Source organism: Lissotriton vulgaris, chromosome 2_2, assembly GCF_964263255.1.
Source record: "Lissotriton vulgaris chromosome 2_2, aLisVul1.2, whole genome shotgun sequence".
Lineage (NCBI taxonomy): Eukaryota > Metazoa > Chordata > Amphibia > Caudata > Salamandridae > Lissotriton > Lissotriton vulgaris.
This window is the reverse complement of record NC_141688.1, coordinates 335,239,173-335,527,530: the sequence shown is the minus strand read 5'-3', so window position 1 is coordinate 335,527,530 and position 288,358 is coordinate 335,239,173. Positions and strand designations below refer to the sequence as shown.

The 288,358-nt window shown below is 48.1% G+C and overlaps 1 long non-coding RNA gene and 1 other non-coding gene across 2 annotated transcripts; one reads left to right on the top strand and one right to left on the bottom strand.

The window, feature by feature from the left end:
• Window positions 1-69,469: 69,469 nt before the first annotated feature.
• Window positions 69,470-278,698, bottom strand: LOC147729430 (uncharacterized). The gene is made up of 4 exons (XR_015309219.1): window positions 278,571-278,698; window positions 192,088-192,119; window positions 109,479-109,547; window positions 69,470-69,488 (listed from the first exon to the last, which is right to left on the bottom strand). It is a non-coding gene; the product is annotated as an uncharacterized LOC147729430 (long non-coding RNA).
• On the top strand, window positions 179,641-179,747 carry LOC147729431 (U6 spliceosomal RNA). The gene has a single exon (XR_015309250.1). It is a non-coding gene; the product is annotated as a U6 spliceosomal RNA (small nuclear RNA).
• Window positions 278,699-288,358: the final 9,660 nt, after the last annotated feature.

Sequence of the window (288,358 nt, the reverse complement as noted above, 5' to 3'; positions counted from 1 at the left end):
GGCCCGAGCACCTCCACCACCTCCAAGCGGTGCTACAGGCCCTCCAGCGGGCTGGCCTCACGATTAAGGCCAGTAAATGCCAAATTGGTCAGGGGTCCGTAACCTACCTCGGACACCAGGTGGGAAGCGGTCTGGTGGCCCCTCTGCAGCTCAAGATTGCCGCCATCCAGTCCTGGCAGCCCCCCACCACCCAGACCGAGGTACGCGCCTTCCTGGGCCTCACGGGCTATTACCGAAGGTTCGTGAAAGACTATGGTACCATAGTGGGGCCCCTCACAGAACTCACGTCCAAAAATCAACCCAAGAAAGTCAACTGGACCCCGGATTGTCAAACAGCCTTCGAACAATTGAAGGCCACCATGTGCTCCGCCCCTGTGCCCCGATCGACCTCAACCCTGGGCCTAGCCAGGCCTCAGACATCCCGGCACCACCATCCACCCAGGAGGTGAGCGGGCTACTTGGCAAGTCAATGGGAGAAAGAGGCGTCGATGGCTCTCCCCCGCCAGGTGCCGCTCGCCCATCGCCTCCCCGGGCGCTGGCTCCACCCCCCTGCTGGGTGTCTGGACTCCCTCATCCCGGACCTCCCGACCTCCAAGTGCGAGGGTCCGGACATCAAAGGGCACCAGCCCTATAACTGGGGCAGCTCCAGAGCAGGAAGGCAGTTGTATCCTGGAGTCGAGAGACGCAGAGAAGAACTCATCCTTGACGGACTACTGGCGCTGCCGTAGCTCTGCCTTGCGCATCATCGTCCTGCCTGCTGGCGCTGCCGCAACCTTCGTAACCTTCGTAAACCTTCATCGTCGTCGGGACCTGCTGGCGTGGCCGCGGACCGTTCATAACTACCATCTTCATCGGGACCTGCTGGCTCCGCCGCGGACCGTCGCTTCCTTCGTCCATCTCGGGACCTGCCTGGCTCCGCCGCGGCCCGATCATCTAGAACGCCGAGCTCGAGGATTGAGAGCTATTCCCATCTTTTGGTAACAAGACTGTCCCGCTACCCTTTTCCCAAACCAGAGACCAGAACCGAGGGGACCCCTGAGTCCAGACCTCCTTGTACCATTCATCGTTCATAAAGAATTGCGTATAAAGTATCGTTGAACTTTACCCTTGTGTGGTGTCCGTCTGTGGGGGGGAAGTTACTTGTCTGTACGATCGTCGGAGACGGCTCTCCCCGGAGACCTCTCCCCTTATCCTCGGCCGACCCTCCCGGTCCGTCTAACAGGAATATAGGAACACTTTCTCCCTTTTAGCCGATTCCACAAATATCTGTCACTTGGATTTATATATGAGCCATTTGTTTAGGAAAGGACCTGTATTTGTGACTGCTTCCTGACAATCCCCTCCTACCTTCTCTTAATATTGAAAAATAGATGTTTTATTTGTGGAAGAGTCTCTCAATGATATCAAGCTTTTGAATGTTTTTGTTTTTTGTCTTGTAAATGCTGAGTTGTGTTTGATTTGAGTCATAGCCTTGTCCTAAAAATCACATATTAGTTGATCGTGAAATCATCCATTCGGTGAAAAACCTTTGGCATTCATACTCGATGGACCTTTGATTGCATACACTTTCTTTGCAGATGGCATATTTATTTTATTATCATTGATGTCTTATTTCTCAATGTTTTATTACCAGGTTAATCGTGATTGTAAAGTCTGATTGTCAAGTTAGAGAGTTGTATAGTCAAACTTACCACTCCACCAGCTCCACCGGCTCCAGCTGCTCCACCTGCTGCACCCTAGGGAGCAAGGAGAAAACAGAGTTAGGTAAAAGCCAGAGAACATGGTAGAAAAGTAGAATTTACACATGTATTTAGGATTTTATATCACAGGATAAACTGTAACAGTGACAGAAACCCTCACATGAAGTAATGGTTACAGATTACAATTTGAAACAAAAACCAATGCAGTACAAAAACAGCTGATGGAATAAAGGCATGTCAACGGCCCTTCAGGATTAGGGCAGTTGAATGTCACGAAGAAAAAGTCACCAAAGGGCTTTGGGCAGCAACAAGTGTTTCTCTCTATGCCTGTGACCTCGCCTTCCCAGAGCAGACATCACAGGAATCCATCTGAGTGGCACGTTATAAGATTGCATTCTTATGGTGGTGGCAAGTCATGTTAAACTGTGAAGTAAGTCCTTGGGGGTCAGACTGAGGTAGCAGTTGGAAAGTGGTATGCTGATGGTGAATTTGTGCCATCCTAAGCAGTGTCTTCCATGCTGACCAGGAACACTGTGAGTAAGCTGGAACAGGGCAATACTCGACCCTCAGTAGCTTACCATGGGAATCTGTGGACCTTTGAAAGAGGCTGAAGCACCTGTGAAGAGGAAAGATACCACAGCTAAGGTACAAGAGTACAGACAGCAACAGAGAGGCTATCCAGGACCTCTTACAAAAATATGCCAGCATGGAACAAGCCATCAATCTCTACAGAGAAAAGTGCTCTGGCTGGAAGAAAATGCAAAGAACTCAAAAATAGGATCCAGCTGGAAAACTTTCAGAAATGGAACATCAATGGATAAAGAAATAACAATGGTTTGGAAGGCTTACTAAAGGCCGTCTCATGATTGTTAAGAGAACAAAGACATTTCCAGCATTAGGGAAAAAAGACTCTTGTGCTAAAAGATTAATCACATCTCACCTCCGCCAGAAGACATCAGATGAAACTAATCATGGATCACCCTGACCAGTGAGAAGATCAACCACAGATGGACAATTCCAGCTGCACTGGCATTTGGAATAGGAGATGAACTCACAGAAATGAGATTGGTTGAGGAATGCAGGTGACTCCAGAAGCTGAATCCTCTTGACAACAGGTGAACTAGCCACCAAGAAACCAGTGGAGGCACAACAACATTAGATGTATGTATGTATGTAAGTATAGTATTTATAAAGCGCCGGAATCACCCCCGGAGGGGTATCTCCGTGCTATCTTTGCAGGAAAGTCAGACGACCATGTGCGGATTTAAATTACACCCTGAATAGTACCGTTTTCAGGAGTTTCCTAAAGTGTACAAGATTGGAGCATTTACGCAGGTCCACAGGTAAAGTGTTCCAAAATTTCAAGGCCAGATGGACAACAGTTTTGCTGCTATTCCTAAGCTTCTTGAACCGGGGAACCACTAACAGCCTTTTACCTTCTGACCTACGATGACGATTGGGACAATAGACTTTGAATTTATCCACCAGATAGCTGGGGCTTGTGCCATACAGAGCTTTATGGGCGAGGCAACCATGCTTATAATTAATTCTTTAGCGGATAGGGAGCCAGTGAAGCTCTTGTAATAAAGGGCCTGCCAAGGTAGGAGGAGGCTTTTTTAGAGCCAGGCGCGCGGCCACATTTTGAACAATCTACAGTCTGCAGAGAAGGGACTCATTAGCAGATGCCAGTGGAGCATTGCAGTAGTCCAGGAGGCCAATAATCATTGCCTGAATCAAGGTTCTTTGCACCGCGAGCGGCAACCAGCGAAACGCTGTTTGCAGGAGGCTTAAGTGGTCATACCTGGGTCCTTCATAGATAACAGAACATCTATGCGAACCCTAAGATTTTTGCCACTGAGGTTGGAGCGGGGGCTGGACCTAATGTAGGAAGCCACCACCTATGGGACCAAATGGCCTGAGCTGTACCATACAGTAGGATTTCCATCTTAGACACATTAAACTTGACAATGGTCCGTCATCCATTCTGATACAGCTAGCATACCCTTAGCAAAACGCTGCTCAATATCCTCAGAGTCCTTATCAAAGGTCAGAAGCAGCTGGGTATCGTCAGCCTAAGAAAAAGGGGTAAAACCGAGCCTCCTGATAACCTTGGCTAGGGGGCTACTTAGACATTAAATAAAGTCGGGCTAAGACAGGAGCCCTGGGGCACCCCCTTTGTAAGTTTTATTGTTTGGGAACAGAAAGGGCCCAAGTTCATGGACTGAGTGCGCTGGTCGAGGAAACTGGTGAGCCAGTTGAGTGCCTGTCCCTGCAGCCCGGCCTCTCTCAGTTTAAAAATCACATTTCTGATGAGAGACCATGTCGAAGGCTGCTGTCAGATCCAATAAGACCAGTATCACTGCTTTATTACCCTCCAAAGCCATTTTGATATGATCCGTGACCCCAATAAGGGTTGTCTCTGTAGAATGGCACAGTATAAACCCAGATTGTGAGGGACCCAAAATAGTATGGTTATCAAGGTAGTCCATAAGCTAAGTGTTGACATAGCTCGCCACCATTTCATTCATCAACGGAAGGAGCGAGATGGGACAATAATTTGAGAGCTTGTCATCAGAAAGCTGCTCTTTTTTCAATGGGAATCACTTGAGCGGATTTCCAGTCCAATGGTAAAATACCTTCATGTAAGGAGGTATTCAAGATCTCTGTAAAACAGGGTATATTTGTATGCTGGCATAACATCTAGGGCGGGAGCCCGATTTCGCTGTGCTTAGCATGGCTTCCACCTGAGAGATCTGGATAACGTTGAAACTATCCAGGCCCACTTTTAAATCCTCAGCTACTTTAGAACCCAGGTCAGTGGACACAGCATAATCGGATTTTTGCCGAAATTCACTATAAATCCGATTGATTTTCTCATCAAGGAGCACAGCTATGCTGTCACAAAGAGAGGGAGTGATCTGTTGGGTGCAAGCTGTGGGCTTCGTGAAAAAGTTAAGGACTTTATATAATTCCTTTGCAGAATTTCCTGCCTGGTTCAATTTTAAAATAACATGATTTTTCTGTGCACTTATTAAGGTCTTGTGGTAAGCAGCAAGGCCCAGTTTAAAACTAAGTTTATCATTTACATGCTGAAATTTCCGCCATCTTTTTCCCAGCACCTTAAAACTGGATTTTTCCCTGTGTAACTCTACAGTGTACCAGTCATCATTGTTTTTCATAGATTTGTTCTTGCAGTGTTTCAGCGCAGCCAACGTATAAATGATTGTGCTAACATTGTCATTAAAGACCCTCAGCTTCATAGTACTGTCCATGTGTTCCGTGAATGTCATGGGCGTATATAATTTGCTAAAAGAGTCATGCGTAACTCTTTGCCATCGTCTTTGAGGGACAGACTGAGCGCCTCCAGCCAGTTTCTGTCTAATGCCGCTAGTGATCCGAAAAGAGATCATGGAATGATCCGACCATGTAAGTGGGCAGGGGGGGATCAGCATTCATAAGGGGGGAATTAGTGAAAATATTATCCAGAGAGGGACCAGCATTACTCTTTCTCAGTCCCAGGATGGCCATGTCCGGTAAAAAAACTAGCAGCCTCCTTGTTATCTTTATCCTCCCTGTGGATATTGAAATCCCCTAGCAGTAAAAAATGATTAGAGGTAACAATGTGAGTGGCAATTTTCTAAATTAATTTTAAATTAAAATCTTTAAGTGGGCCCGGAGGGCGATAAATAAGTACGCCTTTTAGGATTTCCTGTGCAGATAGCTCAATTTTAAAAATACACATTTCCATCAGGCTATCCGAGATGGGGTCAACCACTGTAGTTTTCAGGTCTTTTTTAAAGATAAAGGCCACTACACCACACACTGTCCCTACTCTATCAAGTCTCAGAATACGGTAGTTCTCAGGGAGCGCAAGCAAGATATCAGGCGTGGATCTCAGTTTCAGCCAGGTCTCTGTTAAAAAGCCAAGATCAGGAGATTCTGAACTAAACAAGTCCCGGAGTTCATTGGCATGATTCGGTAAAGAGCGTACGTTAGCTACCAGCCCCTTCCAGGTACACAACTGATTCATAGTGTTAAATCCAGTTGAACTAAGAATCTCATCCGTTACCCCAGTCACACTCTTCTGGTGAGAGCTACAGTCATAGTGGCAGTCCAAACAGGCAAACGGCCTTAGAGATAGTTAAGCATACCAGATGCATCAGAGAAGCAGGCGAGAGCATCAAATATGCAAACATCAAAAGAAGTGCTAAACAGCCAGTATGAAGGGAACGGGAGATGCTTCTCGTTGGGTCTGCGGTGCTTCTTTGAGTGGAGGAGTCCAGGGAGGAGTCCAGAACTGCAGCACTAAAAGTGCAGAGGAGGGGCTGTAATATAATAATTCTGCGCTCAATCGGGAAGAATAAAATATCCGAGGCTTCTTGAAATAAGGAGAGTGTGACACCTTAAGAAGAGAGACCTTCGACTTACATGCACACATGACCTACACACACACTCTTCTTCTGACTGATGACATTTGTGCTATTTGTGGAGAAGTGTGGCTCACTGGTTAGAGGAGGCAGACCCTGATGCAGAGGTCAGACCCGGGACCAGGGTTCAATTCCCGACGCGGCAGGGTCTTGAGCTCAAAAATGTCCTCGGACCTGATAATTCTCACCTCGGTGCCTACTCGAATCATGGGTTCACACTCTGCAACTCTGGGCAATAGCTTGCTTAATCTCCACTACGGCCCCACCACGATGGGATGCCTGGTCTTCACCTTGGGGGTGCCCAGTAGGGGTTATCTCGCAGGGAAAGCCAGAACGGGTTCCCACAGCAAGCGCTAAGAGACCTGTCGGTGATTTGGCGCTATATAAATCGAAATTAACATAACATAACATAGTGTACTTGCAGGCAGGCAGGTCACTCCCCACGCTGCTGCACGGCTCTGCCTGCATTGTTTTTGCCTAAATCTTGTATTTTTCCCCTGTGCCTAACTTGCTTTCTTGCCCAGACTTGTTTTTATTCCCCTGTGCCTGTACTTGCTTTCTTGCCCGGACTTGTTTTTATTCCCCTGTGCCTGTACTTACTTTCTTGCCCAGACTTGTTTTTATTCCTCTGTGCCTGTACTTGTTTTCTTGCCCAGACTTGTTTTTATTCCCCTGTGCCTGTACTTACTTTCTTGCCCAGACTTGTTTTTATTCCTCTGTGCCTCTACTTGTTTTCTTGCCCAGACTTGTTTTTATTCCTCTGTGCCTCTACTTGTTTTCTTGCCCAGACTTGTTTTTATTCCTCTGTGCCTGTACTTGTTTTCTTGCCCAGACTTGTTTTTATTCCTCTGTGCCTCTACTTGTTTTCTTGCCCAGACTTGTTTTTATTCCTCTGTGCCTGTACTTGTTTTCTAGTCTAAACTTGTTTTTCCTTCCTGTGCCCAGTTCTCCTGCGGCCCCCGCCCATTTTTCCTGCTGCTGTGTCCCTGTGGCCCCAACCCCCTGCAATCCCATTCGCCGCCCGCTCCCGCCTCCCAGCTGCTCCTCCCTCCCGCATCCCCTCATATGGAGGCTGCGCAGCGGCCACGCCTAAGGCAAGCCCGTCTGCGCCGTCCGCCCAACGCCAGGACCCCTGGACCCGGTGAACGCCACAACACCCGACACCGCCACAATGCCAGAACCATCCACACACTCAACACCGAACGTTCACACACCTGCTTCCTGGTTGCCCCGAAGCTCACCCACGGAGCTTTCACCTGCTGGATTTGCAGCTTCACAAGCATCCGCCCCACCATGCAGCCAACCAGGAAAGAACCCAACCACCTCAAATGCATCCTTCTCAACACCCCCACCGCCCACAAACATGCCGTTGAACTCTGGGACCTACTCGACTCAACCTCCCCAGATGTCGCTTTCCTGATGGAGACCTGGCTGAACCCCGCCTCAGCACCCAACTTAGCCATAGCCGTCCCGGAAGGCTACAAGATCACCCGCAGGGACCGCACCAATGGAGCAGGAGGAAGGATTGCCATTGTCCACAGGAACACTCTCAGAGTCTCGACCAACAGCGATTACACTCTCAGCAACACCGAACACCTGCACTTCCACATCCATACCGACCCCAACACCACCCTCACAGGAACCCTCATCTACAGACCCCCTGGACCCCGACCACAGTTCAGCGACTCCATCGCCGACTTCATCAGCACACACGCCTTCGCCTCCACGGACTACATCCTCCTCAGGGACCTGAACTTCCACCTCGAGAACAACAACAACACCAACTCCACCACTCTGATCGACAACCTAGCCAACCTCAGACTAGACAACTCGTCACAACACCCACCCACTCCGCCAGTCACACGCTTGACCCCATCTTCTCCGCAAGACCCCACAGCTTATTCAACCACACCACCGAACTCCACTGGAGCGACAATCGCTGCATCCACTTCACCTCCAAGAAACCCACCACGCACCACCGCACCCAACAGATGCCTCGCCGCTGCTAGAGCAAAGTCACCGAAGACCTGCTAACCACCACCCTCGCCCAGAGCTCACCTGCCTACCCCACCGACCCCAACACCACCACCTGCAACCTCAGACAGTGGATCAACGACTGCACCAACACCCTCGCCCGAGCTAGAAACCCCCCAACATTCACCCCAACAAGAAAGCCAGCTGGTTCACTGAAGATCTCTGGGCCTCCAAGCAAACCTGCCGATAGCTGGAGAAGATCTGGCTCCGTGAACGAACACCGGACAGCAACGCAGCCCACAAGAACGCCACCCGCAGACACCATCACCTCTTCAGATCCGCCAAAAGGGCCTCCTTCAAATACCGCCTAGACAACAACGCGCACTACAGCAAAGAGCTCTTCAACATCATGAAGGAACTCTCCAACCCCAGCTCCAACACCAACGACGTCCCACCCTCGCAAGACCTGTGCAACTCGCTGGCCACCTTCTTCCACCGCAAGATCGCAGACATCCACAACAGCTTCAATGCCATGACCGCCCGACAACAACTGAGACCTCCGCCCCCACGACCACCATCCACACCAACCGCCTGCTCTCCTGGACCAACATCAACGACGACGACACCATCAAGATCATGAACACCATGCACTCCGGATCTCCGTCAGACCCATGCCCACACCACATCTCCAACAAAGCCAGCACAGCCATCGCACCCCATCTCCAGAAAGTCATCAACACCTCCTTCGAGACAGCAACCTTCCCGGAGAGCTGAAAGCACGCCAAGATCAACGCTTTACTCAAGAAACCCAAGGCAGACCCCAAGGACCTCAAGAACTTCCGGCCCATCTCCCTGCTCCCGTTCCTGGCAAAGGTCATCGAGAAGACCGTCAACAAACAACTGACCCACTACCTCGAGGAGAACAACATCCTGGACCCTTACCAGTCCGGGTTCCACAGCAACCACAGCACAGAGACTGCCGTCATTGCGGCCACCGATGACATCAAGTCCCTGCTGGACAATAGAGAAACAGCGGCCCTCATCCTCCTGGACCTGTCAGCTGCCTTCGACATGGTCTGCCACCACACACTATGAACATGCCTCCACAATGCCGGGATCCAAGAGAAGGCCCTGGACTGGACCACCTCCTTTTTCTCTGGCAGAACACAGAGTGTCCGCCCCCCCCCTTCCGGTCCAAAGCCACAGAGTTCATCTGCGGCGTACCCCAGGGGTCATCCCTCAGCCCAACTCTGTTTAACATCTACATGGCACCGCTCGCCCACGTCGCACATCGGCACAACCTCAACATCATCTTCTACGCCGATGACACCCAGCTGATCCTCTCACTCACAAAGGACTCTCACACTGCCAAAGCCAACCTTCACGAAGGAATGAAGGCCGTTGCTGAATGGATGAGGAACCGCCGACTGTAGCTGAACTCGGACAAGATGGAGGTCATCAGGTCATCATCCTCGGATCCACTCCTTCGGCCTGGGACGACTCCTGGTGGCCGATCGCACTGGGAACCGCCCCAACACCCACCGACCACGCACGCAACCTAGGGGTCATCCTCGACTCCACCCTCTCCATGACTAAACAGGTCAACGCTGTCGCCTCCTCCTGCTTAAACACCCTCCGCATGCTCCGCAGGATTTACAAGTGGATCCCCACTAAAACGAGAAGAACGGTTGCCCAGGCCCTCGTTAGCAGCAGGTTGGACTACGGAAACGCCCTCTGTGCAGGAGCCTCGTCCAAACTCCTGAAACGACTTCAACGCATACAGAATGCCTCTGCACGCCTGATTCTCGACATCCCTATCCGCAGCCACATCACACCCCATCTGAGAGACCTGCGCTGGCTCCTGGTCAACAAGAGGATAATCTTCAAGCTCCTCACCCACACACACAAGGCACTCCACACCAGCTTCTACACCCCCACCCGCCAGCTCCACTCTGGCGACCTCACCCTCGCCACAGTCCCCGGCTTACGAAGAGCTACCTCCAGTGGCAGATCGTTCTCCCACCTCGCCGCCAAGACCTGGAACACCCTCCCCATCCACCTACGGCAGACCCAAGACCTCCTGAACTTCAGAAAACTCCTCAAGACATGGCTTTTCGAGCAGTAGCAGCAATCTCCACCCCACCGCCTTGAGACCCTCACAACTAAGTAGTGCGCTTTACAAATGCTATGATTGATTGACTGAGTGTATATCAGAGATTGGCAGCATACTGGTTTACAACTATACCCGTCTGCTGCTAATATATAGCTGAAGGTTAAAAAGCGCTATACTGAGAAAGAGGAGGTTGTGCTTTATTGATGGCATATGGAAGGACCTTTATAACCTTAAAGTTGATGCTTTACAATATGAAGCAGGATAAATCACAGGTTCATAAAGAGTTCTAACTACAAGACAAGAACACCAGGGGGTAGATTTACTAAGAATGTATGCAATGTAGTGCGGCACAGCCCAGCGTTGCATTGTGTGAATGAGAGAAAGTTGAAGAGCGCAATATTTACAAATCTCTGGCACCAATGCAGGCATTCTGGCACCACGTTGCAAGGGCGCCTGCATTATCGTCAGGATTGGTTTTGTACAGGCAGGGATACCTCTTTCTATGTGTGATGCAGAAAGCATTATTCATAGAAAGAGGAAGTAATGAGGCGAAATAAACATATTTCTCCTCATTACGCTAAGTAGGCATACTCCTTTCACATAATTCCAGCGTTGCAAGCTTAGTAAGTCTGAAATTGTATGAAATCCATGGGTGGAGGCAGGGAAACGGCCATGCTCCGCCCATGGAACGCCCACGCTCCGCCCATGAAACGCCCATGCTCCGCCCAAGGAATGCCCATGGAACACCCATGCTCCGCCCAAGGAACACCCATGGAACGCCCATGGAACACCCATGCTCCGCCCAAGGAAAGCCCATGGAACACCCATGGAACGCCCATGGAACGCCCACGCTCCGCCCATGAAACGCCCACGCTCCGCCCAAGGAAAGCCCATGGAACACCTACCACTAAGAAATGCAAGGGACACGCAAAGGCTTAGTAAGAGTGGGACTGAAGATCTCCAGGTCGAGAGGACCCTGATTGCAGCTAAAGCACTTCTAATAGTATGACAAACAGGGCAGAATATACTCTAATAAGGAAAAACAACTATCCTTTGAGGAAAGCTATAAATATGCAAATTACTAGCGGTGGAACTTAGGCTCAAAAGAGTAAAGTCATATATGGTATAACTAGAAAGACGGGAAGCTGGTGCTGTGTGCAGGACTTGGTAGAGCTACTGATACAGAAGAGACATTTTAAATGGTGTGTCTGGGAAGAACCCAACTATAAAAACCCCACCACAGCAAAGGGAAAGTCTGGAAATACCCTTAAAAATAGGAAAAATCTCTAGGGTGATCAGAACATTAAAACAAATGAAGCTCTAGGGCGAGATAGCCTTACTAGGAATATCTATAAAAATATGGGGAGAACCCAGGATTCATTATAACTTGGTAAATAACAACTAATAGAGACAAGGGGCTGTACTTACCAGAAGGCCTCCCTACCAGAGGAGCAAAAGAGGAGAAGAAGAGAAACATTAACAACAACACAATAACACAGTACACAAATCATTACAGCACAGTCCTGGAAGTAAATGTGTCCCTTAATCGACAATGGTTGGAAATCAATCAAAAATGTTTGTAGCTACAGGAATTACTACATCAACAGGAATATGCCATGGTACAACCAAGCAGCACAATATGATCCCCACTCCTAACGTTACATATACGTAGCATATCAATCTATTAAAATAACTCATATGAAACTAAACAAATAAAAAAATAACACAAAATGTTGAATTCTATACATTCTCTTGACTCACCTACGTAAATACTTATCTATAGAAACCTAGATTTATCATCAATGAGTCCAAGACTAGGGGCCCTTCTAAGTGCTGGGGATGTTGTTACCTCCCTGCATGGGCGGACCATAGTTTAACGACGGCGTAGAGACTACTCTGTCTTTGACGTGGTCTTCTGTTAATGGCCCGACGTAGTAAGGGTCATTGAAGGTTTTGCTGTATGTCTGTCTACCTAATTTAGATGGGCGAACATAAAGTAATTTTTTTAATGTCTGTCACAGGAAAAACAATGCATTGTGCGGCCCTGGAAAATGCTCAGTGCTTCTCTCGCCATGGGAAGAATATCCCAGGACGAGGGGGGCATTGGTTATTTTTGATTTTAAAGAAGAAAATCTTGCTTTGGGATTTTCTTTTTAAAATTTAAATAAATTGTTCCTATGCCGTACAGCTCCATCATGTTTGATGGAGCCTTCGGGCAAAGTTATTATACAATGGCACGAACCGCCTTGACAACAGTTCCTGTCAATGCTTTAAATATCCGCCATCCCAACCCACATTTCGAAATTTGGCGGGTGGCCTTCCATCAAGATTGAAATTGTGCTGTAAATATTCACATCAGTTTGTTACCCAAACTCTATGGCGTGCTGGTGTCATTAATCTTATGTTACATTTCACGAAACAACTACTAACCTTAAGAACATGATGTAACTTCTGATTGGGTAAACAACCATTACAACAAATCTTTTAACCCGCATACCATTACCCCACATTCAATGACAGCGAAACTGCCAATACTCCGCAATGCCATTACAACGCATGGCATTACATTTTATATGCTTTTACCACGCATGCTTCTACAACGAAATATGTTGTAAATGCCTATATGGTAAAAGCATATCTTTTTTATATGTAAGTATAAAGTAAGTGTAGGGTTTTGGGTTTGGGGTGTATAGATATATGTTTTAGGGGTTCCGGGGTAATTTTAGGGTAAAGTGTATGTTTTTAGGGCTCAGGGTGGGTTAGGGTTTTGGGGGTTTTCTCTGAATGCATTAGTCACATTATTATGTTGATGCCTCCTTGTTTATTATAAATTGACCATTATAGGTTTATATTCTTCAAAGTTCACTCATATTTCATTGAAACTATTTCATTTCAATGTCATCATTCAATCCATATAGATATAGAGTGTTGAGTCTTTTGATCCAAAATGATCCCTTCTGAGACGTTGTTTTATCACCCCCCAATAGAGTCAAAAGCCCAGATGGAGATGAGGGAACGGCTGCCGTAGGAAGCGGAACAAAGAGGCGCAGGGTCGAGGCAGCTCGCAGAGTTTTGGTGCAATAGGGATGATGTCGGAGGTTTTCAGCAACCACACATGGATGTGAACTATGCCGCCCATCTCACGTGATATGAGTTCCCCTTGGCCCAAGAGCTCCTCATACTCAACTGTGGCAATCTATAGCCAGTGACATCATGGGACCAGTAGGGCAATTACAAGACTGTGTCAAACCGATCGGGGATCTTTTCTCAAGGTGGTTGGTTGTCAAAGTGGTGCTGAAAGCTGACACCAATGCCAGTTTGCTGTTTTTGGACCATGTGTTTAGTTTGGATGGGATTCCTGCCACCATTTGAGTGACAATGGTGCGCAGTTTCAGTCTAGTGCATTTAAGTAATTTTGCAACAGGATTGGAGCTAAACTATTGCTGCAAGTGAGTCTGAAATCCGGGGGAATGTGGTCGAAGGTTTAGAGGGCCCCCAAAGGGAGGTGCCAGGTGACCCCGGGAGTGTCTGGACTGATGCATCCTGTGGTCTCTCCTCTAGTGATGGTATTTCATTCTTTAGCTGCTGAAACCATGGATGTTCTGTAAAGTGAGTCAGGCAATGCACTGGATAACAGGGAATGTCATCCCAATGTTAAAAAGAGTAGAGCAGAAAAAAGGGTTAGGACACCCCCTCAATGGTTGAAGGACTTTACAGTAGACGGGTGTAAGTAAGAATGTTTTTTTGTCATAAATTAAGGGGGGGTGTTATGTAATGTTTATTTATGTTTAAGGGAGAAGGGTTTGAGGGCTTGTGTATGTTTCACCATGAGCTTGTGCATCGGTCTTGTGTTAAGCTATTGCTTGTATGGGGTTTTATATTCTTGGAATGTTGGGGTGATTCTTGCCAGGGCAGTTTATGGCTGGCATCGTACGGGAGGATCATTGTTATCCTGGACGTGCACTTTAGTTAACAAAGAGCCTTGGAAGAAATACAGTGTATAACCATTACTACAATCCCGCTATTTAGGGGGTTTGTGTTTTTCCCTTTCTTCTGATCTCTATTAATATCCACATGGATTCAATCATTTTTTCTATCCCCCGGTTTCTTATTGACTTGTTTCCTTAAGACTTTGTGTGATTTTATGCCAATTAAATGTATCCCTGGTGCATATTTACATTCAATATCACGTATCGGGGGTTTCTATGATCCTTCTTATAATCACTTAATGTCGATGGGGTTTCATCTTGATTTACTATCTTCACTCTCCCTTTTCCATTCGTTATACTACCGCCAGACTCCTTTTTCCTGCCTCTATGTTGACACTCATTTGGGATTTCATACCACAATTCACCATTACTGGATTCCCTTGCTTCTTCTTCATATCTGCATTCGTTGTCCTACCTTCTCTCATTTTTTGCCATTATCTTTCCCATATCTACTACCAGTAGCACAGCTGCCTTCATTATATGGAAAGAAGGCTGGGTGAGTCTAGTTATTATTTGTAAAAGAGCTCTGAATGAGCTGAACTTTGAGTGACTCAAGTTCCGGGTAAGCTTCATGTTAGCATGTGTATCATTAGGAGAAGAGCTTCAAGGGAGTCTGCAATAACGATAGCAGAGCTTTGAGTCAGTAATCAGCATTAGCAGGAGCAAAGTTCTGAGTCAGTAATAAGCATGAGCAGGAACAGAGCTCTCAGTCAGTAATCAGGAAGAGCAGGAGCAGAGCTCTCAGTCAGTAATCAGCATGAGCAGGAACAGAGCTCTGAGTCAGTAATCAGCATTAGCAGGATCAGAGCTCTGAGCAGTAATCAGCATTAGCAGGAGCAGAGCTCTGAGTCAGTAGTCAGCATGAGCAGGAGCAGAGATCTGAGTCAGTAGTCAGCATGAGCAGGAGCCCAGCTCTGAGTCAGTAATCAGCATTAGCAGGAGCAGAGCTCTGAGTCAGTAGTCAGCATGAGCAGGAGCAGAGCTCTGAGTCAGTAATCAGCATTAGCAGGAGCAGAGCTCTGAGTCAGTAAAGAGCATGAGCAGGAGCAGAGCTCTGAGTCAGTAATCAGCATTAGCAGGAGCAGAGCTCTGAGTCAGTAATCAGCATGAGCAGGAGCAGAGCTCTGAGTCAGTAATCAGCATTAGCAGGATCAGAGCTCTGAGCAGTAATCAGCATTAGCAGGAGCAGAGCTCTGAGTCAGTAATCAGCATTAGCAGGAGCAGAGCTCTGAGTCAGTAGTCAGCATGAGCAGGAGCAGAGATCTGAGTCAGTAGTCAGCATGAGCAGGAGCCCAGCTCTGAGTCAGTAATCAGCATTAGCAGGAGCAGAGCTCTGAGTCAGTAGTCAGCATGAGCAGGAGCCCAGCTCTGAGTCAGTAATCAGCATTAGCAGGAGCAGAGCTCTGAGTCAGTAGTCAGCATGAGCAGGAGCAGAGCTCTGAGTCAGTAATCAGCATTAGCAGGAGCAGAGCTCTGAGTCAGTAGTCAGCATGAGCAGGAGCAGAGCTCTGAGTCAGTAGTCAGCATGAGCAGGAGCAGAGCTCTGAGTCAGTAATCAGCATTAGCAGGAGCAGAGCTCTGAGTCAGTAGTCAGCATGAGCAGGAGCCCAGCTCTGCGTCAGTAATCAGCATTAGCAGGAGCAGAGCTCTGAGTCAGTAATCAGCATTAGCAGGAGCAGGAGCAGAGCTCTGAGTCAGTAGTCAGCATGAGCAGGAGCCCAGCTCTGCGTCAGTAATCAGCATTAGCAGGAGCAGAGCTCTGAGTCAGTAATCAGCATTAGCAGGAGCAGAGGGAGCACTCTGGGCCCTGACGTTCAGAGGCTTGTGAACCTCTCACTAACATCTGGAGTAGTCCCACAATGTTGGAAAAAAGCTCTTGTCAGACCTATCAGGAAGAATTCTTCAATTCCTTGGACCAATTTGTCAAACCTTAGACCTATTTCCCTTTTACCATTCTTAGGGAAAATCATCGAAAAGCATTGTAATAAACATCTATCCACCTATCTGGAACTATCCGGCAGCCTTGATCCATCACAGTCAGGCTTTAGGCCAAAATACAGTACTGAAACGGCCTTGCTGTCGATAACAGACGATCTTCGGCTGTACCAGGACAAAGGTTACTCTGTGGTCCTGGTACTGCTAGATTTATCGGCAGCGTTCGATACTATTTCTCATAACATCCTTATTGAACGCCTGTCTGAGAGTGGAATCGGCGGTACTGCACTGGAATGGATCAGAAGCTTTCTCTCCAACCGCACCCAATCTGTCACCATGGGTGAGTTTAGGTCGGATGAGGTTAACATCACCAAGGGGGTCCCGCAGGGCTCATGTCTGAGCCCGACCTTGTTTAACACCTATGTGGCCCCCTTGGCAGATGTAACCAGAGCTTTTGGATTCCACCCAGTGTCATATGCTGACGATACGCAGCTGCTCTTCCCTTTTAAACATCTTACACCGGAGATAATACAATCTTTCTCCGATGGGATGAAGGCAGTTGCTAGGTGGATGTCCTCCAATTTCCTTCAATGCAACGTTGGAAAAACGGAGGTGATGCTTTTCGGTGATGTAAAGGTCCAATGGTCTCCTGATTGGTGGCCTCTTGATTTGGGCCCAGTTCCTGAGCCCAAAACTATAATCAAGAATTTGGGAGTCAGATTGGAACCGGAGTTGACCATGAAACATCATGTCACCATTACTGTAGGAACATGCTTCCACGTAATAGGTCTCCTCCGTAGGATCTTTCCTTTCCTCCCTGACTCTTATAGGAAAACCTTAGTTCAGGCTCTGGTTATCAGCCGTCTTGATTATTGTAATGGTCTCCTGGCAGGAGCTAATGAAGAGGTTCTTAACCGCCTACAGGTGGTACAAAATACAGCAGCGAGGTTGGTGCTTAATGCACCTCCTAGGTCCCCCTCTAGACCTTTACTGCACAAACTACACTGGTTGCCTATACGGCAACGAGTAAAGTTTAAGACCTGCTGTATTATTCATAAAGGCCTTAATGAATTGGGACCAGAGTATTTGGCTACTAAATTTGTTCTATATGCCCCTACCCGTACCCTTAGATCTGGCGAGCAGCTCCTGCTAAACATTCCTAAAATAACTAAATCTAGGCAAGGAGGCAGGGCTTTGTCTGTGGTAGGTCCCAGTTTCTGGAACTCTCTTCCGCTCTCTTTAAAACAATGTAGGAATCACCTTAAATTCAGAAAATGTCTGAAAACTTTCTTGTTTAGCTTATCTTAATATCTTTCCGTTGGCTCATATTAGTCCTCCTGATATAAATCATGTTCCCTGTGGCTTTCTCTAAAGTTTTATTCCAGGTGCCATAAGCGCGGAGATACTCCTTCGGGAATCTATTCATAGCGCTATATAAGCACGCAAATAAATAAATAAAAAAAATAGAGCTCTGAGTCAGTAGTCAGCATGAGCAGGAGCCCAGCTCTGCGTCAGTAATCAGCATTAGCAGGAGCAGAGCTCTGAGTCAGTAATCAGCATGAGCAGGAGCGGAGCTCTGAGTCAGTAATCAGCATTAGCAGGAGCAGAGCTCTGAGTCAGTAATCAGCATTAGCAGGATCAGAGCTCTGAGTCAGTAGTCAGCATTAGCAGGATCAGAGCTCTGAGTCAGTAGTCAGCATTAGCAGGATCAGAGCTCTGAGTCAGTAGTCAGCATGAGCAGGAGCCCAGCTCTGAGTCAGTAATCAGCATGAACATGAGCAGAGCTCTGTATCAGTATTCAGCATGAACATGAGCAGAAATTTTTTAAGTGGAACAGAGATCCTAGTTAGAATTATGTCAGTCTGGCTACCATCAATATCCATGAAGCAGCTTTTTTATTTCAATATTATTCACTTGTCAACTTCCCTCAAAGCTTGATTTCCAGCGCTGCACTAAGTGTTAACTCAGAGAATTGTAAAGTCATACTCACAGCATCGCTGGCTCCGCCCTAACAGGACAAAAAGGAAACAGTGTTAGGTAAAGGCCTCAACATTGAATGATGGAACAAAAGAAACACAGGCCTCAGCTCAGAGCCAACAGAAGAAGACTATTTTGGAGAAGGGTTCAAACCATCCTCCGTTGATGGAACCAACTGGGACCTTTGTGTCCGAAGGCAAGCATCGCCTGAAAAGCACAGCAGAAAATCTTAGAGATATATTTAATTAAGGGAGGCTGTGCCAATAGACTTAATATGCATTCTGGCCTCAAATGGGGTATATGCTTCTTTGAATATCTTTAATAAAAACATTACATAACAAATATCTCTCTAACATGTCATCAACTTAGGGGACACGTTGATAGAAGAGGATGGTTTTCTGGCCCTCTGCAAATACAAAGGGAACATGAGGTGGGGAGGAAACTACGAAACCTATGCGTGCAGTGCTAATTTAAGACATTAAGAAAGAAAGAACAAGCATTGCCAAAATCAAAAGGTCTGGACCTGGCAGGCTGGTGCTATGGTTATTTTTTAAAATATTTTTATCGAAAAGCAAATGTCACAAAATGTAATAGAAAACATGATGTTGTGAACAAGACATGGCCACAATATGAATAAGACATGGACACAATGTGTTTGCAACAAAAATTAAGACTAGAAAATAATCACTAATGTAACTATGTTACTAGTGATGCTGTTTAAATTCCAAGCCTTTTAGTGTTGCCTTGAAATTGAATCTTATTATTGTTCTTGGTGAGAGAAGCAATATTAAATCTCCACCTAAACACTCACTCAAATCGCACAAGCAACAACCTTAAAATGTACCTAAAATACCTGATAACAGATAAAAGACACAAAAAACAAATCGACATCAAACTGGACCCCCAAAGTGTAGCCAAAAGACATAGCTGGCATTTAAAAGTAAATACAAATAAATAAATACATAAATAAAATAAAGCACCGCTTGAGGCAGGTTTGTCACTGGAGAAAGGACTACAAGGGACAGGGAAGGGGGTTGAAGGACTCCAAGTGCTGAAACACAGTACATTTAATTTGTTTATTTTAAAAAATCCCCCTATCTGGGTACCTCAAAAATACAAAATGATAACTTCACTTGTTTAAATTACAAAGAGTCATTTTTGTCCCCTAGTTCTGCCAGCATGTTTGCCAATATGGAACGCAGGGAGTATTTATCTATACACTATCATTATTATTAAACGGAGAGCGCTCTATTCTTTACCTCACAGTTCTTTATACACATTTGCCAAGAGTGAGAGCAAGGCAGTGTCCCGGTCCCCCTGGCTGTGTCCTTCTTTCATGAATGCATATCTATAGGAAGATAATCACGCCCTCGCCAGCGACACCGCTGATCATGGTTTATTCAGTGTCACACAGGGTGAACTGGAAAATTGGCAAAGTTAGTTTTATCATGCATTTAGTTTTACTTTGTTTCCCTCACAGTTCTAAGCCTTAAGACCGTACCTGTAAACTGTGTTCTGTCTAGAGCAGTGTCCTCACCGACAAAGACGGGCGAGTGCTTCCTCTCACTAATAACATACTCTCCGGGAAGCCCTGAAGTATAAGGCCTCCATATATATTACTCCATATATATTTCTTTGTTCCTGGCGAAGGCCATTGACCCATAGGGGCTGTTCCAGGCCGAAACATGTCAACCCAACCACTAGTGTCGTGGACCAGTGACTCATTGACTAAACACCGTTTTGTTTTTAGACGTATCCCTATCCTACTCTTTTCCCCCAATAAAGACTCACCTATAGGATAGGAGATAATTGTATTCCACTCCCCACTGTCAACATCCAGACAGTCGCCCTCCTGATGGAGGTTTTGCTGTCACTTGTAGAACGGGAGACTCAAGTGACAAGACCCGATGATGACGCTATCCACCAAACCACACTAAGCGGAGATTACATACACGGCAGTCTGTGAACCTGTGGTTGACCGTCTCCAAGACAAAGATTCTGAGACTCTGTTATTGAGACTTATGTAGTTCAATCCCCCCTTTCTGATAGATACTCAAAAAAGAATTCACCATCTAACTGGACACCCTGAGTGTAGGAAAAATAAGTATCTGACACTGACAATTCCGATATGAGGCAGCCCTACCTGAGCCTCACTTTCTGTACATGTGACAGCCCTACCTGAGCCTTACTATCCACACATGAGACAGCCCCCTACCCGACCCTGACTATCTGGGCATGAGACAGCCCTACCTGACCCTTTCTATCCAGACATCAGGCAGCCGTACCTGACCTGGACTATCCAGACATGTATTGCATCGAAAATATGGAGGACCAAAATATCGAGGAGGTAAGTGCAATGAGGTAAGTTTAGAATTACTATTCCTAGCTCCACATCTACGTACCTTGAAGATATATATATAGCCAAGGTACATATTCCAAATACACGGATAAAGTTTGCTTACCTTCATAATATTTTTGTCCTTGATATTCTTGACACAATATTTTGTCCACACAATACGTTTTCTCTGATATTTTGTGCAAACCCCGTCCGGACACGTGGCAGGCCTATCTGACCCTGACTATTATGATGAGGGACAGCCCGCCTACACACATGAGCTCCTTCATGGCACCTTAGCAGGCGGTTAGACAAACAACATGCTTAGGATGAGGGGCAGCCGCCTACACACATGAACTCCTTCATGGCACCTTAGCAGGAGGTTAGACAAACAACATGCTTAGGATGAGGGGCAGCCCACCTACACACATGAGCTCCTTCATGGCTCCTTAGCAGGAGGTTAGACAAACCACATGCTTAGGATGAGGGGCAGTCCGTCTACACACATGAGCTCCTTCATGGCTCTTTAGCAGGAGGTTAGACAAACAACATGCTTAGGATGAGGGGCAGCCCGCCTACACACATGAGCTCCTTCATGGCTCCTTAGCAGGAGGGTAGACAAACAACATGCTTAGGATGAGGGGCAGTCCGTCTACACACATGAGCTCCTTCATGGCTCCTTAGCAGGAGGTTAGACAAACAACATGCTTAGGATGAGGGGCAGTCCGCCTACACGCATGAGCTCCTTCATGGCACCTTAGCAGGAGGTTAGACAAACAACATGCTTAGGATGAGGGGCAGCCCGCCTACACACATGAGCTCCTTCATGGCTCCTTAGCAGGAGGGTAGACAAACAACATGCTTAGGATGAGGGGCAGTCCGTCTACACACATGAGCTCCTTCATGGCTCCTTAGCAGGAGGTTAGACAAACAACATGCTTAGGATGAGGGGCAGCCCGCCTACACACATGAGCTCCTTCATGGCACCTTAGCAGGCGGTTAGACAAACAACATGCTTAGGATGAGGGGCAGCCCGCCTACACACATGAGCTCCTTCATGGCTCCTTAGCAGGCGGTTAGACAAACAACATGCTTAGGATGAGGGGCAGCCGCCGGCACACATGAGCTCCTTCATGGCTCCTTAGCAGGAGGTTAGACAAACAACATGCTTAGGATGAGGGGCAGCCCGCCTACACACATGAGCTCCTTCATGGCTCCTTAGCAGGAGGTTAGACAAACCACATGCTTAGGATGAGGGGCAGCCGCCTACACACATGAGCTCCTTCATGGCACCTTAGCAGGAGGTTAGACAAACAACATGCTTAGGATGAGGGGCAGCCCGCCTACACACATGAGCTCCTTCATGGCTCCTTAGCAGGCGGTTAGACAAACAACATGCTTAGGATGAGGGGCAGCCGCCGGCACACATGAGCTCCTTCATGGCTCCTTAGCAGGAGGTTAGACAAACAACATGCTTAGGATGAGGGGCAGCCCGCCTACACACATGAGCTCCTTCATGGCTCCTTAGCAGGAGGTTAGACAAACAACATGCTTAGGATGAGGGGCAGTCCGCCTACACGCATGAGCTCCTTCATGGCACCTTAGCAGGAGGTTAGACAAACAACATGCTTAGGATGAGGGGCAGCCCGCCTACACACATGAGCTCCTTCATGGCTCCTTAGCAGGAGGGTAGACAAACAACATGCTTAGGATGAGGGGCAGTCCGTCTACACACATGAGCTCCTTCATGGCTCCTTAGCAGGAGGTTAGACAAACAACATGCTTAGGATGAGGGGCAGCCCGCCTACACACATGAGCTCCTTCATGGCACCTTAGCAGGCGGTTAGACAAACAACATGCTTAGGATGAGGGGCAGCCCGCCTACACACATGAGCTCCTTCATGGCTCCTTAGCAGGCGGTTAGACAAACAACATGCTTAGGATGAGGGGCAGCCGCCGGCACACATGAGCTCCTTCATGGCTCCTTAGCAGGAGGTTAGACAAACAACATGCTTAGGATGAGGGGCAGCCCGCCTACACACATGAGCTCCTTCATGGCTCCTTAGCAGGAGGTTAGACAAACCACATGCTTAGGATGAGGGGCAGCCGCCTACACACATGAGCTCCTTCATGGCTCCTTAGCAGGAGGTTAGACAAACAACATGCTTAGGATGAGGGGCAGCCCGCCTACACACATGAGCTCCTTCATGGCTCCTTAGCAGGCGGTTAGACAAACAACATGCTTAGGATGAGGGGCAGCCGCCGGCACACATGAGCTCCTTCATGGCTCCTTAGCAGGAGGTTAGACAAACAACATGCTTAGGATGAGGGGCAGCCCGCCTACACACATGAGCTCCTTCATGGCTCTTTAGCAGGAGGTTAGACAAACCACATGCTTAGGATGAGGGGCAGCCGCCTACACACATGAGCTCCTTCATGGCACCTTAGCAGGAGGTTAGACAAACAACATGCTTAGGATGAGGGGCAGCCCGCCTACACACATGAGCTCCTTCATGGCTCCTTAGCAGGCGGTTAGACAAACAACATGCTTAGGATGAGGGGCAGCCGCCGGCACACATGAGCTCCTTCATGGCTCCTTAGCAGGAGGTTAGACAAACAACATGCTTAGGATGAGGGGCAGTCCGCCTACACACATGAGCTCCTTCATGGCTCCTTAGCAGGAGGTTAGACAAACAACATGCTTAGGATTGAGGCGCATCATTAAAATACTTTGTAAACCACAACTGAAAGGTACGTACCAGAAGACCACCCTGGATTCGGAGAGGAAAAGGAGACGATAGAAAGATTAGAAAAAGAGTTCTGCAAATAACACACTTAAATCACGCTAATATTTTATTATATTGTTACTTTCTAAAAGTTTCTTTTTTTTATACCTCAATTAATCTAAATTAACTAAAAAAGCCAAGAAAAGTACACACGAGGGGTCTGATTTAAACCTTAGCAGACGAGTTACCCGGACACCACGGTGACAGACTTCTCATCCGCCGAATCATAAATCCCATGATATCCGGGTGGATTTACATTTCAGCGGACGGGATCTGTCACAGATGTAACGGAATAAACCCTACGCCAAGGCTTAAATTAGGACCTGAGTCAAAGTCTTGAAAGGCCATGTTCCTGGCACTTGTGGGGTTCCGGACAATCTCCGAGTAATGAGCAGATTACTGGAGAAATAGAAATACCAGCAAAGCGCAGAGCTACCTCTGGGGACGTGTCCAGGCGCTGGGCTGTGCCCAGGGTCACACGGTGCTGGGTTATCCTGCCGCCAGCGATCGAACCGTGAACCCGTTGTCCAGAGTCCGGCACCCCGGCCGCTGCGCCACACCTCTTCCACTGTAGGTACTCACCTCAGGTTTAGGCTGACAAACTCAGCAAGTATTCGAAAGTGTCACTCACCTCCTACAGAAACCACCCAAAAGAAGGACATGAAAGTTTATCAAAGCTCCTCACGGGGGTGTTTCCTTGGATGCACTACACAATGACAAGCACTTAAGAGCCGCCCCCTCCCCGTACTGACAGCTCTCAACAGCACCGTGTCCCAGTCCTTACAAAAGAAGGTGTGCACCACCCCCTACAGCCACCATGTGACTTACAAAGAAAGTGTAACATGTCAAAGCCGCCATACAGAATCCATTAGATCTGCCCCTTAATGGACTCACACCGGATGCTTCCTTCCCTCACACAGTCTTTTCAATGTCTGGCCTAAACACAGCTTTAGTTGACAGTCCCACGGTCTCCCAAAAATATAAATCAAAAATATGTACCTACAGAGCCTTTCAGTCAACACTCGTCGGCCATTTATTTATTCTAGTATCACTCGAGTAATACTCCCTCCCCTTCCAGAACGAAATATAGGTCATTGGATTAGCCCACCTCTGACACTGCTACTGTTCAAAGTGCCAGGTCTTGAGGAGTCTCCTGGTGTTCCAGGTCTTGGGGGCGAGGTGGGAGAATGATCTGCCGCCGGCGGTCACTCTTTGGATGTGGGGGACGGTGGTGAGGGCGTGGTCGGTTGAGCGGAGCGGGCGAGTGAGGGTGTAGAAGCTGAGTCAGCTATTGAGGTACGCTGGTCCGGTGTTGTGGAGAGCTTTGTGTGAGTGGATGAGAAGCTTGAAGGTTATCCTCTTGTTGATGGGGAGCCAGTGCAGGTCTCTCAGATGGGGTGTGATGTGGCTGCGGCAAGGGATGTCGAGGATCAAGTGAGCGTAGGCGTTCTGGATGCATTGGAGCCATTTCAGGAGTTTGTCCGGGGCTCCTGAGTAGAGTGCGTTGTCACAGTCCAGTCTACTGCTGACAAGGGCCTGGGTGACCGTCCTTCTAATTTCAGTGGGGATCCACTTGAAGATCCTGCGAAGCATGCGGAGGGTGTTGAAGCAGGAGGAGGAGACGGCGTTGACTAGCTTCGTCATGGAGAGGGTGGAGTCGAGGATGACCCCAAGGTTGCGTGCGTGGTCGGTGGGTGTGGGAGGTGCTCCTACTACAGTCGGCCACCAGGAGTCGTCCCAGGCCGAGAGGGTTGATCCCAGGATAAGGACCTCTGTCTTGTCCGAGTTCAACTTCAGTCGGCTTTTTCTAATCTAGTCGGCAATGGCCTTCATTCCCTCGTGGAGGTTGGTTTTGGCGGTGTGGGGGTCTTTGGTGAGGGAGAGGATCAGCTAGGTGTCGTCGGCGTAGGAGATGATGTTGAGGTCGTGCCTTTGTGCGACGTGAGCGAGCGGTGCCATGTAAATGTTGAATAACTATGGGCTGAGGGATGAGCCTTGGGGTACGCCGCAGATGATTGCGGTGGCTTTGGAGCGGAAGGGGGGAGGCGGACGTTCTGAGTTCTGCCGGAGAGGAAGGAGGTGGTCCAGGCCAGGGTCTTCTCTTCGATTCTGGCGTCATGGAGGCGCATTCGTAGTGTGCAGTGGCAGACCGCGTCGAAGGCGACTGACAGGTCCAGGAGAGTGAGGGCTGCGGTTTCTCCATTGTCGAGCAGGGTCCTGATGTTGTCAGTGGCGGTGATGAGGGCAGTTTTGTTGCTGTGGTTACTGTGGAACCCGGACTGGGACGGGTCAAGGATGCTGTTTTCCTCAAGGAAGCTGGTCAGTTGTTTGTTGACGGCTTTTTCGATGACCTTCACTAGGAACGGGAGCAGGGAGATGAATCGGAAGTTCTTGAGGTCCTTGGGGTCCGCCTTGGGTTTCTTGAGTAAGGTGTTGATTTCCGCGTGCTTCCAGCTCTCTGGGAAGGTCGCTGTCTCAAAGGAGATGTTGATCGTTTTCCGGAGATGGGGTGTGATGGTGCTGCTGGCTTTGTTGAAGATGTGGTGTGGGCAGGGGTCTTCCAGGGATCCGGAGTGGACGGTGTCCATGATCTTGATGGGGTCGTTGTCGTTGATGTTGGTCCAGGCGAGCAGGTGGTTGGTGCGGGTGGTGGTCGTGGGAGCGGGGGTCTCCGTGGTTGCTGGGGTGGTGATGACGTTGAAGCTGTTGTGGATGTCAGTGATCTTGCAATGGAAGAAGGTGGCCAGTGAGTCGCACATGTCTTGTAACGGTGGGATGTCGTTGTTTTTGGAGATGGGGTTGGAGAGTTCCTTCACAATGCTGAAGAGCTCTTTGAATTTGTGTGCGTTGTTGTCTAGGCGGTCTTTGAAGGAGGTCCTTTTGGCAGATCTGATGAGGTGGTGGTGCCTGCGGGTGGTGTTCTTGTGGGATGTGTAGCTTTCAAGTGTTCATTCGCGGATCCAGTATTTTTTGAGTTTTCAGCAGGTTCGCTTGAAGGCATGAAGATCTTCAGTGAACCAGCTGACTATCTTGCTGGAGTGGGTGTTTGGGGCTTCTTGAGTGGGGCGAGGGTGTTGGCGCAGTCGTCGATCCATTGTCTGAGGCTGCGGGCTGCGGTGTCGGGGTCGGTTGGGTCTGCGGGTGGGCTCTGGGTGAGGGCGGTGGTTAGCTGGTCCTCGGTGACCTTGCTCCAGTGGCGGCAAGGCATCTGCTGGGTGCTGTGGGGTGTGGTGGTGTGAGAATTAAGCCTGGCATATGATGTCACTAGTTCTAGTGGCACCTTTCACCAGCCTAATCGACCCTTATTGATGGTAGTTGTAAAGTCAACCTTATAGACAAGCTATCCAAGTGGTAGCATGGACCAGCAGTCTTAGGCTAAAACTTCAGGGAGCATGTAAAGCCAGTTGTTTTACCAATGATAATCCTTTGAGTACCAAATGAAAGGACACCACATAAGGTATATATCAAAGATATATGTATTTATTTCTAACACAACCCCTCTGAACTCTGTATGAGGTCAGAGATCGAAATACATCACAAGTTACTCATTAAGCATACTATAAGTTGCACAAATACAGTTCTGCCCTAAGGGCCTCACAAACCATATACTAAGTAAGTGGTATAAGGACCACTTCAAGGATAGTGAATAGGCCTAGAGCCTAGGGAATCACTGGGGCTACACTGAACAACCAAAGGTTAGAAAGTAGGAGACCCAAGGGCGACGCTTGCAGTGTCTAAACACAGTCGCGAGTTACCATTGACTTATACTGGAGAACGTAGAAGTTACAAAGTTACTGAAAAAGGAGACTTCCAATGGACTACAGTAAAACCCCTTTAAGCTAGGACACTTCGAGAGTCAAGACCCACAGGAGCACCGGAGTACTCGAGTTACCTCACCCAGGGAAGCCGGTGCATAGGTGTCTTTTCGTGACGGGTTTCGTCGAGGTTTTCAATGGAGATATGCAAAGAAGTGCTGCAGACGACCAGAGAAAAAGTGTCTGGGTGGATCCAAGGGTGGATCAGAGACGAGAAGAACCTGAAAGCAGAGGGGACAGAGTCTGTGTCACTAGCCAGTGACCAGGAAGGAACCAGGCGATGACGAGTGGATTCAGATTGTCTCTGCAGCCACGAGGACCAGGAGGCGGCGACGATGACCAGGAGCTGGATTCGAGCTGTCCCACAAAGGATCTAGGTGACTACGGTGCCGGACTGGACACAACAAGCCTTGGTAACCGCAACCCATGCAGGAAGTGAAGATTGGCTTCGAGTCAGACCAGCAAGGTCTGGGGAGGTTCTCCTTTGGAGGGAAGCTGGAGAAAGCCTCGAGCAACCAGGCCAGCACTGGAAATTCAAAGGATTGTCTTCAGAGGGCTCACTAGCCAACGGGCTAGCAACTGGGAAGAGGCGTCGAGCTGAAATGCAGGAGCAGGCCCCACACGGCACTCGTGGAGTGTGGAGGGCTGAGCTTTGGTGCAAATGGCGCTCGGTCTGGGGCTTCTGAAACCCCAATGCACAACTGCGAGGGTGCCTCGGTAGTTGCACTGTTAGCAAAATGTAGGATGTTCAGGGTGTCCGGTCCCACGTCTCTCGTGTCCGCCACGGGTCTCAGCTTTGCTGTGGATGTGGATCGGAGTCGGAGAAGTCTGGAAGTCCAGTTCCTGAGTAGTTGAGTCTTCGGGTTCCGGCGGGAGCGTCAACAAAGCAAACCGGCAAGTTACTGGTGGTGCCTGTTTGCACAGGGTGGTCACTCCTTGACCACAAGGGAGATGTCTTCAGTCTTCTAGTCGATATAGAACGTCGAAGGTCCAAGAGTTCATATCAAAGTTTCTTCCAGGATTAATCTAAAGTCTCTAGACTCAGCTCCAATCTTTATACTGATTTTAGGGGCTGGATTACCTGCTAGGTCCCTCCTATGGGTGGACCCTGAGAAGGGGGTGGTTACACCCCTTTCCCTTTGTCCAGTTTCGCGCCAGAGCAGGGATGGAGTGCCCCAGCAACTGGTTTGAACCGGGCTATGCATGGAGCACCTTGTGTGCCCTAGGCAGTGTCTGGAAAAGCATCTTTCCATTCAACTAACCCAGCCCCAATACACTACAGGCTGTCTGGGGAGGTGCTAGCACCTCCCTCGACAGGAAACTTATTGTCCAAGCCTCCCTTGCTGGAGTCTCCCCCAGCTGCAAGAGAGCAGAATTGTGTCTGTGGCAGCAGCATCCATTTTGTGATGCTGAGGCTCTGTTTAACTTTAACCGGGTAAAGCAGTAACTACATGTCTTCTCCCTCTAGAAGGGTGGAATGCTACCCCCGCCCCCAGGACTGGCAGAGTTTGACACCTTACACGATATGTTTTGATAAAGCCAAACCAAAGTTAACATTAACCGCGAGGATTATAATGCACTTAAGAGTATATGGTACGGCTATACAGAACAGCTATAAGGAGATGGTTCTGAAAGCTGCAGAAGGGCTCAGCTCATGCTAGAGCACCCTCTCACATAAAACCAAGCACTCTGCCTTCAGGATTGTTAAGGCCTGCCATAGGAGTGACTTATAGGTATATATGGGTCTATATATAAGGGTAGATATAGGTATACTATATCTAAGTAAGAGGTGATTACACCACCTTACCCAAGCTGAGTGATAAGCCTATGGTGTCGGTTTGGATAGCCAGCCAAGGGGTCACATAACAGATGCTGCAGCCCCTGGTAGGCCTTGGATGCACCTATGCCCTGGGTACCTATGGTGCACTATACAGGGGCTCACAGAGATGACCCAATTCCCAATTAGGTATGTACCTAAAGTACATGAAATCACTTTAGAGAGAGAACAGCTGGGCTGTGGGTCTGATTAGCAGACCCACAGCCAAACTAAAGTCTAAAAAAACAGAGAATCACAGCAAAAAGTGGTGGTGACCATAGGAAGCAGACCCTACTCTCCTACACCCCACCCCCACCCCCCCAACGCAGGGACATTAAACTAATCTTGACCAGTTGAGTCTTCATGTTCTAAGAGGAAATATCTGGAGAGTCCATCTGCATTACCATGGTCAGTTCCAGGTCTATGTTCCACTGTAAAGTCCATCCCCTTTTGGGAAATGGACCACCTGAGCAGTTTGGGATTTTCACCCTTCATCTGATTTAGCCACAAGAGGGGCTTATGGTCTGTATGAATCTTGAAGTGAGTACCAAACAAGTATGGTCTCAGCTTCTTCTGGCCCCAAACCACAGCAAAGGCCTCCCTCTCAATAGCTGACCAACATTTCTCTCTAGGGGTCAGCCTTCTGCTAATAAAAGCTATTGGCTGGTCTTGACAATCTTTATTCAATTGTGAAAGAACAGCTCCCACACCCAACTCAGAAGCATCTGTTTGAACAATGAATTATTTGGAGTAATCTGGACTTTTCAGAATAGTGCAGAGCACATGGCCTGCTTCAGGTCATCAAATGCCTTTTGTCAGCTTACTGTCCACTGAACTTTCTTTGGCATTTTCTTTGAGGTTAAGTCATTAAGTGGTGTCACAATAGACCCACAGTTCTTAACAAACTTCCTGTAGTACCCAGTCAGGCCCAAGAAAGCTCTGACCTGTGTCTGGGTGGTGGGAGGAGTCCAGTCCTTTATGGTCTGGATCTTGCTCTCCAATGGTTGAACCTGACCTCCACCTACAATGTGGCCCAGGTACAAAACCTTACTCTGTCCTAGCTGACACTTAGTAGCCTTGATAGTTAGGCCTGCCTTTTGCAGGGCCTCCAAAACAATCTTTAGGTGGATCAGGCGATCTTCCCAAGTGGAGCTAAAGACAGCAATTTCATCAAGATAAGCTGCACAGTAGTCATCCAGACCTGTGAGGACTTGGTTCACCAACCTTTGGAATGTGGCAGGTGCATTCTTCAAGCCAAAGGGCATCACCACACATTGATAATAACCTCCAGGGGTTGAGAATGCTGTTTTGGCTTTTGCTTCCTCAGCTAGTCTGATCTGCCAGTAGCCAGCTGTTAGATCAAATGTACTCAAAAACTTGACAGAAGCCAATCTGTCAATGAGTACATCAACTCTAGGTATTGGGTGGGCATCTGTCCTAGTGACAGCATTGAGGCCTCTGTAATCCACGCAAAACCTCATCTCTCTCTTACCATCTTGGGTGTGAGGTTTAGGCACTAGGACTACAGGACTGGCCCCAGGGCTCACTGAGGGCTCAATGACTCCCAACTGCAACATCTTTTGGACCTCTGTCCTGATATAGTCCCTGACATGATCAGGTTGCCTGTAGATTTTACTCTTCACAGGCAGACTGTCACTAGTGTCCACCTCATGGGTGCACCAGTTTGTCTGACTTAGAGTCACTGAAAACATATGTCTGTAGGACTGTAGAACTTTTCTGCAGTCCTGTTGCTGTTGGTCAGTGAGGCTGCCTGCCAAGGCTACGCCATCAACTGAACCATCATCAGGGTTCTGAGAAAGCAGGTCTGGGAGAGGGTCACTCTCCTCCTCCTGTCCCTCATCTGTAGCCATGAGCAAGCCCATGTCTGCTCTGTCAACATATGGTTTCAATCTGTTGACATGAAGCACCCTGTGGGGCTCCTGGGAGTTCCAAGGTCAACCAGATAGGTTACATCTCCCTTCTGTTCAACAACAGTGTGGGGCCCAGACCATTTGTCTTGGAGAGCTGCTGGGGCCACTGGCTCCAACACCCACACTTTCTGCCCTGGCTGGTAAACAGTTAGCACAGCCTTTTGGTACTGCCAGGCTTTTTGGAGTTTCTGGCTAGCCTCAAGGTTTTGGATGCCTTTTTCATATACTCAGCCATCCTGGAGCGGAGACCAAGTACATAATCCACTATGTCTGTTTTGGAGCTTTGAGAAGGTAACTCCCATCCCTCCTTAACCAGACAAAGGGGTCTTCTTACAGGGTGCCCAAATTCTAAGTTCAAAAGGGCTGTAGCCAACCCCCTTCTGTGGGACCTCTCTGTAAGCAAACAAAAGGCAGGGCAGAAGGATGTCCCAAAACCTTGCCTAAGCTTTTCAGGTAAACCCTTGATCATGCCCTTTAAGGTCTTGTTAAATCTTTCAACCAGACCATTGCACTGTGGATGGTAGGGCGTGATGAACTTGTAGTTCACTCCACACTCTTTCCACATAGCAGTCAAGTACCCAGACATGAAGTTTGCACCTCTGTCTGAGACAACCTCCTTCGGAAAACCCACTCTTGAGAAAACTCCCAGGAGGGCTCTTGCCACAACAGGTGCTGTTGTGGTCCTTAGGGGAATAGCTTCTGGGTATCTGGGTATCTGGTGGAATGATCCACTACCACCAGAATAAACCTGTGCCCAGATGTTGTTTGGGGATCCATTGGTCCAACAATGTCTATCCCAACTCTCTCAAAGGGAACCCCCACCACAGGAAATGGTATTAGGGGGGCCTTTGTGGTGCCACCTGATTTGCCACTGGCTTGGCAGGTGACACAGGAGCGACAAAACTCCTTGGTATCTTCTGACATGTGGGGCCAGTGAAAGTGAGGGCCACGCCTGTCCCAAGTCTTGTTCTGGCCATGATGTCCTGCTAGGGGATTATCATGGGCTAAGGTGAGAAGGAAGCTGAATGCCAAAGGTATGACCAACCTCCTGGAAGCACCATGCTTTGGGTCTCTAGCCTCTGAATACAGGAGCCATTCATACCAATACACTCTATGGGTACCTGTAGCATTCCCAGCAGCCTCAGCAGCAGCTTGCTGTCTGAGGGGTTCAAGAGAGGGGCAGTCCAACTGCGCCTACCTCAGATCTGCCCTTGAAGGTCCCCCTGTCCCAAGAAACTCAACCTGATCAGGATCAAGCTCTTCTAGGACAGTTCTTCTTGGGTCTCACAGTCAGCTTCCTTCGAAGGCTGATCCTCACTCTGAGGCAAGGGGGAAGGCACTGCCTTAACCCTACTGCTCTTTCTCTTTTTTTTTATTGAGAATTTAATACTGGTAAAAAATAACCATAATCATAATTTCATACATTAATCCAACTGACAGGGTAGAAAAGGAAATACAATAAATACGATAAATAGACATATATACATTTACAAAGACTTTGATATTTACAGGAGAATGATAGCCCCCCCATACATAAAAATAGAATAAGTTATGCAGATATATATAAACTAGCCTATATTTGCAGTCGTGAATCCCTCCAGGCTTTCAGGCGCGCCGAGATATTTAGCTCAAACTCCCGTGTTTTCCTGCCCTTATGCGCATAGAGTGTGGACTCGATGTTATGGATACCAAGGAGCCTGGTCAGCCACATCTGAAATGATGAAACAGTAGCATCCTTCCAAGCTGCTGATATAAGGATACGCATTACTGCCACTGATACAAAAATAAATGCTTCGGTCTCCCTATTTACACCCAGCTTACTTTCACTTCCCAAGATCATTAAGGTCGGGGATAATTTGATCTTTAAGCCTAGCAGCCCCTCCCAGCATGTCTCGATCTCCCCTTTAACAATACTTAGTTTCTCACAGTGGTGGAACATGTGCAACAGGTCCGCCGGCCCTTTCAAACCTATGGGGCAGCTATTATCTTCTCTTTTACCCCAATCAAATAATTTAGAGGGATTAAAATAGAGATTAAATAGTGTTTTAAAATGTTGTGCTTTTAAATTAGACTAACGTAAAATCTCTTTATCTAGGTGTAGCGCTTCATCCAGAAGCTATGGCCCAGGCAGCTTCATTTTTCTCAAGATCATCTTGGATCCCAGCTATTAGGACCCTATAGATAGTTTTAATTCTGCTTCCCCCTTTTAACAAATACTCAAGTATACTGCACCGGTTGCCAGGGGAGATGCGAGGTCTTATAGCTCTGAATATTTGCAAGACCTGAGCATATTTGAAGCCTTGGCTACTAGATATCCCATATTTCTTCTGGATGGCAGCGAAACTCATAACACTATCTCCTTTCATTATGTCCCCTAGTGTCCGGATACCCTGTGTGTTCCCAACATTTCCATGCACCACCCACACTTAAGTTTGGGAAGAACCCTGACTTCCAGAGTGGCGTATGAGCATTGATCTTTGGGATTATTAATACCTTCTGGAGTTTTTTCCACAGCTCCCAAGCACTCACCAGTATCTTATAGTGGGTTTTCTTGAAATACCTACGGTCCGTTTTCCTTAACAGGACCCCCACCCATTAATAGCTCATACATAGAAGGGACATTTTGATTACTATGTGACGGGTCTTGGGTATATGATTTACTTGAAGACGGCTCAAATAGGATTGACATTTGGGTTAGCAAACATGCCCAATGATAGTACCTTACATTCGGGATTCCTATACTGCCCAGTTCCTGTGGGAGAGACATATATTTTAATGAGCGCCTAATCTTCGCATATTGCCATAAAAAGTTCATAAAAATGGCCTCAATTGATTTTATCACCCCCTCGTCTATTAGTTTACATATCTTCTGTCTGATTTAGCAATATTTTTAGTGCAAATTACCTGGGTTTTCCCTTCATTCAAACGATATCCCGAATGTTGCCCAAATTCCTTGGTGATTTATACCAATGCCCGCATGGCCAAAGCGGGTTCCAGAGAGGTTACTGCCAAGTCATCCGCATAAGCTAACATTTTAGTCTCAAATCCATTAATTATAACTGGCTTTATCTCATCATTACGCAGAATCTGCCTAATTAGTGGGTCAATGTACAGTGCGAACAGGATGGGTGAGCAGGGACACCCCTGACGGGTTCCCCTTGTTATATTAACTTTCGCCGAGGTTTCACCCATCAACTGCACCTTGGCCACTGGATTGGAATACATGGCTTTGATGGCAGTCAGGATTCGTGGGCAGAACCCACTTCCTACCAGTACCCCCATAGATAATCCCACTTAACGCGTTCAAAGGCTTTTTCAGCGTCGAGGAGGATCATGGCCATCCCCTTCCCCTGACAGCATATGCCTCAAACAAAGATATTGCTCTTCTTATTTGAACGGTTGTCCCTCGACCCGGAATGAAGCCATGCTGCCAGGAGGAAACCAGACCACCAATGACCCTCCCCAAACGCTTTGTCAAGATTTTAGCATAGATTTTATTGTCCGCATTTATAAGGAAAATCGGCCTATAGGACCCAGGGTTTTCTTTTGGTTTCCCTTTCTTGTGGAATACCACTATATTTGTGTCCTTCCATGTCTCCGGTATTTTAACAGTGCCCATTATACCGTTAAATAAATCTAATAACATTGGTGCCACCTTCCTGGATATACATTTATAAACCTCCAATGGAATGCTGTCCAGCTCCACTGCCTTGCCAGCTGCTAGATCTTGTAATGCCTCGAGCACTTCATTGGTCATCACATCGCTCTCCAATCCTTCCCTCTCTGACTCACCCAGTTTGGGACCTTCATCCGGATAGCCTCCCTGTTGCTTCTCCCCCTCCATCTCTTCCTTGTATAATGTTTGGTAGAATTTTTTAAATACCTCGAGGATCTCCTGTGGTTCTACAAACTCTCGACCGTTCTCCTGGATGCTAGTTATTGTGTTTTTTTTTGTTGCCCTGTCTGATCCTGAGTGCCAGCGCCTTACCCGCCTGCCCCCCTGTTTCGTACATTTTACCTTTATATGCTCGATATTCTGATGCAGCTTTTTCGGGCATCTGGTTGTGTATCTCTGCTTTAATAGAACTGATTTTCGACTGGCTTTCTTTACCTTCTTTCCCTTGTATAATACCTTGGCTATGTTGCTCTTCCGCCTTTATCAATTCAGCTAAAAAGTCTATCCTTCTCTGCCAGCAGTTTTTTCCTAATCCGGGCAGCATAGCTAATTGTTTCCCCCCTTAATTCTGCTTTGAACGTATCCCAGACATTATTTCTAGCTGCGCTATAGCGATCGGCATCAAAGAATTCCCAGGCCCATTTCTTCAAATGATCAACATATAGACTATCTGCCAACAATTTCCTATCGAATGTCCAGGTCCTTTGCTTCCTTGCTGATCTTAGGCAATCATAGCTCAGATACAGTGGGCTATGGTCCGATAGGACCTTAGGTAGCTTCCTGATACTGACTTTGCTCATTTCTGTGGATGAAATTAAAAAATAATCCAATTTAGTATACTTTTGGTATGGACATGAGAATTAGGGGAACCCGGGATTAGCGGGCTCCTTAATTCCCCATACATCTGATAGACCATGGGAGTGTATCATAGAGCACAAAGCCCGGAATACCCTTGCCTTCCGGCCTAGATACGGGTTTTTATTAACCAAGTCGGCTGATATATTTAAATCTCCACATACCAAAATAGGGGTGGGCCAGTTCGACAATTCTTTCTCCAATACTTCAAAAACTTCAGGGTCATCTTGGTTAGAGCCATATATCCCACAAATTGTTACCCCACGACACATTTTGGCCAATGCCCATCTCCCTAATGCGTCAGCCTTGGAGCGGTTAGCCCCCCAAGCCCAGTTTTCCCTAAAATAACTACCCCTCTTACTGTTGAAGTCTATGATGAGCATGACAGAATATCGAAGCCTCCCAACTTGAGCAGCTGTTTTTTTGCCCAGGGTAGGTGCGTTTCTTGTAAACATAAAATATCTACGGGTTCTGATTTGACAAACTTGGCCAATCTACACCTTTTTCTCCAGTCATTAAGCCCTCCTATATGAATCGCGCATATACTAAGGTTCACCATTATTGCATTTGAACATTTCCTTCACTTTCAGTACCAACAGCTAAATAAAAGTAACACACATTCTCAAGAAACCATACCCCACTCCCAAAAGTGGGAAAACATTTGCACCATAAATTCTCTTTTTTTGTTTTTCTCCCCGTTTTCTAACGCCCCAGATACCACCCCGCAGCTCCCCATGACCCACCCCCACTACCCCCTCCCTACCCTTCCCTCCACCTCACTCCCTTGTGAAGCGCTCCGACCTTGGTCTGTGCTTGTGATGCTTGCAGTAGTAGCGGTTTGGGCACTTCCACCAGTTACGATACAGCACTTAGTGCCCTTTTACTTCCCCCGGCAAATATGAAAAAAAGATTTAATAAAAAGAAGATTATAGCCACATATGATAATACAAAGTCCGAACGGAGAAATAGATCAAATTATACCGCCACATCCCCCCTGCCCAAAAGCAGAAAGTGTCGTCATCTCTCCGCTAGCTTTCTTTGCTACCAAGGGAGTCCAGATACTCTTGTGCTTTCACTTTTGATGCAAAGTACTGAGTCCGACCTTCATTTGTTTTTTGAGCTGCGCTGGATTGATGAGGTATACTTGAATATGCTTATCCTGAAAAGGTTTAATCAATTGTCTCAGCCTCCAACGCCTCTCCACTGTTACGTGGCAGTAATCTGGCCTTACAAAAAAAGTGACTCCCTCACTAGACCTTCTTGTCTCCGGTCTGGCCTTTTCAGCTATGGCCTGCGAAGAATGAAATTGCCCATAAAAATTAGAATTGCCCTTGGTTTATCACCTCTCCCTGCACCAGATCGAATTTTAAACGGGGTGCGGTGCGCCCTCTGAATTTCCACCGACCAGTTCCACTCAGAGAGCTCTGGAAAAGCCAATTTAAATAGATTTGTCATGTAATCTGACCCCTCCACCCCTTCTGGTATCCCAAGCACCCGTAGAATATTCCGTCTAAGCCTATTTTCCATGTCCTCCAGTTTCCACTGGATATTGATGACCTGGGTGCTTTGAGACTCTACTTTATTGGTGGCTGCGGCGGCCTCCGATTCTGTTGGGACGATCCTTTTTTCTAGGTTTGACACCCTATCTCCTACGTTGGCATATGCCTTGGACAACTTTCTGACCACGCCTTGCATCTTCCTCATTGCTGCTTGCGATTTACGACAGTCCTGGCATGCTTCCTCTTGATGGGTAAGAATTGTCTGATAGATAACATCTAGAAGTGGAGGATGGGTTACCGGGATTTCTACATTCGGGCTCCCCTGGAGTGGCATGGCTGATGAGTGATCCCAAATAAAATCGTGCACAGGCTGCTCCTGGACGTTTGGTTGGGCGTTTTAGCTGTACTAGGGAGGTCCTGTTCAAGATCGCTTTCAGACTCAAAGTTACTCTCCCCCTGAGATGAGCTCCGGCCATCTTTTGACCACTCCGCCTCTTCTGAGACAGAGTAGAAGCATTCGCTGCTTTCCTTCTCTTTACCATCAATTAGGGCCATGGAAGAGCACAGCCCTCCAGCCCCTTCTTCCCCCAAAGTACCACCATCGCCTGCTTGCCCCGGCATCGGCGCTGCCCATCCGCCCTGCGCCACATTCTCTCTCTGTAGAATACAAGCGTCATTGCCCAGGGACAGCCCCTCAGCCACTGTTGCTTTGGTACTGCTAGGTGCTCTGTCCCACATACGAAGGTGATCAGTGCTAGTGTCCCCCTTTTACCATCAATAGACACCTCCTCTACCTCTGTTGTCGGATTTTTGCCCTGACAGTTATTTTAATTGACAGTATCCTTTGGCTTAGGGGTACACGCCGAATCCATACATGACACTTGTGCTCCTGCTACCTCGATCTCCAGTGGGCCAGGTGCAGAGGCAGCTGCCTCCTCCATGCTACCATCCTTAGGGATCTGCCCCTTGCCACTTCAGGAAAACATCTCTGCAATTGATGCTGACGTCTGCCGCGTTTCCGCCACGGTGTGCTTCCCTTTCCTTGGTGGTTTCACTGGGGGGTGTAGGCAACTTGCATGGTGTCTCATCCCTTCCTGGTTCCTGCCCAGGTTGCTCCGCTATCTGAGCTTTCCTTCTAGCATCTGCGCTGCTGATTTCGCCGACGCTCCAGCCACTGCCTTGGGAGCCATTCCGTCCGTGTTCTGCTCTCTCCGATCACTCCACTTGCTCCGCTCACTCCGCTCACTTCGCCTGCCTGCTCTGCCACGCCCACAATGCTGATGCCGGATCCACAGAAACAGGACACCGCTCAACACACGCAGCAGCCCGAGCCCGGACCCCGCCGAACGTGCTGTTTTCGCAATTACTGTCCCGCTTGCCCAGTGAGTGATAAACAGCATTAGGCTTTCTTCTTTCTTTGCTCACTACCGCTCATAGCAAGCTGACGCTAGTGCTGGGGCTCAAACAAACCATGCCCATTCCGCTGATACTGCTGAGCGACCACTACGCGCCCGCCATCTTGCTTCCTGCTCTACGGCTCTTTCTCTTGGTAGGCAACTGGTCCATAGTTTCAGGATCCAGGGCCTGTTCAGTTTTGCACTTTTTGGCCTGTGACCTGGTCACAGCAAGGACATGTGCTGATATGCCTAACATTTCTGCATGGGTCCTATACTCCACTTCAGCCCAAGCTGAAGTCTCCAGGTCATTGCCAAGCAGACATTCTACAGGGAGGTCTGAACTAACAACAACTCTTTTGAGGCGAGCTACCCCTCCCCAGGAGAAATTAGCAATTGCCATAGTATGGGTGGTAGTGACATTGCTTGCATTGGTCACTAGGTAATTGTCACCTAGTAATATCTGTCCAGGGTTCACAAAGTTAGGCGTCACCATGGTGAAAATGGCACATGTGTCCCGGTAGACCTGAGCCACTTTATTATTCATCAAAGGAGTCTGTCTGTACTTGCCCAGCTTACTGGGGCTCACAGTAGAGGAAATAGCCATGTCCACATCACAGACAAGAACAGCTTGAGTTGGTATCATGACTAGGCCAGAATCCCCTTCAGTTCCTAGGGTCAACCCTACTACACCCTTCTGTTGAGAACCACCACCGCTGTACTAGGGGGAACAGTTGCCTTAGGGGCAATGGTGGCTGGAGCTGCCTCTTTCTTGGTGCAATCACTGGTCCAGTGAGTATTACGTTTACAAAAATGACACCAGGGTTTCTTTGGACCTTCTTTCTTTTTGGATTTCTTGGAACCCCGCGCATTAGAAGCTTTTTGGGCAAAGACTTCTGCTCTTTTACTTTCTCCCCACCCTTTTGGTCTTGCTTCTTCTGATCACCACCTTGGTTCTGTACCTTCTGCTTCACCCTGGTTCTGACCCATTTGTCTGCCTTCTTTCCCAATTCTTGAGGGGAGGTCAGATCAGAGTCAATCAGGTGTTGATGCAATAACTGGTTCTGACAATTACTAAGAATTTGTTCTCTCACAATCAAATTATACAATCCTGTATAGTCTTTGACCTTACTGCCCAGTAACCAGCTTTAAAGAGCCTTAGTGGCAAAATCTACAAAGTCAGTCCAGTCCTGAGTCTGTGTCTTCTGGGTGTCTCTGAAAGCAACCTATACTGCTCAGTGGTTAAGCCAAACCCATCTATCAGAGCACTCTTCAGGACAGTGTAGTTGTTAGCATCCTCATCACTAACTGTGAGGAGCTTGTCTCTACCTTTATCTGTAAAGGAGAGCCATACGATTGCTGCCCACTGACTTTGGGGTACCTGCTATACTTTGCAGGCCCTCTCCAGTGCAGTTATCCATTTGTGGATGTCATCCTCACTTTTGTAGGGAGGGACTATCTTATTTAGGTTTTTATGGTCATAAGACCTCTCCCTATCTCTAGGGATGTTGCTGCCACCAGTGGGTTCTAACCCACTCAACTTTTGCTCTCTTGGCAAGGGCAATTTCTTGTCTCTTGATCCTAAGATTTACTTCCTTCATCCTAGCTTTATGCTCTCTTCTCTGAGGGGAAGTCATTCTCCTTAGAGCTGAGGCATTGGACCCCATTGAGTCACCAGAGTGGTTGGACTCACTGGATAGTGATCTTCCTCTCCTATGCTCAGGGTTAGGCCTACTTGGGGGTCTGGATTGGTTCCTACCTTTTCCAGTCCCATGTAGACCTAAGTTGGCCAAATTCAGTTCCTTGACTTGCACCTGGTCCTCATCCACATCATAATCAGTGTCCCCCTGTTTTTTAAGTTTTACTGTGGGGGCGACCAGCATGTGCAGATGAGCCGAACGGAGGTTAAGCACCGGACGGTGCTGCGTAATCAATGTTTTAAGGAAATCAGGACTAGTACACTGGAGAGCCTTAAAAGTCAGGCAGCCGATCTTGAAGGCCGCCCTTTGCTCAACTGGCAACCAGTGTAGTTTGTGCAATAGTGGTTTCGCTGATTCCCACTTTGGGGTTTTATGGATAAGTCTGGCAGCCTGGTTTTGTACAATTTGGAGACGGCGGAGCAATGACAGAGGGAGTCCATAATATAGGGAGTTCGAGAAGTCAAGGCGGGATAGTACCAAGGACGTCACAACCTGAACCATCTATGTGAGTTACAGTGTCTAGTGCGTGGGAATTTGGTGAGAGGGGCGAACTGGTCACTGGCCGCCTTTGGCCAGTTGCAGATGTCCCCTTCCATAACCTCGACATTGGCATCGATGTCGTTGGTAGGTCGAGTCTTGGCCAAGGCAGCGAGAAAGCCTTGGGAGTCATAGGAACTCCATTTGCGTGATGACCCGCCTGCTAAAATTGGGGCCTTGACCCTGCCACTGACAGTAATGGTAGTATCGATTAGATGGTGATCTGACCCGATGCAGGGGGGGATAACTGGGCAGGATAATACTAACTCATGAGTCCAGATATGATCAAGGGTGTGACCCTTAATATGAGTAGGCACGGAGATTTGTTGGGCAAGATCGAGGCTAGTTAAAGCTTCAAATAATTCCATGGCATGAGAGCCAGCTTTCTCATCATTGTACCAGTAATTGAACTCGCCAAAAAGAGCAATTCTGGCGTGATGTGTCATTAAATTCTGTAGATGAGGGTGCCTCTGAGTCTGGTGTTGGGGTCGGTGTGGATCTGGAAGTGCAGGTATTCAGTGATGTTGAGGGTGTCATTGGTGTCTGTCGAGATTTTGAGAGTGTTTCTGTGGATGATGGCAATTCCTCCTCCTACTCTGTTGGTGCAGTCCTTGCAGGTGATCTTGTAGCCTTCTGGGATGGCTATGGTGATATCGGGAGCCGAGGCAGGGTTCAGCCAGGTGTCGAGTAGGTCCCAGAGTTTGACGGCGTGTTTGCGGGCGGAGGGGGTGTTGAGCAGGATGCATCTGAGGAAGTTGGGTTCTTCGGTAGGTGGGTTAGCAGTCCAGATGCTGGTGAAGCTGCAGTTCCAGCAGGTGAAGCGTCCTTCGGTGCGCTTAGGAGCCGCCAGGCAGCAGATGCGTGATCGTCCCTCGTTGAGTGCATGGAGGGTGCTGGAGTCATAGCAGTCCTCGGAAGCTTGTTTCCGGTCCAGGGAAGACATGGCTTGGCAGTTCGGGCTGGACTGTTCCCATGAGAAACAGGGTCAGACTGATTTGCATATAGCCATGTCTGAACTGGGGTGTCAGAGTGGGCTAAAGAACGGTGATGGATTAAACCCATATCTTTTGACTGGGTGTGAGTGTTTGATTGACTCAGATGCTCCGTCCATCACCACCCCCTTTTGTACCGCTTTGGGCCGCCATAGGTGTGGCAGGGTATGCTCAGACGTGAGTCCCTTGCTCACTTTGCCACTGGATTCAAGCAAGCCGGGCTGAAGACGGCTGGAATGCCAGAAACCGGTCCTCAGAAGCTTGTTTCCGGTCCAGGGAAGTACCTGACGCAAGGTATGGGGCTTTTTTCGAAATAATGTGATACACATTTTTTCCGGTGAGGTTTATATGACAATACTAGCCTCTGCTTTCATCTAACAGGACTTAAAGATACTCAACCTCGACCTCCACCCTCTAGGAGGCGCCGGACGGTGCACATAGAGGTAGGCTTTCACTCATAATATGCCTCCCCATTCTTTTGAAAAAACGAGAATGTATTTTTTGAAACTCTTAAAACAACACTTGCTTTATCCATTTTAGAATCAAACCTTTGAGGTGCCGCCCCCTGTCCGCCGATCAGTTCTTAGGAGCCTGATATTCACAGGTACCCCCCCTTTTTCACAACCTCATGAATTATACTTATTCATGTGAGTCTTGGCTTTCAATATTGTTCCATTCTTTTTCTTACACAGACAACTCACAAAGCCCTGATGAGGGTTCGAACACGTTTGATTCGAACCTGAAACGCGTCGGCACTCTGCAAGAGCGCATCAAAACATTAAGTGTGCCTATGCTAATGAATGAACGTTGTATAAGCTCTTGCTTTTTCACTTCGCTTTGGTTGTCTCAAAACAGGAATTTATTTGTAACCATATATTACCAAATGTGTGAATATTTTTGTCCTGTGTATTTACGTATTTCATGAATTGTTGTCTTCCATAATTGTTTACATTTGTATAATTATTGTGTTGATTGTATTGGTATATCTTTTTCTTGTTCTTAAAAATTTTCAAAGACATAAAATATTATGAGTAGTGGGTATAAATAAAAGTACCTATACATGTGTCATTGAGTTACACTTGTACCCTCTTTTTTAATTAATTCTATTCTATGAGGTGTGGGCAGTCTCCATTGTTCTGCATTCTTTCTATAAGTAGCATTTTCATAACTGTCACTTAAAATCTGACTTTACGATTAAAGAGGGTTTTAAATTGCAATTCTTTAGACACCAAATGTGATATTCCCATCTGCTCCCAAATGAAAGGTATAATATATTAAATATAATAAGGTAACCCATTGTTATCCTATAGGAGAGGCAGGCCTTGTAGTATTGGAAAACACATTTAAGAGTTGTTCACTACCAGGACGTGTAAAACTTAAAAGTACATGTCCTACTTTTTAACTTCACTACACCCTGCCCTCTGGTCTATTTAGGGCCCACACAAAAGTGTCTTATATGTATTAAATATGAAAGGTTGTCTGGCAAAAAGGTTTACTATGCCAGGTTGAAATGCCAGTTAACAATTGCACCTACAGGCTGCAATGGCAGGCCTGTGACAGGGTTTAAAGGTCTACTTAAGTGGGTAGCACAATGAGTGCTGCAGCTCCACTAGTAGTATTTAACGGCCCTGGGTACTTGCATTACCCCTTTACTAGGGACCGATATGTAAATTAAATATGCCAACTGGGTGTAAACCAATATTAGTGATGCAGCAAGGTATCATAAAAGAGACTTGCTCGGATGCAATCCTCTCAAATAACGTGTAATACTATAATCAACATGTTCATAAATACTAATAATTACATTACACATTTTTATACTGAATCTAGGGGAAGCTTGCCTATGTGTTTAACTAATAAGTAACCAGAGTGACTTAAAATGGCTGCCAACACCACGGGAACATTCTGTGCATGTGTCTACTGCATCTACGTAGTATGACTTCCTTTGCTTTGGTGGGAAAACTTTGCAGCTGCGCAGTAGCTATTAAGATGGCCGCTTGAAACTCATGTTAATGCACTTTCTATGCTTAAACTAAATCTTGCAGATTTTATTAAACTGCTAATGCAAAAGTTAAATAAATTAAAGGGATTAGAGTAGGAAAAAGTGGTATACAGAGCATTAATTTATTTTCATATTCTAACGTCTTTCTCTAACTTTATTGTTAGTTCATATTTGGGCCTGGAGGGTGACTGAAATCCCTAACCAACCTGACTTGTGCGCAAGCGCACCCAAACCCGTCCAGATCCATCATGTGTCATTTGAAACTCAGCCAAGGTCGCTCTAACAAAGAAGCGCTTGGGAACCTCACCTCTCGACCCGAAGAAGGGAAGGAGAAGAAGTCAAAATTTGTATACATTGTATTTGTTCCTAATGTGAAATGCGGGTGGGAATAAAGCTTACGAAAGTAAAATTAAGGGGCAGGAATATTGAACAATGAACTAAAGAAAAAGCATTACATTAGTATGGTGTGATGATCTCTCCCCATCTCCTTGTCCAATTGTCGTAATTTGACAAAGACTGGGTTAGCGCTTAGCTTTGCTACACGTTATTTCCCTTATCTTGGCCTTACTTGAAAACGCCATTTTGAATGGTACGGCGGCCATTTTAGAGAATGAGCTGCCTCGTGGTCAGCATGCCCTTTAGTCCTTTGTCCGTGCCACTGACCACTTGAGTTTGCCCAGCAACAGGTTATTTTTAGTAACGGTCAAGCCCGCACATGCGCAGTTCCGACTGACCAGTCACCCCTTAGGAATGTTTCGCCAAACTGACCAGTGGTGTTGTAACTCCTCCCATGAGTTGGCTGTGTTCCAAAAATGACCATATATGTACCGAAAACTCTGTAACCATGTACCGCCTACCTTTCTTATGTTTGAAAACTGTATAAAAGAAGGACTCGCACCGATGTTCGGTGTGATACTTCTTGCATTACCGAAGGGTGCTGTAGGAATGTACCACCACCCCATGGGGTCTTAATAAACTTGTCTTTTACATTTTCTAGTTTCCGTGCCAACAGTTCTTACAGTGTAGTGGGTATTCTGCGGAGTATGTAGTCCTGGAGAACCCAATACCACAAATTGGCGACCACGAAGGGACTCATCGGTGACTCGGATGCCCGAAGGAGAGGTCGTGACGAAGGATTGGAAACTCGCCATGGACGCGTACGCTGCCACTGAGTGACCCGAGTCTTGGCACCCACGGTGTTTTCTTCCCTTCCTTCTGATCTGACCTTCCAGGTGGCGCCGGTCTCCGACTGAGATCCTGCTCGTCTGCGTTGCTGTACAGTGCCAGTTTGGCTGATTCGATCAAAGACCTTGGCAGTTGGAACCTGGATATTTGAGATTTGGGTAAGAATTGGGATCGGTAAGGTAGTCTGCGGACGCTTACTGAAGTTCTATGAATGTGACTATGATTTGAGTTAGCTAACATTTGAGTTTGTGAAATTGAACACATATGTGTAGTGCACTTCACATAGACAGACATGTAGAGATGTTTCTCTAACTTTGTTTTGTACTCTGAGCGGCACATTTGTGTGAGTATCGTAAGTGCCATTTTACGGTATCACGTTTTCGTGGTACTTTTTGAACATGCCTGTTTTAAGCACACTCCGAGGGATGTGCTGTCTTGGAAATGGTACCACCTATAGGTTAAATGAATCTCAGCTGGCTCCCCCAGAGGGGACCCCTAATCGTGAAATGTATGTGAAATTTGGCCTTCCCCCTATACTGTACAGTAAATTATGGAAGAAATATACCAAATCTGATCCCGAGTTGCAATGGCCACTACATGGGTCGTTTGATTTACGGAAGGTTCAGTTTGTGGAGCAATGTTTGTTTCAGCGCAGGTCTAGACAGTACATGTTTGATTGTGTGCGAATGTGGGAGAAAGCAGTGTGTGAACGAATGAAGCGTGAGATTGCCTTGGCGGAAAAAGAGCAGGGCAAGGCTGCTCGAGATAAAGCTTAACAGCTGGAGGAGAAGGAGTCGCAGGAGAAGAAAGAGAGGGAGGCACGGGGAACGTAATTTACAAACGACTGGTCAATTTCCTATTTGACGTCCGCTTTATCCTGTCCTTAATAATGAAGTTGATGATTTTTGATTATTAGATCGGTCTCCGCCTCCGTATGTTCAGCCTACGGCCCCGTCCGAGGATTCCGGTGATGACAGTCAGGATAAGACGAGTACGAGGTTAACTGCTGAGAGAGCTTCGAAATTACGAGGGTTTGCTAGAAAATTGAATTTGAATAGAATTACTATGTCAGAACTTAATGCTGAAAGGAATAAGTGGTCGGAACGAGAACAGATGTGTTTTTTAGGTACTTTTGCGGATGAAGTTATTGAGCGGTTTCGTAAGAATTCAGAGGACTTAGAACCTAAGGATGAATCAATCTATCATGAGCAAATGCGTAAAGGTTTATTTGCTATTTCAGATGCGGATACCTTTTTCCTACGATTGGTCCAACTACGGGATGAGGCGTCCAGATAGCGGGAAGCACAAAAAGCCGCGGAGAAGTCCTTGCCAGGGTCGACGGAGAAATCCAAAGAGTGTGCTATCTTTGGAGCAGATAAGAGTTCTAAAGTGCATGTTATGCCTATGCATGAAGCTGCACCTTTGTATGTTACCCCTAAAGGGCAAGGTACCGGTGACGATAAAACGTCAGTAGATGCAAAAGGGTATTTTATATATAATTGGGTGTATACGCCTTGGAATAGAGCGGATGTTATGGCGTTGAAAAATGCCTTGCCTGATCCCCGTAAAAATCCGGCAGCTTTCTATGAAGGAGAAGAGGGGGCTATTTCTTCTTGTGTTATGACGCTTGTTGATATAGATCTATTCTTTGGATTAATTCTCCCCCCTGATATGTGGAGAGCGATTCGTAAGTTCGATGATCAAGCAATGTTTGGGGCAACTTGGAAAGATATAAGCCAGGCTGATCTAGACAGGGAGCCTGCATGCAAACCATGTCAGCTAATTTTAGACCTTCCAACAGCTATTTTGAATAAATTAAAAACGCTTGTTCCCCCTAAAAAGATTGATTGGACCATGTTAGCATCGTGCAAACAGAAAATAGATGAATCGGTTTCTGACTTTTTTACACGTTTCGAAGAAGCGTTTCATGATTACAGCGGGCAATCATTAACAGATGATACAGGTAGGCATCTGTTTGTAGATAAGTATGTGGCTAATCTCCTACCGGAGATTGCAAAACGTTTGAAAATGAGTGAAAGTTCTTGGACCACGGCGACCCCTGCGTCTTTGTTAACTATGGCACAGTATTATGAGCGGCAGGAATTAGAGGCTAAGGAAAGTGTAGATAAGAAGGCGAAGGAATTGAAGACCAAGGTGATGTTGGCACAGGTTCGTGGTGCGCAATCTAGAGGGAATGACAGAGGTAGACGAGGAGGGGGTACTACGTCATATGGCCGTACCGATATTGCTGAGGATCAATGCGCATATTGTAAAGAGTTTGGGCATTGGGCTGAAGATTGTCCGGTGCTTCGGGAGCAACGTAGTCAGCGTGGTCGAGGAAGTGGAAGGTCGCGGAATAGTTATTCGGGAGCGAGAGGTGGCGGAGGTGATCGCGGTAGGTTTGAAGCGAGTGGTCGGGGTCAGGATGTACGGAACACCTTCGATCTGCGAAATCAGTATCAGATATCGGAGGATGAGAATGTGGAGAGTCAGGATTATGTGCATGCATAGGATTGCGTAGGATGGGGTGTGGAATCGGTTGAAGTGCCAGTAGATCAAAGAGGTCCATATTTATCAGCGGGCATTTTGGGTTCTACTGATCAGTTTTTAGTTGACACAGGAGCTACTCGTAGTGCTTTGTCTAAAAACTTGGTTCCAAGGGCTCCCCTGTCTGGCGAAATGATTACATGTATAGGGTTTGATGGCACACCCTCTCCAAGCCCATTATCTCGACCTCTTGCATTTTGTATTGATACATTTTTTGGTTTTTGTCCATTTTTGTTGTCACCCCATACTCCGGACAACATTATGGGCATTGATTTGCTCAAATATTTTCGAGCAACGATACGCTGCGCTCCGGAAGGAGTGCAGGTTATTTTGAATGACAATTACCCAGATTCAGGTAGACTCTGTACCATGCAGGATATTGAAGCATTAGCCTCTCTCTCACACACGTTATGGGCGACGTCAGATACGGATGTGGGACAGATGCTCATCCCGCCTATTCGAATTACTGTTAAGGAGGGAGTTTCTTTGCCACGTGTACCACAGTACAAGATATCTAGGGAAGGTGAAATTGCCCTGACGCACATCGTTCAGGATTTGATTATTGCAGGAGTAGTGGAGGAAGTTCCTTACAATGTTTGTAACAGCCCTATTCTTCCGATCCTTAAGAAAGACACTGACGACAAAGTCTATCGATTTATTATTGATTTGAGAGAGATTAACAAAATTGTCATTCCCCAGTACCCGGTGGTGTCTGATATCACTACATTGCTCACTTTGGTCCCCCCACTGCAACGACCTTTACTGTTATCGACCTTAAAAATGCGTTCTTTTCCATTCCCATCCATCCTGACAGCAGATACCTATTTGGCTTCACGTTAAATAATAAATCGTATAGATTTTGACGTGTTCCTCAAGGTTACACAGAGAGTCCTAGCATTTATAGCCAGGCTTTAAAAAGACAGCTCGATTCCTTTGAATTGCAATCTGGAGTAGCCCTTATACAATATGTTGATGATCTCGGGTTGGCTGCAGACACCTATGCACAATGTGAGGAAACTACACTTGCCTTGCTCTCCTTTTTGGCTCAGAATAATCATAAAGTCTCTAAGAAAAAGCTACAATACTGTAGACCAAAGGTGACCTACCTCGGTCATCTTTTGTCTAAGGAGGGGCGTGCATTAACATCTGATCGAATTCAAGCGATTTTAGATACACCAGTCCCCCGCACTCAGAGAGATGTACGCGCCTTCATAGGACTAACGTCCTTTTGTAGACCCTGGATCATGGGGTTTTCGCACATTATCAAACCTTTGATAGCGTTATTGTCCAAAACTACACCAATGCCCCTTGAATGGACAGATGAATGTCAGACTGCTTTTGATCAATTGAGACAGGCTCTTTGCTCTGCACCCGTGTTAGGTACACCAGATTACACAAAGATTTTCACGTTGTACGTGCACGAGAAAGATGGGTGCGCGTTATCAGTGTTAGTGCAGACACACGGGGATAAGCAGAGGCCATGTGCATATTTCTCAGCCATTCTTGATCCTGTAGCGCGAGGGCTACCTGGGTGTTTCCGAGCAGTTGCAGCAACAGCAGTAGCTATACGGCAGAGTGAGGGAATAGTTTTGTCGCACAAACTGTTGGTGCTAGTTCCCCATGCAGTAGATGCCCTGTTAAATCAAACGAAAACACAGTATCTTACGAGCGCACGTTTAACAGGATATGAGCTCACACTTCTGGCGCCACATATCACACTGAAAAGATGCGCTACCCTGAACCCTGCCACTTTATTGCCATATCCGGTTGCTGAGGGCCAGGAGGAAGAACACCATGATTGTGTTTTCCTGACCGAAGAACAAACAAAGGGTCGTGTCGACTTACAGGATATGCCACTTCGAGATGTGGATGGGGAACTGTGGTTTGATGGATCGTGTTTGAGGCTGCCAGATGGCACAACTTCTGCAGCATATGCGATCACGACGCTTAAGACGGTGGTAGAAACAGCACGAATACCACAGAAATCGGCCCAAGCAGCGGAGCTGATAGCTTTGACAAGAGCCTGCGAATTGAGTGCTGGCTTATGTGTGAATATCTACACAGACAGCTGGTACGCCTTCGGAGTAGCGCATGATTTTGGCCTACTCTGGAGAGAACGTGGGTTTTTGACTTCGCATGGAGTACACATTATGCACGGAGAACTAGTGCGTGATCTCCTAAGCGCGTTACTTTGTCCAAAGAAAGTAGCGATAATCAAATGCAGTGCACACAAGAAGGTCACTGACAAAGTGGGACAAGGTAATGCCTTTGCAGACAGTACAGCAAGACAAACAGCTATGTCACGAAATGACTCCCCTATGTATGTAGTGAAGTCGCAGGCCGAGCGATGGCATGATGCTAGAGCGGAGATATTAGACATCCAGAAATCAGCGACTGAAGCAGAACTTGTAACATGGGCAGCAGAGGGGGTGCTGGATGATGAGGGTTGTTGGAGGAGCAAGGACATGGAACGATGGAAATTGCCTGCAGCTTACTTGCAAGCGATGGTCCAGATGACACATGGGTTGGCACATGTTGGAGCTCTTGCAATTACTCGATTGTTAACACAAGTTTGGGAGCATCCTGAGATTGCCAACACGGCCAAGAGAGTAGTGCAGACCTGTTTGATATGTTTACAGCACAATCCTGCAAAAGGGACGCATACTCCGAAAGGACGGTTGGTTCCACCTTCTGCACCATTCGAGGTATTACAAATGGATTACATCCAGCTTGAGCGTTGCAACAACCTTAAGTATGTCTTAGTGGTGGGGTGTGCCTTTAGCAAATAGGTTGAGGCCTTCCCCACGAAGGATAATACAGCTTTGACAACAGCTAAGGTTTTGCTCAAAGAGTACTTCCCTCGATATGGCGTTTGTAAATTTTTGTGGAGCGATAATGGTCCTCATTTTGTTGGGAAAATTGTGGAATATGTGCTGATGGGATTGGGGATTCAGCAAAAGTTTCATGCTGTGTTCCATCCTCAGTCAGCAGGTCTTGTCGAACGGTACAATGCCACTTTGAAACTAAAGTTGGCCAAGATTGTGGCATCCACGTCTTTGAAGTGGCCGGATGCTTTGCCGTTAGCGTTACTCTCTATTAGATCAGTGCCCCACTCTCGAACTGGCCTCACACCTTATGAAGTGGTGTTTGGAAGACCGATGAATATATGGGGAGTTCCTAAGCCTCGATTGTTACAAGATGTGCCTTGTATAATGATGAACGATTATTTGGCACGATTAACAAATGATTTACTCTCTATTCACCAACAGGTTCGAGAAGCGCTCCCTGACAACTCTATTGGAGAGGCTCACAATCTTCGTCCTGGGGATTTCGTGATGGTTAAATCCTTCGAGAGAACAAACAGCTTTGAACCGAGGTGGCGTGGCCCCGAGCAAGTCCTGCTTGCAACTCGAACGGCTGTAAGAGTGACCAACAGGAAGCGGTGGGTGCATTCGACTCACTGCCGCCGTGTTTCTCCAGACCTGGTGAATCCTACTGTGCTATCTGACTACAGAGATATCTTGGACGAGGAAAAGAGCCCAGCTGTGACGTCGGCCGAATCGGAGGGAGCCTTCCCGGACCACACTGTTTCTGGACGACAACGATACAATCTGCGACCACGATAAGAGGAAGATTTTTTTTTGGGTACGAGACTGGTTGAGTTACCGCTCCAGGTTTGTGAAACGGAAGCCGGGAATCTCAAGGGGGGGGGGATCAGTTCTGCCAAGAGTAGCGACACCCATCTTGACCCCGGAGAAGAAAACAACGGCTACCTCGGAGCTCAGCACTCACATTTTTAAAAAGAATTATTGGTGCTATATTGTTTGTATTGACAATTGTGGTGATAGCTGTGATAGCCTGGGTAGTAGAACTTGTGGTACCAGTACGAGAACATTTGCTGCGGACTGCCGACTACCCCGGCTCCATCTGAACATTTTCATTTCACCTTACCCTATCATGAAGAACGGCATCGACAGACTTACTTGAACAATAGCTTCATTCAAATCTTGCATCATACTCACAATATGACACTTCTAACTGTTGGGTATGCGGGATGTTGCCTGGACATCAGAAGAAAGGAGGCACACCGCTTATCCCGCTTCCTTTTTCCCACAATGGTTCTTGCAATGCCTGGTACACTCTTCTGTTCACTTTGCGCTGGCCAACAAAGGGGGGGTTGCTTTTCCGTTTAAATAAGATATGTTACCATGATCGGGATGGCTATCCACAAGCTGAGGGTACTCGGTTCGAATGGGAGGAGTACCGCCCTGATAACGTATCTGCCCCCCGAATTTACAGTAACAAACGGAACATTAACATGTCCAACTCTCATGTTATTAATGTCATAGATACTAAGGCTGATCTCTATATATGTAATAAAGGTACGATCCCGGTTGGCAGAAGTGAATGTAACACCACACTTACCTTTGACTGTCCGAATGGCATCTCATTTGTAGTCTCCCGAAATACATACTTCATATATGGCAATAAAGGTTATCATCGTCTCCCGTTAGGATGGTTAGGCACATGTTACATCTCTTTTGTATTGTCCCCTGTATTCATTGCCCCACCAATGTATCATAATGATTATGTTTTATACCACGATTTTGTGCTAAACAGAGTTAAAAGAGCTGTAGTCCTTGAAGATATTGACCAAACCGATACTGCACTGCAACAATATGTAGATTTTAATTTGGGTTTGTTTTCATTTGTGGGAGCTGCTTTAAACAGTTGAAAGATACGACGATTAACCCGTGTTGTTGAAGCTGTTGCTAATGATACTGCTTTTGCATTGGGAAATATAACTGAAGAACTTCAAATATCTAGAATTGTAACGCTTCAGGACCGGATGGTTCTAGATGTAGTTCTAGCTGATCGAGGGGGGGCATGCCGAATTATCGGAAGTAGTTGCTGTGTTTACGTTCCAGACAATTCACCATCTGTATATGATGCCATATCCAAATTGCATAAAATTGCTGCTGAGATACATCCGGACAATGGTACATGGACCTTCTCGGGGTGGTTCTGGTCAATGCTTAGTACATGGGGCTGGAAGTTACTGACAATCTTATGTATCATAGTTGGGATATTATTCTTCTTATGCTTATGTATACAATGTGGCCCTGCATTATGTTCTATGTGTTTATCAGCTTGTATTCCATCCAGGCGAGCTCTTGCCCGAAATGAATTAATGCTTCATAAAGAAGTGGCACAGATTATGTCCATCGATATAGAAGATGAGTATCCTGACTATGTCCATTATGAGGTAGCTTCAGCTAAACGCTAAAAGGGTCGTCTGTCGTAATTTGACAAAGACTGGGTTAGCGCTTAGCTTTGCTACACGTTATTTCCCTTATCTTGGCCTTACTTGAAAACGCCATTTTGAATGTTACGGCGGCCATTTTAGAGAATGAGCTGCCTCGTGGTCAGCATGCCCTTTAGTCCTTTGTCCGTGCCACTGACCACTTGAGTTTGCCCAGCAACAGGTTATTTTTAGTAACGGTCAAGCCCGCACATGCGCAGTTCCGACTTACCAGTCACCCCTTAGGAATGTTTCGCCAAACTGACCAGTGGTGTTGTAACTCCTCCCATGAGTTGGCTGTGTTCCAAAAATGACCATATATGTACCGAAAACTCTGTAACCATGTACCGCCTATCTTTCTTATGTTTGAAAACTGTATAAAAGATGGACTCGCACCGATGTTCGGTGTGATACTTCTTGCATTACCGAAGGGTGCTGTAGGAATGTACCACCACCCCATGGGGTCTTAATAAACTTGTCTTTTACATTTTCTAGTTTCCGTGCCAACAGTTCTTAGAGTGTAGTGGGTATTCTGCGGAGTATGTAGGCCTGGAGAACCCAATACCACACAATCAGATGTAGGGGTTTTCACGAATATTTAAACATTGGGGGGTGGTACATACAGATAGAATAGTATAACTAAGGTAGGTAGATAGTGCATAGATCGAACTTTTTTAAAAATTGTATTTTACTTTGCCTAACCCCCTTTAATTGTGCAGGTACATCGCGGATGAGCTTTGACTCACCCGTTCATCTTCTGTAAGCCTCTCCTGGCCCCTTCTTCACCGTAGCTGCTATCTCGATTGTGGCGAGGGTGGGGCGGCCATCTTGAGGGTAGTCCTTCTCCCCAGCAGAACTGGTGGCAGCGTTCTAGCTGGTGGAGAGAGGACGCGCCATAAATTCAGCTGAGGGCAACAGTCTTTGCGGTGTGTTTAAGGGTGGTGGCAGCTCCCTGCTACTCCCGCTTTGTTTGTGGCCATATTTCGAACAGCGGTGATTTTTACTGTGTGTTCAGTATTTTATAGTGCATAGATCGAACTTTTTTAAAAATTGTATTTTACTTTGCCTAACCCCCTTTAATTGTGCAGGTACATCGCGGATGAGCTTTGACTCACCCGTTCATCTTCTGTAAGCCTCTCCTGGCCCCTTCTTCACCGTAGCTGCTATCTCGATTGTGGCGAGGGTGGGGCGGCCATCTTGAGGGTAGTCCTTCTCCCCAGCAGAACTGGTGGCAGCGTTCTAGCTGGTGGAGAGAGGACGCGCCATAAAATTAGCATGCCTGCTTCAGCGCGCAGCGGTCGCGCATGGCGGGCGCGCCTTAGGCGCGCCGAAGGTAAGCCAAAGGTCAGCCCGTCTGCGCCCGTCCGCGTCTCGGACGTGGCGGACGCAGGACGGGCTGCCGGACTATCATCGCTCCTGCCCAGCCCTAGCATCTTATATACTCGTGCGTCTCTGATGGCGCTTCGCCCCTCCTTAGACAAAAGAGCTAACTGTACTATACTCGACCCTGTTAATCTTTACCCATGCACTACCTGTGGTTATACCTGCTGCATACATGATACTGCCAGTCCCGAACCCGCCTCTGAGCTGGGTTCTATCTCGGCAGCTTTAATAAATGCCCGCTCTATGAGCAAACATGCTCTTGACATTTACGCTCTACTAGAAGAAGGTACTTTAGACCTGTTGTTTATTACAGAAACGTGGCTGAATGAGTCTTGTGCTCCTGATATTGAATTGGCCATCCCTAGAGGGTTCAAAATCCAACGGAAAGACAGGAAGGATGGCAGGGGTGGGGGGCTAGCAATTATTTTTAGAGAATGCTGGGTTCTTAAGGTGGAAGACTCAGATATTTTAGCTGAAGGTGAGCTTTTAAATTTTGCCTTAGGTCTATCCCCTCATTTCACACTGGGCGGTTCCCTTATTTACAGGCCTCCAGGTCCTTCTGGCCCCTTTCTTAAAGCTCTCTCTGAGACTCTTGTTGCCCGTGCATTAAGGTTCTCTCGCTTTTTAATGCTGGGCGATTTTAATATCCACGTTGATGTCCAGGACTGCCGAGAAAGAAAGCTGCTATATGACTACTTTGATTTGGCCTCCCTTACCCAATGGGTTTCTTCCCCTACCCACTCTGGTGGTCATATCTTAGACATTGTATGCACTAACTTCCCACTGATGGTCGAGGCCCCACAAGCAGTTACTTGGTCCGACCATCAGTTGATTAGATTCTCTTGGTCCGCCTTGAGAGATCCTCCTAAGTCTGCTAAAACAATGGGCCCCCCAAAAATCAACGTGGGTAATTTGATGACCTACCTTGATTTGAACAGACCCATCTTAGGGGCAGATATGGATTCTGCGCTACAGGTCTACGACAGATGGTTGAATGCAGCGGTGACTTCTTCTTCGAAGAAGGCTGATCCAGGCAGAAATAGGATGACTCCTTCTCAACCTTGGTATTCGCCCCACCTCCGTACTCTGAAACTTGCTTGCAAGAAACTGGAGCGAGCATGGAGATTAGCTTACTGTCCACAGGCTAAAACAGTGTTTCGCGCAGCCCAGCGAGATTACTATACTAGCATTAAACATGCAAAAACGGAGTTTTTTTCTAAAAGAATTGAGAGAGCTAGTAACAACAGTCGGGAAATTTTCTCGATAGTGAAGAGCTTTCTCTCTCCCTGTGCTGAGCAGGTATCTATGAGTCCTTCTACCGAATGGTGTGAAAAGCTCTCCTCCTTCTTCCTAACGAAAATTGCTAATATTCAACACAGTTTGAGAACAGTTGGAGGAGGCTATGAGATGATAGATAACAACGAAACTAAGGTTCCTCCCACCATCGTCATGGAGAGACTTATCCCTCCTTCGGTCGAGGATACCCTGGCAGCAATTAAATCATTAAAATCTGGTGCTCCCGGGGATGTCTGTCCGGCCCGGGTGCTGGCCGAAGCAGCCGAAGTAGTGGCTTCTGAAGTCTCCCAAATAATAGGACTATCATTTTCTACTGCAACTGTCCCGAAAATATGGAAACAGGCTAAGCTTTTGCCATTGCTAAAGAAAACAGGCGCGGATCCAGCTGTGCCGAACAACTATAGACCTATTTCTCTTCTACCAGCTATGGCTAAAATTGGTGAGAAGCTTGCATTTTCCCAGCTTAATGCCTTTGTGGAAACTTCAGGGGCGTTACATCCTGCCCAATCTGGCTTTCGTGCAGCCTACAGCTCAGAGACAGCGCTGGTGGAGGTTACAGAGGCGATTAGAGGGTGCTTGGACAGTGGCGGCAGAGCGGTCCTTATTTTATTGGACCTCTCTGCTGCGTTCGACACTGTTCCACACACACTTCTCTTGGCACGACTGGCCGATATCGGCATAGTGAGTTCCGCTCTGGAATGGGTGAAATCCTTTCTTACAGAAAGATCTCAGCAGGTCTGGATTCCTCCTTACTCATCCTCGACTAAATCCCTTACTACAGGAGTACCCCAGGGCTCTACTTTGAGCCCCCTCCTTTTTAATGTATATCTCACTCCTCTTATTTTTTTAGCTGAACAAATGGGAGCAAAAATAATAGCATATGCGGATGACACGCAGCTCCTGTTTACGTGGCCAGATGCGAACACTGACACTGAGGTAGTGCGTTCATGCCTCTCCGCTGTGTTCAACTGGTTAGCAGCAGCACAGCTGAAGTGCAATGAAGATAAAACAGAAATCTTGCTATATGGCCAGTTTCCGCCCAATTTCAGAGAAACTCTGTGGCCTTCTGATTTTCCCCAGCCAGGCTCCGTCAATATCCCTGCTAAAAACTTGGGAGTCTGGTTTGGGGAGGATTTGCGATTCGAGGCACACATAAAAAAACTCACTGGGGTGTGCTTCGGGTCCCTAAAAGCCATGAGGAAGATTTTTCCTTATCTGCCTTCTTCAGCAAGAGAGTCGGTCGCAAGAGCCCTTATTTTATCACGACTCGATTATGCCAACTCTCTGCTGTGTGGTTCTCCGGCTTTTTTGGTCTCAAAGCTCCAGATCATCCAAAATGCGACTGTTCGCCTACTGTGCAATGTGCCATATAGAGAAAGTACTCGGACTCACATGAAGGAACTACATTGGCTGCCAGTAGCGCAGAGGATAACCTTTAAAATTCTTACTATAGCCTTTAAAGCAGTTCATGACCTTGGCCCCTCTTATTTGAGGGACAGATTTTCCCGCTATGTCCCTACTCGGGCTCTGCGTTCAGCAGATTGCAATTTTTTAAGAGTACCCCGATTTCAGCGAGTTCGCTTGGGAGGCCAATCACTTGCTGTCACCGCGGCCAGGACTTGGAATACCCTCCCCCTTTCCCTGAGATTAACTGAAAATTTTGTGACATTTAAGAAGGCACTTAAAACTTATCTTTTCAGAATGGCTTATTAATTTTCTCATAGTAAAAGAAAATTTCTGATCTCTTCTTTCCCTCCGGCCACATACTTGTTTCTTTTTACGCGCCAGGACACTCTTGTAGTATATGAGCGCGATATAAAACAGCTAAATAAATTTGTCAGTTAGATGTCACAGATCCGTCACAGCTCTGACGCAGACTGTCAGACCCATCACCGACGCAGATGATGATGGAGGCCACTGAGGTCAGAGACCCTGTTCGGGGACTCTGATAGAAGATCCAAGAGAGAGAAGAGATGGAGAGAGAAGAGATGGAGATAATGCTCAAGAAGAATCCGATCATCCAGAGGGGGAACGCGGAAGAAATCCAGAAGAAGGGGAAGATTCGAAGAGAGTAGTGCCAGAGAGGGGTGCGATGCTGGCCTTGCATCTAGAAGAGGTCATCTATCTAGTCCTGAACCTATCCTAAACTGTTGGCTCCTGACTACTTGGAAGTGCCCTTTCCAGCACCTTGGCCAGGGGTTGGTCCACACACCATTCTAGGTATATATAATTCTGTGTAGTATGTCCTTGTACTGCTCTCTGTTTCCACCCTTTCCTCAACAAGATCACACAGTGCTAGAGAACATATGTCTGCTCCTCAACAAGATCACAAAGTGCTAGAGAACATATGTCTGCTCCTCAGCAAGATCACACAGTGCTATAGAACATATGTCTGCTCCTCAACAAGATCACAAAGTGCTAGAGAACATATGTCTGCTCCTCAGCAAGATCACACAGTGCTATAGAACATATGTCTGCTCCTCAACAAGATCACACAGTGCTATAGAACATATGTCTGCTCCTCAACAAGATCACACAGTGATAGAGAACATATGTCTGCTCCTCAACAAGATCACACAGTGCTGGAGAACATATGCCTGCTCCTCAACAAGATCACACAGTGATAGAGAACATATGTCTTCTCCTCAACAAGATCACAGAGTGCTAGAGAACATATGTCTGCTCCTCAACAAGATCACACAGTGATAGATAACATATGTCTGCTGCTCAGCAAGATCACACAGTGATAGAGAACATATGTCTGCTCCTCAGCAAGATCACACAGTGCTAGAGAATATATGTCTGCTCCTCAACAATATCACACAGTGCTAGAGAACATATGTCTGCTCCTCACCATGATCACACAGTGCTAGAGAACATATATCTGCTCCTCAACAAGATCACACGGTGCTGGAGAACATATGTCTGCTCCTCAACAAGATCACACTGTGCTAGAGAATATATGTCTGCTCCTCAACAAGATTACACAGTGCTAGAGAACGTATGTCTGCTCCTCAACAAGATCACAAAGTGATAGAGAATCTATTTCTGCTCCTCAACAAGATCACACACTGCTGGAGAACATATGTCTGCTCCTCAACAAGATCACACAGTGATAGAGAACATACGTCTGCTCCTCAACAAGATCACACAGTGATAGAGCACATATGTCTGCTCCTCAACAAGATCACACAATGCTAGAGAACATATGTCTGCTCCTCAACAAGATCATACAGTGATAGAGAACACATGACTGCTCCTCAACAAGATCACATAGTGCTAGAGAACATATGTCTGCTCCTCAACAAGTTCACACAGTGTTAGAGAACATATGTCTGCTCCTCAACAAGATCACACAGTGCTAGAGAACACATTTCTGCTCCTCAACAAGATCACACAGTGCTAGAGAACACATTTCTGCTCCTCAACAAGATCACACAGTGCTAGAGAACATATGTCTGCTCCTCAACAAGATCACACAGTGTTAGATAACATATGTCTGCTCCTCAACAAGATCACACAGTGCTAGAGAACACATTTCTGCTCCTGAACAAGATCACACAGTGCTAGAGAACACATTTCTGCTCCTCAACAAGATCACACAGTGCTAGAGAACATATGTCTGCTCCTCAACAAGTTCACACAGTGTTAGAGAACATATGTCTGCTCCTCAACAAGATCACACAGAGCTATAGAACATATGTCTGCTCCTCAACAAGATCACACAGTGCTAGAGAACATATGTCTGCTCCTCAACAAGATCACACAGTGATAGAGAACATATGTCTGCTCCTCAACAAGTTCACACAGTGTTAGAGAACACATGTCTGCTCCTCAACAAGATCACACAGTGCTAGAGAACATATGTCTGCTCCTCAACATGATCACACAGTGCTATAGAACAAATGTCTGCTCCTCAACAAGATCACACAGTGGTAGAGAACATATGTCTGCTCCTCAACAAGATCACACAGTGCTAGAGAACATATGTCTGCTCCTCAACAAGATCACACAGAGCTATAGAACATATGTCTGCTCCTCAACAAGATCACACAGTGCTAGAGAACATATGTCTGCTCCTCAACAAGATCACACAGAGCTATAGAACATATGTCTGCTCCTCAACAAGATCACACAGTGCTAGAGAACATATGTCTTCCCCTCAACAAGATCACACAGAGCTATAGAACATATGTCTGCTCCTCAACAAGATCACACAGTGGTAGAGAACATATGTCTGCTCCTCAACAAGATCACACAGTGCTAGAGAACATATGTCTGCTCCTCAACAAGATCACACAGTGCTAGAGAACATATGTCTTCCCCTCAACAAGATCACATAGTGCTAGAGAACATATGTCTGCCCCTCAACAAGATCACACAGAGCTATAGAACATATGTCTGCTCCTCAACAAGATCCCACAGTGCTAGATAACACATTTCTGCTCCTGAGCAAGATCACACAGTGTTAGATAACATATGTCTGCTCCTCAACAACATCACACAGTGCTAGAGAACACATTTCTGCTCCTGAACAAGATCACACAGTGCTAGAGAACACATTTCTGCTCCTCAACAAGATCACACTGTGCTAGAGAACATATGTCTGCTCCTCAACAAGATCACACGGTGCTAGAGAACACATTTCTGCTCCTCATCAAGATCACACAGTGCTAGAGAACATATGTCTGCTCCTCAACAAGTTCACACAGTGTTAGAGAACATATGTCTGCTCCTCAACAAGATCACACAGAGCTATAGAACATATGTCTGCTCCTCAACAAGATCACACAGTGCTAGAGAACATATGTCTGCTCCTCAACAAGATCACACAGTGCTAGAGAACATATGTCTGCTCCTCAACAAGTTCACACAGTGTTAGAGAACATATGTCTGCTCCTCAACAAGATCACACAGTGCTAGAGAACATATGTCTGCTCCTCAACAAGATCACACAGTGCTATAGAACATATGTCTGCTCCTCAACAAGATCACACAGAGCTATAGAACATATGTCTGCTCCTCAACAAGATCACACAGTGCTAGAGAACATATGTCTGCTCCTCAACAAGATCACACAGTGCTAGAGAACATATGTCTGCTCCTCAACAAGATCACACAGAGCTATAGAACATATGTCTGCTCCTCAACAAGATCACACAGTGCTAGAGAACATATGTCTTCCCCTCAACAAGATCACACAGTGCTGGAGAACATATGTCTGCTCCTCAAACTCTAGGTTGAACCCTTCACTTTAAAAATAAAACATTTACAATCATGAAAGGATAATACCAATAAGTGTTATGGTATGTTATGTTATGTTATGTTATGTTATTTTGATTTTTATATAGCGCACGGCTACTCCATGGAGTGTCCCGGCGCTTTTATTAACGAACCAGTAACAAAAGAAAAACACAACACAGTAAAAACAGACCAGGCAGAAAGAGGAAAAAGCGACTTAACGGGCAAAAAGCCAAGTTTTAAGGCCCTTCCTGAAATTCAACAGATTGGAGGTGCTATGTAATGCTAGGGGCAGAGTATTCCAAAGCTGTGGAGCCAACAGCTTGAAGGAGCGGCCTCCAATCCGGGCCCTTTTTACTCGTGGGACCACGGCAAGGAACAATGCTTCAGACATCAAAGATCTGGCCGGATGGTAAAAGGCAAGCCTCTTCTGGAGATATTTAGCTCCCGAGGCATAAAGTGCCTTATGGGCCAGGGTCAAAGCCTTGAAGGCTATCCGCTTATGGATAGGCAGCCAATGCAACGACCGCAGAAGACCAGAAGCTTTGGCTCACCTGTGCAGACCAAAAATGGCCCTTGCGGCCGAGTTCTGGACCACCTGCAGCCGCTGCAAGAGATATTCCGGCAGGCCAAGATACAGGACATTAGAATAATCCAGTCTTGAGCCTATTAAGGCCTGCACCGTCATCTTCCTGTGCTCCTCAGAGAGCAGCGGAAGGAACTTACGGAGCATCCTGAGGAGGCCAAAACATGTTCCTGTAAGACCAAGGATCTGTGATCTTAACGCCAGACCATTGTCCATCTTGACCCTTAGGTTCTTTGCCAGCTGGGACGAGCCCGCTGGAGGGAACATGTTGACCGGCCACCATTCCTGCCAATCTGGATCAGATGAACAGCCGAAGAAGAGTACCTCAGATTTATCTGAGTTGCACTAGAGGCAGTTGAGCTGGAACCATTCAAAAACAGCCCCAAGGCACTCACGGATACTCTCTCCATCAAAATCTTCTCCTTTGCTGCAAGTGAAGAGGAGCTGGGTATCGTCGGCGTAAGAAACGATCTGGGCCCCGAAAGACTCAGCCAAAGGGGTCATAAAGATGTTAAAAAGAGTCGGGCTCAACACAGAGCCCTGCGGAACTCCGACTCCCAAAGGCGGCATTATGGCAGAGCTAGGTGGGACCCAGACCGTTTGTCGGCGGTCAGCCAAAAAAGATTTAAACCAGCTGAACACCGTCCCCCTCAGACCGATCTCATAAAGTCTGGCGAGGAGACCCTCATGGGGGACGGTGTCAAACGCCGCCGACAGGTCTAGCATTACAAGCATAGCCTTGCCTCCCGAGTCCAGTGCCTCTTTAATGGCTTCAGACACCTCCAGATGGTTCCGTCAAGAGCATGGAAGAGGTTAAACTAATATAAAATAGTGAAAGGGAACAACTGTTTTTACAATTCAGATAGGTTTGTAACACTGTGAGGAATTGGTGGTTGGTTCTAATTGAGGGGGTGTGAGCCACAATGCTTGCCAGGATGAACCACACAAGTCATTACATTGGCCTATGCTTACCCATTGGTAACTTGGCCCAATGCATTCGGGCTTAACTTAGAAGCAATGTATATAGGGGTATACGTATGAAAAGGTAAAGCAGCGCTGCAAGGTTGCTGCGCCGTGTTCCAGGAAAAGGTCAGGAATGTGCCATATTTAACACAATTCAGAGCTTTCCTGCTTTTTCCCCAGAGCTGGTGCACAAACGGCTGCCTAGCGCCAACGCAGGCGCCCTCGCACCATGGTTAAATGGTACCTGCGTTGCATGCAGTGCTGTTTTTCTGCAGGAATGGACACCTTCCTGCACAAAAACAATCTGCTCAGGCATATTCCTCTTTCATATGCGCTGCAGGAAGTAACAAGCAGAAATAAAGATATTTCTCCTCGTTATGTATCCCCTGGGAAGGAGCAGCATGTTGGCGCACTCCCAGGTCTACCCGGAATGCATCAAAATCCAACGCCCATGCAACGCCCATGGAACGCCCATGCAACACCCATGGAACGCCCATGGAACGCCCATGGAACGCCTATGGAACGCCCATGGAACGCCTATGGAACGCTCATGCAACGCCCATGGAACGTCCATGCAACGCCCATGGAACGCCCATGGAACGCCCATGCAACGCCCATGGAACGTCCATGCAACGCCCATGGAACGCCTATGGAACGCCCATGGAACGCCTATGGAACGCTCATGCAACGCCCATGGAACGTCCATGCAACGCCCATGGAACGCCCATGGAACGCCCATGCAACGCCCATGGAACGTCCATGCAACGCCCATGGAACGCCCATGGAACGCCCATGCTACGCCCATGCAACGCCCATGGAACACCCATGGAACGCCTCTCTGGGGCACAGTAGTGTAATGCAGCACTTTGCGCTGCTTTACATTACTCCTAATTTCTCAAGCCACTCAGGGCCCCGCAAAGTGGCCTCGCTTGGCTTGAGTAACTTCATTTTAGGGTTTGTGTCGCCGTGCACAACATTGCATGGTCAAAGGGTGATGCAAACCCTTGATAAATACGCCCCAATGTATTTATACAGACCTCGAACCGTACCAAAGTGAATACACAGCACAAGAACACTCTCCCACCAATTTAATTTTTTTTATTCAAAAAAATAAAATTACAAAAAAAAAAAAATCCAATCAGTAGAACAGGAGTTGTGAATTGTTAAAGTTTAAAGTAAAAATAGCACCAAACAGATCAAAGCGCCAACATTAGGGAAATGCCAACTTTCTAAAAATGTTCAGAATTCTGACTTAATGTCAAATTTCACCATTAAAGAGGAATGTAATTTCAAATTCCTTAGAGAGCAAACAGGAAATTTCTACCTACTCCCAAGCAAAATGTATTGCTTATTAAATGCAGTGAGGAAACCTAATGCTATCACATGAGAGAGCAGGCCTGCCAGTTGTGAAAAATGAATGTAAAACTTCATATCCAACGTTTTATATACACTGCACCCGGTCTCAAGGGCTTTATAAGGCCAATCTTAGGGGTACCTTATATGTAGTAAAAATGAAGGTTTAGACCTGGTAACGGGGTTATCTTGCGAAGTCGAACTGGCATTTTTTAACTGCACACAGGCCTCAGTGGCAGGCCTGAGACCGGATTTACAGGGCTCCTTAAGTGTGTGTCACAATAGGCGCTGCAGGCACAATTGTAGCATTTAATTTAGAGGCCTTAGGTGAATGTAGTACCACTATACCAGGGAATTATGAGTAAATTCAAAGTGCCAATTGGATATAAGCCAATTTTAGTCAGTTTAGGGGAGTGAGCAGCGGTAAAGTGCACAGAGTCCAGAGGGCAACAAAAATGAACTCCAGCAGAATAGAGCAGTGAAGGCGAGCGGCTTGGGGGCAGACCACCCCAAGGCTGACAGGACTAACAGAACCTGAGTGTTAGCCCCGCATTAAGAGGTATTGAGGGAATATTATTGATTATACCTTGACTTAGATAATAGCTTATACTCACCAGAAGACCACCCTGGAGGGGAAACAGAGGATATGCAGGATACAGAGATGAGGAACAAGAGAGGATCAGAAGAAGAGCAGAAGAAGAGCAGAGGAAGAGCAGAAGAAGAGCAGAAGAAGAGCAGAAGAGGGCAGAAGAAGAGCAGAAGAGCAGAAGAAGAGCATGAGAAGAGCAGCAGAAGAGCAGCAGAAGAGCAGCAGAAGAGCAGAAGAAGAGCAGCAGAAGAGCAGCAGAAGAGCAGCAGAAGAGCAGCAGAAGAGCAGAAGAAGAGCAGAAGAAGTGCAGGAGAAGAGCAGAAGAAGAGCAGCAGAAGAGCAGCAGAAGAGCAGCAGAAGAGCAGAAGAAGAGCAGCAGAAGAGCAGCAGAAGAGCAGCAGAAGAGCAGCAGAAGAGCAGCAGAAGAGCAGAAGAAGAGCAGCAGAAGAGCAGCAGAAGAGCAGCAGAAGAGCAGCAGAAGAGCAGCAGAAGAGCAGAAGAAGAGCAGAAGAAGTGCAGGAGAAGAGCAGAAGAAGAGCAGCAGAAGAGCAGAAGAAGAGCAGCAGAAGAGCAGAAGAAGAGCAACAGAAGAGCAGGAGAAGAGCAGAAGAAGAGAAGGAAATAAAAGAGCAGTAGAAGAGCAGAAGAAGAGCAGGAAAGAGCAGAAGAAGAGCAACAGAAGAGCAGAAGAAGAGCAGAAGAAGAGCAGGGGAAGAGCAGAAGAAGAGCAGCAGAAGAGCAGCAGAAGAGCAGGAGAAGAGCAGCAGAAGAGCAGAAGAAGAGCAGCAGAAGAGCAGCAGAAGAGCAGAAGAAGAGCAGGAGAAGAGCAGAAGAAGAGCAGCAGAAGAGCAGTAGAAGAGCAGAAGAAGAGCAGAGGAAGAGCAACAGAAGAGCAGAAGAAGAGCAGAAGATGAGCAGAAAAGAGCAGCAGAAGAGCAGAAGAAGAGCAGAAGAAGAGCAGAAGTGGAGAGAAGCAGTCAGAGAAGAAATATGAGCAGAGAAGATGCAGAAGAGGAGCAGTGCTAGTAATAATCATTTCTAATGCAGGAAAACAGAATTTAAGTTATACGTTCGTTTCCAGCGAATAAAGCCCAGTGACTATATAATACGATCCAATCATCGACTGCAATATAAAATAACAGTTTCTGAAAAAAGATGCAAATGACACTCAGAACAACAAGCACAAGTTATTCCAGTAATACAATGCGCCTGAGTTTATACTGTGGCGGGAGGTCGTCCGCTAGGGCTGTAACGGTAACTCCCTTTGCCAAACCTCAAATATCTGCATTTAAGAAAAGATGGTAACTTTAAAACGTGAGCATGGACAATGGTGGTGTACCAACTCCGGCCTAATGTGACCACAAGATAAAATAAGAGGGCTCGAGGGTTCACTCACCACAGCTGGAACTCCGCCCTAGGAGGAGAAAGAAGAGGAGAGACTTTAGGAAAGACCATCAGACCACACAGAGCACAGCATCTGCCCGGGAGGACGCTGACCCCTTACAGGGGGGCAAACTCAGGACCAGGTCAGCCCCATTATGGCTAACCATAGACAGCCTTACCCCACCCACTCCCTTCTCTTCTGCCTCCTGATGCCTCCATGGAGGTCTGGCGTCCCACCTCTACTTGCCTTTTCTCAGTTTCAGCCTCTGAGGGGGCAGTGATAGGTATTAACAGCCCTGGGAGGGCTCAGCAGTGCCTGCCATCTTGACTTGAAGACAGGCAGTGCAGGCTGAGAAATCGAATCTATGAATGTCCCCATGGACAGCACATTAACAGGAGTGCAGGGGTCCGTGAGGTGGGGCGTTTCTTTTTCCCGGAGTTTGATATAGCGCAAACTTGACCCGAAGGTATCGGGGCTCAGACGCTTCGTCTTTCATTCCTCAGGCCCCCACTAGCTTCGGACTTGGTTTGTCGCTTTGTGCCATGCCACCCTCACAGATCAACTAATGCAAATCTACTAAACCCCCAGCCTTCAGATGTGCCTCAAAAGGGGCAAAATCTGTTGCACTGATTGGGTCCAAGGCCTGGAACCAACCCCCCAACAACCTTCGCTTCATCCAATCAGAAACTGTTTTCAGGAAGGCCCTGAAAACCCTGGATTTTTACAGCCCCTGATGCACTACGCAGAGCACTCGTCTAAGCCATCTCTCCAGCCGCAGTCACCCTGTTTCTGTCAGTGACCCGCTCAGCGCCACGATGCTCCGCGGAGGGACAGCTGCGCTCTACAAATACCCTTTAACATAACATAACATGAGCACCAGTCGCAGCACATAAGGACACGTTCATTTGTATTAGACGCGGGGAGATTATGGATTTGCCCAGAATCACAGGATGTAAAGCGTCATAGCCGAGACTCGAACATGGTTTCCCAGCTTCGAGGCCGAACGCATTTGGGACGGTCATGTGTCCCTGTGGTTTCTGCCTTGATCCAGTGTCTGGAAGTTTGCAATAGTGTCTGTTAGGAGTTTTGGGATACAAGGGTACACGGGCTCGGCCTCGTGTGATGGAACAAGGGAAGGAATGTCCCTGCTTTGTTTAAAGAACATTTTATTGTTTCTACATAGTTGAGTGGTGTTGTGTCATGTCACGTCATGTCCTATTATGCTATGCCATGTCATTTTATCTCATGTTGTACTGTGTTACACCATGTCATGTCATACTATGTTATGCTATGCCATGCCATGCCATCCTATGCTATGTCATGTCAAGTCAAATCATGGTATGTTATGGTATGTTATGCCACGTCATGATATGCAATGCTATGTTATTCAATCTCATGTTATGTGGCTTCGTATCACCTGGGCCTCTGGAGACTTAAACTCTACAACTTGTACAGCATGACTTCCAGGTCTTTCCTTTGTCCCCAGGTCATCTTGAGGGTTACATTCAACAAATGATATGGTGTGATTTCAAGGGTTTTCCATTGTCACCTGGGCCTCTAAAGAGTTAAACCCCTCAAGTGACGTGGCATGGTTTCCTGGTGTTTTATTGTCACCCTGGAGTCCAGCGGGTCAAACCCCTCAAGTGACGTGGCATGGCTTCCTGGTGTTTTATTGTCACCCTGGAGTCCAGCGGGTCAAACCCCTCAAGTGACGTGGCATGGCTTCCTGGTGTTTTATTGTCACCCTGGAGTCCAGCGGGTTAAACCCCTCAAGTGACGTGGCATGGTTTCCTGGTGTTTTATTGTCACCCTGGAGTCCAGCGGGTCAAACCCCTCAAGTGACGTGGCATGGTTTCCTGGTGTTTTATTGTCACCCTGGAGTCCAGCGGGTTAAACCCCTCAAGTGACGTGGCATGGTTTCCTAGTGTTTTATTGTCACCCTGGAGTCCAGCGGGTCAAACCCCTCAAGTGACGTGGCATGGCTTCCTGGTGTTTTATTGTCACCCTGGAGTCCAGCGGGTTAAACCTCTCAAGTGACGTGGCATGGCTTCCTGGTGTTTTATTGTCACCCTGGAGTCCAGCGGGTTAAACCCCTCAAGTGACGTGGCATGGTTTCCTGGTGTTTTATTGTCACCCTGGAGTCTAGCGGGTCAAACCCCTCAAGTGACGTGGCATGGTTTCCTGGTGTTTTATTGTCACCCTGGAGTCCAGCGGGTCAAACCCCTCAAGTGACGTGGCATGGCTCCCTGGAGATTCCATGGTCACCCTGGAGTCCAGCGGGTCAAACCCCTCAAGTGACGTGGCATGGCTTCCTGGTGTTTTATTGTCACCCTGGAGTCCAGCGGGTTAAACCCCTCAAGTGATGTGGCATGGCTCCCTGGAGCTTCCATGGTCACCCTGGAGTCCAGCGGGTCAAACCCCTCAAGTGATATGGCATGGTTTCCTGGTGTTTTATTGTCACCCTGGAGTCCAGCGGGTTAAACCCCTCAAGTGACGTGGCATGGTTTCCTGGAGCTTCCATGGTCACCCTGGAGTCCAGCGGGTCAAACCCCTCAAGTGACGTGGCATGGCTTCCTGGAGCTTCCATGGTCACCCTGGAGTCCAGCGGGTCAAACCCCTCAAGTGACGTGGCATGGCTTCCTGGAGCTTCCATGGTCACCCTAAAGTCCAGCGGGTCAAACCCCTCAAGTGACGTGGCATGGCTTCCTGGAGCTTCCATGGTCACCCTGGAGTCCAGCGGGTCAAACCCCTCAAGTGACGTGGCATGGCTTCCTGTAGCTTCCATGGTCACCTCAGCCTCAAGAGAGTTGCCTTTGTGCTTGTCTTTGATCAGGCACAGGTTTTCCATTGTCACCTGGGCCTCTAAAGAGTTAAACCCCTCAAGTGACGTGGCATGGTTTCCTGGTGTTTTATTGTCACCCTGGAGTCCAGCGGGTCAAACCCCTCAAGTGACGTGGCATGGCTTCCTGGTGTTTTATTGTCACCCTGGAGTCCAGCGGGTCAAACCCCTCAAGTGACGTGGCATGGCTTCCTGGTGTTTTATTGTCACCCTGGAGTCCAGCGGGTTAAACCCCTCAAGTGACGTGGCATGGTTTCCTGGTGTTTTATTGTCACCCTGGAGTCCAGCGGGTCAAACCCCTCAAGTGACGTGGCATGGCTTCCTGGTGTTTTATTGTCACCCTGGAGTCCAGCGGGTTAAACCTCTCAAGTGACGTGGCATGGCTTCCTGGTGTTTTATTGTCACCCTGGAGTCCAGCGGGTTAAACCCCTCAAGTGACGTGGCATGGTTTCCTGGTGTTTTATTGTCACCCTGGAGTCTAGCGGGTCAAACCCCTCAAGTGACGTGGCATGGTTTCCTGGTGTTTTATTGTCACCCTGGAGTCCAGCGGGTCAAACCCCTCAAGTGACGTGGCATGGCTCCCTGGAGATTCCATGGTCACCCTGGAGTCCAGCGGGTCAAACCCCTCAAGTGACGTGGCATGGCTTCCTGGTGTTTTATTGTCACCCTGGAGTCCAGCGGGTTAAACCCCTCAAGTGATGTGGCATGGCTCCCTGGAGCTTCCATGGTCACCCTGGAGTCCAGCGGGTCAAACCCCTCAAGTGATATGGCATGGTTTCCTGGTGTTTTATTGTCACCCTGGAGTCCAGCGGGTTAAACCCCTCAAGTGACGTGGCATGGTTTCCTGGAGCTTCCATGGTCACCCTGGAGTCCAGCGGGTCAAACCCCTCAAGTGACGTGGCATGGCTTCCTGGAGCTTCCATGGTCACCCTGGAGTCCAGCGGGTCAAACCCCTCAAGTGACGTGGCATGGCTTCCTGGAGCTTCCATGGTCACCCTAAAGTCCAGCGGGTCAAACCCCTCAAGTGACGTGGCATGGCTTCCTGGAGCTTCCATGGTCACCCTGGAGTCCAGCGGGTCAAACCCCTCAAGTGACGTGGCATGGCTTCCTGTAGCTTCCATGGTCACCTCAGCCTCAAGAGAGTTGCCTTTGTGCTTGTCTTTGATCAGGCACAGGCCTCCACCGGCTTTGGCCGGGTTCTACATCCATCCATATCTACATGCTGTATTCTAATGATTCTACTTTCATGTTCACTGCAGGGGGCATTTTTATTTACTTAACGTCCTCCAAACCTTATTTATTAGAGCTGTAGAGATTGTAAAGTAGGAGAGTAGTAAAGTCTGGCTTACCACACTACTGGCTCCACCCTGCGAGGACAAAAAGAGAACAGTGTTAGCTAAAGGCTTAAACATGGGAAGACAACACAATATGAACACAAAAAGCTGTGGAGAAGCAACAGAAGCCAAAACATTGTGCTCAAACAAGACATGGTCCGAAAGGAGCCCTGTGACTGCTGCTTGACCAGGTGCATGAAGCCGCCCAACAACTTACGTTTAGATTCCAGACTGATACATATATGTGAAGCAGCCACAACCAAGACAGTTACACAAAACGGAAACTCCCCAATCACATTGCATTTACTTGCGGGTTTAATAAACCTTATCATGACACACCATGGTCTGGACATTTCTCCATGCCAGCATTTCCATTGCATGAGACCGGAGCCCTCGATTGCTCGCCGTGCACTGCTGATTACCCCACATATTACATCACTCATGACATCATTGATAATATCACTACAACATTTGCAGTGGAATTATTAACGGGAAAGCGGTGCATTGTGGGGGCACGAGTTACCTTGGGGCATGAGTTATAGTTTCTTGAGATAAGTAGTACTATACCTGCTGAATTTCTAGGTTAAAATATTAGGTTTATGATTTCCTGTTTTCAGTTTCTATTTTTTGTAAATTCAGGGGTTTTTCTGTGTTTTCAAGTGATTTCAATACCTTAAAAAACAGTTGTTATCAGTGGTTTTTCATTTTCAGGCCGCTTAAAACAAGAGAAAAGGTGTTTTTCCGGTGTTTATTGTACGTTCTGCTTTTATTATTGCCTGCTTTCTGCACTGATAGTCAATGTTATATAGTCAGTGTACGTACAATGTATTTGAGGTCGAAATAGATTTTTGCAAATGAAACTTATTGTAATACACCATACAATACTTCTTCAGTGACTCTTTGGTCATGTGTGCCTTCTCTTTCCTTCCCATGTAAACTTCTGTGAAAAGGCCCTCTCAACATTGGCACTTGTGTAACGCCAAAACAGCCAGTACACAATTTGTTAACTCTAGCCAGTGACATAGCTTTCCATGGCAATACTGGTTCACTTGAAGATTGCCATCCTCAGGGCAGGTTCTGCAGCATTTGCTCTGATCTGGGCGCTTATGCCCTTAGAGTTATTGAAGCGGTCAAAAATGAAGCAGCACTTTTGAAACTATGAGGAAATTCCCCTTAACGGAAGGGATCTAGAACAGAGTACCACCGTGAGGTTTCATTGACCTCAAATGCCATTGGTGGTGAAAGGACATTTCTATGCATCATTGCAAACCATTTCTCATACATTGTAAAATAAAAGTTCCTGAATTGCTCTTCAACATTGCTTTGCTTACCAAGTGGCAAGCACTCTAACACCAAACTTGTTGCAGTGCCAAAGTCACTAAAGTTGTCGCCCAGCCGACTCTCAAGGAGATGTTTCACATCTCCACCAATTATGCTGAACACTTGGCAGACAGGGGTGTTTTCAGACTCTATTTTAATATTATGTCCACTACAGCAGTCATGTTTTTCTGTAAAAATCTAAGAATGCAGTAGAGTGCACTTATTTCACATCAATATCAATATGCGACCGAAGATCCTGACATTTCTTACCTTTGGCATCATCACTAAGCACAAATTCTGTAAACGGTGCCACATGGATAATATACCATGCATAGCCCTTGGACTGAGAACCACCGGCTAAGGGGAACCGTTGGGATGACTCTTTCTTCGATGCCACACAAAGCACAAAATGAGAAATATGTGTGTTTTAGTTCCCGCTCATAACAAAACATTGCACCAGAAAGGACTAAAAAGTCCATTGCATTCCTCATTAACTCTGAAGATTGTAAAGATGCTTTCAGAAGACCATCTAACAAGTGGCAAGGATCTCTTACAGGGAAGCACTTCAGCTCAGTATTGATAGGTCATAAAACAACGTTTTCATATACATAGCTGAATGACTGCAAATACAGACAAAATCACTCCAATCTTTGTTGAACTTGGAAAGAACCTTATAGCCGAAGCATTCCAAGTGACACGGCGTTCCATGTTTCCCAAAAGTCTGGTGTCATGTTTTCACCACTATCCCAGGGTCACTTTGGGTCACTTTGCCGTCCTTCACGTGAGCCAGGGTTACTCTATAGGGGCCCCGTGTATGAAGCATCAGGCAGTTTCCAACCACAAAAATGCTTCTACATGTGTACAAAACACATAGGGCCAGATGTACGACCCATTTTTGCATGCGCAAACAGGTTTGCGACCCGTTTGCGCATGCAAAGACCTCATGGGCCATGTACAAAGCCTATTTAGCGAGTCGCAATTTATTTGCGACTCACTAAATAGGTTTTGTGACTTGGGTATTGGGAAGGGGCGGTCCCTTACTAATACTGACTGCCAATCTATGTACCAATTGATGTCGCAAAAGACTCACAAATTATCCCCCTGTTCAAGAGGGTGATAATGATGACACAAATGGGATGGGGTCCCCAAGAGACCCCTCCCCCTTTGTGACAGGCTCTGAAAATATGTTTTAAGGGCAGGCAGTGGTCTCAAGGACCACTGCCTGCCCTTAAAAAATGTAACAGAAATATTAACTTTTTTTTTAACCCCTTGGGCGCGGCCGCGATTCTGCACCTGTGCGGCGCTTTTAATAAGTGGGTGGGTTCCTGACGGCCCCCAGCCATCATCAGCACATGCCCACCGCAGTGCATGACGGACGGGGCCATCATCAGCATAGAAGGGGTTAAATGCATCCCGTTTTCCTTTAAGGAAATCGGGCTGCATTAAAAAAACTGCTTGATTTAAAAGCATTCCTAGACTTGGTGGTCTGAGGCCACCATACCTGGGAGGGCCTTCCATTTCCAATAGGGTCTCAAATTGCGAGTGGTTCATTAATATTCATGAGCCTCGCAATTTGCAAACCCATTGGGAATTTCAAAAAGTGTCTCTGGCACTGTTCTACATCCCATTTTGTGATTTGAAAATTGCAAGTCACTATTGGTACGCAATTTGCGAGTCGCAAAATTGTTGGTCGTACATCTGGCCCGTAATGTGATTCAGTAGCACGTTACTGAATCCCAATTTGTGCCCGCAATTCGGTATTTGGAAGGGGCATGTTTAGGGCGTCCCTCCCTTATAAAGAATCGAAATGGTATGCATGTACGTTTTGCGACCGGCATGGAGCCACAAAACAGTTGCACTTTACCACCAACTCAAAGTTAGTTGTGACCCATTCGCAATGAGAAGGCTTCGGGACCCCTTCTCCTTTGAGAATGGTTGAAATTTTTTTTTTTGAATAACAGGCAATAGTTCCACGAACCACTGTTTACTTTTAGCAGCAGACTGGCAAGAGTGCAAATGTTCAGCCCCGATTAATCTTCAAGCGGCCCGGAACCTAATGCCCCGGGGGTCGGGGGGGGGGGGGGTGAGAGCTCCTGCTACCAGGGAAGCTGATGCCATCACAACCTGATGCCCCCAGTCAGGAAGAGCTCAAGTCACCAGAATCTGATGTGCCCACGGGGAAAGGAGCTCATGCCACCAGAGCCTGGTGCCCCACTGGGGGAGGAGCTTGTGGCACCAAAACCTGATGCCCCCAGAGGAGGGGAAGGGATTGTGATAAAGTTCTACTCTCAGTCTTGTTCTCCACAGGCTTTAGCTCCTTTGAATGATCATTGGAACATTAACCAAGAACACTGCGGGCTCTCTTGGAAGAGTGGGAGGAGGGAGAGCCAGGGGAGAAGGCTTCACTGGTTGACCGTCTCCTGTCATTGCAACAAAAAGAACAAAAGGGTAGAAAAGCAGCTCAGAATTGCTTGGCAACGCCCAAGAGACAAGACTTAGAAACATGGTCCACGGTGTGTTCTATTCATGAGACCAGGCCCTGGTGCTGCAACCCACACCTTAAAAGAGGAGGGTTCACCAATAGGGGGACCTTACTGGGTCCTTGAACCCGGAGGGCAGGTCTCCTATAGACCAGGTCAGCCTGAGAAGAGAAACTCTACTCAACTATACCATCTTCATAAGTTAAACAATTGGAAGGAACCTGTGGAGGGAAAAGTACGATGTACAGGAGAATTAAAAGGACTGGATTCTTTTATAAATGTTTTCTGTTCGAGCAACAGATGTCTTGTAAAATGCAGTGGAAGAAGCGCCTATTTCGACTCAGCGGGAACAAGATCTATTCTCCCTTTTGACACCTCCTCAGGGTGGGTTCATCTGCCAGGATATAGTACTTTGGTGGAACTGAGGATGGACACCACTGAGAAGCTCTTTATTCAGCTGCATCCATACCGAATTCCAGAGGCGCAAAAAGTAGTCCTGCAAATAGAAGTTGAAACCATGGTGCGATAGAGCATCAGTGAGAGTCCTCAAAGTGAATGGTTATGTCCTATTGTAATATTACTGAAGTCAGATGCAACCATGCGATTTTATACAGAATTCCGATAAGTAAACTGCATTACCACCTGGGAAGCATATGAAATGCCGATAGTGGGTGAACTTTTAGCACAACTGGGAAACGCGCGGGAGGCCATTAACAAAGGACTTCAGTATCCGGCAGCCCAGGGCCCCAGGAGGTGGTCTCTGGTGCGAATATGTGATGTTACAATGGGTGGTGTTACCACGCGGTAGGTAACAACGCAGTCATTACATCGTCCTCGTTGTTACCACGCATGGCATTTCATCGCAAGTCGGTTCAAAGACTTGCGCTAGATGGCGCGCCTGATTTAGGAATAGTATAAATTACTATTCCTACTCCAGTTAGCGCAACAGCAGGGGTAGGTGTTGGATTTAAAATCCAACTCATTCCCTGGTGTTGCACGGCACCTAGCTCAAGTCGTTGAAACGACTTGCGATGTAATGCCATGCGTGGTAACAACGCGGATGATGTAACGTATGCGTTGTTATCACCCCGCGTGGTATTACCAGTGTTCTAAACGCTGTCTCCCCTCTGGTGCTCTTCACACCTGTGGGTCATTCAGCGCTATAAAGCGATTCCTGCCATCCGGCGTGAGGACCGCGAATGGGCAAAGCAGGGGCCAAGGGCAGGCCCGCCCGGAGGAGCCCGGAGGAGGCTGGGCTGGGCCACCCCCTGATATTTTGGATCATCGGGGGTGACCCACTTGTGGGACACCCCCGCGCCGCACGGCCACCAGCTGCTGCGTGTGCTCCAGTGCCTGCCTCTGCCTCAGCGCCGGCCTCGCTGCCGCCTGATCGCTCCCCTTGGTTTTGACCTACATTTGTGCTTGTTTCTCTGTGTGCCGTATGAGCGTTTGTTATTCTGTTTTTCCTCCGTTTTTGTCCTGCATTTGTGCCTGTTTCTTTTCGCCGTTTTTCTTCGTGTTTTGCCCTCCATCGCTACATTTGTGCTTGTCTCCTTCCTGTTTGCCCGCCTACCTCGCCGCCCCCCGCTCTCCCTCCCCGCTCCCGCTTCCCGCCACCGCCATTAGCCCCGCCCCTTTCTCTTCTGTTCCCTCCCCGCTCCCGCCTCCCAGCTGCTCCGCCCACCCGCGCACTTGGCCTTAAATGGCGACCGTGCGAACACGCAGCGGTCACGCGCAGCGGGCGCGCCGATTGTGTGCCGAAGGCGCGCCAAAGGTAAGCCCGTCTGCGCCCGTCCGCGACCGGATCGCGACCAGCGCCAGGACCCCTGGCCCCCGAAGACCCCGACCGACCCGCCTGACGTACTCCGCCGCCTCCCTCATCGCACTCAACACCGGCCGACTCCCAGAATGCCATCAAGCCACTCCACGACGTACCCACGGACCTTTCAGCTGCCACGCCTGCAAATTCACCTGCATCCGGACCTGCCTCGCACCAGCACCCGCCAAGTCGAACACCAGCAGCACCCACCTCAAGTGCATACTGCTCAACACCCGCTCCGTCCACAGACACGCCATCGAACTCTGGAACCTTCTAGACGCCACAGCCCCTGACGTTGCCTTCCTCACGGAGACTTGGATGAACGCCTCTTCAGCTCCCGACATCGCCATCGCTATCCCAGAGGGCTACAAGATCGTCCGGAGGGACCGCAACGCCAACCAGATGGGAGGAGGCATCGCCATCATCCACAGGAACACCATCCGTCTAACGACCAGCACCGACAACGCCCTGACCACCGCCGAACACCTGCATTTCCAGATCCACACCAACCCGAACACCACCCTCAGAGGCACCCTGATCTACCGACCCCCTGGACCACGCACACAATTCAGCGAGGACATCGCCGACTTCGTCAGCCCGCTTGCCCTCCCCTCCTCTGACTACATCCTCCTGGGGGACCTCAACTTCCACCTGGAGAACAACAACGACCGCAACACCAGCACCCTGCTCGACAACCTCACCAACCTTGGACTCAAGCAGCTGGTGAGCACCCCCACCCACCTCGCCGGACACACACTCGACGCAGTCTTCTCTTCCAGCACAGACATCGACGTCAGCCACGCCACAGAGCTTCAATGGACGGACCACAGCTGCGTCCACTTCACCTTCAAGAGAACGACGACCCACCACCACCAGCAACAGACCGCCCGCAGAAGCTGGAACAAGGTCACAGCAGACCAGCTCGCCACCTCCCTGAGCCAGCACCCTCCTGCCAGCTCAGAGGACCCCAGCCAGGCCGCCGACAACCTCACGAAGTGGATCAGCAGCTGCGCGGATGAGCTCGCCCCGCTGAGGACCCCGCCCAGCAGACCCGGCAGCAAGAAAGCCCCATGGTTCACCGACGAACTCAAGAGCTCCAAGAAGAACTGCCGAGCCCTCGAGAAAGTCTGAAGAAGGGAACCTACACCGGACAACAGGACCTCCTTCAAGCTTGCCACCCGGAAGCACCACCAGCTGATCCGCGCCGCCAAGAAAACAGCATTCAAGGAACGGCTGGACAACAACGCACACAACTGCAAGGAACTCTTCAACATCGTGAAAGAGCTTTCCAACCCCAGCGCAGGAAACAACGACATCACCCCATCGCAAGACCTCTGCAACTCACTCGCTTCATACTTCCACAACAAGATTGCGGACATACACAACAGCTTCAACAACCAACCAACGCACACCATGACCGAACAATCACCCCCCACCACCACCCTCCACGCCTGGACCCCGATCAGCACCGAAGACACCATCCGCACGATGAACTCCATCCACTCCGGATCACCGACCGACCCCTGCCCTCACCACGTCTTCAACAAGGCCGACGCTGTCATCGCTCCCCACCTGCGAGACATCATCAACACATCCTTCGACACCGCCACCTTCCCTGAGAGCTGGAAACACGCCGAACTCAGCGCTCTACTCAAGAAACCAATAGCGGACCCCACCGAACTCAAGAACTACCGCCCCATCTCGCTCCTCCCGTTTCCAGCCAAAGTCATCGAGAAGACCGTCAACAAGCAGATGGCCGCCTTCCTCGAGACGAACGGATCCCTCGACCCCTCACAGTCCGGCTTCCGAGCCAATCACAGCACCGAGACCGCCCTCATCGCCGCCACCGATGACATCCGAGCCCTGATGGACAATGGAGAAACAGCGGCCCTCATCCTCCTAGACCTCTCCGCGGCATTCGACACGGTCTGCCACCGCACCCTAGTACAGCGCCTCAGCAACATCGGAATCCAGGACAAGGCGCTGGAATGGATCACCTCCTTTCTCGACGGAAGAACACAGAGAGTCCGCCTACCACCGTACAAGTCAGAGGCCTCCGAAGTCATCTGCGGCGTCCCTCAAGGATCATCTCTGAGCCCCACCCTCTTCAACGTCTACATGAGCCCCCTCGCGGCCATCGTACGCAAACACAACCTCAGCATAATCTCCTACGCCGACGACACCCAGCTGATCCTCTCCCTGACCAACGACCCCGCCTCCGCCAGAGCCAACCTGCACGAAGGGATGAAAGAGGTAGCCGAGTGGATGACGACCAGCCGCCTGAAACTGAACTCAGACAAGACGGAGGTCCTCATCCTGGGCTCTTCCCCCTCCGCCTGGGACGACTCCTGGTGGCCTCCCGCCCTGGGCACCGCACCCAAACCGACAGACCATGCACGCAACCTGGGCTTCATCCTGGACTCCTCCCTCTCCATGACCAGGCAGGTCAACAACGTCTCCTCGGCGTGCTTCAACATCCTACGCATGCTACGGAAGATCTTCCGGTGGATCCCCATCGAGACCAGGAAGACCGTCACCCAGGCCCTCGTCACCAGCCGACTGGACTACGGCAACGCCCTCTACGCCGGTACCACCGCCAAGCTCCAGAAGAGACTCCAGCGGATCCAGAATGCCTCAGCCAGACTCATCCTCGACATCCCACGAACCAGCCACATCACCCGACATCTGAGAGACCTTCACTGGCTCCCCGTCAACAAAAGAATCACCTTCCGCCTCCTCACCCACGCACACAAAGCCCTACACGACCAAGGCCCGCGCTACCTCAACAGCCGGATCAACTTCTACGCTCCCAAACGCCACCTCCGATCAGCCAACCACGCCCTCGCCGCCGTCCCCCGCATCCGAAGAGCGACTACAGGGGAAAAGGTCCTTCTCCCACCTGGCCGCCAAGACCTGGAACTCCCTCCCGACCGACCTGCGCCTGACCCAAGACCACCTCTCCTTCAGGAAGAAGCTGAAGACCTGGCTGTTCGAGCAGTAGCGGCACCCCCCCCCCTCCCCCCCCCCCAGCGCCTTGAGACCCTACGGGTATGTAGCACGCTCTATAAATGTCATTGATTGATTGATTGATTTGGTTGTTCAGTGAAGAGGCCCTGTGGATGATGTAAGTGGCTGTGGAATATTATTGTGCTCTGATTGAAACGCTGTTTAAGAACACTTGTTAGATTGTATTGATCACCCACATGAGACGAGGAGCGCCTGGTTGCGCCAGAAGTGGGCAAACAAAAGGCGTCTGATTTACCAAAGGCTAATGCTAAAAAAACACGAAACCTACCAAGGAAGCTACATCACCGAGAATCCATGCAGGAGAGAATGGCACCCTGGGTGATATCGAGCATTTAATTAAAGAGGTTGAGCTAATGTTGAACACTGAAACAGCTGGGGGCGCTGAGCCAGCAGTCAAAGTACCATCCATGTTTAAGAAAAGAACAAGAAGTACTATAGCAGGAGACCTCAGGGCAGCGTACCCCCAAATCAAGATTGACCCTGATTCCATGAATCTCACTGCGTTCATAACACCTTTTGAGACATATAAATTTAGCAGGAGAGTACGAAAGCATGGAAAATCTGATGGATTCTCTTAAAACTGCCCCTCTGCCTTTAACTGAACCTCCATTATCTCCCAACATAATCAATCTTCGACTGTCCCTTGTTCAAATGGTGCTAACAAATGAAACTATTCTAAATAAGCCAATAAATTTGGTTACAATTGAGTGCCAAGGGTCAACTACACCTTGGGATAACATTACTACTCCTACAATCCTTGCAGGAGCGGCCCGTGCAGGTAAGCGTGGTGGGGCGATTTGACAAACAACGATGAGGAGAGAAAACGACATAATGAATTAATTTTCTCTTGTCGTCGTCTGTCAAATCATCCCTCCCACCCAGCCCCACCACACTTACCTGCATTGGCCGCTCCTGGGTCCGGGTTGGCAATGTGGACAGTATTCATTTCAAAACAATGGGTGCGATAAGCCTCCTAGGGCTGCGATACGCCTCCTAGGGCTGCGATGCGCCTCCTAGAGCTGCGATGAGCCTCCTGGGACTGCGATGAGCCTCCTCGGGCTGAGATGAGCCTCCTAGGGCTGCGATGAGCCTCCTCGGGCTGCGATGAGCCTCCTAGGGCTGCGAAGAGCCTCCTAGGGCTGCTATGAGCCTCCTTGGGCTGCGATGAGCCTCCGAGGGCTGCGATGAGCCTCCTAGGGCTGCGATGAGCCTCCTAGGGCTGCGATGAGCCTTCTAGGGCTGCGATGAGCCTCCTAGGGCTGCGAGGAGACTCCTAGGGCTGCGATGAGCCTCCTCGGGTTGTGATGATCCTACTCAGGCTGCGATGAGCCTCCTCGGGCTGCGATGAACCTTCTCGTGATGCGATGAGCCTCCTAGGGCTGCGATGAGCCTCCTCGGCTGCGATGAGCCTCCCCGGGCTGCGATGAGCCTCCTAGGGCTGCGATGAGCCTCCTCGGGCTGTGATGAGCCTCCTGGGGCTGCGAAGAGCCTCCTAGGGCTGCGATGAGCCTCCTCGGGCTGCGATGAGCCTCCTCGGGCTGCGATGAGCCTCCTAGGGCTGCGATGAGCCTCCTAGGGCTGCGATGAGCCTCCTCGGGCTGCGATGAGCCTCCTAGGGCTGCGATGAGCCTCCTAGGGCTGCGATGAGCCTCCTTGGGCTGCGATGAGCCTCCTAGGGCTGCGATGAGCCTCCTCGGGCTGCTATGAGCCTCCTAGGGCTGCGATGAGCCTCCTCGGGCTGCGATGAGCCTCCTAGGGCTGCGATGAGCCTCCTCGGGCTGCGATGAGCCTCCTCGGGCTGCGATGAGCCTCCTAGGGCTGCGATGAGCCTCCTAGGGCTGTGATGAGCCTCCTCGGGCTGCGATTAGCCTCCTGGGGCTGTGATGAGCCTCCTCGGGCTGCGATGAACCTCCTGGGGCTGCGATGAGCCTCCTTGGGTTGCGATGAGCCTCCCAGGGCTGCGATGAGCCTCCTCGGGCTGCAATGAGCCTCCTAGGGCTGCGATGAGCCTCCTCGGGCTGCGATGAGCCTCCTAGGGCTGCGATGAGCCTCCTCGGGCTGCGATGAGCCTCCTCGGGCTGCGATGAGCCTCCTCGGACTGCGATGAGCCTCCTCGGGCTGCGATGAGCCTCCTAGGGCTGCGATGAGCCTCCTAGGGCTGCGATGAGCCTCCTAGGGCTCCCTCGCAGGGTTGACGACTGAAAGGTACTAATAAAAGACTAGATCCCTCCTTCTAAAAGAGAATAACGCCACTGGTATAAGCTGCTTCAAATGTCACAGTTTATAAAACCACATTTTCACTTCCTGTACCGCAGCGAACTTTCCTTGTGTCACAGTTTTATATTTAAATGTAGGGGGAGGGTTTCCGCTGCAGGCGCTCCGAGCATGTTTGCACATTTTGGTTGGGGCTAGACCAGCGAGTTTATGTACATGAACTACACATGCGGTTGAGCTGCTGCTTAAAAGACTACAGGGTTGTCGATTCGCAGAGGGTTTCATAAACATGCCTTTATATGTCTTTGATATGTTACAGTGCAATGGGTGTTTTTTAATTAAAAGCTGAGTCAGCATGTTTGAACCGCCGGCTCATGACTCAGACTCTTACACAGCTTTTGTCGTACCCTCTTCCATGTAGTTGCATGGCCTATTAAGTGCATGTGCACCCTTTTTGTTAAAACCTCATTTTTGATCGGACCGTCGTCTGTGTGTTTGTGCCTAATATGTAATCCTCGCTGACTATGAGGCTCAGGTGGTGTGATGTCGTGACTAGGCCCCACACAGACATAGAAGGAGACCACACATGTGCTATAGTAGTGGTCAGTCAAGTGCCTGCCACGCCCAGGGTCCTGGGCCTTTTATTAACTTTACAACGTGCTCTCCGTCCCCACGTCGGGCGGAGCCATTTAACACACGCTTAAGGGGGGGGAAGGTGACATGCACTGTAACGCCGTTCGTGGGCCAGGGTGGTTGCGCCCACTTACACAACACTACATTCCTCCTTTACCCTAAGGAAAGAAACAAACAAAACAATATGGCTTCAGGTATAAACTTCTGTGTACAGTCTCTGAGGTCTTCAAAATGCAAAAGGAACAGTCTTCCTTCTCAGGTGGTTGCGGTGTAGCTCGAGACCTCTCAGCGTCTGCAACAGGCCACGAAGTCCTGGTACTTCTGGGATAGCTTCGGGCAGGGGCGCAGATTGTACCTGCTCTGGCTGCGCTCGCCCAACTGGATGGGGGTCAGTTCTTCAGAGTCTTTGGCTTCTCTAGTTTCCGGGTGGTTTTGGGCCACCTGCGGTTCACGTTCACTCCTGATTGGCATAGTTGGGTCTGCTTGCGGAGTCTCTTCTTCGCTGGGAGCATCCTCTCCTTCGGTTTCTCGTGGGCTTTGGGTCAGCCTTGGGTGGTGCTCGGCTGAGTCTGGAAGTTCGTCGTCCTCCTGGTGCAAGAGTCTTTTGAAAAATGATACGTTCCTGGTGTCTGTCTCTCTCCCTTTTACTGCAGTGATCATGGTGCCATTTACGCCAGGGACTGTCCAGGGGTGTAACACAAATGGGAGGTGGAACTTCCCTCCCGGGTGGCGATCTTTCACCAGTACCCGGTTGCCAACCTGGATGGGGCTGTCCGCAGCTCTTCTTCGTCTTGACGCTTCTTTGTTAGACTTGGATCGCTGTTCCATGGACCGGTTGTTCGGAGCCGGAGTTGAGGCCCACACAGGATGGTGAGGGAGAGTGTCCACCACTGCTCTGTTGAAACACAGGCGGCTTGAAGGGACTCCGGTGGTGCAGTGGGTGATCAGCCTGTACTCTCGCAAGAACTGGAAGAGGGCTAATTCCAGGTTTTGGCCATCCGCCATAGCAATTTGGATAGTCTTATTCAGAGTTCTCATCAGGCTCTCAACTTCGCCGTTGGCTTGCGGCCACCTTGGGGTTATCTTCCTGTGTTTGATGCGGTGTGATTGTAGATATTCTGCCAGTTCACCGCCATTGAAAGGAGGTCCGTTGTCAGTGCGTAGTTCCCCAATGAGGCCATGGATCGCCAGGATTTTCTCTAGCTTTGGGATCACTTCAGAGGCTGCGGTGGAGGGCAATATTTCAATTTCGGGGTACCTTGAGTAGTGGTCTACCACAACAAACATATACTTCCCGCCTGGGAGGTTCCCGAAGTCTGTGCTGGCTCGGGTCCACGGGGCGGTCGGTCCTTCCCCCGTAATTACCGGTGCTGGGGGATTGGGCAGGCTGGTTGCTATGCACACTGGGCACCGTTGGATGACATCTTCGACTTTTTTGTCGAGTCCTGGGAACCAGAGTTTGGTCCTGATGCGATTTTTCAATTTCACAATGCCCTGGTGAGCGCCATGGGCTAGGAGGACTGTTTTCTGGGTGAGACTGTCGGGCAGAACAAGGCGGGGGCCTCTCAGGAGGCATCCTTCTGGCGAGATGGACAGCTCGCTCTGGACTTGGTAGAGCGCTTTGAGTGTGGCCTGGGCTTCTGGAGTGCGAAACGACACCGGGCTCTGTAGTGGTTTCCAGTTCCCTGATTGGAGGGCCTGGATGGCGATTTGCAAACAGTCATCGTCTTTGGTGGCTCGTGTCACGTCTTCCAGGGAGATGGGCAGTGGCCTTGAACGCTCTACAATCATCCTCACATACTCTTCAGTGGCGTCGGCCTCCGCGGCCTCTGTCTCCGTGGCCAGGCGGGCATGCCGTGACAGATAGTCGGCGGGGTTTCTGGAGCCTGGTCGATACTCCACTGTGAACTGGTATTCTTGGAGCTGGAGTACTCATTTCTCGATGCGTGGAGGAGGACGTGAGGAGGACCCTTGGAACAGCGGGAGAAGTGGTTTGTGGTCTGTGACCACCACAAATGGGTGTCCGTACAAGTAGATGTGGAAGTGACGGCACCCCCATAGAATAGCGATGGCCTCTCTTTCGATTTGTGAATATCTTTGTTCTGTTGCAGTGAGAGTTCTGCTTGCGTACGCGACAGGTGCCCACTCTCCGCATGGTTGCTGTTGGGCTAAGACTGCGCCAAGGCCGGTCGGACTGGCATCCACCACAAGTTGGGATTCATACCGAGGGTCGAAGTAGGCCAGGGTTGTGTTTGCTGAGAGTGCTGCTTTGGTCTTTTGGAAGGCTTCTTGTTGTTCTCTTCCCCACTCCCAGGTGGCTGTGGACTTTGTGAGGTCACGAAGAGGGCCGGTGAGATCAGACAGGTCTTTAATGAAGCGTCCGCAGTACGTTACCATCCCAAGAAAGCTGCGGACGGCCGTTACTGATGTAGGGGCGGGGGCTTCATGGATGTCTTTTACTTTGTCCGAGTCCGGCCCAACGCCCTGGTCGGAGAATTTGTACCTGAAAAAGCTGATGTCCTTCCGGAGGAACTCACACTTCTCCCTGTGAAGGGTTAGACCCCTCTCTTGCAGCCTGGTGAAGACAGCCTGGAGGCGTCGGATGTGTTCATCTAGTGTCGCTGCGTGGACTAAGATGTCATCGCTCACGTTCAGTACGCCACCTAGGCCCTGTAGGACGTTTTGAATGATGTTTTGAAAGACTTCGGCAGCACTGGATATCCCGAAGTTGAGTCTGGTGTATCTCCACAGGCCTGTGTGGGTAGCGAAGGTCGTTATCGGGCGGGAGTCCGGGTGCAGAGGGATCTGGTGGTATCCGGACCTCAAGTCCATCTTCGAAAACCACTTCGAACCTGATAGCTCACTGATGATGTCGTCAATGGTTGGTGTCAGGTGGCGTTCTCTCTTGATCGCGAGGTTCGGAATGCGCATGTCCACGCAGATCCGCACGGCATCTGGTTGTTTCGGTTTCTTGGTCACTACAATGGGTGACACCCACGGAGTGGGCCCGCTGACTCTTTCTATGATCCCGGCTCTCTCGAGCACCCGTAGCTCTGCTTCTACTATGCGCCGGTGTCTGAGGGCTACTGGAGCGACTGAGCGATCTATGTGAAGACAGACTGCGGGTCCTCTCAAACAGCCGATCCCGTCGAACAGTGAGGTATGTTGTAACACCAGGTGGTCGAGGCTGTGGGCTTGGACCGTCAGGGCGTAGTGGATCAGCCTTAGGTCTTGGGCGGTCCGGCAGCCGAGCAGGAACCCGGACCCTTCTTGTGATACATAGATCTTGGTGTGTACATGGTGGGAGTCGTGTGATACTGTTGTCCGGAACACTCCGCAGAGGCGGAGGGGTCGACTGGTGCCGTAGGCGTATACCTGTACTCTCGTGGGATGGAGTTCCGGTGGTTCGCTTAATGTCCGGTATACACTGGCCGCCATTAGGTTGATCGTTGCCCCGGTGTCGATCAGTGCTGCGAGTGCTTAGTCTTGTACATTTACTGTGCACATAGGTTCTGCGGATGGGGTGGCGGCTAGCGTGTTGAGCATTCGCACCACGTGGACAGACACTGCGTCCGCCTCGTCTTCGTCCATGTCACTGTTGGTGGCAGTATCCGGCAACGGTTCTATTTGTCGTACTCTTCGGGATGGGCCGTTGGGCTTCTTCCTCTGTGAGGATAGACACACACTCGCGAAGTGGTTGGCCTTTCCACAGGCGCTGCAGATTTTCCCATGTGCTGGGCATGTTCCGCTGTGGGGGGTTGCTCCTCCGCACCACATGCAGGGGCAGTCGTGAGATGACTGAGCGGGGCTTGGCCGAGGTCTTCGGGGTGGTTTCGTGCGCGTGTCCGTGCTATTCATCTTGATGGCGCACACGGGTTCAACTTTGACTGCGACCGTTGGTTTTGGCTCCATATGTGCTGCTCGAGCTTTAGATAAGTCTTTAGACCGTCCAAGCGCCAGTATGTCGCGCATGGGCATGTTGTCTGTCTCTAGGACTCTTTCCCGCAGTTTTGAGGAGGGGCAGCCTTGTATAAATTGAGCGCGGATTTCGTCGTCCACATCTGGGAGGGTGCATGTGCTGGCCAGCTTCTTGAGTCTCGCATAGAAGACATCGACGGACTCTTCTGGGAGTTGGGGGACCTGGCGGAGTAAGAATCGTTCGTAATCCGCGCTGGCAAAAGGTTCAAAGTACTCGGTTATAGCGTCGTGTAGCGTAGTGTAGTTCCGGGGCGGGCCACCCTTTACCACGTCCTTCGAGATGTCGTGAATAGCTTCTCCTCCTAGGTGCAGAAGCATTGCACGCCTCCACTCAACTGCGACATCAGCTGCCACAAAGTAGTTTTCAAGGCGTTCCACCCACTTTTTCGACCGGGCAGCTTGGGAGGGAGGCGTACCCGTGATCGTGAAAGGCTCCAGTGGAGGCACGGTGGCCATCGCCATCGGGGAAAGCGGGAGGGGCCAACAGATAGGAGAGGCCCGAGCACCAGAGGGCTAGGAGTCCAGTTACACGCTGGTGGCAACTGTGGGATGTTCCAGGCAGCAGTAGCAAGGCACGGCAGCGTTGCACGCAAAATGCGTGTGAAATAGCAGGCAGTCCTCACGCGAGATGCGAGGGATACAGCAGGCGGGCCGCAGCGGTGCACGCGGGAAGCGTGAGGGACAGCGCGGGAGGCGCGCATCATGCCCGGCATGCAGGCGTGACGTCAGGCTGGAGGCAGGCGAGTTCCGGATCGCGGCAGAGCGAGGCTCGTACCTGAGGCTGCGAGGCAGGTCCACCATGGGGCGCACAGGCAGGGAGCACGCACCTGAGGCCTAAGGCCGGTTGAGTCGGGTGACCGCTGGCTGGCAGGAAGACTGCAGCGCCGCACTCCGGATACAGCTGCGAGGTAGGCGGCGGGCGGCAGGGCGCCGGATTGTCGCAGCTGGGCCTCCGCACAGCAGGGCATGGAGTTGGGTGTAGGCGGGCCGGGAGGGCCTAGCAGGAGGGCCGCTTCAGGAATTGTAGGGCGGGTTGCACCGCAGGGGCTACACAGCAAGGTCTGCAGAGAGTGTAGAAGGGCAGTGCATGGCACGCGGTGGGGTGGCGAGACCACCTCGTCGCCAATGTGGTGTTGTGACTAGGCCCCACACAGACATAGAAGGAGACCACACATGTGCTATAGTAGTGGTCAGTCAAGTGCCTGCCACGCCCAGGGTCTTGGGCCTTTTATTAACTTTACAACGTGCTCTCCGTCCCCACGTCGGGTGGAGCCATTTAACACACGCTTAAGGGGGGGAAGGTGACATGCACTGTAACGCCGTTCGTGGGCCAGGGTGGTTGCGCCCACTCACACAACACTACAGGTGGCGCTCACGTTTCACAGATCCATGAAATAGTGGTTCATCCAGACCAGATTTCTATATTGCACTCTGTTTATCCCATTTGAACGCTCATTCAGCGGACCTTGCTTGCTTGTTTTCTTTCAATCCATGGCGGCGCCACGTTTGAAATTACTTAAAGAAGAGTTTTATCACAAAGGGCCGACAGGAAACAACTGCTGTTGACTCAAGTTGTGTAATTTGATCACTGACTTGAAGTGAAAATGTTACTTTTTCTACCTGAAAAACACAACAGTACCGCTGTGATGAGTTCAGCGAAAAGACAGGTGCTTGCAGTGCCTGTTGTATTATTTGATTGATTTGCATTCCTTTTCCTTACTTTTAGTAAAAGGCTGATCACAAGGGGTGGCCAGAGTGGATATAAGGCCCCAAGCCCTGTGCTTTTCAGGGTCGGCCTTAGTTCAACACCATCTTTTAACACCCAGGTCAAACAGGATTACTTTAGAAGCCATCCAAGAGTCATCGGATGATCATTCAATTACTCCAGAAGTCATTTTCACGTCATCAGACGTCATCAAGCTCTTAAAGTCATCAGCAGAGTTTAGAATAGTGGCCAGAAGATTTGAAGACGACTTGAAAATGATTCACTGATGACTTCACAAGGTGTGACTGTTCCTGATGATTTGAGGATCAATCAATCAATCAGGGGTTTATAAAGCGCTCTACTCAGGCTCTCAAGGCACTGGGGGGTCTGGGGGGTGCAGCTCTGAATCAGTCGCAGAGCCAGGTCTTGAGGCTCTTCCTGAAGGTGTGCAGCTTAGGGGAGTGTCTGATGTTGACTGGGAGCTCATTCCAGGTCTTTGCTGCGACGTAGGAGAAGGCTCTTCCGCCTGCTCTGGTTCTGCGGATGCGTGGGGTCTCTGCCAGGGTGGGGTCGGCTGAGCGGAGGTCCCTTTTGGGTACGTGGAACATGGGAGAGCTGCCCAGCAACTCAGATCCCTGCCTGGAAATATCAAGAGAAGAAGGCCTGCCCTGCTAAACCCCTGGTCAGCATCAACAGAGGACTGCACTCTGCTGCACACTCTGGGCTTCACAAAAGAGGGCTTTGCCCTGCTTCAAAGGATTAAGGAGTGCACTCCCTGAATCCGACAGGTAGAAAAGAGCTGCATGAAGTCACCTGCAACAACTCCACCAAGATAAGCCCACCTGACCAGTTTCACCTGGACTTTGAAGGATCTGACCAGATGCATTGTGGGAATCGTAGGCCCAAAACTCTAAGAAGAAACTCAGAGCATCTGGCCTCTTGGCTGGCATTGTGGACCCTCAAAGCCCCAAAGGAGACCTGCTGGACGAAGACACAGAAGTTTCGAAATATTTTGGAGATCCGGTGACGTTAAACCGCGACTCGGCCTGAAATTCACGTTTGCCCTCCTTAAAGCTCTGGTGCTCTTTGCCATCGACAACGAAGACAAAGACTTCCAGGAATCATAGAGCCATTGTGCAGAGGCAGGCTGCCGTCATGGAACTCCCACCAGGCTTGCCAAGTAGGATCGCTCAACATCAAGGGGAAAAGAACTAAAAAAGTGGCCAAGTCATCGTATCTGACCCATTATCCATCATGGTTGGCCTGAAACTTTGACTTTGTCCCAGTCAAGCGTGACCAGATAAGAGCAGTTGGCTCTTTTTACTTTTTTGGAGCTAGAATGCACATTTTTACATTCGAACTTGAAAAAACATGGTAGAGATAAGATGGCCCCTGTCTGACGGCCGCGCTGGTCACTACTTGTTGCCTGAGATCTTCCTAGGGACAGAAGTATGACAGTACAGACCCCCTCCATGACTCAGCAGTCGGAGGTGGATCACTCTGATGCCCATTGAGAATTTGAAACGCTCCTAACGCTGATGCTGGGGGCTATCCGAGAGGTGCAGAGAGTGCTTAGATGGATAGCTGCAGAGAGCTGGCTGAGTGGCGGGCTGGAGAGCCAGGAGCACCGGCAAGGGCTTAGTGGCTTGCGGGTCGAAGGAGCACCAACAGAGCGGAGGAAGCGAGGATGCCTTACAAACCCAGCTGGGTGACACGTGTGAAGGCACCCGAAGCACAGACGAGTGCAGAGCGAAACATTAGCATGATGTCAGGTCGTGGAAAGGCGGCGAAACCGGTAGGCTCCGCGAATACTGAAGCTAACAGGATCTCAACAAAGGGAAAACAGATCCAGGATGGACAAAAAAAGGTGAGAGCCAGGAGACTTTAAAACAATCAAATGACATTAATTTGGGGGTTAAGGGAAAGAAAATGTATCCAAATGATCCCGTAGTACTGCCAAGTCAAGCGCACACAACTAATATATTGATTTGAGTGATCAAGGTAAAGTGTTTCAAGGATAAGATCACACACGGATGTTCTTTCTATTTCTTTTAATTGTTATGTGATTGGTTCTCCTATTCAAGGGGATCCATAAAGAAAGAAACCAGCCGACACGTGTTTCGTCAGTAAGGGCGTTGACCCAATGACTCTTCAGGGCTGCAAAATAATGGGATATCGTGGTATCGGGGGACCGGTGATAATTCCAACCCGGTCCAAATCTGATTTTAGAGCCTCAATGTGCAAGGGTTCGCACACGATATTCAATAGTTATCGGAACAGTAAAACGTAAATGGACGTAGGCGGGTAATGCCTAATGTCAAAGCAACGACGGCGTGGTGCCGTATGGTAACGAGGAGGGTATTGCCGGATACGGGAAAACCCTCCTCGTTACCATACGGCACCACGCCATCGTTGCTTTGACATTAGGCATTACCCGCCTACGTCCATTTATGTTTTACTGTTCCGATAACTATTGAATATCGTGTGCGAACCCTTGCACATTGAGGCTCTAAAACCCGATTTGGACCGGGTTGGAATTATCACTGGTCCCCCGATACCACGATATCCCATTATTTTGCAGCCCTGAAGAGTCATTGGGTTAACGCCCTTACTGACGAAACACGTGTCGGCTGGTTTCTTTCTTTATGGATACCCTTGAATAGGAGAACCAATCACATAACAATTAAAAGAAATAGAAAGAACTTCCGTGTGTGATCTTATCCTTGAAACACTTTACCTTGATCACTCAAATCAATATATTAGTTGTGTGATCTTGACTTGGCAGTTCATTTAACATAAGGGTTAGCCTTCTCACCCTTTGGTTTCAGAGTTCTCAGGTTTTTCTCTGAACAAGCAGCACCAAACAGGAGTACATTTTTGTTACTACTCAACCAGGACATGTTGTGCGCCATTTATTTCTGAACTCTAATAACCCTTCGCTGGACAGTGATCCCGTGGTACAGCACACCATCACAGAATGTTTCACCACAACCCCCCAAACGGATGACAATGATATATTACCCGTGTTATCCAATGGCGGGGAAAAAATGAATAAACAGGGGGATGCAGGAAATCCTAGGGAGCAGCTGGACTCTCCATATATGGGGGATGCCTCCTGTAGCAAACATACAATTGGTAATGAGTCAATCCAAGTGGATGAACTCCACGACGAGACTGCTATCACAACGGAAAGACCTGAGGATGCAGAAGGCATCCATTCCTCCCTGGCACAGGAAAGGCCAGTGGGCACCGCAGACCAACTAGACACTAGTATGCTAGTCGAGGAGGCAACAGGCTGTAAGGGGCTAGAGGACACCCTGGATCTGGGGGATAAATTTTACTCGGTTACTGATGGTTCCGAAGTTAGCTCCTCTGAGGCTGAATGTAGCAGTAGAGCACGGCTCTACAGCTCTAGTCTTAGTACCTTACAGAAAAACTTGGTTGTTAGGAAAAAGAGGTTTTTGAAGAAACAAAGAGAATCTCATACACTGGAAAGAGGCATTGAAGATAACACGAGATCCAATGCAGACCCTAGCCTGAAATGGGACTACTCGGCTACCAGGAGTGTTTATACAGAACTCTCAAGGCAGGAGGAAGATGCTACACCTTCTTTGAAAATTTATGAATCCTTAAAGCAACTGCAGGAAGTGAACCGAATGGATGGAAACAAAAATAGACTGGCAACAAAGAAGCACCAGGGGGTGGTGAGGAAAATGGCTAAAACTTCTACCAAAATGAATTCAAGATTAACGCATGTTGAAGAGCGCACAAGCATGCTAGAAGATGGACTGGCCAGAACACAGACACAGGTGGAAACGTACGCAACACAGATCACGGATTTTCAATAGAAAATGGAAGATTTTGAAGACAGGCATAGGCATAACACCCTCCGGATACTTGGTATTGAAGAGGTAATAGAAGGGGATAGCACATGCCACACAAGGGACAAGGATGCGAGGGGTAGCACTTTTGGCACAGAAGATTGTGTTTAAATCTTGCTTAACTGATGGGTATGGGATATGGGCAATCATTGAATTTCAACAACAGGGGTTTCATTTTACGCTCTGCTCAATCTATGGGTCAAGGAGAACTTCCTGAAATATTCCATTTTTTAAACTTAGAATTGGCTTGGTGGCCCTTACGGATTATTGTATGTGGTGATCTAAATATAAATTGAATAGAAGGACTGTGGAAGGGGGTTCCAAGGAAATATAAAGGCCGATAAAGAAAAGTCTATAGGGCCCTAATCCTGATGATGAAGGATAATGGGCTTATAGATGCTTGGGCACAACTGAAACACAGGATGCGGGTAGCACATATTAGTCTGCACCGCATAGAGCTGTAGCACGGCTAGATTATTTCTTGGTGTCATACTCTTTTCTCTCTGTTTGTCTTATCAAGAAATTCCAGCAAGTGATTTCTGACCACAACCCCCTAGGTCCTAGAAATTCAAAGTGGTGTTAGGGAGGAGTTGGAACGCGGCTGGACCTTTGAATGCTCCTTGTTGCAGGACTCAAATTATATTCACCATATGAACAAATGGCTCAAGGAATTTCTGAAGATCAATAGGGGAAGAACCGGATGTGAGGTAGAATGGAATGCTCTCAAGGCTGGTATCATGGAGGAAACCTTGAGTTACTCCGTGAACCAGAATAAAAAAGCAAAGCAAGAGATTAGGACGATCCATAGAGCAATCGTGGAGATAGAAGAAGAACTTGTCAGGGCTATTGTCACTGGTGTAAATACAGATGAGAGCCATCAGAAATTAGTGCTAGGTAAGGCTGCAGCAGGGGAGATCATGACAGCAAGAGCAGCAGGGAAATATTTGACTTAGAGACAATCTTGCTATGAATTTAGTGAACAAGTCAGGCGCATGTTAGCTGTAAGGACTAGACAGAAAGTCAGGGAGTAGATATTTTAGGGGTCATAAATGCAGAAGGGGATATAGGCACAACACCTAGGGAAATATGCATGGTTTTTCATAAGTATTATGGAAATGTATACAGGGAAAAACACTCAGTTAACCCTAAAATATAAAAGAATATTTAGCTTTGCTCACTGCAGAAACATTTTCACCAGGAGACTCAAGGGCTCTGGAGGAAATCCAGAGAGCTGTAAAGGGACTGCCTTCAGGCAAGGCTATAGGCCCTGACCAAATACCACGGAAATTTGATATGTTTTTTTTTCTCCAATTTTGGGAGAAGACTAAAGTTATGTAATGCGTCAGGCGCAGAGGGGGGAAACAATTCCAAGATCATGGGCAGAAGTGAGCATGGTAATTTAACAAAAAAAAAGGAAAGCTCCCTGCTGAACCTGGCTCTTATAGACCAATGAGCCTAATGAATAGTGACACAAAAATGTATTAGAAAATCCTCACAAATCGCTTTAGTACCATGATTGGGAAGGTCACTTCGCCCCGCCAGCATGGGTTTATCCCTGGTAGAGGTACGGCCTAACACATCCGCAGAGTCTGCACTCTGTTTGACGGTACCTCTATCACGCAAGATCCTATGGCAGACAAAGCTTCCGATAGGGTCTCGGGGGCTATCTTTGGGCGTTCTTGAGAACTCAGTAGTAGGAAGGGGGTGCACCAAAGCCATTCAAACATTATACAAGAATCCTAAGATCCGACTCCGAATAATGGGGCAGCAAAGCGACTCAATTAATATCACACGGGGACGAGGCAGGGGACCCCTGCTCACGGGGACGAGGCATGGGACCACTGCTCTCCCCTCCTGTTCACTTTGTATATTGACCCTTCGATTAGGAGAATTGAGGCAAACAAAGGTATCCTTCCTATTCGATTAAATGGATTTAAAACAAAGATTTGGGGATATGCTGATGACCTGGCAATAACTACTGCAAATCCATCCATGGCTTTAACAGAAATAGAGCATGAAGCAGAATGCTTTGGGGCAGTTTCTGCTTATCAACTTAATTGTGGACAGACCCGAATTCTAGCCAATGGCAGGATTTCTATGGTGGACCCAAGAGTGACTGAGTCCGCTACCTATCTTGGGGTCACCATAACATCAGAATTAGGTAAGATTGTTCAGAAGAACCTTGTCCATGTGATTCAAAAATTTAAGAGAGACTTTGACAGGCTGAATAATTTACATCTCTCGATTGTGGGATGTTGTAATATCATTAAAAGTATATTTCTGACGCAAATTCTATATCTATTCAGGATGATACCCTTGAAATTTGAAAATCATTGGTTTAAGGATATGGAGAGAATGATTAATCGATTAATCTGTGCTCAAGGGAAGACAAGATGAGCACTTAGATATATGTCTCTATCTACGGAGAGAGGGGGCTGGGCGCTACCTGAGTTAAAAATGTATTATTGGGCCACAGTGATTCAATATATTTGCAGGTTATTGTATATGAACTACTCCTAGAAAAAGAAGCCCCTAACTGGCTCTTAGGTTCAGTGAAGCCAGTTACTATAAAAAAGTAAAATCTAAGACTCTTGGACCAGCAATAGAGGTTTGGACCGTTGTCAGTAAAAGGCTGGGGCGAGAAAGAATTAATTATTATACCACTTTATTCAGGAATCTGTCACTACCTGATATTTTTCATGATGAAATTATGCGGCGGTGGGATGCTCTAGGGCTGAAAACAATCGAGACTTCTTTGATTCAGATGTTATAATGTCATTTGATAAAGTCCAAAATCTTTATAAAATTGATCGCAGGGAGTCTTTTTTAATTCCTCCACATTTGGTCCTTTATAGCAAGGAAAAAGGAGAGAACGAGAGCTTTTACCAGAGATTTAGTTATGGAAGGGGTCAGAAACCTTGACAGGTGGACTATCACTCAGATCTATGGAGAGCTGAGCGAACTAAAGAGTGATGATTTAGAAAAATACTCTGAGAAATGGCAGCAGGAGCTGCATATTGAAGGGGACGAGTTCAGGGGATCACTTAACTTGGGGTACACAGTTTTAAGAGTAGCGAGCCTCCAAGCACAACATTTCAAAACTGTTTATTCACTTTATTATACCCAGGCTAAAATAGCCCAATGGGGCGGGACTGAGGGTATTCTATGTCCCCGCTGCCAAAGCGGTGATGCAGCCATAGTCCACATATTTTCTCCTGTCCTGCTCTGGAACCTCTTAAAAGAGTAATAGAGGAATTTATGGGGCAAACTCTGAGGATTCAAATAAAACTATCTGCTGAATAGAAAGTTTTAGCTTTGGCTAAAAATGGAACATTTTGATAACCCACAGGGAATTTCTGTTTCTAGCCATGGCTGTGGTAAGAATCTGTGTGTCATCTGCATGGGTGGACCCCAACCCCCCAGCCCCCCACCCCCACATTCCAACAATGGTTATCACGCCTCTTAGCTATGTACAATCTGGAAAAGAGCCTGTATGAAAAGAAAGGATGGAAAGCTAGAAAACCAGGGAAACATATTTGGGCCCCAGTAATAGATTGAAAAACTAGAATGGACTGATTCTAGGTATAAGTCTAAGACATTGGAGCTTTGTTTATGTTCTGATTTTCCCTTTTTGTCCTCCATTTTATCTTTTTTTTTTTCTTTGGCTGTATCGGTATGCGCTTTAATTCATATACAATGGTATTGTAAAACACATTTTCAGTTACCGGTAGGATTTATTCTTTTAAATGCTTTATTGTTCTTTATTTCTTCCTTTTCTATATGTAAAAATGTTTGATTACTCATGGATTGCCTTATAATGATGTACCAAAGTTGATGGTGGAATAATAAAAAAATAAAAAAATGTAATCTTAAAAACATATCTCTGATTTCCTACATTGTATTTTTGTTGTCATTTTATAGACAAAAATATTCTCTATTTTTATAAATTGTGGTTGGATTTTTATTGTGTTTTATGTGTGACTTATTTACTGTTTTGGTGATATTAAATGCTTTACACACCTGTCTCCTAAGTTAAGCCTACTTGATAGTGAGCCAAGCTACCAAGGGTTGAACAAGGATTAATTTATTGAGACAAGACTGAAACTTATTTGTGATTGTTGTGTTATTAATAGCTGTAGGTTTCTACCGTACTTACTAACCACCTTCCAATACGTTGCCTTTTTGAAAAAAGACATCAGGAGGCAGAGTGAACCTACCATGCGCCCATGCCCATGCCCATGTGGTTGTGAATCAAAGGAACCACCCCAGAAATAAAATATTTTTTTAAAAGGATAATGTTACTTACCCAGTAAGCATCTGTTCTTGGCATGTGGAGCTGTAGATTCACATGCTTTGCATACTCTTGCCATCTAGTGTTGGGTCCGGATATTTGCAAGTTGATTTTCTTCGATGAAGTCTTTCCAGTCACGAGGTAAGGTGACTCCTCCTTTCGGTGATAGTGAGCCTGGGCATCGACTCCATTGTTAGATTGTTTTTCCGCAGAGCGTGAGAATGGAGTAAGTAATTGTAGAATAGAGATGTCCATGAGTATGACTCTAAATTAAGAACTACACCAACTACAGGTGCCTGGGGAGGCGGGTGGGTGCATGTGAATCCACAGCTCTACATGCCAAGATCAGATGCTTACTGGGTAAGTAACATTATCCGTTTGAGGCATGTGAGCTGTAGATCACAAGCTTTGCGTAGATTATACAGCAGTAAACTCCCAAAGCAGTGGCTACCCTGTAGTGGTTGTAGTTGTGTGAAACAATGTTTTTAGTACTGCTTGGCTTACATTTGCTTGTTGCCTCGTTAACACATCTACACAATAGTGTTTGGTGAATGTGTGAGGTATAGACCATGTTGCTGCCTTACAGTTGTCGGCTAGGGGAATATTACTAGGAAGTCCATAGTAGCTCCTATTTTGCAAGTGGAATGCATTCTAGGGGGTATTTTTAAAGTTCTTTTTACGCTGGCATGACAAGTTTGATACATTTTACAATCCATCTTGCAAAACCTGATGGATATAGTGTGGTAGAGAAAGAGCAACACAGAGCAGTTTTCAGCCGCTAAAGCGGCGATAATTTTATCGCCTGTCTTGATAATATGCCCCTCCGTCACGTTGATGTAAAAGGGGAAGTATCTGTTCAGGAGTCACCATGTGAATGTGCTCTGACAGTATGTATTTATTTAACTCTCTGAGATCTAGAATAGGTCTCACGAGTCATCCTTTTTGGGAATCAGAAAGTAAAGGGAACAAACCCCTGACCCTTGGTACTGAAGTGGGACTGGTTCTAAAGCCTCTTTGAGTAATAGAGAGTGCACTTCTTGTTGGAGCAAGTGCTGTTCATCTGGTGACTCTTTGTGATATTGAGGTGGAATGTTTGGAGGATTGTTGGTAAGCTACAGGCAATAACCATGTTGGATAATTCCAATCACACATTTGTCGGTTGTTATTGATTCCCAAATGGGGAGAAAGTGTTGACGTCTTCCTCCGACAGGTGTGGAATAGTCGGCGGGAAGTGTGGGGAAGTCACTGTTTATTTGGGGAAGGAGAATCTTTGGATGTGGAATTTTTACATCTGCCCCTGGGACTATTTCTCCTATAAGCTCCTCTGAAAAATCACTTTGCAAAAGATGATTGGGAATTCCCAATATAGGAGGAAGTGTTTTGGTCAGTACCTGTGGACTTGGACACTCGCCTGTAAAAGGAGCACCAAAAGGAACCTCTACTTGAGGGAAATTGAAGCGCCCCCATGGATTTTGTTACATCGGTGTCTTTTTAAATTTTTACGAGCGCTTGATCAACCTCCAGAGCCAACAAGATGTTTGTTGTCAAAAGGTGTATTGAGGATGGATTGCTGGACTTCAGGTTTGAACCTTGAAATACGCAACCAGGAACGTCTACGGAGTAGGATGCTAGTATTTATCCTTCTAGCTCCAGTGTTAACTGCATCTAGAGCAGATCTAATACAAGTGTTGGGAATTAGTTTACCTCTTGAACTAAATATTGAGCTTTGGCAGCATGCCCATCTGGGAGAAACTGTAGTAATTGCTCTATTTCGTCCAGTTGGGCCCTATCATATCTTGCTAGGAGACCGTGGGTGTTACCAATACGCCAATGATTAGCTGCTTGTGCAGCTACACATTTGCCAGATGCATCAATTAGTTCCGACTCCTTATCTGGGGGAGGAACATCCCCAGATGCTTGAGATTTAGCTTTCTTTCGAGCTTTGGATGCTACTACAGAGTCAAGTTGTGATTGACCTTTAATGGAAATACGGGGGCAGATTACCAAGCCCCTTTTGAGAAGCAGCCACAGCATAAATGTTGAGGCCCATTTACAACGTGACGCATCTAAGAGGATGAGTCACGTTGTAAAGCCCTGCGTCACATTATACCTGCGTCAGGTATAATGTATGCAGGGTGGGTGGTCCCACGCAAAAAGCCACATAGAACTGACGCAGTGATATCTACAAGATGTCACTGCGTCACTATACCTCTTCGCTGCGTCAAAATCCCTACGCCTGCTCAGACCAGGCGTGAGGAATGACGCAGGGCTTTTTGAATGAGACTCAGCCATCTATTGTGGCGCATTGCTGGAGTTGCGTCACTTTCATGCAATGTGTCACTTTTGCGCCAACAGATGCGTCTACATTTTTGATGCACCTGTTATTCCTTGCGCCACTGTATTGTAAATACAGCGCATCCATAGTGGCGCAAGGACATTAGGCGCTGATGCAAGGAAACTGACACATCTATGCAGATGCGTCAGTTCCTTGTAAATATGCCCCAGGGTCTGTTGGGGACGGTTTGTATTTCTTACCTACTGTAGGAGTGAGGATTCTAGCACATACAGGATCTTTAAAGGTGTCGTCTGTGCGCCTCGACATACCCTTAACTATAGGCAGTGGTTGACGGGACTTATGTGTTCCTAGAGTTTCAAAGGAAAAGTGCTCCACCCCAGGGGACTGTGCAGCTCTAGCGACGTGCTCCTGATATAGCAGATTGTCATCAGGTGGAGATGGTCTGGCAGGCTAAAGATCCGAGTCTGTATCCTGTGGAGGATCAAATATATAATCCATCCAAAGATCTATTGGTGACTGTGCATCATCATCAGTATCACCTGCATCAGGGTGAGGCGGAGGAGACTGATGAGGTGTAATGTGTAAAGGATCAAGTTGTGGTGGAGACAGAGGAGGAGATGTGTGGAAAGGACTAGTACCCACATGTTTCCTCTTCAATGTAATCTTATAAGAGCTGTCGGCATCAGGAATGTTGTGTTTGGATGGCGGTTTAGCGTGAATATGACCTGTGTCAGGATTAATATAGTGTCCATGTTTGGATCCGGTTGCATTACAAGCAGCTCTTTAGTTTTCAACACTGAAGCTTTCGGAGCCGAGCTGGAATATTCTTTCTGCGCTGAATATTTCGCTCCGAGGAATGGTTCTTTGTTTTGGTGTCAAAGGTTTCACCTCTGAGCCCATTTTGTGCTTAGAGACCGAAGGTTTCGGCTTGGAAGTGGGTTTCGGCAGACTCGGTTTCAAGCCATAAGGCTTGTCAGTGTGTTTTGGTGCAGAGCCGGAAGGAGTAGCGTTAGAAACCTCTTCTCGTGCTGACCTTGGCCTGGAGGGAGCGGTAGTGCCGAAGTCTTAGATTTGTTAGGGACGATGAGTAGAGGATGAAGGGGTCTTCTGTACTCACGTCCCCTTGTCCCTGCAGCAGATCGTCATCCTCGAGGATAATCTGATTTGGAGTCAGACGCCGCTGACTCACTAGGCATAAGGGGCAGAATGTGAATGGAGTCTGTTCCATCGACAAGGAGTCGGACCGACGCGTATAGGCCAGCATGCCGCCCACAAATTTTTATTCGAAATGGAGATTTCTTGATGGTCGAGTCAAACCACGGAGATAAGGAAAAGTGTTCGAAAACAATACCATTGAGGGTAGAGTGGATTGCGCACTAAGGGGAATCCGATGACCGATTCTGAAGCGGAGTGCAGCAATACACGTCCAAACCCAATGGTGGAAAAAAACTATCTGACAATGGAGGCGATCCTCATGCACACTATCACCGAAAGGAGGAGTCACCTTACCTTGGTACTGGAAAGACTTCTTTGAAGAAAAACAACTTTCAACACCCGGATCTAACACTAGATGGCAGGAGTGTGCAAAGCATGTGATCCACAGCTCACATGCCTCAAACATGATTTTTACTGTGAGATTTATGTATCTTATGCCATGAAAAACCATAACTGGCACACCAAGTGAAAAGCTGCCGAATTGACAGTATTTACACCAATAATTACCAACACCGAAAAATGAAAATTAGTTAAACCACAAAATATACTCAAATCGGTTAATGATGCCACATTCATAGTCATCTGAAAGTGGTAAAGCAACCCCTTTTGCTTGAGATATGATCCTCTTTATTAAGATGGCAGCAGACTGACATGGAGCTCCCATGTCTGCCCGAAGAGTAACTGACTGCGAGCATCCGAGATCCATACCTACCTAACGGTAACTGACTATGAGCTTCCGAGGTCCATGTCTGACCAAGAGTAAGTGACTGCGAACTTCCGAGTACCATGCCTGCCTAAAAGTAAGTGACTACAAGCATCCGAGTGCCATGTCTGGTCAAGACTAATTGAATGCGAGCATCCGAGGGCCATGACTGCCTAAAAGTAACTGACTGAGAGCATCCGGGGGCCATGTCTGCCCAAGAGTAACTGGCTGCGAGCATCCGACGTCCATGTCTACCCAAGAGTAACTGACTGCGAGCATCCGAGGGCCATGTCTACCCAAGAGTAACTGACTGCGAGCATCCGAGGGCCATGTATGCCCAAGAGTAACTGACTGCGAGCATCCGATGTCCATGTCTGCCCAAGAGTAACTGACTGCGTGCATCCGACGTCCATGTCTGTCCAAGAGTTACTGACTGCGAGCATTCAAGAGCCATGTCTGCCCAAGAGTAACTGACTGTGAGCATACGAGGGCCATGTCTGCACAAGAGTAACTGACTGCAAGCATCCAGGGGCCGTGTCTGCCAACGTTTAACTGGCTGCGAGCATCCGACGTCCATGTCTACCCAAGAGTAACTGACTGCGAGCATCCGACGTCCATGTCTACCCAAGAGTAACTGACTGCGAGCATCCGACGTCCATGTCTACCCAAGAGTAACTGACTGCGAGCATCCGACGTCCATGTCTACCCAAGAGTAACTGACTGCGAGCATCCGACGTCCATGTCTACCCAAGAGTAACTGGCTGCGAGCATCCGAGGGCCATGTATGCCCAAGAGTAACTGACTGCGAGCATCCGACGTCCATGTCTGCCCAAGAGTAACTGACTGCGAGCATCCGAGGGCCATGACTGCCTAAAAGTAACTGACTGAGAGCATCCGGGGGCCATGTCTGCCCAAGAGTAACTGACTGCGAGCATCCGACGTCCATGTCTACCCAAGAGTAACTGACTGCGAGCATCCGAGGGCCATGTATGCCCAAGAGTAACTGACTGCGAGCATCCGACGTCCATGTCTGCCCAAGAGTAACTGACTGCGAGCATTCAAGAGCCATGTCTGCCCAAGTGTATCTGGCTGTAAACATACGAGGGCCATGTATGCCCAAGAGTAACTGACTGCGAGCATCCAGGGGCCATGTCTGCCAACGTTTAACTGACTGTGAGCATCCGGGTGCCATGTCTGCCCAAAAGTAACTGGCAGTGAGCTTCTGAGGTCACTATGACCTCCTAGAAATTATTTAGCGGAACAACATAAGAAAATGTATGAGAGGGCTGTGTCACATCTGCACAACACAACATAATTCATGCGTGACGCAAACCTCTAAGTCAGATTTTTGAACCCATGCACGCCAATTTGGTTGGTTCTGATTGGCTTCAAATATTGGAAAAAACAGCGCAGTGCAAACCTCTGTATCGCATTACTATGCACTGGAAAGGCCTTCCATGGGCGCTGCCTGGGTTTTCCCAATCACCGCCCATAGATTATGACACATCCTCAAATTTACAAGAACACGTAAACCTGGGGATTGGCTAAAATCTTACACTGTCCCAGAGGGGGCATAACGAGGAAAAGTGTCTCTATTTCTCCTCGTTTCTTCCTCTTTCTATATGTGCTGGATTTTGCATCAGACATAGAAAGAGGACTAGAGCTCAAAGGATGGTTTTTGTGCAGTAAGGTGCCCTTTTCTGCTCAAAATATAAACAATCCTGCATGCAACGCAGGCACCTTTGCAAAGCGGTGCAAGGGTACCTGGGTTGGTGTTAGGCTGCCAAAAGGGTGCCAGCGTAAAGCAAAGGACAGAAATGCACGGTATTGTCTTAAATATGGTCCTTTCCTGCCTTTTCCCTGTTGGGCGCTGCTTCACTTTTTTGTAAATCTTCCCCTCAGTCTTACCACTAATGGATCTCCTGCCTCATAGCCCCTTTGTGGTTGTTAAAAAAACTAAAGAGCCTATTTATGAAAAAGCCACGCAGTGCAGCGCTGCAATGCATGACAGGGAAAGCGCAGGATTGCTCTATATTTAAAAGATGATGAACATTCCTGCCAATACCCCTTTGCCACTGGATTCAAGCAAGCCGGGCTGAAGGCGGCTGGAATGCCAGAAACCGTTCCTAGGAAGCTTGAATCCGGTCCAGGGAAGACATGGCTTGGCAGTTCAGGGTGGACTGTTCCCATGAGGCACAGGGTCAGACTGATTTGCATATAACCATGTCTGAACTGGGGTGGCAGAGTGGGCTAAAGAATGGTGATGGATTAAACCCAGATCTTTTGACTGGGTGTGAGTGTTTGATTGATTCAGATGCTCCGTCCATCACCACCCCCTTTTATACCCCTTCACCCCTATGTTGGCGCCGTTTTGGCCGCCTAGTTCCAGCGCCGGCACCGTGGTGCCCGGGTGCTGCCATTAATGCAGGATGGGACACCTTCCTGTACAAAAACAATCCCAAGAGGGATATTGCTCTATCGATGCGCGCTGTGGAACGTAGCAAGGGAAGTAACGTGAACAAATAAAGATATTTCTCCTCGTAAGGCCTCAGCTGGGACGCTGTATCTTTTTGGTGCCTTCCTGGGTTCACTAGGTTCTGGTAAACCTGGGCGTGCGTCATAAACCACGGCAGTCGCATGGGAACAACCACGCGAAGCCCATGTACGCCCCCCCTTGAGCAGAGCAACGCAATGCAGCAATATGCGCTGCATTGCTTCACTTCGCATTTATTGAGGCACTCATGGCAACATAAAGAGGCTTTGCGAGGCTTCATAAATCTCATGTGGGACTTGCGTCGCTCGTGCACCATCATGAGAGCTATGCAATTCTGCTTGTAAATATGCCCCTATGTATTTGCATACGCAAATTAATAGATTTTCCAAAATGTGCTTCTAATCTTTTTTTAGCCCCCTCGTATAAATCAGTAATTTCAGCGTCATTCAGACCAAGTGCAATACGTAGAAACGTAAAATCATGCTGGCCTCGTTCCCTCTTGGATTGACTAAGATACCTCTCATTGTTGTTGATCTGAAATATCCGCTGCCTCTATGCAGGTCTCAGAAATGTCAGCCGACTCCCCCCAGTATACAAGAGAGTCCTGATAGATGTACAAAGATTGGTGGTGGTTTGACAGAATGTTGAGAGGTGGGTGATGCAAAACCATAAAACCCTTCAATGGCAAGTTTGGAGTAAGATCAAGTGCTATAAAAATACTAGGATCAACTGAGTAAAAAAGGACGGTAATGAACCTTGAATGAGGTAGATTAACCTTTCCAACTCCACTCTAAGCTACATTGGGGAAGCCTTTCACATTCATGTGGTTACATTTACTATTCACACTCCAATCCAAGCTGCAGTAGGGAACATGTTGGATATTAAATGGATTAAATGTACCTTTCCATCTCAACTCTAATGTACATTGGGGTTAAATGTACTCTCCACATTCCAATCTAAGCTACACTCAGGAAGGAGTTGGGCACTGAAGGTGTTACATTTACTATTCGCACTTCAATCTAAGTTTAGGGAAGTAAAAAGGGAGAAATTGACTAATCCAACTGCAAACTGAGCTACATTGAAGAAAGCATTGGACATTGAAATGATTTAATTTTCTAATCCCATCCCAACATATGGTGCTTTATAGAAAATATTAAACTTGAAAAGGATATGTAAACTATAACTACTATTTTAAAAACATTTGAGAAATGTAACTAAGTAAATACGTAACTAAATGTAATAAATACATTAAAAAACTACTGAAAATTGTTGTCATTATTTATCAAATTCTAGAACTAACATAAGATATGACACCAAATTCATTATTTACAATTATTGCCACGTAATAATATGTTATTATTTTGATATATAAAAACGTCATTATATATAAAATGTATGAATTAATAATGTTTTTCTTTAATCTTTGAATTGAAAAAAGTAAAATATAAACATACTAAACATTAAAAAATAGACAATGTTTTAAAATAAAACCAAACATAATTTAAAAGAGTAAAACCTTCAATTAAAAAATAATTAAGTTTAAAACAATATAAAACAAATCAAATAACATTAAACAATTATTGTAATCGCTACACTCTAAAACACCCCTCAGCCTTTTCCCCTATATATTCTATATCACACAACTAGAAAAACTTTTTAACATTCTCTCAACACAGTAAAATATTATTACAACTAATATAAATAAATTCCTTGAAAAATACTACCCACCCAATACCCTTCCAAACCCCAAAACTAATCTGTAGAACATTTAAACACTTTAATACAAAAAATTCAAAACAACACCATTTATAACAGTACATTATGTACAAAAAACAATATTATACACAACTTTATTCTATCATAATGATATTTTTAACAATAATATTAAGACAGCACAAAAAAAATATTCTTATCTACAAATTTCTGACATTGATATTTTGGTTATCACAATATAAAGGCAGCAGTGTTCTTCTAAAACAATATTTTGATCAAACACCGATGTAAACCCTTTTTATTATCTCAATAGAGAAATGTGTGTTCTCTTCTAGAATGGAGATTTATGATGTAAAATCCTTGGCAGTTCTGAGCGGTGATCAGGCCATTTCCACCGCTACTTACTGTGTCTTGATTCATGAATTAACTTCAGTTGTGGGGATGGATGACTGGGGTCCCTCCTTCACTCCAGTTCCTCAGAGAATCTTCTGTAAACTGAGATTAACTTTCACATTCCTTGCTGAGGCATTTGTAAAATCATGTCGGGGGCCTCTCATCCACATAAATGACCCTTTGCTCATGCATTGACCAGGGATGCTGCATGCTTGCCAGACCCAAAGTACGTTGAATTAAGATGCAGAAGTAAAGATGATTTTGAGAAACCACATTCCAGGGTTTCCCTCTGACAAAGACAAACATGTGTGCACTTCATAACACTCCTCAGACCCAAAGATCTGAGTGAATCAAACCAAAAGTAGGATTGTGGTCAATTGAAACTCTGAGTGACTTGGGATACCCCCTACAGGACTTGTGACAGACGTGTCTGAACCTGTGAGACGGCTCTTATCTCCTCTACAATTTTTGTAATGTCACCCGGCATGTCCAGGGCTTTTATGAGTATTAAATCAGATGATAAACAATAGATGAATGTGAGAGAAATAAAAAGGATATACTCACCAAAAGGCTGCCCTAGAAGATGTACAGAAGAGGAGTAAAAGAGGGGGATCATTTGTAACTTGAAAACAGAACATTAGGACAACTTCCTTACAAACAATGTCTCCCTCCAGTCACAAATGCTGATGACGTATCACCATTCCAGGTAAGAGAAAAACATAAACCGGTGAAAGAAAGCCCAGACCTGATTGGTTGTGTGGCGGAAGGTGCTCCATCCGCCAGTCCTGAAGCTACACTGGAAGAACAAACCTGTCTTCTGCTTTTGTGCCCCCAGAGATGCACTTGTGGCTCATAAGGGAAGAGATCGGGTGTGATTCAATGTCTGGGGGCAGAGTAGAGGTCATCGGTGTGGTGGAGGGCATTGCCTCTGTCGCCCTGAGGGACCACCGCCCACCACATTCTGGTATCGCGGTCATCTCTGTACTTTGAAAGGAACCAGCAAGAAGATCTGGATATAAATAGTGTATATCTGAAGTGGAAGGAACACCCTCTGATATCATAGCAGAATACATTCCATACATCTTTCAGCATCAAGGCCTCTTCCAGTTGCCACATTTCCTGGCCAGAGTAGAGCATGTAGTGCCTGATACATGAGTATGGACATATCTGTGTCCATATCAGTGATAAAGTGGGGATCGCGGACCCACTTCATATATGTGTCTGCTCACCAAGGTCCACAAGGAGAGTTTTCCCAACACGGCCAAGCATGTCAAATTGAGGACATAGAAACAAAGGAGCACCACCTGTTTCCCTTCCAAAGGGCCCTCCACCACCCCCTAGGAACCTTTCTGGCCTCTTTGTTGGGCAATATCCCTACTAGCACGCCTAGACTAATCCCAACGATTGTTCTCCTTTTGACGGTGGCAATATCCCTAATGGCACGCCTAGACTAATCCCAACGATTGTTCTCCTTTTGACGGTGGAACAGAGTATGGCATATTATAAAAATGCCCCACCATGTCTTCTACAACTTTAACCCTTCACTCTTATCTAAATGTCATTCCTGCAGGAAATAGTCTTTGGGCTGCCCTTTTCTAAGATGAAATTGTATCTCATGACGTTTCACAGGTATGGACATACATGTCATTGCCCATTACAGAGCAATGACTACATGGACTGACTACCGGTTCCTCCCACCAGTTCCTCCCACCCAGGGTATGATTGTGTCCTGACACCCTGTCTCCTCTCCCATCATCATCCTACAGATTCTGAATATTCTTGTGATGAGAGATAGCCAGTTCCACTCAATAATGTTCAAATCAGGAAGAAAAACCCAGACCAAAAGATCCCTCCCCAAGGGGATGATACAGCTGGAACATGTTCAATCCTGAACAAACTAGCCAAATATCTTAGTGGTCCTGTCCTGTGGACCAAAGTGACAGCCATTGAAGGCTTGGGTTGCAAGGATCTCTCTTGGTCTCAACTGTTCTCTTTCCAGGACCCAGAATGAGAGCCTGAGGAGTCATAAAATTCACAGACACCAGAGTGTACATCACACACCCGCACTGTGGTCTCTCCGTAGAAGATCGCCTCTTGAAGGCCACTTCATCCACCATCACCAGGTGACCTTCGGTTGGCCATGGTCTTCAGGTCCATCATCGTTTGTATCTGCCTCTGACAATGACCTCATAGCGTCAGAGTCTCTAGAGGTGTCGTATTAGGCACCTGAACTTGGAGCTCTCACCAGGGCCTCCGCCCATTCCCTGAATGTCTGCTCGGTCATGTGGTTAGTAGAGTCTTTGGTCACTGCCTCAGATATCTCCTCTGTTCCCTCCTCTGCACCTTCCAAAGCTGCCCATCGCTGGACCCCGGATTAAACTAGTTTGTTGCCCTTTATTACCTTTAGCGTTCTCAGGAATATTAAAATATTGTTCAGGTCTAGTGACCTCAGTTTCCTCTTTACATTCAGGACTGCGTTAGGTTGGTTCAGACCAGTAAGGGTGTAACCCGAAGATGGTCAGTTCCAGTAGGGCATTTGCCTGCATCGAGATAGTTACACAGATGGGCCACGACTGGTCGCAACTCTACTCAAGGCATCTAGCGATTGCATTAAGGGCCACTTTCTCTTTGAGCCAAGGGCAGTGGGTCCCCAACTTGATAAAACTGCCCCACTGCACTAAGGTTGGTCGACCAAGTCTGCCCTTCACATCCTCAGCGCTCTATCTAGACTTGTCACTCCCTCTTGAAGTTGGTAACTTGTGATTGCAGGACTGCAATGTCCATTGGTAACGCAGATAACTTCATCTCAGTGTCACTGCCACACCGAAGGTTCCCAGGGGCACCCTTGGCACAGCTACATCCAGTGACACCAAAACAGGTCTGATGTCCAGACCTTCTTGAGTCTTGTGAAGGTGTGATGGAGCATGTCTGATCCTGCACTCACTGGGTCCACCCACAGCCCTGTCCGTAAACAAGGATGAAGAGTGACGCAAGGTAGCATTGTGCAAATAATGCCTACCTCATAACGAAAAAAGTTACGAGCTAGTCCAAGATGTGGGTCCCATGCTCAGTAAATCATGTGCTCCTCAGCTTGATTTAATAAAATAGAATGCCTATAGAAATTCAAGGATGTAATGTCCTCAAAACACTAATTTGACCACCTGGGTAACAGGCCGGCTTCAGCAACCCTTATGTAAAGGTGGGTGGAAACGACCACATTTATAACACTAAGGGGGAGCACACTGTTCAACAAGATTATCTGAGGTCGTGGGCCTGTCTCTCGCTCCATGGTCACTCAGAGATTTATCTGGAGACCTCACGTCAGCTCAGGGACTTTTTGAACTGGCACACTTTAAGGAGACGGGGTTTAAAACATCATTGGTATATACAGATATACAAATGTAATTGGTATCTTAATTTATGGAAAAACCCTTGTTTTCCAAACTCCACCCACGATGGTATGGTACAAGTTTTGTCTAGTAGAGAACTATGAACACTAGGGCCTGATTCGCAAAGTTAAAGTTACACTTTTGTGTAAGTTTACGATTTTTTTGAATTCACAAAGAGATTTACGACTAGTACCTTTACGATCCATTAAAAGGAGGGCAGTTGCCCTGTCCTTTTATGTGCAGAGACTCCGTACTCATGAAAGCACTACTCGTAAATCCCTTTGTGAATACTAAACAATCGTAAACGTACACACTTTGTGGATCAGGCCCAATCTCAATATTTGAAGATGTTTTCATTCTTTCTATGAATTGTCTGTAACATATTCCATTCCTCAGATATGGTTCTTTAAATATTTAAAATTATTCACATTTGAAAGTAATCAATCTTCTGTTGTCCTGAGATCTATGATACTTATGGAATATTTGGCCTCTACTAGACATGAAGGTACATTGGCTACAGGAAAAGCACTGGAATCATACACAATACCTGACAGTTAATAATATAGAAATTGACTATTACTCAATGCCTAAAGGCTTTAAATATATCTGGGCTTAAAGTCCATCTTACATTTACACTGGACATTTATTTAACCAAGGAAATCCTGGTTTAGTGGGCTTGCCCTACAGGTCAGTGAAGCCGACACTGCTCAATTCTTCGTTAACTTTCGGTCAGTTTGGACTGACAGCCAACAAGAATTCCATAAGCCAAGCGGGCTGGTGGACACCACCATTCCCTTACTCCCAAGTTGATATTTTTAGGGCTGTCAGAATCACCCCCACGCAGGCAGTGGAGAGGAGGCAGCTAATATTTAGAAAGAAGGGGTGTGCAGACTTTGTGCCATCAGACACTTCACCTCCTGCACTTGAATGTGTCAAAATATCTCTGGGTATGGTGGGGAGGGGGACAGACCCCATAAGAAAAAAAAAAACAAGAGACAGTTTTGTTTACCCCGCTGTGAAATGTCCGCAAATAGAAGGAAGTGGCTTCAGTAGATCAGCAGATCCAATATATCCTGGACAGATAACAGAACTCCAAAGAGATAGCAGATTCCATAACTCCTGGGTAAACAATGGTGATCCCTGAGGATATAGTAGATCCCATAACTTCTTGGAACACAACGGTGATCTCTGAGGAGATAGCATTTCCCATAACTCTTTGGTACACAAAAGCGATCCCCAAAGAGATAGAAGAGCCTATAACATCAGGGCACACAACGTGATCCACAAAGAGTTAGAAGAGCCTATAACTCATGGGCATACAATGGTGAACCCAGAGAAGATAGCACATCCCTTAACTCCTCGGCACACAACGGTGACCCCAGAGGAGTGAGCAAATCCCATAACTCCTGGGTACACAATGTGATCCTCAAGGAGACACCATAGGGTCTGTCCAGGATCGCGCCTTTGGGGTCTCACGTGCACAGGTACTGAACTCTGTTCTTATATTTCTTGGTTTGGATTTAGTGTGGTTCCACTTAGGCATCAAGCCTTCAGTGCTTTGTAACTGTCCTAGGACCCCTTTCAAAGACTTCAGGCCTGGATTACTAGAAGAGGAAGGTTGTGTAGTGTAGTTCCTATACCCCTTATAGGCTCTGCGCATTAGAATAATATACACTATAGTTTTGACATACGACTGAGGTCAGTATGTCTCTATCGAGTACATTAAACTTAATTACTTGTGTGTGCCAGCGAGCTTTGAAGCCTTGAAGGTGTTTAGGAATCCCAGTATTGACGTAAAAGTCGGGCAGAGGAACGTCATGAATGAAGCCCTAAGGAATAGATGTTCATGCATAATAAATGAGTTCTTGGAGAAATCAATAATCCAAGCAGGGGAAGTGCTAAAGGCTTAAGAGTCTCGTTTTCCAAGAACTTGTTGTGACGTGGGATGGACGGATGTAGGTGACCATGTCTGTATTTGGGTTGCATGGGCAATGCCTAAATAAGGACTGGAAATCTATGCCTAAAAAGGGCAATGAGAATTGTGCCTATATAAGGGCATAAATCGGGAAACCTATATACGGGTATCTAAATCGACAGACAACAGTTGATGGTGAACCTTGTCATATGTTATGATCATTCCATGAAGAGTGAGTGACCGAAGCATGGCAACAGCGCCACCTTCCATCCTGACCTTCCGCACAGGGTCACACCTTGACTAGTATGCGAGCTATAAAGCACATCGGGAAATAACTTTCTAAATAAGTACAACATCTTAAGATAGAGAAAGTGCACCTACAAAACAACACATTCCACACTCAGTAATTCAGACTGAGTAGCATTGTGAGTCCAAATATTCTGACACTAAATATCAAGACCTAAAATTGGCATTTTTAAAATTCCATGTTTGAAGTTATTATCATTTGTAAAATTTGCATGTAAAACTGTTTAACAGTATTTTTGCTCATGGCTTACCAGGTCTACAGTCGCAGAGCAAGAACTTAGACAAATGGAAATAGGACTTACCACAACAGGAACACCGCCCTATGAGTGACGAATAAAAGAGAAAGAAAAAGGAGAATGAGTTAGGTCTGAAATCTGTATTTTAATGTTAATTGCTGTATAAGTAGAAACACTAGGCTTGGCATCCTGTTTGTTATCTCACTCTTCAGAGTGGCTGCCGCTCTGCACGGTTGATGCTTTACTGCCTGACTACACTATGAGACGACTCCCGACTTCTTCGCGAAGGATAGTATGATGCAGTGGTATTACCTAAAACGATGCCCCCCTGCAGAGTGCCTTAAGGAGTCCCTCAAACATAGCTGATATTGGCATTGGCCTGATTGGGGGAACCCTTAAAGGGCTGCGGAGGGGGGCTGCAGGGTTGGTGGCCCCCTGCACTGCAGGGCTGTAGGGCTGTGCTACGTTCTGGTTTGATGATGCTTCTCTTATATCCAGAATCCCTCACGCTTCCAAGAGTCACTTATCAGAGGCTAAAGTAACATCCTGGCAATACCATGTTAGGTCCAGTCTAAATACAGCCAGCTTCATGTTTTCCAAAAAATGAACACACAAAAACATACATTTATAGGGACTCCCAATCAATACTCTTTCACCATTGGTCTGTTGACATGTCACTCTAATTATGCTCCCTCCCACCCCAGCACAAATTATAGAGATCAGCAGAGCAGCTAACTGCAACCAATGGATTCCTTCATTTTGAGTGACTGCATTGTGCCCTTCCACATGTGCACATACACCTACAAAACATTTCCCCAAAACAGAAATTGTTCGGCATTTTCACTTCCCAATGACTGAAAGCCCTTGTGTATGGTAGGGTTAGGTCAACTATTTCGATAACTCTCAAGACTTTTATTGTAAATTACAATGTTCATTCCTCACCATAAATCACATTTGATATATTTATTTACCCTACTGAAAAGGAGCACCAACCATTAGAGCAGCTAAAGTGTATATGCAGATTTGTACATACCATAACTGCGCCTTGATGTACAAAGAAAATACATGCTTTTCCATTTCACTTGACAGGGTCTTGAGGAACTGAAGCTATAAGCAGGAATTTTGAAGATTTAGCATTTGACTTGAGAAAGACATTAAGGGCCAGATGTAGGAAGCCTAATACCCACTCACGTGAGTGCTTTTCACTTGTAAGGATTCGGTATTTACCACAAACTACAAGTTGGTGGTAAATAACAAAACCCGTTAAAAAAGAAATGTTGTGCTTTTTTAACAGTGCCATGTGGCAGACATACATGCCCTTAGGGCATGTATGTGTGCCACATGTGCACCCATGCACTATTCAGGGGTGCAACAGGGTGTCAATGTCACACCCTGCCACCCTTGCAGGTCTTCCCCCTCTTACCGATTCGGTATTTACCGATTCGGTATTCCCCATTCATTCCTAGGGGCCTCCAGGCCCCTAGGAATGAATGGGGAATACCGAATTGGTAAATACCGAATCGGTATTTACCGAATTTTACTGATTCGGTAAAAATTACCGAATGAATACCTACATACAATTTACCCATTCTAAAATACTGAATTGGTAAAATTCGGTATTTTAGAATCGGTAAAAGGTATTTACCTACATCTGACCCCTAGTAACAACTTGAGGAATGACAGGTTTGGATAGATAGATAGATAGATAGATAGATAGATAGATAGATAGATAGATAGATAGATAGATAGATAGATAGATAGATAGATAGATAGATAGATAGATAGATAGATAGATAGATAGATAGATAGATAGATAGATAGATAGATAGATAGATAGATAGATAGGTGGGTGGATGGATGGATGGATGGATGGATGGATGGATGGATGGATGGATGGATGGATGGATGGATGGATGGATAGATAGATAGATAGATAGATAGATAGATAGATAGATAGATAGATAGATAGATAGATAGATAGATAGATAGATAGATAGATAGATAGATAGATAGATAGATAGATAGATAGATAGATAGATAGATAGATAGATAGATAGATAGATAGATAGATAGATAGATAGATAGATAGATAGATAGATAGATAGATAGAAAGATAGATAGATAGAAAGATAGATACCGCAGCTCATAGCATAAGACAGTAGGCCTTTCGGTGGGACAGAAATAGAGTGCCACTCAGAAAAAAACAGTTCCCCAACCATAAAGGTACAAGACACGTGATTTAACCAATGACTGTTAACTCTTATATATACTAGGTTGTCTTTACAAGTGTTCCTTAGTAATCAAGACATATATCGAAAGTTGCAATATTGATTCATCAACCGACACCGGCATTGCTATATTTACTAAGTCCTTCTGAAATCAAGTACAAGTTATTAGAGTAGCAAAAGAAGATATGTACATTTTATTTATATCCCTCCACCTTTGTCCAGGGTATTTGAAGCTGCTACATCTATTACTCAATAGGGATATTTAATAACAATGTGAGTTATGGCAGCTGTTTGATAGACGTGGAAAGCAGTTGCTTCTGATGTGAGAAATCTAGTAAGGACAAGGGGAACTGCAGCTTGAAATGCAAATTTCAATGCTTTTACATCTGACTTCAGAAGGGTACCTAGTAAATGCGGAACTGTTGCTTCATGTAAGAATTGTAAGACTTTTGCATTGGACTGAAAAACACAACCAGTAAAGATTTGTGGTACTGTGCCTTCATTCAAGAAGAATTCCAATGTTTTTGCATTGGGCTTTTGATGACATCTGGTGACGGCTAGGGGGAGTCCGTCTTGATGAAAAAATGACAATGATTTTGTCATTGACTTTTGATGGACAAGTAGTGTCGACTAAAGGCCCTGCGGCTTGATGAAATAATTTCATTGATTTTGCATTTGACTTGTGAGGGACACTTAGTGACGACTTGTGAAACTCCAACTTAACAAATGAATATAATAAATGCTTTTGCATTTGACCTAACAGGGCCTTGAGGAACAGCAGTTCTAGGCAGGAATTTTGAAGATTTAGCATTTGATTTGAGAGAGGCATCTAGAATCAACTTGAGGAGTTATGCAGTTTGAATATATATTCACTGCCAAAAACATAGGTTACAGGGGCGTTATAGTAAGGCTGACATTTCACTCGTCAGCCTAACTCTGCCAGAAAAATTCAGCTGTTAAAGTTAGTTGAGCTAACTATAACTCACACCCTCGCAGTGCACTGCTTATCACCTCTCATGTTACATCACAAATGACATGGTCAGTGACATCACTGATGACATCACTCATGAAATCAACCAGTGAGTGTGAGTGTTTTTAAAAAGCATATTAGTGTTAAATATAAATTGACCAATGCGTATTGATGAATCAGTGAGTGTATGAGTGTCTAATTGGATGAATCAGTGGGTGCGAGACTAACTGCATAAGTGAGTGAGTATGTGTCTCATTGAATGTATGGGCGAGTGAATGGTTTTGTGAATGTCTGTATCTGTCTGCCAGTTGGTGTCTAGGTGGTTGTATGGGTATGGGTGTCTGAGTGAGGGTGTGTGTGACTGCCTGTATGGTGAGTGAGTGGGTGAGCCAGTGGTCTATGGGTTAGTGAGTGTGTGTGTGAAGGGTTGTATGGGTGAGTGAGTGTGTGTATGACTGTGTCAGTGAGTGAGTGCATGTGTCAATGGTATATGAGGAAGTAACCAAGTATGTGAAAGGCAGTATAGGTGAGTGATGGGGTATGAGAGTGACTGTATGGGTGAGTGAGTTAAAGTGGGAGTGGCTATATGGGTGAGTGTGTGCCTTTGTCAGTGACTGTCTTGCTGAGTGAGCACGTGTTAGTATCTGTATGAGTAAGTGATTGAGAGTGTATAATTATATGGGCGAGTAAGTGGCTTTGTGATTGACTGTATGGATGAGTGAGTAGGCATGTGAGTAACTCCATGGATGACTGACTCAGTGTGTCAGTGGCTGTATGGGTGTATGAGTGGATATGTCAGTGGCAGTATTAGTGAATGTGTGGGTGTATGAGTGCCTGTATGGGTGAGTGAATGGATGTGTATGTTGATCTATGAATCAAAAAGATCAAGACACCGAAACGCGTCGACAAAAGGACTATTGTATCAATTGATATGTATATTTTATAGCTTATCTAATAAGGAAAATCTTTTTAACTTCGTATTTTGCACTGTATATGTAAAATGATCATTACATTTTTGGCATTTATTGCCGGTTTTTAATAAAATCGAAACAAATATTTTAATAGTTTTGTGTTTGAGGTATATATTTCAGGTTCCACTTTAAATGTTTTGATAAGGTTTTGAGTCTAACAGTATTGGTTTGCACAGAAAGGAAACTCTTTTTGTTTAAAACAGGACATTATATTACACCTGGATGAAACTCTGAAACTGAATCCTGGAACTTTGACGCTCTATTAATGATTAGAGGACGGAAGAATCTCCCTTGGGGTCAAGGAGTTTCTCCCCTGTTCAAATAGGCACAAACAGAGCAATTACCGGTCTGCATCTCCAAAGCTCCCGCCGGTGTCCAAAGTACTTGCAGCCCAGGAAGAGGAACTCCAGACTTCTCGAAGGCCTTCCCTAGTCCCCAGCAAAGCTGCGAATCTCAGCCCTCACGAGTGGCGTGGAACCGGAACTCCTGACACTGTGCACATTTGCTAAGTGTATTGACTTCCCGATCTTTCCTGAAGTTGTGCTTTGGGTTACTTGTATCCCAAGCCCCTAGCATCATCTGCTCTGAAGATTGTGGGCCTACACTCAACGAGTGTTCCATGAGCCCGCTTCTTCCATTGCCGCTCAAGGCTCCTTTGCGATCCCTGGTCCGTTGACTGGTGGGTCCCCACGAAAGCCATTCTGATTTTCCTTGGGCTTTCCTGGTTGTTCCAGATGTGCCATGACTCCCTACCAAGTGGTGAGTCACCCAGACCTTGCTGGCCTGCACCAAAACCTACATCTGCTTTCTGCGTGGGTTGCTGTTGCCAAAGCTTGTTGGGTCCAATCTGGGTATCGACACTGCATAACTCAACATCCTTCACAGGACAGCTCAAATCCAGCTCCTGTTCATCGTTGATATCTCCAGAACCTCGGTGGGCATCCACCTATCATGCTCCTGGTCACTGGCTAGTGACCCAGACTCTGTCCCCTCTGCTTTCAGGTTCTTCACATCTCCGATCCAGGCTTGGATCCATCTAGACACTTTCCACTTGGATGCCAGCATCACTTTGCAGCAGATCGCCATTGAAAATGACAAAGAAACCCGACACGAAAAGACACTTACGTACCCGGCTTCCCTGGGTGAGGAAACTCAAGTACTCCAGTGCTCCCGTGGGTGTTGACTCTAGAACCTCCTAGTTCTAAAGGGGTTGGCTCCAAGTCCACATCTAAGTGTCCTTTATCTTTGAAATTCCAACCACAACTTTCCCCATAGAAGTTAATGATGATTCGCAGCTGTGTTTAGATACTGCATGCGTCCCCCTTGGGTCCCCTGTGTCACTACCTTGGGTGGTTCCTGGTGGCCCCAGGGGTTCTAAAGGCTCTAGGCCTGGTACCTATGCAAGTCGTAGTTCCTATACCACTTTATTGATGTATAGTTTTATACGCCCCTAGGGCTCAACGTATACTGTGCTAATTTACTGTGTGCTATATAGTTTACTGAATGTACCTTTGCCTCTAGCCTCATAAAGAGACTAGAGGGATGTGTTTAGAATAAATGCATATATTTTTATATATACCTGGTGTGGTTCCTTTCATTTGGTCATTCACGAGATTATAGACTGGTAAAACAAGCTGCTTTACAGAACTCCAAGACTTAGCCTGAAGGCTGCTCTCCAGAGCTACCACTAGGATAGCTTTTTATAAAGTTTGTCTTTAACCTACCATGAATAAGGAGTTGTTTGGACTGGTGCAAGGTACCCACTAGAATAGTGGACAGCATATGCCAGACCAACTTCTCACACTGCCATTACAACTTATCCAATGAATTGCAATTAGGGATTTTGATTGAAGTGGTACCCAGGAATTTAAGGGTATTGTTTTTTTGAGAGGTTGCCCTTTAACTTTAACGTTGTATGGATAAAACAACCACAACATTCCCTATTGACCAGTGTTGTTTACTGGACTTGTTTGTATTTATGTTTCTCACAGCAGGTGTCGTTCGAGAGTTCGAGAAGTACAAGCTCTCCACCCCTTTTAATCCTTTCACATGTATGTCTTGGGTAGGTGTGTTTAATAGGGTCACCTCATGGTTATGGTGCTGTCATTACGATGCATTATTATTCATTGAACTTGTGTTGAACTATCTATTGCTCTCATTAGATCACATAGTGGATTACATGCAAGACTATCGTCTGAACTGGAATAAGGCAACCCCTTTTGAGTTTCAGGTATATGTAATTTTTAGATACTTGAAGACTTGACAGTCAAGGAGTATATGTACGAACTGCGCTATTATTGTTGTTTTCTCGTTATAGGTCTCCTTCCCAGTTGTTCCCTTCCTTTTCTTCAGCCACTTGATCAGTCCATTAAGTCTGTATATTCAACCCAGACCTTTGGGCTATCAGAAGGCGGACCATACATAGCAACATAAGATCCTAAGGATACAAGGCCAGGACAGAATAAGCGGCCCAAGAATTATAATCCTCCCTGTCGTAAATTACGGTATGGCTTCCTTGAATGATATTCTGTCCGCCTTGGCTTTAGTACAGACAGAGCTAACTGCCTCTCGGGCAGAAACAACAGCATTACAGGCCCGAGTGGAGAGACTACAGAAAAACCCATTTGATGTAGGGCTGGCTCAAACACATCAGTCCTCTCCTGTTGGTGTGGAGATGCCTACCCCTATCCCATTAGCAACCCCAGAAAGATTCAATGGGGAGATTAGTAAGGTACAGGTATTCCTCAGTCAAGAATTGTTGCACTTCTCATGTAAGGTTAAGGCATTCAACACCAATCATGCCAGAGTAGCGTTCTTGATCTCATATCTGGCAGGTGATGCGGCCAAATGGGCTGTACCACTAGTGAAAAGGGATGACCCTTTGTTATAGGATTGGAATTCCTTCATCAGAGAATTTGAGAAAGCTTTCAATCGAAGTTCTTCTTTCACGTTCTCAGCGGACCGAGACCTACTGCAATTGAGATAAATAACTATGGGCCGAAAATTCTTTCCGCTTGCGGAATTTGCAGATTTTCAGCAATTTCGCGATCCGCGAATCTCGCGAAATTACGGGAAAATCCGCTAATCCACGAGCAGGACACATTTTTTCCAGGAAGCACTTACAGGGTTACAGCAGGTGCCCAAGTTGAAGCTAATTTCTTTGTAACCATTTGCAAAATGGTTACAAAGAAATTAACTTCAACTTGGGCACCTGCTGTAACACTGTAAGTGCTTCCTGAGCGGCGCCTCGTTTCCTACTTGCAACTATTCTCTGACCCTGCTCTTACCCTCGAAGCAGGGTCAGAGAATAGTTACTAGTATGGCACGAGGCTCCTGTCACAAAAATTAAACCTCAACAGGAAGCACTTACAGATAAATAAAGCAGGTGCCCGAGGTGAAGCTCAAATTCAGTAACGTTTTAATCAGTCCAAAACATTAGTGAGCACGGTCAAGAATGGGCAAGTGTGCTTTAACCCGATCCCTGCCATTGCAAATTAGCTGTAATACTAGAGGGAGGTCTTTGCATCCATTAGTTTCCTGAGCACGATCCCCTTGTAGTTCCTGTGGCCAGGAGGCTGCTTTCTCCTCACCTGCTGCCCTGCTCTCTCTCTGACCCTTTACACAAGAGGCATGTGCACATGCATAGAAGCCCTGCACCACACACTAGCAGTATCAAACGTTTTTCCCACCCTTTCCCAACTATGATGGACAGCTCACTCAAGGGACCTCGGCGCCTTTTGGCGCGGTGGCAAAATTACAGGCACACATGGTCACTGGGGACAAATCATCTGGCCCTTTACGCAGCTGCAGTGTAGGAAAAGCACTATACATTTACCCAACGAGGTAGCACTTACTGATTAGCCAGTAGAAAGTACTCCAGTTAAGTATGGTGCAAATCGCAAAAAAATCCACGATTTTGCGGGAAAATCCACAAATATGCGGATTTCTTTTCGAATTATCCGACCGCAGATCCACAAAATTCGCCCATACTTAGAGATATCTTATCTGAATGATTTCTGTAGGCTGGTTACCGAAACTGAATGGCCAGAGGCTAAACAAGCTGCTATTTTCCATTAAGGATTAAAGGAGGAGATGAAAGATGTATTGACACAAATCAATCCTCAACCCACTTCTTGTGAGGATTGAATAAGCCTAGTGTTACAGTTGGATCATTGACTCAGCGAAAGAAAGGGAAAAAGCAAGAAGAAGAAAAGACCCGGTTCCCAATTTGATAGTTTCCAGTCCTTCGGAAGTAGTAACCTCGAGAGACATGAGCTAATGGAAATAGGAACCATCATTAATCCCTGAGGAAACGGATTTTCGAAGAAAAAAGGCCTGTGTGTAGATTGTAGATCACTTTTGGAGTAGAGAATGGCGCAATCTACTGCGATCTGTACAGGAAACCGGCTGAGAGAAATACTTTACTCAAATATGACTCGCATCACCTCCAGAACCTTCGCAACAATCTACCTTATGGCCAATATCTAAGAATGAGGAGGAATTGCACCAAAAGGGAGGACTTCTTCAAAGAAAGTGATACACTCACTAAGCGCCTTAGGCAACAAGGTTATCCACTGGGCTTACTTAAACGTGCCAAACAGAGTTCATGGTATTGCCCGAGAGTACAACTTCTGAGCCCTAAACAATCGAAACAAGATGCCAACAAGTTATGGTATGTTAAATTTAATTTCTATAGCGCACGGCTACTCCACGGAGTGTCCCGGCGCTTTATACTGGCAGCTCATAAAAAGAAAACATAACAGATGAAGACATTCAGAAGAGCAAGATAACATAACTAGGGGGTAAAACGCCAAACTTTTAAGCCTTTCCTAAAAGACAGCAGAGTAGAGGTACTGCGCAAGGCCAGTGGCAGAGTGTTCCAAAGCTGGGGCGCCCTCAAACTAAAGAAGCGCCCCCCAATACGGGCCTTCCTAACTCGGGGGACCACTGCAAGAGACAAAGATTCAGAATGCAGAGCTCTGGTAGGGCGATAAAAAACAAGCCTGAGTTGGAGATATTTTGCTCCCACACCGAAGAGCGCTTTATGAGCCAGGGTCAGCGCCTTAAAAACTATCTGCTGCCGGATAGGCAGCCAATGGAGTGACTGTAAAAGGCCGGACACTCTGGCTCGCCTGCGGAGGCCAAAAATGGCACGCGCCGCAGAATTCTGCACGACCTGTAGCCGCTGCACAAGATAATCGGGGAGACCCAAATAAAGAACGTTGGCATAATCCAATCTGGAGCCAATCAGAGCTTGCACCGTGATCTTCCTATTCTCTTCAGTGAGCAGAGGGAGGAACTTCCGGAGCATCCTAAGAATGCCAAAACATGTGCCCATGAGGCCGAGGATCTGAGATCTCATCGTCAGGCTATTGTCGATCTTAACTCCCAGGTTTTTTGCCACCTGGGATGCCTGATCTGGAGGAAACATATCAGTCGGCCACCATGCCTGCCAATCAGGGTCTGAGGTACAGCCAAAGAACAGCACCTCCGACTTGTCAGAGTTACATTCAAGGCTGTTCTGCTGAAATCAGTTGAAAACCGCCCGAGACAATCCCGAATGCTCTCTCCATCGAAGTCCTCACCTTTCTTACACGTGAAGAGAAGCTGGGTGTCATTGGCGTAGGAAACTATCTGGGCCCCAAAAGACTCCGCCAGTGCCGCCAAAGGGGTCATAAAGATGTTAAAAAGAGTCGGACTCAACACAGAACCCTGCGGAACTCCGACTCCCAGTGGCGGCATCTCAGCGGAGCTAGGGGGGACCCAGACCGTTTGTCGACGGCCAGCTAAGAAAGATGCAAACCAGCTGAACACCGTCACAAGTTAGTCTGTGTCACCACCTTTTTACTCCAAAAGCAACATCACCAAGAAAACAGTGTTGAAATACTGGAACCTAGTGGCGACGGAACTAAAAATGGATGAGAGCCCTTTGTTCGCATTCAAGAGAGGACGCACCATAAAAGACAATGTTGTCAAGGCATTCCTTGAACCACCAAAACCTCCGAACCTGCGTGACCAGCTAGGTATGCCTCCTGTATTGGGCCATTTCAAATGTGGGACATGTAAGGCCTGTCCCTTCAGTATAGAGGGGCCCTCGCTGATCTATAACAACAAAACTCACAGGCTGCCTTCACTAACCAACTGCAACACCTCCAACGTGGTGTATCTGATCCTATGTCCATGCAACAAACCTTATGTGGGACAAACCACCCAGAAGGTTAAAATGAGAGTGCTACAGCATATGAGCAAAATCCGCTGTAAAGTGCAAGGTGCCCCTTTGGTTGACCATTTCATCACTCACAATCATGGACCACAAAATATACGCTGGAGAGTCTTGGAGAAGATAAACACAAACCCGAGGGGTGGCTCACTAACCTCTGCCCTGAACAGAAAGGAGTGTAAGTGGATACACTTTCTAAACTCTGTAGTTGCCGGCTTGAATGAACATGAGGAGATATCTAAGCAAATGGGCCTACTCTAAGTTTATACCTTCAGGGCCATTGGGCTTGCATGCACAGCACAGTTTGAGACACAAATTTTCAATAGCTGTCGTGTAATTTGTACCAACTACCATATGTGATATCTTAATCTGTATAACGACAGAAACCATTGTGCCTCACTGTGTGATGTATATATGCTGTTCCTTTCCTCTGAAACTGTGGTTCCCTTACATGTGACTCTATGTATAGGTTCTTTTCTGTATTTGCACATTTTGACAATCATTGAATCTTTATAATCCTTCCGTTAAACGCTGCCTCAGCATAGCAAGAGTTAAATTCCCTGAACACGCCGGTTGCGTGGTACAGACATCGCACAACGCGGTTGCCTAGCAACGAGCGTGCTAAACGTACATGCGTCTCTTAGAACTGCCTTATACCGCCCCTGCGAAGGCTCGGTTCAGTCGCTTTGGACCAAGCATTTTCTGATCGTCTCCACGACGAGTGAGTTTGCGAATGGGGGAATGCTTCACTCTAGTGGCTGGGTAGAGAGTCAAGCGGCATCAGATTGTGCCGATTCTTAATGAGCACTATAAGGTTAACGTTTAACAAATGTCAGTACTTTTATAAATGGGCACTACATTTTTAGCGTTACCTCTCTTCAGTCTATAAATGCGAGCACTGTTTTTAAATGGGCACTTTGATCACCATTCTTGGCGGTTATCCCATACTAATCGGCATGGCTCGAGTAACTGCCCCGCTATTAGTACCCCCATTACACGTTTGCTAATGGGCACCTCTACACTCATTTAACCGGGGCCCAAAGAGTTCTTCGGTGTACAATCAACCCTATCATTGGATGGTCAACCTAACTCCCTCTGACCTCCAGTGCACTACAACATCCCCTAGGCAGCTAGTTCCCTCCCGGGGTTCACCAATCTTCTTTCAGCATCCAAGTCGCAATTGGAACCTTAATCAACATCCTCCCCTTTTAACAGATATGACCTACGCATGAGTGGCCGTACATCAGGGAAATCGTCATTCCTGACCCATGTGAGTACCTACTGACTCACCCCTAACTCTGTTGCAATCTTAATTGCACAATACTCTCTCTGATACTTAGCCTTTAGTTTTGCAGACTGTCACCGATCGCATTATGTCTTGATAAAGACCAGCAGCGACCACCAACTGGGGCGCACCAGGGTCGAAACGTCGACGCTATAATTAGGTCCAGAACACTCCTTGACTCCTCTACAAAGCACCAGGATTCATTGGAGATCAATTAATTATTGGCCTATCTATCATCCTTGTATATAATTATATTTATTCATTTTCACTGTACATATACGTTGGCACTTGAGCACTTCTTTCACCAATTGTCACTGAACTGTAATTATGTGTGATGGTCGTACTTTGTACTGATTGTTTTGTCACTGAATGAAGTAATTCAGCACAAACAAAATTGAATTCTAATTATAAACACCCTTGAATTCAATACCTGGCTAAATCATTTGTTGTGTCTTGTCAACTTGAGCATTGATTTCTCAGTTAAATATGTGTATCAGAGAGTTCTTTTGATTGTTTCATTTGCATATACTAGCATTTCTCAAAGCAATGTCTCCTTCCCGACAGAACCAATTGTTTGTTTAACTACCGATATCCAGCTTCTGGCTATAGTTAATCTTGCCGAAACCAGTAGTATGGAATATAAGCTATTATTCTTGAGATGTTCCGTACTATACCCCGTGATATATTGGTTCGGCAGATTTCGTGTTCGCCGCAAACGAAAGAACGCGAACACGAAATCGCTAATGGAGTCGACATCGTAGGCACCGGATGTCACTCTGCCGAACCAAGAGAAAGAACAAAGGTGATGCAGTTCAACCATTTTTAAGAACATTCAAAATACCTGCAAGACCTTAAAATTATTTTAGTCATTTACAGAAAAAACTCGGTTCACAATTTCTTGTTCAAAGAAATAAACTAACCGTCACAAGTGTGAGCTACGTGTTCCTGATGAGAACTCCCCTCAACTAAGGGAGTTCAAAACGCGTAGACCAGTTCTACATACAGCCTTAGGAGTTCTTCTAGAATATAGGAATTAACAAGTGATAAAAGATATCCCATGACTGTTGGCTATTGTAAATAATTGATGTAAATTATGTACATTATGCAAAGAGTATAGTGAAAGAAAATTGTGAGTGTGTGGATGATGGAATGCCTGTGAAGAATGATGGAATTGTTAGAATGAGAGAAGAAATTGTGGTTTTGTAGGTTATGATATGGTGCATCAGTCATCAAGAAGCTCAAACAAATCATCTTCCACTCTACTGCTGCTTTATAGACTACGATTCAGAAAAGGGGGTGGTGATGAACAGAGTGTCTGAATTAAGCAGACCACTCTTACCCAGTCCAAAGATCAGGGCTTGATCCATCACCGTTATTTATCTCACTGCACCATCCCAGCTCAGAACCTGGCTATATGCAAATCAGTCTGTCCCTGGCCCAGTGCATCATGGGAACAGGGCAGACTAAACTACCAAGCCAATTCTTCACCAGAAAGGAGACAAGCTACCGGGGACCGGTTTCTGGCATTTCAGCCTTCTTCGGCCCGGCTTGCTTTAAACCTGATGGTGCAGTGAGAAAGGGACTCATGTCTGAGTGTACCCTGCCACACCTATAGTGGCCAAAAACGATTCAGAAAAGGGGGTGGTGATGAACAGAGTGTCTGAATTAAGCAGACCACTCTTACCCAGTCCAAAGATCAGGGCTTGATCCATCACCGTTATTTATCTCACTGCACCATCCCAGCTCAGAACCTGGCTATATGCAAATCAGTCTGTCCCTGGCCCAGTGCATCATGGGAACAGGGCAGACTAAACTACCAAGCCAATTCTTCACCAGAAAGGAGACAAGCTACCGGGGACCGGTTTCTGGCATTTCAGCCTTCTTCGGCCCGGCTTGCTTTAATCCTGATGGTGCAGTGAGAAAGGGACTCATGTCTGAGTATACCCTGCCACACCTATAGTGGCCAAAAACGATTCAGAAAAGGGGGTGGTGATTAACAGAGTGTCTGAATTAAGCAGACCACTCTTACCCAGTCCAAAGATCAGGGCTTGATCCATCACCGTTATTTATCTCACTGCACCATCCCAGCTCAGAACCTGGCTATATGCAAATCAGTCTGTCCCTGGCCCAGTGCATCATGGGAACAGGGCAGACTAAACTACCAAGCCAATTCTTCACCAGAAAGGAGACAAGCTACCGGGGACCGGTTTCTGGCATTTCAGCCTTCTTCGGCCCGGCTTGCTTTAATCCTGATGGTGCAGTGAGAAAGGGACTCATGTCTGAGTATACCCTGCCACACCTATAGTGGCCAAAAACGATTCAGAAAAGGGGGTGGTGATGAACAGAGTGTCTGAATTAAGCAGGCCACTCTTACCCAGTCCAAAGATCAGGGCTTGATCCATCACCGTTATTTAGCTCACTGCACCATCCCAGCTCAAAACCTGGCTATATGCAAATCAGTCTGTCCCTGGCCCAGTGCATCATGGGAACAGGGCAGACTAAACTACCAAGCCAATTCTTCACCAGAAAGGAGACAAGCTACCGGGGACCGGTTTCTGGCATTTCAGCCTTCTTCGGCCCGGCTTGCTTTAATCCTGATGGTGCAGTGAGAAAGGGACTCATGTCTGAGTATACCCTGCCACACCTATAGTGGCCAAAAACGATTCAGAAAAGGGGGTGGTGATGAACAGAGTGTCTGAATTAAGCAGACCACTCTTACCCAGTCCAAAGATCAGGGCTTGATCCATCGCCGTTATTTATCTCACTGCACCATCCCAGCTCAGAACCTGGCTATATGCAAATCAGTCTGTCCCTGGCCCAGTGCATCATGGGAACAGTTCAGACTAAACTACCAAGCCAATTCTTCACCAGAAAGGAGACAAGCTACCGGGGACCGGTTTCTGGCATTTCAGCCTTCTTCGGCCCGGCTTGCTTTAATCCTGATGGTGCAGTGAGAAAGGGACTCATGTCTGAGTATACCCTGCCACACCTATAGTGGCCAAAAACGATTCAGAAAAGGGGGTGGTGATGAACAGAGTGTCTGAATTAAGCAGACCACTCTTACCCAGTCCAAAGATCAGGGCTTGATCCATCACCGTTATTTATCTCACTGCACCATCCCAGCTCAGAACCTGGCTATATGCAAATCAGTCTGTCCCTGGCCCAGTGCATCATGGGAACAGTTCAGACTAAACTACCAAGCCAATTCTTCACCAGAAAGGAGACAAGCTACCGGGGACCGGTTTCTGGCATTTCAGCCTTCTTCGGCCCGGCTTGCTTTAATCCTGATGGTGCAGTGAGAAAGGGACTCATGTCTGAGTATACCCTGCCACACCTATAGTGGCCAAAAACGATTCAGAAAAGGAGGTGGTGATGAACAGAGTGTCTGAATTAAGCAGACCACTCTTACCCAGTCCAAAGATCAGGGCTTGATCCATCACCGTTATTTATCTCACTGCACCATCCCAGCTCAGAACCTGGCTATATGCAAATCAGTCTGTCCCTGGCCCAGTGCATCATGGGAACAGTTCAGACTAAACTACCAAGCCAATTCTTCACCAGAAAGGAGACAAGCTACCGGGGACCGGTTTCTGGCATTTCAGCCGTCTTCGGCCCGGCTTGCTTTAATCCTGATGGTGCAGTGAGAAAGGGACTCATGTCTGAGTATACCCTGCCACACCTATAGTGGCCAAAAATGATTCAGAAAAGGGGGTGGTGATGAACAGAGTGTCTGAATTAAGCAGACCACTCTTACCCAGTCCAAAGATCAGGGCTTGATCCATCACCGTTATTTATCTCACTGCACCATCCCAGCTCAGAACCTGGCTATATGCAAATCAGTCTGTCCCTGGCCCAGTGCATCATGGGAACAGGGCAGACTACACTACCAAGCCAATTCTTCACCAGAAAGGAGACAAGCTACCGGGGACCGGTTTCTGGCATTTCAGCCTTCTTCGGCCCGGCTTGCTTTAATCCTGATGGTGCAGTGAGAAAGGGACTCATGTCTGAGTATACCCTGCCACACCTATAGTGGCCAAAAACGATTCAGAAAAGGGGGTGGTGATGAACAGAGTGTCTGAATTAAGCAGACCACTCTTACCCAGTCCAAAGATCAGGGCTTGATCCATCACCGTTATTTATCTCACTGCACCATCCCAGCTCAGAACCTGGCTATATGCAAATCAGTCTGTCCCTGGCCCAGTGCATCATGGGAACAGGGCAGACTAAACTACCAAGCCAATTCTTCACCAGAAAGGAGACAAGCTACCGGGGACCGGTTTCTGGCATTTCAGCCTTCTTCGGCCCGGCTTGCTTTAATCCTGATGGTGCAGTGAGAAAGGGACTCATGTCTGAGTATACCCTGCCACACCTATAGTGGCCAAAAACGATTCAGAAAAGGGGGTGGTGATGAACAGAGTGTCTGAATTAAGCAGACCACTCTTACCCAGTCCAAAGATCAGGGCTTGATCCATCACCATTATTTATCTCACTGCACCATCCCAGCTCAGAACCTGGCTATATGCAAATCAGTCTGTCCCTGGCCCAGTGCATCATGGGAACAGGGCAGACTAAACTACCAAGCCAATTCTTCACCAGAAAGGAGACAAGCTACCGGGGACCGGTTTCTGGCATTTCAGCCTTCTTCGGCCCGGCTTGCTTTAATCCTGATGGTGCAGTGAGAAAGGGACTCATGTCTGAGTATACCCTGCCACACCTATAGTGGCCAAAAACGATTCAGAAAAGGGGGTGGTGATGAACAGAGTGTCTGAATTAAGCAGACCACTCTTACCCAGTCCAAAGATCAGGGCTTGATCCATCACCGTTATTTATCTCACTGCACCATCCCAGCTCAGAACCTGGCTATATGCAAATCAGTCTGTCCCTGGCCCAGTGCATCATGGGAACAGGGCAGACTAAACTACCAAGCCAATTCTTCACCAGAAAGGAGACAAGCTACCGGGGACCGGTTTCTGGCATTTCAGCCTTCTTCGGCCCGGCTTGCTTTAATCCTGATGGTGCAGTGAGAAAGGGACTCATGTCTGAGTATACCCTGCCACACCTATAGTGGCCAAAAACGATTCAGAAAAGGGGGTGGTGATGAACAGAGTGTCTGAATTAAGCAGACCACTCTTACCCAGTCCAAAGATCAGGGCTTGATCCATCACCGTTATTTATCTCACTGCACCATCCCAGCTCAGAACCTGGCTATATGCAAATCAGTCTGTCCCTGGCCCAGTGCATCATGGGAACAGGGCAGACTAAACTACCAAGCCAATTCTTCACCAGAAAGGAGACAAGCTACCGGGGACCGGTTTCTGGCATTTCAGCCTTCTTCGGCCCGGCTTGCTTTAATCCTGATGGTGCAGTGAGAAAGGGACTCATGTCTGAGTATACCCTGCCACACCTATAGTGGCCAAAAACGATTCAGAAAAGGGGGTGGTGATGAACAGAGTGTCTGAATTAAGCAGACCACTCTTACCCAGTCCAAAGATCAGGGCTTGATCCATCACCGTTATTTATCTCACTGCACCATCCCAGCTCAGAACCTGGCTATATGCAAATCAGTCTGTCCCTGGCCCAGTGCATCATGGGAACAGGGCAGACTAAACTACCAAGCCAATTCTTCACCAGAAAGGAGACAAGCTACCGGGGACCGGTTTCTGGCATTTCAGCCTTCTTCGGCCCGGCTTGCTTTAATCCTGATGGTGCAGTGAGAAAGGGACTCATGTCTGAGTATACCCTGCCACACCTATAGTGGCCAAAAACGATTCAGAAAAGGGGGTGGTGATGAACAGAGTGTCTGAATTAAGCAGACCACTCTTACCCAGTCCAAAGATCAGGGCTTGATCCATCACCGTTATTTATCTCACTGCACCATCCCAGCTCAGAACCTGGCTATATGCAAATCAGTCTGTCCCTGGCCCAGTGCATCATGGGAACAGGGCAGACTAAACTACCAAGCCAATTCTTCACCAGAAAGGAGACAAGCTACCGGGGACCGGTTTCTGGCATTTCAGCCTTCTTCGGCCCGGCTTGCTTTAATCCTGATGGTGGAGTGAGAAAGGGACTCATGTCTGAGTATACCCTGCCACACCTACAGTGGCCAAAAACGATTCAGAAAAGGGGGTGGTGATGAACAGAGTGTCTGAATTAAGCAGACCACTCTTACCCAGTCCAAAGAGCAGGGCTTGATCCATCACCGTTATTTATCTCACTGCACCATCCCAGCTCAGAACCTGGCTATATGCAAATCAGTCTGTCCCTGGCCCAGTGCATCATGGGAACAGGGCAGACTAAACTACCAAGCCAATTCTTCACCAGAAAGGAGACTACAGCGCAGCCTTCGACAAAGTGTCTCGCAATATCCTATGGAGGAAACTGTACAAATGGGGATGCCACAGAGCCTGCTAGGCGCCCTTATCTCTTTGCACAAGAACACTTGGGTTCGAATCAAAACCGGCCCAAAGACTGTATCCAGAAAAATTGCTATCGAAGACGGGTTGAAGCAAGGTTGTGTTCTTGCCCCGCTTTTGTTTAACCTTTACACTGCTGACCTGGGAATATTCTTGGAGAAAAGTAATCTTCTCCCTCCAAAGCTGGGCCCTGCAAAAAGGAATCTGCATATTTATTTTACAATATGCTGATGATATTGTTATAATGGACCAGGCAAAATCGGGGCTCCAACGAGCGCTAAGCATGCTCCACACATATAACACCGCCAATGCCCTAAAAATCAATCAGGAAAAAACTAAGGTGTTGATATTCGGCAGATGCAAGAATAAGAGAAGTCTAAGGTGGCGCATTGGGCCTGTAAAGATAAACTCAACTTCAAAATAGAATTATCTGGGAGTCTGGTTCTGCGAGAATTCTAGACCAACAGCACACTTATCAGCTTTGAAAAAAAGAGCAGGTGCAATAACATACTCCCTGACCCGACTGAACCAGTCCTTAAGCAGCCCTTCCGCAGAACCCATTCTGAAGGTGATCAAAGCCACACTACTCCCCGCCCCAAACTACGGGCTTCCCAGGTGCATGCCCTGTCATTCTTGACCATGCTCAAGTTTCCACCTACAAAAAAATCTTTCATCTTCCGAAATGTATCCAGAGGGCAAGACTATGCCTGGAGCTGGGCCTACAAAAACAGTCCATCTACTGCGAAGCAGACACCTTGAAATATTTCTTAAGGTCATTAAAAGCTGCATATACCACCTTAAAATTCCGGCTAAAAGAAATTCTCGCCTAACCCGGAAATCCATGGAATCGTCAGATCACAAAGGCCATAAAATTGCTAGAATTTGACAATTCACTGCTAACGTCAGACACTATTCCATACTCAGTCTGGAAAAAAGTCATCAACAAGCAGGTGAAACTAATCTCCCATCGGATGGACATCCAGGCTTTAAACACATCTACTGTCCTGCTCCCCCTGAATATATCATACCATCCTGGGGTTCTGCAATCTTATCTGTTGGAAAATCTGAATGCAGCGGCTCAGAGGAACATAACGTTCATGCGCCTTTTGGGCCTTTGCACTATGGCCTTTTACAGATGGGCTCCCTCAAAGGAGGGGGGGCCTGCAGACTGTGCTCCTACCACACCGAATCATGGCTGCATCTTTTGTGCTATTGCCCTGCCATGGATGCCCCAGAAGAATACTCCTAAAACCCGTATTTTTAAAATGGGGTACTAGGTCATGCTGGGAGGCAACGGCCCTGTGTTTTACCTCCTCAGAAATCCAAGCGCTTGCAAGGATTGGAAAATTCGTGAGACTCCTGGACAATCTCCTTTCACCCTCTTTGGCCCCAGCACTTTCTCTCCCTCCCCCCAAAAACTCATTACAGACTTTTTCTGTCCCCTGGTGTAGCACTTCCTGTTTTATTCTAATTTATTTTTGGTCCAGACCAGCGGTACGAAAACACTGATAACTATAAGATTGTTTTTATTTGCATAGTTTTTTCTTTTTTTAATTCTGACTGAGTGCTTTTCCAGTTTCGTTTTGTAATGTGATACCTGTGCTAATGCTGAGATTTTAGCAATGTATTACAAAGAAGAATGAGGCGTAGACCAGGTGAAGTAGATAATAAGATCTCTACTTTATTCTTAAGATCGCTTGATAGTTACAGGTGACCAGATGTAGTTAGATCGATAAAAGTGCCCCACCAGGAGCAGGCTCTCCACTGCTCAGCCCATCCACACCAACTGACTCACTCTTCCAATCCAAACACAATCAACATTCCATCTGACCTCATCACTGGCTGAGCAGCAGGGAGAGAACTTCTATAGGGAGAGTGCTTTAAGTAAAAGGTACATTAAAACACATCCCCCCCTTTATAATGATAGAAAACAAACAACAGGTGTGAAGTTGATAAAACACACGTTCCTGCAAAAGAGGATGCAATAATAACAAAATTATACATCAACCCCTTGCTATAATGATCATAACAACAAATGCATGAAAGTTGCCAAACATACAAATGAGGACAAAGGAAGATGCGTGAGATAACTGAGATACTACACCCATCTCCCCTTCATAATGATCATAAACAACAAGAATGCAAGTTAAATAAAAACATCCTTCAATACCAGTGGAAACTATCCACATAACTCACGCCCCAAACTACGGGTACAATAATGAGAAGCCAATGCACCACAAACTAAGGCACAAACCAATGACAGAACAGGTCTACCCCAAAGAGATGGAATTAGACACAGCCCAAACCAAAACAGGGTAATAAAACCCCAAAATAGTCTAAAAACCAATATGGGTATCCTTTAACCCAAAGCAAACATATTATGGTCTGCTTAAACCAAAGCAAATCTAATATGAGAATCTCCAAATTCAACGTGCACAACTAAAATGCACAACCCAAACACCTACTTGAGGCATAACCACATACAGAGTAACAGCAAAACAAATAAGAGAAGCAACACTAGAATAAAACTTCTCACGTGTGTACCCGTAACACACAGTCCGAAAAATACTCTACGTGCGTATCCATAACGCACAGTCCAAAACACACTCCAAAGATACTCTCAAAAACCAGCCTCATAATAAACAAAAACATTTTCAAAATGAGATACACAACACCACAAAACACACCAACCACCAAAACTCTTCCAGAAGAATAAATCAGGAACACTGCACTCCTAACAACCATACTTCCCCACTATAAAATAAAATGACTGTCTGTCAGCCCACAAAACCTCCCCAGAAAGAGTGGTAAGACACTAACCAGGATACAGGCTAAAAGTGATACTAGCTCCAAACTACCCTACAAGCAGATCAAAACAAAAGGTACATTGCGCACACAAAACAAGGCATGACTTAAGCTTTAAACAAATACATTACAAAATTGAGCTATCCCTTCGGATTGTCCGAGTTGTTTACAGACAATAAAGAAGTTTGTGTTGTCCCTTCGGATTGTCTGAGTTGTTTCCAGTCAATAAAGAAGTTAGAATTCCATGTGTCGATCCATAACATCCAAAGACAAGAAGATTCTCATGTCACACAAAACCATACCTAGAAACTAAACTAAACCACCTAACTGCGAGCTTCTAAACATAAATTACCATGTGTGTGACAGAAACGTCTTTCTTCGTTGCGGGCCCGGAAACATGAGTCCATCTCGTTTGATTTCAAAAGTATTCTCCCGATTTTAAATGTGGCAAGGAAAAAAAAAACACGGTTGGCGGAAAACATTTAGAAACTAACATAGAGGATCGAAGACCTCCCACAACAAGATGGTGTCATACAGCGCACGTCGTGCTGGAAGGTTCGCGGCACGTCAGTGCGTGCGACATCCAAAAGCAGGCAAAAGACGAAAAACCATGACGATAAAGAGAATCCCACGGAGAAACTTCAGGTAAGGTCGCGCGTGCTTTATTCATGGCTCGCGACTCATTTTTAAACTCCTTCATCACAGTTGCCTATCATTGTATGCCACAGTGTAAATTCAGTCAAAATAAAAACTCTTCCACTGAGGCACTTGCAACCTCACAGTCTTACATCCCTTTACTCTGTACTCGGTACTCTGATGGAAAGTAAAGCAAACAGTTGACCTGTTCTTTAGAGTTTAACCGCGACTCAAACACCAGAACTTGATCTGTGCCTCCCAACCAATAGCTAAGAAATCGGGTACATTGGGGCAGACCAAAATAGAAAACAGTTGGGCTCTTCAAAACCACACTATGATAAGAACAGGTTCCAGAGATTTTGAGGGTTTGATGAAGGGACCATCAAGTCCAAATGCCAATCCTTTACATTAAATGAAGAGGGCTTTCTTAAAATGTCATTAAGGCAAATCAGTTATATGCTGACACTTTCTTCCAGGCTGTAGGCAGTATCACCCAATACAATATAGTCTAATACAGTGAAGGAACTGGCACCTTGCGTTGTGGGCGACCGATGACAGGGTCACTGGTGGGGCATTAGGGTGCCTAGTTTGTTCAAATCCGCAAGTAGTGATTCCCTTACTTGAAGTTCCTTTAGTTTCTATATTCTTCTAAATCCAAAAGTCCATTTGAGTAGCACGCAGGTTCTTTAAATCGTCGCCAGTGTTACAAAGAAGAATGAGGCGTAGACCAGGTGAAGTAGAATTTCAAATAGCCACAACACGCTTAAACTGTCATCGAAACACAAGTAGCTGGAGAAAAAAACAATTGGTTGTGTTTTCAATGCTTGTTGCTTGTGGCACTCAATCAAATGTCACTGGTTGCCAAAATACTTCACAAACAAAAGCCTTTGTGCTCCTCTTAAAATAAAAGGAACACTACACACTCAACGACAGTTAACAGAGCTGTGGGACCATTCACATGGAACGGAAGTACTTTACTGCTTGCAGCCTCCGCACAGCTCCATGAATGTCCATCTTGACGTCCCACGGAGGATAAATGAATCCAGTCAGTGTTAAAATGAAATTACGCAGTCCCCGATTTCGTACGCAGTGCAACCCTCTTTTCCACTGGAGCTCGAGGCTCAAATTCTCACATTGCTCCCTTTCTTCTGGAGCGGCAGGGCGTACACTCTCAGCATTAACCTCAGCAGCCTGTCTTCCTAAGCTTAAAACAAGTAGTCAGTTTGGCGAGTGTTACTCTTTACAAAGGTGTCAGTTTTTTTCCAAAACCTAACACAGATGGTGAGACTTTAGAGCCAGTTTCAACCGCCAGTCCACATAACCGATTGAAGACACAGCAGGCTCGAAAAAAAATAATCAGGAACTGGCAGGCCCATACTAGATGGTGGATAGTAACCCCCCCTCCCCCCACCCCCCGGACTGACTTGAAGCTTCTTGGAATAACCATGATTCACGGTCAGGAACATGTTCATAGGTTCATTTACAGAAGTTAAAACATTACAGCCCAACTAAAGGCTAGAAGCAGATCTAAGTTGTGCTGGAATACATTTAAATTGGCAATGTCCATTTAGAAATATTCAACAATTGTCTTGTGGAACTGCTTCAGTGAGGCCACCTCCTTGTCTGGAAATATTCGAGCTTCCCTAACTAGGCCAGCCTGTCTCCATCCTGCAGCTGTAATCTTTGTGGTAGCCCTCTTTTCATTTTCACCCTCTGAGAACTGTCACTGTCTTCTGCTCTGTAGTCTTGCCCTGGGCGCAGGATGCTCCATTCATGTCACAAGCAATTACCCATAGTTAAAACCATCCCCAGGGAGCACTCAGTAATTGCACCACCATCCCATCCCGCCTTGCTGAGAATTGTGTACACTTTCCTACAGGTGCTATCCAAGAAGAAGGGAATTAAAATCCATTCCGGAATACAGACACAGCGACCAACCCCACAATGCCATATCTATAGGCATAATATCGGCACGAGCCAGTAAAATCTCACAATTAAATAAGCACACGTGTTTGAGATCCGCTACCATCCCATTCCCTGCCAGTGCGTTGAGGTCACGCGCGGTGACCTGCAGCCGCCACCTTCACCCAAACAAGAGGCAACAAGACACATTTCGAGAATCCCTTCATAAAGGCCGAGAGCAGTCTTTACTCAAAGAAAAAAAAAGCACCAGTAGGCAATGATGTCACACGGGTATTACATAACTTGAGATTAGGTATCATAGTTCAAACGAATATGTCAAAAGCAAATAAATATGTTGCTGCATGGAATGAACTTTACCCTAGTTATAACAAGAAGACAACATGAAACAGAACAAATAGGGGTGACCTTTTCAGCCATTGATTGCTGTGGGCAAGGTTCTCAAGTTTATCTCCTAAATATAGCAGCCATTGTTCGGTGCAAGATCCCAAATCAGAGTGTTTAAAGCAACACCAGAAAACACAGTGATCTGAGCTGGAGTCCAATCAGATGCATTTGCAATACACTCCTTTTGCTAACCTTTCACAGCCTTGAAGGCATTGCTGGCCGCCTTAAGCCAGTGCACATAGGCCACTTATGTCTGTGGGGTGGCGTTCTGTTATTAGAGCGAGGGGTAATGATGCAACAGGCAGCTTGATATAGGTGCCATTCTTGCAAATTGCCACTATTTTTATGTAAACTATTTCGTATAGCTAGTATCATTATCCTCTCGGCTATTTTCAGAGAATTCAAAGGTATGTCCTCGCGGGCAGAGCCCGTGCTCGGTAAATAATGCATTTATCCTGGAAGGGGCGCGCTTCTTTTGTGAAACTTACCTGTATTGTGCCGCCGGCGCGGCATCTGCCTTCCTTTGTCCTTCTAACAGCACCCCTGCCCCGGTGCACAGCAGGGACGTAAACGAGTCGTAGCGTGATTTTTGAAACTGTGCCTTTTAATAGCTGCGTAGTCAGGGAGTGCTAATTCTTTTGCATGTACATAAATAAACAGGACAAGGGTACAATGTCAGAAAGGGAGGGTAAGGACTGCTTTTAGCTCTAGAGATGCGCTGTTGTCCTATTATGAGGAGGAGTAGGTATCGCTATGGAATGGGTGGAGTAAAAGTTTAGGTCTTCTAGTTGTGCATGCTAACGGATGCCACCTGTGCATGTCGAGCTGCCTTTCAGCCCTTGGAAATGCAAAAGCATTGCTTCAACATTCTTTTGATGTCCACTCCTCTGCCCAAGAGATCCAACTAAAGTCCTCATATCCCTGCCTGCTTGCCCCTCCCACCCTCAGAATATTCACCCTCATGTGTGTCGTTAGCACGAGAAGAACGGCCTCCATGTGACAATTTTGAAACTGGACGTGTGTGATAGATGTGCAGTTAGCCGTAAAAGTGCATGTGTTAAAGTTAGTTAAATAAATTGGTATCTTTTCATTTCCAGCGCCTGGTCAAGCCTGACACCCTGAGACATTACTGCATTTTGGGCCAATTTTTCACCAAACAAGAGGACCCCAACCTCCTTTGCTACTCTCTCACCCCGGCTACAACCCAGCAAACACCAGTGTTAAAGGTAAGGAAACTGATGCTATATATTTTTTTACATGGGACTTAGGGCTATGTATCTGGTCACTCTCCACACCCTCAAGCACTGTCTCTTTCAGTGCCTCCAGCAACCACTATGGCACAGAGAGGCAGGAGCGAGTACGGCTCTATTTATAGCAGTCATTTGAGATGTATTAGGATAATGCACAAGATATATGTATAATGTATTTATACTGAAATTTGATATTATTGCACTGCACCTTATACATTGTACTTTGATTATTGACAGGTTTCTATAATATATATATATTGGTAAGGCCAGCAACACCATCATGAATACAGTACAAGAGCTGATTACAAAGTCATTCCAGTCACGGCCACTTGAACAAAAACTACAGATAAAGCAATTAGGACCTCATCAGCCTGAAATAAACCTACAGCAAACTACCCAGGACAGAGGAAAAATTTCAAAACGTACATTCTCAAATGCCTGGTACAAAAAAGCTGATTGGCTTACAGGGTGCCCTATAAGAAATTTGGCGGTGACTTTTCTTGGACACGGCAAGGAATGGTAGACCTGAAAAAATAAAGAAGCATGCGCTCACAAGAAATCATCTGGAAAACCGGACAAGACTGGGAATGTTGGGGGAAGACGCACCAATTGAGCAGCAGATAAATGATGCGTATCGCAAATCCATTCAAAAACACAATGAAGCTGTTGATAAGAACAGACAAAATCTATCCAAGATCATTGATTGCATTTGTTTCTGTGGTGCTTTCGAACTGGCATTGCGAGGCCATGACGAATCAGAAACTGCCTCAAAACCTGGGATCTTCCGAGGCCTAGTGGATTTAATGTCAACCATAGACCAGGATTTGGAAAGACATTTAGCACGTGCTACAGTCTTTAAGGGCACCTCTAATACAATACAAAATGAACTCCTTGACTGTATGCTCGAAATGATAAGAAGCCATATTGTGCAAGAGTTGCGAAACACAGACTTTGTGGCCATTCAGGCTGATGACACCACTGATGTGTCCACTAAAACACAGTTCGTGTTAGTGTTTCGGTACCTTGACAGTGACAGAAACGTTGTGGAGAGGTTTTATGGCTTCACGCATTTAAGTGACTCTAGTGCAGCAACCATCACTGAAGCAATACTGTGTCAACTGGACTTAATTTTCCCGGACCTGCCTCAAAAACAACAACTTATCGCACAAAGCTATGATGATGCGTCCGTAATGAGTGGAAACCTTAGTGGAGTACAGAAACGAACTAGAGATGTGTACCCTAATGCTCATTTTGTGCACTGTTACGCCCACCAACTCAATCTTATTATGCAACAGGCGGTATCAAAGATCAGAGAGACACGAGTTTTCTTTCAGGATATCGGAGCCATAGCAGCATTCTTCACACGTTCCCCCAAAAGAACAGAAGCCCTTCATGAGATTGTGGACAAAAGCGTACCAAGGGGATCCTCAACTCGTTGGAACTTTCACATTCGTACAGTCAACTTAATCTTTGAACAGAGGGAGGGCCTTGAGAAATGTTTTGTCGCCATAGCATCCAGAGCAGACTTTGATCACACAAGTCAGAATGAAGCCCATGGCTTTATTAGAACACTACAAGACAAAGAGTTTCAGTTCTTACTGTTTTTATTTCATGACATAATGAGTCCTGTTGATGTGTTATACGATCAGTTGCAAAGAAAAGACCTAGATACTGTCTCTGTGAAAGCCGATACATCTGCATTTGTACAAAAGATTATGAAAGTGAGAGATGGGGTTGATGATTTAGAGAGCAAACTGCCGGAGCATTCTATTTTTGCAAACCGCAGACAAAACATCACCTCTCTGGTTCGAATTGGAAAGGAGATATGTGACATTGTAATTGTGCAGGCACAAGAACGTTTTTCATTCACAAAACATTTGGTGAGTGCAACTTTATTGCAAAGTAAAGAGTTTGCACAATATGATGAATCCTTCCCTGAGCGGGCTCTGAATCAGGCTGTGGAAGCATATCCTATGCTCAAAAGAGAGCAGCTGAGAACTGAGTTAACTGTACTTTACGCAATGCCTGTGTACCGGAAGGCCACAAGCGCCTTGACTTTGCTGAGTTTAATTCATAAGCTGCATATGGAAAACTCACTTACAGAGACAGTGAATTTACTAAAAATTGTGATTACGACTCCAATGACAACAGTAGAAGCTGAACGATGTTTTTCATGCCTTAAAGAGCATAAAGACATTCCTCAGGAACACCATGCTAGAGGAAAGACTAAATGCTTTGGCGATGCTATCTGTAGAGAGCAAGCTAGTCCAAAAGATACCGGACTTCAACATGAAAGTAATTGACAAGTTTGCTACAGTGAAAGAGACACGTGCTGATTTCATTTACAAAAAGTGAATGCTGCTACTTGTTTGTTGAATACAAAAAATTCTGATTGAGGTAAGAAATGCATTGTTATCTCTGTTTTTAAAAGTTGAGACTACACAGATTTGCTCACCTTTGTTCACTGGCCGGACCTGTCTCCCGCAGGGTGAACGATTAGTTGCTTGTGTTGCCTATCAAACCTTTCCGATTGGCAAATTGCGAAAACCTTTATACCATTTATGTTTGGGGTACTTGCGTGGACCTATGTGAAGTGTGTGTACGAAGCGCAGCTCGACCAGAATCACGGTAACAGCGTGTTGCGCTGCCTCTTTTATATTCAGTATATTGTAAGACTTTCATGTGACCTTTATGACCACTCTCTCCTGGCAGATTATTCTTTGAACGTATAACCCACAGAAGAATACGCACTCCTCTTACTCCTCTCTGGGAATAGAGTGGTGAGCCATACATACCTTATCATTGTATATACTGACATTGTGTTGGACCATAGTGCTCATAATCTTATCCTTCTGTTGCACAGGGGTACAACCTATGTTAACCATTTGTCTACTAGATCCAAGACTGAAAGCTGTGTATGTTGTATATACAAGTGTGTGCTGGTTCATACTCTCTCTGGTATAGATAAGAATAGAGTGTAACATCTTCCTTTACAGCCTGCCAGTGCCTATTCCTCAAGAATTCACGAAGAGGTTCCCACGCTCAAGACTTGTTTTTCTTCCTCCACCTTTCCTTGTTTTGTTTCCCTGTTTTCCCCTTGCGTGCCATTCGTTACTCTAGAGTCTAATAGAGTCGGAAGGCCGTAGGGGAAGACTGTGGACTTTTTTTCAAGTTCCTGACGCTCCTGCGGAACGAGCCTGGCAACCATTACACTGCTGTGCAACTTCTTCTACTCTTAGAGCTGAGATTTCTATGAAAGTCTTATAGTCTGAATTCAGCACCTGAGCATAATAGGACGGAATGTATGAAGCTCTGTGGTTATACTGAATAAGCAGCTACCTATGTTATGCCATCTATTAATGTAATAACTGCACTTTCACAATTGCTTTATTAACCTTCCTGCTTTCTCAAATTTGCTTGAAAATGCACGATTGTTCTTCTTTTTTTTCAAAATTTTCTGGGGGGGGCAACAGCCCCAAACCCCCTTTTGGGGTTCGGGCTTGCTCGCTGCGCTCGCTCGCTACAGTGCTGTATGCTAATTAGTTTGCGCCCCACCACTTTAAAATCTCACCCACCACCCCTGAATATGAGACAATGTATATATATGGCGTGCAGATATTCTTGGCAAAAATATTTCTCTCTACCATTGTAAATTTCCACTGTGGCACAATCCAAGCCTGCCAGGGATATTTCAGGATGTAACGGGCAGAAAATGGGAAGGCTGTGGGTTTAAAAGTTTGGGGGATCTTTACGACCACAACGGCTTTATTTCATTTGAGAGACTGAAGACTAAATATAAATTACCTGATAATATGCTGCTTAAATATTATCAGATCCAGGATTATTTTTTAAAGGATGTAAAACTGGTACATAGAGTAGATTCTGAGATTTGGGACCTTGTATACGCAGTAGAATCTAAGAAATTGATTAGTACGGTGTATAAATGGCTAAATAGCTTTAGAATTGATGACGGGGGAGATTATGGGATAAATGGAGCAGGTTGCTGGGGGACGCCTTGCCCCGTCAGGTGTCTCATTATTCACCCGAAGAAATCCCCGCGTATGCCATAGTGGATCCACTTAATGTAGTTTGTGTGACATTCACGGATCCACCGTTCCCGTCACAAAGCCAAAGCACACTTTTTAGGTCTCGCCTACGCAGCACACATTCGTTACACAGGAAAAAGACCTATAGCCATCGATTCACTTTTGCAGGCAAAAACGTGGACGCGTTGCATTGCTTTCAATGGCAACACGTGCACATTTGGCGATTCCCTTGCGGGAGCGAGCTTTGACAGATAGTTCCTGCTCGCTTCTGCAAGGGAAATAGGCGCACGCCCCCCTCTCTCCCTCCCCCCTATATTTATTTATTTTTTTTTTTTTTGCATTTGTAATGCGCGCAGATACCCACAAAGGGTTTCCCCCTACTGCCAGCGTGATGTGTGTGCTCTTGTTGCAAACTGTCCCGGTTTTTAATTCTCCAGATCTGGTCACCCTAGTCATACTCCCATCCAACCTACTAAGAAAGATCACTAACAGCTTTGTCGGCGGTAATAGCTGTATCATGCAATCAGATTTGTGTCGCTGTGCTTGAATGTATCCACAGTTTCCTATATTTACATTTTCTGCGTTGACTACAGTTGTACTTTAACACACAGAATTGTGTACAGCAAATAAAAATACTGCCAACAGCTTTTACCACCACCATAATCAAAACCGATCTGTTTATGATCTGTTTATGCGGTAAAGACAATCACTCGTAACAAGTTACTATAATAAATGTATAAACATATGCAGAGAGCACTAAATGCATCAGTGCTGCCCTCTGCTGGATGCACAGCATGCCCTTTAATCTTTGACTGCGCCCATATGCCTCAGCCATCTGTAGAGTTGAACATTACACAGACACCCTGATAGACATCTGTGCCGCAATGCTGCTTCACAGTCAAACACACAAAGGGTCATGACCAGGAATCGATTTTTAATTTGTAAACCCAGACCCTACACTCCGAGATATGGCCCCAACTCTTGGGCAGTGCTCTTCTATGGACATCCTGCCTCTTTTTGGTCACAACCTCGGTTCTGTGACTGTCTTGGACAATCTGTAACCCTCAGCCTCTCCCCCCTTCTACTGTGCTTCTTTCGCCTCCCAAATAGTTACTTCAAACCTTCCAATGCAGTGTTGTTGTGACCCTCAATAGTAGGTGCTAGAGCTTGCGCGTAGGTTACTGCGGGACCAATGGGCTGCTAAGATAGATCGCACTAACAAATACAATAATTCTTATTGGGCGGTCCTAGCCGAAAGTACACAGATAAATCCTCATAGCTAACACTGTACGTGAATACCACTGCAGAGCGGACAAGTGAGGGTAAGAATCCAGCCCTCTGTCCCCTTACTGTAAAACCTACCCACAGTCTCTAGACAGGGTCTACAAACTTTCCTGTAAAAAGAGCAATTTCTGTTCGAGTAAAAATCACCCCAAGCTATTAATATCATTCATGTTGTAACAGCCGACATGTCCACTCTAGGCCTCGGTAAGAGTAACTCTGGACCCACACATTCAGCTGGCCACACTCTGGACATCATATTTACTAGCTCCTCCCTTATTGTTCCTGAGCCTGCCTGTCCATTGATGTGGTCAGACCATTCTATGATTCCTTTTTGGTTGAACGGCTCCCCTAGACATCACTTGGCGGGTCGCTCTTTCAACAGTCTACAAAGACGATGGCACAAAGTCACGTACGAGTCCTGTAGTAAAATATACCTCCCTCCAGTTTTTAATGAACACATGGATGTCACTATGAAACTCAGGGCTTTTAATGATACCATGTGCGATGTGATAGATAAGCTGGCTCCTGTTACACATCAGCTCAGTAACGCTTGACTTACGCAGGGAAAAATGTAGTTGCAAACGCCTTGAAAAATCCTGGCGCAAATCCCAGTTGGAAAGTGAAAGACTTAAATTTAAATTGGCCCTCACCGTCTACCATAAGAATTTAAAAAAGGCCTGTAAAGATCACCTGATCACTAAACTTAATCAGGCAGGAAATTCATCAAAGGAGCTTCATAAAATGCTGAACTCCTTTACCAATCCTTCACCCAGCAGATTACTTCCTCGCAGGAACAGTGTGATACATTAGCTGTGTACCTTGGTGATAAAATCTATTCAATTTACATTTAATTTTCACAAAACACTAATTCGGTGATGTCTTCAATCTCTGAATCTGTACCACTAGAATGCTTGGGTAAAACCCTGACTTATGTTAATCCTATTCAGGTCTCGTAAATGGAAGCCATTGTTGTAAACAAATCTAGGACCCTAGTGTAAATTTTCCCGATTCATGCCCTTATATTGGTATACATTATCCAATCCTTATATAGGCATAGAAATCATTACCATATTTGGCCTGAGCCTTGCAGCCCAAATACTGCATGGCTACTTCCACTAAGTTCCGAGAATCAAAAACGATTTCTTGGAAAAACCCGCCTTCAGCAGCTAGGGACTTTCCCCTGCTTGAATATTGATTTATCCAAGAACTCCTGGAGTTTTCAAAGAATTGAGTCTTTGAGTGACGTTATTAAGTCCAATCAAACGTCAAACTCGGCACCTTCAAGGTATAAATATGCCTACATTTGCCCAGACAAACACACAGTGGTTTGGAGCTGATCGACTAACTTCTTGCCCGACACCCTGCAGCAGCAAGTGCCAAAGGAAGCCGACCCTCCAGCTGACGCACTGAGAGACGCTGTCTTTCTCCTGTCGAGTAATCCAGCTCCAGTGTTTCCAGCTTACCCTTGTGGTTATCTGGGAAATCGAGTCCTGAGAGAGAGATACAAGACCTCCTTCATTCTAAAACCAAGGTACAGAGCTGATTAGACCCTTAGAGAATTCTTGAATAGATTCTTGGCAGAAAAATACTAAACTAAAGCTACTCCTCACTTACCTCTTCCCTTGTACTAGACTTAGGTTAGATACACCGGGGTAGGGGTATTTTAGAAGCACCAGTTGAGTACTTTTAGTCATTATTTTATCACTGTATGTATTTTATACATTTTAAGCAACTTATGGCTTAGAAACCATATCATGCTTTTACAGTACTACTTTATAATACAGTTCGTATTATATGCCTTGTACTTTATAACCAGTATTACTATTGTAGCAGTACATTTCTTATCCTTGAGAAAGAAGACTGTTCAATAAATACTATTTATTGAAAACGCCTGTCTCTCTATTTTCTCAGCACCTCTGGTGAAACGAAGCATGCACGATTGACTGAGTAAAAAAGCTATCTATTGTTTCCGCGACTCTAGAGATTGATCTCTAATTCTTGGGAAACAAAGTTGTCATGTTTATGTGGTTGTCAGAAACGAATCCCTTCTTGTTTATTCGAGAAAGTTTCTAGTGACCTCTGAGCTAGCTGGCACTCACAATTAAGTTTAATATATACGATATAGACCTAGTCGACTTCAGTCCTACGTCTAAACTACAGGATATATTATTCCAATGCGCAGAGCCTATTGGGAATATAGGAACTACACTACATGGCGCCCAACGTTTGGTAAGGCGATAATTTATCGCTAGATACTAGAGTAACTCAGTCGTGCTTTTCACACAGACCCTTTTTTCCCATAAAATTCTTCAATAGACGTCTGGAGTGGGTAAAAGGCTAATATCCGCCAAAACTGAGTAGGACGAAAATCCTGTGTATTAGTTTTTGGTTTATTCAACGTTGAAGGATACAGTGTTCCAAAATATTGTGCACCTAATCATTGCTTCCTTAAAACTTGTTTTGCAAACTTTCATTAAACAATGTTGGTTAATGGCGACAACAACGCAACCGGTAGAGCTGCAGTAAATGCGAACCAACCAGGTTTAGCCATTACAGGGTTTAATGAAAACGACGAGAATGCTGTAATCATCCCGGCAAATATAAGGTAAACCATAACTATAAAACATATAGAAAATGGGGTATCATCAAGAGGTGGTTAAGTTATATTTGTGATAGAGGCACATGAGTATCGGCAGACAGAGGTATTCTATTCATGGATTACTTTTCCACAAGCAAATCCTGTAACACAGGAGTTCCACTACTACAAAGTAGAGGAACCTCCAGCGGAATACGTTCCTTTCGAGGATGTTGAAATTCCACTAACTTACCAAGAGCATCAGCTCTGGTTTAATGGCGCCCTACAACCTCAAAATCACATCACCAGGCCCGGTCCACTAGGTAGACCAGGAGCTACATGGCCGATACTAGCGAGCTCTACACCACATACTGACATAGAAAATATGACAGGTAGAGAACTGTTAATACAGCTGAAACAGTTAATTAAAATACATAGACAATTGGTTCAATATGTCATGCAGACAACCTCTTATAAGGATTCCACAGCACACCCCTCACAGGGGAACACAAACAAAATTACACCAAAGACTATACAATCAGTCATTGGTAAATTACCCGCAAAGAGGGAACAAATTCCGTTCTGGTTAGCTCAAAAGATTACCCAAATAGAGGCAGTATTTCCTGATAGTACGCCTCATGAAAAACACAGAAATCTGACAATCTGTTTACCAATGGGGATTGCACCACATGTGAAAGACTGTGAGACTTGGGGTACAGTCTTTGCTTCAATCTACACAAAAATACATGGTGTACCTTCTATGGCGGTAATACCAGACGTTCTGAGACAGATTCAAAATATGGTCCAGAACCGGCCTTAAATCTAAGTATGAAATTACTGAAAGATTTCAAACAGTTCTCGGCTACACTATTAACTAACATTAGAGGTGAAGCAGCATCAGTGGCAATCCGACAGAAGTTAAAAGATACAGATATAGCAGATCAACCATTTGAGCTTGCTAGAATAATTGAAAAATCTTATGAAGAACTAGGTAGAGATAGTTTGGGTGGAAAACCGTTAAAACCCCAACTAACTGAAAATCCTGAAAAAAGTTTTTATTAAAAATAATCTCACTACTCCTAAAAAGAAGTGGGAAAACACTAAACAGACTCTTCCTAAAGAGAAACGTTCTCAGTCTAGTGGAAGATCCCCCCAACGGTGTCAAGACTTCCAGAACCATAGCCAGCATTAGATCAGTGCCAGCAAAACCTCAACGGTCATTAAAGCAGGGCTCCAAATATCCACGTTGGCGAAGGCAGCATAGAGTCACCACGTTGTTCCTGCGGCGCTGTGTACAGAACCTGAAGAAGCGAGTATCCCAACATGGCCGCCGTAGGGAATTACAAACAGCGAGGAGTGAGCGCTCTAGTCTTCGAGAGCGCGCGAGCAGCTGTGGAGATGAAGCGCACAGCCGCTCTGGAATCTGCGCACTTCAACTGACCTCTTCACCGGAGTCACAGCGCGGCTCTGAGTGAAGTTCTTGTTCTGAGGAAATTCCTGTCAGCGCTTCTGTTTTGGTTGTTCTTATCGCATGCGCAACGTGGGATTCTGGCAAGTGACTTTATTTGAAGAATTCGTAGTATGTATTTAGTTGGTGCCACTTCACGAAATCCAAGTTAGTTATCTCTGGTATCAGAATTGGGGTCAGTACTCCTTCACAGTTCAGTCAGTTAAACAGGACAATATTAGTTTACTCATAGCTAGGTTTTTTAGTCATTTAGTGTCTACCTCAAAGTTCATTCCATTGAGTCGGGACTTACTCCATTCTAATTCCTCAAGAGTGTTGTCAGACCATTCTACAATATTCCTTCGCTTGACTCTTGTGAGGATAAACAGAACATTGCCTGTCATCAATCACCTCCTGGGGGCTTGTGCAGATTATCCTGAGGGTAAGAGACTTCATCTGTTATTTTTCCAATTCAGTCACAGCAATTGTCCAGAGTGTTTTCTTGAGTTCTTTTTCAGAGGTAGTGGGCATAGGAATCAGTGTCGACTCCAGTGTTACTTGAAGCTTCTGACAGATTGAAGTGCCAATCTTTCACTCGAGTCGACATGACTGAGGGATTTGACATGAACTCCTTGGCGGGAATCCTAGAAGGGTTACAGGCCCAACTTACACGTTCCACAGAAGAGAATAGAGTCCTGAGGGATGAGATAAAAAGGTCCCAACAAGAAACTCGTCACGTTCAACAGAAATTAGAGGAACTCTTAGCGGGAACAACTCCTTTACCTAGCTTCGACTCCTCTCAGAACTCTGGTGCAGAAGTGGCCACGCAAGTAATTCATTCAGTGGCACCTATTGTCCCCTTAGCCAACCCAGAACGCTTTAGCGGGGACCCCCATAAGGCCCAGATTTTCCTGACCCAATGTTCTCTACATTTCTTGTGCAGATCAGTAGTGTTCAAAGAGGATCAAGCCAAGGTCGCATTCATGTTGTCTTACTTGAGCGGCGACGCCGCAGCCTGGTCTATGCCGTTGGTCTCTCGAAACGACGCAGCTTTGTACGATTTCGACCGTTTCAAGAAAGAATTTCTACGAATATTCGACAGAAGAACGGCCAATCAAGCCACCGACAACGAACTCCTAGACCTTAAACAAGGCAATCGAGAATTGGTAGCATATATAGCTCAGTTCAACAAACTAATCGTCGAGACAGATTGGCCCGACAGTAAACGTGCGGCGATATTCTATCGTGGCCTCAAAGATGAAATAAAAGATGCATTGGCGCAGATCCCGAAACGTCCTCAGGAAATCTCAGAACTCATTGATTTAGTTCTTCAAATCGAGCATCGATTGTTTGAAAGAAGGTCAGAAAAGAAGCGAGACTACAAGTCGTTTGTGCCACGCCTAGACCGCATGAGACCCGAACCCTCAAAACCTGATACAGGTACCGGAGAGGAACCCATGCAAATAGGTTCCATCAGGGGCCCTCTCTCTCAAGAAGAAAAAGATAAAAGGCGAGCAAATCAGTTGTGTTTGTATTGTGGTACCTCGGGACATTTTGTGAGGGAGTGTCCGAAGAGAAACAAGAGTAACCAGGGGTTAAAAGATCGATCCCACCAGTAACAGGAGTTGCCCTGGTGGGATGTTCCGAACAGTCAACTCATGAACCTCAGCAACTGATCAACACATTGCAGTCAGCGGCTCCCCATCTTACAGTATTTTTTACAGTCAAATTCGGAACCCAGACGTTGGAAGAAGTCTCAGTCATGATTGACTCGGGGGCCACTGGGAACTTCTGTGACCTGAAATATGCGCAAGAAATGGGCATAAAGGCGATCAAGAAGAAGAATCTCGAAGTCGTAAAGGCAGTCGACGGCTCCAATTTGACTTCAGGACCCATAGTAGAAGAAACAGAGACCTTAGAATTGGAAGGGTTGCAGGGTCATCGAGAATTTACTAGATTTAACCTCATAGACGCACCCCAGTTCCAGCTGATTTTAGGGTTACCATGGTTGACCACGCATAACCCGATTATTGATTGGGAGAGGAGAACGGTCAAGATGAACTCGGAATTTTGTCAGAGGAATTGTTTTACTAAGAACTCAGAAGAGTGCGAGGGATCGCCGGCTACGGAGTTGGCCAAGTTGTCGCTCCACATCTGCACTGTTAGCGCAGTGGAAATACCAAAAGAATATCAAGATTTGGCGAGTGTGTTCGACAAAAGGAATGCTGAGAAATTACCCCCACACAGAAGCTATGATTGCAAGATCGAATTGGAAGCCGGTGCCAACCTGCCCTGCAGTCGAGTTTACGCACTCACTGAAAAGGAGAACAACTACCTCAAAGAGTATTTGGATGAGTTTACCAGGATGGGATTCATAAGGCCATCACAGTCTCCAGTTTCGTCTCCGCTTTTCTTCCGGCCAAAAAAAGATGGGACTCTCCGCACGTGTATCGATTACAGAGCATTGAACCAAGTTACAGTGAAAAATCGGTACCCATTGCCACTAATCAATCAACTATTGGATCAAGTCAAAGGAGCAAAGATTTACACCAAGCTTGACCTGCGTGGAGCTTACCATTTGGTGAGAGTGGCCGAGGGTGATGAATGGAAAACAGCCTTTCGGACCAAGTATGGGTTGTTTGAGTATCAAGTGATGCCTTATGGGTTGAGCAATGCCCCAGCAGCATTTCAAAACTTTGTTAATGATGTTCTGAGAGAATTCTTGGACCGAGTGGCTGTCGTCTATATTGATGACATATTGATTTTTTCCGACAACATGGAAGATCATGTCAAGCATGTGCGAGCTATACTCCAGAAGCTTTTGGACAACCACTTGTACGTGAAATTGGAGAAGTGTGCTTTTCATGCCGAGAAGGTAGAGTTTTTGGGATTCATGTTGTCCGCAGCTGGTGTCGAGATGGATAATTCAAAGGTCCGTGCCATTCAGGAGTGGTCATCGCCAGGAAGTGTGAAGGAAATCCAAAGTTTCATTGGTTTTGCCAATTTTTACCGGAGGTTCATTCCTAATTTCTCGTCTAAGGTCACTCCCATCACTCACCTGCTAAAGAAGGGACAAAAATTTGTGTGGACTGCCACGGCAGAACAAGCCTTCCAGGACTTGAAGACGGCCTTCATTAGCGCCCCCATTCTAATGCACCCTGATCCGGAACAAGCCTTTTTCGTCGAAACTGATGCATCAGACTTCGCAACCGGAGGAATTTTGTCACAGAGGAACAAAACGACGGGACAACTGCATCCGGTGGCCTACCGGTCCAGGAAGCTGTCGGACACGGAGCGCAATTACTCCATCGCCGACAAGGAATTACTGGCTGTTCGAGAAGCATTCCAAGATTGGCGACACTACTTACTGGGGGCCAAGCATACTGTCACTGTGTTTACAGACCATCGCAACCTCCAATTCCTAAAGTCTGCTAAAACACTTTCGCCACGTCAATTGAGATGGTCTTTGTACTTCTCGGAATTCGACTTTGTGATCACGTACAAACCAGGTTCGAAAAACGGGAAGGCCGATGCTCTTTCGCGCATGAACCCCACAGCCGAAGAGAAACCTTCAGGCGAAGAACCCATAGTTCCATTGAAACAAATAATCGGAGCCATGCAAATGAAAGAATTCGATGAACAAATTCAGCAAGTCTGCTCAGAAGAGGATCTTCGTAAGTGGGCCGAGGCAGATGGTAAAAGAAACCTTGTCGAAGGACTCCCATATCATGAAGGAAAGCTATATCTTCCAACCAGAAAACTCCAAGAAGAGGCTTTGAGAGGTTGTCACGATGATCGAATGGCAGGCCACAAGGGGGTCAAGAAGACCGAAGAACTGGTCCGGCGACACTTTTGGTGGCCAGATCTGGCAGCCCAAGTAAGACAATATGTTTCGACCTGTGAAATCTGCATCAAAGGAAAGCCCAGTCGTCAGGCCCCGCAAGGGTTATTGCAACCCTTACCTAACGCACCCTACCCCTGGCACACCGTGACATTAGATTTAATAGTGGATCTGCCCTCTAGTCAAGGTAACACAGTGATTTTGGTGGTGGTGGACTCATTTTCCAAAATGGGACATTTCATTCCTTTCAAGACTGTACCCACAGCTTCGCAATTAGTACAGACATTCAACCAACACATCATTCGGGCACACGGAATTCCACAAGTAATCATTTCAGATAGGGGGTCACAGTTCATGTCGAAATTTTGGAAGACCTTTATGCACAACTTAGGCATAGACGCACGTTACTCAACTAGTTATCACCCCGAGACAGACGGTCAGACCGAGAGGTTGAACCAGGAGCTAGAACAATATTTACGCCTCTATCTGTTAGAGCAGGATGTTGAATGGTCCGAATTACTGTGGACTGCAGAATTCGCATACAATAACGCAACTCATGATTCCACAGGGTTCACTCCATTTTACTTGAACACAGGCAGACATCCAGCTATCACATTGGGGAAACAGATTGGGGAGGTCCCTGCCGTGGCTAGAGTAATGGAAGAGCTACAGAGCTCTTACAAAAGAGCTTTGAGCAATTTAACCAAGGCCAAACAATCCTATAAAAAGCAGGCAGACAAAAAGAGAAGACAAGGCCCACAGTTTAAAAAAGGTGACCAGGTGTGGCTATCCACAAAACATTTGAGACTAAAGGGTAATCGGAAGTTTCAGCCTAGATTCGTAGGGCCATTTAAAATTCAGAAGATCATAAATCCTGTAGTGGCGAAGTTACAATTACCAAAGTCATTGAAAATTCATCCGTCCTTCCATGTTTCCCTTCTGAAGAAAAGTCCAGACAAGGTCAGGTTAAAAAACTCTCCACCCGCCATAGTGGTAGAATCAAGTGAAGAATACGAAGTCAGCAGAATCTTAGATTCCAAGGTGGTGAGAAACAAACTGTATTACTTGATAGAGTGGAAGGGGTACGGACCTGAGGAGAGGTCGTGGGAACCAGCAGTCCATGTAAATGCCCCACGACTAGTTGAAGCCTTTCATCAGGCACACCCTAACAAGCCCGCTGTGGAAGGACCATTCTTGAAAGGGGGTACTGTCAAGACTTCCAGAACCATAGCCAGCATTAGATCAGTGCCAGCAAAACCTCAACGGTCATTAAAGCAGGGCTCCAAATATCCACGTTGGCGAAGGCAGCATAGAGTCACCACGTTGTTCCTGCGGCGCTGTGTACAGAACCTGAAGAAGCGAGTATCCCAACATGGCCGCCGTAGGGAATTACAAACAGCGAGGAGTGAGCGCTCTAGTCTTCGAGAGCGCGCGAGCAGCTGTGGAGATGAAGCGCACAGCCGCTCTGGAATCTGCGCACTTCAACTGACCTCTTCACCGGAGTCACAGCGCGGCTCTGAGTGAAGTTCTTGTTCTGAGGAAATTCCTGTCAGCGCTTCTGTTTTGGTTGTTCTTATCGCATGCGCAACGTGGGATTCTGGCAAGTGACTTTATTTGAAGAATTCGTAGTATGTATTTAGTTGGTGCCACTTCACGAAATCCAAGTTAGTTATCTCTGGTATCAGAATTGGGGTCAGTACTCCTTCACAGTTCAGTCAGTTAAACAGGACAATATTAGTTTACTCATAGCTAGGTTTTTTAGTCATTTAGTGTCTACCTCAAAGTTCATTCCATTGAGTCGGGACTTACTCCATTCTAATTCCTCAAGAGTGTTGTCAGACCATTCTACAATATTCCTTCGCTTGACTCTTGTGAGGATAAACAGAACATTGCCTGTCATCAATCACCTCCTGGGGGCTTGTGCAGATTATCCTGAGGGTAAGAGACTTCATCTGTTATTTTTCCAATTCAGTCACAGCAATTGTCCAGAGTGTTTTCTTGAGTTCTTTTTCAGAGGTAGTGGGCATAGGAATCAGTGTCGACTCCAGTGTTACTTGAAGCTTCTGACAAACGGGGAGGTAGGTCTCCCCAACGGGAGCCCTCTGAAAAAAGGTATAACCTTAGAAATAGGGATACTTTAAGAAAACCTGATAGATATCAAGATAATGATGCACATACCTCTCGATCTTTTCAGACTTCCTCACAGAAATCGGAAAGAAGAGGATGGTCAGAACACAAAGAGAAATGCGTCAAGTCCAAAGACAAAGAACACGTTCAACAAAGTAAAAAAGCTAAATTTCCCAAAAAGAAGGTAGCAAGCATTAAGATCAGACATGCCGAGTATCTTGAGGACACAACTCAAGAACGGGGAGTAGGCCCAGACAATGCTAGACAGCGCAGCAGAAGTCACCATAGTTCGCAGGATCGTGATGGTTCCTCTGCAGACAGTGGACTGAATGAATGCATTCAGGTTGAAAATGATGACACCAGGGTTAGTGTACCTCACAAGTTATATGAAGTAACACTCCGGATAGAGGGGGACATAACTAGAAAAATAAGAGCACTCTTTTGGGAGACGCTCTCTAAGGGCTATGACATTCTTCTAGCTGAACGTGACTGGCCACCTGAATTTATGAGGGAGTGCCCACATGGCGAAGAGATAATTATGCCAGCCTTCTCAAATCACATTCCAATTCATAAAAAATACACATATGCCAGAAAATGGGCAGTAGCTCAGGCTCCAGCATTATATAAAAATCATGTGGGATGGGATGAGGATTCTTCTCACCATAAAATCCAGTTAAAAAATCAACCTACTACACAGAGGCAGTATCCAGTTAAACAAGAAGCTAAAAAACAAGTCAGGGAGATTTTAATTCAACTTGAATACCAAGGGGTGATTGAAACATGCACCTCGTCAATGAACAATCCTTTGTTTCGTGTCTCCAAACCAGACAATTCATATCGTCTAGTATTGGATTACAGACACTTAAACTCTTGTTGCAAAACATTTGCAGTACAAAATGCACATAATGAATAACATAGTGCGTAAAAAATATAAAACCACATTAGATATTTCGAATGGGTTTTTCTGTCAAAACATTGCACCTGAAAGCAGGCATTTGACCGCTTTCTCAATTATGGGGACACAGCGACAATGTTGCCGTCTCCCCCAGGGATTCAAGAATATTCCAGGGTTATTTTCAGCCAGAGTAACAGACTTACTACAAACATTCGCTGATGAGGCATTATCTTATGTAGACGACATCTATCTTACAGACGAGGATTTGGACGTGCACTTGAAAAGAGTGAACACCATAATACTTGGGTTCGCATCTGAAGGGTATAAATTCAATTTTAAGAAATCACGAATTGCCCACCTCAACGTCCTATTTTTAGGCTACGAGTTATCAAGTGAAGGCAAAAGCCTGGCAGCTAATTTTCTAGAAAAATATGCGCTGCTCCAACCTCCAAAGACGCTGAAAAACTTACAGTCAATTCTAGGTTTCCTGAATTTTGGAAGAACTTATGTTCTAAATTACGCAGAAAGGGTGAAACCTCTCTACAAATTAATCAAACCTGAATTCAAGCCAACTAATTGGACTCAACAACACACAGAAATTCTGCGTTCAGTCCTAACAGACATGTTAGCAAAAACACAATTACAGACACGCGAAAACGTGCGCAACCTTGTGATCCGAATCATCCCAGGGAGATGCGGATTCATGGACCTAACCTTTAATGAAGGAGAAACGGTACCTATAGCATACAAATCACACTTGTACACACAAGCAGAAATGAAATTCACTTCTACTAAGAAAATTCTGACAGCGGTTCAAACTGCAGTAGCAAAAGAGAGAGCCCTCGCACAGGGAAATCACATAATGATTGTTACACCTGTACCTGCCTTAGAAGCAGTAACAAAAGAAAGCATTCCCAATGCAAAAGCTTTACATCCAAAAGGGATACAATGAGTTAACTCTCTTGCTGCAACAGACGTTGAATACGTGTTTGACCCATACTTGAAAACACAAGAATTTCTCCAATACGAACATGAATGTCCTCTGCTGACGAGATTCTGCCTCTAGAACATTACGGATGTATAATCTATACAGACGGATCAGCACAGCCAGCAATTGGGGGTAAACAAGCCTATAGTGCTGCTTGCGCGATTGTTAAAGGTCGCTGGCGCGAACGTAAATTCAGACCTATGGTCACTAAAACTCAATCACTCTGAGACTGTACAGCTCAGCGAGCTGAACTACAGGCTTTCAAGATGGCGCTTGAGAATACCGATCGCGAAGTCACCACACTCATAGTGTGCGATTCCTATTACTGCGTACAATCTTACAATGAATACTTGCAGAACTGGGTTCAGAATGGCTTCAAAGACTCTAAAGGTGGCACAATTAAGCATAAAATGCTTTGGGAACAAGTAGTTCTTTTACAGAAAGAACTACAAAAGACTCACGTGATACATACACTGAGTCGGTTCGGTTCAAAATCTTTATTCGATTCATACAATGAATCATAAAAGTACAAAGTTAAAAAGCATGATACACAATTAAAATGAACCACTATAATTATACATTTAGAAAAGGAGATTAAAAAATTATTTTTAAATAACCATTTGTCATTTGTCAGGATATAAGAGAACAATTGATAGTGGGACCCACATTTGTCCCCCGATATATATTAGCAAGTAATTTTACACACAATGATAATTGTAAATTGGGAGGCCATCATACAGCATATATACAAATTCCCATGGCAGAATACAGGTCTATGGCTAAATTATCCGTAGCGTTTCCTAATCTGAAATGATACTCTTATGAAGTTTAACATGGCACAACAAACTTCAACAGAAGATAGCGATAACAGATAGTCGTAACCTTCTTTATAAGTACATGGCTGCCGCCCTTTCAGGATGGGTTTAATGAATCTAATCCTTGGCTCCTGATAAAGAGAACAGAAGAGGACAAGATGTATGGTACTTTGGTTAACTCTGTTATTGCAAGGGCAAGGGGGCAGCCTCTCACACCAGCCCCCTTGTTTGGGAAAAGCAAACAGAAAATGAAGGATATCTAGCCTAAACCTTGTGAGATAAAACCGCCATTGCGTATTAGTTATAAAAGTTAGATAGAACTGGTGCTGAAGCTTGACATAAACAGTTACTTCACCCAAACATGGTGTGTTTAAAGATTTCCAATAACTTGCTTTTATTTGGGCTTTTATGTTCCCCTGAATTTTTTCAGGGTTATTATAAAGATGACCCAGACCTATCTTGTGCAACATATTACTGACATATGACAACCAAGGGATCTGCTTTGCATTATCTAGGGTCATACAGTCTTGAAGAATTTCTTTGGTGAGCTGCAGCTCTTCGGATAACCATATTTTACCCACAATAATAGGGGTTACAGACGAACAATATCAGTCACATTGGTCATTCCCATTTCACTGAGGCAGAAAATATTGACGAGTCGGATGGGATCGATAAAACCCGCTTTAGGAATTTATTTTCCATCACCTGTATTACAGCGGGGTTTTCAGTCCCCCATACCCCTGCCCCATAAGTGGCCACAGATAAACATTTTGATATATAGAGGGTTTTGAGGTGCGCAACGGGTTTTTGGCCCAACTTACTACAAAAACGGAAGAGGCCCTCTATGGACCGACGATGGGAACATCGTTCAACACCACCAAAAGGCAGCTCAAAAACATTTTATGAAAAGTTTCCGTACTTCTCAGGGTTTAATGTTACAAGACAGGAATGAAAATAATGTTGACCAACACTAAACACATTTATTCTGCAAACTTTTATGCTCAGCTGTATACGTTAGGTTTTGACTTTTGGAAAGATAACATTGATACAAAAACTGTCTGGGGCACGAAAGACTGGGAGGTGCAAGGTTTAAAAGCCTTATTCAGAGCCTGCATTATACCAGAACAAATAATGTTTTAAAAGGCCACTGTTCAACAAACTTCTTGTCTTGGCCGGCTAAGATAAAAGATTTAAATAAACCGTCTATACCTAAAGCCACATCTGAGAGTAATGATACTGCAGAAAAGGAGGTAGACGTACCATATATTTTAACACACAACATAAGAAATCTTGATTGGAGAAAATGGTTAATCTGGCCCACAGACACTAATAACTGTCATGATAGATTCCTGAACAAAACACAGGGGTTAAAACTGAACAGGCCAGATCAAAGACATTCCCAGAGACAACATCCAGGGATAGTAACAACATACAGTGTAGGAAAACTATGCCTTGAGTGGCTACAGACATCCATACTTCCAGAAATCAAGCAACACTTATCTTTACTAAAAGAAGGCATTGATTTGCGAGATTTCTTAATGGGGCCTCGCAAACCACGTCAAAAACGTTTCATATATGCCGGTATATACGCTGCGTACAACGAAGCTTGGAAAATAACGCAAATTGAAACTGCAGAAAGAGTACGAGAAATTGATCGTATTAATTTAGAGAAAGCACTCTCTGTAGTGGACAATTGGTTAACGACTCTGTTCTCCAGAATATATTCGTTGGACAGCATTGTATCCTCTTCAATTGACATAATGGAACAGGACTTGCTAATGTTACAACATGGCCAGTCTCAATTACGTTCTATAATGCAGTTAGGCTGGACATTGCAAAATCTTCGTTCAGGCTACGTGCCATAGGGTCTAATCAACACAACATCATTGTTTGCTGTATTTAACCTTACAGATAAACAAATCTCTTTGGCACAAAGAGGAGCAGACTATACGGTGCTGAGCATTGAAAAACTGGAAAGATTACCATTGACAGTTTCTGAGAAGCCTGTCATTGAATGGATAATTCATGGCACCATCATGATACCAGTGACGATTTTCCAATTCCAGTATTGTCTACAGCATATACCAGCGGACCTGGATGAAAGGTTGGGTAAAGAATACATTAAGTCGACCTGGAATTTACCTTACTCACACTAATGTTGGAATAAGGGAAAAGAGGTATTCCTTAGTGGTGAAAATTGTAAAAACTCACTAAGTGGTAAGCTTTTGTGCCAAGGTATTAATTTACATGGAACCTGCGAAGGTTCTGCAAATAACCTCTCTTGCCACTTGCACGGTACACACTCCACAGTGATAGAACCCATTTTCAGGCAGCTATCCAATGGCAGCTACATTATGCTCAATGACCACAGCTGCTGTGGCATGTTGCCAGGAAAACTTTATCTCGTTAGTGTGTCATCCAGGGTCACTTGTTGTATGCAAGTATTGTATCCAAAAAGCAAGACAGAGAGTGGGACGGCATTATGGCCTTCATTGAATATCTCTTCTATACAAATTGATACTTTAAGCAGAATAAAAGCCATTCTTTTGCAAAAGACTGTGCCACTGACCTCGTCTAGAGAAACGTATGATCTGCAAGTTGCGAGGACATCTGCAGAGATACATGCATTATTATCAACAAACTGCCCAGTACATTTCGCAGGAATGTTAAGTCAAATCTTAAACATGTCTGATACCAGTGGCATCGCACATGTATTTAAGGCGATTTTTTCGGGACTGTTAGCACCATTTGAAACAATCCTCAGCATTTTTCCAAATTTCGTGCACTTTGTGTTCGGCGGTCTGCCTCTCATCTTGGGACTCGTAGCAGGAATTCTATTTTTATTCCTTCTGCTCTGATATGGCAAGTCCGGTAACTGACGATACCCAGACTACCATGGAAGGGACCCTCCTTTCCATGAGGTATCCTGAGAGAATTACACAGATTCTTGGCTTGGCTCGTTTAAGAGATCTGAACACAACCTGGTTTCTTTCATTCAGACCAATCTGGCAAGATTGCATCTTACCTGTTCTACGATGCCTGCTTTGCGGAGAAGAATGCATGTTGGACATTTGTCTTACACTTCCATCAGTCCTGCCATGCTCCCCTCACCTCCCCCTCCTGCTGGTATCGTATGCGTGACTGGTATTGTGCAGCGCTCGAGAACGGTGCTCATTTGGACTCCTGGCACTTTAATTTTAATTGATTCTGTGCAGCGCTCGTGTCCTGTGCTCATTTGTACTCCAGGCACTATTCTTATAATTGACTCTGTGCAGCGCTCGTGACCTGTGCGCTTTAGTGCCTCTGCAAGTGCTTTAATTAATTGTTTCGCGCAGCGCTCAATAACGCTACTTGCCTCGCATTTGTTTCTGCTAGCGCTTTTATTGTTGTGCACCTCGAGATTGTTGTCGGAGCTTTGCTGATCTGTTTGTTTACTGTACAGCCATTTTGTTAGGACCCCTTGCAGACCCTCCCTGCACCTAGATCCCGCCTCCCAGCTGACCCTCCCACCCACAGAGATAGAGCCTGTGCTTGCCCTCGTGTACAGCTGTGACCGTCCTGCTCCTCACAGAAGCGGCCGCTCCCCTCACCTCCCCCTCCTGCTGATATCGTATGCGTGACTGGTATTGTGCAGCGCTCGAGAACGGTGCTCATTTGGACTCCTGGCACTTTAATTTTAATTGATTCTGTGCAGCGCTCGTGTCCTGTGCTCATTTGTACTCCAGGCACTATTCTTATAATTGACTCTGTGCAGCGCTCGTGACCTGTGCGCTTTAGTGCCTCTGCAAGTGCTTTAATTAATTATTTCGCGCAGCGCTCATTAACGCTACTTGCCTCGCATTTGATTCTGCTAGCGCTTTTATTGTTGTGCACCTCGAGATTGTTGTCGGAGCTTTGCTGATCTGTTTGTTTACTGTGCAGCCATTTTGTTAGGACCCCTTTTAGACCCTCCCTGCACCTAGATCCCGCCTCCCAGCTGACCCTCCCACGCTCCGCCCCCCTCCACTCTCCATTTATGTCAGATGTCCCAACGCGCAGAGTTCACGCGCTACGGCCGCGCCGAAGGTGCGCCAAAGGTAAGCCCGTCTACGCCCGTCCGCGCCTGGACCGCGCCCAGCACCAGACCCCCTGGTTCCCGCAATGCCCAGCCCACTCGCATTACTTACGATGCCACCACCCTCCTAGCCCTGAACCCCGGCCGTTCCCCCAACTGCGTCCAAGCCGCTCCTGGACACACCCATGGACCCTTCTCATGCAACTCCTGCAAGTTCGACGGCACCATAACCAACTCCTCATCCACCAACACCAAACAGAGACCTGACACCAACCACCTAAAATGCATCCTGCTCAACACCCGCTCGGTCCACAGACACGCCATCGACCTCTGGAATCTACTAGACACCATCTCTCCGGACGTCGCCTTCCTAACAGAAACATGGATGAATGCCTCTTCAGCCCCAGACATCACCATTGCCATCCCGGAAGGATACAAGATCATCCGTAGAGACCGCATCAAGCAAACAGGAGGAGGCATCGCTATCGTCCATAAGAACTCCATCCGCATCTCAACCAGCTCAGACGTCAACCTTGCCAGCGCCGAACACCTCCACTTCCAGATTCACACCGACCCCAAGACCACACTCAGAGGCATCCTCCTCTACCGGCCCCCAGGTCCCCGTGCACAATTCAGTGACGACATCACTGACTTTATTACCCCACACGCCCTCCCCTCCGAGGACTACATTCTATTGGGAGACCTCAATTTTCACCTGGATAAGAGCAATGACAGCAGCGCCACCACCCTTCTGGACAATATCGCCAACCTCGGACTCAAACAACTTGTCACTACCCCCACCCACATTGCAGGTCACACACTCGACCCTATCTTCACCTCCAGCAAACATGTCTCGTTCAGTCACACCACAGCTCTCCATTGGACGGACCACAGATGCGTTCACTTTATCTACAATAAGACCACAATCCACAACCTTCCTCAATCCACCCTGCGAAGAAATTGGAACAAAATCACCATCGACCACATCTCCTCATCGCTTCTTCTAAACCCCCCCGCCCACTCCTCAAACCCCGACCAAGCAGCCATTAACCTCACCCAATGGCTATCCAACAGCGCCGACATCCTAGCACCGTTGAAAAAACGTCAAATCAAACTAGGCATCAAAACCGCCTCCTGGTTCAATGATGATCTTAAGAAATCGAAGAAACTCTGTCGCTCCCTCGAGAAGGCCTGGAAAAAAGACCCAAACACCAGCACCAGGGACGCCTTCAAAAACGCCACCCGCATACACCACCAACTAATCCGGTCTGCCAAGAAAGCCGCATTCAAAGACCGACTAGACAACAACGCCCACAACAGCAAGGAATTATTCAACATCGTGAAAGAATTTACCAACCCATCAGCCAACTCCAACAACATCACCCCCTCCCAAGCCCTCTGCTACTCCCTAGCTACCTTCTTCCACAACAAAATCGCAGACATCCACAACAGCTTCGACAACCGACCCGGAGACCAACCCACCCAACCTTCTGCAGGACCTTCACCCCCCTTGAACACCCTTAACGACTGGAACCCAATCTCCACTGAGGATACCATCCGCCTGATGAACTCCATCCACTCAGGATCCCCAACTGACCCATGCCCTCACCACATCTTCAACAAAGCAGACTCCATCATAGCACCACACCTCCGAGATGTCATCAACTGCTCCCTCAATTCCGCCACCTTCCCGGAAAGCTGGAAACACGCAGAACTCAGCGCCCTTCTGAAAAAACCCACAGCTGACCCCACCGAACTCAAAAACTACCGCCCCATCTCGCTTCTTCCATTCGCGGCCAAAGTCATCGAGAAAGCTGTCAACAACCAGCTTGCCACCTTCATCGAAACCAACAAATCCCTCGACTCCTCACAGCCCGGCTTCCGAGCCAAACACAGCACTGAGACCGCACTTATCGCAGCAATTGACGACATTCGAACTCTACTGGACAATGGAGACACAGTCGCCCTCCTCCTCCTCGACCTCTCCGCTGCCTTCGACACAGTCTGCCATAGCACCCTTCTACAGCGCCTCAGAAACGTCGGAATCCAAGGAAAAGCACTGGAATGGATCACCTCGTTCCTTACCGGAAGAACCCAGAGAGTCCGCCTCCCACCATTCATGTCAAAGGCCTCTGAAGTCATCGGCGGTGTACCACAAGGATCTTCACTCAGCCCCACCCTCTTCAACGTATACATGAGCCCCCTTGCGACCATCGCTCGCCAACACAATCTCAACATCATCTCCTACGCTGACGACACTCAACTGATCCTCTCTCTCACCAAAGACCCTAACACCGCCAAAACCAACTTACACGAAGGAATGAAAGAAGTAGCCGAGTGGATGAAGCACAGCCGTCTGAAATTGAACTCAGACAAAACAGAAGTCCTCATCTTAGGCACCTCCCCCTCCGCCTGGGATGACTCTTGGTGGCCAGAGGCCCTTGGAAAAGAACCCATCCCGACGGACCACGCACGGAACCTGGGCGTCATCCTGGACTCCTCACTCTCGATGACCAGACAAGTCAACGCCGTTTCATCATCTTGCTTCAACATTCTTCGCATGCTCAAAAAAACATTTAGCTGGATCCCCACCGAAACTAGAAAAACGGTCACCCACGCACTGGTCACGAGCCGCCTGGACTACGGTAACACCCTATACGCCGGTACCACCGCAAAACTCCAGAAAAAACTCCAACGCATCCAGAACGCTTCAGCCAGGCTCATACTAGACATCCAGCGTAAAGAACACATCTCTGGTCACCTGAAAAACCTCCACTGGCTCCCCGTAAATAAGAGGATTACTTTCCACCTCCTAACCCACGCACACAAAGCACTTTACGAACTTGGACCCGAATGCCTCAACACACGACTGTCCTTCTACACCCCCCCCCCGTCAGCTACGATCCTCGAACCAAGCCCTTGCCACTGTACCTCGCAACAACAAAACCACCATGGGAGGTAGATCCTTCTCCTACCTGGCAGCTAAAACTTGGAACTCTCTTCCCACCCACCTTCGCCTCACTCAGAACCACCTAGCATTCAGAAAACAACTTAAAACTTGGATATTCGACAAGTAATTCCCCACCCTTCCTCAAGCGCCTTGAGACCCTATGGGTATGTAGCGCGCTATATAAATCTCTTGACTTGACTTGACTTGACTTGCTAGGTCCGGTAACGACTCATGCATTGTGTTGTCGCCAACAGCTACCAATCCTGATGACGGCATTCATTGAGGTCTCACTAGTAAGTCTAACTGAGGGTGAGATACGAGGAACAACAGGCACACAGGTACCATCTGATATGAACACTGCTAATGCGGCACCTGGCGCTGAGGGCAATGCTTCTCATCTGTGCACATTTGATCTGTTTGATCAAATAGTTCCACTTTCACCTACTGTGGTAGACGATTTCTTTGCCAGCCTAGACGATCTGATGTTTTCTCCTGACACCGAGAATAACTTTTGATTCATGCACACTGCGTACCCTGAACTCTGAAATTCGGCCTTCACATTTTCAAAACAAAGACTTCTAACTTTGGAACTCTATTTTTTCACAGCCAATTGTTCTCTCCAAAATATTGAACTTTTTTTGGCACGAAGTAATCTGCTTAAAGTAGAACTATTCTTAAAGAACAAGAAATTCTTTTTAAACACTTCCTAGAGAAAATATTTGGCCTTGTCCTCAATACTATAACTATTGATATGCTATGTTATGTTATGAAATGGTCTCAACCGTTTTTTCTGTATTTAAGAGCCATTTTTATAAATGTGATTACATGATTCAACGATTTCTTGGAAAAACACGCCTTCAGCAGCTAGGGACTTCCCCCTGCTAGAATATTGATTTATCCAAGAACTCCTGGAGTTTTCAAAGAATTGAGTCTTTGAGTGACCTTATTAAGTCCAATCATACGTCAAACTCGGCATCTTCAAGGTATAAATATGCTTACATTTGCCCAGACAAACACACAGTGGTTTGGAGCAGATCGACTGACTACTTGCCCGACGCCCTGCAGCAGCAAGTGCTGAAGGAAGCCGACCCTCCAGCTGACGCACTGAGAGACGCTGTCTTTCTCCTGCTGAGAAATCCAGCTCCAGTGTTTCTGGTTTACCCTTGCGGGTATCTGGGTAATTGAGTCCTGAAATTAGCGCTCCGTGCTGGATACTGGTCGGACAGCGGCACTCCTGTTATTAGATCTGAGTTCCGCGTTCGACGCGGTTTCGCACGGGATCCTTTTGCAGCGACTTGAGGAAGTGGGAGTTAGGGGGTCCGCTCTGTGCTGGTTTCGGTCTTTCCTCACGGTCAGATCATTCCAGTTTGCTATTCCACCCGGCAAATCTAAATCTTACCCGCTGACACTAGAGGTCCCACAGGGATCATCTCTGAGCCCCACTTTATTCAACCTGTACGTTAGACCGTTGGCTGCGGTCGTCAAGCGTTGGGGCCTGACAATGTTCTCGTATGCGGATGACACGCAGCTGGCAGTCACGTTGAGTGGGGACTCTGATGTGGAGGCCCTTAGTTTTCGCAAGGGTATACGTGCCGTGGCCGATTGGATGAATCTTATTCAATTGAATACTAAGAAGACAGAGGTCATGGTGGTGGGAAAGCAGGTGGGGCTGTGGAATAACAATTGGTGGCCCCCGGAATTGGGGTTCTGTAATGGAGATAAAAAACCTTGGAGTTTGGTTAGACCCGGCTCTCAGTTTCACTTGCCATACCAAGAGAGTGGCAGCCTCTTGCTATGGCATTATCAGAGGACTTAGGCCAATACTTAAGTTTTTTGATGCTCCCACCAGACAGCTGGTGGTTCAGGCATCAGTGCTATCCAGGCTGGATTATGCCAGTGCGCTTTTGGCCGGGGTTAACCAGGCTGAACTCACTCGACTGCAGCGAGTGCAAAATGCTGCAGCCAGAGTGGTGGTGGGTTTGCCTAGGCGGTGCTCGGTCTCTAAAACACTGCACTCGCTACATTGGCTTCCTGTGAGCCAGAGGATTAAATTCAAGTTACTTTGCCTGGCTTTTAAAATCCTCAAAGGTATGGCTCCACAAATTCTAGTGAACCTCTTAACTCCTTATGTCCCTTCGCGATTCTTGAGATCCTTGAGCCAGAACCTGTCGGTGGTCCCACGCTTCAGGCTAAGTAGAACTGGCGGCCGCTCCTTTCGAGTGGTGGCCGCGAAGTTGTGGAACTCCCTTCCGGTTGAGATACGGGCAATAGATGATCTGCTTCAGTTCAGACGGGCCATTAAAACGTTTCTGTTTGCCTAATTCCTGACTGAGTCTGTTCCATTCTTGCTGTTGTGTTGTGTTTACCTTCTCAGCACGCCAGGATGCCCCTTTGCTGGGGCTGCTGTGCGCGGTACAAAAACAAATAACATAACATAACATAACAAAGAGAGATACAAGACCTCCTTTATTCTAAAACCAAGGTACGGAGCTGATTAGACCCTTAGAGAATTCGTGAATAGATTCTTAGCAGGAAAAATACTAAACTAAAGCTACTCCTTACTTACTTCTTCCCTTGTACTAGACTTAGGTTAGGTACACCGGGGTAGGCGTACTTTAGAAGCACTAGTTGAGGTCTTTTAGTCATTATTTTATCACTGTATGTATTTTATACATTTTAGGCAACTTATGGCTTAGAAACCATATCATGCTTTTACAGTACTACTTTATAATACTGTTCGTATTATATGCCTTGTACTTTATAACCAGTATTACTATTGTAGCAGTACATTTCTTATGCTTGAGAATGAAGATTGTTCAATAAATACTTTTTATTGAAAACGCCCGTCTCTCTTTTTTCTCAGCACCTCCGGTGAAACGAAGCATGCACGATTGACTGAGTAAAATAGCTATCTATTGTTTCCGCGATTCTAGTGATTGATTTCTTATTCTTGGGAAACAAAGTTGTCATGTTTATGCGGTTGTCAGAAACTAATCCCTTCTTGTTAATTCGAGAAAGTTTCTAGTGACCTCTGAGCTAGCTGGCACTCACAATTAAGTTTAATATATACGATAGAGACCTAGTCGACTTCAGTCCTACGTCTAAACTATAGTATATGTTATTCCAATGCGCAGAGCCTATTGGGAATATGTCAGTAACAGCTTTATTCGATTTAAGTTTCAAATCATAAAAGCATAGCGTTCATAAAACATACATTGCAAAAACACAAAATATCTACAAATTAAAATTAAAATATGATCCTCATCCTTTAGATGCAAATTCCAGTCTAATTATGTTCATTTCATTGGATTACGCATTTGGAACTATACCGTTACAGCTGAATTGTCCCTAAATTAAAACAATTAATCACAAACAGGGTGGATCTATTGAGACTTTTCCATATGTAAATCAGGGGTAGCTGTTATATAATGGTTCAAAACAGTTAAAAGTGGAGATAGTACAGCCACTCAATATGCGGACACTTCCGTCCATCTGGTGGTTATGCTTAGCAGTTGGTCTTGTTAAGTGAAAACATGGCATGGTAGGATAAAAGTCATATAGATCCTAGGTGGGTATAGGGCCATCTCCTTTTTGGGGCTGCCAAGTCTGAAGATATGGGACAACGTTTTTGTTCCTGAATTTTACTAGGACCAGGTCACCAGGGATATCTTCAGGGAGGGATCCTAGCCAGCCCACCCTTCTAACTCTCATGTTTCTCCCATCTATAGTGGGGGGCAGGGGTCTATTTTTTGTTAGCCAAAAAGTAACCTTATTTAATAGGTCCTGATGCCTCTCGGTTTTTCCACTTGTGAGTGCTGGCACACCCGAAAGAACACAGACAAATGGAGCTGCCTCCGGAGGTAGGTGAATGTGATTAAGTGGTCTTAACATATTGCCGTGGTTAGAAACTGTCCCCTTATGGAATGTTGGATCTTTGCTCCATCCTAATCTGTCGGAAGTGCACTGTGCTGGTGTAGGGTTAATGGATACTCTAGAAGTATTTGGCGTGAGTGAGGCTACTGGTTGTATTTGGACCTTAGTAATTTGTGCAGATGGTTTGGACACTTCTGTGGTAGCGAGAGACAGGGGAGGGTTAGATTTTATAAAGCTTTTTATGAGTGTCAAACTGGCCTTGATTGTTTCCTCTAATCCCGTGAGCCTATCCCCTAGAATGTTCATTTTTTCAATCACTGGGGCTATTATAGATTTGACCAGATGTTCAATCTGGGCCAGTAATTTTTCATCGATGGAATGTTTTGAATTGTTTGGATTCAAATTTAAGTTTGAATTAGAGGCGACCACTGGGGCTGGCGGGGAATTGGTAATGGCCAAGAGGGGACTTGAGCACAATCTCAGTTGTTTCGCCTGGGTTCCCTGATTTGTAATCCCATTTTGCTTTCATTTAGCAGGGGGATCCTGAGGGGGCGCTATATTTGGGGTGATATCTTTTGCAGATAGCAAATGGGAGGTGCATAACAGACTATCATTTTGGTGGAAAGATGTACTAATCTGGGGATTAGTACTTGCTGTGTGGTAGTTAAATGCGCCAATTTGCTTTGTTCTTGGTTCCAGCGAAGCATAGTTTGTTTTACATATATTATTCAGTTCCTCCAGTAGAGATAGATTTTGTGCTGTGTCTACTACCTGTAAGGGAGATTGCTTGTTGGGTGTGCTGTCTATGAGCGGGGATAGTCCCAAACTCTCTATTTCATGGGATATGGGCAATATTGTCCTGGTTAGATAATGGTCAAGTGTCCCATTCACCGAATCCCTCTGGGGGGTGGCATTTTTGGTAGCCCCCTTGCGAGTCATAATGTAGCTCAATTGAAAAACAGTGAGTACCGAAAACTGCAGCAGGATCTGGTAAGAACAGAAGTCACAAAGTCAAAATACCCGTTTAGCAAAGGCTGTAAATAAGAAAGTCCGAGTCTTTACCTCCTCATGTTCTGATGCCAAGAGGGGTGGCCCGTCCTGTCCTCCTCAGGCCTCTGATGGCCACAGATGGTCCCGCCCTTGTCCCGGGCTTCTCCCGCGCGAGTCCCGCGATGCGGGAGGCGTTCTAATCCTTTAAAGCGCCTCCGGGCGCTGCGGTGTCGTCACAGGTGCGCCCTGACCCCCTGGGCACCTGGGAGTAGTAGTGCGGGGTGGGGAGCACAGAGAATGCAGGAGCCGTTGCCCTCACGGCTAGTACTGGTGCAAGGTGGGGAGCACGAAGAGTTTAGAAGCAGTTGCCCTCACGGCTGAAACTGCGGCCAGGTAAGTCCTGCCCTGACGTTCCCCCCCGCAGCTCCCGGCGCTCCCATCCTTTAAAGCGCCTCCGGGCGCTGCAGTGTCGTCACAGGTGCGCCCTGACCCCCTGGGCACCTGGGAGTAGTAGTGCGGGTTGGGCAGCACAGAGAATCCAGGAGCCGTTGCCCTCACGGCTAGTACTGGTGCAAGGTGGGGAGCACGAAGAGTGTAGAAGCCGTTTCCCTCACGGCTGAAACTGCAGCCAGGTAAGTCCTGCCCTGACGTTTCCCCCCGCAGCTCCCGGCGCTCCGATCTTTTCAAGCGCCTCCGCGCGCTGCGGTGTCGTCACAGGTGCGCCCTGACCCCCTGGGCACCTGGGAGTAGTAGTGCGGGGTGGGGAGCACAGAGAATGCAGGAGCTGGTGCCCTCACGGCTAGTACTGGTGCAAGGTGGGGAGCACGAAGAGTGTAGAAGCCGTTGCCCTCATCTGAAACTGCGGCCAGGTAAGTCCTGCCCTGACGTTTTGGGAATATAGGAACTACACTACACCAAGCTAAGGTTGGCAAACTCCGGATCCGCTCTGGATGTTATACCTGCCCACAAAACATGCTCTCCTCGCCCCTCTCCCAGCCGCCTCTATTGCTGAGATTGTGAATACCTTTTTCAGTGAGGGTAGTCAGCCTCTTGACTGGAGAACCAGCCAAGAGCTTCTGATTAAGAAGAAAGAGCAGGTGCCAGCCGAAGTACTTTCCAATTATCGTCCCATCTTGCTCCTATCGCTTTTGAGTGAAATGGCGGAGAGTCATGTTAATACCCAATTAATTAACCACCTCGAGGGCAATGGTATCCTTGATCCCTGGCAGTGTCGGTTCAGATCCCATCACTCCACAGAGACAACTCTCATCGGGGTCATTGACTGTATCAATCTAGCCTTGGATGATGATTAAAGCAGTGCTGTTGGTCTTGTTGGATCTGACAGCAGCTTTTGACACGGTCTCTCATCGGAAACTGAGACTGCGACTGAGAGAGGCCGGTCTGCAGGGACAAGCTCTGGACTGGCGGGTAAACTTCTTAGACCAACGCTTACAGACCATCAACCTGGACCCTTTTTGATCATAAACCCTGAAGCTTAACAAGGGGGTGCCCCAGGGCTCCTTTGTGAGCCTGACTTTGTTCAATATCTATGTGGCCCCCTTGCAAATGTCATCCTGGAGTCCAGCTTTATGCCGTTCTCTTACGCGGACGACATGCAACTACTCCTGTCTTTTGATAAAGACACTGAGCTAGTTGATAACTTCCTACAGCTAAAAGCAACAAAAACAGAAATCTTGCTGTTTGGCGCTGCACAAACCAACTGGTCCCCTGAGTGGTGGCGACAGTGCTGGGCCCTGCTCCCTCTCCCACCTTTGTGGCCAAAAATCTAGGGGTCCAACTGGATGCACAACTATCCATGAAAGACCAAATCGTAACCACTGTAGGGACCTGCTACCATACTCTGAGTCTCCTGCTTAGAGTGTTCACATGGCGGCCCCTTTCGGTATGCATAACTCTAATTCAGGCTCTGATTATTGGTCGCTTGGACTATTGCAATGCTCCATGGGCAGCCGCGAACAAATCTCTGCTGAGCAGATTACAGATTGTCCAAAATGTGGCTACACACCGAGCCCTCAAGAAAGCCCTGCGCACTTCCCCTGGGACATTGTTGAAATTTCTCCACTGGCTCCCCATCCGCCAGAGAATAACATTTAAGCTCTGCTGCCTTGTACATGAATCTCTTATGGTGCTAGCCTAAGCTATCTGGCAGACAAGGTTAAAATGTACTGTCCGAACCGCCGACTCAGATTGGAAGGTATGGGGCTGCTAGTGGTCCTGCTTTTTAGGAAAATCCGATCAGGAGGCAAAACGGTTGCCTATCTGGCTCCGAAATACTGGAACACCTTACCAGAGATCTTGCACAAATGCCCCAGTCTCACTCGCTTCAGGAAACTCCTTAAGACGGAATTGTTTAAAGCCTAAGTTGTGGTGGCTCGTGCCTGTCTGACTCTTGCTCTTTGACTACGCGGAGATACCCCTTCCGGGATGATTTCTGCGCTTTACGAATACACTACATATATACATAAATACATACATACTGCCTCAGACGCCGCCAAATGGATAAAGACCGACTGCCAGAAACTCATCTTCAGGAACAAGCCTTATCCCCTAGAGCCAGATCTAGTGGCCCCTCGCGGGAAACATCCTTTACCACGCAACCTTTACCACGCAGTGCTTTTACAACACAGGTATTACAACGAAAACCATTACAACGCATTGCACTGGGGGGCGCTCTAGGATAAGTAATAGTTTAATTTACTATCCAGCACCTTCCCTACTATCCACGGGGACTGGACCTGGAATAGTAAATTACACTATTCACTATCCAGCACCCCCCAAATCAATGTGTTGTAATGGCTTGCGTTGGAGCAGCATGGGTGGTAAAAGCATGCGTTGTAACAACGTACATCTGCCCCTCACACGTACACTCAGGGCCCGATTTACAGAACTAACTTAAGACAAAATTCTGAACTTACTACTTTTTGTATTCACAGAAGTTAGGATTTTGTCTTAAGTTTGTCTTAGGATAAATTTAAGACAGACTTAAGACAAATGTTGAAAGCCGCAATATAATGAAGATCCAAAGTAGAATATACGAGTTGTATTTATTAAGAGTACAGAGATAAACAGTGTACACAGGCTAGATCCAACTCCAAGTCAGTACAGTTACAGAATGGAACATCACTGTTACGGAACATCATGGAGACATCAGAAGATGCAGTTCACTTAAAGGGATACACATATATGTCACATATATCATTAAATGGGGTTGAAGAACATAAATACAAATGGTTCTACATTAATCTAATAAATGTATATTCTTAAAATCATTTAAGAATATAACACATCTTCCTCTTTTATACCTTAAGATAGACACTACATATTCTATTGAGCATTAAAAAATAGCATTAACTAAAAATCTCCACATATGTAATCTTCTAAATACCTAGGCGGTCCCCTAGACCTTTGAGTTCTGTGACCACACCCAGATCCCTCTCCAGAACTCCATTGATCCACAATGGAACTCCCTTGATCTACGTTAGATGTGCCCCTCTTACTAGAATCTTCCTGCGGTGTATTTGCACAATTATTACCATTCATGACCTCCTCCTTGTACATATGTGGATTAAAATCACCATCAACATCAAACCCTCTAACCGTGGTGTTTTTTGCATTACCTTTCTTGTATAATGCAACTCTTCTCTTGTTCCAATTTTCACCCTTGTAAAGAATGACATGTCTACTGTATACGTTTTTGACTTTGAAAGGGCCACGAAATTTCGTAAAACCAGCACAAACTCCCCCTGGTTTTACTTTAACCCAATCATTTGGCGCAATATCAGATCGTCCTGTACCTTCTTTTTCTTTGTCTTCTGAAATATTGGCTAACCCAAGATAACTCTTCAACCAAGCTGGATTCAATTTAGTGCTACTAGGGCCTCCTCTCATACACACAAATGGTACTTTACCTGTTACCATATTGTCTGTTGTTCTGTAAGCCCACACCAGATCATTTACCATTTTCTGAACATCAACCCTGCTCACCATTGCCATTTGGATGGCCCCCTTTACCATGCGGTTGGCCCTCTCCACAATTCCGTTCCCCTGTGGGTTGTACAGTGATGTTCTCGAATGCACAATACCACATAACTCCAAAGACATAGTCATTTCATGTGAAATTAGTTGCGTACCATTGTCTGTTATCATTTTAACCGGGAATCCCTCTTCACTAAAAATCTCATGCAGTACCTTTATCGTGTTTTTTGTAGTAATTTCATTTACAAACTTTACAATCAACCATTTAGACATCAAATCAACAACCACAACACCAAATTTACAATCACTGCTCATGCCTGCCAAAGGGACTATAAAATCTAAACATATTGTGTGACATGGTATCCCTGGATCCTCAATCTTTCCCAATTCCACCTGACTACCCACTTTCAACCTTTTCTCACACTCAACATGTTGATCCATGATAGGCCACCAGAAATGTTCCCTTATCCTTTTCTTTGTCAATGATTGTCCTAAATGTCCCTCATGTGCCAATTTGAATATATCTATTCTAATTTCTAGCGGTGGTACTATCTTGTACTATCTTGTCACCCTTCATCAACATACCAACTTCTCCATCAATGAAAGACAACTCATCTAGAATTTTAATGAGAGGTCTAACTGCCACTGGAAAACAGCTCTCTCTTTTTCCACCCTTTATTATCGCCTCCTTCACTAACTTCATTGTTACATCTTTATCCATACACACCTTCCACTTCTCTTTGCTCACTGCTCCTCCACACGCAGCCATGACATTCTCAATTGTGGCTACAGCACCTTCACCCTGGAAAGATTCTACATTGACCCTGTCCACTTCTTCCCACGGAAGAGGCAACCTTGACAGATCATCTGCTTGACTATTCCTCCACCCAGCCAAATATTCCACTCTATACCTATATTCTTGTAGTCTTGCTGCCAGCCTCGCTAAACGAGCATAAGTTTTATGAGCACCTCCCGGACTCAATATCTTGATAAGGGGCTTATGATCCGTTTGCAACGTAAAATCAAAACCCCACAGATACGTTCTAAAGTATTCTGTCCCCCGTGCAGCAGCTAACGCCTCCCTCTCGATCACTGAGTAATTCCTTTCCGATGCTGTTAAAGACCTTGAAGCGAAAGCTACAGTCTTTACACCCTGACCATGCATCTGTGCCAACACCGCTCCAATCCCCACCGCACTGGCATCCACAGTGAGAATTGATCTCAACTTTGTATCAAATGGTGTGAGTATGTCTGCCAAGCATATCTCAATTTGTGCAAAAGTATCCTGTTGTTCTTTTTCCCCGACAAATTTATTTCCATTTCTCAATAGTGACTTGATACACTCTGTTTTTTCCGCAAACTTGTGTACAAATTTTGCGTAAAACTCAATAAGGCCTAAAAATGACCTAAGTTGATCCTTGTCAACCGGTGCTGGAGCCTTCTGTATTGCCTCTAATAAATCATGTTTGGGCTTAACCCCCTGAGCAGACAAAGTATAGCCCAGATACTCCACCTCCTCCACTGCAAATTTGCATTTTTCTTTTTTTTGTGTTAATCCTGCATCCTCCATTCTGTTTAACACCTCTTTCAATACCTTATCATGTTGTGTTCTTGTCCCCCCAAAGACCAGCACGTCATCTTGAAAATATACTACATTTTCTATTCCTTGCAATACTGACCCCATCATCCTCTGAAACACCCCTGCAGCTGATGCCAGCCCAAACGGCATTCTAGTGAACTGGAATATTCCTTCCGGTGTAATAAATGCAGTTAATTCTTTTGAGTCCTCATGGAGCCTCACCTGATGATACGCCCTGCGTAAATCAAGTTTTTAAAAATATTTCCCTCCCTTTAACAACAAAACCAGTTCATTTATGTTGGACAATGGGAAATTGTCTACCACAAAGTTTTGATTAAGTCCACACAGAACCTAAAGCTGTTATCAGGTTTGCTTGTAATGACCACTGGGGAAATCCAGCTTGATGTCTCTATCTCATCAATTATTCCAAGTTCTTTCATCTCTTTCAACATACATTTCACCTCCTCCCTGGCAATTATGTGCACCTTTCTTACTTTGTGTTGCATAGGTACGGCGTCAGGTTTCAAAACAATTTTGTGTACGTAATCCTTCAGTTCACCAATTTTTTCTGCAAACAAGTTGTTCATATCGTTAACAATTGTTTCTGTACTAATTTCATCTACGACCATCACTTGTTGTTCAGCTCTCGGGTTTATTCTGATGTGTAGATCGTATTGGTGCTCCCAATCTAGTATTGGCGGTCAACTGCAAGCCACATACACTTTACCCTCTATCTCTCTGCTTTGAAATTTAATGTTGCTTGACATATAACCTATGATATCAATCTTATCACCTTGGTAACCCCCCGGGTAATATCCTTGGGAAGAAGTTTCTCCATTGGCCAATTCTTAATATATATTGATTGTTGAATTATGGTCCAAAATGAACCTGAATCTACTATCAACTCTGTATCCATACCATTGATATTAAACAATGCTTTAGGTCTCTGCCTTCTTTTATGGTCTGCCACCTGACCATTCTCATCTACACACAGTGTATCATCCTCAACACACAGTATCTTGTTTGTTCCCTCTACTGTGTTAATCTGAGACTCTTTAACAGATAGGTTATTCACCACAGATACTTTTTGTCTGTTGTTTGATTTACACAGCTTGTAAAAATGTCCTTTTTTCCCACATTTTTTACAATTTGTATCTATTGCAAAACATTTTTTATAATCTGCCGTATGGTACATACTCCCACATGTGGTGCACATTTTCTCCTGACCCTTCTTCTGTTCCATACTTGACCAAGGTGTGCCACTATTTTTTCCACTATTAAATATTCTTTTATTTATATTTTCACTATTCTTACTTTGGCTCACGGCAGCAACTTCTTCTTGTACTACTGCAGTATCACTATTACAATTTGTTTTCTTCTCCATCTCTTTCATACAGCACTCCGATTGTTCTACCACTTTTGCAATATCAATGGCATTGCTCAGTGTAGGGTTTCTAGCAGCCCATAATCTCTAGCATTTTCTTATTCCGACATTGGACTATCAGCTGATCCCTTATCATTTCGTCCCTCATAGCTCCAAACTGAAAATTCAACGATAATTCCCTAAGTCTTGTAACAAACTGATCTATTATTTCATCAGATTTTTGTGGTTGAGTGTAGAACTTGTGCCTACACATTACTATATTGACTTCTTTTGAATAATGTTTTTTGAGTCTCGCCTTAGCCTCATTGTATTCATTGCTAATTGCTCTCCCTTCACCATTCACACTAACCGGTAAGTACCTGAAAGCATGTTGTCCTTCTTTACCCAGTGTACTTAATAGTAGAGCTTTTTTTCTTTCAGCACTATAGCCTTTCCCATCTAAGGCTATGATGTAATTTTCGAAAATCTCTATCCATTCATCCCATTCAATGGGGGGTTCACCCGCCTGTTGTAGGAATAATGGAGGTGTAACCACATTGCTTTCCATACTTATTTCAAAAGAATTAAACCTTCAATTATAAACTATTATGACTGTAATCCCACCAATGCAGAAGGAATGTAGCTCTGTAAATTTGCTTATTTCCAGTATACAGTTAAATATGCTACTAATAGTAGATCGAATAATAAATACAATAGATAGATACCACAGAAGAACTATCACATATATTCTCCCTGTCCACGTGAGTTCTCAAATAAAAAAAAAAATTCTACACAAACCCTCTGTACTCTTCTTTTCTTTAAAAGACAGTTTCCATCGTCGCCAATGTTGTAATCCGCAATATAATGAAGATCCAAAGTAGAATATACGAGTTGTATTTATTAAGAGTACAGAGATAAACAGTGTACACACTGCAGGCTAGATCCAACTCCAAGTCAGTACAGTTCCAGAATGGAACATCACTGTTATGGAACATCATGGAGACATCAGAAGATGCAGTTCACTTAAAGGGATACACATATATGTCACATATATAATTAAATGCGGTTGAAGAACATAAATACAAATGGTTCTACATTAATCTAATAAATGTATATTCTTAAAATCATTTAAGAATATAAAACAAACTTAAGGCAGACTTAAGACAAACTTAAGACAAAATCCTAACTTAAGTCTGTCTTAAGTCTGTCTTAAGTCTGTCTTAAGTTTGTCTTAAGTCTGTCTTAAGTTTATCTTAAGACAAACTTAAGACAAAATCCTAACTTCTGTGAATACCAAAAGTACCAAAAGTAGTAAGTTTAGGATTTTGTCTTAAGTTAGTTCTGTGAATCGAGCCCAGAGCCTCGCACCCACCCCCACAATCATGCACACAACCTCAGAATCATCCTGGACACCCATCTTACCTTGAAGCAACGTTGTTTCCTCTGCCTGCTTTCAAACCTTCTGCATGCTCCACAAGATCTTCCAATAGATCCCTGTCTCTACCAAGAAGCCAGTCGCCCAAGCCCTCATCTCCAGCCGACTCGACTATGGCAACATACTCTACACTGAAACAACAAACAGCTCCTGAATTGCCTGCAAACCATCCAGAACTTGGCTGCAAGATTCATCCTCGACCGCCGCAGAACAACCAGCATCACCCCTCACCTCAGAGCTCTCCATTGAATACCTGTCCAGGAAAGATGCCTCTTCAAACTCCTTACCCATGCCTACAAAGCCCTCTATAAATATGGACCTGCCCACATCAACAACCATCTGACATTCCACCAACAGACCAGAGAGCTCCAATCGTCCCCATTGCCCTGGCCCATATACCCCGCCTCCATTGGAGCCACTGCGGAGGCCATTCCTTCTCCAACCTCACTTCCAAGTCCTGGAACGACCTCCACCGCCACCTGCTCACCTCCCCATCTCTGAAGGACTTCAAGAAGCTGCTCAAGACTTGGCTCTTCAGCCACCAACACTCTCCGACCGAGGCTCAGACAACCTTTCAGCACCTCGAGACCTCCCGAGGTGATAAGCCGTGCTCTACAAGGCACGATGAATGTTTATTTGATTGACTGTGAGGGGTTTGATGCAGACAAAAGCTGTCAGGGCATTGATCTTGGAACAAACATTGAGTATCTTTAGGAACTTGGCTGTCTCTGGACAGTTGTTCACATATTAAACACTGTGTGCAATGAGGGTTTCCCATACATCTGCTGGTGATTGTTAATGGGTACTACGCTACCCGTGAAGTGTAGTGTACAGGGTCCATGTTGTACATAACCCGTTCACTCTACACCTAAGGGAGTGGTATCTGTGAGGGCATTGATGATGCTTCATATTATTCTAAACAATTTTGCTCTTATGTTCAGGCCTCAAATGCCATACTAGTTTATAGAGTAATGTGTACAAAAGAAGCTTGGATGATGACGTTTGTGATGTCAGCAATGATGACAATTGGGATGTCATCAGTAATGTCATACATTTTGTCATAGAACATGCCACGAGTCTAGTCTGGTGGCTCAGTAGATTAATACGTCACCTGCAGAGGCCTGTGTTTGATCTCATGGCCTCAGGTTCAAATCACAGAGGGACCCCTCAGCCTTTCATCTTTCTGAGGTCAATAAAATGAGTACCATTGATTTGGTTAATAATAAAAGTCTGTTATTCAGTGCCAAGATGCCTACGGGTGAAAGTGTGCTTTATAAATACACGTTATGTTTCTCTTAGGTCATAAGCAGTGCACGGCGTGGGCGAAAGTTATATTTAGCTCTGTTAACTATGACTTGTCAATTTTAATTTTTGTTTTATCTCAGAATGTTAATGTTATCACTGACATTCACCTAACTATAACGTAACTGTAACCTCTGTATTTTTCAGTGAATTTCTAAGATTTTTTAAAATGAAACAGATCTATATTCACACCTGACTATAATGTTACTTAATTCTTTAGTTTTTTCAGTGAATTTCTATTTTTTTTTTTACATAAAGTAATTATTTATTATCATACTTAAAGACAACCCCCGCCGCGTATGGCCGTTGGCCAAGCGAGGTGGGGTGTTGCCCACAGGGCCTGGCCAATTTTGTAAGCCCCCCCCCTCCCCCACAGGTCGCCAACTCCACATGGCTGACCGTGAGCCGAGACCGTGCACAGCAGGATTCTGCAGCAGGGATTGCGACCAGGCCCTGTGGCCAGCCCCCTTGAAGGCAGCCAACCGCCCGCAGGCTGCCACCCTGGCCTGCCATCAGGCCCTGTGGCCAACCGCCCGCAGGCTGCCAACCTGGCACCATTTATTTATTTATTATTATTTATTTATTGAATTTATAGAGCGCGCAATCACCTGATAGGCATCCTGGCGCTAGAGAAAGGGTGGGACGGTGATACCGAGGGATCAGAAATGACAATACCACAGGACACAACTGCTGAGACTAGGCTATAGTGTGGGAAATAGCCATGTTTTCAACCTCCTCCTGAACTGGAGGAGTTCACTGATTTGCCTGAGTTCCAGCGGACGGGGTATTCCGCAACTTTGCTGCTGCAACTTTGAAGGACCTACCACCAGCTCTGACCTTCTTAAATCTTGGTACCCTCACCAGCTTTGCTTCAGCCGAACGCAACAGTCTGGCAGGAACATACCAGTCAAACTTGTTCTGCAGGGGAACCGGGCCAGCTCCATGCAAGGATTTAAACAATATACAGAGTGACTTAAACTGAATACGCTGCTTCACTGGCAGCCGGTGAAGCTCAGCAAGAGCCCGCGAAGATGAAGATCTCCTAGGCCAACCAAGCGCAAGTTTCGCCGCCGAAGACTGGACTCTTTGCAACCTATCCACAAGAGTTCTAGGAGACTCGAGCAGGAGGGCATTGCAATAATCGAGCCTACTGAGGATCGTGCTCTGAGTAATTAGCTTACGTGCGTCGAGGGGGAGCAGATGGAGAATCTTGCGCAAGGATCTGATGATGGACAGACAGCCACCCACGGTTTTATTCACTTGCACCTCCATGGTTAAGTTGTCATCAACTATCACCCCCATATTGCGCACGGTCTGTTCAGGCCAGACCGCATTGGGGGTCTCCGATGGCCAGAAATTGGAGGGCAACGTCGGAGGGATCTTTTGCGTCGAGCAGTACAACTCCTCCGTTTTCGAGGCGTTAAATTGCAGAGAATTTTCCCTCAGCCACACAGCCGTATCACGTAGGCAACTATGAAACTCCTCGACCGAAGTTGAATTCTCTCCTTCCAGGGAGAGAATCAGCTGAGTATCATCAGCATAGTTAACAATGTTGATGTTATATTGTTTAAGTATCGCGATCAAGGGTTTCATGTAAGCGTTAAAGAGAATAGGGCTGATAGCCGAGCCTTGAGGCACTCCATGCGAGATATTGGAGAATGCCGACTGAAACGGAGGAAGAGATACCGTTTGCTGTCTACCCATCAAAAATGACCCAAGCCATTTCAAAGCACAACCCGTGACTCCCAGTTCCTGCAGTCTATCTAGCAAGGTGAGATGATTTACCGTATCGAATGCGGCAGCCAGGTCAACCAGTACAAGTACTGCTGCCTGCCCTTTGTCTGCACGCATCTGAAGATCATCCATTACCGTCACCAGGGCCGTTTCTGTGCCATGAGCAGGCCGAAAGCCGAATTGGACATCCTCCAACAGCTTATGATGTTCCAAGTAGTTGGAGAGGGTACGACTCAAAGCTCGCTCCATAATTTTAGCGGGAAAGGGCAACTGAGAGATAGGCCTATAGTTCATGGCACATTCAGGGTCCAGGGAGGGCTTCTTCAGCAATGGCGTTACCAGAGCTTGTTTCCATTGTATAGGGACCTGTCCTTCACTAAAGGACTGGTTACAGATCCGAAGAAGAGAGGGGAACAACTTGTCCTCGAATGCTTTACATATTTTGCAAGGTAATGGATCCAGTAAGGAGCCCGAGGATAAAGCCATTGCAAGGCTACAGAACTCTTTCATATCGAGCGATGGAAAAACATCTAACTGAAAGTCCTTGCCTCTCTCTGCACTGGTTACAATGTTCGTTGGGTTGAATGCTACCTGGTCACCCACTTCTAAATTAGGCACCCTTCCTTCTTGCTTACACCCTATGGTACTCTCTAATTCTTCATTACTTCCTCATTAGTCTTCCTCGCCACATGATTTACATAGTGAGCTTTAGCTCCACAACAGAACCCTCCAAAGCAAAAGAAAAACACCTCCCACCCCCTCCCAACATGGCCGACCAGTCCCACCTGACCTCTATAAGAGGCGGACCGGCCCAACCAACAGCCTGTTTTTTTTGTTCTGCGCGATACTCTCCAGAGGCGCTGTTCAGGTAAGATGGGCCGGCGTGAGCTGGCCCTTGGGGTTTAGGGTGGAGGACCTGCTCTAGCGGTCCCTGGTGCCTTAGGCCTACTAATCCCCCCCCCCTCTTCCTTCCCCCGGTCCTGTGGGGCCGGTTAGGTGCTGCTCTAGCGGGCCAAGGGTCTACAGGGGGGGGGGGGGGGGGCGGCCGGGGGTGTGGAGTGTTTGTACATGCCCGTGTCTCCCCCGGTCGTTACTGAAGGGTCCTTGCCCGTTTGTGGGCTTCGGGTCCGGCGCTGGTTCCCCTGTGTGTGTGCTGGGGCTCCGGTGGCATTCAATGCGCTGGACGCATGTGTGGATGAAAATGTTTGCCGTGCATTTTGTACGCAGATTCTGTGTGTTGTGCCTCACCCGTGGACGGGCAGGGGTTCATTCACGTGCCTTTGCCCATGGATATATCCCAATGCATAGTGGCGCACGCTGTTCGGGCAGCCTAGATGCAAGCAGCACTTCCCCGGGTTCGTACCCGAGCCTACGATATGAATGACTTCAATTCTGAGTGAAGTCTCTGAAATGTGCTGTTTAAGTACGGGGATTTTGTCTGGGTGCACTACGTGCAGGAATACGGGCGGGCCGGGTTGTGTGCCTTATTCCCGGCTGCCATAAATTGCTGCGTACGTCTATGTGTGGCCTTTGGTCTTTAGCGCGACGCTCCTACCGGCGGTACTTGCACTGAGGCCTGGCCGGGGTAGGAGCCTCGGCGTGCAGCACGTACCGGTCGGTCCTACCTCGTTTTCTGCACTGGCTCTCCTTTCCGGCAAGCCTGGGTCTCGGTGGCGCGGCGCTGGTCGCGGCCGCCTCCCTTCGTGCATTTCATTTCGTTCTCCCCTACGGGCCGCGGCGGTTTGCCGCGCTGGTGTTGGTCCGGGCGCCTCCCGCCTCTCAGGGGCGGGGTTTGATTGCCACCAGGTGCGGCCATTGATTGACACGGCCCTCTCCTGCTGGCGCTGCGTTTTGGACGCGGCTTGCGTGGGAAGGAGCTAGGGCGCAATGTTGAACAGACAGCCCTCACAGGCCAGGGTTCGAATCCTGCCAATGCGTCTGTCTCTACGATCCTCGGTGAGTGCATTTCATCTCTATGGATTCTGTTTGCCAGTGCACTTCTGTTTTGTGTTTTGGCTCAGGAGTGCTTGGCGCGTTCTTTTCGTAGAACGGCGTGGGGACTGCTCGATATTTATGAAGTCCTTCTTCTGGCACCCTGGGAGCCCGTGTTTTCCTCCTGTGCATGGGCCGTCAGGATGCGCCGGGCTCAAGTGTGTTGGCACTGCTGGGTTGCTGTGCCTTCTGGTCTCCTCGGGGTGGCGGATGTGTCCCCCCTTCTGTCGCCGTCTGAGGGGTCCCCCGGTTTTCCTGCGCTTTCCCTTCTAGGGGTCTTTGCGAGGCGGGGTGCCCCGCCCCCTCCTGGCATCGTTTCCCTCTCGGTGGCCCCGGTGGGGGAGTATGGCCCACTGGTGGGTACGGCAGGCCCAGGGGCAGTGGTCTGGCCCGGGACCTGGGTTCGGTTCCTCGGCGGATCTGGGGTTCGATTTAGTCCAGGGTCCTGGTTAGTCGCGCCTCGGGGCCTTTTCCATTCATGGAGTCCCGCTCTGCTTCTCTGGGCAATTGCTTGCTTTTTCTCCACATTCGGCCCCCACAATGCTTTGGCTGCCTGGCCTCCACCTCGGGGGTGTCCGGGACTAAGGAGCTATAGCTCATAGGTTAGTCTTGTGCCTTTGGTGCGGACAGCCCTCACAGACCACGGTTCGAATCCTGCCGATGCTGTAGAGGTATCCCAAGGTGAAAGTTTTCGCCTCAGGGGGTTAGACGGGATGGGGTCCACAGCTGCTGTTGTACAAGCGCCTTGTGCCCTTGCGGGGGTGTAGTACGCTGGTCTTGTCTCAAGTTGCGCTACTGTGAAGTGTGGCAGGGCCCCTACGCTGGGATGGCACGCTTACTTAGTGTTTCGTTCCTGTTTGGAGCTTGCATTTACCTCCTCCGGCGGCGGGGGTTGTTCCCGGGGTTTCCCTGGGTGCGTTCTCTACGCAAGTCTCCTGGATCCCTTCCTCTACCTGCGTCCGTTGACCCGCCCTTGCAGGGGTGGGGTCCTTCGGCCATTCCACCCGGATTTCAGGGTGTCGGTCGGGGCGGTCAGGTTTTGGCTCCCGGGCCCGGGTTTCGGTTTTCCGGTCTCGTACTGGTACTGCCGCTCCATTTTTCGCCCCTGGATCCTGGCTTTCGCCCTGGAAGTGTCGGTTTCGCCGGTCCTGTCCCTTCGGGCCATCCTTCCCCCGGGATCCGGCTCTGTGGCGGCGGCTCGACTGTGTCGGATCTTCCTTCGTTGCCTTGTCTCGCCCTGTCCCGGTGGTGTTTCGGCGCCTGGTGCCTCGGCTCGGTCTGCCTCCGGTGGATAGGTTCTGGGAGGGGGACTCGGCCCTCCTGCCCGGGTTCTACTCCTCCTTCCGGGTCCTTATTGCCCTGTCTTTCGCGTGGCCTTTCGGTCTGATGTACGCGTTTCCCCCGTGCCCTCTGATTTCGCGGGTCCTCGGCTGGATTTGCTTGGGCAGGGCCGGGGTGCTCCTGGGTGCTCGACTCGGCAGCGCATGGACTTATTTTGGAACGTTGCGGAGGAGATGTGCCTGGCACCCGCGCGTGGTTGCCACGCATGTCATGGTGCGTTCCTGTTTTTGGTTCCCGGCGGGGTCCACCGCCCCGGGTTCCCTCTCCTTTGGCGAGCTGGCGGTTTGAGCCTCCTGGCCGATCCCGGATCTTCCCGTACCGTGGTTGGGTCCCCCGCTCTCGGCGTCGGTGTTGAGCCGGCTCTTGTCGGCTGGCCTGCCTCCTTGTGCAGGCCTAGTTCTGGAGCGGATGACGCTGCTTGCTCGGGGGTTGTGGCTTTGCTGCTGGGTTCCCGCAGGTCTTCCAGTGCTCGCTTCGGCGGCACATATACAAAATTTGGAACGATACAGAGAAGATTGGCACGGCTCCTGCGCAAGGATGACACGCAAATTCGTGAAGCGTTCCATATTAGTGGAGATGTGTGGCTCAGGGGTTAGAGGCGGCAGACCCGGTAGCTGAGATTGGTCCTGGACCAGGGTTCAGTTCCCCGCCTCGGTGGGTCTTGGGCTTAAAAAATTCCATGGACTCGATAATTCTCATTCCGGTGCCTACTCGACTCACGTGTTCACACTCTGCGACTCTGGGCAATAGCTTGCTTAATCTCCACTAGGGCCCCTTGCGGCGGGATGCCTGACTTTCACCTTGTATCCTGCTGGGGTTATCTCACAGGGGAATACCAGGACGGGTTCCCAAGGCAAGCGCCTTGATGCCTTTGGGTGATACGTGCGCTATATAAATCGCAATACATTTCAATAATCCCTCTCTCGTTCTACGAGCTCTTCGGGGTCCGCCCTTTTGGGCCCCGGCCCTCGGTGGCTTTGCGGTTCCTCACCTTTTGGGTGGTTTTTCCCTGGTGGCAGTGGTATCTGCTGGGCGGAGGGGCGTGCGGGGGTCGTTCCTCCGCTCCCCTCCCTTCTTGCGGGTTTCGCCGGACGTGGTTGTTCCTCCGGCATGTCCCCCGGGTCCTTCCCGGGGTTCCTTCCCTGGGGCCCCGGACTCGGGTGGTATCTTTACCACTTTTCCCTGCCGACGAGGTTCCTCTCTTGTCCGTGCTGGTTGTTCGGCGTGCTGTTTTGGCTTCTCTTGGCCGCACGTCTTTCCTTTCCCGGTGGGCTGGCCTGTTTTTGTGTCTTTTGGCCCGGTTCGTTCGGGCCACTAGCCCTCTTTCCGCCTTGGTTCGCTGGCTTTCGCTGGCTATCATCCTTTCCTACGCTTCGCTGGGTTCGGTGGATCCGGCGGGGGTCCAGGGTCGGTCCACGGGGAGTGGCTCGGTGTCCTGGGCCCCCTTCTGGGTGTCTCCTCTGTGGAGATTTGTCGGGCGTCGACGTTGTCGTCCCCCTCCTTGTTCAGGGGTCTCTTTCGGTCCCGGGGGACTTAGCTGGGGCCGTTCGGAGTACAGGTGCTACGGCTCCTGGCTGGCCTACTTTTCCTTTAGGTCTTGATTTCAGGTTTCCTGTGATCCCTGTTTTCTTGTCATCTAGTCTACTTCAACCTTGGGTTGGTTTCTCTGCATCACCGTGTGGTGTTGTTTTTATGGTGGTCAATGAAGCCTTGTTGGCTTGGGTATTTGCTCACTATGTAAATCATGTGGCGAGGAAGACTAACGAGGAGGTAATGCCCCGGTTACTTACCGGTAATCTTCATTACTCCGAGTATAGTCTTCCTCGCCACATGAGTTCCCTCCCCCCCTCCCTGTCTGGCTATCGGCTTCATTGTTTGCTTGGTAGATCAGGCTGTTGGTTGGGCCGGTCCGCCTCTTATAGAGGTCAGGTGGGACTGGTCGGCCATGTTGGGAGGGGGTGGGAGGTGTTTTTCTTTTGCTTTGGAGGGTTCTGTTGTGGAGCTAAAGCTCACTATGTAAATCATGTGGCGAGGAAGACTATACTCGGAGTAATGAAGATTACCGGTAAGTAACCGGGGCAATAATTTTATTGACTTTCTCCTGAAAAAACCCCGCCAAATCATCACAAAGTGCCTGAGTGGGAGGGATTATGTTTTTAATACAGTCAGGGTTAGTCAGGTTATTGAGGATATTGAAAATGCTCCTTGTACTATTAGGGGCATTCAGTATCTGGTTCGCATAAAAATCTGCCTTCGCAGATTTAATCGCTTTCCTATAAATAGACAGCTTTGTTCTCCAAGAAGCTCTATCTCCGGCCTCATAGTGGTGCCTCCACACCATCTCTGCATGCTTACACTCACTCTTAATGTGCTTAAGGTTGTCATTAAACCACGGGGCTGATGGTCTACCCCTGTTATAGTGCTTTTTCAGAGGGGCTAAACTATCAAGCTCAAGTTCAAGTTCAAGTTCAGGAATTTGTATAGCGCACTACTCACCCAGAGGGTCTCAAGGCGCTTGGGGGAAGGGGGTGCATTATTTATCGAATAGCCAGGTTTTAAGTTCCTTCCTGAAGGAAATGTGGTTCTGGGTAAGGCGGAGGTGAGTGGGGAGAGAACTCCATGTTTTGGCAGCCAAGTTGGAGAAGGATCTTCCTCCCATGGTGGATCTTTGGGTGCGTGGAACTGCAGCGAGGGCTTGATTGGAGGATCTTAGTTGTCGGGTCGGTGTGTAGAAGGACAGTCGTGAGTTGAGGCATTCAGGTCCTAGTTTGTAGAGGGCCTTGTGTGCGTGGGTGAGGAGACGGAACGTTATTCTCTTGTTGACAGGAAGCCAGTGGAGGTCTTTCAGGTGACCGGTAATGTGAGCTTGACGTGGGATGTCCAATATGAGTCTGGCTGATGCGTTTTGGATGCGTTGGAGTTTTTTCTGTAATTTGGAAGTGGCTCCGGCGTAGAGGGTGTTTCCATTGTCCAGTCGGCTAGTGACCAGAGCGTGGGTGACAGTTTTTCTTGTTTCGGTGGGGATCCAACGAAAGATTTTTTTGAGCATACGAAGTACGTTAAAGCAAGAGGATGAGACGGCGTTGACTTGTCTAGTCATCGAGAGGGAGGAGACTAAGATGAAGCCTAGGTTACGTGCGTGGTCTGTGGGTATGGGTGCCGTGCCCAGGGCCGATGGCCACCATGAGTCATCCCAGGCAGAGGGGGATGATCCTAGGATGAGGACTTCCGTTTTGTCTGAGTTAAGTTTTAGGCGGCTGTTTTTCATCCATTTGGCAACTTCTTTCATGCCTTCGTGAAGATTGGTTTTGGCGGTGTTAGGGTCTTTGGTAAGGGAAAGGATCAGCTGGGTGTCGTCAGCGTAAGAGATGATGTTGAGGTTGTGTTGTCGTGTGATGGATGCGAGGGGACTCATGTAAACGTTGAAGAGGGTGGGACTGAGTGATGATCCTTGTGGTACTCCGCAGATGACTTCTGTGGCCTCTGATTTGAATGGAGGGAGTCGGACCCTCTGGGTTCTCCCGGCGAGGAACGAGATGATCCAGTCTAAGGCTTTTCCTTGTATGCCGATGTTGCTGAGGCGTTGTATGAGGGTGCTATGACAGACCGTGTCGAAGGCGGCAGAGAGGTCTAGTAGGATGAGGGCAACTGTTTCTCTGTTGTCCAGTAGTGCTCGGATGTCGTCTGTCGCTGCAATAAGTTTTCGGTGCTGTGTTTGGCTCGAAAGCCGGACTGTGAGGGGTCGAGGGAGTTGTTGGATTCAAGGAAGGCGGCGAGCTGTCTATTGACGGCTTTCTCAGTGACTTTGGCAGGGAATGGGAGGAGGGAGGGAGATGGGGCGGTAGTTCTTGAGTTCAGAGTGGTCCGCTGTGGGTTTCTTTAAGAGGGCGTTGAGTTTGGCGTGTTTCCACCTTTCTGGGAAGGTAGCGGTGTTGAAGGAGCAGTTGATGACATCACGGAGATGGGGTGCGATGATGGAATCTGCTTTGTTGAAGATGTGGTGGGGACAGGGGTCTGTTGGCGAGCCTGAATGGATGGAGTTCATTAGGCGGATGGTGTCTTCAGTGGTGATTGGGTTCCAGGCGTTAAGGATGTTAGAGTGCGGTTTAGGTTCAGAGGTGGGTGGAGTGGACTGTTCTTTGGAAATGTTCTCAAAGCTGTTATGTATGACGGCTATTTTGTTATAGAAGAAAGAGGATAAGGAGTCTCAGAGTTCTTGGGAGGGAGTAATGTCGTTTGAGGCTGTGGTGGGGTTGGTAAATTCTTTGACGATGTTGAATAGTTCCTTGCTGTTTTGGGCGTTGTTGTCGAGTCGATCCTTGAATGCTGGCTTCTTGGTGGATCGGATCAGTTGGTGGTGTTTGCGGGTGGCTGTCTTGAAGGTGCTCAGGTTGTCAGTGGTTGGGTTTTTTCTCCAGGTTTTCTCGAGAGTACGGCATAGTTTCTTGGATTTCTTAAGGTCCTCGTTGAACCAGGGGGATTTTTTGCTACCCTGTTTGGTTTGGTGGTTTTTCAGGGGTGCTAGTTCGTCAGCGCTGTGAGTGATCCATTGTTTGAGTTTGGTGGCCGCTTGGTTTGGGTCCGATGAGAGGGCGGGAGGGTTTTGATTTAGCGATGTGAGGAGTTGGTCGGTGGTGATTTTGTTCCAGTTTCTTCGTGGGATAGGTTGTGGGGGGTTGTGGGTCGAGGTGGTTTTGTAGTTGAAGTGAACACAGCTGTAGTCCGTCCAGTGGAGAGCTGTGGTGTGATCGAAGGAGATGTGCTTACTGGAGGTGAAGATTGGGTCGAGCGTATGTCCGGCTATATGGGTGGGGGTGTCAACAAGTTGTTTGAGACCCAGATTGGCCAGGTTTTCCAGAAGGGTGGTGGTGTTGCTGTCGTTTTTCTTTTCCAGGTGGAAGTTGAGGTCTCCCAGTAGCATGTAGTTCTCGGAGGCGAGGGCATGTGGGCTGATGAAGTCAGTGATGTCTTCGCTGAATTGTTTACGGGTTCCTGGTGGTCTGTAGATGAGGGTGCCTCTAAGTGTGGTCCTGGGGTCTGTGTGGATCTGAAAGTGGAGGTGTTCGGCGGTAGTAAGGTTATTGTCGAAGCTGGTTGTGATTCTGATGGTGTTTTTATGGACGATGGCGATGCCTCCTCCTGTTTGGTTGGTGCAGTCCTTTCGGATGATCTTGAAAGCGTCCGGGATGGCTATGGCGATGTCGGGCGCTGAAGAGGCGTTCTTCCAGGTTTCTGTTAGGAAGGCGATGTCCGGTGAAGCAGAGTCGAGTAGGTCCCAGAGTTCTGTGGCGTGTCTGTTGATCGAGCGGGTGTTTAGCAGGATGCACTTCAGGTGGTTAGGGTCGGAGCTGTGTTTGAAGTTAGTGGAATTGGTGGGGGTCTTAATGCAGGCGAACCTGCAGGAGTGGCAGGCGAAAGGGCCGTGGGTACGTCCTCCACATGCACCTCCGGGGAGAAGTTCCGTCCCTGAAACAACTGCTTAGAGCCCTTCTTCCGCAGCAGTGCTTTCCAATCTCTACCAACATACCCACCAACCTGATTTCTACTACAATTAGCTTGAATGACATCATTAACATAAAATTTGATCAAAAAATGATCAGTCCAGTCCATAGGGAGAATCTCTCCCATAGAGAGAAGATCTACCTTTGACAGAATAAGATCAAGTGTGTGGCCACCCGTGTGAGTAGCCTCCGATACCCATTGAACCAGGCCCAAATCCTCACAGGAGTTAATGATGTTAAAAAAAGCGGAGTCCAATTTACCATTATACCACAGATTAAAGTCACCAAGGACCAATAATCTCCGATGGGTAGTGCTCATGTTCGTCAACATCTCCAGCAACGCCTGCTGTTGTTGCTGGTTGAGTGCCCCCGGCGGTCTATAGCAAATAATGCCTGTTATGGTCTTACCCTGCAAGTTAATAATCGAGAAACCCAGGCACTCAAAACCCAGCACTTCATCAATATCTAAATAGGCAAGCTTGAGCAAGTCCTTATAAATTAGACCCACCCCACTACCCCTACCACTCGTTCTAGGTTTATGGAGAATTTTGTAGTTGGGGGGCATGCAAGGCCAAGGTCGAACTTACACTCAGGGAGAGTCCAGGTCTCTGTCATAAACAGAATATCCAGGTCATGGGACTCAAGTACCAATTGAATTTCTATCTTGTGCTTCCCCAATGATCTTACATTTAGTAAGCCACACGGAATTGTGCTCTGTTTCAGAAACTCGGACTGGGGGCGAGCAGAGTCCGCCAAACAATTCCCACCCTTGGTCTGACTCTCTAATTCAATGCGTCGGAGTTCCGCCAAAGAATACTGGATAGACCTACAGGCAGCATTACCAGAGTTCCTACCAACCACTACCAGAGTGGCAACATGCCTGGCGCTGAGCGCTGCCCTAGCGCGGACGGGCGCAGACGGGCAGGACTCAGGCACGACTCCGGCGCGCCATGGAGAACCTTTGCTCTGCACAGGGTGGGTTCGGCCTTCGAGCTCTGGGGACCCCATACCCTGAGCACAAAATAAATATATTCAGGGGAGTTGGGGCATGCCACCCCTTCCCTGACCATAAATCGGCCCTGGTTATCCCACTCCCAGGGCCAAATACAATAGAAAATGGGACAGAAGCCAGCGCCCCCCTTCCTAAGCCTTCCTGGGTCCCAGGGACACCATCCTGTGGGGCCAAAATCCAAGGGGAGGGGGGCAGGTAGGGTCCTCATGTCAGTGCCAGGAGACTGTGTGCTTTACAATTAACCTAAATATATAACTATATCACTCTTTTAAGAGAAACCTATTGGCTCTGACAAAGCTAGTTTTTTCTTTGCTTTATCACCAACTCACCAGGAATCCTGGGAGGCTTCTCTCTTTATGCTCCACCTGCGCGGGATGTGTCTGAAAGCCATAGGATATGCCTTAGTAAGTGAGGGGCAGACTGAACAGATCCATGGGAGGCGTATTCCCTACAGGATGACACATATCACATGTCTGAATGTAGAGTGGGGTCCTGAGTTCAGCTGTTGTTACAGGAAGGATGAGTGTCAGGGCTCCCTGTCCAATGCAGGAAGGACCAAAGGGGAGGAGTCAATGCCTTGTGGCCAGAAAAGACAAGCAAGGAAGTAGAACAGTAGGTTAGAGTGTAGGTAAATCTGTATGTGCACAGGTGAGTACATCTGTATGTACACAGGTGAGTACATCTGGAGGTACACAGGTGAGTACATCTGTAGGTACACTGGTGAGTATATCTGTAGGTACACAGGTGAGTACATCTGGTGGAGAGGACAAACCCACAAATAATGGAATTTACAAACAGTGACAAACTCATATGTTTGAAAACATTGCCCTCACTCACACACAAATGTGTGTGACATGCTTCATCAACGGGTCTGCTACAACGACCTGGCGTAGCCATGCACAGAGCGGAGCATATGGAGGGGAAACATATAACATGAAAACATAACAAAGAATAAACGTGACAAACAGTGTACAAACCAAGAGGTGTTAGTCTAAGACTGGGTACAGTGATAAGACAAAAGATGCAGTCAAAAAAGGTAAGTTTAAAACTGGCTCATGGATACCTGATATCCCTTTATTCGTAGGTTCCAAGGTCAGAATTAAAATTAAATAACGGATGGTGGTGTTAAGGAAGGAAATTTAGGAACCTATAACACCCCTCTTAAACTGCTGGAGTCAACATGTTTCGACCTGAGCGTGCCCCTAATCAGTAGGTCACATTGGTCTTCTTCAAGACGTCTATCAGTTCCAGTTCCATACGAAAACTCCTTACCTTAATAAGTAGTCAAGGAGATAATGATAGATATAATTGATCTTGTCCATGTGCAGGGAGTTCCGTCAACACGGAGTACATATACGAGTTCATTAGCAAATTAAACTCGAACTGGCGTCAGTGGGGTGAATTTCCAAAGTACATCTGTATGTACACATGTGAGTACATCTGTACGTACACATGTGAATACATCTGTAGGTACACATGTGAGTACATTTGTAGGTACAAATGTGAGTACATCTGTAGCTGCACATATGAGTACATTTGTATGTACACATGTGAGTACATCTGTAGGTACACATGTGAGTACATATGTAGGTACACATGTGAGTACATATGTAGGTACCCATGTGAATACATCTGTAGGTACACGTGTGAGTGCAGATGCATTGCTGCTCCTTTATGCACAGATCAACCTTGACCATATAAGAGCTTCTTGCAGAGAGGGAGGTAAATCCCCTTCTCACAGGTGTATTTGAACCTTACTCCCTCCAGCAGATGAGTCCATCTACGACACTTGTAGTGTCTCTCTGGTTCCAATCTAGACTCAAGCGAAAGTAAAAGCACCGATTTGAGAACAAATTCCATGCCAATTGCGGGCGATCAGTGGTGTCTCCTCCCAGGTCCATCCCTTCATGACCCAGGAAAATCTGATGTCAAGACTAGAATAGAGTCAACTGGAAGCTGCTGTGAACAGGGATCCCTTCTTGAAGGCCCAGGGGACCTTCTGAGGTTCAAATGAGATGGAAATAAAGTGTGTTGTACTGAGGAGAAACCAGCTGCAGCTCCCTCAAGATCTGGGTTGTTGTACCGAGGAGAAACCAGTTGCAGCTCCCTCAAGGTCTGGGCCTGTTGTACTGAGGAGAAACCAGATGCAGCTCCCTCAAGATATGGGTCTGTTGTACCGAGGAGAAACTAGCTGCAGCTCCGTCCAGGTCTGGGCCTGTTGTACCGAGGAGAAACTAGCTGCAGCTCCGTCCAGGTCTGGGCCTGTTGTACCGAGGAGAAACCAGCTGCAGCTCCCTCAAGATATGGGTCTGTTGTACCGAGGAGAAACCAGATGCAGCTCCCTCAAGATCTGGGCCCTTGTACCGAGGAGAAACCAGCTGCAGCTCCCTCAAGATCTGGGCCTGTTGTACCGAGGAGAAACCAGATGCAGCTCACTCAAGGTCTGGGCCTGTTGTACCGATGAGAAATCAGATGCAGCTCCCTCAAGATCGGGGCCAGTTGTACCGAGAAGAAACCAGTTGCAGTTCCCTCAAGGTCTGGGCCAGTTGTACCGAGAAGAAACCAGTTGCAGTTCCCTCAAGGTCTGGGCCTGTTGTACCGAGGAGAAACCAGTTGCAGTTCCCTCAAGGTCTGGGCCAGTTGTACCGAGAAGAAACCAGTTGCAGTTCCCTCAAGGTCTGGGCCAGTTGTACCGAGAAGAAACCAGTTGCAGTTCCCTCAAGGTCTGGGCCTGTTGTACCGAGGAGAAACCAGTTGCAGTTCCCTCAAGGTCTGGGCCTGTTGTACTGATGAGAAACCAGCTGCAGCTCCCTACAGATGTGGGCCTGTTGTACCAAGGAAAAACCAGCTGCAGCTCCCTCAAGATCTGGGCCTGTTGTACCGAGGAGAAGCCAGATGCAGCACTCTCAAGGTCTGGGCCTGTTGTACGGAGGAGAAACCAGATGCAGCTCCGTCAAGGTCTGGGCCTGTTGTACCGAGGAGAAACCAGATGCAGCTCCCTCAAGATCTGGGCCGTTGTACCAAGGAGAAACCAGATGCAGCTCCCTCAAGTCTGGGCCTGTGCTACCGAGGACAAACCAGATGCAGCTCCCTCAAGGTCTGGGCTGCTGTACCGAGGAGAAACCAGATGCAACTCCCTCACGGTCTGGGCATGTTGTACCGAGGAGAAACCAGCTGCCTCTCCCTCAAGATCAGGGCCTGTTGTACCGAGAAGAAACCAGTTGCCGCTCCCTCAAGATTAGGGCATGTTGTACCGAGGAGAAACCAGCTGCAGCTCCCTCAAGATCAGGGCCTGTTGTACCGAGGAGAAACCAGATGCCGCTCCCTCAAGATTAGGGCATGTTGTACCGAGGAGAAACTAGCTGCAGCTCCCTCAAGGTTTAGGCCTGTTGTACAGAGGAGAAACCAGCTGCAGCTCCCTCAAGATCTGGGTCTGTTGTACCGAGGAGAAACCAGATGCAGCTCCCTTAAGATCTGGGCCTGTTGTACCGAGGAGAAACCAGCTGCAGCTCCCTCAAGATTAGGGCATGTTGTACCGAGGAGAAACTAGCTGCAGCTCCCTCAAGGTTTAGGCCTGTTGTACAGAGGAGAAACCAGCTGCAGCTCCCTCAAGATCTGGGTCTGTTGTACCGAGGAGAAACCAGATGCAGCTCCCTTAAGATCTGGGCCTGTTGTACCGAGGAGAAACCAGCTGCAGCTCCCACAAGGTCTGGGCCTGTTGTACCGAGGAGAAACCAGCTGCAGCTCCCTCAAGATCTGGGCCTGTTGTACCGAGGAGAAACCAGCTGCAGCTCCCTCAAGATCTGGGCCTGGTGTACTGAGGAGAAACCAGATACAGCTCCCTCAAGGTCTGGCCTGTTGTACCGAGGGGAAACCAGCTGCAGCTTCCTCAAGGTCTGGGCCTGTTTTACCGAGGAAAAACCAGCTGCAGCTCCCTCAAGATCTGGGCCTCTTGTACCGAGGAGAAACCAGATGCAGCTCCCTCAAGATCTGGGCCTGTTGTACCGAGGGGAAACCAGCTGCAGCTTCCTCAAGGTCTGGGCCTGTTGTACTGAGGAGAAACCAGATGCAGCTCCCTCAAGATCTGGGCCTGTTGTACTGAGGAGAAACCAGATGCAGCTCCCTCAAGATCTGGGCCTGTTGTACCAAGGAGTAACCAGCTGCAGCTCCCTCAAGGTCTGGGCCTGTTGTGCCGAGGAGAAACCAGCTGCAGCTCCCTCAAGATCTGGGCCTGTTGTGCCGAGGAGAAACCAGCTGCAGCTCCCTCAAGATCTGGGCCTGTTGTGCCGAATCGAGAAGACCTACAGCTCCCTCAAGATCTGGGCCTGTTGTACCGAGGAGAAACTAGCTGCAGCTCCCTCAAGGTCTGGGCCTGTTGTACTGAGGAGAAACCAGATGCAGCTCCCTCAAGATATGGGCCTGTTGTACTGAGGAGAAACCAGATGCAGCTCCCTCAAGATATGGGCCTGTTGTACTGAGGAGAAACCAGATGCAGCTCCCTCAAGGTCTGGGCCAGTTGTGCCGAGGAGAAACCAGCTGCAGCTCCCTCAAGATCTGGGCCTGTTGTACCGAATAGAAAAGACCTGCAGCTCCCTCAAGATCTGGGCCTGTTGTACCGAGGAGAAACCAGCTGCAGCTCCCTCTAGATCAGGGCCTGTTGTACCAGGGAGTAATCAGCTGCAGCTCCCTCAAGATCAGGGCCTGTTGTACCGGGGAGAAACCAGCTGCAGCTCCCTCAAGACCTGGGCCTGTGGTGCTGAGGAGAAACCAGCTGCAGCTCCCTCAAGACCTGGGCCTGTGGTGCTGAGGAGAAACCAGCTGCAGCTCCCTCAAGATCTGGGCCTGTTGTACCGAGGAGAAACCAGCTGCAGCTCCCTCAAGATCTGGGCCTGTTGTGCCAAATAGAAAAGACCTGCAGCTCCCTCAAGATCTGGGCCTGTTGTACCAAGGAGAAACCAGCTGCAGCTCCCTCTAGATCAGGGCCTGTTGTACCGGGGAGTAACCAGCTGCAGCTCCCTCAAGATCAGGGCCTGTTGTACCGGGGAGAAACCAGCTGCAGCTCCCTCAAGACCTGGGCCTGTGGTGCTGAGGAGAAACCAGCTGCAGCTCCCTCAAGATCTGGACCTGCTGTGCCGAATAGAAAAGACCTACTGCTCCCTCAAGATCTGGGCCCGTTGTGCTGAATAGAAAAGACCTACAGCTCCCTCAAGATCTGGGCCTGTTGTACCGAGGAGAAACCAGCTGCAGCTCCCTCAAGATCAGGGCCTGTTGTACCGAGGAGAAACCAGATGCAGCTCCATCAAGATCTGGGCCTGTTGTACCGAGGAGAAACCAGATGCAGCTCTCTCAAGGTCTGGGCCTGTTGTACCGAGGAGAAACCAGATGCAGCTCCGTCAAGATCTGGGCCTGTTGTACCGAGGTGAAACCAGATGCAGCTCCCACAAGGTCTGGGCCTGTTGTACCCAGGAGAAACCAGCTGCAGCTCCCTCAAGATCTGGGCCTGTTGTACCGAGGAGAAACCAGCTGCAGCTCCCTCAAGATCTGGGCCTGTTGTACTGAGGAGAAACCAGCTGCAGCTCCCTCAAGGTCTGGGCCTGTTGTACAGAGGAGAAACCAGCTGCAGCTCCCTCAAGGTCTGGGCCTGTTGTACTGAGGAGAAACCAGACGCAGCTCCCTCAAGATCTGGGCCTGTTGTACCGAGGAGAAACCAGACGCAGCTCCCTCAAGATCTGGGCCTGTTGTACCGAGGAGAAACCAGATGCAGCTCCGTCAAGATCTGGGCCTGTTGTACCGAGGTGAAACCAGATGCAGCTCCCACAAGGTCTGGGCCTGTTGTACCCAGGAGAAACCAGCTGCAGCTCCCTCAAGATATGGGTCTGTTGTACCGAGGAGAAACTAGCTGCAGCTCCGTCCAGGTCTGGGCCTGTTGTACCGAGGAGAAACTAGCTGCAGCTCCCTCAAGGTCTGGGCCTGTTGTACCGAGGAGAAACCAGCTGCAGCTCCCTCAAGATCAGAGATTGTTGTACTGAGGAGAAACACGAGATCTGGGCCTGTTCCCACTCAGGTACAATTAAACATAACTGCCCCTGTGATGAACACCGAGGGTCTGACAGTCACTGTTAATGATGGATAATAGGAGCAAATATCATGTTCAGTCTTTTCATTTATAATTTAATTGGTTTGTAGATTGTTTGAAATAATGATTAAGATGATACTCCATTGTTTATGGTCTTGTCTATTTATTTTTAATTTTCTTCATTTATCATGTTACTTTCAGCCTGTGAAGCGTGTAGTAATCAACACCTCAATGAATGTTACTGAATTAAAAAGGACAGGCGCAGTCAGGCAGGCTGGTGCTCTCCTCAGAGGCTCAGGGCATACGTCATGTCTGGTACTTACCCCACCGAGCAGAGGAAGTCCCACCGCCAAACCTGGGTGGAAAGAGAGGAAACAAAAGGTAGATTAGGAAACATATGCAAACAAAAGTACGACACCTCAACCTTCCCCTTATATCTCAACATGTCACTATATTGTGACGAACATTGTGAAAAATCGGGAAGCACTCCTTCTCTTTGTGATTTCTTCAAGCTTGTCCATCATCTGTATGAGAATGCGTGCATCCTGGCAAAGTGCCTTAATAATAATAATAAAGAGCTTATAGAGCGCTCAGTAACGCCATCACGGCGTGTCCCCGCGCTAAGCTACCAGTGAACCTGCCTAGAACACCCAGCCCCTATGCAGTATATAAGTGAGTTTTGAGCAGAGCCCTGAAACGTCGTTCATTGCCCTCCAGTTGCCCCGGTGGCACTTGAAATTGTGACAATATACAACTGTGAGGCATAGGTTTAGCCCCAAACCAGTGCACTGCAAGATTGCGCCATCATGGCTGTTAGGTTCAAATGTTAATCCATCATTTAATCAATGTTTTTAAATTACTCCATTTTGTACTCATTTCTGTTCATTTACTTCATCAATATTCCACAATGCATTAGTGTATTAACAAGAGGCTCGGATGGGCACAGGTTCTACATGAGAAACATGAAAAAAGTCACATGATCCCCGTATGTGGAATGTTGTTAAAGTAAATGAACAGAAATGAGTACAAAATGGAGTAATTTGAAAACATTGATTAAATGATGGATTAACATTTGAACCTAACAGCCATGATGGCGCAATCTTGCAGTGCACTGGTTTGGGGCTAAACCTATGCCTCACATTTGTATAATGTCACTATATTGTGACGAACATGTAGCAGATGATCCTAACAACAAATCAGCCCAAAAGGGATTACCATACGTAGAGTGGCGAGTCATGTCCATCTCTGAAGTCAAGATAAGCCAGACCTCTGCTGACAATCATGGATGTATTCACTCCCTTGACTTTGAGGACTATCCTTGGCACAGTGACCCCCTTAACTCTGAGGATTATCATGGACACATTGACCCCCTTGACTCTGAGGATTATCATAGATATATTGACCCAATTTACTCTGAGGATTATCATGGACACACTGACCCCCTTGACTCTGAGGATTATCATGGACAAATAAACCCCCTTAAAGATTATCATGGACACACTGACCCCCCTGGCTCTGATTATCATCAACACATGGGCCCCTTTGACTATGAGGATTATCACGGACACATTGACATCCTTGACTCTCAGAACTATCATGGACACACTGACCCCCTTGAATCCGAGGACTATCATGGACATATTGAGCTCCTTTACTCTAAAGATTGTCATTGAAACACTGACAACCTTGACTCTGAGGATTATCATAGACACACTGACCATCTTGACTCTGAGGATTATCACAGACACTATGACCCCATTGACTCTGAGGACTATCATAAACACACTGACTGTTGGACTTGGCCCTTCTGGCAGGTTCACCCCTAAACTTTTTGCTTGTTAATGTGACTTGATGTTAGTTATTTTTGGGCTTCTGCGCACTTTCACTGTGGCCCAGTGGAAAGTGAGTGCACACTTTGAGTGCGTGTGGTGAGATTGGCCTGCTCTCCCATAGGAATGCATGGGGAATGTATGTGTCCCTGGTAGTTCCTGATGTGTGGGGAGTGCAGGCTCGAGTTTGGTATGTGCGGACTCGTGTGATTAAATGATGCGCGATGATGTGTGCGGCGGGAATGTGTCTAGTGTGGAAGTGCCACTTCTAGAAGTTGGCATATCTGTGTAATTTATGTGAATTGGCTATCTGGCTTGTGATTGGCTGGAGTTGGCTGGTGATCCAGGCTCCAGGAGTCAGGATGGGTCTGCCCCGGTGGTGAATGGGAGATCTGCATGTTGATGGCCGGGGAAGAGTGCACCTGGGACCTGAATAGGGCTGGGCTTTCCCCACACAATGCTGGCTCCGCCCCCCTGTGGTGCGTCTAATGTCCCTAGCCTGGCCAGTGAATGGAAAGGGTGCCTGAGGAAAACAAAGTGCTCCAAAACCTGCTGCGACTGGTTTTCCCCCCACCCTGATGTGATCTTGGCGCAAATGTGAGTACCTGCCTAATGTGATTTCTGCATCAATGTAATGTTTTATACCTCTGAATGTATGCGATGCTTAGGAGGTTGTTTTTCCTAATATAGGGTGATTCAAAAAGAGAGGTGGCCCCACACGTTCCAGGGAACAGGGCTCTTAGTATAATTAAGCAGAGAAATAATACCTGGAGTTACGTTTCACACACCTTTCACTCAGATAATTCTCACACCATCAACATTCTTCGGGGTTAGAGGGGAGGGGAAGAGGGGGGGTTAATACACCCGTCCTCTGGAACTAGCTGGTAAATTGAAGTCCATCCCATCAATTATATCTGAAGTACAATTATATACCCACAACTGAAATGTAGTGTTTACACTAATTTATTAAAAAGATAAATATTCTCAAGTTTCGTTAAAACACACTTTACATAATTAAAAAAAGAATTGTTATGTTCAATAAAAATCACAGTTCATATATAAAAAAACTCACCATTAATAACGCCAATATACAAGGAAATGTACCTAATACAAAACATAGACCCTGAAAAGTACACAGTTACAATAGTCTGTTGAAATCTTCAAATAGATCCAACAACGTTAAGTGATCTTTGTGGGACCATTACGTAAGAACATTTTTCTTATCCAATGTCACTCGTTATTTTGGATTCTTAAATTAGAACTCAAAGCGTCGGCGCGTTTCGGTGGCAAATTTGATTAAATGGACCACCTTCTTCAGGACATGAAATAATGTTGGGTCACTTTTCTTCATGTAATTATTACAAACAATAGATTAAATCTTTGCTAGTAACTCTAAAGTTAATGCCAAGCTGTTCTAAGTGGCCCATTTCAATGGCTATACAACTAGCAGATAGTTATGGTGGGGTCTGAACATTACAGAGGGAGCACTGTTTAAATTAAGGCAGCTGTAAGGAGGGGCGTACTATGCGCCGGCTCTACGATTTAGCTAGCGTACCAATCAATATTAGAAGGCGGGAGATAGCCTTAAAAAATCATAGGAAAAACATAACATTTGTGAGTAAAGTATACGAGGGACAGTATTATTAAACTATTAATGAATATGGCAAATAAGATGCCCGTAATATCAACAAAGAACTGTTGACATGAAATCAGCAATGTGTGTTATAAATACCATCGTTTAGTCACGCTGCTTGAGCAGGTAACTGCATATCGACCAGTATTAATATTAAAACTGAGGGCAGTCAATAATGTAGAATATAATAGATATGCCCATTCCCCGTATCTTAAATACGAGATACCAACACATTTTTCCTTTTATCCATATCAATTACAGGATAAAGTGTTACGATTTATGCCAATAGATTTATCGAATCATCTATGTCATCAAGACTATAGGGGGAACAAGATACCGTCCCTATCAGGTGGGATTATATCGTCTTTAAACAGAGGTAAGCCATTCATTATTGAGAATAGACTACAAATGTAGATTGCAACATCCTACCATAGGAACATCATTAATAGGAGTATTTATGCACTTATAAATTTACAGGGACAAGGTGTTTTTAAAGAGATTATAAAGGAGAAGATCAGCATACCTAACGAAGATTAACCAATTTACTAATAAATGGAAGGAGCAGATAAATAATTAATTACCCTGCTCTGAGGTAACAAAATGTAGGATAAAATACCTGTACACATTGAGTTTTTGTAAATTGGCACATAATAATACAGCCACCTTTCTTTGTATGTCATAATAGGTGAAACATCCTTAAAGGATTCACAGACAGGATTATCAAAATATCCGATATATATCAGACTGTATGGAAGATACTATAAACATTTGATGGTTCGTATCAATTTCTTTGTTTGGAAGGAGATGAATGAAGTGTCTGATTAGGCTGAGTGGGTCCCACACCCTATCCGCTTCTTGGGAGTCCCTTTCCCCTTGAGGGTTGGAATATCTCTTTTTTCCATAGTCCATAATCGAGGGTGAACAATTTTGAAATGTAGTGTATTTAAGTAGAAAGAAATGTAATGTGAATATAAAAATGAAATGTACAAAAAAGAGGGGAGGATGACCTAAGACATAAATACTGATTTCAAGCAATGCTAAGTAGTTTTGAAAAACAAAGTGTGTTTTTCTGCTTAGGATGACATACGTTTTTTTTTCTCTCATGTAGTTATCGATCTTGTTTGTAATAATTACATGAAGAAAAGTGACCCAACATTATTTTATGTCCTGAAGAAGGAGGTTTTTGTCCATTTAATCAAATTTGCCACTGAAACGCGTCGACGCTTTGAGTTCTAATTTAAGAATCCAAAATAACATATTAGGTACATTTCCTTATATATTGGCGTTATTAATGATGAGTTTTTTTATATATGAACAGTGATTTTTATTCAACATAACAATTATTTTTTTACTTATGTAAAGTGTGTTTTACCGAAACTTGAGAAGATTTCTCTTTTTAATAAATTAGTGTAAACACTACATTTCAGTTGTGGGTATATAATTGTACTTCAGACATAATTCATGGGATGGACTTCAATTTACCAGCTAGTTCCAGAGGACGGCTGTATTACCCCCCTCTTCCCCTCCCCTCTAACCCCAAAGAATGTTGATGGTGTGAGAATTATCTGAGTGAAAGGTGTGTGAAACTTAACTCCAGGGATTATTTCTCTGCTTAATTTCCTAATATAGGTCCTACTAGTGAGTTCATGGTACCCTGCGTGATATTTTCCTAAGGTGGTTAGGGTTGTGTAGGTGGTACTTACCTGTTACCAGTGGTTACTGGTTGTGTGCTCTATTTTCTATTTGGTGCTACAGTTATTATTGTCCTGTGTGCTAAGCGCTATTCCTACAAGAATTATTATTCCTACAAAGTGCTATTTCTAACACGTATTCTAATTCTAAAGGTGCTTATTTCTGGCAGTGGTCCATGTGGCCCTGTCCTGTACATAGATCCCCTGTAAATTCTGCCTGTGCCTGTTGGCACATTGTATAGTGTGTGTTTTTATATAATGTGTTTGGTATAATACAAAGACTATTTTTCTATATAACCTTGTGTGGAGTTTCCTTTGCGGTGGGCCTTGGGTGTTGTTGCCGGGGGTGCTTGCGCAAACACTTAACTTACATAGCCTCGGGATGAGCCTTACTGCTCGTGCCACGTTGCCTAGAGGGTGAGCTGGAGTTATCTTTGGCGTGTAACTCCCTTGCCTTGACTAAAGTGGTGGTTTCTGCCTGTCTTCGGAGCAAGCCTCAGGCAACTGGAAATCCCATTTCTAACCCTGACCTTCTTGACTCTGAGGACTGCCATGGATAAACCGACCCCCTTGATTCGGAGGATTATCATGGACACACTGACCCCCCATGACTATGATGATTATCATGGACATATTGACCCACTTGACATGGAGAACTATCATGGACATATTGACCCAATTTACTCTGTGGATTATCATTGACACATTGACCCCCTTAACTCTGAGGATTATCGTGGACAGATTGACCCCTTTGATTATGAAGACTATCATGGACACACTGACCCCCCTGACTCTGATGATTATCATGGACACATTGCCCATCTTGACTCTGAGGGCTATCATGGACATATTGACCCCCTTGAAGATTATCATGGACGCACTGACTCCCTTGACTCTGAGGATTATTATGGAAATGCTGACCCCTTAACTCTGAGGATTATCATAGACAAATGAATCCCCTTGTTTCTGAAGATTATCATGGACATATTAACCCCCCTGCCTCGGATGATTTTCATGGACATATTAACCCACTTGACTCAGAGGACTATCATGGACACACTGACACCCTTGACTCAGGACTATCACGGACACATTGACCCCCTTGAAGGGAAGAAGCTGTCTGCAAAGCTCAGGTTCTCCCAACCTCCCTTGGCAGCAGTTATAAGGGGTGGGGAAGAGCTCTGGTGCCAATGTGGAGAAGTCGCCATGGAGGACGCTCTTCACGCCCTCTTTTCCTTGTGTATGGACCATCGACACAGCCAATCCTACTTGCTACAGGAATCAGAGTGTAGGTCTCGCTACAAAGGCTCCAGGCAATCCGAAAATGGAGGGAACCAGGAGGAGACTCCATCCTTCCCACCATGTGTGTTCCTCCTGTATATTCCCGGTGTGCCCTGTTTGTGCCCTGTGTGTGCCCACTGTGTGTCCTACTGTGTGTAACCTGTGTGTGTCCTGTGTGTGCCCTGTGTGTACACAGCATAACTGAATATTACTTTTTAAATGTTCTGGGGGCATTAGCGGTAGCAGTAGCGTACCCCTCCCCCCAGCGCCTTGAGACCCTTCTGGGTGAGTAGCGCGCTATACAAATTGCTGATTGATTGATTAAGGATTGAAGTGCTTAAACAGTAGTCTGAAAGAGTATGGAGGCACACGCAAGCGAGGACTTGCCTCCCTATTGGGCATATTCTCTAGAACGTGTGATAACCATCGCAAAAGTAACTTAATGCAACTCTCAATATCGCAGGAAAATTATGCTGTGTTAACTAAGTATTCACAAAACGGCGGTACCAATCAATAGTCACCAGATAACGCGTCGATTGTCTGCATTAAAATCAACGCCACGCCGCAAAAATGCGAAACCCGAACGCAAAAAAAGCTGCGATGAGGCCAATTGTGATACAAAAAATCAGCGAAAACCAGCGACAGGCCTGCAATTCACACGCGTCAGGTGGGAAAATCACCATAAAAGCAGGAAAAATCGGACAAACAAATGCCAAACAACAGCGAAGCACAATGGATGTCGCTGGCGCAAGTACGGAGGAGAAAGAGAACCCCACAAGCCCCCCGGAGAACATGCCTGATCCTCTGGGTCAGGGAAGGTCAAGAAGAAGAAGAGTAGGAAGAAACGGTTCAGTCCGCAGGAAAACAGGATCCTGATAACGGAGGTGGTAGAACACTATCAACAACTGTTCGTCATCTTCACTGTGTCATTGGCAACAAAAAATGGACTATGACAGTCCATCGTGGACAAAGTGAATGCAGAGGAATGCTGAAGAGGACAATGGAGGAGGTCAAGAGGCGCTGGAATGATGTCAAGCGCAAAACAAAGCTGAAACTCGCCAACAACCGGAAGGCAGCAATGCAGACTGGAGGTAGAAGTCATGCGCCACAGGAGGAGCTGGACGAGATGGAGGAAATGGTGTCCACAGTCATCAGTGGGGAGACAGTGGCTGGAGTCGAGGGACGGGACACTGCTCAACATACCCGGACACAACAGGAGCAGGGTGAGTAACGACCAGGGACTGGGGGGACGGGGGAAGGTGGGCACAATGGCACACATGCACAATTGAGCTGAGCACATCTGTGGACAAACCATGCTGCAGCGCCCAACTCCGACCAAGAGACCTATTTACCCAAGTATGCAACATTTCAGCACTGTATAAGCACAGAAGCCAAAGGCATACCGCATGAAAGGGATAAGGGGCAGCAGAATCAGAGCTGCAGGGGCGACTCCCCCAAAATGCAGCACATACACATAACATGCAGAGCACATGTTCGCGCTTTACAAATATAGATTTTTTTTTTTTTTTTTTTACATCAACATTGACAACGACGTGGCACAAACTGCAACACATCCACAACAGAAAACAGGACACAACTGGTGCCGGCTGGGTTTAGACACTGGCCAATCACATTGAGCATTGCAGGGAAATGTGAGCTGATAATGTACAAGTACAAACACACACACGTCTGTTGTTGAAATGTCCACTGTCCCCCATCAAATAGGCAGCTCCTCTCAAACAGCCACGATGCACACAGGCATGCAGTCTGTATGTAAACATGTCCAATGCGACAACATACATGTGAACACATTGTTAAACTGCATCTCCCCTTCACATTGCAGAGGGACAATCAACACCTCCTGCAGAGCAGCCCGAAGCTCTCTTCTCTGATGACGAAGAGGACCACCACAGCTTTGACTCCATCGCCCTCCAACAGCTCCTGGACAGCTTCTGCAGCCCACTTCCAGGAGCTGGGCATCCCAGCAGCTATGAGGAGACCCCACCCCCTGCACAGACCACACAGCAGGCAGCACCCACCACCACAGCTGCCTCTCAGTGCCCCCACGAAGAACACATGACTTTCCAACGCAGTGTGTTGGGGTGCTAGGAGCAGCTGGCTGAACAGGTGCAGGTGGGCTTCGACTGCATGGCAGACAAACGAGCTGCCATACAAGGGTATCTAAGTCCCATCAGGGACCAATCACGGTCCCTAACGGACACCCACAGTTCGCTCCATGCTCTCCATTGACCCATGACTGACTTCACTGGAGCCTTGACTGAGAATAGAACAACTGACCAGTCAGAGTGGCTCCAGCGATGTCACACAGGAGTTGGGAAACATGCGGAGGTTATTGGAGAGCATGGAGCGGGTGAATGTGGAAAGAGTGGCTGCCACAGCTGCACACCAGCGAGTGGTAGCTGGGTTCCCCAATTACCTCAAAACCATCCTCATGGCATTGCTGCCACAAGGCCTGGCACTGATGCATGCTGCTGCTACAACTACATCCACACCTCTGCCCCCTAAAGTGTCAGTGCCACACAATGCGAAAGACAAACCACCTCTGGCCCCTGAGGTGTCACTGCCACACAGTGCAGGAGACAGAACACCACCACCCAAATGTGAGGCACATGAAACTGCAGAGTACAAAGATGTGGATTATTCTGCCTTAGTGGTAAGAAGGATGCAGTAGCATTTATCTCCGTCATATGGCCTATTTCTGCTTGGTTCTGTCCTCTGCATCATCACCTTCCGCTGTCCCCCGATGCACCCTGCAACACTCACCGTGGACCTCGACATGGACTGCCATATACTGTCTGATCCCCAATGACACAGCAATCAGACTGCGGACTGAACTCTTCTCTTCCGTTGGACTTGTCATTCCCTGAAGGTACTTGGCTGTCTCTCCATGGGCCAACATCATCATGTGGGGTTTGCACGGCCCAGTTCTGCTCCAGATGCAACAGTCCACTGAATGTGCATTAAACATTTATAATCACACAGATGTGTTGTGTCTATGGTCTTTCAAGTGTGGTAGTATGGATGAATGTAGGGTAAGTGAATTCCTTTTACGTCCATGTGGCTCATGTCGTTGGACTTGGATCACAGGGTGACACATTGCCGAATGTTGTCCAGGTGGCGCCGGTTCAACAACAGGTATACACGCATCTGCTACTTCCTTGTCCAGCCCCGTATTGAACCACTCACAGAGCCACAGGGTCATTGTTCAAACCCTTATGCTGGCTGGCAGACCCCAGGCCAGCCCACTCCGCTTATGCTCAAAGGGAAGGACAGCAACGCTACATATCCCAGGTTTGCCCTGTAGTAATCTGCTGATCACAGGTCTAGTTGTCAGCATGCTGCAGCCACTCCCTCATGGCTGGTATACACCCACACCACACCCATCCAGCACACGCCTCACAGTTCATATGACCCTGCCAATAAAAAGGCCCGGGCGCAGGTGCTCGACGCCATTTCCAACCTCTCTCAGGGTGTATCCGTGTGGTGTTCATATAGGCATGGGGTTCCAGGGGCCTGCAACATCACATTCCGCTGGCCCGGGGGTGATACGATGGCGTCGGAACCACAATACCCAATAATAGAGGGTCCATGACTTGCGGGGCACAGTCTAGGTGGCACCGGATACACTGTGGCTGGCACTTGCACACCGCCACTGGACGGTGACTTTTGGTGCACTGAGGTACGGGCACCTTAAGTGATGAGTGGGTGTGCAGCCTGCGATGATGCCCCGTCCCAGTGGTCCAGACTGCTTAGGTTTTGTGTGCCCTGCTGGACCGCAGTGTAGGCCTGAGCCAGCGGACATCGGTGGCCTACCGCAATGTGGTGTTGCCTCCCGGATCACAGAGTAAGTGGCACCTATACGGGTTGAGCAGGTGTGCAGTCTGCGATGATGCCAGGTGCACTGGTATGTCCTCTGCAATGGCGAAATCAAGACCCAGAATAAAAAGTGAGACCTGTGGCGGGGCTGCATGATGTGGAGGGTGCCATAATCACAGGCTTCGGGCATGTGGCTTGCAGTGGCACCTGGTGGGCCCTCATTGCTACGCACCAAGAGCGGATGGTGAGCAGTGAGGCCGGGGTGTGCAGGGGCGGGAATGCACCGCTGGGCGGCAGGAGGGGCTGGGATGCATCTGCCTGGGTACACAGGGGCGGACAGGCGATGATGGCGTGTTCAATTGTATGTACTTTGCCATTCATATATCGGGACTCTGTTTCTGATGACAGATCTGTTTCAGATGTGGGACCTGGTAAACTGCACTACATACTGGCACGTGTTTGGAGACACACCGGTGGCAGCTGGTAAGCAGTGTGGCGTGGGTGCACATTGTAGTCAATCTCTCAACCTGTCCATCTCTTCTGCTATCTGTGTCTCTCTCCTCCTCTCTGTTTGTCTTTCTCTCGCTCCCTCTCTCTGTCCGTCTTTCTCTCACTCCCCCTCTCTGTCCGTCTTTCTCTCACTTCCCCTCTCTGTCCGTTTTTCTCTTGCTCCCCCTCTCTGTCCATCTTTCTCTCGCTCCCCCTCTCTGTGCGTCTTTCTCTCGCTCCCGCTCTCAGTCTGTCATTTTCTTGCTCCCTTTCTGTGATGGCTGCCCTCTGCTGGAGGCAGAGCTTGCTTTGTCCGTGATGGCTGCCCTCTGGCTGGAGGCGGAGCTTGCTTTGTCCGTGATGGCTGCCCTCTGGCTGGAGGCGGAGCTTGCTTTGTCCGTGATGGCTGCCCTCTGGCTGGAGGCAGAGCTTGCTTTGTCCGTGATGGCTGCCCTCTGGCTGGAGGCAGAGCTTGCTTTGTCCGTGATGGCTGCCCTCTGGCTGGAGGCGGATCTTGCTTTGTCTGTGATGGCCGCCCTCTGGCTGGAGGCGGAGCTTGCTTTGTCTGTGATGTCTGCCCGCTGCTGGAGGCGGAGCTTGCTTCGTCTGTGATGGCCGCCCTCTGGCTGGAGGTGGAGCTTGCTCTTGCCGACAAGGCTGCTCTCTGATTGAGCTCTTGTAGCCCTGTGAGGTATCTAAGGGTGATTTATAGCAGATAGGGCACTCCATCCGAAACATGACGGATAGCCCTGTCTGCAATAGTGACGCTCCGGCCCCCCTATATAAGGTCAGGAGGATCCTCAGTTGTCTGTCGGCGGAGCCCCACTGGCTCCATTGATGTAAAGCTTCCTCCAATGATCTAAGGGAGTAAGGGCAATTGGAAGATGAGCATACCTTTGCCTGCCCAAACTATCACCCCTCCACATCCAGAAAACATCTCCAATGGTACTGGGGTCCTACTTTAGGAGTTTGCTTTTGTAAACCAAAAGGCTATGAAAGTTTCCTGGACCTTCTTCACAGTTGGCAGCTGCCAGTTTTAGGGCCTCATTTATGAAAAGTGGCGCATCGCTCAGAGAAAACAGCGATGCAACGCTTTTCATTGCGTCCTCCGTACTACACCAATGATGAGTCATATTTTCAGTATGCCGCATCATGTCACAACGAGTTACAGATACGTCAGTATGTCTGACGTATCTGTAGGCGCAAAAATGACGCATTGCTGGAGTGTGTCACAAAAGTGACACAACTCCGGCAATAGGTCATTACACATGGACAAGTCCCATTTCAAATGTGCCTACGTCAGTCTTACGCCTGCTGTGAGGCAGGCGTAAGATATTGACACATTTGGGTCCTAGAAGTGGCACAGCAAAATCTTATAGATTTCACTGCGTCACTTCTATGACCCTTTCTTGGTCAGAACGCCGCCTGCATACATTATACCTGGCGCGGGTATAATGTAGAGCAAGGGTTTACAAAGTGACGCATCTAGGTAGATGCGTCACTTTGTAAATATGGTGCAACAAGACTCATTTTTTTACGTAGCTGGTGCATCACAAAAAGTGTAGCACCGTCAGAGCAAAAGTGGCACAAGGGCTCATAAATAAGCCCCTTAGTACCCGGAGAGGACCCGCCATGACGGTGGTTCCTGTGTCAGTAAATAGATTCCCGCAGTCTAGCGGTGATCCCTGAAGTTGGCCAACGGTGGTCTATCAGGGTGGCAGAAGTAATGATGGACAGACAGTCATCCGTCAGACCCTGGATCTGGCCCCAGCTCCTACAGACAGCCTCTGAATGAAGTCTGCACCTGCTTGTAGTTGATCTGCTGAGAGGCAATGAATGAAGGAGCCAAGGAATATGGAGGAATCTCACAGGTGTGTGTCGGGACGTGTGCTGACGAAGCAGCAGTGCGTCCACCCCAAGCATTGCGTCACCCCAAGAAGTGCATCAATCCCAAGCAGTGCGTCCTGCCAAAGCGGGGCATTCACCCCAAGCAGTGCGTCTACCCAAAGCAGTGCCAAGAAGTGCGTCACCCCAAGCAGTGCATCAATCCCAAGCAGTGCGTCCACCCCAAGCAGTGCATCCACCTCGAGCAGAGCGTCCACCCCAAGCAGTGCGTCCACCCCAAGCAGTGCGTCCACCCCAAGCAGTGCGTCCACCCCAAGCACTGTGTCCACCCCAAGCACTGTGTCCACCCCAGGCATTGCATTCACCCCAAACAGTGCATCCACCTCGAGCAGAGCGTCCACCCCAAGCAGTGCGTCCACCCCAAGCAGTGCGTCCACCCCAAGCAGTGCGTCCACCCCAAGCAGTGCGTCCACCCCAAGCACTGTGTCCACCCCGAGCACTGTGTCCACCCCAGGCATTGCATCAATCCCAAGCAGTGCTTTCTGCCCAAGCGGGGCATTCACCCCAAGCAGTGCGTCTACCCAAAGCAGTGCCAAGCAGTGCGTCCACCCCAAGCAGTGCATCCACCCCAAGCAGTGCGTCCACCCCAAGCAGTGCGTCCACCCCAAGCAGTGCGTCCACCCCAAGCACTGTGTCCACCCCAGGCATTGCATTCACCCCAAGCAGTGCAATCACCCCAAGCAGTGCATCCACCCCAAGCAGTGCGTCCACCCCAAGCAGTGTGTCCACTCCAAGCAGTGAATTCACCAAAAGCAGTGCTTAAACCCCAAGCAGTGCGTCCATCCCAAGCAGTACGTCCACCCCAAGCAGTGCGTTCCCCCCAAGCAGTGGGTCCACCCAAGCAGTGCATCCACCCCAAGCAGTGCATCCACCCCAAGCAGTGTGTTCACCCCAGCAGTGAGTCCACCAAAAGCAGTGCATCCACCCCGAGCAGTGTGTTCACCCCAAGCACTGCATTCACCCCAAGCACTGCGTTAAACCCAAGCAGTGCATCCACCCCGAGCAGTGCATCCACCCCGAGCAGTGAGTCCACCCCAAGCAGTGCATCCACCCCGAGCAGTGTGTTCACCCCAAGCACTGCGTTCACCCCAAGCAGTGCATCCACCCCAAGCAGTGCATCCACCCCAAGCAGTGTGTCCACCCCAAGCACTGCGTTAACCCCAAGCACTCCGTTCACCCCAAGCAGTGCGTTCACCCCGAGCAGTGTGTCCACCCCGAGCACTGCGTTCACCCCAAGCAGTGCATTCACCCCAGGCAGTGCGTTCCCCCAAGCAGTGTGTCTACCCCAAGCAGTGCGTTCACCCCAAGCACTGCGTTCACCCCAAGCAGGGAGCTGATGAGGCGGGGTGGTCTTGAGGGGCCGAGTTACTTACAGTATACACAATGCAGCTCAGTGCAGCCAATCAAGTTGTTGGGGGAGAGCTGCACAGACCCATATCTACTAAGACGCAGCACTTACCACCTCTCTCCCTATGCTATGGCACTGTGTGCCGCCAGGGCAGGACTGGCTGTAGCGGGCACTGGGCGTTTCCCCTGTGGAACCCCAGCTTGGGGGCCGTTTTTTGGCCCCAGGCGGTCTGTTTTTGTTACCAGGGGCTGTGAGAAGTTAGCCTGCCATATGATGTCCACTATTCTAGGGGCACCTTGCACCAGTCTAAACGACCCTTATTGATGGTGGTTGTAAAGTCAACCTTATAGACAAGCTATCCTAGTGGTAGCATGGACCAGCAGTCTTAGGCTAAACTCCAAGGAGCATGTGAAGCTGTTTGTTTTACCAATTATAACCCCTTGAATACCAAATGAAAGTACACCACACACGGTATATATCAAATATATATGTATTTATTTCTAACACAACCCCTCTACACTCTTTATGAGGTCAGAGGTAAAAGTACATTACAAGTTTTCTCAATTAGCATACTATAAGTTGCACAAATACAGATTTGCCCTAGGGGCTTCACAAACCATATACTAAAATAGTGGTATTGGAGCCACAACAGGAATAGTGAATAGGCCTAGAGCCTAGAGAATCGCTGGGGCTACACTAGACAACCAAGCTTAGGAAGTAGGAGACCCACAGGAGACTTCAGAGGACTAACTAGCCAACGGGCTAGCAACCGGGAAGACGCGTCGAGCTGAAATGCAGGAGCAGGACCCACGCGGCACTCATGGAGTGTGGAGGGCTGAGCTTCAGTGCAAATGCTGCTCGGTCTGGGGCTTCTAGTACTCTAATGCACAACTGCAAGTTACCTCAGGAGTCGATGCAGTTAGCAAAATGCAGAAAGTCCAGGATGTCCGGTACCACGTCTCTCGTGTCTGGCACGGGTCTCAGCTGTGCTGTAGAGGTGGATCGGAGTCAGAGAAGTCTGGAAGTCCAGTTCCTGTGTCGCTGAGTCTTCGGGTTCCTTCAGGAGTGTCGACAAAGCAAACCTGCAAGTTACTGGTGGTGCCTGTTTGCACAGGGTGGTCACTCCTTGACCACAAGGGAGATGTCTTCAGTCTTCAAGTCGAAATAGAACGTCGAAGGTCCAAGAGTTCTGTATAAGAGTTTTGTTCTAGGATAAACTAAAGTCCTGGGGACACAGCTCCTATCTTTATACTGATTTTAGGGACTGGATTACCTGCTAGGTCCCTCCTATGGGTGGAACCTGGGAAGGGGGTGGTTACACCCCTTTCCCTTTGTCCAGTTTCACGCCAGAGTGGGGTTGGAGTGCCCCAGCAACTGGTTTGAACCGGGCTATGCATGGAGCACCTTGTGTGCCCCGGCAGTGTCTGGAAAAGCATCTTTCCATTCAACCCACCTTGCCCCAATACACAACAGGCTGTCTGGGGAGGTGCTGGCACCTCCCTCGACAGGAAACCTATTGTATAGGCCTCCCTTGTGGAGTTTCCGTCAACAGCAGGAGGTCAGGCTTGTGTCTGTGGCAGCAGCATCCATTTTGCGATGCTGAGGCTGTGTATAACTTTAACCGGGTAAAAAAGTAACTACATGTCTTCTCCCTCTAGAAGGGTGGAATGCTACTCCAGCTGCCAGGACTGGCAGGGGGTAGTATTCCAAAGTGGTTGATACCTTACACGACATGTTTTGATAAAGCCAATCCAAAGTTAGCAATAACCACAAGGGTTATAATGCACTTAAGAGTGTATGGTTTGGCTATATCATAGAACAGCTATAAGGAGATGATTCCAAAGCCGCAGAGGGGCTCAGCTCATGCTAGGGCACCCTCTCACATAAAACCAAGCACTCTGCCTCCAGGATTGTTAAGGCCTGCCATAGGAGTGACTTATAGGTTACCATGTGTCTCTATATAAGGTAGATATAGATATACTATATCTAAGCAACGGGTGATTACACCACCTTACCCAAGCTGAGTGATCAACCTGTTTTGTCAGTTTGGATGGCCAGCCAGGGGTGGTATAATACATGCTGCAGCCCCTGGTAGGTCTTGGATGCACCTATGCCCTGGGTACCTATGGTACACTATACAGGGGCTAACAAAGGTGACCCAATTCCCAATCAGGTATGTACCTAAAGTACATGGTATCAATTTAGAGAGAGAACAGCTGGGCTGTGGGTCTGATTAGCAGGACCACAGTCACACTAAAGTCGAAAAACCAGAGAATCACAGCAAAAAGTGGGGGTGACCATAGGAAGCAGACCCTATTCTCCTACAGGGGCCAGTAGTGTTGGCCCCCTGTAACACAATCGGCCGAAACAGGCCCTGGCAAACAGCTCGGCCGCACCCGCACCCTCTCTCCCCCCCAGGAGGGCCGGCCGATCAGTCTGCCAGGGCCGGTTTTGGTTCCCAGTCCGGCCCTGTGTGCTTCTTAATGCCAACGCAGACGCCCTTGCATCATACACCTGCCAGAAACCCATTTGCGAATGCCTCCACACGTATGAGAGGTAACTTCGGTTTTCCTCTGTGAACACGACCCAATGTCACACTGGTTCTGGGCACCAGAGCCTACGTTTGGATGAGAACTGAAAGCCCATTCTTTTAAAATGCATGTTCACCTCTTGTACTTTTTTAGCATACCTAGTTGAAGTGTGTACATATGCACTCCGGCATGTGTGTGGTATTTCTATAGCTCACCCTGCCACAGGCAGCGCAGCGCGGTGAGCGTCAGAGACGAGCATGACGTCACAAGGGGTGTGAGAGGTGGGGTGTTTGTGCACTGACAATGCACGGCGATGTCGTGCTCTTCAAAGAGGCGCCTCTTCTAGTGTGTGGTTTCAGATTGCACAATAATAGTTCAACATTATTTGAAACACGGGCGCTTTGTTCAGCCTTTTTTCTCAGTATTGAATTCAGGGAATGGAAAATGCTTCAAAAACAAGTTCAAGTGGCAAAGAATTTCAGAATGTTTACACAGAAACTATGAATCACACTCAGCACGGTTCCTTCTTGCTCATGTCAACTCTTTTTATTGTGCAGTGGCTCATGGGATATTTTTGAAGAGGTATTTGCAATTATGGCTTTCAGGACAAGGTATCTCAAATTTTAATTTGAATAAAGGACACTTAATGTTGAAGTTCTGGGATCTTTGAAACAGGCTGGTTTGTATTTCTTGCCAGTAATAATCAAATAAACAAATGAGAAAGTGTAGAGGTAACGTTGATAGAATCACCCTCCTAAACTGTATACATAAACAAAAGGATTCTATCAATGTGCACTTGGAAATAATCTTTATTTTGATTTTGTAATATTTATCTGGAGTTGTGAGGACGGCTCCCTTTGCTGGTGGCAAAGGCAAGCACTATGTGTTTTTAAAATACCCCTCACACACTAAGAATCCCTTAGTGTCATGCTTCATCATGGGGGTCTTCCCGTCCCCTACTGCTTACTCCTCAGGACTCCTCTGTGCTGCTCCGTGGGTCCCACGGAGCAGCACAAGGGAAGGATTGAGGCAAATACTCGGCAGCGGTAACTGACCGCATGAAAACCTTTTGATGCTGGCTCATGGGGTACGATAGATTTCGCATGCCAAGACCATAATAGGTCACCCATTTTTTTGCTTTTCAACAAGGGCCGACTCAAGCCCAGGAGCAAAATAAAGTAGCCTATTTTTGCTGCTTTCCTTTAGGACAATAGGCATACTATTTAGAGAGTTATTTGAGTATAAACAGTAGGGACCTATAGAGGTCCTGAGGAGTAAGCAGTAGGGGACTGCTTATGAAACATGTCGACCTGGTAGAACATATCAAAGCTCTACTATAACCCCTTTTTAATGTTCCCAGCCAGTGAAGCCAATAAATCATTTTTTCTACTAGCCAGGGAATTTTTAATTTTTAATTAACAATCACATATTTAGGTCCCTACAGTTCACCTTCACAACTTCCACACCACACATAGCCTATCGACACACACCAAAGTGCTCCCACGTAGCTCGTAGGTCGTAGCACGCCTGCCCCGTAGAGGGACGGGAAGACCCCCATGATGAAGCATGACACTAAGGGATTCTTAGTGTGTGAGGGTATTTTAAAAACACATAGTGCTTGCCTTTGCCACCAGCAAAGGGAGCCGTCCTCACAACTCCAGATAAATATTACAAAATCAAAATAAAAACTATTTCCAAGTGCACATTGATTGTATTTCTCGCCCTCAAGGTAGCAGTGGGTGTCGGGGTGGGCTGTGGAGGTCACATTTTCCATCTCAACTCCAGTTCTAGAACATCTGCAGAAAGAGACACTTTCTCCCAAATATTCCAAGAGGTTTAATTAGTATTGGAACACCAGCCCTGGGATACAAACAGGGCGGACCGGCCATCCATCCCAGCAGGCGCTCTCCGCTGGGTCTATCTATCCCAGCAGGCGCTCTCCGCTGGGTCCATCTGTCCCAGCAGGCGCTCTCCGCTGGGTCCATCTGTCCCAGCAGGCGCTCTCCCCTGGGTCCATCCATCCCAGCAGGCGCTCTCCCCTGGGTCCATCATTCCCAGCAGGCGCTCTCCGCTGGGTCCATCTGCCACAGCAGGCGCTCTCCGCTGGGTCCATCCGTCCCAGCAGGCGCTCTCCACTGGATCCATCTGTCCCAGCAGGCCCTCTCCCCTGGGTCCATCTGCCCCAGCAGGCGCTCTCCGCTGGGTCCATCATTCCCAGCAGGCGCTCTCCGCTGGGTCCATCTGTCCCAGCAGGCGCTCTCCGCTGGGTCCATCTATCCCAGCAGGCGCTCTCCGCTGGGTCCATCCGTCCCAGCAGGCGCTCTCCAATAGGTCCATCCGTCCCAGCAGGCGCTCTCCGCTGGATCCATCCATCCCAGCAGGCGCTCTTCGCTGGGTCCATCCATCCCAGCAGGCGCTCTTCGCTGGGTCCATCTGTCCCAGCAGGCGCTCTCCGCTGGGTCCATCTGCCCCAGCAGGCGCTCTCCGCTGGGTCCATCCATCCCAGCAGGCGCTCTTCGCTGGGTCCATCTGTCCCAGCAGGCGCTCTCCGCTGGGTCCATCTGCCCCAGCAGGCGCTCTCCGCTGGGTCCATCATTCCCAGCAGGTGCTCTACGCTGGGTCCATCTGTCCCAGCAGGCGCTCTCCGCTGGGTCCATCTGCCCCAGCAGGCGCTCTCCGCTGGGTCCATCATTCCCAGCAGGCACTCTACGCTGGGTCCATCTGCCCCAGCAGGCGCTCTCCGCTGGGTCCATCTGTCCCTGCAGGCACTCTACGCTGGGTCCATCTGTCCCAGCAGGTGCTCTCCGCTGGTTACATCTGCCCCAGCAGGCGCTCTCCGCTGGGTCCATCTGCCCCAGCAGGCGCTCTCCGCTGGGTCCATCATTCCCAGCAGGCACTCTACGCTGGGTCCATCTGTCCCAGCAGGCGCTCTCCGCTGGGTCCATCAGTCCCAGCAGGCGCTCTCCGCTTGGTCCATCTGTCCCAGCAGGCGCTCTCCTCTGGGTCCATCCATCCCAACAGGCGCTCTCCGCTGGGTCTATCTGTCCCAGCAGGCGCTCTTCGCTGGGTCTATCTGTCCCAGCAGGCGCTCTCCGCTGGGTCCATCATTCCCAGCAGGCGCTCTCCGCTGGGTCCATCTGTCCCAGCAGGCGCTCTCCGCTGGATCCATCTGTCCCAGCAGGCGATCTCCGCTGGGTCTATCTGTCCCAGCAGGCGCTCTCCGCTGGGTCCATCTGTCCCAGCAGGCGCTCTCCAATAGGTCCATCTGTCCCAGCAGGCGCTCTCCGCTGGATCCATCTGCCCCAGCAGGCGCTCTCCAATAGGTCCATCTGTCCCAGCAGGCACTCTCCGCTGGGTCTATCTGTCCCAGCAGGCGCTCTCCGCTGGTTCCATCTGTCCCAGCAGGCGCTCTCTGGTGGCTTGCAGCCACGTGAGGTTTTGTTAAGCCTCATGGCTCCTGCGTCTATGGCTCTCTCCAGTCCTCTGGGTGGACAGAAGCATTCCAGGGAGAGAGGATAATGTGTTTTACCTTTTTGACTTTCTTAAACACTTCTGTTAAGAATTTGAATAATGTGGAATTAAACCTTAAACATTCAATATTACCTGAATTTGAAAAATTATAACACCTTTGTATTCCGACTGCATTAAATACATTTAAAAGGAGCTTTCCCTCACTTTGCTGCTGTCAAATCTCATAGGGGCATATTAGCAAGGAATTGCAATATTTATCGCAAAACTTGCTTAGCGCATTTTTTTTATCGCTGCCTATCGCTGGATATGTTAGCGGAAAAAACATGCTATTAGCAACGTTTTTCTCCATTGTGCTAAAATATCCAACGATAGCGGCGAAATTCGTGAATATCGTTCAAAATCCAGCGATATTCACGCATTAGCGCCAATGGGGGCTTAACCTGACAATCCACCTCCCATTGGATAAACGGGTAAGTCATCTTTTTTAGCAGGTGTTAAATTCTAGCAATAATTGTGCTTAGCGTGACTTTTTGATTGCTAAGCCTGCTTTGCTAATAGGCGATAGCTGTGTTAGCGAGGGCTTTCAGTCGCTAACAGTTTGGGTAAGCTCACTGTGCACGTCATTAGCGAACCTTGACCTGTTCTCAGGCCAGAACGCTCCCCTCACCGCCCCAGCGCTCCCTGCTGGTGCTGTGTCCTCTGTCTGCTGCCCCTCACTGCTGCTGGGAGTTCGAGGCCCTCCTCCACCCGCAGGCTTCTGCATGCGCCTCATCCCTGGCGGCCCAGTGATGGGCAGTAAGTATTCGGTCTGATCTGATGCCTGTTCCCCGTATTTGTATGGTATGTGTTGCCTGTTTTCTCTGTGCGCTGCTTTAGTGACTATTGCCTGTCTTTACTTCCTGTATTTGTTGCCTGTTTTTTTGTGCGCTGCTTAAATAACTGTTGCCTGTGTTTTTGTTGCCTGTTTCCTTCTGCTGTACCTTTAGTTCTTCGCCGCCCTGCTCCACGCACTCCCTGCATTCCTTTCCCGCCGCTGCGTCCCCTGCAGCCCCGCCCCCTCCTCTCCCATTCACTTCCCGCCAACCGCCTCCCAACTGCTCCTCCCTCCCTCCACTCCTTCCTAATGCAGGATGCAGCACAGCTGCGCGCAGCGGGCGTGCCAGAGGCTAGACCATCTGCGCCCGTCAGCGCCTGAACGGCATCCCGCGCCAGAACCTGTGGACCCCGCGCACCCCACCTCACCATACCCAGCCTCAGCTATGAAGCCAACTCTCTCCATGCTCTCAACACCGGCCGAGACCAACGCTGCAACCAAGCTGCCCGAAACGCACCCACGGACCCTTTTCCTGCCGCAGCTGCAGCTTCATCTTCATCTTCGACAAAACCACCATACCATCAAGGACCAGACCCAACCACCTCCACTGCATACTCCTCAACACCAGCTCTGCACGCAGACACGCCATCAAGCTCTGGGACCTGCTCGATACCACTGCCCCGGATGTAGCCTTCCTGACCGAGACGTGGTGGAACGACTCCTCTGCACCAGACATCGCCATTGCCATACCAGACGGCTACAAGATTACCCACAGGGACCGCACCAATGGCATCGGAGAAGGAATTGCCATCTTCCACAAGTCCAGCCTCAAGGTCACCACCCGTGCGGATGACACCCTCAACACTGCCGAACACCTGCACTTCCGGATCCACACCGACCCCAACACCACCCTCAGAGGAACACTCATCTACAGACCCCCCGGATCCCGGGCCCAGCTCAGCGACTCCATCGCCGACCTCGCCAGCACCCACGCACTTGCCTCCACGGACTACATCCTCCTCGGGGACCTGAACTTCCACCTCGAGAACAACAACGACATCAACTCCACCACGCTGATGGGCAACCTCGCCAATCTCGGCCACAGACAACTCATCACTGCACCCACCCACGCCACTGGCCACACGCTAGACACCATCTTCTCCACAAGCACCGACGTCACCTTCGACCACACCACCAAACCCCACTTGACCAACCCCCGCTGCATTCACTTCACCTTCAAAAAACCAACCACGCACCACCGCACCCAACAGCAGCCTTGCCGCGGCTCGAGCAAAGTCACCGAACACCAGCTGCTCACCACCCTCTCCCAGAACCCACCCACCGACACCACCAACCCAGATGCTGCAGCCCACAACCTCAGACAGTGAAGTAGTGTGGCTCACTGGTTAGAGGCGGCAGACCCGAGAGCAGAGGACGGCCCGGGACCAGGGTTCGATTCCCGGCGCGGCAGGTTTCTGGACCAGGGTCAGCGGACTCGATAATTCTCTCGCCTCGGTGCCCACTCTGATCAGCGTTCACACTCGGCAACTCTGGGCATTAGCTTGCCTCATCTTCACTAATGGCCCCACCAGACCGCCGGGGATGCCTGGTCTCACCCTGGAGATACCCATTAAGGGACCATCTCTCAGGGAAGCCAGGAAGGGTTTCGCAGCGGTCGAAGCACCTTGGGACCCTACGGGTAAGTAGTGCGCTATATAAATGCCTATACATTTACATTTACATTTACATTTACAGTGGATCGACGCCTGTGCCAACACCCACGCCCCACTGAAGAAACCCTCCAACAGCCACACTGGCAAGAGAGCCACCTGGCTCATCGACGAGCTCCCGGCCTCCAAGCGTGCATGCTGGAAACTGGAGAAGAAATGGCTCCACAAACGTACATCGGACAACCACGCAGCCCACAAGTACGCCACCCGCAGACACCACCACCTCATCAGATCAGCCAAGAGGTCCTCCTTCAAAGACCACCTGGATAACAATGCACACGACAGCAAAGAGCTCTTCCGCATCGTTAAAGAACTATCCAACACCAACGACATCCCGCCCTCACAGGAACTGTGCGACTCACTGGCCATCTTCTTCCACCGCAATATCGCTGACATCCACGACAGTTTGAACACCCTGACCGTCCTGACCACTCCAGACTCCACCCCTCCTCCGAACACCAACAACGCCAACCGCCTTACCCCCTGATCCAACGTCAGCGACAACGAGACACGCAAGGTCATGAACTCCATCCATTCAAGACCTCCGACAGACCCGTGCCCACACCACATATTCAACAAGGCAGACGCAGCCATCACCCCCCAACTACGGAAAGTCATCAACATCTCCTTCGAAACAGCGACATTCCCGGAAAGCTGGAAGCACGCCAAAATCAACGCCCTCCTCAAGAAGCCCAAGGCAGACCCCAAGGACCTAAAGAACTTCCGGCACATTTCTCTGCTCCCGTTCCCGGCAAAGGTCATCGAGAAAATCGTCAACATGCAACTGACCCGCCACCTCAAAGACAACAACATCCTGGACCCGTCCCAATCCAGATTCAGAGGAAACCACAGCACCGAGACTGCCCTCATCGCCGCCACAGACAACATCAGGCGCCAATTAGACAACTGCGAAACATCAGCCCTCATCCTCCTGAACCTCTCGGCCGCCTTCAACCCGGTCTGCCATCGCACTCTAAAAACACGCCTCCAAGAAGCCGGTATCCAAGAGAAGGCCCACGACTGGACCACATCCTTCCTCACCGGCAGATCACAGAGCGTCCGCCTCCCACCCTTCCGATCCGAGGCCACCAACATCATCTGCGGCATCCCCCAGGGCTCCTCACTCAGCCCAACGCTGTTCAACATCTACATGGTCCCCCTCGCACAAGTGGCCCGCCACCACAACCTCAACATCATCTCCTACGCCAACAAAACTCAGCTCATCCTCTCCCTCACCAAGGACCCATGCACCGCCAAAACCAACATCCACGATGGAATGAAGGCCATCGCCGACTGGATGAGGAGCAGCCGGCTAAAACTGAACTCGGACAAGACGGAGGTCCTCATCCACGGACCTAACCCCTCAGCCTGGGATGACTCCTGGGATGACTCCTGGTGGCCGACAACTCTCGGGACAGCACCGACACCCACCGACCACGCACGCAATCTAGGATTCATCCTCGACTCCTCCTTCTCCATGTCCAAACAGGTTAACGCCGTCTCCTCCCGCTACAACACCCTCGGCATGCTCCACAGGATCTACAAGTGGATTCCATCCGAAACAAGATGAACGGTGACACAGGCCCTCGTCAACAGCAGGCTGGACTACGGCAACGCACTCTACGCCGGAATCCCAACAAAGCACCTACAACGACTACAGCGCATCCAAAATGCCTCCGCCTGACTGATCGTCAACGTCCCCCGCCGCAGCCACATCATCCCCCACCTGACAAACCTACACTAGCTCCCCGTCTACAAGAGGATCATCTTCAAACTCCTCACCCACGCACACAAAGCACTCCACACCACCGGACCAGCCTACCTGAAGGGCAGACTCAGCTTCCACACCCCCACCCGCCAGCTCCGCTCCGCCAGCCTCGCCCTAGCAGCCGTCCCCCGCATCCAACGAACAACCTCCGGCAGCAGATCCTTCTCCTACCTCGCCGCCAAGACCTGGAACACCCTCTCCACCCACCTACGGCAGACCGAAGACCTACTCGCCTTCAGAAGACTCCTCAAGACCTGGCTCTTCGAGCAGTAGCGGCACCCCCCTCCCCTCAGCGCCTTGAGACCCTCACGGGTGAGTAGCACGCTTTATAAATACCATGATTAAATATCGCTGATATGCAAAGCGGGCCCAAACCAGGTGCTATCACCTAAAAGCTGTTGCTAACTGCAGTTAGCGACAGCTTGCTAATAGGGCGAAAAAAAATTGCTGCTTTAGCAGCAAAAAGTGCAGCTAAAGCGGCGATTAAGCCCAAGCTAATATGCCCCATCATTTTTATTTTGTTCTCATGGTTTGATGCAAACTTCCTTGAAAACCGTTAGTTAAACAAGACTGTATGCTGCCTATTAAGCTACAGTAAGTTTTCTGTAATAAATGAATTTAAACAAATTAACCCAAGATATATGTATAAGAAGGTAAGTCCTCCTTTGGAATGGAGTCCATCAGTTGAATAAATAATAATAATAATAAAGAGTTTGTAGAGCGCTCAGTAACGCCATCGCGGCGTGTCCCCGCGCTGACGCTGTCCCTGGATCAGCAGACAAACTACCAGAATTTATGAAGAGTATAAATGAGTTTTAAGCAAAGCCCTAAACCGCGTTTCACTGCTCTCCAGTCTCAGTGCAGAGGGAAGTTTATTCCACTGTTGAGCTGCTTGGAGTGCAAAGGAGCGTCCGCCCATTCTGGCCTTCTTAATCCTAGGGACTGTCAGCAGTCCGGCGCCCTCTGAGCGGAGGGTTCTAGTTGGTTCGTATCTGCTGACTAAATCCTTTAGGTAAGTCGGTGACCTGTCCCAGACGATACGGTGACAGAAGAGGAGGCACTTATACCGCACACGCTTCTTCACAGGTAGCCAATGAAGCGCATCCAGCACCCTTTTCGAATTGGCTCTCCTGGGTCTTCTTAGCACCAGTCTGGCGGCGGAGTTCTGTATAACTTGTAGGCGACCTATGCTGCCATCGGTAGCCCCAAGGAATAAGATGTTGCCATAATCTAATCGCAAGGTCACCAGTGCCTGCGTTAGTGTCCTTCTGGCCGATAGGGGGAGGAGGTCTAAGGTTTTGTTTAGAGTCTTTAGTACTCCAAAACATTTGCCCACAAGACGCCTGATGTGGCCATCATATGAGAGAGTAGGATTCATCCAGATCCCTAAATTCTTAGCCTCCTGACATGGTATTGGGGTAGGGCCCAGACATGAAGGCCACCACTCATCCGACCAGTTTTCACTTTTTCCCCCTACCACCAGCACCTCTGTTTTAGAGCCATTTAGTTTTAAACAGTGGGCATCCATCCATTCTGCTAGAGCCTGCATACAGGATTTAAAGTTGTGAGGGGTGTTGGAGGTGTTCTGCGATAGGGAGATAAGCAGCTGGGTGTCGTCAGCGTACGACACCAATTCCACCCCGTAGGACTGTACAACTTTTGCTAGTGAGGCCATGTATAGGTTAAAAAGAGTGGGGCTCAGAGCTGAGCCCTGAGGCACTCCCTGGTCTAGTGACATCTCCACTGAGCGGCAAGTCCCTTGCTGTACCTGGAAACATCTTTCCGTCAGAAACGATTACAGCCAGCACAGCGCAGGACCAGCGACCCCGGCTTCTTGCAGACACCGTAGCAAGATGGAATGTGCTACGGTGTCAAAAGCCGCACTTAGGTCGAGCATAATCAAGGCCATAGTATGACCTGCATCTGCCCCTGCTCTTAAGGTCTCAGTAGCTCTTAGGAGGGCCGTCTCCGTGGAGTAGCCCGCCCTGAATCCTGATTGTGAGGGATGGAGTACATTCCATTTTTCCAGGTGCTCTGTGAGCTGAGCGTTAACCACCTTCTCAGCCACCTTCGCCACGTACGGCAATAAGGAAATAGGTCTGAGGTTTTCCAGTACCTCCAAGCTTACAGTTGGTTTTTTCCTTATTGGCAGTACAATGGCCTTCTTCCACTCCATTGGGACCTGTTGAGTGGAAAAGGAGGTTTGTAGGACGTGTCTGATGTGAGGTTCCAGGGCTGTTAGACCCTCTGAGAATACCCAGGCCGGGGCCGGGTCATTAGGGGACCCAGACTTCACACTTCGACAGATCTTTATTAGTTTGTCAGCTACAGGGACATCGAAATTTCGTAGTGAGGAATCAGGGGCTGTCATTGAGCTGTCTGCTACAAAGTCTATACCCTTTTCTGGTTGTTGAGAGAAGGAGGCATAGATCTTATTGACTTTATTAGAAAAAAAGTCAGCGATTTTATTGCATCCTTCCATGGAGGTCTTAGTAGGAGTATTGAAGCTAGAAACTAGAGATATTTCTTTGTAAATCCTAAACAGTTCTCGCGAAGAGCTCTCAGCATCCTCAATACGCGTCTGAAAGTATTTAGCTTTTGCTCTACGCACCGCGTACTGATAGCTCCGGTGAGCTGAGCTATAACTGTTTTTTGCTTGTACACTCGGGTTCCTTCTCCAGGTCCTTTCAAGCTTTTTGCAGTTCGAATATGAGGTGGTGGAGTTGCCCCTGTCATGATGCCCTTGAACTGGCAGTAATTCTGCTGGTAGATTCTCCACCATCAGAGAATCCCAATCAGCAGAAGATTCTTCACCAGCAGAAGATTCTCCACCAGCAGGAGGTTTTTCTGCCAGCAGAGATTCTCCATCAGCAGAAGATTTTCTACAGCAGAAGATTCCCCATTAGCATGAGACTCTCCGCCATCGGAAGAATTTCCACCAGCAGAAGATTCTCCACCAGCAGAGAATTCATCATCAGTAGAAGATTCTCCTCCAGCAGAGATTCTCAATCAGCAGAAGATTGTCCATCAGCAGATTATTCTCCACTAGCATGAGATTCTCCACAAGCAGAGGAGTCTCCACCAGCAGGAGATTTGTCATCAGTACACAATTCTGCAACAGGCTGTCTGATCTTTTGATTAGTCTGGATTTATTTGGAAATATTGAAGTGGAATGTGGAAGCTGTCGTCATTTTTGTGACTGATGATTGAATAAAGTGTGAATTTGGGAATCAACAAACTTTGACCCTGTGATATTTATATCAATTGGAATCCGCTCCCTCAAATCAATGGAGTTGCATTGGACAGTTTGTGGATCTTTAAACGGTGGATCCATTTGGGGTTTTGAGCGGACAACAGATCAAGATAAGACAATTCAGTGTGGATTTCACTTACAAATTTGGTTATTTTCTGTGCTGCAGTGCTTTTACCCTCACCGTTGTTCTTTTGAGTATCACAATTCTGCACCAGCAGGAGATTCTCCACTAGCAGGAGATTCTCCATCAGCAGAAGATTTACCACCGCAGAAGATAGTCCAACAGCATGAGACAATCCACCAACAGAAGATTATCCTACAGCAGAAGATTCTCCACCAGCAGAAGATTCATCACCAGTAGAAAATTCTCAACCAACAGGAGATTATCCACCAGAAGGAGATTCTCCACCAGCAGAGGACCCTCCATCAGAAGAAGATGTTCCACAGCAGAAGATACTGCAGAAAATACTCCTACAGCATGAGACTCTCCACCATCAGAATATTCTCCACCAGCAGAGAATTCATCACCAGCAGGAGATTCTCCATCAGCAGAAGATTTTCCATAGCAGGAGATTCTCCACCAGCCAGGGATTCTGCACCAGGAGAAGAATCTCCATCAGCAAAAGATTGTCAACCAGCAGAGGATTCATCACCAGCAGGAGATTTCTTAACCAGAAGGAGGTTCTAAGCCAGCAGAACATTCTCCACCAGCAGAGAATTCATCACCAGTAGGATATTCTCCACCAGCGCAGATTCTCCATCAGCAGAAGATTTTCCATAGCAGGAGATTCTCCACCAGCAGGAGATTCTGCACAAGCAGGAGATTCTCCACAATCAGAAAAATCTCCACCAGCAGAGATTCTCCACCAGCAGACTTTCCACAGCAGAAGATACTCTACCAGCATGAGACTGTCCGCCATCAGAAGATTCTCCACCAACAGAAAATTAATCACCAGCAGAAAATTCACCAACAGTAGAAGATTCTCCACCAGCTTGAGATTCTCCACCAGCAGAAGATTCTCCACCATCAGAAAATTCTCCACCAGCAGAACAACCTCCACCAGCAGAAGATTCATCACCAGTAGAAGATTCTCCACCAGCAGGAGATTCTCCACGGCAGAAGATTTATCACCAGTAGAAGATTTCCCACCAGTAGGAGATTCTCCATGGCAAGCTACATCCTTTCCTGATATTTGGATTTCCTGTCACCTCCCAAAACTGACTCAGCCCCTCAGTAGTTTGATGTATCCTAACCTTCTCTGCAGAGTCTCAGGAGCTCTTCAGGAAAGAGCCCCACAGTGACAGTCTGAGACATTCCTTCTCCAGTGCTCAGAAGGTGACCACCCTGCTAAGGACGCAGACCTCGTGTCCTGTGACCAGGGGGGTGGGGAGAACAGTTGTGCTTGCACCAGGGCTTCTATACAGTGATGACAGCTTGGGGCGGTAAGAAGGGCACCATCTGCTGCCACCCCTGGTGCTCCTGCATCACGTTAGTGACAAAGGCACATAGATCATGGATGTCCACAAACGCGCCATCATGCACAATCAGTTTCAGGGGCCACAAGTCTACTCCTAGCTGCCTAGCTGCCGCTCTGCTAATTTAGCACTTTTCAATTTAAAAGCGCCGCTTTTTCTCTTAGCGCGTTTCCGCTGTGCTCCCCCCTCCTCCTCCATTTTGTTGGTGTTGTTGTTGTGGTCATCGATAGCCCGCCCCGCCTCCCAGCTGAGACGCCCTCGCCCCTCCCCCTCCACCATCCATATATGACAGGAGTTCCCGCGCGCAGCGTTTACGCGCAGCGACCGCGCCCAACCCACGCCGAAGGTGCGCCAAAGGTAAGCCCGTCTACGCCCGTCCGCGCCTGGACCGCGCCCAGCGCCAGACCCCCTGCCCCTCTCGCCGCCCACCCCCCCCGCTTTACCTACGATGCCGCCACCCTCCTAGCCCTTGACCCCGGCCGCGCCCCCACCTGCGTCCAAGCCGCTCCTGGACGCACCCATGGACCTTTCTCCTGCTACTCCTGCAAATTCTGCAGCACCGACAACATCTCCGCTACGACCACAACACAGATTCCCGACCCCAACCACCTAGATTGCATCCTTCTCAACACCCGCTCGGTCCATAGGCACGCCATCGACCTCTGGAACCTACTAGACACCATCTCTCCTGACGTCGCCTTCCTAACGGAAACATGGATGAACGCTTCCTCCGCCCCTGACATCGCCATCGCCATCCCTGATGACTATAAGATCACACGCAAGGACCGCACCGACCATACAGGAGGTGGAATCGCTATCGTCCATAAGAAAACAATCCGCATCTCAACCAGCTCTGATGCCAACCTCGCCAACTCCGAACACCTTCACTTCCAGATCCACATCGACCCCAAGACCACACTCAGAGGCACCCTCCTTTACAGACCACCAGGACCACGCGCAAAATTCAGTGAAGACATCACGGACTTCATCACCCCACACGCGCTCCCCTCCAAAGACTACATCCTTCTGGGAGACCTCAACTTTCACCTTGAAAAGATCAGCGACCGCAACACCGCCACCCTCTTAGACAACCTCGACAACCTCGGACTTAAACAACTGGTCACTTCCCCCACCCACATCGCAGGTCACACTCTCGACCCCATCTTCACCTCCAGCAACCATGTCTCCTTCAGCCACACTACGGATCTCCTCTGGACTGACCACAGCTGCGTTCACTTCACCTACAACAAGCCGAAACCCATCATCCACCTCCAACCAACTCTACAAAGAAAATGGAACAAAATCACCACAGAACAGATCTCCACATCGCTCCTTCAAACCTCCCCAGCCCTCTCTTCTAACGCCAATGAAGCCGCCTCCAACCTCACCCTTTGGTTATCCAACACCGCCGACACCTTAGCACCACTGAAAAAACGTCAACACAAGCTTGGCATCAAGAAGGCCGCATGGTTCAACGACGACCTCAAGAAGTCCAAGAAACTATGCCGCTCCCTTGAAAAGGCCTGGAAAAAAGACCCATCCACCAGCAACAAGGACGCCTTCAAAAACGCCATCCGTACTCACCACCAACTGATCCGAAAAGCCAAGAAAACAGCATTCAAAGATCGACTTGACAACAACGCCCACAACAGCAAGGAACTTTTCAACATCGTCAAGGAATTTTCCAACCCCTCGGCCAACTCCAACGACATCACCCCCTCTCAAGCCCTCTGCGACTCCCTGGCTTTATTCTTCCACAACAAAATTGCAGAAATCCACAACAGCTTTGACAACCAACCCGGAAGCCAACCCACCCTACCATCAGCTGACCATCTTCCCCCCGTTAACACCCTTAACGCCTGGAAGCCAATCTCCACTGAGGACACCATCCGCCTGATGAACTCCATCCACTCTGGATCCCCCACAGACCCATGCCCTCACCACATCTTCAACAAAGCAGACTCCGTCATAGCTCCGCACCTCCGAGACGTCATCAACTGCTCCTTCAACTCCGCTACCTTCCCAGAAGACTGGAAACACGCTGAACTCACCGCCCTTCTGAAAAAACCAACAGCAGACCCCACCGAACTCAAAAACTACCGCCCCATCTCGCTTCTTCCATTCCCGGCCAAAGTCATCGAGAAAGCCGTCAACAACCAACTCGCCGCCTTCCTCGAAGCCAACAAATCCCTCGACCCCTCACAATCTGGCTTCCGAGCCAAACACAGCACTGAGACCGCCCTCATCGCAGCAACAGACGACATTAGAACTCTGCTGGACAATGGAGACACAGTCGCCCTCATCCTCCTCGACCTCTCTGCAGCCTTCGACACAGTCTGCCACAGCACCCTTTTACAACGCCTCAGAAACATCGGAATCCAAGGAAAGGCACTGGAATGGATCACTTCGTTCCTCACCGGAAGAACCCAGAGAGTCCGCCTCCCACCTTTCAAATCCGAGGCCACCAAAGTCATCTGCGGCGTACCACAAGGATCATCACTCAGTCCCACCCTCTTCAACGTATACATGAGCCCCCTTGCGGCCATCGCCCGCCAACACAACCTCAACATCATCTCTTACGCGGATGACACTCAACTGATCCTATCTCTCACCAAGGACCCCAGCACCGCCAAAACTAACCTACACGAAGGAATGAAAGAAGTCGCCGATTGGATGAAACAAAGCCGTCTGAAACTGAACTCAGACAAAACAGAAGTCCTCATCTTAGGTAAATCCCCCTCTGCATGGGACGACTCCTGGTGGCCGGAAGCCCTCGGAAATGCACCCATCCCGACAGACCACGCACGGAACCTTGGCGTCATCCTGGATTCTTCACTCTCAATGAACAAACAAGTCAACGCCGTATCCTCTTCCTGCTTTAACATTCTTCGCATGCTCAGAAAAACATTTCGCTGGATCCCCTCCGAAACAAGGAAAACAGTCACCCACGCTCTAGTCACGAGCCGACTGGACTACGGAAACACCCTATACGCAGGTACCACCGCTAAACTCCAGAAGAAACTACAACGTATCCAAAACGCCTCAGCCAGGCTCATATTAGACATCCCACGCAACGAACACATCTCTGGTCACCTTAAAGACCTCCACTGGCTACCCGTCAATAAGAGGATTACTTTCCGACTGCTTACCCACGCACACAAATCACTCTACGACATCGGACCAGATTGCCTCAACTCTCGACTGTCCTTTTACACCCCCTCCCGACAACTTCGCTCTTCCAGCCAAGCCTTCGCCACTGTACCTCGCATCAACAAGACCACCATGGGAGGCAGATCCTTCTCATACCTGGCTGCCAAAACATGGAACTCACTCCCCGCTTACCTTCGCCTCACCCAGAATCACCTAGCGTTCAGAAAGCAGCTTAAAACGTGGATTTTTGACAAATAATCCTCCTCCCCTTCCTAAGCGCCTTGAAACCCTCTGGGTACGTAGTGCGCTATATAAATGCTATGACTTGACTTGACTTGACACGGCCTCATTGCTATGGGGGGGGACTCTGATGTCCAACAGTGCCTCTCTTGAATAGATTTCTGCTTGATGATTGTAAAAGGACCATGAACTTAAGCAAGCATCCACCCACAGGACATCGTAGACTATAAATGGTGGAGCTGTCCCCAATGACCTAGAGACAAAGTCCCAATAGGGCTCAAATTAACCTCGGACCTTCGACACCCTGGGCATGGCTCCGTGAGTGTGTTGGACTTGGCCCTTCTGGCAGGTTCACCCCTAAACTTTTTGCTTTTAATTGTGACTTGGCGTTGGTGATTTTTGGCTTCTGCGCACTTTACCACTGTGTCCCAGGGTAAAGTGCGTGTGTGTAGTGAGGTTGGCCTGCCCTCCCATAGGAATGCAATGGAATGTATGTGTCCCTTGTAGTTCCTGATGCATGGGGAGTGCAGGTGCGAGTTTGGTATGTGCGTACTCGTGTGAATAAATGCTGCATGATGATGTGTGCGGCATAAATGTGTCTAGTGTGGAAGTGCCACTTCTAGAAGTTGGCCTGTCTGTGTATAAAAGGTAAATTGGCTGTCTGGCTTGTGATTGGCTGAGCCTGGCTGGTGAGCCTGGCTCCATGAGTCAGGATGGGTCTGCCCCGGTGGTGAGTGGAGAGATCTGCATATTAATGTGAGGGAGGGGTGCACCTGGGACCTGAATAGGGCTGGGCTTTCCCTACACAATGCTGGCTCCGCCCCCTGTGGTGCGACTGATGACCCTTGCCTGACTAGTGAATGGGAAGAGTGGCTGAGGACAACAGAGTGCTCCAGAACCAGCTGCGACTGTTTTTTCCCTTCACCCTGAAGCCTAAACAGAGGGATTTGGTGTTTAAAAAGGGGCTGTGACCCCTTGAAAAATGTTCTTTTCCTGGATCCAAGCTTGAGGGGGCCTGCTGCTGCTGGGCACCAGGAAGACCACCACTGGGGACTGCCTCCCTGCCTGGAGGGCCCTGTGAGCTGGCCCCTGGGCCTAGCCTTTGCCCCCTGCCCTACTAAGGACCTTGCTGGACTTTGGACTCTATTTCCTGTGGCGCTGGGGCAGCGCCTAATTTTTCCCCCAGGAGAACGCTGGGAATCTAGCCTGCAGCCCGAGCTGCAGTTCCCTGTCTTGAGGGATTCCCCGGCATGGGGATCCCCCTTGCTGCTAATTTGCGGCGCGGGTACCCATCCCACACTGCCTGCCGCTTATTGTGCCCATCTTTTCATTAATTCATAACGGGTGCTCACCCCGTTTTACTCTTCATTCCCCGGGTGCCTACCCTGGATTGCTGCTGTGAGCCGCTTTCCCCCCCCCCTCCGGGCCACCGCGCTGCCTGTGATGACCCGGAAGTGACCCCGCAAAGAGTCCCGTAAGTGCAGGCAAGCCAAAAGAGACAGGAAGCGGACGCGAGCCCACTCCCCGCTCCTGCCCCCGAAGAAGGTTGCCGCCACCTAGCCGTTTGGAGCCTCTGAGGCTCCCCAAAGACGCTGCAGCCCCCATTGTCGAGGGGGGGCCGAGGCACATTGCCGGCGCTGGCCCCCACTGCCGGATAGCCTCGCCTGCAGCCTCCGCCCCCTACCACGGTGCAGGAAGAGAAGGCCGAGTGTAGAGCCGAGTCCCCAGAGCAGCCCGGTGAGTGCCAAGGGCTAGGGGGCTCCGTGAGTGTGGGAAGAAGGCGAGATCTTCCCCAGGTTGGCTGAGCACTGATTTTAGGAGCCTGAGGGCCCCTCCCGGGCATACTTGCATTTCGAGTCCTCCAAGCAGTACTCCAACGATGGGGGCCACATTTTTTCAGAGCCCACAAGCGGCTCCTGGGCATCTTTTATGTCTCGAGTCCCTGAGCGGGACTCCAACGATCCTGGATGCACTCCAGAGGGTAGACCGGCCCCGGTTGGCATCGGGCCGCTCCCCCAGTTCGAAGGGCACATTTTTTCCAAGCCCGAGAGGCTCCAACGTCACAGGGGCATAATTGCTGTTGAGCCCAAGAGGCTCCCGGGCGCATTGTGTATTTTGTTCATAGAGCCCATGAGGCTCCCAGGCTCCCACGTTGTTAGGGGCACTGTTGGTCCTTTGAGAGCCCTAGAAGAGAGCCAGGAGGCACGCTGGTGCCCGTCTCAGTTCTCCAGTTGCCCAGCACTTAGTGGGCAACTGCTTTATTTAGGCTTTCCGCATCCTTCCTGGGCTACCTGCGCAGCCTGCCCTGACATTGTGGACACAGGATGTCCACGCCCCTGAGAGGCCAATAATAATAATAATAATAATAAGCATTTATTAAGCGCCTGGCTGCACAAAACTGTGTGTCCCCGCGCTGACTGCAAATGCAAACCATCAAGAGAGACCAAGAGTCGAGCAAACGGAATTAATTTTTGGGAAATAGATGAGTTTTAAGTCTGGCTCTGAACCTTGTTTCAGATGGCTCCATCCGCAACTGGATTGGCAAGGCATTCCAGAGCTTGGTGGCTAAATAGCGGAAGGATTTTCCTCCCATTTTAGCTTTAGTGATGCGGGGGATTTTAAATAGCTTCATGCCCGCTGATCTAAGATCTTTGATCGGCCTATGGATGGTGATGAGGCCTCTCAGATAGCTAGGCCAAGGTGGCCTAAGGACATTTTCATGTGTTGTGCCCTTGCTTGGGGTACATGTTTTTGCCTCATGTGATATTTTGCGCAAATGTGATTACTTGCCTAATGTGATTTCTGCATCATGTGTAATGTCTTTTTACCTACACCTCTGAATGTCTGTTTAGGCTTAGGAGGTTGTGTTACCTAGTATAGGTTATGCTAGTGAGTTCATGGTTCTCTGCGTGATATTTTCCTAAGGTGGTTAGGGTTGCGTAGGTGGTACTTACCTTTTACCAGTGATTACTGGATATGTGCTACATTTGCTATTTGGTGCTACAATTATCATATGTTCTATGTGCTAAGCGTTATTCTTACAAAGTACTAATTCTACCAAGTGCTAGTTCTAAAAGTGCATATTCCTGACAGTGGCTCACGTGGCCCTGTCCCATGTATATAATCCCCTGTGAATTCCGCCCGTGCCTGTTGGCACATTGTAAAGTGTGTGTTTATTATCTAATGTGTTTGGTATAATACAAAGCCTATTTTTATATATAACCTTGTATGGAGTTTCTTTTGTGGTGGGCCTTGGATGTTGTTGCTGGGTGCGTGTGCAAATACTTAACCTACATTGCCTCCGGGATAAGCCTTACTGCTCGTGTCACATTACCTAGAGGGTGAGCAGGGGTTATCTTTGGCGTGTAACTCCCTTGCCCTGACTAGAGTGGTGGTTTCTGCCTGGCTTTGGCACGAGCCTTAGCCAACCGGATATCCCATTTCTAGCATTGGTGGCAGCGGAAGGGATCCGGATTTGTGTTTGTGCTGCACCACAAAACTCTGCATTTTAGATAACCACATTTGGGGATTACTGTTTTATTTTTAAGATCCCTTATTTCTTCTCCTAAAGGTATAATTTTGTGAATTGTGTACTTCCGTTTTAGCTCAGACACCTACGTTCCTTGTGTTAAACTTTTCTCGAGAACATCTGCCAAAATGGAGCCTGCTTTTAATTCCTGTAGTCTGTTTAGATACAGTATGTTAGAGTTGGTAAGGTTCTGTGAAGAGAGAAACATAGAGGTGGGTGAGTCAGACACCCAGTCCAAACTGAGGCACAACCTGATCCTATGGCAAAAGGATCAATGGGATCTTGAGCGCAGTGAGGAGGAAAGGGCCCGGGCCGCTCGCCATGAGGGTGGTGGGTCTGAGGGGAGCCCTGAAGAGTCTGAAGAGGAGGAAGAAGATGACAGTGCATGGACGCCAGCAGATAGTTAAGACCCCATAGATAGGGAGTCCCTTGCTGGGTCCAGTAGGGGAGGCAGTGCCTCATCCCTCTCCCTGTCCCCAGAGGAGTGGGTAGATAGGAGAGCAGAAAGGGAGTACCAGCTGGCTTTGGAACAGCTCAGGTTAAAGCATTCCCAGGCGATGGTGCAGCTGGGTGTTAGGAAGAAAAAGCTGAAAGGGTCTTAGCGCAGGAGAGGATAGAGAGGCTGAGAGGGCCTTCACCAGAGAGAAATTGGCTCTGGAAGGCAGACTATCCCCTGCGCGCAGTATTAGTTTTCTGGCTTCCCCAGGGAGGGTTGAGTCCAGTGGTGACAGCTATATAAAGCCCAGTGCAAGAAGTCCCATTCCCAGTTCCCAAAGTATGGTACCTGTTTCCCAAGAAGAGGAGTATAGGTTGAAATTCAGGGGCAGTAGGGAACTGTCTCACCAGTCTTGGGAGGAGTTTGTGGATGAATGTAAGGATGCACTGTTTGATTGGATAAGAGTTCCCACGGAATGTGATTTTGACAAACTGTGTGATCTGGTTCTCAAAGAACACCTGCGCAGTTGTTTGCCAGGGTTGCGCCAACACCTGTTGGGGTGTGGATTGTCTGAGGCATTTGGGCTTGCAGATGAAGCAGACCACTGGGAAAGGGACCGAGGTTCTGCAGAGTCATTGGTGAATGATTCCAAAAGTAGTGGTTCAGGTATATTCCAGCCCAGCGTGGTGGAAGAGGTTTCAGAGTAGACCAGCTAGGTCCCAGGGTAGCGAGGGGGGTGTAGGGGCTTACTACCTGTCTCAGTGGAGCGGGAGTGAGTGGGTTACTGAGAGTCCCCAGATGCCCGAAGCCCTGTCTCAGAACCTGGGTGGTTTCTTTAGGGAACACCAGGTTGGGGACCTAGGCTGTCCTGTTAGTCCATTTAAGGAGGATCTCCTAGTGTATAGAGGACCTGGAGCATCTGTAAATAGAGCTCTAGTGGTTCTAGTGTCCGGCAGTGCTACTCCAATTGAGAGGGCACAGGAGTCCGAAGTGAGGAGTGATTGGTAGATGAGTTCCCCAGTGGAAGAACCAGTGGACCAGCGACTAGCCAGTTGGGCTATATTCCCTTGGGGGGACCCAGGTGGGACCACTTCTGTTCTGGGGGATCTTCGCGCACTGTCAGATGGACAGGGGATGGGAGATCTGTGCCACACAGACAGTCACACAACATAAGAGTCATTTGTTAGCCTCAGGGGGGCGGTGTGTAAGGCCCCAGGAGTCCTGGAGTGCCAGGCAAGTATTCCACCAGAGGTTTTAGACCAAAGGTTGGGAGGCCAGGTTCAGGAGCTGCCTGACCCGGAGGGAAGGACGTCTGTAATCAGTGTCCTGACCGGTTCATCTTCCAGGGGTACCGCTCCAGTTTGGAGGGTGCAAAACTCTGGAAGGGGGTGCAGAGGGTGGGAGAGTCCGCCTCTGACCCCGGTGCAACCTGAGGGCTTAAACCCTAGGTTGGTAGAATAGCGTTCTAAGGGTACCCCTCGCAGGAGGAGGAGGCAGCCTAGATGGAGAGGTAGGGGGAGGAGAGCCTCCCCTGAGTCTCCTGGTCCGACTGAGGGTGTAGACCCTAGGCTGGAGAACCAGTGGCAGTCTCACCCTGTCTTACAGATAGTAAGACTGGAGAATGGCTACTATGTACCAGGGGTTACTATCCCCCACTCTGTGAATAGGCAAGGACCAGTGGCACCTGGGTGGCCTAGGGCCTGGTCCTGGCCGAGGACAGCTGGAGAGTACCAGTGGGGTAGCCCAGTTAGTCCCTACAGTAGTTTTAGAAGGAACCCCATGGGTTCACTGTGGCGTAGAACAGGAGGGTGTCCCTGCAGTTCCGGGGCCACGTCCGTGTTCTATCGCCCCAAGCAGGGAAGCCCATCACAGTGGGGATTGGTCTACCCTGCATTTTGGCTGGAAGGGGATTGTGTTGGACTTGGCCCTTCTGGCAGGTTAACCCCTAAACTTTTTGCTTTTAATTGTGACTTGGCGTTAGTGATTTTTGCCTTCTGCGCACTTTAACACTGTGTCCCAGGGTAAAGTGCGTGCGTTTAGTGAGGTTGGCCTGCCCTCCCATAGGAATGCATGGGGAATGTATGTGTCCATGGTAGTTCCTGATGTGTGGGGAGTGCAGGTGCGAGTTTGGTATGTGCAGACTTGTGTGATTAAATGCTGTGCGATGATGTGTGTGGCATCAATGTGTCTAGTGTGGAAGTTCCACTTCTAGAAGTTGGTCTGTCTGTGTATAAAAGGTAAATTGGCTGTCTGGCTTGTGATTGGCTGAGACTGGCTGGTGAGCCTGGCTCTATGAGTCAGGATGGGTCTGCCCCGGTGGTGAGTGGAGGGATCTGCATATTAATGTGAGGGAGGGGTGCACCTGGGACCTGAATAGGGCTGGGCTTTCCCTACACAATACTGGCTCCGCCCCCCCGTGGTGCGACTGATGCCCCTAGCCTGACTAGTGAATGGGAAGAGTGGCTGAGCACAACAGAGTGCTCCAGAACCAGCTGTGACTGGTTTTTCCCTTCACCCTGAAGCCTAAACAAAGGGATTTGGTGTATAAAAAGGGGATGTGACCCCTTGAAAAATGTTCTTTTCCTGGATCCAATCTTGAGGGGGGCCTGCTGCTGCTGGGCGCCAGGAGGACCGCCACTGGGGAATGCCTCCCTGCCTGGAGGGCCCTGTGAGCTAGCCCCTGGGCCCAGCCTTTGCCCCCTGCCCTCCTAAGGACCTTGCTGGACTTTGGACTCTATTTCCTGTGGCGCTGGGGCAGTGCCTGATTTTTCCCCCAGGAGAGCGCTGGGAATCTAGCCTGCAGCCCCAAGCTGCAGTTCCCCGTCTCAAGGGATTCCCCAGCATGGGGATCCCCCTTGCTGCTAATTTGCGGCGAGGGAGCCCACCCCGCACTGCCTGCCGCTTATTGTGCCCATCTTTTTATTAATTCATAACGGGTGCTCACCCCGTTTTACTCTTCTTTCACCGGGTGCCTACCCCGAATTGCTGCTGTGCGCCACTCCCCCCCCCACCCCCCCCCCCCCCGTCCGGGACGCCACGCTGCCTGTGATGACCCGGAAGTGACCCCGCCAAGAGTCCCGGAAGTGCAGGCAAGCCAAAAGAGACAGGAAGCGGACGGAGCCCACCCCGCGCCCTTGCCCCCGGAGAAAATTGCCGCCGCCTAGCTGCTTGGAGCCTCTGAGGCTCCCCAAAGACGCTGCAGCCCCCGTTGTCGAGTGGGGGCCGAGGCTCATTGCCGGCACTGGCCCCCACTGCCGGATAACCTGCCTGCAGCCTCTGCGCCCTACCGCAGTGCAGGAAGAGAAGGAGGCCGAGTGGAGAGCGGAGTCCCCAGAGCAGCCCGTGAATACCAAGAGCTAGGGGGCTCCTTGAGTGCAGGAAGAAGGCGAGATCTTCCCTAGGTTGGCTGAGCACTGACTTTAGGAGCCTGAGGGCCCCTCCCGGGCATACTTGCATTTTGACTCCCCCGAGTGGGACTCCAACATTGGGGGCCACATTTCTTCAGAGCCCACGAGCGGTTCCTGGGCATCTTTTTTGTCTCGAGTCCCCGAGCGACACTCCAACGATCCCGGGGGCACTCCAGAGGGTAGAGCGGACCCGGTTGGCAGCGGGCCGCTCCCCCAGTTCAGAGGGCACATTTCTTCCGAGCCCGAGAGGCTCCAACGTCACGGGGGCATAATTGTTGTAGAGCCCAAGAGGCTCCCGGGCGCATTGTGCATTTTCTTTATAGAGCCCATGAGGCTCCCAGGCTCCCACGTTGTTAGTGGGCACTGTTGGTCCTTTGAGAGCCTTAGGAGAAAGCCAGGAGGCACGCTTGTGCCCGGCTCAGTTCTTCAGTTGCCCAGCACTTAGTGGGCAACTGCTTAGTTTAGGCTTTCCGCATCCTTCCTGGACTGCCTGGGCAGCCTGCCCTGACATTGTGGACACAGGATGTCCCCGCCCCTGAGAGGCCAAGGTGGCCTAGGGACATTTTCATGTGTTGTGCCCTTGCTTGGGGTACATGTTTTTGCCTCATGTGATATTTTGCGCAAATGTGATTACTTGCCTAATGTGATTTCTGCATCATGTGTAATGCCTTTTTACCTACTCCTCTAAATGTCTGTTTAGGCTTAGGATGTTGTGACACCTAGTATAGGTTATACTAGTGAGTTCATGGTTCCCTGCATGATATTTCCTAAGGTGGTTATGGTTGCGTAGGTGGTACTTACCTGTTACCAGTGGTTACTGGTTGTGTGCTACATGTGCTATTTGGTGCTACAGTTATCATATGTTCTATGTGCTAAGCGTTATTCTTACAAAGTACTAATTCTACCAAGTGCTAGTTCTAAAAGTGCATATTCCTGACAGTGGCTCACGTGGCCCTGTCCCATGTATATAATCCCCTGTAAATTCCGCCCGTGACTGTTGGCACATTGTAAAGTGTGTGTTTATTATCTAATGTGTTTGGTATAATACAAAGGCTATTTTTATATATAACCTTGTGTGGAGTTTCTTTTGTGGTGGGTATTGGACTTGGCCCTTCTGGCAGGTTCACCCCTAAAACATTTTGCTTTTTGATTGTGACTTTGTGCTAGTGATTTCTGGCTTCTGCGCACTTTCACTGTGTCCCCGTGGAAAGTGCGTGCGCACTCTGAGTGCGTGTTGTGAGATTGGCCTGTCTTCCCATAGGAATGCATGGGGAATGTCTGTGTCCCTGGTAGTTCCTGATGCGTGAGGTGTGCAGGCTCGAGTTTGGTATGGGCGGACTCGTGTGATTAAATGCTGCGCAATGATGTATGCGGCGTGATTGTCAAAGAAAAGAAACAGGTGAGTGAGTGTTAATTGCGCTGGGAAGAAACACAAGTATAGGTCAGTATCTTGTTAAGCTCCAAGGATAAGGTCCTGGTCACCCACCATGAACCAAACAATGTGATCAAGAGCCAAACCACAGTTGTAAAACAGAAAAACAAGGGGTATATCCTGAGCTAAAAGGTCAATATCATAGTCCATCAATTAAATCCAATGAATAGAATTGTCTTCATTTCATCTTCATTTATTATCCAGTTCATTAATTATCCAATCTTCGCCAAGAGAACATACAATAGCCACTGCCAACACGTGTTTTGTCTTGGTCTGGTGACCAAAAGACTTCTTCAGGGCTGGAAATGTTACAATAACTTTAATCACAATTCCGCTCAGATAAAAACCATGCATGCATTGTCTTTTTATCCAATATATAAATCAATAGGGAGGGAACAAAGTGGCCTGGGTTAAGGTCCAAATATTATATAATCATACCATGACCTCATCCCGCAATTGATGAAACCCATCAGAGACCCTTTGTAAAGGTGCAGTCGAAGATATAATAGCATCACAATTATAAATCATATTTACATTTTGATGGTTCAAAAATCCTAAGTATTAGGGAAAACTTCTCTAATAGCTGTATTTAAGAACACAAACCACAGGAGATTGATTCAAAGTGAAAGGCCACAGGGTCATAGGATAACTGACCAAAAACAACAAGAAAAGTTAAATTTGTAACGTAATATCCAAACAGTGTAATGAGATAGCAACCATAAACCACAAACTCATTCCAAACACCGTAAATTTGTGCCAAATAGACCGAAGATTGTGTGACCAATACTGTGCAGCAACAAAAATGTATAAACATTATAAGGAGAAAAAGGGAAAAGTAAGAAAAGAGATGAAATAAAGGGAAGGAACAGGAAGAGAAAAAAAAGGGCAGAAAAAGGCTCACCTATGGCTAGAGTCAAAAATACTAGGAAAGCATAAAGTGTGCCTTCATAGGTCCACAGCATCCACCAATATAATGTAGGACAGAAAAATGCAATAGATCATTGCGTTACATCTCTATCCATCGTTTACACTAGAAGCCTACAGCGTGAGCTGTTAAGTCTCCAAAGAAGGTTGTGTGCATTGGTCAAAGTGATAAAGAATATGAACAAATAAGGGAGAGCACTCACTATTCGTTCGTAAATTCCACGTTCCAAAAGGTGGTTCAAAGTTTTCAAATATATAAAGCCGGTCTCAAAAATCCAGGTATTCATTTGGTGCCAAAAGTTTGCTTAGATATTGTTAGAAATGGGATCCCTGGCTGGCCAGGGCTTGCGCCAAAGTCAGTCTCAGAGACAACCACTCCTAAGTCAGGGCAAGGGAGTTACACGCCAAAATAACCCCTGCTCACCCTCTAGGTAACGTGGCGCGAGCAGCAAGGCTAAACTTGGAGGCGAAGTGAGTTAAGTATTTGCGCACGCACCCCAGCAACAACACACAAGGCCCACCACAAAGGAAACTCCACACAAGGTTATATATAAAAATAGCCTTTGTATTGTACTGAAACACATTAGATAAAACACACACTTTACAATGTGCCAACAGGCACGGGCAGAATTTACAGGGGATATGTACAAGACAGGGCCACCAGGACCACTGTCAGGAATCTGAACTTTTAGAACTTAGCACTCGGTAGAATTAGCACTTAGAACATAGAGTATAAATCACTGTAGCACAAAATAGAACATAAAGCACACAACCAGTAATCACTGGTAACCGGTAAGTACCACCTACGCAATCCTAACCACCTTAGGAACAGGTCACGTAGGGAACCGGGACCTCACTAGCACCACCTGTTCTAGCAAGAAAACAACCACCTAAGTATCACAATACCTGTAGGGGTATAAGCACATAACACATGATGCATAACATACATTCAGAGGTGTAAGGAACAAGGCACATGATGCATAAACAACACATTCAGAAGTGTAAGAACAAGGCACATGACGTATAAAAACACATTCAGAGGTGCAGAAAAGGAGAACACATGATGCCTAAAAACATTCAGAGGTGTAAGAGAAACACAATTGTGCAAAACTCACATTAGTCACCACCTATGACTGTCCCTAGGCCAACTGGCCTTGTTGGGGCTAGGACGCCCTGTGTCCCAGTGTCAGGGGCCTAAACGTGGCAGCTGCCCACGAAGTGCTGGGCAGCTGGAAGTCTCCTTTGGGTTCCTAAAAGGAACAATAGCGCAAAAACGATGTGGGAGCCTAGCAGGCTCTGAAACAATTTACTGGGCCCTCAGGAGCCCCTCAGGCTCCAAGTAAATAAATGCCCCCACAAGCCTCTCTGGGCTCGTAAAACAAATATAATAGCACTCTAGAGCCTCTCTGGGCTCTAAACAAGCAAATTGCCTCTGGTAGGTGGAGTCCCCCCTCCAGGGACTCTGGAGAAATGCGCGCGTCGTTTATATTGTATGTATATCATGTGAACTATCTAACATTTAATAGCATTTCTGCAACCGCTTATGCTTGCTTTTCTCCCTCATTTTTATCCTTTACGGGACTTGTCAAAGCCCTGAAGAGAATCCCCCACAACTTCAGCGGGATTCGAAACGCGTAGGCTCCACCTTACCTGTCTACAAACGCTCTCGGCCACCATTTCTTGAACCTTGAGCATATTGTTGTACATTACTTTATATCATCATTTTCAAACTTCAAAATGTCTTCGTAGAAATATAAGAATGTACTTATAAAATAGACAGAGAAATTGTTTTGTAAATATTTGTAGACACTGGTATTTGTTCTTAACTTTTTTCTTTTTCTTTCACTCCTTGTCTCTTTCCCAAGTATGTATATATGTTGAGTGCCTGTGATATGTTTGAATTTAGAATGAATGGTTGAATATTTGACCAATATCCTTATGTTCCACGTGTTTTTGTAAAGTTCCCTTGTGTATCAAAAGAATTTAAAAATTGAGATATATGTTGAAAAAACCTTTTTGAATAAAAATACTATTAAATAGTACTTCCCCATTTCTGATCTTTTGCTCAGGTCTCTGGTGGGTAGGGGTTTTTTAAATTATACATATCAGTACTGGCACTTCTATTCCTTTGGTTAACTATTTGGCTCAGCCTTACTGATCAGAGCCAGCCCCCCCTTTTGTTTTTCACTTCTAGAAGTTGGCATGTTTGTGTAATTTGTGTCTGGCTTGTGATTGGCTGGAGCTGGCTTGGGTGCCAGGCTCGATGAGTCATGATGGGTCTGCCCTGGTGGTGAGTGTTGAGATTAGCATGAGTGATGTGAGGGAGGAGTACACCTGGGACCTGAATAGGGCTGGGCTTTCCCCACACAATGCTGGCTCCGCCCCCTGTGGTGCATCTAATGACCCTAGCCTGCCTAGTGAATGGAAAGGGTGGCTGAGGAAAACAAAGTGCTCCAAAACTAGCTGTGAATGTTTTTTCCCCCACCCTGCACCCTGAGACAAAGGGATTCACTGTATAAAAAGAGGCTGTGGCCTCTTGTAAAATGTTCTTCTTTCTGACTGGAATCTACCAGGGGCGTGCTGCTGCTGGGGCCCAGGGGAAGGCTTGCCTCCCTGGGCCCTGCCCAGCCCCTGGATATCCTGGAGGCCTGGTGGACTGTTCTCTCATTGAATGCTTTCCAGAGGGGGGCTGCTGCTGCTGGGCGCCAGGAAGACCGGCACGGGGATTGCCTCCCTGCCTAGGAGGACACTGTGAGCTCGCTCTGGGCCCAGCCTTGCCCCCCCCCACATCCTGAAGGACTTCTTGCTCTAACTTGCCCTGGACTTCTGGCCATCAAGCGCCTGGGAGCGCTTTATTTCCCTCGCATCGCCTGGGGGCTCTCAGCAGCGTCGCGCTGCTGGGGAAGAGCAAGAGGATTCCCCCACTGGCTGCTGATTTACAGCGCGTGTGCCCACCCCGCTTATCTGCCGTTTTTGGGCCCCTAGCGCTTGAGAAGCGCTTTATTTGGCCCCTAGCATTTGAGAGCGCTTTATTTTGCCCTAGTGCTTGGGAGCGCTTTCTGTTCGTAGCCAGTGCCCACCCGGCATTTTCCCCGCAAGATTGCAGGTGTGGAATCCCTGGTGAGTGCCCACCCCACCAGGAACCTTGTGCCTGTGTGTTTTTAACCCTGACGGGTGCTCACCCCGCCAGGAACTTTTAGATAATTATGGAGGGAGCCTGCCCTTCAAAATCACTGCCGTCAGTCCGGGGATCCGCTGTGAGGCGCTGTCCCGCCTCCATACCCCAGGGTCGCGCTGCTACTGGTTGCAGTGCAACCCAGAATTGCCCAGCCTGACCCAGAAGCAGAGGTGACGAGCAGGAGGCAGCGGGAGCCAACCCCGCGGAGAAACGGCCGCCAGCAAGGCCCCAACGAAGAGGGGCCCCGGCCACGGCACCAGCCAAGCCCGCCCGCTGGCAGAAGAAGCAGAGTCCGGCCGCTGCACAGAGGAGTCAGCAGGACTCCGCAAGCCCGGTGAGTGGGGCCCAGGGTCCGTTCCCATCAAGGAGTGCGTCGGGGCACATTGCCGGTGCCCGCCCCTCCCCTTCAGCGTGAGGGTCTTGGCTCCTGTCCCGAGCCCACGAGAGGCTCCAACGTGTGGAGCCTATTTGTCTTAAGAGCCTGAAAAGATCAAGAGCATTAATAGTTCGAGCCGCAGAGGCTCAAGGGGGTATCTCTTCTTAGAGCCCGAGAGGCTCTTGGCCGCATAATTTACCGCGAGTCCCCCGAGAGGGACTCCGACATCTTCGGCGGCATTTCCTTTGGTTGGTAGAGCAGCCCCGGAAGGCCTTGCCCCGCATTTGTGCCCAAGCCCACGAGGGGCTTCAGAGGCATTCCGTTGTACAGCCCACAAGGCTCTTGGGGACATTTATTTGGTGTTGAGTCCCCCGAGAGGGACTCCAATGTGTTGGCTCCATTGTCTCCACAGCTGCTCAGCACTTAGTGGGCAGCTGCTCCGTTTAGGACCCTTGACATTTTGTGACACAGGGTGTCCTAGCCCCTGAAAGGCCAGGTTGGCCTAGGGACAGTCACAGGTGGTGGCTTATGTGATTGGTGCGCGAATGTGTTCCTGCCTAATGTGATTTCTGTGCAATTGTTCTTTGCTGCAATTCTGAATGTGTTTTTATGCATCATGTTCTTTTCCCTACACCGCTGAATGTATGTTTATGCATCATGTGTTTTCTTCCCTACACCCCTGAATGTTGTGATGCATCATGTTTATTGTTCTTATGCCTATACCCCTAAATATATAGTGATACTTATGTGGTTGTTCTTCCTAGTACAGGTGTTGCTAGTGAGGTCCTGGTTCCCTGCGTAATATTCTCCTAAGGTGGTTAGGGTTGCGTAGGTGGTACTTACCTGTTACCAGTGTTTACTGGTTGTGCGCTACATTTGCTATTTGGTGCTACAGTGATTTTATATCCTATGTTCTAAGTGCTAAGTCTAACAAGTATTCTAAGTCTAAAAGTGCATATTCCTGATAGTGGTCCATGTGGGCCTTGGGTGTTGTTGCTGGGTGCGTGTGCAAATACTTAACCTACATTGCCTCCGGGATAAGCCTTACTGTTCGTGTCATGTTACCTAGAGGGTGAGCAGGGGTTATCTTTGGCGTGTAACTCCCTTGCCCTGACTAGAGTGGTGGTTTCTGCCTGGCTTTGGCGCAAGCCTTAGCCAACCGGAGATCCCATTTCTAACAGAGTGTTGTCTCACTTGATAGTCCTAAGTTGGGATGGACATTACAGGATATCTGTGTGCTCAGGAGGGAGGTTCTTCCAGTAATAGTCCTCTCCAATAGGATGTTAATCAGGAGTAACTCCGATCTAGAAAAGTGATTAAGTCATTTTTACCCTGGGTGGACCCCCCCCCCATGCCAGGGGAGTTGCAGCTTCATTTATTTGTCTAGTGTCCTGTTGGATTTCTCTGTCACTTGGGGAGGGTTAATTGGGGTGTCTAACCTTCTAGTCACCCACAGATGTAACACTAGATTCCAATGCTAAGTCCTGGACCTCATTATTTTCCATTGTAGGGTGGTTGAGCATTTGTGGCTCTGGGCTTACACTATGGATGGGCTGGAGTACATTTACGACGTCTGTGGATCCTTTTGGTTGGAGTAACTGTAGTCTTTCTTTCATTTCCTTTCCTTGTGAAGATTCTCCTAGTCTTCACGAGGAATGGGAAGAATGTAACAAATGTTTTTGTTGAAGTTGTTATGCATGCGCCTGTCAGTTTACAGTTGGATATTTGTTTAATATGATGATTGAGAATCACGGTTAGCGGACTTACTGGGAGATCAGATTATGCTTGAATCTTCTCCTGAAGGCTGTTTCATCTTTGTCTGGTCGCTTCTTGGAATAAATCTTAATTATTCTGCAATTTATTGTATCAGTTTTCACTACCCGATTATTGGCGACGATCCGGGCCAGACGATCAAGCCCTACGCGTCTACCTTTAGTCAATTTCCGGACTGAATCACATGATTGCCTTTGCGTTGTTTCTGCACACCTGATTGGTTTCATTTACAGTCAACCCCGCCTCTTTACCAGAATAAATATACTCTTCAACGTTACTGGATCTCTACGTCTATTATCCACCAATCGCAGTTGTGCAGTGCATGTACTTCGATCTTTACTGCGCAACTGTTGTAATTTTCGTGGCGAACATTGCCGGAGTCTTCGCGTTTTCCTCACAGTTACCCATTGATGCTCCTTGCAATTAGCCAAACCTTCATTTAAATTCATTGGTGGTGAGATCTTCTCAACTCTCCACAGTAAGGTGAGACTGAGTTTGCCTATTGGAGTTTCAAGCAGCAAGTTCTTATTTAAAACTTCAAGACTCTTCGCTGATTCACACAGCATTATATTGTGTGTGACTGGTTACCATTTAATGGGTTAGCTTTTCTCGATCATCCAGCTTATTTTATTTATTTTACATATTTTATTATTGATATTTCACTAAGGGGGGCGTGGCTTGGATGCCGAGGAGATAGGCAGCGTGAGCTCGGAGCTCCGCGCCCGATCCCGGAAAATATCCTGAATTTTTGATCGTACCTCGATGAAATCGGTATAATCTGACGCTGGACGGTACCACGGAGGGTCCGGCGCCGACGGCAGACGACTCGGGGTCATTCCAAGCCCGATAACTGACTTTGAAAGCTGCACCCAGGCGCGAAGATCTCGACCTAAAATGGCGGCGGTGGCATGAGGCACAGAGACAACGAAGGCGCTGGCCCGGAGTCGCATTAAGGGCTGCTACTTCCACAGATAGGAGGTGTTGACGGCTGCATCGCGCCCCTCTCGGGGTGTTGGAGTGGACCTCTAGCGCGCCACCGGCGGTGGTTGGGATCCGGACCCTTGATAGTGGCGGCGACGACACGGCGACGACCTAGTGACGATGGCCCCAGGCCACTGAGCGCGACTGGCGCCAGCCGGATTAGCGACCGATCGAGCACCCTGCTCCCCAGAGGCGGCCTTGAATCCGGAGACTAGAGCAGTGCCCCAGGCGCGGAACGCGGCGGGCCTTTTCCGCTACTGCTGCCAGGGGACCTTCCTGAGGGCGACGCCCGGCGACGGGCGGAGCGGGGGCAGAAACAGCTTTGGAGGCCACCGCTCGTGCCGGCCCAGATGGGGAAGCCGAAAGGGAAGGGAGATGGTGCGACCGATACAGAAGCCACGGAAGGAGCAGACCGAGACCAGTCGGCGCTACCAAGGATGCAGGACCGTATCCTGGAGGCCATCGCCACCACAAGGGACGCTTTGCAGCAGGATTTAGCCCAGGTGGCGACGGGCCTGGGCCTCCTAAAAGCGGACCATGATAAGCTCAAGGATAGAGTGAAATCCGTGGAGATCACGGTCCAGGAATTGGCCCCGGGCCAGGCAGCGGTGAAGGCGCAGATGACGGAGGTGATGGATCGCCTGAAGGTGCTGGAACGGAGGGCCGAGGACGCGGAAAACCGGAATAGGCGCAACAACGTACGCCTAGTGGGCCTGCCGGAAAAAAATCGAGGGCGACAATATGGTGGGCTATCTTGATAATTGGTTGCGAACGGAGGTGGCACCGGAGGGACTGTCCCCCTTCTTCTCCCTTGAGCGAGCGCATAGGGTTCCGGCGCGCCCGCCGGCCCCGGGCCTCCCGCCTCGCCCAGTGGTATTCAAGTTGCTCCATTACCGGGACAGAGACTGGCTTTTGCAAAGGGCGAGAGAGGCAGGGCCCTTTCAAGTGGACAACAACAGGGTCACTATGTTTCCGGGTTATACGTTTGAGACGCAGAGGCTCAGGGCGAACTTCCTCTCCCTTAAGCGGGAGCTCCGTGATGAAGGCATCAAGTATTCCCTGTTGTTCCCGGCGAAGCTGAGGGTGGTGATAGATGAACAGACACTCTTCTTCACGTCCTCGGCGGACGCCTGGGCCTGGTGGGACACTTATAAAGCGGGAACGGATGGTGCCAAGGCCAGGGAGGAGGAGGCTAAGGTGGCACAGCCGATCAGGAAATCTCAACGGATCAGGAAGAACCGCAGGAGGACCGGCAGACCTTCGGTGTCACAGACGGAGACGGAGAGACAGGCGGCCCTACAGGCAGTGGCGGACTTATCCAAGACTACCAGAAGTCAGTCCGGGAAGGGCACGGACTCGGAGGGCCCGGGCACGGGCTCGGAGACGGGACTCTCGGAATATGGTGGAGCCAGGGGCCCTATCGTGACGCCGCAGACCTCGGAGGAGATACTTGAGACGTGTTGATCTGGACTAATGGAGTGGACTCGCTGGTTGGACACCGGGGCGCTGGGCCCGTGGCAGTGGAACACTGTTACTTGAGGTTTCGGGGTGCTATGATGTGGGGATTGTGGGGTGGAGTGCGCGGGGTTGATTTGTTTTCACGAACCTTTAGCATCGTACCACTCCCTACTGGCCCTTAAGGTCATCGCAGTGGAGACTGCGACCATTACTGCTTTTCTTTGAGGGGTGGTTGGGAGTGTTGGTTTGGATGGGGGTACTTCCAGTTGCGGGGGGCCTGTCCTAGGGGGGTGGGAGTTGAGAGCAGTGGGGGTTGCTCGGGGGGTAGTTGTTGTTGGGGGGGTTTGGCTTCCTGTTTGGAGAGGGAGGGTGGGTTGGTCCGTGGTCGCGGAGCGAGCGAGGTCAATGAGCTATATTGTTCGATCTGTTTGTGTGAAGGGGAATGGCTAACACTGGGGCGTTGAAATGTGTGTCCTGGAATGTGCGGGGTATGCAGTCCATGACACGCAGGCACAAAGTTCAGGCATATCTCAAGCACAGGGGGGTTCATATAGCGTTCCTGCAAGAAACACATCTTAATAAGCAAGAAGGGATTGCACTGCAGAGGCGTTGGAGGGGGCAGCTGTTTAACACGACGTTCTCAGCTTTTGCGAGGGGGGCACTGATTTGGATAAGGGCGGGCGTTCCCTTCCAGGTTACAAAAACATTGGTGGACCCTGAGGGCAGGTATGTGGCAGTGGAGGGGAGGCTGAGAGGCAGGGTGGTGTCTCTCTGCAGTGTGTACGCTCCCAATGTGGATCTGCCCGCATTTTTGTCTACACTCTCGGGTAAACTGGCGGGTTATTTGGCGGGGCCGGTACTCCTGGGGGGGGATTTCAACTCGGTCGAGGATGTGGTATTGGATAGGTCCCATCCCCCACTACGCGCGTCCCCAGTGCATAGAGTAGCCAAGCGTAGGTTGGAGTGGCAGGAAAGCTGGGCCCTCACGGATGCATGGAGGGCGTTACACCCCACTACTAGGGATTACTCCTTTCACTCACAACTGCATGATCTACACGTTAGGCTGGACGCGTTTCTGTGTTCATCGTCCATACTCTCTGCGGTGGGAGGGGCGGAATATTTGGCCCGAACGATATCGGACCACAACCCTTTGTTGCTATCCCTGAACTGGATGACGACTGCTAACTGCGTGCCAACATGGCGCCTGCAACCCGACACCTTGGATGACTTGTTGTTCAGGGAGGCCCTGGGAGAACGCATTGAGTGCTACTTTGAGGAGAATAACGGCTCGGCCTCCACGAGGGCGGTAGAGTGGGATGCGTTTAAGGTGGTGGTGCGGGGACACTGTATTGGTCATACGGCTGGGGCTCGCAAGACTTTGTTGGATGACTTGGATAAGGCTGAGACGCGGCTGAGAGAACTGGAGAAGGGTCGCCCGAATCACCCTGAGTTACAGGAGGGGCTTAGTGGGGCCAGGGAGGGGCTGGCTGTGGAACTGGAACGGCTGCGCAGCTTTGATCACAAGGCGTACGTGACGAGGGCGCACGCGGAAGGCGATAAGGCGGGGTCTATGTTGGCGTGGCTCGCTAACCCAGTCAGGAGGGGTATGCCGATCATGATGATCCAAGAGACAGGGGAGGAACCCTGCCACACCCAACCCGGGATCCTGAATAAGTTTCGGACTTATTATGAGGGTCTCTATGAGAGTGGAGGGACAGGGGGACCAGATGAGCTAGGAGAATTCTTGGACGGCCTACGACTGCCGAGGGTGGAAGAATCGGAGGCAGAGGAGCTGGGTCGGCCCATTACGCTCGGAGAGATAGGGTGCGCAGTGAAGCAAATGGCTAGAAATAAGACCCCGGGACTCGACGGGCTCCCGATAGAGTTTTATAGTAAATATCTGGAGTGCCTTGCTCCCCGGCTGCGAGAGGTCTACAATGAAGCGCAATCGAAGGGCCGGCTTCCGGGCTCCATGTGTGAAGCCCTCATGATCCCGCTATTAAAACCGGGCAGGGAAGGAGCGGCTTTATCCTCGTACCGTCCGTTGTCCATGTTGACGACGGACTACAAGATCCTGAGTAAGATTCTGGCCAACAGACTGCTGGGGCACATGACTAGCCTTGTTCATAAGGACCAATGCGGTTTTATCCCGACGCAAAACACAACCCACAATATTCGCAGACTTACGAGACTGATGGGGGCGGACTGGCCGGGCGCCATCTCTCCATTTGTCCTTTCTATTGACATAGAGAAGGCCTTCGACAGCCTTGAATGGGAGTACTTGTTTGAGGTGATGCAACGCTTCAGGCTGGGGGACGGATACATAAACTGGACCAGGGTCCTGTATACTGATGCGGTAGCGAGAGTCCGAGTGGGCGCTCTGATCTCGAGGCAATACCCGGTCAGGCGTGGCACCAGACAGGGGTGTTCCCTGTCTCCGCTGCTGTTTGCCCTGGCGATGGAACCCTTCGCTGTGGAGGCCAGGCTAGGCCGCCACTACACCGGCCTATCATTCAGGGGCAGGCCGCATTACATTTCTTTATATGCAGATGATCTGCTGATGTTTTTGGCTGACGCAGGCCCCGAGCTAGAGGGGGCACGGCGGTTACTGGGGCGGTTCGGCCGGCTATCAGGCCTGAGGGTCAACTGGCCTAAATCCTGCTTATTCCCCCTGAGGTCAGGAGAACCGTGTCCACTCACCGCGCAAGAGCTCCGGTGGGAACCGCGCTGTCTGCATTATCTGGGAGTCTATGTTTATCATACCCCGGCTGATTTGCTGGAAGGTAACATCACCCGCTGTATTACTAACCTGCGGGGGAACATGGATTTCTGGTCTACCCTGCCGCTATCTCTGGCTGGTAGGATCTCCCTGCTTAAGATGGTGGCCCTGCCCAGATTATTGTATTACTTTAGGACGCTCCCGGTGTGGGTCCCGAGTTCTATTTTCAAGCGCCTGAGATCTCTGGTCATAGCGTTCCTATGGGGCACGGGGCGGAGGCGCATAGCGCTCGACACTCTGCTGCGCCCCAAGGATGAAGGAGGGTTGGCGGTACCTGATTTTGAGGGATACTATCTGGCTGCGCAGCTGCAGATTTTTACTCAGGAGGTCGCGAAAGTATATAGAGGCCCTGAGGACGCGAGAGTGGAAGGCACCCCGCGACATGTGCTGGCGTACATCACGCTACACCAGAAACTCCGGCTGGGTGATTTGACGGTCGAGGAGCAGATGTTCCGGCTCTGCTGGAACCGGGCCCGTAAGCGGGCGGGAGTCCGCCTTATGTATGCCCCTGAAATCCCGTTGGGTATGGTTACGGCCCTCCCACATGGAGGAGACTGGTCGCGCTTGTTGGGTTGGGAGGAGGCGGGGATACAAATGTTGGGTGATCTGTATGAGGACGGAGTATTACTGCCGTTTCAGGAATTGCAGGAGCGGTTCGACCTCCCGAGGGGCGACTACTTGTTGCACGCAGCGGTCACGGGCGCTATGCAGGCTCATTGGGGGGAAGGATTGCAGGAGCCGGGCACCTCCATGGCATGTCAATACACGATGATGGCTGCAGGAACCTTTAAGGCTGTCACCTGCTTGTACTCCAGGATACAGAGGGAGGCCTTACAGCCTCTGACGGTTCTGAAGGCCAAGTGGGAGCTGGACCTCCAATTGGAGATCCCTGACACGACCTGGGGCCAGCTACTGAGGCGGGCACGGAAGAGCTCGAGAAATGCCAGGTTTCAGTTAATCCACTTCTACATCATTCACAGGGCATACCTCACGCCGGGGAAAATACAACAATACTTTGGGATAGAAAGCGCTGCCTGCCCCAGATGCAATACAGTTGGGGCGGACCTGGGTCACATGTTATGGGATTGCCCCTCTCTGGGAGACTACTGGCAGGAAGTGGGGCGAGCCCTCAACAGTGCAACAGACAGGGACATTCAATACACGAAAGCGGTAGGCATCCTCCATTGGTTCCCGCACACGCCTAGAAACAAGACTACCAGCAAATTTATAGACTTGGGGCTCATTCTAGCTAAGCGGGAGATAATGAGGAACTGGAAATCGAGAGTGGGGCCTGCATATAAGAGATGGTATGGGGAATGCCTGAGGTGGGCGGCGTGTGAAAGCACCTTGAGGTACCAGATGGCCTGGAGGACGAATGATGAGAAGGCTCTGGAGAGGGCAACTGCGTGGGAAATGATGGTGCAGGCGCTCCGTGACATAGATGACGAGGAGCGGGAGGGCGAGGAGGAGTTGGATGTAGCAGACCCTGCCAACATACCGGGGGGCACACCTTAGCGAATGTAGGTACTCCCTGTATCACAACAGATGTTTTTACAACGATGCATCAGCGCAGCGCGACCACAGGGGTGGGAGGGAAGGAAGCTGGAATTGGCTGGATGTTGGGGGAACGAAATTGTGGGGCGGGGGAGGGGTGAAAACCAAAAAAGCAACCCAGCAATTCCTAAGTACTACTTGTGTCGGACAATGTAAGGTGATACGAGAAATACCCATGGATGGAGGTTAACCATACCCGAGGAAGGGGCGGACCTCCCGGACAAGAACACAATGAACAATGCTATTTCTTGTACACAGAATAATTGTAGTTTCGACTGTCTTGTCTGTACATTTATATTGGTGATGCAATAAAAATGATGTTAAAAAAAAAAAAATGATATTTCACTAAGTATAGTCATAAGCTTCAAGCTATTTATAATTCTGACACAGTTTTTATATTGTACTCTCTTGTAATTATTATACATACTTATTACTACTAAATTAGAATGCTATGTAAAGATTCAGTGTAATACCCATTTTCTTAGTTTTGTTTCTATCAAAGACTGTCACTGGAAGCATAAACAATATATTTTATGTACACTATTCCTATAGATTCTATTTTATCAGACTTCACTATGTCTGACCCACTTACTAATATTACAGTAAATCCACCGAAAGAGTTTTTATGTGTTCCTGGTGATCCTCCTGTTCCTTGGATACAATGGAAGGAATATTGTATTAATTACCTTCTATCTATTGACCATGCCAACAAGTTATCTAATGAAAGATAAAAAACTTTATTGATGCACAGTTTAGATCCAGAAGGGTTAAGACTTTATAACTAATTAAACAAGGACTCTGCTGGCGGTGATGATTATGTGTTTAAACAAGCTATTAAGCATTTAGATAACTACTTTTCTCGCACAGTATGTATTGGCGTCACACGTTTTAATTTTTTTCAGAGGAAACAACTTAAATGTGAGTCTATCGATGATTATGCCATAGCCCTCCAAAAACTTGCCATTGATTGTAGATTTGGTGTAATTTCAGAGGAATTAATAAGGGACCAAATTGTAATGCATTCTTATGATTCTTCTATTCAGTATAGGTTATGGGTAAATGGTGATAATCCCCTTAAGGATGTTCTTGCAGTAGCACGTGAAGGTGAATTGTCTGGAAGGTGTGCCAAGGCACTCAAGAATCCTGAAGTTCCACAACAGGAAACAGTTGCCAGATAAACTGTTGCCTGAGTTTTATCTAACAAACCCAAAATTAGTCCTGCTAATAGAGTTAGTAGTAAAAGAGAGAGTAATTTTAATAAAAAAGAGTTACGATGTTACAGATGCGACAGTAAAATCCATCGCGCAAATGACAAAAAATGTCCTACAGTTAAGACTTGTTGTGCATTTTGTGGAAAAATAGGCCATTTCAGCAGGTTGTGTCATGATAGGAAAGTTAGTAGAGTCAAATGTATTGAAGAAGGGGGGTTAAATTCTAATAATGAAGATAGTGATGATGATGAGTATGATGTTTCAAGTTGTGGAGGTAAAGTTGTCCTCAATATGTCTAGTAATAAGAATTGGAACAAGCCGATGTGCTCAATGCCTATGGGTGGCGTGAGTATTCATTTTGCTGCAGACTCAGGGTCTCCTTTTACAATTATTAATGAGTCTGTAAGGATTGAAAAAGTATCAAAAAGATTGGCCCGGATTTGAAGCCCCCTGATATCTCTCCTGAGAGTCTTAATGGAGAGCCCATTGAGTTACTGGGTTTTTGAAGCTTTTGTTCAGATTCAAGCACAGAAGGGCACTTTGTAAAATGTATGTGTCAAAAAAGGGCCCATCTGTTCTTGGTTGGAAGGACCAAAAGAAACTTAACATCGTTTTAGACCCCAATGGGATTGAACAAGTTCTGATTTTGGATGAAGGAGATTCTTTAGGAAAGGTTTTAAGTAAAGATTTTCCAAATGTTTTTTCAGGCGCATTAGGCAAATTAGAAGGTTTTGAACATTGTATTCATTTGAAACCTGATGCAATTCCTAAAATGCATAAATTGAGAAATATTCCTATTGCTGTTGGGGATGAAGTTGCTAATGAGTTAAACAGATTATCCAAGGATGGTGTTATTGAGCCAATTGAGAGTTCTCAATGGGTTTCTCCGTTGGTTGCTGCTAGGAAGGTCAATGGAAAAATTAGGCTTTTCATTGATTTGCGCCATTTAAATGTCAATATATTAATTGATCAGTTTCCGCTTCCTAAAATCAATGAAATGATTTCCAAAACTAAAAGTGTGCAAGTTTTTTCAACCATAGATTTGTCTCAAGCATATCACCAAATTCCTTTGTCTGACAAGAGCAAAGATCTCACTGCATTTGTTTCTCATAACGGTTGTTTTAGGTACACTAGGGTGCTATTTGGCCTGGCTTCAGCAGCCGCAGTATTCCAGCGCCTTATGCATAAGATCTTTGGTCATTTGGATTACGTCCTTATATTTCAAGATGATAATCTGGTCATGGGGAAGAACAATTCAGATCACAAAGATAAACTTGTCCATGTACTTTCCTTGTTAAACAAATTTGGGATAACTGTTGAGTTTTCTAAGTGTATATTTGCTGCTACAAGTGTGAATTATTCGGGACACGAAATTAGTGCAGTTGGCCTTCGTCCTAAGGCCGAGTTAGTTTCCGCTATTACAGAAGCCCCAAACCTAAAAAGCAAAGATGATGTCAATTCTTTTCTAGGCATGGTAGAGTTCTTTTCTAAATTAAAAAAAAATTCTCAAGTAGAACGTTTCATATCAGACAACACCTTAAAAGCTAAAGTGGAATTCTAGTGGTCCAGTTCTTGCCAAGAAGAGTTTGATGACATTAAAAATGCTATTGCATATGCTCCTGCTCTACTGGGATTTTATCCTTGTGGAAAAAACATAATTACATGGGATGCCAGTGCCACCGGCATTGGTGCTGTCCTATCACAATTGGATGAGAATGGGCAAGAGTACATTGTTGCTTGTGCATCAAGGTGTTTATCCCCTGCTGAATGCAAATACGCAGTTATTGAGCGTGAAGCACTTGCGTGTACCTGTTCTTTAGAACATTTTAGGACATTCATTTGGGGAAAGGAAGGGATTATCAAATGTGATCATAACCCTCTTGTAAAAGTGTTATCCAACGTTGGTCTGACTAATTTCTATGAGACTCTTAGACTATAGCTATAAAGTTGTTTACATTCCAGGTAAGGAAAATGCAGTTGCTGATTTCCTTTCACGTTTTTCTTCACAATTGGTTGAAAATCAGGATGACCTTATGGAGGATGTTCAAGTCGCGTGGTTATGGGACCGTGGTATGGGTTCTATTCAAATATACGAATGGACAGAGGCTTTAGATAAAGATGATAATTTAAAGAAGGTGTTAGAGTTTGTGAAATCAGGTTGTCCACGTAAACTGGAGATTAAAGAATTGAAGGCTTTTTGGGAAATTAGGAATGAGTTAGCTTGTCTTGATGGTAATCTAATTAGGGGGGAAAGGTTAGTTGCACCTTTTAGCTTCAGAAGTAAGATCATAGCTTTGTGCCACGATGGTCATTTAGGAATTTATAAAACGAAATCCATCATCAAGAGCAGGTCTTGGTGGCCTGGATTAGACATTGAGGTGGAGAGAGCTGCAAGAGAGTGTGGACTTTGTGTTTCAGCTGATAAAGCTCTTAAAACCTTGAGCCCAGCTATGAGTGACTTTATGTGCGCTGAATATCCTTGGCAGAATGTTTTGCGGTAGACATCATTGACGGTGAGCGGACTTACTGGGAGATCAGATTATGCTTGAATCGTGTCCTGAAGGCTGTTTCGTCTTCGTCTGGTTGCTTCTTGGAATAAGTCTTCATTATTCTGCAATTTATCGGGTCAGTTTTCACTACAGTAACTTTAGTAGCGCAGTTTGCGAATAGAAATGGACCTACTCTAATGTGGGCGTGAGCTTGTCCTTGGCTAAACCTCTCTTTTACACTTCTTTAACCGCTCCTCACTTCTACCTACTTTTCTTTTAGATTCAGTTGTCCTTCAAGTTCTCTTGTATGTTCTGGGATGAGCGGGGCTGCCCTCTGCGGACCTCTGTATGCCATGGGTGGAGTTGTGGAGATCTGCCTCCTGACCCAGGCCCCGGTGGCTCATGGCACCTCAGCTCTCAAGGAGGGAGTTTCAATCATTCTCCAATAGGTAGAGAGGACCCTTCAGTCGAGGCGCGGGGCTGCTCCTAGGGATGGTCTGCACGGTAAGTCCATCGGTGGAGGAGGGGTCCCGCGTAGACCAGCCTGACTGTAAGTTGGGGGACGTGGGAGCCAATTGAGCAGCTGTTGGTAATATTGTTGATGTGTTTTAGAAAGGATTTCCAAGGAAAAGAGGTTGTGGTGCATTTCTGAAGTCTAATGGCATGCAGCAGAGCCACATTAGGCAGGAGGCGGGCCAGACCTCGCTTCTGTGCCAGTGTTAGCCCTACTTGGAATGGGGCTTGTTGGGCCACTCAAGGCCATTGCTCAAGATTGAGAGCCAGATCTATGCACGGACGGGCGGACGGACGGGCGACCAAACTGTTTTATGTTTATTATATTTTCAGAAAGAATATCCTGAAAGTAGATTTTCTTTTTGAAACTAAAACAGAGCAATGCTCCCATCGCCATGGGAGTGACCTCCCATGGCGGGGGGGCATGATACACATTTTAATGCCCAGCTCCACCAGAGTTTGCCCGGCGGTGACAGACAGTAAACAAGCATTGAAAATGCAATAGGTTTTGCCTTCGATTAAGTTAAAACCATTTACTTTGCTAATGGTATTGTATAGCAAAGCAAATGGCTTTAACTTAATGAAAGGCCAGACCTATTGCATTTTCAATGCTTGTTACTTCTTGCAGCCATCTGGCACAGAAGGATGGTGCGTCACCGCTGATATCACTGGGCAGAGAGAGCTTCAGAGCTCAGATCTCCTACAGGAAGCTGTGAGGAGGCTTCTGAAGCCAACCAGAATACAAGGCCTTTGAAAGGCAGAGGCTCAACTTAGAGTTGATATTACATACATTCATGATTCTTGCCCCAATCCACTCATGACTCAGTCAGAAAAGTCAAATACTTCACTTACGCGATGTCGCTACTCATACGTCACGAATCCATCATTTTCCTCTCCACTGATATCTGACCAATAGCCTTTGAGCGTAGATTAGCCGCCCTCTGTTGGTGGCTCACGAGACTAAACATGGCGTTGTGAGCGGTGCTGTAGCCACCTCTGGAAGCAGGATGTGTGCTGGGGTGTGCCACACCAAGTAATGTCACCTTACGGCCACCGTAAGGTTTGGCAGCTCCAGCTGGACTTGTGACCCCGAGCAGTGACCTTGAACACAGGAAGAGGCACAACACAAGACAACATGGTGCCTAGAAGGGGCATCTGGACTAACAAAGGCACTGTTCTCCACAGGAAGTGGGGTAAGTGCCAGGAACTGACGCGCTTCCCCTCTGCGCCTAGCAAAGCTTTTAATTGACAATCTATAAAACAAAAATATAAAGAAAGAAAAACCGCTGCCACCTAAACGTTGCTGAGATATGCTTGCAATGTTTAGGTGTGCTTAATGCAGGTATCTTCTAATTGGCCATAAACAAGTAATGTTGGCTCTGAATTACTCTAACCTACGCAATAACCAATCTTTGCATGAAAAGCAACATACGATGTGCTGAAAAAATGAAGTGGATGTGTATTGTTAGGAATAACAAAAAACGTGATGATGATAATAGAGTTAAAAGATGTTCAAACACTCGATGTATTGGGCAGTGTGCAGGCGTTACGGTGCTTAAATAGTGCATCAGCAAAAGGCTTCTGTCAATTATATCCCGGAAAATACAAGGGGAGCCCCTGTGTCCCTTTTTGCGCCACAGGTGCGTCACTTTTTGTGACGCACAAGTGGCATAAAAAATGTGCCATGTTGCACCGTATTTACGAAGTGACGCATCTAGGTAGATGCGTCACTTCGTAAACCCCTGCGCTACATTTTACCTGCGTCAGGTATAATGTATGCAGGGTGGGCGTACTCCCGCAAGAAAGGGTCATATGAGTGGCGCAATGAAATCTCATAGATTTTGTTGCCCCACTTCTAGGATGCCAATGCGTCAAAACCTTTCGCCTGCCTCATGGCAGGCGTAAGGGTGACGCAGGCCCTTACACATGGGGCTTACCCCATGTGAAAGGAACATTGCTGGAGTTGCGTCAGGCTTCCAACACAACTCCAGCAATGCGCCACTTTTTGCGCTGACAGATACGTCAGTTATACTGACATATCTTTCCTTCCTTGCGCCATGATGCGTCATATTGGAAATATGACGCATCATTGGTGTCGCAAGGAGGGCGCAGTGAAAAGTGACGCATCGCTGCTTTCACGCATGATGCCCAAGGTGTTCGTGTTAACGCACCAGTGAAAAAGAGGACTGCAGGGGGATTTAAAAGAAAACGAAAAGACAATGTGAGCGTAGCAAAATGTATATTCAATAAAATAGCGTATAAACTCACGTATCGGATGGGGCTCTGGAATTGAATGTGAATGCTGCCACGCGATTCAAGCCGAACGTTTGAAATCGGTCCCAGATATTCACAGGACACATTATCAACATAAAGAAAGGCCTCAGCTGTCAGAACTCTATGCATAGGAAATGTGCATAATAAAGTAATAAAGAGTGTGCTATAAAATAGTGATATAAATGTGAAAGCTTGAAAAGGAAACATGTTAAATTCGATATAATCTATCACCATTTCAACCTCATTGAGGATAGCTCCCATGTGATTGAGTTAAATCATCACGGTGAAATGCCACGCTGCCTGCGAACGTGAACCAATGATTATATTTAACAAATTATAGAATTTAGAACAGTGTTCATGAAATGAAAAGTTTACCACAGATTGTGGAAGCTGAATGTATAAACAAGCTGTTGGCGCTGGGAAAAATATAGTGCATAGCAGATAATGAGTGTGTAACACCGCAAGTGAGAGATCCAATCCTGGTGGGGGGGCTAAAAGGAGACAAGGTGGCAACAAGGCGGGACTAAGAAGCCTTCTTTTCAATCGTGAACCTGTGTTTTGCATGCAGGATGACGCCAGCGAATGAGGAAGATGGGCGGGGCTTCAACTCCGCCTCCGAGAGCTTTGGAATCTGTATTGATTCCAAGAAGCTCTCGTATGATGAGAGCAGCGCATGCGTGCTGATTTCGCCAGCCAAGACCTAAAAATGGTCAAACGTCCACCTATCCTGATTGGTGGGCAGGCATGTAGCCATCTCTGACGGGCGTTATTCCATCAGGCCATCGGCGAGGTTTGTCAATGGCAGTGACAGAGTAGTCACCACCTTAGCCAAAGTGAAGTCCGCCCGTATTTAAATCAAGCGAGCGGATCTTCATGTTGGAGGTATGTAATCTCCGTCGCTATTGTGACTGAGTATCTATACCACCAACATTTACATCAGGCCCTCAGTCGCTGGTGCGGGAATAAACAGGCTACGTTTTGTAGAGCCAGCGTCCCTGCTCATATGAGAGTCTGCTCCATCCGAGAGTCTTTGCACTTAAAGCATAACCTAGTCCAGCTACCTCTACCTTAACCCAATCAATCAATCAATCAACCAATCAATCAATCAATCAACCAATCAGTAGATTTGTAGAGCACTACTTGTCACCCATGAGGCGCGAATAACCCGAGCCCAGCTCTTGTCTAGTTTGCTGCGTGTTAACCTCCTCACACATGTGGTACCTGAAGAAAGTGCTCATTGGTGTTACTAGTGATCGCAGAGAGGGGGCCACGCCAGCGCAACACTGCTAAGAGTTAGTGTCTTGAACTCGTCAGCCCTCTTGAACAGAGTCAGATGTAGGCAGGGTGTCCTCTACAGGTGCAATAAACTAAGGGGAGATCTTCTGTAGGGGTCTGTGATTTATTTTAATCCAAGGAGATTCATTGAAAAGGTGCCCGCGTCTCTTACACTGAATGTGAACCCCTCCACAAGTTATTTAAATTGCTTACGAGGGATGATGCAATTATGCACCAGGTAGGGCCAAATTATGCGGCAAAAAAATACAATTACCCATATTGCCCATGCCTGCGTGGGCCAGTGGATGTATGACGGTACAACGCGTACCGTCACAACGCATCCCTTTACCACGCATCCCTTACAACGCAAGTCGTTACCACGACTTGCGTTGGGGGTGCGGATTTCCAATAGTTTAATTTACTATTCTAACACCAGTCCCCGTGGACCCTAGGGAAGGTGTTGGGATAGTAAATTAACTTTTTTTAATCCTTTAGCGCCCTCCAGCGCAAGTCGTGGTAACGACTTGCGTTGTAAGGGATGCGTGCTAAAGGTACTGCGTTGTGAAAACATCATGGTAAACGATGTTTACCGGGCCAGTACATACATCTGCATAATGTTCTCTATGTGTTATTTTATATGCGATGGCTAAAATACCACTAGCTGGACTATCGTTGGTGCCCCTAGAACCGCTTTATACGGGGCACACATTAATTCTCAGATAAACTGGTGCTTCACCTGGGCACTCAGAATAAGGAATATAATGGAAAGGGGAGCTGTTGCTCTCATGGAATGGAAGCTCCGCGACTTTATGGCAAATTAACTTGCACAGTCAAAGTGCAGTAGCAGCCCCTTGTACTGTAAAGTGGTGGGGCGGGGGGATGAGAACACAAAAAAAACCTGAATTATAAATAAAAAGAAAAGCACTTACCTGCTCCAACGGCCGCCGCATTGCTCCCAGTCCCTGCGTCCCATCCAGGAACTGCGGCAAACTGCGCATGCTCCCCGCTTTCATACCATTCCCTGCATGTGAGCAGCATTGGGATTGGTCTGAGTGCCGCGGTTCGGCGCTCAGACATAGGCTGGGAGCCTGCGCTAGTTTCTCCACCGGGTTGTACAACACAGCTTGGGTGGACAAATGCCAAGTGCGCATGACGGTTTGGCCGGCCTCAGGGGGTCAGCGAAACCATCGTGCGCACTTGGCGGTGTCTACCACGCCCCCTCCTCCCAGGTGCTGCAGTGTCAGTAGGGAAGGTCACGTCCCCCCCTCGGCTTGCAGCCGGTAGGACAAAAAATACAATGATAATAAAAACGTTTTATGATCCTTTTATTCATATCCTTTTCCTCTCCTGACTTTCAGGAGGGGTGGGGGGGGGCGATGCTCCTCTGCCACAACAGAGGAGCCGCCCCGGCTAAAATGTAAACAACCTGCTCAATCTTCACCTTTTGGTGAACAGATTTCATTTGCATCTGCACATCCCTTAAAAACCGACTTCCCTTCTGGGGGCCTCATTTATGAGTCCTTGTGTCAGTTTTGCGCATCCGATGCGTCACTTTTTGTGACGCATCGGCGGCGTAAAACATGCCTCCTGTTGCGCACTATTTGCAAAGTGAGGCGTCACTTTGTAAACCCCTGCGCTACATTATACCTGCGTCAGGTATACTGTGTGCAGGGGGGGCGTTCCCCCGCAAAACGCCTCGTTGAAGTGACGCAGTGAAATCTATGAGATTTCACTGTGTCACTTCTAGGACGCCGTTGCATCAAAATCTTGCGCCTGCCTCACAGCAGGCGTAAGACTGACACAGGCCCTTTCACATGGGGCTTGCCCCATGTGAAAGGAGGCATTGCTGGAGTTGCGTCACTTTTGTGACACACTCCAGCAATGCGTCACTTTTGCACCTACAGATACGCCAGAAATACTGACGTATCTGTAACTCCTTGCGTCATGATGGGTCATACTGTAAATATGACGCATCAGGTATGTCGCAAGGAGTGCGCACTGAGAAGCGACGCATCGCTGCTTTCATGCAGCGATGCGTCATTTCCATAAATGAGGCCCTTAGTCGTCAGTGACAGGAACACTCACTCAGCCCTAAAGTTACATTTTGTTATTATTAATAATCTTATTCTAATAAACAGGATGGACACAGCTCGTTTCTCAAAGCGCGTGGATCTAGAGCATGCTCATCCCACAAGGATAACTTTTTTCTCTTTGACGCTAAACGTATCATGAAAACTCCTGCTGATGCCACGTGCATGCAGGCGGCAAAGGTGAAGCACTTCTACAGGTTGGCAACTGCAAGGATTGGCATTGTAGGGGCCCCCGCATCATTCCTTGTACGAGGGCCCGCTAAGGTTTTGTTGCGCTACTGGGTTTGGGAGATAACCAAAGGAACCATGTAAAGCAATGGCGATGGTAGAGACAAAAACATTGGGAAATTGGGAAGCGAAAAATGAGAAAGATAAAAAAGAACAAAAAGAAGAGTTTGAGAAAATGAGGGAAAATGAATGAAATTGGAAGAAAGGTAAAAAAAACAAGAAAAGGAATAAAGAAAGTAAAAAGAAACAAACAAACGAAGGCAGGAAGAAAGAAAGAAAGAAATGAAGAAAGAAAGAAAGAAAGAAAGAAAGAAAGAAAAGAAAGAAAGAAAGAAAGAAAGAAAGAAAGAAAGAAAGGAAAGGAAAGAAAGAAAGAAAGAAAGAAAGAAAGAAAGGAAAGGAAGAAAGAAAGAAAGAAAAGAAAGAAAGAAAGAAAGAAAGAAAGAAAGAAAGAAAGAAAGAAAGAAATAATGAAGAAAGAAAGGAAGAAAGAAATAATGAAGAAAGAAAGAAAGAAAGAAAGAAAGAAAGAAAGAAAGAAAGAAAGAAAGAAAGAAAGAAAGAAAGAAAGAAAGAAAGGGAGAAAGAAAGAAAGAAAGAAAGGAAGAAAGAAAGAAAGAAAGAAAGAAAGAAAGAAAGAAAGAAAGAAAGAAAGAAAGGAAGAAAGAAAGAAAGAAAGAAAGAAAGAAAGAAAGAAAGAAAGAAAGAAAGAAAGAAAGAAAGAAAAAAAGAAAGAAAGAAAGAAAAGAAAGAAAGAAAGAAAGGAAAGGAAAGAAATAATGAAGAAAGAAAGAAAGAAAGAAAGAAAGAAAGAAAGAAAGAAAGAAAGAAAGGAAGAAAGAAAGAAAGAAAGAAAGAAAGAAAGAAAGAAAAAAAGAAAGAAAGAAGAAGAAAAGAAAGAAAGAAAGAAAGAAAGAAAGAAAGGAAAGGAAAGAAAGAAAGAAAGAAAGAAAGAAAGAAAGAAAGAAAGGAAGAAAGAAAGAAAGAAACAAAGAAAGAAAGAAAGGAAGAAAGAAAGAGAAAGAAAGAAAAGAAAGAAAGAAAGAAAGAAAGAAAGAAAGAAAGAAAGAAAGAAGAAGAAAGAAAGAAAGAAAGGAAGAAAGAAAGAAAGAAAGAAAGAAAAGAAAGAAAGAAAGAAAGAAAGAAAGAAAGAAAGGAAGAAAGAAAGAAAGAAAGAAAGAAAGAAAGAAAGAAAGAAAGAAAGAAAGGAAGAAAGAAAGAAAGAAAGAAAGAAAGGAAGAAAGAAAGAAAGAAAGAAAGAAAGAAAAGAAAGAAAGAAAGAAAGAAAGAAAGAAAGGAAAGGAAAGAAAGAAAGAAAGAAAGAAAGAAAGAAAGAAAGAAAGAAAGAAAGAAAGAAAGAAAGAAAGAAAGAAAGAAAGAAAGAAAGAAAGAAAGAAAGAAAGAGAGAAAGAAAGGAAGAAAGAAAGAAAGAAAGGAAGAAAGAAAGAAAGAAAGAAAGAAAGAAAGAAAGAAAGAAAGAAAGAAAGAAAGAAAGGAAAGAAAGAAAGAAAGAAAGAAAGAAAGAAAGAAAGAAAGAAAGAAAGAAAGAAAGAAAGAAAAGAAAGAAAGAAAGAAAGAAAGAAAGAAAGAAAGAAGGAGTTTGAAAGAAAGAAAGAAAGAAAGAAAGAAAGAAAGAAAGAAAGAAAGAAGGAGTTTGAAAGAAAGAAAGAAAGAAAATAGAGATTAAGAGGGAGAAAAGAGCAGGAAAGGAAGGCAGTGAGAAAACGTGTGAGAAAAAAATAAGTAGGAAGAATGTTTTGGGAAAGAAAGAAAATGGGAAGATGAGAAAAGGACGGAAAGAGAAAGCAAAAAATGGTGAAAAGAGAGAGCAAAAGAGGAAATAAGGTAGTAAAACAAAGATTACAAGGGGAATAGCGGCCCCCAGCGGCAGGTCTTGGTATGGATTATTTCAACAGCTCAGTTTTGGAAATGCCCGGAAGAGATTTTGCTTTTGAGAATCATTTTTAAAAACTATGCTTCAAAAGTATTCTTTGGACTTTTTCTAAAAAAACATTTTTAGTTTGAGGGCACCCTCGACCCAAACACTACCCACAACAACCCCTGAGGTTCAAAAAGAGGGGTCTTTGATCTTTGTGGCTTCTCCCTGAGTCAGGACTGTCGGTGCCCTGGGGTTAGTGCCTGGAGTGGCCGTTTCATGTATAAAGTGCTGGGCATTGCGCCCCTCACAGCCGCTGAGGGAGACCCTGCCCTCGCCCCCCTACAGCGTCTCTGAGCCCCTCCAGGCACACAGCTCTGTTTCACAGTCTAGGACTCTGGGGCATATGTACAAGGAAGGGACACCTCCTGCCCATAGACAGGCGTGCATGGCGTTTGGATGTTTTCATGTGCGCTGCAGAATGCGCAGCACCCAGAAACCTCGAATCGGGGAGAAAAGAAACATGTCTCCTCGCTGTGCCCGGGTAAGTCCAGGGTTTCCTGTTCTTAATTTTGGCGCTGCGCCATATTCACGCCACCCTTGTAAGAAGGGGCAGCATGAGAATCAATGGGTATGGAGGGGGAACACCCACCACAACACCCACTGCCCGCCCCTTTCATGCTAAGTGTAGCGCGATAAGGGCTTTATTTACAAGGCGGCGCTAAGCTACGTTAATAGCTTAACACTGCCCTGTAAATAAGGCAAAGCCCCTATCGCCACCACAAAGTTAAGAAAATGTAATGTCATGGTGGTGATAGGGGCCTGTACATATGCCCCTCTGTTTATTCCAGTACCAGCAGAATTGCTAAAGTGCTGTACATGGGATATAACCTCTATTTATGGGTTTGGTGCTATGCGCGCCCTCAGCGTTGCTAATGCGCTGTACACTGGATACAGCTTCTATTTATGGGTTGGGTTCTGTGCACGTCCACAACCTTCTATCTAGGGGTTATTTATGGCAAAACTCTGCAAGGGCCTGTGGATATTAGAATATTACAACATTCAAGCACGAGTCGCGCCCGCCGTTGGTGCCAAGAAGCAAACGGTCATTTATCGGCCAGGTCGTCATATTGACTCCGATTCTTGGTTCTGCTTTAATTTGCTGCAATGTATTCATTATGTCTTTCTTTCTACTATTAAGGGTGTAAGTATTTTAAAAAACTGTTTAGTAATTGGCCACCAGTACTGCCAGACACGTGTGTCATCACCGGCAGCGTCTCTGAGTGATGTTTATTACGCACTCCGGGGCAGATTTACAAGCCCCTTGCGCCTCCTTGTGCCAGCTTGCGTTACTTTTTGTGACGCAGCGTTGGCGCAAACAATGCGGCCAGGTATAATGTGCAGGATGGGCTGTCCCACGCAAAAAGCCATGCAGAACGGACGCAGTGAAATTAACAACATTTCACTGCGTCACTCTACGCCTTCACTGCGTTAAAATCTCTACGCCTGCGCAGACCAGGCGTAAGGAATGACGCTGGGCATTTTGTATGGGACTCGCCTATCTGTTGTGGCGCATTGCTGGAGTTGTGTCACTTTCATGTGCAACTCCAGCAATGCACCATTTTTGGGCCAACGGATGTGTCAGAATTTGTGACGCATCTGTTAATCCTTGCGCCATGGAGCGCTGTATTATAAATACAGCGCATCCATGGTGGCGCAAGGATATTTTACGCTGGTGCAAGAAAACTGACGCATCTATGCATATGCGTCAGTTCATTTAAATCTTCCCCTCCAATGGGCTACTTATTTGTACCGCTTCCGCGACAGGCTGTGCTCCCTAAAAGGAATCACTGCACACGGTGCAAGTTTAGAAGAAAGTTACCTTAATATCGGAAGATTTAAATGGAAATACTAGCGCGCGGAAGACCAAGCGTTTAGGACGCTATAGTGATGTAGTGCGGTTGGTGGGATATATTTTACATTAAGGGAAAGTGTGTCCTTTCCTGAAATATTATTCAGATTAAGGCCCCGATAGGCGCTCCTGCCCTTGAAGCTGAGTGATTACCCCAGACAGGCGAAGCCTCCGGCTCTATTGCGCAAGAGCCCTCCTGCTGGGACGACTGACCTCTGGAATCTGTATAGCGCCTCAACGACCTGTTTCCACAGGCCCCATCCCAAGGCGCTAGGACTCCCTTCCAGCACCCTCTCCCCAGGAGCGTAGGAGCTTCACCTGGAAGCAGGGCAGCAGGCCTCGTGTACCAGTGCTCATACTCAGTGTCACTCTCCCGGTGTAAATATAGCAGAGCAGCAGCCCTCGTGTGCCAGTGTTCACACTCAGTGTCACTCTCCCTGTGTAAATATAGCAGAGCAGCAGCCCTCGTGTGCCAGTGCTCACACTCAATGTCACTCTCCCTGTGTAAATACAGGAGCTATGCCTCGGATCAGGGCAGCCGACCTCATGTACCAGTGCTCGCACTCAATGTCACTCTCTCTGTGTAAACATAGCAGGGCAGGAGGCCTTGTGTACCAGTGCTCGCACTTAATGTCACTCTCCCTGTGTAAATATAGCAGGGCAGGAAGCCTCGTGTACCAGTGCTCGCACTCAATGTCGCTCTCCCGGTGTAAATATAGCAGAGCAGCAGCCCTTGTGTGCCAGTGCTCACACTCAGTGTCACTCTCTCTGTGTAAATATAACAGGGCAGCAGGCCTTGAGTACCAGTGCTCGCACTCAATGTCACTCTCCCTGTGTAAACATAGCAGGGCAGGAGGCCTTGTGTACCAGTGCTCGCACTTAATGTCACTCTCCCTGTGTAAATATAGCAGGGCAGGAGGCCTCATGTACCAGTGCTCGCACTCAATGTCACTCTCTCTGTGTAAACATAGCAGGGCAGGAGGCCTTGTGTACCAGTGCTCGCACTTAATGTCACTCTCCCTGTGTAAATATAGCAGGGCAGGAGGCCTCGTGTACCAGTGCTCACACTCAGTGTCACTCTCCCTGTGTAAATATAGCAGAGCAGCAGCCCTCGTGTGCCAGTGCTCACACTCAATGTCACTCTCCCTGTGTAAATACAGGAGCTATGCCTCGGATCAGGGCAGCCGACCTCATGTACCAGTGCTCGCACTCAATGTCACTCTCTCTGTGTAAACATAGCAGGGCAGGAGGCCTTGTGTACCAGTGCTCGCACTTAATGTCACTCTCCCTGTGTAAATATAGCAGGGCAGGAGGCCTCGTGTACCAGTGCTCGCACTCAATGTCGCTCTCCAGGTGTAAATATAGCAGAGCAGCAGCCCTCGTGTGCCAGTGCTCACACTCAGTGTCACTCTCTCTGTGTAAATATAACAGGGCAGCAGGCCTTGAGTACCAGTGCTCGCACTCAATGTCACTCTCCCTGTGTAAATATAGCAGGGCAGCAGGCCTCGTGTACCAGTGCTCACACTCAGTGTCACTCTCCCTGTGTAAATATAGCAGGACAGCAGGCCTCGAGCACCAGTGCTCGCACTCAATGTCACTCTCCCTGTGTAAATATAACAGGGCAGCAGGCCTCGTGTACCAGTGCTCACACTCAATGTCACTCTCCCGGTGTAAATATAACAGGGCAGCAGGCCTCGTGTACCAGTGCTCGCACTCAATGTCACTCTCCCTGTGTAAATATAGCAGGGCAGCAGGCCTCGAGTACCAGTGCTCGCACTCAATGTCACTCTCCCTGTGTAAATATAGCAGGGCAGCAGGCCTCGAGTACCATTGCTCGCACTCAATGTCACTCTCCCTGTGTAAATATAGCAGGGCAGCAGGCCTCGAGCACCAGTGCTCGCACTCAATGTCACTCTCCCTGTGTAAATATAGCAGGGCACCAGGCCTCGTGTACCAGTGCTCACACTCAATGTCACTCTCCCTGTGTAAATATAGCAGGGCAGCAGGCCCCGTGTACCAGTGCTCACACTCAGTGTCACTCTCCCTGTGTAAATATAGCAAGGCAGCAGATCTCGTGTACCAGTGCTCGCACTCAGTGTCATTCTCCCTGTGTAAATATATAGCAGAGCAGCAGGCCTTGTGTACCAGTGCTCACACTCAGTGTCATTCTCCCTGTGTAAATATAGCAGGGCAGCAGGCCTCGAGTACCAGTGCTCACACTCAGTGTCACTCTCCCTGTGTAAATATAACAGGGCAGCAGGCCTTGTGTACCAGTGCTCACACTCATTGTCACTCTCCCTGTGTAAACATAGCAGGGCAGCAGGCCTCGTGTACAAGTGCTCGCACTCATTGTCACTCTCCCTGTGTAAATATAGCAGGGAATCTGGCATCGTGTACTAGTGCTCGCACTCAATGTCACTCTCCCTGTGTATATATGACAGGGCAGCAGGCTTCGTGTACCAGTGCTCACACTCAATGTCACTTTCCCTGTGTAAATATAGCAGGGCAGCAGGCCCCGTGTTCCAGTGCTCACACTCAGTGTCACTCTCCCTGTGTAAATATAGCAGGGCAGCAGGCCCCGTGTACCAGTGCTCACACTCAGTGTCACTCTCCCTGTGTAAATATAGCAGAGCAGCAGGCCTCGTGTACCAGTGCTCACACTCAATGTCACTCTCCCTGTGTAAATATAGCAGAGCAGCAGGCCTCGTGTACCAGTGCTCACACTCAATGTCACTCTCCCTGTGTAAATATAGCAGGGCAGCAGGCCTCGAGTACCAGTGCTCGCACTCAATGTCACTCTCCCTGTGTAAATATAGCAGGGCAGCTGGCCTCGTGTACCAGTGCTCACACTCAATGTCACTCTCCCTGTGTGAATATAGCAGGGCAGCAGGTCTCGTGTACCAGTGCTCACACTCAGTGTCACTCTCCCTGTGTAAATATAACAGGGCAGCAGGCCTTGAGTACCAGTGTTCACACTCAGTGTCACTCTCCCTGTGTAAATATAGCAGGGCAGCAGGCCTTGAGTACCAGTGCTCGCACTCAATGTCACTCTCCCTGTGTAAATATAGAAGGGCAGCAGGCCTCGTGTACCAGTGCTCACACTCAATGTCAATCTCCCTGTGTAAATATAGCAGAGCAGCAGGCCTCGTGTACCAGTGCTCGCACTCAACGTCACTCTCCCTGTGTAAATATAGCAGGGCAGCAGGCTTCGTGTACCAGTGCTCACACTCAATGTCACTCTCCCTGTGTAAATATAGCAGGGCACCAGGCCTCGTGTACCAGTGCTCGCAGTCAATGTCATTCTCCCTGTGTAAATATAGCAGGGCAGCAGGCCCCGTGTACCAGTGCTCGCACTCAGTGTCACTCTCCCTGTGTAAATATAACAGGGCAGCAGGCCTCGAGTACCAGTGCTCACACTCAATGTCACTCTCCCTGTTTAAATATAGCAGGGCAGCAGGCCTTGATTACCAGTGCTCACACTCAATGTCACTCTCCCTGTGTAAACATAACAGGGCAGCAGGCTTTGTGTACCAGTGCTCACACTCAGTGTCACTCTCCCTGTGTAAATATAGCAGGGCAGCAGGCCTACCAGTGTTCACACTCAGTGTCACTCTCCCTGTGTAAATATAGCAGGGCAGCAGGTCTCGTGTACCAGTGCTCACACTAAGTGTCACTCTCCCTGTGTAAATATAACAGGGCAGCAGGCCTTGAGTACCAGTGTTCACACTCAGTGTCACTCTCCCTGTGTAAATATAGCAGGGCAGCAGGCCTTGAGTACCAGTGCTCACACTCAATGTCACTCTCCCGGTGTAAATATAGCAGGGCAGCAGGCCTCGTGTACCAGTGCTCACACTCAGTGTCACTCTCCCTGTGTAAATATAGCAGAGCAGCAGGCCTCGTGTACCAGTGCTCACACTCAATGTCGCTCTCCCTGTGTAAATATAGCAGGGCAGCAGGCCTCGAGTACCAGTGCTCACACTCAGTGTCACTCTCTCTGTTTAAATATAGCAGGGCAGCAGGCCTCGTGTGCCAGTGCTCACACTCAGTGTCACTCTCCCTGTGTAAATATAACAGGGCAGCAGGCCTTGAGTACCAGTGTTCACACTCAGTGTCACTCTCCCTGTGTAAATATAGCAGGGCAGCAGGCCTTGAGTACCAGTGCTCGCACTCAATGTCACTCTCCCTGTGTAAATATAGCAGGGCAGCAGGCCTCGTGTACCAGTTCTCACACTCAATGTCGCTCTCCCTCTGTAAATATAGCAGGGCAGCAGGCCTTGAGTACCAGTGTTCTCACTCAGTGTCACTCTCCCTGTGTAAATATAGCAGGGCAGCAGGCCTTGAGTACCAGTGCTCGCACTCAATGTCACTCTCCCTGTGTAAATATAACAGGGCATCAGACCTCGTGTACCAGTGCTCACACTCAATGTCACTCTCCCTGTGTAAATATAGCAGGGCACCAGGCCTCGTGTACCAGTGCTCGCAGTCAATGTCATTCTCCCTGTGTAAATATAGCAGGGCAGCAGGCCTTGTGTACCAGTGCTCACACTCAATGTCACTCTCCCTGTGTAAATATAACAGGGCAGCAGGCCTCGAGTACCAGTGCTCACACTCAATGTCACTCTCCCTGTTTAAATATAGCAGGGCAGCAGGCCTTGATTACCAGTGCTCACACTCAATGTCACTCTCCCTGTGTAAACATAACAGGGCAGCAGGCTTTGTGTACCAGTGCTCACACTCAGTGTCACTCTCCCTGTGTAAATATAGCAGGGCAGCAGGCCTTGAGTACCAGTGTTCACACTCAGTGTCACTCTCCCAGTGTAAATATAGCAGGGCAGCAGGCCTCGTGTACCAGTGCTCACACTCAATGTCACTCTCCCTGTGTAAATATAACAGGGCAGCAGGCTTTGTGTACCAGTGCTCGCACTCAATGTCACTTTCCCTGTGTAAATATAACAGGGCAGCAGGCCTCGAGTACCAGTGCTCGCACTCAATGTCACTCTCCCTTTGTAAATATAACAGGGCAGCAGGCTTTGTGTACCAGTGCTCACACTCAATGTCACTCTCCCTGTGTAAATATAACAGGGCAGCAGGCCTCGAGTGCCAGTGTTCACACTCAGTGTCACTCTCCCTGTGTAAATATAGCAGGGCAGCAGGTCTTGAGTACCAGTGCTCGCACTCAATGTCACTCTCCCTGTGTAAATATAGCAGGGCAGCAGGCCTCGTCTACCAGTGCTGGCACTCAATGTCGCTCTCCCTGTGTAAATATAGCAGGGCAGCAGGCCTTGAGTACCAGTGTTTGCACTCAATGTCACTCTTCCTGTGTAAATATAGCAGGGCAGCAGGCCTTGAGTACCAGTGCTCACACTCAATGTCACTCTCCCTGTGTCAATATAGCAGGGCACCAGGCCTCGTGTACTATCAATCAATCAATCAGTGACACTTATAAAGCGCGCTACATACCCTTGGGGTCTCAAGGCGCTGGGGGGGGGGGGAGCCGCTACTGCTCGAACAGCCAGGTCTTCAGCTTCTTCCTGAAGGAGAGGTGGTCTTGGGTCAGGCGCAGGTCGGTCGGGAGGGAGTTCCAGGTCTTGGCGGCCAGGTGGGAGAAGGACCTTCCTCCTGTAGTCGCTCTTCGGATGCGGGGGACGGCGGCGAGGGCGTGGTTGGCTGATCGGAGGTGGCGTTTGGGAGCGTAGAAGTTGACTCGGCTGTTGAGGTAGCTCGGGCCTTGGTCGTGTAGGGCTTTGTGTGCGTGGGTGAGGAGGCGGAAGGTGATTCTTTTGTTGACGGGGAGCCAGTGAAGGTCTCGCAGATGTCCGGAGATGTGGCTGGTTCGTGGGATGTCGAGGATGAGTCTGGCTGAGGCGTTCTGGATCCGCTGGAGTCTCTTCTGGAGCTTGGCGGTGGTCCCGGCGTAGAGGGCGTTGCCGTAGTCCAGTCGGCTGGTGACGAGGGCCTGGGTGACGGTCTTCCTGGTCTCGGTGGGGATCCACCAGAAGATCTTCCGTAGCATGCGTAGGATGTTGAAGCATGCCGAGGAGACGTTGTTGACTTGCCTGGTCATGGAGAGGGAGGAGTCCAGGATGAAGCCCAGGTTGCGTGCATGGTCTGTCGGTTTGGGTGCGGTGCCCAGGGCGGGAGGCCACCAGGAGTCGTCCCAGGCGGAGGGAGAGGAGCCCAGGATGAGGACCTCCGTCTTGTCCGAGTTCAGTTTCAGGCGGCTGGTCGTCATCCACTCGGCTACCTCTTTCATCCCTTCGTGCAGGTTGGCTCTGGCGGCGGCGGGGTCGTTGGTCAGGGAGAGGATCAGCTGGGTGTCGTCGGCGTAGGAGATTATGCTGAGGTTGTGTTTGCGTACGATGGCCGCGAGGGGGCTCATGTAGACGTTGAAGAGGGTGGGGCTCAGAGATGATCCTTGGGGGACGCCGCAGATGACTTCGGTGGCCTCTGACTTGTACGGTGGTAGGCGGACTCTCTGTGTTCTCCCGTCGAGGAAGGAGGTGATCCACTCCAGCGCCTTGTCCTGGATTCCGACGTTGCTGAGGCGCCGTACTAGGGTGCGGTGGCAGACCGTGTCGAATGCCGCGGAGAGGTCTAGGAGGATGAGGGCCGCTGTTTCTCCATTGTCCATCAGGGCTCGGATGTCGTCGGTGGCTAGTGCTCACACTCAATGTCACTCTCCCGGTGTAAATATAGCAGGGCAGCAGGCCTCGTGTACCAGTGCTCACACTCAGTGTCACTCTCCCTGTGTAAATATAGCAGAGCAGCAGGCCTCGAGTACCAGTGCTCACACTCAGTGTCACTCTCCCTGTGTAAATATAGCAGGGCAGCAGGCCTCGTGTACCAGTGCTCGCACTCAATGTCGCTCTCCCTGTGTAAATATAGCAGGGCAGCAGGCCTCGAGTACCAGTGCTCACACTCAGTGTCACTCTCCCTGTGTGAATATAGCAGGGCAGCAGGCCTCGTGTACCAGTGCTCACACTCAGTGTCTCTCTCCCTGTGTAAATATATCAGGGCAGCAGGCCTCGTGTACCAGTGCTCACACTCAGTGTCTCTCTCCCTGTGTAAATATAACAGGGCAGCAGGCCTTGAGTACCAGTGTTCACACTCAGTGTCACTCTCCCTGTGTAAATATAGCAGGGCAGCAGGCCTTGAGTACCAGTGCTCACACTCAATGTCACTCTCCCGGTGTAAATATAGCAGGGCAGCAGGCCTCGTGTACCAGTGCTCACACTCAGTGTCACTCTCCCTGTGTAAATATAGCAGAGCAGCAGGCCTCGTGTACCAGTGCTCGCACTCAATGTCGCTCTCCCTGTGTAAATATAGCAGGGCAGCAGGCCTCGTGTACCAGTGCTCGCACTCAATGTTGCTCTCCCTGTGTAAATATAGCAGGGCAGCAGGCCTCGAGTACCAGTGCTCACACTCAATGTCACTCTCCCTGTGTAAATATAGCAGGGCAGCAGGCCTTGAGTACCAGTGCTCACACTCAGTGTCACTCTCCCTGTGTAAATATAACAGGGCACCAGGCCTCGTGTACCAGTGCTCGCACTCAATGTCACTCTCCCTGTGTAAATATAGCAGGGCAGCAGGCCTCGTGTACCAGTGCTCACACTCAATGGCACTCTCCCGGTGTAAATATAGCAGGGCAGCAGGCCTCGTGTACCAGTGCTCACACTCAATGGCACTCTCCCTGTGTAAATATAGCAGGGCAGCAGGCCTCGAGTACCAGTGCTCACACTCAGTGTCACTCTCCCTGTGTAAATATAGCAGAGCAGCAGGCCTCGAGTACCAGTGCTCACACTCAGTGTCACTCTCCCTGTGTAAATATAGCAGGGCAGCAGGCCTCGTGTACCAGTGCTCACACTCAATGTCACTCTCCCGGTGTAAATATAGCAGGGCAGCAGGCCTCGTGTACCAGTGCCCACACTCAGTGTCACTCTCCCTGTGTAAATATAGCAGGGCAGCAGGCCTCGTGTACCAGTGCTCGCACTCAATGTCGCTCTCCCTGTGTAAATATAGCAGGGCAGCAGGCCTCGAGTACCAGTGCTCACACTCAGTGTCACTCTCCCTGTGTGAATATAGCAGGGCAGCAGGCCTCGTGTACCAGTGCTCACACTCAGTGTCTCTCTCCCTGTGTAAATATAACAGGGCAGCAGGCCTTGAGTACCAGTGCTCACACTCAGTGTCACTCTCCCTGTGTAAATATAACAGGGCACCAGGCCTCGTGTACCAGTGCTCGCACTCAATGTCACTCTCCCTGTGTAAATATAGCAGGGCAGCAGGCCTCGAGTACCAGTGCTCGCACTCAATGTCACTCTCCCGGTGTAAATATAGCAGGGCAGCAGGACTTGTGTACCAGTGCTCGCACTCAATGTCACTCTCCCGGTGTAAATATAGCAGGGCACCAGGCCTCGTGTACCAGTGCTCACACTCAGTGTCACTCTCCCTGTGTAAATATAACAGGGCATCAGGCCTCGAGTACCAGTGCTCGCACTCAATGTCACTCTCCCTGTGTAAATATAACAGGGCATCAGGCCTCGAGTACCAGTGCTCGCACTCAATGTCACTCTCCCTGTGTAAATATTCCCATGGCTATTATGTTTACATGTACTTTAGGTTTGAGGTGTCGAGGACAAGATCAAATTTAATTAAAATAAAAGTTTTAAAAATGCATTCAAATGCATAGAATGGGCTTTAAGTGCAGCACTTGGAGTTCTGAGTTAATGTAGTACAACTTGACTCTCTATGTGCTGTCTTCCTTATACATGTTCTACCCTTTCTATGTGGTGAAGTAACTGTGTATCTGTTGCTTTATTCCTGCCGTACAATAAATAATAATGAAAAATAAATTCCGACTCTCTCGAATACTCCCCTCAGTCTCAGCCTCTGGCTCTCTCGAATGCACCCCTCAGTCTCAGCCTCTGGCTCTCTCGAATGCACCCCTCAGTCTCAGCCTCTGGCTCTCTCGAATGCACCCCTCAGTCTCAGCCTCTTGCCCTCTCAAATGCACCCCTCAGGCTCAGCCTCTGGCTCTCTCAAATACACCCCTCAGTCTCAGCCTCCGACTCTCTCAAATACACCCCTCAGTCTCAGCCTCTGGCTCTCTCAAATACACTCCTCAGTCTCAGCCTCTGGCTCTCTCAAATGCACCCCTCAGTCTCAGCCTCTGGCTCTCTCGAATGCACCCCTCAGTCTCAGCCTCCGGCTCTCTCGAATGCACCCCTCAGTCTCAGCCTTCGGCTCTCTCGAATGCACCCCTCAGTCTCAGCCTCTGGCTCTCTCAAGTACTCACCTCAGTCTCAGCCTCTGGCTCTCTCGAATGCACCCCTCAGTCTCAGCCTCCGACCCTCTCCAATGCACCCCTCAGTCTCAGCCTCTGGCTCCTCCGAATGCACTCAGTCTCAGCCTCTGGCTCTCTCGAATGCACCCCTTAGTCTCAGTCTCTGGCTCTCTCGAATACACCCCTCAGTCTCAGCCTCTGGCTCTCTCGAATACACTCAGTCTCAGCCTTTGGCTCTCTTGAATGCACCCCTCAGTCTCAGCCTCCGGCTCTCTCCAATACTCCCCTCAGTCTCAGCCTCTGGCTCTCTCGAATGCACCCCTCAGTCTCAGCCTCTGGCCCTCTCAAATACTCCCCTCAGTCTCAGCCTCTGGCTCTCTCGAATACACTCAGTCTCAACTCTGGCTCTCTCGAATACACTCAGTCTCAACTCTGGGTCTCTCGAATGCACCCCTCAGTCTAAGCCTCTGGCTCTCTCGAATGCACCCCTCAGTCTCAGCCTCCGGCTCTCTCAAATGCATCCCTCAGTCTCAGCCTCTGGCTCTCTCGAATGCACCCCTCAGTCTCAGCCTCTGGCTCTCTCGAATGCACCCCTCAGTCTCAGCCTCTGGCTCTCTCGAATACACCCCTCAGTCTCAGCCTCTGGCTCTCTCTAATACACTCAGTCTCAGCCTCTGGCTCTCTTGAATTCACCCCTCAGTCTCAGCCTCTGGCTCTCTCGAATGCACCCCTCAGTCTCAGCCTCTGGCTCTCTCGAATGCACCCCTCAGTCTCAGCCTCTGGCTCTCTCGAATGCACCCCTCAGTCTCAGCCTCTGGCTCTCTCGCATGCACCCCTCAGTCTCAGCCTCCGACTCTCTTGAATGCACCCCTCAGTCTCAGCCTCTGGCTCTCTCGAATACACCCCTCAGTCTCAGCCTCTGGCTCTCTCGAATGCACCCCCCAGTCTCAGCCGCTGGCTCTCTCGAATACACTCAGTCTCAGCCTCCGGCTCTCTCGAATACACCCCTTAGTCTCAGCCTCTGGCTCTCTCGAATACTCCCCTCAGTCTCAGCCTCCGGCTCTCTCGAATACTCCCCTCAGTCTCAGCCTCTGGCTCTCTCGAATGCACCCCTCAGTCTCAGCCTCTGGCCCTCTCGAATGCACCCCTCAGTCTCACCCTCTGGCTCTTTCGAATACTCCCCTCAGTCTCAGCCTCTGGCACTCTCGAATGCACCCCTCAGTCTCAGCCTCTGGCTCTCTCGAATGCACCCCTCAGTCTCAGCCTCTGGCTCTCTTGAATGCACCCCTCAGTCTCAGCCTCTGGCTCTCTCGAATACTCCCCTCAGTCTCAGCCTCTGGCTCTCTCAAATACACCCCTCAGTCTCAGCCTCTGGCTCTCTCGAATGCACCCCTCAGTCTCAGCCTCTGACTCTCTCAAATACACCCCTCAGTCTCAGCCTCTGGCTCTCTGGAATGCACCCCTCAGTCTCAGCCTCTGACTCTCTCAAATACACCCCTCAGTCTCAGCCTCTGGCTCTCTCAAATGCACCCTTCAGTCTCATCCTCTGGCTCTCTCGAATACTCCCCTCAGTCTCAGCCTCTGGCTCTCTCGAATGCACCCCTCAGTCTCAGCCTCTGGCTCTCTCAAATACACTCAGTCTCAGCCTCTGGCTCTCTTGAATTCACCCCTCAGTCTCAGCCTCTGGCTCTCTCGAATGCACCCCTCAGTCTCAGCCTCTGGCTCTCTCGAATGCACCCCTCAGTCTCAGCCTCTGGCTCTCTCGAATGCACCCCTCAGTCTCAGCCTCTGGCTCTCTCGCATGCACCCCTCAGTCTCAGCCTCCGACTCTCTTGAATGCACCCCTCAGTCTCAGCCTCTGGCTCTCTCGAATACACCCCTCAGTCTCAGCCTCTGGCTCTCTCGAATGCACCCCCCAGTCTCAGCCGCTGGCTCTCTCGAATACACTCAGTCTCAGCCTCCGGCTCTCTCGAATACACCCCTTAGTCTCAGCCTCTGGCTCTCTCGAATACTCCCCTCAGTCTCAGCCTCCGGCTCTCTCGAATACTCCCCTCAGTCTCAGCCTCTGGCTCTCTCGAATGCACCCCTCAGTCTCAGCCTCTGGCCCTCTCGAATGCACCCCTCAGTCTCACCCTCTGGCTCTTTCGAATACTCCCCTCAGTCTCAGCCTCTGGCACTCTCGAATGCACCCCTCAGTCTCAGCCTCTGGCTCTCTCGAATGCACCCCTCAGTCTCAGCCTCTGGCTCTCTTGAATGCACCCCTCAGTCTCAGCCTCTGGCTCTCTCGAATACTCCCCTCAGTCTCAGCCTCTGGCTCTCTCAAATACACCCCTCAGTCTCAGCCTCTGGCTCTCTCGAATGCACCCCTCAGTCTCAGCCTCTGACTCTCTCAAATACACCCCTCAGTCTCAGCCTCTGGCTCTCTGGAATGCACCCCTCAGTCTCAGCCTCTGACTCTCTCAAATACACCCCTCAGTCTCAGCCTCTGGCTCTCTCAAATGCACCCTTCAGTCTCATCCTCTGGCTCTCTCGAATACTCCCCTCAGTCTCAGCCTCTGGCTCTCTCGAATGCACCCCTCAGTCTCAGCCTCTGGCTCTCTCAAATACACCCTGAGTCTCAGCCTCCGGCTCTCTCAAATACACCCCTCAGTCTCAGCCTCCCGCTGTCTCAAATACACCCCTCAGTCTCAGCCTCCGACTCTCTCAAATACACCCCTCAGTCTCAGCCTCTGGCTCTCTCGAATGCACCCCTCAGTCTCAGCCTCTGGCTCTCTCAAATACACTCAGTCTCAGCCTCTGGCTCCCTCAAATACACTCAGTCTCAGCCTCTGGCTCTCTCAAATGCACCCCTCAGTCTCAGCCTCCGGCTCTCTCGAATGCACCCCTCAGTCTCAGCCTCCGATTCTCTCGAATGCACCCCTCAGTCTCAGCCTCCGGCTCTCTCGAATGCACCCCTCAGTCTCAGCCTCCGACTCTCTCGAATGCACCCCTCAGTCTCAGCCTCCGGCTCTCTCGAATGCACCCTTCAGTCTCAGCCTCTGGCTCTCTCGAATACTCCCCTCAGTCTCAGCCTCCGGCTCTCTCGAATACTCCCCTCAGTCTCAGCCTCTGGCTCTCTCAAATATACCCCTCAGTCTCAGCCTCTGGCTCTCTCGAATACACCCCTCAGTCTCAGCCTCCCGCTCTCTCAAATACACCCCTCAGTCTCAGCCTCCGACTCTCTCAAATACACCCCTCAGTCTCAGCCTCTGGCTCTCTCGAATGCACCCCTCAGTCTCAGACTCTGGCTCTCTCAAATACACTCAGTCTCAGCCTCTGGCTCTCTCAAATACACTCAGTCTCAGCCTCTGGCTCTCTCAAATGCACCCCTCAGTCTCAGCCTCCGGCTCTCTCGAATGCACCCCTCAGTCTCAGCCTCCGATTCTCTCGAATGCACCCCCCAGTCTCAGCCTCTGGCTCTCTCGAATGCACCCCTCAGTCTCAGCCTCCGACTCTCTCCAATGCACCCCTAAGTCTCAGCCTCTGGCTCTATCGAATGCACCCCTCAGTCTCAGCCTCTGGCTCTCTCGAATACTCCCCTCAGTCTCAGCCTCCGGCTCTCTCGAATACTCCCCTCAGTCTCAGCCTCTGGCTCTCTCAAATACACCCCTCAGTCTCAGCCTCTGGCTCTCTCGAATGCACCCCTCAGTCTCAGCCTCCGACTCTCTCAAATACACCCCTCAGTCACAGCCTCTGGCTCTCTCAAATGCACCCTTCAGTCTCATCCTCTGGCTCTCTCGAATACTCCCCTCAGTCTCAGCCTCTGGCACTCTCGAATGCACCCCTCAGTCTCAGCCTCTGGCTCTCTCAAATACACCCCTCAGTCTCAGCCTCCGGCTCTCTCAAATACACCCCTCAGTCTCAGCCTCCCGCTGTCTCAAATACACCCCTCAGTCTCAGCCTCCGACTCTCTCAAATACACCCCTCAGTCTCAGCCTCTGGCTCTCTCGAATGCACCCCTCAGTCTCAGCCTCTGGCTCTCTCAAATACACTCAGTCTCAGCCTCTGGCTCTCTCAAATACACTCAGTCTCAGCCTCTGGCTCTCTCAAATGCACCCCTCAGTCTCAGCCTCCGGCTCTCTCGAATGCACCCCTCAGTCTCAGCCTCCGATTCTCTCGAATGCACCCCTCAGTCTCAGCCTCTGGCTCTCTCGAATGCACCCCTCAGTCTCAGCCTCCGACTCTCTCGAATGCACCCTTCAGTCTCAGCCTCTGGCTCTCTCGAATGCACCCCTCAGTCTCAGCCTCTGGCTCTCTCGAATACTCCCCTCAGTCTCAGCCTCCGGCTCTCTCGAATACTCCCCTCAGTCTCAGCCTCTGGCTCTCTCAAATATACCCCTCAGTCTCAGCCTCTGGCTCTCTCGAATACACCCCTCAGTCTCAGCCTCCCGCTCTCTCAAATACACCCCTCAGTCTCAGCCTCCGACTCTCTCAAATACACCCCTCAGTCTCAGCCTCTGGCTCTCTCGAATGCACCCCTCAGTCTCAGCCTCTGGCTCTCTCAAATACACTCAGTCTCAGCCTCTGGCTCTCTCAAATACACTCAGTCTCAGCCTCTGGCTCTCTCAAATGCACCCCTCAGTCTCAGCCTACGGCTCTCTCGAATGCACCCCTCAGTCTCAGCCTCCGATTCTCTCGAATGCACCCCCCAGTCTCAGCCTCTGGCTCTCTCGAATGCACCCCTCAGTCTCAGCCTCTGACTCTCTCGAATGCACCCCTCAGTCTCAGCCTCTGGCTCTCTCGAATGCACCCCTCAGTCTCAGCCTCTGGCTCTCTCGAATACTCCCCTCAGTCTCAGCCTCCGGCTCTCTCGAATAATCCCCTCAGTCTCAGCCTCTGGCTCTCTCAAATACACCCCTCAGTCTCAGCCTCTGGCTCTCTCGAATGCACCCCTCAGTCTCAGCCTCTGGCTCTCTCAAATGCACCCTTCAGTCTCAGCCTCTGGCTCTCTCAAATGCACCCTTCAGTCTCATCCTCTGGCTCTCTCGAATACTCCCCTCAGTCTCAGCCTCTGGCTCTCTCGAATGCACCCCTCAGTCTCTGCCTCTGGCTCTCTCAAATACACCCCTCAGTCTCAGCCTCCGGCTCTCTCAAATACACCCCTCAGTCTCAGCCTCCCGCTCTCTCAAATACACCCCTCAGTCTCAGCCTCCGACTCTCTCAAATACACCCCTCAGTCTCAGCCTCTGGCTCTCTCGAATGCACCCCTCAGTCTCAGCCTCTGGCTCTCTCAAATACACTCAGTCTCAGCCTCTGGCTCTCTCAAATGCACCCCTCAGTCTCAGCCGCCGGCTCTCTCGAATGCACCCCTCAGTCTCAGCCTCCGATTCTCTCGAATGCACCCCTCAGTCTCAGCCTCTGGCTCTCTCGAATGCACCCCTCAGTCTCAGCCTCCGACTCTCTCGAATGCACCCCTCAGTCTCAGCCTCTGGCTCTCTCGAATGCACTCCTCAGTCTCAGCCTCCGGCTCTCTCGAATGCACCCCTCAGTCTTAGCCTCTGGCTGTTTCAAATACTCCCCTCAGACTCAGCCTCTGGCTCTCTCGAATGCACCCCTCAGTCTCAGCCTCCGACCCTCTCGAATGCACTCAGTCTCAGCCTCTGGCTCTCTCGAATGCACCCCTCAGTCTCTGCCTCTGGCTCTCTCGAATGCACTCAGTCTCAGCCTCTGGCTCTCTCAAATGCACCCCTCAGTCTCAGCCTCTGGCTCTCTCGAATACACTCAGTCTCAGCCTCTGGCTCTCTCAAATACACTCAGTCTCAGCCTCCGGCTCTCTCGAATACTCCCCTCAGTCTCAGCCTCTGTCTCTCTCAAATGCACCCCTCAGTCTCAGCCTCTGGCTCTCTCGAATGCACCCCTCAGTCTCAGCCTCTGGCTCTCTCGAATGCACCCCTCAGTCTCAGCCTCCGGCTCTCTCGAATACTCCCCTCAGTCTCAGCCTCTGGCTCTCTCGAATGCACCCCTCAGTCTCAGCCTCCGGCTCTCTCGAATACTCCCCTCAGTCTCAGCCTCTGGCTCTCTCGAATGCACCCCTCAGTCTCAGCCTGTGGCTCTCTCGAATGCACCCCTCAGTCTCAGCCTCCGACTCTCTCAAATACACTCCTCAGTCTCAGCCTCCGGCTCTCTCGAATACACCCCTCAGTCTCAGCCTCTGGCTCTCTCGAATACTCCCCTCAGTCTCAGCCTCTGGCTCTCTAGAATACTCCCCTCAGTCTCAGCCTCTGGCTCTCTCGAATACACCCCACAGTCTCAGCCTCTGGCTCTCTCGAATGCACTCAGTCTCAGCCTCTAGCTCTCTCGAATGCACCCCTCAGTCTCAGCCTCCGGCTCTCTCAAATACACTCAGTCTCAGCCTCTAGCTCTCTCGAATACTCCCCTTAGTCTCTGCCTCCGGCTCTCTCGAATACACCCCTCAGTCTCAGCCTCCGGCTCTCTCGAATGCACTCAGTCTCAGCCTCTAGCTCTCTCGAATACTCCCCTCAGTCTCAGCCTCCGGCTCTCTCGAATACACCCCTCAGTCTCAGCCTCTGGCTCTCTCGAATACTCCCCTCAGTCTCAGCCTCTGGCTCTCTAGAATACTTCCCTCAGTCTCAGCCTCTGGCTCTCTCGAATGCACCCCTCAGTCTCAGCCTCTGGCTCTCTCGAATGCACCCCTCAGTCTCAGCCTCTGACTCTCTCGAATGCACCCCTCAGTCTCAGCCTCTGGCTCTCTTGAATGCACCCCTCAGTCTCAGCCTCTGGCTCTCTCAAATACACTCAGTCTCAGCCTCTGGCTCTCTCGAATACACCCAGTCTCAGCCTCTGGCTCTCTCGAATGCACCCCTCAGTCTCAGCCTCTGGCTCTCTCGAATGCACCCCTCAGTCTCAGCCTCCCGCTCTCTCGAATGCACCCCTCAGTCTCAGCCTCTGGCTCTCTCGAATGCACCCCTCAGTCTCAGCCTCTGGCTCTCTCGAATGCACCCCTCAGTCTCAGCCTCCGACTCTCTCGAATGCTCCCCTCAGTCTCAGCCTCTGGCTCTCTCGAATGCACCCCTCAGTCTCAGCCTACGACCCTCTCGAATGCACCCCTCAGTCTCAGCCTCTGGCTCTCTCGAATGCACTCAGTCTCAGCCTCTGACTCTCTCGAATACACTCAGTCTCAGCCTCCGGCTCTCTCGAATGCACCCCTCAGTCTCAGCCTCCGACTCTCTCGAATGCACCCCTCAGTCTCAGCCTCTGGCTCTCTCGAATGCACCCCTCAGTCTCAGCCTCTGGCTGTCTCGAATGCACCCCTCAGTCTCAGCCTCTGGCTCTCTCGAATGCACCCCTCAGTCTCAGCCTCTGGCTCTCTCGAATGCACCCCTCAGTCTCAGCCTCTGGCTCTCTCGAATGCACCCCTCAGTCTCAGCCTCTGGCCCTCTCGAATGCTCCCCTTAGTCTCAGCCTCCGACTCTCTCAAATACACTCAGTTTCAGCCTCTGGCTCTCTCAAATGCACCCCTCAGTCTCAGCCTCTGGCTCTCTCGAATGCACCCCTCAGTCTCAGCCTCTGGCTCTCTCGAATGCACCCCTCAGTCTCAGCCTCTGGCTCTCTCGAATGCACCCCTCAGTCTTAGCCTCTGGCTCTCTAGAATACTCCCCTCAGTCTCAGCCTCTGGCTCTCTCAAATACACTCTGTCTCAGCCTCTGGCTCTCTCGAATGCACCCCTCAGTCTCAGCCTCTGGCTCTCTCGAATGCACCCCTCAGTCTCAGCCTCTGGCTCTCTCGAATGCACCCCTCAGTCTCAGCCTCCGGCTCTCTCGAATACACACAGTCTCAGCCTCTGGTTCTCTCGAATGCACCCCTCAGTCTCAACCTCCGACCCTCTCGAATGCACCCCTCAGTCTCAGCCTCTGGCTCTCTCGAATGCGCCCCTCAGTCTCAGCCTCTGGCTCTCTCGAATGCACCCCTCAGTCTCAGCCTCCGACTCTCTCAAATACACCCCTCAGTTTCAGCCTCTGGCTCTCTCGAATGCACCCCTCAGTCTCAGCCTCCACCTCTGACTCATCCCACACCTCATTTTGCTCCTGGAACTCCACCATAACAAGTTATAGACTCTTCTCTTCTAGATCCCTCCTTGCATCCGCCAAAACCTCATTTTAAAATCCCCCTAATAACCCTTTCTAAATTCTTCCCTCAGGTACCCCTCTTAGACTGATCTGGACCTCATTTAGTGCTCGGATTCCCCTTCTCGAGCTCTAGAGGTGCTTCCGTTTCTCCTTTACTTGTCCCAAACCTACTCCTACCACCATGAATTCTCAAATCATTTCTAGGCGCTTCCCTTTCCTTTCCCTCCTTCTCCTGCTCAATCCACCTATTAGACTCACATGTCCAGCACTCAAATGAACTCATGTATCCGTGTACTTTTTCGCTACTAATCCTTGTTTGGTTCCCTATTAGCATGCTACTCACCGCAAAGCACTTCAATGAGTTGTCAGGGCTAGAAAGTGCTTTATAAATACAATTACAAACCACACACTGAGCGGGCAGACCAGCCCATCAGACTCTGCCCGGTGGCCCCATAGGCCAGTCCGACTTCTCTAGGAGTGAGAGTCCTTTATCTCACATGGGAAGAAAAGTCTCCACCTCTCCTTTCACACACAGCGGACACTGACTCGTGTGTGTGGAGCGCTGTGTACATGGAAGGCTCCTACACAATACATGTGAAGTGCGCGCTATCAGCCGGGGGGAGGTGAGACTCTACACTGCCCTTTACTACTGCACGTCATTTCCACCCAAAATACTTTATTCGGTTAATAAAAACCATAAAAGCACATCACATACAAGAAAAGGTAATATCACAATATAATGAAACTCATATCAAGTATATCTACTGCACATCACATAAAACACCACCTACCGCCATCTGGCCTCTAGGCGCTATAATCATGCGTGTGTGCCCATGTGCAGGCTGGAATTCACTAATAACACATTTAGGGTTCCTCGTTTTAAATTTCTTTCCCTCATCATCCCCTGGTCTACTGAGTTTCATGTCAAGACACGCATTATGCATAAACCTTTAACTGCTGCTCTCAAGGTTCAGCACTTTAAAGTGAAACATTAACCAGCCCCACAGTGCTGGTGCTCAGAGAAACCAAAGCAGCCACATCCACTCTTGAACCCACACCCACCACCTGCGGCTTCTCATAACCAGGGCCCGGGGTGTGTTTTGTGTCAGCCTAAGATTCCAACCCCCTCCCACACTAGGCCAGGGTGACTTTGGGGGGGGGGGGCACAGCTTGTGGCCCCTCATACATTTCAGAGCAGTAATCTTACATTCTGCAGCATGTAGTAATACCCAGCAACATCTGTAAATTAGATCACTTACTGATGGCGCCAAAGAGTGTCATAGCTCCCAGTGGGGTGGTACAGATGCTGAACATGGCTCTGCTGGCTGCTGCTGAGGGTGCACTGACTGCTGCTCAGGGTTGAGGGAGGACAAGTGCTTGGTGCAGGTGGCCTGTGTGTATATGTAGCCACTGAAGCTGACTCCGCCCACAGGCTGCACTGGAAGAAGACAAGGACCAGAAACCAGAGATGAGAACAGATTAAGATCTTTTGGGTGTGGTAAACACACAAGCTCAAGGAAGCTGAGTGTAAATGAAGGCGTGGAGCTGAATCTATAACTCAGGGACCACAAAAGTGTGTGAGAGCTAGACGGAGACCTCTCGACCAAAGGCACCACGCACATGAGAGGCAGGCTGCAGACCCCTACAGGAGAGCTGGGCAGAAACCTCTCAACCATAGGCAACACACATGTGAGAGGCAGGCTGTGGACCTCCACAAGAGAGCTGGACGAGACCTCTTGACCATAGGCAACACGCACATGAGAGGCAGGCTTGCTGCGGACCCCCACAAGAGAGCTGGACGAGACCTCTTGACCATAGGCAACACACACATGAGAGGTAGGCTGCAGACCCTCACAAGAGAGCTAGACAGAGACCCCTGGACCATAGGCAACTCGCGCATGAGAGACAGGGTGTAGACCCCCACAAGAGACCTAGACGGAGACCTCTTGACCATAGGCAACACACACATGACAGGCAGGCTGCGAACCCCCACAAGAGAGCTAGACAGAGACCTCTCAACCATAGGCAACATGCGCATGAGAGGCAGGGTTCAGACCCCCACAAGAGAGCTAGACGGAGACCTCTCAACCATAGGCAACACGCAGATAAGAGGCAGGCTGCGGACCCCCACAAGGGAGCTAGACGGAGACCACCCCACCATAGATAACACGCACATGAGAGGCAGGCTGCGGACCCCACAAGAGAACTAGACAGAGACCACTCAACCATAGGCAACACGCACATGAAAGGCAGGAGGCAGACCCCCACAAGAGAGCTAGAATGAGACCTCTCAACCATAGGCAACACGCACATGAGAGGCAGGCTGACGACCCCCACAAGGGAGCTAGACGGAGACCTCCCCACCATAGGTAACACGCACATGAGAGGCAATAGGCAGACCCCCACAAGAGAGCTAGACAGAGACCTCTCAACCCTAGGCAACACGCACATGAGAGGCAGGCTGCCGACCCCCACAGGAGAGCTATACGGAGACCTCTCGACCATAGGCATCACGCACATGAGAGGCAGGCTTGCTGCGGACCCCCACAAGAGAGCTGGACGAGACCTCTTGACCATAGGCAACACACACATGAGAGGCAGGCTGCATATCCCCACAAGAGAGCTAGACGGAGACCTCTTGACCATAGGCAAGACACACATGAGAGGCAGGCTTGCTGCGGACCCCCACAAGAGAGCTAGACAGAGACCGCTCAACCATAGGCAACACACGCATAAGAGGCAGGGTGCAGACCCCCAAAAGAGAGCTAGATGGAGACCTCTCAGCCATAGGCAACACGCAGATGAGAGGCAGGCTGCGGACCCCCACAAGGGAGCTAGACAGAGACCTCCCCACCATAGGTAACACGCACATGAGAGGCAGGCTGCGGACCCCACAAGAGAGCTAGACAGAGACCACTCAACCATAGGCAACACGCACATGAGAGGCAGGAGGCAGACCCCCACAAGAGAGCTAGACAGCGACCTCTCCACCATAGGCAGCACGCACATGAGAGGCAGGCTGCAGATCCCGACAAGAGAGCTAGACAGCGACCTCTCCACCATAGGCAACACGCACATGAGAGGCAGGGTGCAGACCCACACAAGAGAGCCAGACGGAGACCTCCCAACCATAGGCAACACGCGGATGAGAGGCAGGCTGTGGACCCCCACAAGGGAGCTAGACGGAGACCACCCCACCATAGGTAACACGCACATGAGAGGCAGGCTGCGGACCCCACAAGAGAACTAGACAGAGACCACTCAACCATAGGCAACACACACATGAAAGGCAGGAGGCAGACCCCCACAAGAGAGCTAGAATGAGACCTCTCAACCATAGGCAACACGCACATGAGAGGCAGGCTGACGAACCCCACAAGGGAGCTAGACGGAGACCTCCCCACCATAGGTAACACGCACATGAAAGGCAGGAGGCAGACCCCCACAAGAGAGCTAGACAGAGACCTCTCAACCATAGGCAACACGCACATGAGAGGCAGGCTGCGGACCCCCACAGGAGAGCTATACGGAGACCTCTCGACCATAGGCATCACGCACATGAGAGGCAGGCTTGCTGCGGACCCCTACAAGAGAGCTGGACGAGACCTCTTGACCATAGGCAACACACACATGAGAGGCAGGCTGCATACCCCCACAAGAGAGCTAGACGGAGACCTCTTGACCATAGGCAACACACACATGAGAGGCAGGCTTGCTGCAGACCCCCACAAGAGAGCTAGACAGAGACCGCTCAACCATAGGCAACACACGCATAAGAGGTAGGGTGCAGACCCCCACAAGAGAGCTAGATGGAGACCTCTCAGCCATAGGCAACACGCAGATGAGAGGCAGTCTGCAGACCCCCACAAGAGAGCTAGACAGAGACCTCTCAACCACAGGCAACACGCACATGAGAGGCAGGCTTGCTGCAGACCCCCACAAGAAATCTAGCACTGCACCCTGAACCCAGGGTGTTTTTTCACAAACATCAGTTAGAACTGAGGGGCTATCACTGCATACAAGAGATACGCCTTCGCGTAAACCCCAGGAACTAACTTCATATATGAGAGCTAGGCCTACACCTAGAAACCAGGAACTACCATCACATACCAGAGTCAGGGCCTTACCTAGAACCCAGGGATTATCATTACACATGAGAGCTAGGGCTACACCTAGAACCATTGGACTATAATCACAAACAAAATCTATGACTCCCCGAGGATCCAGGAAATATAATCAGATATGAAAACTAAGAGTAAACCTCGAAACCAGTGATTCTCATCAAATACAAAACTTTAGGATCCACCAAAAACCCAGGGACATTCATCACATACAAGAGCTAAGACACCATCTAGCCATCATCATCACACATGAGAGTGAGGGCTCCACCTAGACAGGCCCACACGTCCAGAAAAAGTCCTCCTAGCAGAGCAAGACATGGGGGGGGGGGGAAAGGCTGGGCTAGGGGCCAGCTCACTGGGCCCTCCAGGCAGGAAGGCAGTCCCAAGTGGCGGTTCCTCCTGGCGCCCAGCAGCAGCCCCCCTCAAGTAGGATCAGGCAAGAACATTTTCATGGGTCACAGTCCCTCTTTTATACACCTTTTCCCTTTGTCTAGCTTCAGGGTGAGGGGAAAAACCAGTCGCAGCTGGTTTGTGAGCACTCTTGATGTGCTCAGCCCCTCACTCTATTCACTGGCAGGGCTAGGGACATTAGACACACCACAGGGGGCGGAGCAAGCATTGTGTGGGGAAAGCCCAGCCCTATTCAGGACCCAGGTGCACTCCTCCCCACCCATCAGCATGCTAATCTCCACACTCACCACCGGGCAGACCCATCCAGACTCCTGGAGCTAGGCTCACCAGCCAGCTCCAGCCAATCACGTGCCAGCACACTCACTGCACACGCACACCCATGTCTAGAAGCAGCACTTCCACACTAGACACATACACGCCGCACATATCATTGCGCAGCATTCAATCTCACGAGTCCGCACATACCAAACTCGAGCCTGCACACCTCACGCATCAGGAACTACCAGGGACACAGACATTCCCCATGCATTCCTATGGGAGGGCAAGCCAACCTTGCTCCACACACTCAGAGTGCGCACGCAATTTCCACTGGGACACAGTGAAAGTGCGCAGAAACCAAAAATCACTACCACCAATTCACATTCATAAGCAAAATGTTTTAGGGGTGAACCTGCCAGAAGGGCCAAGTCCAACAAGAGCTAAGACACCATCTAGTCATCATCATCACCCATGAGAGTGAGGGTTCCACCTAGAACCTAGAGATTATCAGCATATATTAGATCTAGGACGTCACCTAGAATAAAGGACTATCATCAGATATGAGAGCGAGGGTACACCTTGAACCCATTATTCTCATCAGATACAACAGTTTAGGATCCACCTAGAACCCAGGGAACCAGGGAGAGAGCTAGACAGAGACCTCTCAACCATAGGTAACACGCACATGAGAGGCAGGCTGCAGACCCCCACAAGAGAACAGAAAAAAGACCTCTCAACCATACACAACACGGACATGAGAGGCAGGCTGCAGACCCTTACAAGAGAGCTAGACGGAGACCTCCTAACCATAGGCAACACACACATAAGAGGCAGGCTGCGGACCCCCACAAGAGAGCTAGATGGAGACCTCTCAACCATAGGCAACACGCACATGAGAGGCAGGTGGCGGACCCCCACAAGAGAGCTAGACGGAGACCTCTGAACCATAGGCAACACGCACATGAGAGGCAGGCTGCAGACCCCCACAAGAGAGCTAGACAGCGACCTCTCCACCATAGGCAACACGCACATGAGAGGCAGGCTGCAGACCCCCACAAGAGAGCTAGACAGCGACCTCTCCACCATAGGCAACACGCACATGAGAGGCAGGCTGCAGACCCCCACAAGAGAGATAGACAGCGACCTCTCCACCATAGGCAACACGCACATGAGAGGCAGGGTGCAGACCCCGACAAGAGAGCAAGACAGAGACCTCTAAATTTTTATTTTATTTTTATTTAAAGTATTTGTATGGCGCGGCTAACACCTTGCAGGTTTCTTGGCGCTGGAGAATACTCTTTAAACTGAGGAAAACAAAGCGAGTGTCAGGTGAATAGAGTTAGGGAAATAGCCAGGTCTTGATACGTTTCCGAAAGGGGAAGAGTTATGATATTTGGCGGATGTCAGAGGGCAGACTGTTCCACAGTTTAGCTGCTGCGACTCTGAAGGATCTGCCCCCAGTTCTAGCTTTGTTGTATCTAGGAACTGTTACCAGACAGGCTGAGGCAGAGCGAAGGGTTCTGTTGGGGGTGTACCAGGAGAACAAGGCTTGCAGAGGTCTAGGCCAGACTCCATGCAGAGCCTTAGAGGCAAGGCAAAGGGCCTTGAATGCCACACGCTGCTTCAGAGGGAGCCAGTGTAGCTCGGCTAAGGCCGCTGTGGCAGAGGATCTCCTGGTCCAGCAGAGAGCTAGCTTGGCAGCGGCCGACTGAATTCTTTGGAGTCGATCTAGCAGCACAGCTGGAGACTCAAGTAACAAAGCGTTACAATAGTCAAGGCGACGAAGAATAGTGCACCTGACTATCAACGCCCGAGCTTGTGCGGGAAGGAGAGGCATGATTTTGCGCAAGGATCGCAGAAGGGCGGAGCAAGTCCCTACTGTTTTTGCAACCTGGGTTTCCATACTCAGCTTGTTATTAAGTATGGCCCCCAGGTTGCGGACCGAGGTTGCGGAGAGAGGTGTGGCTCACTGGTTAGAGGCGGCAGACCCGGAGGCTGAGAACGGCCCGGGACCAGGGTTCGATTCCCGACGCGGCAGGGTCTTGGACCAGGGTCTGCGGACTGATAATTCTCGCCTCGGTGCCCACTTTGGGCAGTGATCACACTCGGTAACTCTGGGCATTAAGCTTGCCTCATCTCTACAACGGCCCCCCACAGACGCCGGGGATGCCTGGCTTCACCTTGGAGATACCCAGCATGGGACCATCTCACAGGGAAAGCCAGGACGGGTTCCCCAGCGGTCATTCGCGCCAGGATACTCCGGTAGTAATTGAGCGCGCTACAAAACACCTTACATTTACATTGGCTGTGGTTTTTCCGGTGTTTCCGGAGGCCAGAAATCGCTCGGGAACGGGCGTGGTATTCGGTTACCAGCACAAAACAGAACCTCAGTTTTGGAGGAGTTGAATTGCAGGGAGTTTTTGTGCAACCACCCAGCCGTCTCTCTTAGGCAGTCGTGAAATGATGTTAAGGGGATAGAGTCTTCTCCCTCCCATGAGAGAATAAGCTGGGTGTCGTCCGTGTAATTGATAGTTTTTAACCTGTAGGTCTTTATTAACGTGATCAAGGGTTTAAGATACACGTTAAAAAGAATGGGGCTGATGGAGGAGCCCTGGGGCAATCCCTGGGGCACAGATGCGAATGCGGATTGGAATGGGGGAAGGGACACTGCCTGTCTCCTGTCCCGCAGGTAGGAATGGAACCATAGCAAAGCCGTGCAAACCATAGGCAACACGCACATGAGAGGCAGGCTTGCTGCAGAACCCCACAAGAGAGCTAGACAGAGACCTCTCAACCATAGGCAACACGCACATGAGAGGCAGGCTTGCTGCAGACCCCCACAAGAATGCTAGGCAGAGACCTCTCAACCATAGGCAACACGCACATGAGAGGCAGGCTTGCTGCAGACCCCCACAAGAGAGCTAGACAGAGACCTCCAAACCATAGGCAACACGCACATGAGAGGCAGGCTGTAGACCCCCACAGGAGAGCTAGACAGAGACCTATACAATCTAGACAATCATCAGATACAAGAGCTATGACACCATCTAAAGCGCAGACATTATCAGCACATAGGAGATCTAGGACGACACCTAGAATTAAGGGACTATCATCACATACAAGATTTGGAGCTCCCCTAGAACCCAGAGATTTTTTTGCTATGAAAAAGAGTGGTGATGAGAGAGGCGATGTTGAGTGTCGTATGTACCCTGAATCCAGAAGTTCATCCAGGCATTGTTTTAAATATGTAGTTTCAGGTTCCGTAAGTGCATAGATTCTGCTGCAGGGTAAAATGGCACCAGGTACAAGATCTATTCGACAGTCATAGTTTCTATGTGGTGATGATTACGTAGCCGGAACTGGATCAAAAACATCAGAAAAATCACGGTGGACATGCAGCAGATTGTCCGATGGGAAATGATGCGTTGCGCCGCTTGATAACAATGATTTCTACAAAATGCAGAATCTAAAGTCACGGTCCGTGAACTCCAGTCCATTTTAGGGTTGTGACATTCCAACCAAGGAATACCAAGAATCACTTCAAACGTTGGGTGTCAATCAGATCAAACCTCGCCTCTTGTGTATGGCCGTTATCACAAACCAATGTTGGTGGTGTGGTATGAAAATGAAGGAGTCCTCGGGAAAGGTGCTGGTTCCTCCTGTTGGACATGCACCAGCCTTATGTTTTTTGCTAAATTTAAATTGAAGAAGCTACCCCTGGCTCCGGAATTGAGAAATACAGATAAACAATGCCTGTTTAAAAAACGTATGGATGAAACAAATAAGACTAATAAGGACTATAGAGACAACATCCTTATAAACAAAATTGACAAATTCAAGAAGGATTTAGCTCTCTTCTCATTGGTCAAGATCTATCCATACACCAGTGACAATTTTGTGGCACCTGAATATAATAGTAAGGGAAGACGCTATGGGTCCAATTATTCCACTTCAGGATCCGATTAGAGTTCTAGTGATTCTGATACCACCAATACAACAAGCGCATAGACCGGGGGGGTGGTCAACAGCTATGATATTATAAGGGAGGAGGGATGCAGAGAGGAGGGATGCAAGGTAACTATCAAAACTCAGGCCCTTGGTGGCCCCCAGGACCTTGGGGTTTTCAACCGCCACCTTTTGTACAACAAATGAACCCTTATTCACAACACCCTCAGTTCTTTTCAGATCCGTCTTTTTTAGGGCGAGGCCGTGGCCAAAGTCGCGGAAGAAAAATAGGACAACAGACTGTCCATTGGGAGACAGACCCCACATTTCCCAACACGCGGAGCAGGAAGGCGGCCCAACAGTCCACCAGCAAAGCAGCGAACGGAACCTAACGGTTAATCTTAGCTCACGCACTCTGACACCGGATGAACAAGATGTGTTGGAGAAAGGACTAGCTTTCGTCCCCACAAACAAAGGTGATCCCTTTGAGACAAGAATAGAGCTTGAAAGATTTTTCAGGAAAGTACGTCTCCATTTCTTTTTCAAGAACGAAAACGAAATGAGAAAGGACGACAGTCTGATTAACAAAGGACTATGTCCTAAATCGACATTCACTCCTCTCACCCATCAAGTTCCATCACAGGTGACCACGTTTGAACAAGCTGTAACACACGATATCATGGCTTTATATGATACCAATCTACGGAGTTGCCAGAATCTCTCAACTAGAGAAAGAAATGCACTCACCAGTTTATCCAAGGACCAATCTATCATCATAAAACTGGCGGATTAGGGGGTTGCAACAGTGATTCTGGACATAGTCACATATCGTGAGGAATGTCTCAGACAACTAAACAATTCCCAAGCTTACCGCCTGCCATCTATTGACCCTACACCACGACTGCTTACAGAGATCAAGACTCTAGTAGATGTAGGTAGCACAGAAGGATGGATAATACCTCAGGAAGCTAGATTTTTGGTGACATTGAATCCAGTCACGCCTGGCTTCTATTGCCTACCTAAGATACACAAGGCTACCAGGCCTCCACCTGGACGCCCTATTATCTCAGGGATTGGTTCCCTTCTGGAACTACTGTCCACCTTTGTGGACTTCTTCCTTAGACCCCTTGTCAAAGAGATGCCTACTCACCTGCAAGATACGGCAGACGTTCTCAGACTTCTCCCTGAGATAGAGTTTAACGTCGAAACTGACCTAATGGTCAGTTTCGGCGTAGAGTCCCTCTTTGCCTGCATTCCGCAGGAGGAGACTCTTGAGACAATTAGGCATCTCCTTACCTCACGAGATCTAGACAGTATTACTCCCATCAATTTCATCATGGAGTGTGCGAGATTAGCAATGATGGAAAACTTCTTCAAATTTGAAGACCACTTTTTTCTTCAAACCTCTGGGACTTCTTTGGGGAGTATTTTTGCCCCCAGCCTCGCCAACCTGTATGTTCATCCATTTGAACAGGACCATGTTCTCAACCATAGCAACCCCTTTTTCCATCAAGTGGTGCTATGGAAGAGATACATAGATGATATCCTGTTGGTGTGGCGAGGCACCCCCTTAGAGATCCAATCATTTCACAAATGGCTCAATGAACAAAACCAGTTTCTGAGATTCACTGTTGAATTCAGTCGGGACCAACTTCCCTTCTTGGACATCCTCATCTTTCCAGAAGGAGGTAGACTGCAATGTGAACTTTATACCAAACCAATGGCAAGAAACTCTTTACTTGTGTTCAACAGTCACCATTCACGAGCTTTACGTGAGAACCTTCCCATTGGTAAATTCCTTCGGTTAAGAAGAAATTGTTCTTCTAAAGAACTGTTTGATAAACATGCGAAAACTCTTTCGTTACAACTACAGGAGCGACAATATCCTAAACATCTGGTCAAAAAAGCGTGGAAACGCGCATCTAACAACAATCGAGAGGCTCTCTTGGACAGGCGGCCTGAGATACCCCCAGTAGACAGGCTCACCTTTGTTAGTACATTTAGTGTCCTCTCCAATAAGATTAAAAAAACAGTACGGAGGCACTGGGGAATTCTGAATGTAACAGACACCAATGTACCACTCCCTTTGTTCTCCTTTAAGAGAGCACCCAGTGTACGTGACAGTCTGGTCAGTACGAGACCAAGAACACACACTATGTACAGCACTATCACACTTTGGTACCTTCCACCAGTCCAGGGTCACTGCCCATGTGGCTCCTGTAGTGTCTGTCCACAGACGTACAAAACCGACAGAGTGGACCAGGGTACGGGAAAACCTTGGCTTCTTAGGAAACATACAAATTGTAACTCAG